We start from the raw sequence: 288358 nt of genomic DNA, 5'->3' as shown, positions 1-288358 counted from the left end.
TTGAACAGGTGTTATTGTGGCTGTTCCTGCTGTAGGTCTGGACTTTGATCATGTTGTTTTTTGCTCTGATGATCTCATTTGCTTTTCTAGTTCACTGACAAACTCCACAGTGACACGCCCCTAAATTTAACATTTCCATTGAAAAAACGGGTTATGTTTTTAACAAACAACATCTAAGGTTTGAAAGACAGAAAACAAATGATGAGTATTAGTATTCCCCTGATAAAGGGCCGGTCAGTTCTGAAGTCATGAGCCCAGCTCTGCTCTTTCATCCTATTAAATACCATTTGTAAGTGTCACAGACCCAGACTGAAGCTTGAAGGTTCAGTGTGTAGGAAGGGGCTCTTAAAAATGTAGAAAGTAACAGTGTAAAGAAGCTCCTTTTCTTTGTTTGGATTTATTGCAAAACAATTAAATGTTCCATTAATTCAATAAATTGCCATTATTCCAACTGGATTCCAATAATTAAAAACTAACTTTTAGATCTAAAAATGTTGAATCTAATGAAATACAATTAACAGACAAAAGCTAAAATTGTCAAAAAGGACTGTAATTTATATTTGTGCTAGGTAAAATGAAGAAAAACAGGAAAGCAGCAACTAAAAATATTATCTATTGCATAGATATGTGGGAAATTATGTTGATGGAAAATGCAAAGAGTAAAGGGATAACAATTCTCTTGATCAAACCTGATGTTTCTACTCAGCACAAGAAAAATTTAAAAGACTTTCTGAATTTGAAAAGAATATAAATAAAGGGAATGTTAGATGTAGAGAGAAACTGAGCTGTGCTTTCTCTCTCTCTCTTTTCAGAAGCAATTTCATTTATTTGAGAAGCAAGAGACAGAATTTGTATTCCCCTCTGGCTTGAAGCATTTGTACAGCAGATGGCAGTACAAACCCTCACCAGTTTAACCAGTTGCCCATGGGAGGAGTGGTTCCACTGCAGTGGGATCTCTCTTGGCTGTCCCAGAACTGCTGAGCTCAGTTGTCATTACAGGTTCCTCACCCACATCCATTTTTTGTTTGCTCTTGGCCAGTGTAGCCGTTCTCAGAGCATTATTTTTTGTTTTTCAAGTGAGGGAACAGCTGCCTGACTAGAGTGCCTGTATCCCTGCAGTGAGCAGTGCACTGTGCCCCAATAACACTGTGCTAGGACAGTCAGACTCAGCCATGAAAGCAGGCAGACTATCCTCTAAAGGTACATAAATAAACACATACAGCTTGACTTTAGGATTAAAATCTTCCCTGGGTTGTTGGGTTTTGTTTTTTTTTTTTTCCCAACCTAAGGTTGCAGGTAGGTGAATTCCCCAACAGTTTAGCTAAGAAACATTAGTCAGGAACAACCCTTTAAACGTGTAAGATATCTGGCCAAGAGAAAGAGGAGCATTAAAACCAGTGGGGCTTCAGACACCGAGATCAACGTGTCCATCATCAGCTCTGCTGGAACTGTGATTAAGATATTTGTTAATCAGAACTGTCTGGGGGAGTTCAGTTAAACATGACATGCTTTTTCTGCACCACACCAGAGCACTGATCCTGTTGTGGCCACAGCAGCAGCACACGGTGCCACATCCCTGTCCCCTCACAGGTCTCTTCCAGGGCAGCAGCTCCAGACCCACCCAGGAGCCCAGGCAGCAGCACAGACCTGCAGGCTTGTGCAGAACCACAGCTGGGCAGCTTTATTCCCTCCCCACTCCCAACACAAGCACCATAAACCCAGCATAACTCTCCTTAATTTACTCCATTTCCCTGTGTGCTCAGGATGTGTCACCTGGGCATTGTGTGCTTTCAATAAAATAGAATATGAAAGAGTTCTGTAGAGCCACACTACTACTGCCTTAGTGTCAGAAGGTGCATGTAGTCTGACAGAGGTTCCTAGAAAAAACAGGATGGGAGCTTGGGAAATATTTCCCATGTTAGGGACAGGAATGCTGAGAATACCATGCTGTGGCTACAGATCACCCAAAGGGCACACACATTTGTTTTTCTTCTTTGCAAAAACATTAGTTTTGAAACTTCAATTTTGCAGTGGTGATTTCCTCATATTTTTAATTCAGGGTCTACTTGAAACCTTTTGGGGCTCAGAGAAAAAATAATTGTCACCAGCTGAAAGTGTGTAGTGAAGGAACATTTGTGAAATACATCAGTGTAAAAAAAGAAAGCCACCACACACACACAAAGAAAAACATGCAGAGTTTTTTCTATTTTCCTGAAGTTGTTCTCCAAGTACTTCTGATAGAAAACTAGGACAGAGAGGACTGAAGAATTTTGTCCATGAGAATGGCTTCACATTTATCATCTGAATTCAGTGGGTGGGTATAACTTTTTTGCCCTCTCCAGCGTTTCTCCCCGCTCAGTGGGCAGAGGTACAACAGACCCTGGGCAATGATGCTGTTCATCATCCCTCCTCACAGTGCCAGAGGCACCAGGCAGCACCAGGGCCTTGGCCTTTTCCAGCTGTATCCTTTCAGGCTCCAGTATGTTGCTTCAAAACTAAGTAACAAATGATGGAAGGTGTAAAACACCCGAAAGGTTAAACATATTAACCATAAGGTATCACTGTGAAGCTCAGATGGCCAGAGATACAATCAGGATGTGCAGGCACTTAGGAAAGCTTTCCAGCTTGCTGTGCAGAGCTCCTCACAGCTGGGGGATAACCACCTCTCTTTCCAACCTTTCTCCCCAAAATATCATGGCCAGTCTTCCCGAAGGAAGATTTGGGAACGGTCTCTCCCCACATTCATTACAAGCACACTGGTGATACAGGGCTTTGCAAATGCGGGTAAGGCCTTGGAGCCTGGCCAGTGGATTTTTTAGGTGAGACACAGTGTGGGCTGAACTGAGCCCACCCTTTGATCCCGAGGTTCATGTGCCGGGGCCGAGCGAGCTGGGACGGTGGCAGCGAGGTCCTCAGGACGTAGGTTTGTTTAGAGTGACCTTCTCTTGGATGGATGGCCTTGCAGGGCTGACGAGCTCCATCTGCCCGGGTTTAGAGTTGTCCTTCTCTCTGTGTGACCTGGGGCTCCCCTCTCATCTCCCACTGTCCACACAGGCAGAGCTCCCATTCTCTCGCTCCTTCCCGTGCCCGGGGGCGGCCGGGCCGCTGCCAAGCACCCCCCAAAATACACAGCTCAGTGACATGGGCAAGTCCCAGACAACTGTGAGTCAGGAAATGGGACTCTGAGAACTCTGAGGGCCTGACACGGACTTGCCTGTGAGAGAACTGAACCAGGCAACTGCACCCAGTCACCCTCAAGTGCCAGTGCCCAGTGCCACCTCCCAGCAGTGCCTACAAGGCAGGAAACAACCCCAGCAGGCACATTTGCTTAGTCAGATACAGCAGCAGGAGGAAAAATGTGTTTCCAGGTTTTCTCTGTGACTCTTCAGGGCACAGCCCTGTGTGAAGGACACAGTCCTGATTTGCTGTGTTTATCTGTCCTGCTCAGGACCCAGTCTAGCAATGTTTTCCAAGCCATTCAACATTATTTGAAGCTCCAGCATACATTTTCACTGATCACTATTGTCACAAGCAAATGCTTCCCTGCAGTTCCTGCCAAACACTCACCCAGCTGTGTGTGCAGGCTGGTTGCCAGCCCATTTTCCACACATTCCCTGCCCTGACTCTCCACTCTAGTGTGATTTCACCTACCTGTGCTGCAATTGCACCTTCATTTTGCTTTGCAGACACGTCCTGTGCCACTAAAACTGCTCCTTGCGAGAGCAGAGTGCAGACAGCTTGAGAAACTGCTCAGTACAAAACAGGAAAAGGTCTCTTATCAAATTAGTAACGTCTCGGGTATTTGGGTGGAGGCCTTTGGCACTGGGCTGCAGTATTTTTATGGGAGCGAGGCCATGCACTGCAAACTCCGTTCCTGTGCTCCATATTATTCTTCCCAAGCTGAGGCATGTTCCAAAAGAGCCTCTCTGAAGATGTCCAAGTGCACAATTACCATCTGCTACACAAATTGGTCAGGAGGGGTTTTACTCTGTCCTCTTTCCACACGTGTAAAAAAAAGGGTGATTCAGGTTCAGTGGCACTTAGATTTGTACTGCAACAGGATCATTGCAAAAACTAAAGTAGGTGTTTTATTTGTACCTTTGCAAGCAGAGCTATGGGGAACAACTAAGAACATTTTAAAAACTTCACTCCTAAGGGAAGACAACTGCCTGGGATGACTGACTTCTCCAATAAGCACTAACTGTAGGACAGTCCATCTCTCCTGTGACTTGGAATAACCCATCAACTGCTTGAGTGGAAAATACTATAATCTATTTCTTTGACTCTGAACCAAACCATTTCCTTGGTTTAGATGCTACATGTCCTGTCTGTTGGATAGCAGTGTGTGTCAGGCACACATATAGTTATGCTTTAGTGTGATTAACATTACTCAGTAGAACAGTTTTACTACCTGTATGCTCCTCTTAATGTCTGCCACTCAGCACGGGGTCTTTTCAGCCTTTCACCTCCAATAAAAAACATCTTTCAATGTGAAGGTGAGCAAGACAAGGATGCATCAGAGGAGACTCAAGCTCAAGGTGTGCTGATGCTGCAGGGGAAGCTCTGCTTAATGGATGATGACATTTGTTCCAAGTGGTGCAATGGAAGTTAACAAGTTCCTACTCGACTTGGTGCCTGTCAAATTTAAACAACAACTGTGAGTAAAAAGCATTTCTTACATGGACTGTTGTGTCCTTGTAAGTTCTCCAACAGGAAAATAAAATAGAAGCAAAGAGAAATCCCCATGTTGCATGTGTCTATAACTCAAAGTGACATATGGTTTGCTGTTAGAGAGCAATGTCTTCATTATTGATTCAAAGGCAAAACAGACATAGCAAGAGGAACTGGGCAAGCAGATTTCCAAGCTCTCTGGGTTTACAGTAGTTTAAATATGGATTTTTGCAATCTCACACCTTTAATGCAGTATGCAGGTGTCCCACTCAGATCACAACAATCTGCTCAGTGCCTTTGAACACCAGTCTTTTTCTTTAAAAGCTGAAATACAGCATTGCAACCCTCACTGTGGGCAGCCCTTTGGTTTGTAAACCTGCACACCCAATGTCACAGCAGCTTTGGCACAAGAGAGAACTTTTTACTGTGCAATGACTATTAAAGCTCAATTCTACAACACAGACTTTGCTCTAGGGGAACTGTTTGTTTGACCAAGGCTTAGTCAAACAGGGAGGCCTGAGCTGCATATCCTCCCTGTGTGTATGGCCAGAGCTGTGTGTGCACCTGGGTGGGTTGGGAAAATGATCTTTAAAACAGCTTAGCTAAAAATGGCACAAATCCCTACACAATCCCCACTCCATTTAAACTTGGATTTTATTGATTCCATTTAATTAAATCCCAACTGTTAATAGCATGTGATTTACAAATATAGTGGATCCAGAGTAAACCCTTCCTGTCAGCCCTTTTGCTCACTGCAGTGTTCCCAATGCAGCAGCACCTACCCTGATGGGGGAGCAGAGGGAGGAGTCAACAATTAATTGCTCAGAAAGGCAATAATCTCTCTCTCCTCCACACACAGACTTTTCATCTCGATCTGTGACAGTAACTCTCAGCACAGAGCACCTCCCATGGACTAACAACCAGTTTGGGTTGTTAGCTGGGCTGCCTCTTGCATCCATAGCCCTTCCCACCAGTTGTTAATCCCCTGGGAATGCCTTGCCCTCAGACATGGCAGCGTGAAGGAAATAAAAGAACACACATGTTTGCTACATGTTTGCCAACTGCAGAAAAGCAGCAAAAAACGGTGGGTTTGCATTTGTATTTTTTAAAGTGTTGCGATTTCCTGGGTAAGCTAATTCATAATGAAGTCTCAGCACAGAGAAATTTAACCCAGATTCTGCCAGTGTGGCAAGAACCACTGAGAGAAAGGATTTTTATGGGAAAATTTCCTGCATACTTTAAACTCAGGTGAGGGGTGACAAAGAATTTCCTGCTACCTGGGCTTTGCCAAACATCTTCCTCGTGGCAAAGGAATGAGGTGGCTGCACAAACACAAGAGGAGGCTCCAGGAGCAGGACAAGGCATAACTACAGGGCAGGATTCAGAGGGAGAGGATTCATTCATCTGTACATCACCTTCATGTTGTCTTTACCCTCCCCACTGGCCTTTAGCCCCCATGTGCAATTCTATCTTATTGTTTCCTTTATTTGGCTACTTTCTCATCTAGTAAATCTTCCAGATACCTTTTTTTTTTTTTTCTGGACAGCCTGCACAAATGACATCATCCTTTTATACTATTTCATAGTCTCCATGTGTGCAATAAAAACCAAGGAAGTAGCACAGCAATCCAGATGAAGTGGAAAGAAGTCTGGCAGGCTCATCCCTGCTGGCTGCAAAAAAACCATAATCCAGGAAAGATTTTGAAGCATTTTCCCAGGCTATTCCTCCAACTAATAGTCTTGTCAAGAAAAACATGACAGCTATTGGTGGACCTGCAAAGAAATGCTCTATTTTTAAACTGGAAACTCCCACAGATCTCCGTGTTCCTATCAATACCAATGTGTTCCAAATTAAAACAACTTACCAGAGCTTTGCAGCTGCACCATCCTCAATGTTCTATCACAAATTCTACTGCAGGGACACCAGACCTGCATGACTTTCCCCAGTGGCCCAGTCAGCCATCAGTAGGGGGAGGACTTTGCTGGTTTTATCCAAAGAAACACTGTTTGCCACGAGCTTTGGCTGAGACAGATCCCCTGGATTCTGCCCTGACATTTCTGTTTGAATCTCGGGGCAGAAATGAAAATGACACCCATAAAAGGAACAATCCCAAGGAGCAGAGCATGGTCAGGCCCTGGAATGGAAGACACTCAAAATGCTTTGCAGGATCATGGCCCCAAGCATATTTCAACCCTTTCTACCCATGATCCATATATTCCTGCTGTACAGAAATGACAGGAACGTTCCCACAACCCTTCCTGTCCGTGTCTTATGACATGTGGTACTGGCAGGTGCAGCTGGATCTGCAGGACTTGGGTTTTTGTGTGTGTTTGCTCTGCTTTTTTTTAATGAAAAAGATGCTGCTTAATCTTTATCCAGCTATTCCTCCCACTAGCAAAGAGACAGGAAGAAGCCAGTGCTGAGTTGTCCTTAAAGGCCACAACACTCAAACCCAAAATACTACATCATGTCCTTTCACTTTGCTGCATTCTGAGTCAGGAAAGAACAAATGGAAAGGAGTAAGGGGGGTTTTATGTGTCTGCAAGACCTCTGTGTGCTCCCATTCCCCATTGTTTCCATGTGGACTATCTAGATTGCTCACTAAGCTGCTGGCATTGTGAGGGGGATCCTGCATTTATGCAATTCTCAGCAGCAGCTTAGGAACTGGCAAGGCTCTGGCCTGCAGGAAACTAGATGGGTTTGCAACTGAAGCCAAGAAGATTATGCAAACTTTCTGTACCTTGGAAAGAGCACAACCCACACTGAAGACAGTAAAGCTACACAGCTTCCCTCTACTCAAAATGCTATTCCTGTGTGCATTTTCAAAAAGCCCTCCATAGAGATAAAAAGCATTATCCTTATTTCCTCTGCTTTGGCTGCAATTCCCACTTAATCCTTCACTGATGCTCCTGATATATTATTTAAAAAATCCAGAAATAACTAAAAAAATCCCCAAAGGAACACTTGAGAGAAAAATACTCTCTTTTCCCAAGTGCTGAGTCACGTAAAAAGTATTTCCCCCCCCCCAATTTTTAAATTTTTTAGTTGGTTAATCACTTTCTCCTTTTGCTGCCACTACAAACATTACAGCAGTCACAGCCCAGTGTAGCAGATAGTCCTACAATATTAGCAGCATAGTGAAGTTTGACAACTTAATCCAGATTTTAAGTAGCATCAATGACAGCAGAAATTGCTCAATGTGCATAATACCTTCCAGATTCAGATTTCTCACCCAGGTGCTCACTCAGAGGCAGGGTAGGCTACTGCTTCAGCCTTGTTTCTTAAGCTAAGTTCCTTTTCTTTCTTATCTGTCTCATCCCAACAACTCCTGACTGAACTGGCTGACAGGCTTTGACCACACAGAACTGTAGAAGATAGATTAGATTTCTGCAAATTTTGTGAACGTAAGGAACCATCAAGATGGACAGAACAAGCCTCTGAGGGTCCTGAGGGAAGGAAAGGCACACCCTGCAGCATGTCTTACATATTATTTGAACTCAGAGAAATCCTAAGAGGGAGAAAGAGGCAACACAAATGTCTCAGTATCTGGACAATAATTCATTGCAAGTTTACAACCAACCACGAGACAAGAATCTGCAAGAAAGCAGGTTTTGCCAGTTCTGGTGCTCCCAGAACCACTCATTTCATCGAGAGAGGTCAACTCACAAAACAACTCAGACAATTACAGAGCATGGCTGCAGAATTATGGGGTATTTCAAACTGCCAAATGTACTTTGGCATTGAAAAAAAGGGTATCTCTTCAAACCCAGATACACATCCTGAGGAACAGCGAATGATGCAGGGCTCTGTGATTTAACAAGTTTTCTGAGTTAACATTTCAGGCAAAGCAGCTGCAAGAGAGAGAGATTCCCATTTGCTTGGAACGGGGCTAAATCAGGGCTCACTTGGTTTATTTTTACAAGCCAATGCTTTCTAGCTTCACTGAGTTTGTCTGACTAGACACTGCCTGCAAAGGATCCATAAGGGGCACTGGCTTATGATGTATGGTAGAAACAGTTTTTCCTACTCCAGCAACTACACCCTTATGTGTATTTGTGTGTCTGCTCCCCATCAGCAAACAAAGCCCCTTGGTGTGAGGCACCGTTATGGTCACTGCTCCCTTCAGCTCTCCTTGGAACTGGAAAGCTTTTACTGACCTCTTCTGAAGCTTTCTGGATTCCTCTGCAGCACTGCACTTCAGGGAAGTCTGCAAACAGATTCTGTTCAGATTAATTCTTATCTGCCTGCTTGCACATGCTCACCCTGTTCATGGTGACATGATCTCACCGAGACATGGAAACCACAGCCTCCTCCTCCTCACCCTGACACAGTCAGAGCCCAGCTCAGATTCCCCAGACCACAAAGCACTTTGTGGTCTCCTGGAAAAGGAGCAATTTTGAGAAGCAAACAAAGGGTCTGACCTCACCCAGACACATTGTTTAGGACCCAAGCACACACCACGGGACCAGAGCAGCACTGCAGTGCAGTTGGCAGCACACTCAGCTGTGTGAGACTCATGGCCCAGTGCCAACAGCTCCTCTCTTCTGCTCCACTCTCTGGGTGGCCTTGGGCCCTACCCTGCAAACTATTACCAGCACAGCCCTTCCCTGCTGGAAGCACCCCACTGATCCAGCAGCACCAGCCCAAGCCACGCTCCCAGAGCTCAGTGACCTGACATTTCAGCTTGTGCTAAGGAAGGAAGGACAAAGATTGGAGTGATTTACCTCTGCACCACTGCTGCTTGGAGCTGTGCACTCTCAGCCTCCATCACAAGGCACTGTAGGAGCCCTATGACATACATCCTGCTTCCCAAAACCACAAGGGAAACACGAAGCCAGGGATTTCACCTTTTCCATTCAGGATGACGTGGCAGCAGCCAATCAATCACGTAAAAGTTTGCAAGGCTACCAAGTTCCTCCCTCTGCAACACAATCAAAACAAGCCAGACCTGCCCCAGTACATCTTCCCTCTCTGACTCCCCCTTAACCTGAAGTTATTATGTGTTACTTTACCCTTTCAGCAGAGGCTGATAAAGTCACCTCTCTTCAGCTGCTTGCTAAGGGTCCACTAATGGCAATTCTTTGGTGATCTGGAAGGTTATCTGCACCTGCCTACTGCCAAGCTCCTTGCTGCTGGAAGGATGGGCAGCACCAACTTTCAGCAACACACTACAGGAAAAGAAGCAGTAAAAATTATTTTTCAAGTTCTGAAGTTGCCCACTGACAGACCTCACAATTCAAAGACACCCACATGTAGAAATCAGCAACCAGCAGTGAAAAAGTTGGGTGAAAGGATCTCTTATGAACGTGACACGTGACTTTGGAAGGTTTATCACAGTACTCAAATAAATAACCCAAATTACCTGGTAAGATACACAAATACAGGGTAGCTCTTCCAAGAGCAAGGGCTTCAGGACTCATTTACACTCTATGGGAGTTCTGCCATGGCCTTACCAAAACTAGTTTGGGTCAACAATGACTACTTTATAGCCTGCATTTTTACATAACCAGCACATCACAGGGTACCAGTGAGGGACACTGCACACGGGCAGACTTCACACACAGAAAGCTGACGTGATGAGAAACAAATCACAGGAGAGCAAAATTAAAAAAAAAATGTCCTAAAATGTGCATTTTATTTCATATCATTATACAATGTTTACAATACAGGTATACTTTTAAAACTGCTCGAAGAAAGTGTGAAAAAAAAAAAAAAAAAGTGAGGCGAATATCGGTTTCAAAATTCCTCCCCCTCCCCAAAATCCACACAAACAAAATACATTTTAAACAATCTCTTCCAAATTAATGTTTTGTCCTGAATTTATTGAATCTTTCATTTCAACATGAAAAATACAATCGAATGAATACTCAAGGTGAAATGCTGACCTACACTTCTGTATTGAGTTGCAAGACCACAATTTAAAACCTCCAGGAGCCTTCACTTGTCTCTGTTGCTCACACCCCCTCGTTTTACTGAATTAGAAGGCACAGAAAGTCCAAATTCTCACAGATCAGTAAAATTCTGGTAAAAATAAATTACTGTGCTGGACAACTCCTGACTTGTCTGATATCAAACAAAAGACTTCAGTAGAACCTTTTGTTCAAAATAGCACCATTTCCAACTGATCTCTCCTGAACACCAATCATTCTTCTTGGGTCAAAACTGTAGTTGGCACTTGAGGTGGGACACTGTCTGCCACGGCCAGGATTCTTCAAAGCCTAAGCACACTGAGTTGCTGAACTCTCTACAGAGTGTAGGTAACATTTTTGTTGGGAAATGGCACATTTAAACCATAATGTAACGTAGCTTAACCCGCATATGGCTTGCCCAGTCTGGTGTTTCCCTGACCCCTGCTTGGTACTTTAGCAGATGTTCTTGTGACTGTGGTGAAACTAAAATAAAGACACGTTTATGGGGCTTCACGGCAAGCAGGTGTAAAAATAACAAAACAAACAATGTGGTTGCTGCTAAGAAGGTTTTCACATGTTGTTTAACTCCAGTAAAGTTTGATCCAGCATCTGATGCATATTAAGGTTTTCTTCTTTGGCATGTGCCACTTTCTCTGTTGTGGGATTAGAAAATTAAAACATGAATAGCAGTTCTTTGGAGGCACTGATTCTCAGAACATGAAGGCATGCAATCATCACTGCTCTCAGAGGATTTAGAAAGTTAAGAAATGTGCATGCGCATAAATACCAATGTTCCCAAACAACACAACCAGAGAGAGTTCCAAATTAATTAAACAAACAACAAGTAATGCAAGTTTAGCACTGTTTACAGTTGCATTTGTTAAGAAAATGCACTGCCACCAGAGATGCAATTCTTGCATGTTCTGGAAGCTCTCTGCTTATAGGAATGTGTAAATGGCTTTTTAAAATTATTATTTTTTAAAGTAGCAATAAAGAAAATAATTAAGTTCTTTGCAGTCCCTACTTTAAGTTTCATAGAATTCAGAAACGCAAAGAACGAAAAAATTAAAAATATTCTCTTCTTCAGCGAAGTGACCTTTAAGAAATTTATTTCTTCTAGAAAATAAATAAAATTGAAGTTAGTAGCTTTATGCTGCATGCACACTTTTATAGGACAGTCATTTAACACACTTATTTAATACAATAAATGAGCATAATGTTCTAGAGGTGCATCCTACCAGAATCCAGTATAGTAATTTCACACTACTGCAAGCATACCTTCAAACTGATCAGGATTTTCAGGTGGAGCTCCCATGCTTTTTTATTTTTCCCCTCAAGTCAAATACAAGCCCAATTCATAGAAATGCAAAGTTATGGCATCAAAGTCTCCAGACAACAAAACAGCTGTAAGGATCCTTTGAGTTGGTTTGGAAACACACAAATTTGAATCCTGGAATTTTTCTCTCATTCTAGTAAAAATCTCAGGGTCAATTCATGTTGTCTCAGGCAATCTGAGTGCCTGACTGAGGCTGTTAATTTTTGGATACTCTCAGCGAAATGCTGTTCACTGAAGTGGAAAGAAGCCACTGGCCAGCCAAGAGCTCAGTGCTCCTCCAGAGCAGGTGTGCACACACACAGTGAAAAGCCTCATCCAGGAGAAGCATTTTCATATTTTTCCCAAGAGAAACCGAGAATTTCATTTATCATTTTACCACATCATCAACAGCTCAAAAAAGAAAAATAAAAAAATCAATTTCTAGGTTTCTTGCTTATTTCTACTTTTAGTGATTGGTTCTTAAGGAAAATTTGGAAGAGGGTGTTTTTAAACAAGTTAACAATATGGTCACACTAAGGTTTAATCCTCATTCAAGGCCAGCTTTAGTTCATTAGTTAGGCGACTGTTTTGCTCAAGTTGCTGGTAGAGTTGGTCTGTACAGGCAGCAAGCAGGTTAGAAGGGAAAAAAAGAGGCAGAATGAAGACAGATTAGACAGAGAAAACAGTTAAATAAGAGTTAATAAAGAAACTGGTCACATGACAGACAGTTCAGTAACATACAGAGAAACATTTTACCTTTGTTTCTACAACTCTAGTAATTAAATAGCTACTCCAAGGAACAGCTATTATACCGTGTGAAGAACTGGCTAAGAATCCTGCTGTGGGACACAAAAACTGGAACAGGAACAGAACTGCAGCCATATTCCAACAGCTACCAAGTCCTGCTTTAGTCTTTTGTACAGTGTGTGGAAGATTTGTTTCATGAGTGCCATTTTTCTCTGCAAACCCTTTTAAGGTGTGGTGGAACCTCATCTGCCAGTGGAGGGAGAGCAACTGCATCACAGCCAGCAGAAATAACAGCAGGAGATGCCAGGAGCCACCTACCACCGGGTCTGACTCAGCCCACACGCCCTTCCTAGGGAATCTGATGGCTGAAATGCTATTTTTGGTTAGGAAAATATACTTCTGTTACTGCTATCAGCACCTTTTGATAACTTTAAATTGTCCAGTTGTGCACTGCAAGAAAACAGACCCACACATTTGGTGAAAATGAAATGGAGGGATGAAAACCTGTGTTGCTCAAATACAGCAGAGAGGACGAGTCATGTTCACACAGAACAGCCAGGACTATGTTGTGACAGCACAGTTAGTGAGTTCTGCAGAGTGAAAGAACATTCCACAATGGCTTTTCACTGTCTTGTGTTCTCAAAGTGCCCATATTCTCCTCAATAGTCTAGATTCAAACTGCACTCCTGACCTCTTGATCCCAGATTATTCCCCTCCAGGAAATGACTGTTTCTGATTCTTTTCCACAAGCTTCCTAACAGCTTCCACAGAAATGCTCTTCCCCTGCAGGCACTGGACACAGCAAAGGCAAAGCTGTGCAATGAGCTGGGCTGCAGGACATGCTTGTGTGGTGAGTAACTCCTCCCAGCTTCCTCCCCAGCCCAAAGTCCAACAGCCAGCTCAGGAAAACCAGGGCACATTTCACAGCTCTGATCCGGGACCAGTAACAACTGGGGCTTGTCTCTCTCATCAGGATAATGTCGCATATATGTGGAAAAAAACATCAAAACCTCAGAGTAACTAAAATTTCACTTTGGCAAAGTGTATTTAGTTGTTATTCAAACATGACATTTGAACTAAGAACTTGATGCTTACCTCCATCACAGGAAACCCCTCCCTAACTGAGGCAGAGATTTACACTATTCCTCAATGTCCAAAATGAGACTAAACCCCCAGGTAAAGCAGGAAAGCATTTCCTGAGTGTAAAGCAAGCCCTGGATCCCCCCCAGTCTGTCTGGGCTGTCCTTTGGCCCAGAGGCAGAGCCCTGTCAGCCAAGCCTGTGTTCAGGCTCTGGTGCAGACCCAGCAAGGCTCAGCCTCAGCTCAGCAGAGCCCAGGCAAAGCAGAGCCCAGCTGGGAGGTGGAACATCCCACCAAGGGGGACAGGAGTGCTGAACCCCCTGCAGGGAGGAACCAGCAGTGCTCTGGGCAGTCAGGCTCAGTGCAGCAGGAGCAGCCAGGAGCTCTGCACAGCTACCTGGGTGCCTGCACTGCACTGCCCTCCCCAGCACTCTGCTCCCCTGCAGGGCAGAGCTGACCACGTGGGAATGACAGAAAAGGGAAAAACTGAATACTGATCTCCAAAATTATTATGTTAAAAATTGCCAGGGTCCTATCCTACAATGGATTTTGGGCTTTTTTTTTTTACTCTTCTTCAGAAACAACAGCATTGCAAGGAATTGAGGGGAAAAACAACACTTACTGCATCTCAGCTGATGAGCAGTAACTTACTGAACCTTACTGCTTGAGCTACCTGTGACTGCTGACACACATCCTGCTCTTGGGCTTCTCCCCATGGCCAGCAACAAAAGGATGTGTCGTGGGATAGAAAACTGGGATGCATCCATTTGCAAGCCTTATTTGGAAAACAAGTTTTGGGGAAGAGAGAAAATCTAGTCTAGACTGCACTGCTGAACAAGAAAGACACATTTACATTATTCTACAAGTTAAAAACTACAGTTCAGCTATAATAAGTTTATTTAGCCTTGGTGACTTAGGAACTTTAGCAACTTATAGAGTGACCAGAAATCAATCCAGTTTAAACTGATTCACTTTAACATGAAATGGAAAATAACTCCTTTCACTGTAAAGAAAATGAAGTTAAATAAGGCAATAAAGTCCCTAATTGTAAAGGAAAGTATAAAAAAAAAGCCAAGTGTCAGTATTTAATGCTTCATCCTAAATTAGGCACTGACAAATCAGCTGAAAGTCAATGTTCAGGCTTTCAAACCTGAAACCCATGATGTTCCACTTTGCAGCAGAATCATTACATTAACAGTATAATCCTGAGTTTTCCCACTCCAGTTTTGAAACACTTCTCACGAGTCTGCAATCCAAACTCACAAGTCTGAACTAAGCCCAAGAGTGGAAAACTACTGAAACCTCCCTGATGAACTTCCAATCTTATCATGCCACTCAAGAAAAATACATTGAAAAAAACCCTCAAAAGTTAGCAAGTAACATGTTTGCTGAATTAACTAAGGGTGAAAGAGGGAAAATTTTTTTGCAAGACAATTCAAGGACTAGTTTTGGATGAAAAAAAAAATTTTAAAATTTCTGATATTGTCCCTTTAAATCTGTCTCAAATATTTAAGTTAATGAACAAACACACTTATATAAAAGATTAGAAGTCTTCAGCACCAAGCAAGGAGCAAATTTCAGGCTTTAAAGTGAAAAATGTGGTGTCAAGGATGTAACTGTCCTCTCAGCTATGCTCCCACGACCAAGGAAGAAGTGTCCTTGCAGATTTTGGCCTAACAATAACAGCTGAAAAAATTCCCCTTACATCTATTTGTCATTTTATCTGCCTCATATTTTGAGAAAAACTAAGATAATAACTAATAACTGGCTGCTTTTGACACCAAGAGTAGTGCTCTCATCCCCCAGACTGCTCTCACTGGCTTGGCATTGTCAACCTTCAGGCAAAAGTGTTTGCAGATAAAAAAATGAAAACACGGGAAAAAAAATAAATCCCTGCAGGCGAAAAAGAGCATTTTTTTATTAATAACTTAAATAGTTACTTAAATAAATAAAAGGCAAGGGAATAGCAAAAGGGATACAGCTGGGATGTTTATTTTACATTGAGAAATGTAGTTTCTGTACAGCAGAGCACAAAGAGAGCATGTTCTGAGACAGGTGTAGAGGAGAGTCAACTAAGCTAGAGGACAGGACAAGGAACCCATGAAACATCCAAAGCTTGGGAAGATGTTTTATCCAACCTGATGGGGATGTCTTTGGAGAAGTGAAGCAAAGAAAATTATCTGCATGAAAAGAAAAAGTGAGATAAGGTAGAAAATGAAAAAAAAGGTGCAGTAAAGACTTGCAAAAAAGCAGCAACTGCACAGCAGAGCCCAGCATGCTGAGAGACTATACTACAGAAACAGCACACCATGCTGGGACTGGAATGTCCTCATGTAGCAGCAGAGTATAATTTAAAGTCTGTTTTCCATTTAGAAATATCCCAAATTGAAGAAATACTGTAATCTCTGTACACAGAGGAGGAAAAGAGAAATCCATTTGCTTGATAAACCACAGAGCAAAAGCATACGTTGGGAGGGAATTTAAAAACAAAAAACAAAACCAAAGCAGACAGCATTAGACCTCTACTGAAATGCTGGTAGAGAGAGGGAGGAAAGTTGTGAACAGACACAGGGACGAAAAAATGCAAAGAAACAAACATCTAAAATATGGGTGCACACAAAACACACTTCAGGCTCTGAAAAAAACCTTATGCCTTGTGGAAAGCATGCCAGCCTCCAAAAAGAAGTGCTGGGGCTAAACATGGCACCTCATAAGTACCTGAGAGCCAAAGCCCCTTCTCCTCTGCCACGTCAGCTGTGCAGGGCTCATGCAAGTGCAAGGTGTGAGTATGGGAAGGTGGATGTGTGCTCTCCTGTCATCATTTTTCTCCTTATGGCTCAAGTTGGTATTACCACATTTTTGGTACATGTAAATTAAATTACTATTACTATCCAGAAAACACGCAGAAGAAACCTATAAACAATTGTGACTTTTATGGGCTTAAATGACAAAGTATTTTAAATCAATTTCCACACTTGTAATTTAGTGATAACAAGTGAAATTTTCAGAGCAGTTAAGGCAATTTAGATAAACACTTTCCACTGCCATTAAAATAGAGAATATGGCTAAATCTAAATTTCTTTGACATTCTTGTACAGAAATTTTGCCAGAGCAAAAAACTGTGACAGCAGGCAGAAGAGTACACTCCAAATACAACACATACCAAGGCAATTTTCTCTGGTAAAATGAACAAGAGGGAGCTGGCAGACAATGCTCAAACAGAGGTGAACTGAAAGGACAAACAGCTACAAAGGAAAGGCAACCCCGGACTGCAGGCACCGAAGGGAAGAGTAACCACGAGCTTACAAAATCACCATGAGGATTTACCAGGCTAGGCACAGCACTCACCCACACTTTGCCACGGTAAAGACATTGTTCATGGTATTTTGTACCCCTAAGTCTTGCTAAAGGAACGAGTCCCCCCCTGCACAGGGGGGACCATCTCACAAGCTGGCACAGTCAGTGAGGGCGGGGAAGCGGCAGCGGGGACAGGCTGGGAGGACATTTACATGGAAGTCATGTCATTGAGAGCGTGGTCCAGCTCCTCACTGATGGCCTTGTACTTCAGTTTCTGAGCATACAGCTCATCTAATGGTCCCCAGGAAGGTGGGTGTGCAAGGGGATGGAGCGTGACCAGGGGTGGAAGGTGAAGGTGGTGGCGCGGGGACACCATCCAGAAGCAGCAGGAAGAGGGGAGAGGGCACAGAAAGAGGTGTTGTGACAGACAACATGAAAGAAAATCACAGAGTTAGAGAATAAAAGAAAAAAAAAAATCAGGAGTGAACAGTCTTATGTGACAAGTCCATTAACTGCATGGCCAGTGGGGCAGCCTGTGATACAGAGAAAATCGAGGAAAAAAGGGCACAAGGGAAAAAAAATCCATGTTTTGCTGCCCTGTATTTTTGCTTTAATGCACATTAGGAGGGCACACAGGAGGTAAGGGAGAAAAGAGCCAAAAATGGGGCTCGAGGAGGATGTTACCATTTTCCACCACTATTTTTCCAAACCACTCTGGTTTGTGTGCTGGCATAAACTCAGCTTTTTACAGCAATTTTTGTTCCTTCTAAACACTTATCCTTCTTCTCTGCTTCCTTCCTGAGTCAGTGATCATAAATTTTCAGCAGCTACCTACATATTCCACAGCCTTCATGCAGAATTCAGCCTGCCACACCAAGCAATTAAGCTTCTTAAAATCCTAGACTTGGTGTAAGGCATCTAAATAGCAACCTCCATGTAACTTTTAATTACAAAGCCCTACTGACTTATTTTCTCTGGAGGCAGGAAGCACATTCTGCTATTCTGCTGCAGTTCTGATAGTTTTATCAAAACCTTAAAACAAACTCTCTGAAGTTAAACAAGCTGTCCTTCTGATGATGTATACAATCTATTAGCTTTACTGAAAACCAACAACTGGTCTGTGTCACAAAATGCCTGCCCTGCCCCACACTTGGCACAGTATTAAATTAGGTTAGCTTGCTACACTCCTAATTATTGCAAACATAACACAGTTCTTTAGTAAGATGATAATAACACTTACCATCTGATCATTCACCCTACACACTTATATACCTCCAAGTAGAAGAGTATAAAGCAAAAAAAATGAAAGGAGTCTTAAGAACATGAGAGAAAAAGGAACAGGCAAGAGCAAAACACTGTTCACCTGAAGCATTTAAGTTATCAATATATTTCAACTGGAAAATGTTTTGCCTATTTTACTCTTTAGGCAGACCCATTTGTAAAAGTGGGACAAGTCAGGCCAGTAGAACTGGGTAATGAAAAAAACCCAAACCAAACCCACCCACCTCCCCCCAACAGCAGAATAAGAGACATGTATTTCTACAGTAAGTAAAAAACCAGAAGCCCATACCTTCTAGGTCATCAATGCTCTTCTCCAGCTTGGTTACTGACCTCTCAGCAAACTCAGCACGGGTCTCAGCCTGGGGTCAAGACAAACACAGACTGCTTTAGGAGACACACACACAGTACTCAGGAACAGTGCAGCAACAGCTCACATGAGGAAAAAAGTACAATGAGAGGAGGCAAATATATTACTAGTTTTTAGGAGGGACATTTAACACTAAACTCTTTCCAAAGTTATGTGTTCACCCTTAAGGCAAAGCAGTGTTTATACTAAAAGAATCAAATGTCCACTAGAAGACACATTGCAAAGAACAGCTCTAATTTTACCTCCTTCAGTTTGTCAGTCAGAACTTTAATCTCCTCTTCATATTTGTCTTCTTTCTGCGAGTACTGTAATTAGAAAGAGGATCACTGGTATTAGACCAGGTATTCTAAATACACCAAAAAACCCACATTTGAAACTCTCTTCTAACAGATCATGTGTACACAAGAAACTAACATGGGTAAAACTAAATTAATTCCAGTTGCAAGGCTGTGGTAATGCAGTTCATTACAAGAGTCAAACTTCCCTTGAGATGTGTTCCAGTGCAATAAGGTGGGAACTCCAAGCAGAAATTAGTACTACACTTTTTCTAAAGAGGAGTGTTGTTTGGAGAAACTGAATATTAGTACACAATGCCAGCTGGAGGGTAATTCCATAAATAATATTTAATCCTGTCAGAGTACTTAAGAGAACGTGTGGCCAACTAATACTGACCTATTTGGAACTGGGAGATACGCTGTGTTCCAGTGAGAGCCAAATAGGAATTGAGTAGTGAGTCCAAGTGCTCCCACAGACAATGGCCCTGCTGAAATGCTGCAGTGACCAGCATTTCCATATAAAGGAAACCCCACAGGCCAGATGACAAGTAAGGGACACATTCTCACATAAGTCTCTATCCTACCTTCTCAGCCTGAGCCTCCAGCGACTTCAGGTTGTTGGTCACAGTTTTCAACTCCTCTTCAAGCTCAGCACATTTGCTGTTATTTCGGAGGGAAGGCAGGAAAGGGGCGGATGGAAGATTCAGTCAAGCAAAAGAAACAGGAGAAAATAGGGGGAAAAGATAGAGAAAAATGAAAACAATTACGGGGCAAAAGAACGGCCTCAAAAGCAGCTGATCCATCACAGACTGAAAGTGGCTCTTTGTGATGCCAAATATCACTTCAAGTGCACATTAAGACGATGACCAGACAGAAATTTCTCTACAGCCCTTGGCTTACACAGAAACATTTATGGAGCTTTTACACGTGAGACAGTTCAGCTTCTTTTGGCTGCACAGGAGATCAGTTTTAAAGGTAAAAATGAATAAATAAACAAAAAAGAGACCAAAGAAAACCACCAAAGCAAGATGCAAGGAGAGTGAAGAGCATAGCAAGGACTGATTTGTTACTACTGAGTGAGCTAACCAGCTATGGAAGCCGAAAGACTTGGGTTGCAGTTAAACCTAAGAACTGTTTATTAGTGTCAGTACCTTATCCTCTGCAGCCATTAATGCTTTCAAGGTTTGATCCATTATTCTTAACTGTTCTTCCAGCTGTCGGACTTGGCTGTTAGTGAACACATGAAATGCACAAAAGCCATTCACAAAATCAGTGTGCAGGTACAGCATGCAGTGACAAAACACAAACAACACATTTACTTGGTTTACTTCAACGATTACAGTAAATGAGCAAAACGGCAAAACATAGCTTGGAGCTGAACACACAGTGTGCTGCCAACAGTCCATGCTGTTACAGTCATCCTGGGGCACCTCACAAGAGGCACTTCCACACTTACCTTTCTGACAGCTCAGCACGTTCCTCAGCCCGCTCCAGGTCGCTCTCAATGATCACCAGCTTACGAGCCACCTACAAGAGAAGCCCCTGGACAGTCAGATATTATGCTGCTGCAGCACAGGTCACCTGCTTCTAGAACCTACTAAGCAGGGGGTTGGGCCTCTTCTTGTTTTTTTGGTCAACACATGAGTTTTGATTCTGTGACATCTTCATTATTCATTTAAGTCTCAGTTATTTCACATTTTTCAAGACCTCTCATTCACCAAAAGGCAGCTTCAAAATAGGTCTTTTTCTCCCTAAGAGCCTAGGGAACACTCTCACACATTCTGGCACAAAGCTCGAAGCACAGATCTCCTGCCACCTTGTCCCCTGAGGTGGACAGGTGTCCATTTCTCCTTCCACAACAGCTGTGAAGAGTGATGTTTGTGACCCTTTGAACTTAATGGGCAAAGGAGGAAAAAATAAGGTAGAGGCACAGCCCAATGGACTTTAGAAAGAGGTGAGCTGCCCCCAGGAACTGACCTCTTCATACTTGCGGTCGGCCTCTTCAGCAATGTGCTTGGCCTCTTTGAGCTGGATCTCTTGGATTTCCATCTTCTCTTCATCCTTCTGGGCTCTATTTTCAATGACCTTCATTCCTCTGAAAGACGTGAAAAACAGGAAATGCGAGGGTCAGGGCTTGCCAGTCTATCTCCAGCTCCACTGCTGGTGGAGTGAGACTTGCAGACAGCTGCTTAAGGTGAATGAGGAACATCACACAGTTGAGTCCTCACACCATAGATCTAGTCCTGTGCACTCCCACCCAGAAGTCCAAGGAACAAAACATGTCTTAAGAAGAAAGAAAGTGTGATTTGTTTAGCTCTCAACCACAGTTCAGCTGTACTGTCCTTTTTTCATTTTAAATTGAATGAAAACTCATCTTACAGAAAGGTAAATAAAGGGTCTTGCTTCTCAAGACCTAATAGGATGACTGAAAACATCTGTGCTTTTACACTCACCATGAAACAGCATGCTACAACCCTTGCAGGACTGACAAGAACCATGTTTATGGGCCAGACTCCCCTGAGTTTTGCCATGTCAGAGCTCTAGAACACTGGAGCTCTCTGTGCTCTGCTTAAGCACAATTTTAACTCCTTCATAACAGGAAACACTGTGTGTTGCACATCTGACCCAAATTCTCTAAGTGTTTCAAAACACACTGTGAGTCTCTGGTGTTTTTCTGTTCAACAGGCTGCACAGTTAGTGAGGTAGAAATACATATGCAGAATATGTAGGCTTCTTTCACAATGAAAGGTATTATCACAGATAAAAAATACAATCTATAGAAGAGAGATGATCTTCCAAAGTCACAAATCTTGAGTTCCTAACTCACATTATGGACTTCTGGAAAGCTAAAGGAATTATAAGCCTCTTTCTTTTGCTCACCTTCAAGTACTAATCTTGCCAACAGGAGAATCAAAGCCTCTTCCAGCACTTTGCTATTCTCCAGGTGAGATTTTCTACCCACAATGAAATCCAGAATTGCCCAACAGCACAAGAACAGAGAAATCTGGGCTTGGTCAGCCAGTTTTCACAGGATGTGACATGATTCATCACAGGGCCTACCCCACTCAAACCTCATCTTTACAACTGAAAAAGAATTCAAGCCTACATATTTTGGACATTCCTCCAGACAAGCTGTAACTGCAGTCCACGTACACAAAGGCAGAGTAGATTACACATGTTCAGAGACACAGGAGTGGTCTAATTTACTTCCCCACCCACACCCTGGCAATTAGGATCTTTGTCATGAGAGTAACGATCCATTCAGGAGTGGCCCCACCCACCTTTCACTCTCGTCTGCAGCCTTCTCAGCCTCCTCCAGCTTCTGCAGGGCAGTGGCCAAGCGCTCCTGAGCCCGATCCAACTCTTCCTCAACCAGCTGGATGCGTCTGTTCAGAGAAGCCACCTCGCTCTCAGCCTGAGCACGGCAAGAACAGAAATTAGTTCCCAATAAGGCACACATCATCTCCTGTAAGACTGGCCCATTTACCTGCTAGTGCCATTTAACAGCACTTCCCTAATGCCTGACTTCAGCCACTATGAAATCCCTGCACATGGATGTACCTGCCCTCATTGAATTGTGAAGTTATTGCTTAACAGAGGAAAAAGTGATTAATGCTTCCTTTCAATGAAGCACATCAAGGACTGGACAGTTTGTACTAGAAAGAACTGCACTGGAAGAATTATGCACTGCTACCTGAATATTTTCTGTTATTGTATTTGCAGACATTAATCACAGACCTCCCCTTTTTTTTGTTAAATCAACACAAACCAATTATGAGCCTTCTATTATCCCAAATCCTTTATTTGTGACCTTTCACCACATGTGGGTAAGAATTGTCCCAGTGTTTCCTGGAGTTCCACAAGAAGGGTTCAGCATAAACACACAAAAATACACCTGGATCAGCTGCCACAGAGAGAGCAGGAGAACATTTAAGAAGTGTCTCAGTACCCCGAAGTTTTATTTACAGGCAAATTATGCAAGACCTGCTAAAAAAGGCACCAGCAGAGGCTACATCTCAAGAAGGGCCCTGGTACAGGCAATAACCACTTAAAACACCTTCTCCTTTTGTTTTTTCCCTATAGTGCCATCCTTAAACTTCTTCTAAATTTGCCTCTCTGGCATTATTATCTGTTCACTTAATCTTCTGTACAACCCTTGCAACTCATCTGCCTCTTACCACTACAAGCTCTTACTTCTGACATCCTCAAAACTACCCTTGTTTAAGTTGCAGACTGAGTTCTACAACAGCCTCCTCACAGTAACCTCATTATAAAACTTTCTTTCAAAACTATGTTAAGCACAAAATATATATGAAAAGGTCATTATTTTAAAAAGTTAATAACTTCCAAGAATAACTGTCTTAATTAGTACTGAAAATTAACATAGATGAGATATATATATGCTATATATGAACAGGCACACATCTGAATTTCCTGTGACGTCTAGTTGAGGAGGGAACCAATCCTCCAGCAAAAGTATCAATTTGGTACTTTTTCTTTTCTAACCAGAGGTAGCTGGATACAGTTGGCTGCAGTGAAAATTTTGCTGTACATAGCAGAAGGAAGAGTAACTTACAGACCAGACAAGTAAAACTACCTTTGACATAACAGTAACAATGCCCCACTAGAATGACTGAAAGCAACACAGAAGCAAGGAAACAAATATGTCTTTGAACATTAATATGTATTGGCAGTGAACACGGAGAACCAGAAGAGACTTCATTCTTAGAGATCCGTATTAATCCAAATATAGAATATTTTGCTGTGTGTAATCCAAGCCTGTCTTTTCAGATTTCTGGCTTTAAATAGCAAGAATTTGAACTTTCTGGTTTAAGAAAGAAAATAACCTTTCACAAATGTTACTCTTGGGAAATTTGTAATGTTACCAGTTAATTATTATCACCTCAAGATTCCTCACCATGATAAGAACATACAATGCGCCTCGAAAACACCGGGTGAGTAAAGTTCAAGTTTTTACTTCCTGCTCCAGTAACTCACTCAGGATTTACCAACCAGCCTTATAAGGCCCAAGTTATTCTTCTGCAGAGCAGGACTTCTCTCCTTATATGGCAAGGCAGGAAAAAACCCCAGTGACATTCAGGGGCACTCCCAAAACTACCAGACAAACACAGCCTCCTGTGTGTCTGCCACACCACTTACACACCACATATTTCCACAGTGAGAGATGACATGGGTAAGGTACCATCGGGTGTTAATTCTTACTATTGCAAGGGAGAGTCTGTTTCCCAGAAGAAGGAAGAAAAATGCATTTTGAAAATGCGATTTCCAACAGCCCCTTGAGATGCCTGTACTGGAGACAGAACAGATTCTTTTTTAAGGCAATGGCTGCTAATCACAGTCTTGAAACTTTTAACAATCTGGTTTAACAATCAAGAGCTGTAGGCTCTGTGATGTGTTTTGGCCACAGCTTTAGCTTTTTCATTGTTTGCTATCTGTACCTTGCACAGGAAGAAAATAAAACCCACATAACAACCCTGGCTGGTCACATGCTGTACACGTGAGGATTGCACTGAGGGAAGGGTCAGATTCACACCTCTGCTCTCTTCTGCAAAGCTCCCAAAGCCTCCCTCCTCAAGCATACAGAAATACAGCTGCAACAATAAAAAACCCTACTGTAAAAAAGGCACACATCTACCTGTGCCTGGGAATTCAGCTTTCCACCTTTTTCCACCCCAGCACTGACCCCTCCAAACGAAAACTTAAATACCATGCAAATGCACTCTGCAGAATTCCACATCATCCACACAAACCAACTCCAGGGAAGACACAATCACTAACCTTTAGGGCCCTTCATAGCAATGTAGCTGAGCTCTTAAGGGAAGACTTTACCAGCGAGCTACCATCACTTCTCCAGCACTATTCCTTCTGCCACAAAGCTTCCCATTTCAATAGAAATCCCCTTATGTGTTATTTAGAATAAGATATGTTACTGAAAGTAGAATAACTGGTGTCCTTTGCTCCACCAAACTTAGAAAATGAATACAAGTTTTTTTAAAGACAGAAAGTCTTATGAAACCAGTTAATGACTGTGACATGGTCCTTCACCAAAAAAAATGGATATGCCAAGTGAGCTGCAAGAATGCAGTAGTTACACAAGCATAGTAGCCATATTTTGCTCCATCAGGAAGATCACCTGCAAGTAATCTGCAGGCTCTTCCTCTGAACTTGCTGCCTGGAATGTGCAGGAAGCCCCATATTATAAGGAAATCTAATAATCGCCATTTTTTCTATTGCAATAAACGACACAAGAAAGTTGTTCTTTTGCTTCCCTTTCATACAATCACAGAAGACACTCAAACTGCCTCAAAGGATACTGCGCATTTTATAGCAGGAAACATTAAATTACAGCTGCTAGAATTCCCCAAGGTCAATGGCAAGACAAACAACAGCCCTATCAGGTTTTTTTGCTGTGACTGCCACACATAACTACATCTCTCTGCTCTCTAAGTTGCTCGCCCCGATCTCCTCTCTGCCTAAACCCAAGCCTGCTGTTCCTTTCCCACCCCAGCAAGCAGCTCTGAGGAGCAGCGCCCAGCAGAGCTGTTCAGCCACCCGATCACACTGCTGTGCGTTCAGGTGCCGGGGCCGTCTCAGGTTCAGCCCCAGGTACGTAACTTCCCAAGTGTCGCCATGCTGATTCCCAGATGAGCTCGCTTGGATGGCAAAAGAGAACTAGGGCTTGTGGGAAAAAAAAAATAAATCACAAAAGCTTGCTCGGAACCTGACGCCAAGCACCGGATCGCAAGCACCCCGCCTAACCTCATGCTGGCAGCAGCCGGCGCAGTGCCGCGGGCCCGCGGAGCGGGGCAGGCACCGCACCCCGCCCGCCCCGCAGCGCCGGGGCCGCCCGCGGCAGAACGGCCGCGCTGCGGGGACGGCGGCGAGGGAAAGGTCGGGGAGCCCCGCGGAACGAGGGTCCCCCGCCCGCTCCCCCCGGGCGAGGGGCGGCCGTACCTCCTCCCGCAGCGCCCGCTCCTGGTCCACCTCCCGCTGCAGCCGTCCCGCCCGCTCCTCGGCCGCGTCCGCCTGCTCCTGCAGGCTGCGGATCTTCCTGCGCACGGCCTCGAGCGAGCTCATCGCCGCCATTCCCGCCGCGCCCTGCCCGTCCTGCCGCCCGCCCGGCCCTGCCCGGCCCTGCCCGGCCCCGCCGCCTCCCTCCGCCCGCCGCGGCCCCGGAAGTCCCCCCGCGCCGAGCGCTCCGGGGCGGGGCCGGCACCGGCACGGGCAGGGGAGCGGGGCGGGACCGGGCACGGCCGGCGGGGAGGGGCCGGTCCCGGCCGGGGATGGGCCGGTCCAGCCGGGAATGGGCTGGTCCTGCCTAGGGTCGTGCCGGGGATCGCCGCTCCCGCCGCTCCCGCTCGGGCCGGGGATGGACCGGGGCCGTGCCGGGGCAGTGCCAGTCCCGCTGCGGGCCGGGGATGTGCCGAGGATGAACCAGGGCTGTGCCGGTCCCGGTCAGGGCTGTACTGGGGCTGTGCCGGGGATGGGCTTTGCCGATCCGCCGATCCACTCGGGCCGGGGACGGGCCGTGCCGGGGATGGGCTGTACCGGGGCAGTGCCGGTCCCAGTCGGGGCTGTGCCCATCCCGTTCTGTGCCCATCCCGTTCTGTGCCCATCCTGGGCTGTGCCCATCCCGGGCCGTGCCCATCCCGGGCCGTGCCCATCCCGGGCTGTGCCGATCCCAGGGCTGTGCCCATCCCGGTCTGTGCCTATCCCGGGCCGTGCCTATCCCGGTCTGTGCCTATCCCGGGCCGTGCCTATCCCGGGCCGTGCCTATCCCGGTCTGGGCCTATCCCGGTCTGGGCCTATCCCGGTCTGGGCCTACCCCGGGCCGTGCCTATCCCGCTCTGTGCCGCTCCCTCCATTCCCGCTCCCCTCCATTCGCGCTCCAGGTGGGTGCCCTGGGGCAGCAGCGCCCCCTGGCGGCGAGGCGCGGAGGGTCCCGCGGGCCCGATCCGGACTCGGAGCCGAGGTCGGGACCTGGGTCGGGACCGGGGTCGGACCCACCTTTCCCCCTCTCAACCGCCCCAATATAAGCGTAGTAAAACGACACTGAGCAACCCGCCAGACGGTGCACCCGGCCTGGCTCCTGAGGCACCGGGACGGGAGAGGGGGCTGCAGCTGCCCCCTCCCAGGTGGGGTGGCTCCGGGGATGTGCCCGCTTTTGGGACGTGAGTCACACCGCGAGGGAAGATTTCCTCATCCCCTGTAAGGCGAGTCCAGCCCAGCCAGGGAGCCGGCACTCCCGTGTCTTTTTCCCAAGGCTTGGAACTATCCAAACTAGTAGGGCAAATACTAGTAGGGCCCTAAAGATACTCTGCTTTGTCAAAAGATAAATACGTCCTTAAAATGTCAGACATATTCCATGCACACAAATAAATACAGCATTTACCTCGAGGAAAACAAGCTAGACATCTCCTACCCTCCACCTGAGGGAAGACTGCAGATAAAATTGCCCTCAACTAGCTTCCAAATGCTCTTTTCTAGCAGGGGAAAATGGCATTGGGATCGGCTAAGAAGATCCTTAATTTCAAAATGGGAATCTAGTAGCATTTCTCCTGCCTTCATCCTAGGCATGCTATTTCCAAATAGTCTGCATACTTTTCCTTATAAGGAATATCTCCCCTGGATCTATATGTGGTTCCTTTGAACAAGTTAAACAAACGTCCTGCTAGGGAGCTGCCTCCCCTCTAAGGCAGCCGTGCACAGAACACAGACATCTGATCCACATTAGACAGAACCCTCTCCCCCGTTCCTAGGCACGCTTCTGTTTGCTCAGTTCCTGAGTTCTCTTTCAAAGCTATACAACTTAATTGCCAATACTGAAGCTAAATTTTTTTTCTATTCTTTCCTCCTTTTAAAAGTAAAATAAGACAAAAGGATGTTGCCTTTCATGCCAAGTTGTTGTTTGCAACATTTCCCCTTCTGAAAGTATCCTTCCTCCCCCTGAAATACTTTGCTTGCTTCATCTGTGGCAACTCCTTTTTATTATGGCTTTGAGGTTGATTTTTAAAGCTGAGCTATAGGAGGAGGAGGAGTGTCATGGCTTTGGATATACTGTAGTTTCACCTATCCCTGTAATTCAGACCTGAGATTTACTCTGACAGAATCAAGCTGTCCAACAGCAGCAACAGAGACCAGGACCTTAACTGCAGAGAAATATACTCTTGTGGCTCCATGCATGCAATACATTAAATGCATGTCAGGGGCAGACAGGTGGGTGGGATGAGGGCCTGGGAGAGGCACAAGCTCTTGCCTTATTACCATATAAAGTGCTGAGCTATATATATCTCCCAGCTTGCTCCTAGGATTGCTGTCCTCTGAACTGCAAAACTACCAAGTGTCATCTTCCAGACAATTTTCTGTCACACAAGACTGAACTTTTCTTTAACAAGTGAAACAGTTCCGCTGATTTCCAGGAAAGAAAAACAACAAGGAGAGGACCTTTCATCTCAGGGATCAGTGAGCCAAACTAGTATCTAGCAGTAGTTCTAACACATGCATGCCTAGGAACAGCTCTCTTTAAGACAGAACTAGCAGTCCTTGCTCTTCTGGATCTCCCTCTCCTGAATCTACTTGCTATTAACTCTCTGATTCTGTTTCACTATCAAGACAGTGTCATTCCAGCCTGAGCCATTTTCCCATCACCTGAACAGATAAACCACCCTTTCTTTACTTTCACGTCTACAACAGCAAGTACACATGAAAAGCACATGTCAAGTGAGCAGTAACCCGATCAAATGCCTCTGATAGTGTGCAAACCTCATGCAAGGAGGCAGTGCTGTGTTTCCCACCCCCCTGCCCAGGAGGTGCCCAGCCCCTGCCATCAGCAAAGCTTTGGAGTGCTGCAGGCAGGAGCCCTGGCTGTCCTGTGCAGGGGGAGTGTGTGGGATCTCTGCTGGGCTTGTGGTGAAAGGGATGGGGGTAACTTACATCTGTGGCCTTTTTGTCAGCCAGTTCCAACTTTTCCTGGGCATCTTTAAGGGACTCGGAGTATTTGTCCAGCTCGTCCTCAGTGCCCTTCAGCTTCTTTTGTAGAGCCACCAGCTCGTCCTCCAGCTGTGATACGGGTGAAGGGGGTGCAGAGGGGAGGGCGGGCAGGAAAAGGTGCAGCAGGCAACGTGATCGTGCAAAGGGAGAAGTGAGGGTGCAGAAGGGACAGAAAAGGACAGACAGAGAGAGAGAGAGAGAGAGAGAGAGAGAGAGAGAAGGAGAGACAGTTATTCTCTTTGCTTGTGGCAAGGGCACGATACCTTGGCAGCATTCTCCTCTGCGGAGAGGAGGCTGTCCTCAGACTTGTGCAGCTCTTCCAGCACTTGGTCCCTTGAATCCTCCGTCACACGCAATTGCTTTTCCAATTGCACAATGTCATCCTCTAACTAGGTGCACAAGAGGAAATACAACGCACAAATATGTTTCTCCCTGGGCTTAGGAAAGTGGGAAATTAATTTATAATCTCTGTCCCTTCCTCCCTCCTCCTTCAGGATCTTCCAAAAACGTGCAAACAACGTGTCTCCCTCCCCCAGTCGAGTAAAGCCCCAGGTGTAAAGGAGGGGGTTGGGAAAGGACAAGAAAATGGAACGTGCATCCGGAGGAGGGCGGGGGGGCAGCTGGAATCGGACAAGTCTGCTGGGTGATGCTGTAATGGGCGAACACAGCTTTAAGCGTCCTTTGCCAAGTGGCAGCCCGTCTGTCCACTGCTAACGAGGTGCCCGAGGTAGCCTCTCCACGCCGTGCCCCGGTGACAAAGGCACGGAGGCCACGCGGCTGTCCCAAGGCCCCGCTCCCCAGCGGGAATGGTGGGGACAGGGGGGCCCAACTCCTACCGGGCACCCGGGGACCTCCAGCCAGGAGCTGCCAGGCTGAAGCTCTGCCTCAGGGAAAGTTCAACCAGTTCTGCAAGGGCGCGGGGGGTGGAATACAATAAGGTACGGGGAGTGGGGGGCAAGAGGAGGAGGGGAAAAAAAGAGAGGAGTCCGGAAAAACTTGCGCCCCGGCGCTGGCTGCGCCCAGGCCCCCTGTGCAGACCTGCTTGCTTCTCTCCTCCGCTGCCTTCTTGTCCGCCTCGGCTTGCTCGGCTCTGTCCAAGGCGTTCTCCTTGTCCAGCTTCAGCATCTGCATCTTCTTCTTGATGGCATCCATGGTGGCGGTGGGTTAGGGCGCGAACACGCGCGAACTGCTCCCGAAAGTCAAACTTGTAAAGCTGCGGGACAGCCCCGATCCGGACGCGGGCGCGGCCCCCGGGGGAGCGGAGCGGAGCTGCGGGGCTGGTCCGTGCGGGACGGGGCGCCGGCCGAGTGCAAGCGGCGGGCACGGAGCGCCTCACAGATATGTACTTTCCCAGGGGGCTGACTGCATTCCTCAAGACATCCAATACTTTTTTGGAAAGGGCTTTTTTTTTTTTTCTTCTTCTTCCCTCCCTCCCTCCTCCGTCCGTCCCTACCCCTTTCCCTCTCTCACTGCCCCCCGGCTTTTTTTAGGAAGCGCAGCCCTCCCATTCGCTGCCGCCTGCCATTTGACCGTAGATATGACTATATATGGGATGCGATGGGCGAGGTAAGGCGGAGGAGCAATTTGTTCGCATTTCCAAATAGGCAGGACGGGACGCTTCGCTGCTACTCCTGGGAGAGAAAAAAAAAAAAAAAAAAAAAAAACAAACCAAGAAAGGCAGCAAGCGGGAGCGCGGGGAGCGGAGGAGAGGGGCCGCAGGGTGGGGGACACCAGCCCCGTGCTGGAGCCGTCCCCAGCCCTGGAAATCAATGTTCTACGGCACCAGGGTGGCGGAGCCGACGGGGGAACGCGCGGTGCTGCGGGCAGGGGGCTGGCAGAAGGGCAGGAAGGGGTTAACCGCATGCACGTACGGAATGAACGCGTTCGGAGACCTTCCCCCGGCAGCCGGAGGAGGAGGAGGAGGAGGAGGAGGAGGAGGAGGGGGCACCGCAGCCGTCTGGCTCCGGCAGATGCGGGCGGCGGGTGCTGGGCCGGCCCCACAGCGCCGAGCACGGAGCCCAGACTTCGCGGCGAGACCCCGGCGGGGCTGGGTAGGGATTCGGCCGGGACCCCCAGCGAGGGGAGGGTGCCGAGGTGCCATCCTGACCCCCGGGGCAGGTGACCATCGAGGGCACGGCAGCGCTCTCCACTCCTGCCTCGGGGAGGGCAGAGCTGCCAGCAGCTCCCAGTGCTTCCCCAGTGCACCGCTGGCTCTGCAGGGAGAGATGCCTCGGTGCTGCCCATGGAAGGGTCGCCAAGAGCGGACTGTAAGGAAAAGGCAGAGAACTACTGCAAGGCTCAACCGGGCCAGCGGCGGGCGGCTGCGCTGCCGGGGGTAGCCAGAGCTGCGAGGGATGGAGCCCAGGAACGGCTGGGGCACAGAAACTGGCTGCAGAGGTGACTTGCACCCTTCTGTAACGCCAGCGAGAGACAGGCAGCAGAGACAATTAACAAAACAACATATAATTAAGTAGAGACCTATTTAATTCACTTCTGGCGGGTCTCTCACAGGCTCGTCAGCAGAGCGAGCAAGACACAACACGCTGTCCTCAGGACACACGCTCCCCTGTGCAGTGTAGGGAGTACGTGGATGTGCGCAAGCCCCACAGGATCTGGGTTGCACAAAGTGAAAATTAAGCAGCCTCTTTGTCTATGCTTGGTCCTTGCAGCAGGGAATTCCTCCCTGGTGCTGTCACTGGATCAGCTGAACTGATGTTACTTTGCAGGAGGAGGGAATGTCCTACAGCTTCTGGCCCATGGTACGTGCCAGGGCAGTAAGGGCTGGATTTGCAAAGCAGGCCTTGGAGACCAGCTCCTGGAGAGCTTAAACAAACTGCACCACGAAGCTTCAGCTCTACGAGATTGCAAAGCCCCCTGAACAGAGTTCAGACCTTCCCCTAACTCCTGAGAAAGGCCATGCTCTGAATCCAGCTATGAACTATCCCAAGTTCAGAGAGGCTCACAACCAGGCTCGGGGATTCACGTGCAGTGCTACAGAGAGCACGAGGCCACTGCTAACCTTAAAGAAAAGATGATTTCTCACTGCATTCCTTTCTCATTGCATTGGTTTAATAACCAAACTACTGTAACAATAATAGTAAAATAATAGAAAAAGTAGTCAAAGTTATTAAGTGAAACGTGGCACTGTCACAGAATGTTTTAAAACACCAAAGAACAGAATACGGAAAGAGTCTGCAGATTCAGTCACAACCAACCCCAAAGTGTAGTTTTTCTCTTTGCACTTACCTTGCTTTGACATTTTAGTCAATTAAAAGAGATTAGGGCCTTCCTGAGGTAAGTATAGTGAATATTTAAAAGATGCCTAGTTACATATTGTTCAACAACCCGACTGCATTGTTAAACATATCAGTAGGTTTTGTTCCTAGTTTAGGAGAACTTACTCCTCTCTCACAAAAAATTCCTTAAAAAGCATGGAGTATCATGGCTGGCAATTCACTGAGGTAGCTCTTCTCACTTTGGGGAAAGCAAAGACTTGCAAAATTAAACAAACAGTATCCTGTCTGGCTAATTTGGGAGTGGTGCTGATAGGCTCCTAAAGAATTCCTGTGCAGCTCCATTTTTCTAAAAGAATGTTAGCCATGACATGGGAGCCTCTGGGATACGTGAGAAAGTAGGAGATACGGGCAGAAGGAAAGGAACTCCAAGTTTTTTATAAAAAATACCTGGAGGATGCAATCACCTCCACAGAAAAACAAAATCTTGAGGTTCTACTTCCATGAAAATGTCCAGTTAATAAGCTTTGTTTATAGCAAGATGACCCTGTACCCATGGGGCTGAGCTGGCTGATGGTGATTTAATTTTTCTTTTCCTCAGAGAGAGAATATGAAAAATACAGACACGTGTAAACATGCCTGCTATATGTTTCATTAACAATTCCAATTACTTGGAAATTTCTGTTCCAGCTGGCTAAGAAAGATAGGCTTGGAAATCTAGAAGCTTGTGTAGTCTCTCCCTCTTTAATTGACATGTGAAGACAGACTATACAAATTATTTTTGCATACTGAAAAATGAAGGTAGCACAAACTTTGTCTTTCTGACATAATATCAATTCTCTAATGGTACTTGTTACCTTTCGTTGTTTTTCACCACAATGGCTAATCTCATCTCATCTCATCTCATCTCATCTCATCTCATCTCATCTCATCTCATCTCAATCTCGTCTCATGTCTCTCACTGAAAATGGTGCAGGAACTCCCTAACAGCAGATTCACTTGTTTCTGGGGAGTACCTACTGCACTCATCTTGAATTCTGTTGATTTAATCAGGCTTTTTAGAAAATCCAGACAGCCAACACAAGGAACCAGAGTGGGACATCTGGTTTTGAAGTTCACAGCTCCTCCTAAGAGCAGGTGATGTTGCCCTTCAGGCTTACTGACAACACAGCACATTTTCCCAGAGTAAGCCTGGAACCTGTTTATGTCACGGTGTTTCTGCCACGTCGTGTGTCCCTTGACAAAGGCAGAAATTTGCCTTAAGGAGGATTTGGTTTTGGGCACAGATTGGGCTGGTCAAAGGGGGTTCACACTGTTCACTCTTGGAACAGACAGAAGGGTAGGTGGACATCATCACTTGGAAAACTCCTAAGATGCACCTGGAGTTGCTTTTTCTTCTCCTTGGTCTCTTTTTTTCTTTTTTTTTTTTTTTTTTTTAAGGAATACACAGGAAATGACACCTAACTTTATACTACAACTGGTTCTGCCAGTTCTATAAAAACCTGTTTCTTAAAAGATTATTAAGGATTCAAATTAGGTCAGTTAGAGTGAACTCGTAGGCCTGTATGTGCCATTTCAGAAGTGGAGTGCTCCCTCATAGGAAGGCAAATATAAATGAAATACAAACTAATTTCTCAAAGGTCTCTCAGCTTCTGCAGCCTTTGTAAAACAGGAAGGTTCATTTTGGACAAAGGGAGCAGCAACAAGACTGTAGCATATCATCCAAAAATAGGAAATTGAAAACATCTGTATTCACCTAGAGAAAAACCAAAAAACCCAATAGATACTGAGGAAATTAGGCAGCTTTTACTACTACAGTGAGTGTATTTTAGCCTGTAAGGCTCTCCAAGAACTTTGCACTAAGGAAATTGAGGGATAATACTCCTAAAAGAAGCATAAAAGTGGCAAAACTTGCCCTGAGGGAATGGGTCATGTATTCTCCAGCCATAAGGCAGGAGAAGGCCCTAAAATAGAAGGTAGGAATCCTGACAGTTCTCTGCACAGCTCAGGAGGCAGCAAACGAGTACAGAAATACTCCTGAACATGCCAGTCATGCTCAACACATGCTGTAACCCTATAAAGGGTTTGCTGTAACATTTCCTAGGTAATGGTGAAGAGCAGTTCAGCTTTTGTAATTAAGAACTATGGGATGATTTATTGGAAAATAAAGATTTAACTTCTTTTTAAATTATTTTGATAATTTTCCTCTTCAGAACTTATGTTTCTGTCTGGTTTGTCATTCAAGAAATTAGTGAACTCCTTAAGGAGAAAAGTATTTTTAGTACAGTCTTCTGCACCTGCCCTGATCTATAATCCAAGGGTCTACTCAGATACCACACCAAATGCTAAGAAGCTCATGACCTAACTCATGACCTAAGATCTTAAAATAGCTCTGAGGTATTTTTTTTCCTAAGACTCCTTTCACTCTAATTGCACTACTGTTATTCACTAGTTTTCAGCTGAGCAAACACGTCTCCCAAGGTTTTATATTGTGCTTCCTTTTAAAATCAGATTTGCTTTAGCTGGTAGTTATGAATTACTAATGTAATTCTCTGAAAAAAATAAATAAAACCCAAAGATCACTCTCGGTAAGATACTTTCCTACATTCTTCTCTTTATAGCTTTGGAGAGTTCTAGACAAAAAAAAGATTAATAGATCATTTAAAACTGTTTGCCTATATTGTTGGATTTACGTTCCACTCAGTGAAGTCTCTATTCAAGTCACTTACTTAAATTTAACTACAGTAATCTAGTGTTTTAAAAAACAGTGTTTAAAAAATCAGTCTTGAAAAAAATACCCAGTTCCCTTTGATTCAAAGTATGGTATTGTGCAAGAGAAAAGAAGAACCATGAAGAGGACAAGTAACAGGAAAGGGCAAGTAGTATGTAATGAGGGGGAAAGAAAAAAGACTAAAATCAACTGTACCCAAACACCAAACTGAAAGGAACTGTGAAGCAACAAATCCAAAAAGAAGTGACTCCCTCCTGGTGAGAGTCCAGTCATAACCTTACACTGGTGCAGAAATTTCACTAAATTTTGTGATCTCCTCCTATGCCAAATGATATCAGACGCAGTTTTACTGAAAATAAGTTGAGAAAAAGTTGTAGAAAGACCCCCTGTCCTGTACAGGAAGGCCAACACCTTCAGAAGAGAGAGTTCCATCCTTGTGAAGCAGCTCCTTTGCCAGTGCTTTGAGCTGTATATAGATAAACACATTATCACTGTAACATCTCCTGCCACATCTGCAAGACCACGAGGTGTCCTGCAGTTTAACTTTGCAGTGTTGTTGGGGATTTTTTCCCCTGGCAGAACAAAGAACAATTACCATTACAAACCCCTAACAGATTTGTGTCACTGATCTTATTGGCACAGCAAGGTATGATGACAGTAAATAGTGGAACAGAGCAGGAATGGAAAACAGGAGATGAGAAACCCAATGGTATTTCTGAAGTCCACTCCTTCATCCAGCAGCAGAGAGGGAGATGCTGTAGAGAAATATCAGGGCAGACAGCTATTTCCCTTCTCTTGGCTGCAGCTGGGAAACATTCAAGTGTTTCAGGAATGTCCTGAAATCATATCTCAGAGTTCAGAGCAGTTCATCCAGCAGCAGCACCTCCTGCAGCACACGAGGCCAGGAAAAACCAAAGCTGCTCCAGTAAGTGAATCAGCAGAAGCTGCTGGGCTGTGCATGTGAGGGCTCCTCTCCTGACAGGACTTAGTTTGTGTCTTGGGGAGGTTCTCAACTGTCACACATCCCTCTGAATTCAGACAGGATGTAGGAAAATACATCCACACTCATGCAACCTTAATTTAACCTTTCTGCCTGTGACTGATGACCCAGGAATCTGGGCAGAAGTCTTAAGAGATTCCTAACCAAGAAGAAATAGCAGCATGGGGGTTTTCTGCTCTGTGAACCTGGCTCTGGGAAAAGCAAATTTTCTGATAGCAAATAGATCCCACATTACACTTTATCTCCTGCAATTACTCCAATTAAATTGGGGGTAGACCTCAAGAAAATAAGCAAGTAATTAATTTGTGAAGATGTAAGATTAGAAGATAAAGAGATTACTTCTGGAAGACAGAAAACTTCTTACTTCATCTGAATATTTACCTTTCTGGTGGGAAGATCCTGAGAACCGAACTGACAGCGTAAATTTTTGTCAACAGCCAACCCTGCCAGGTCTGGCCAAAGTTTTCCTATTGGCATCAAAAATACACCCACTGGGGAACAACAAAAAAACCCCAAACAAACAACAACTTAAAAAGAACAGAAAAAACTATCTACTGAAACCCAGAGAAGTTTTTTTTTTCCTCTGATCTGAGTCTTTTTTTTTGAGAGGGGAGAAAGGGAAGAAAGATGTGTGCAGCTGTATTTTATAAACAACCATTAATCATGCAGCAGAACAAATAATACTTCATCCCCTTCACTTCAGACCTTATATTTGTACAGCCTGAAACCTGCTGCCACAGCAAGAGAACTGTGCAAGTGTTTAGTCTCAGTTCCTGAAATAAGAGTGTAGCCCAGGTGCTGATTCTGTCCTTCTGACCTCTCTCTCTCCACGTATCCCACAACCTTATCTTGGTCTTTCCTACCCTCCCTGACAGCAAACATGCATTTCATATCACTGACATCTTTGCAACTTGGCATGTTATTAGCATGATGGATGAGATGCAGCAATGGTAAACACAATAAATCCAATCCACTGGAATAACAAATACATATTCATCTGTCCTCTCATTAGTTCCTTTTCCTGTCTCTGAAACATTTCACTAATTACTTGGCAGTTAATGTTTTTTATTGTTAAAGAAACTGGTGTTCCCATTAGTCTGCATGATATTTTTGCTATGGAAAGCTGCTTGGACCGAACTCATGGGTCTGTACAATTTATATTTATATACTGCTTCCTGCCCCAGTGAAACAGAAAAAATAAATTCCCAGATTGTTCTGCTGGAATTAATCCTGATTTGAATGTAACTTCCTCAAAACACATATCTTTTATGTTCCAATGTAAGAACCAAATTGCCAGATGCAAGGGAGTAAAGGAAGCTGACAAATTCAATGAAGGATACTGTTTTTCTTTAGAGAAAATGATCTTTGAGTTAGTTAAAATTATCTCACATGCCATGATGCCAAAATTAATGGCTTTCCATTTGCTTGGAGAAGATACTCAAGAAGATGCAAGACTGCCAAGGGATTGCCCTACACCAGCCCTTGGGTGAGAGCAACGACAGGAGCACATCCATCACAAATGTCCCATAGTGGTTAATCAGTGTATCACAACACACATATTTCAGCATGCAGATGGCAGTTTCAAGCATTAAGATAATCTCAGATAATTAGAACCCACAGTTCCTTTTCATTCTGAAGGTAAAATAGCCTCTGTACTCCGAATTTCCTGATCAGTTTTACTGAGCAACACATGGGGCTGAAATCTGTGCAGACCCTGCTGTCCTGGCTCTCCCAGCCCATCACTGGCACTGAACAGTGGGAGCAAAGCAGCAGTTTGCAAGTGTCAGCAATCAAATTCCCCCTTGGAAGTGGTAATCCTCTGTGTGTCAGTGTGTCTAACACCCACCTCAGCCCTGCCGTGGGCTGCAGGAATTGTTAATCAACCACAATTGAAAGCTGGCACTGCAATGGCCCGGCTGCTACAGCTGGATGGCAGGCTGGGAGCCAGCCAGGAGCTAAAGTTTCATCAGGAGCTATTCTAACATTCATTTGTCTACAGGAACAACAAGCTTAGCAAACAATTGTCTGTAACTGGAGCCCTCTGCCAGAGGGACTGGAGAGCTCGTGAAGTTCCCGTGTTACAGAGAACCAACTGCACAGTGCCCAGGGCAGCCAGCAGGGACCTTGGCCAGAGGCACAACTCCCCAGTGGCCTTTCTGCAAAGGTTTTACTTTGCTGATTACAATTTCAGTTCAGCAGTTGATGAGAGAGGATGATGATTTCTAACAGAGGCTTCACGTTCTGCCTCTGACACCGGCACATGACACACAGATCCTGAGGAAACTGCTCACAACTTTTCTCCTTCAGCACACAGCTCTAGAGTAAGGGCTTGGAAAATACAACTGCCGAGAGTTAGTGAGGTTTAGCTCTTCTGGACTTGTTTATCCAGGCTCCAGAGGTGAGTGGGACTGCACATTCTGACTCATTTCATCACTGACAGGACGAGGTTCTGCCAACTCCTGCTGCAGACCTTGTTAAAGCTGACAACTACTGCAAGTCCAAGCTGTGTAAAACAGAGGCAGTCTTTGGATCCCTGACGAGTTGCCAGTCCAACTTTTGCACAGGCAGCTTTTAGTTCTTGCTATTACCCCTGATAGACTGAAAGATTTTCAGGGCAAGATCCGGCAGCGTTCGCTCATTTTTTCCTGCTTTTATTACTAAACCCAGTCCCATTCAGCACACATGGAACGTGCACACTGAGGACAAGGGAACTCTGAGGAAAACAGGGGGACTTTTTAACCATTTTGCTAATGTATTTGAACCTGAGTGTCTAACAGGCAAGTTGCATTTTAAGATCCGTTGGTTTTCTGAAATAAATCCTGAGTCAGAAGGTGGGGTTGGTGCAGCACTTAAACCTGCAGCAGAATTAGAAAAGCAATGCACAGGTTTTTGCCAGGGCTATTCTTTCATGTGTTATTTTCCTTGCAAAAGCAGAGCACTGGTTTCATTCTGCTGTCCACAACTACTCAAATCAGCAAAGTATATTGTACACTTCACACTCGAGCCCTTCTTGTTCACACCAAGTACTTCCCAAATCACTTTGATGTAAAGCAAGATACAGATGCCTGTTTCTATAATACTCCAGGGTATAATTGCATTTCCTGCACTCAAGACAATGATCTATTTAAAACTTCCTGGAATGGTTATTATTTATTTTTTCTCCTTCCCACAGCATCAGTCATTCCCAGGTTCACTTCACAGATCCTTTGGGCATTTATGTATCATAGAATGAGCACCCTGTAAAAATCCCCAAGGAGTGTCAGACAAGTCAGTGCCAGAACTGAAGGAAGTTCAGCTGCTTCAGTACACAAAGGTAGAAACTCTAATTAGCACTGCCAGGATCAAATTCTGCTCAGGATGTGTAGACAAAATACCTGTTGAGTGCTCTACATACAGGGAGGATGATATACTCCTGCACCAAAAGTTAAAAAAGAAATAATAAAAGATAACTTGGTCTGAAATGTTAAGTTTTTATGGTTTTTTTAGTGACAAATCAATTTTAAAACAAAAACAGTGGGATTTTTCTTCCCCCTATCTTAGGTGAATCAATTCTCAGTATTAGTGTAGGGGCTTGGTGTTGAGAATAAGTTCTTTACATTTCTTTTTATCCTTTTTGAATGTTGTCTGACATAAAATTTCACTCTTTCCTGCATGCAGTTTATCATAACAACTGGTTTTCCAAGCATGAAGACTTAATCTCTCAAGAATTCTGGAAAAAAAAATGGTTGGGGGAGAATGTTTTTGGCTTTTTTTCACCTAAATAAATAATTTGTTCAATAAATGACAATGCCAACCTTCATAAGATCTCTGAAACATATTCTTTAAATTTAAATACAGTAAACAAAGGACAAATGGAACTGTTTCAATGGATTGGACGCTAAAAATATTCTGTGATTTCTTTAATTTAAAGAGAAGTTTCATAAAAACTCCTGTAACATTGTAGGGGTCAGATGAAAGGAAGGAAGGCTGTTCTAAATGAGGGCTTATCACTGATTGCCAGTTAATGCCTTTGCCACGACCTGCTTGGTGCCCTGGTTCTATGTACTGTGAAAAACATTAAAACAGGGATTATAGCACCACTCTTCCCCTTTTGTGATTCAGATACGAGCACCCAACCCTCTTTTCTCAGATTTTTTCCCATTTTACACACCCATTTTACACAGACAGCATCAAGTAATAAGTAATACTCAAAGTTCATGGGCAAGGTATGAAGCAAAACTCAGATCCAGAACAGTGGATGCTTTGTTACCTCATGGCATATTTCTTGGTTGAACTTACAAAAAACCCCTCAGGGTTTGTGTTACTCAGTGCTGGAATTCAGCATAGAACCCACACTGCTTATTTTTAAAGCAAAACTAGACACTCAAGATAAAAAGAAAAATGAACAAGTCACTGAGGGATTTTCCCTGCCAGCTGAGCATTGAGCAACTCACAGTCTTGAGTGAACCCTGCATTCAGGGGTTCTTAATTGATAAGCAAGAAAATGTCCTAATTTTCTTTTTCTTAATCTCTCTCTGAATTAAAAAGATATTTTTTAACATTCTAAACGTTCTTCCTCTTCTGAGTTCCTTTATTATTTTAAATTAAGATGAAGCATTTGCTATGTTAAAGCTAAATTTTCCCCCCCAGAACAGCAGAAATTTGGCAGTGGAAATGTGATACAAGAGAGCTGGGACTAGAGCAATTTCTGCTCTACTGTCCTCACAATAAGTCATTTACTCCAGAAACAGCTGAAAACCTTTCTGTTGGGAGACAATTATGATGACTAGGGAAAGATGACAACTTTCAGGACATTATGGGGTGTTTAATTTATTTATATTACATGTGGGCATATGAAACAGTCACTGAGTACAGAATATATAACCAAGATGTAATTTTCCAGAAGCTCCCAAAGAAGCCCTCAGCTGCTATGAAGAGTCAGTAGGTGTAACCAGTCACAGGCTTTTACTGAATGAAAGAGAAAAATGAGGAGAATAAAACTAAAACTGTGTTTTTATCTGTCCCTATCACAGGCTGTGATAAAGTGGAGAAGCATAACACAAAATAGGTTTGCTGAAGAGAGGCAGAATGGGGGCAAGAGAGAAAGCAGAGTCCCATGGCCCCTGTTAGTTCCCTAAATATTCCCTGTGAAACCAGAACTATGCCAGGAATCTCAACTTTCAAAAACATAAAGAATTTTCTTACTTAAAAATGGCCTAATTCAAATTTAAGGGGAAAAAAAAAAAGTCCTGGACTGCATCTTTTTAATGCCAAGTGTCTGCCTGGAATAAATTTTTGTGGTTGCATATTAATCCCCTAAGAACAGCACAGAAATGTTGACAGCTGTAACAGTTATTCATACTGGTCCTTTACTTCTACAAAGTTGCTAAAATCTTGTATTTAATTATCCATGCCTAATTATCATTTAAAAAAACCCACAAAAAACCCCAAAATAAAATAAAAAAACCAACCAACCAACCAACCAACCAACAACCCCCCAGTCCATTAATTTTCTAGAAAAAGGTGCAGTACATGTCTGTAACACAACTGGGGTGATCTGTGGCCACAGAGCCCCGAGCTCTTCATAGGCTAAAGTGCAGGACTGGGTGAAAAGCTTTTGGGTTCAGGGACACTGGTGGCAGAGACACCAGGTTTTCCTGGCAGTCAGCTGCTCCCAGTGGAGAGGGGGTCTCACTGCTCTCTGAGCCTTTGAAACCCTGCACCTGACCCAATCCAGACCCTGTCTTTCCAGGTGGTGCCTCAATCTCCCACAGAAGGTCGTGATGTGTGAACCAGCCAAAAATGCTGCTGAGAAAACAGGTTTAGCAGAATAAAGGATCCAAAGACACTGCAGGCTTTTAGTTTGAAAAACCCAGTGTAAGTCAATTTGAGTCTTTATCTGCCAGGGTCAGATGGCATTTGATTATCAGCAGGGAATTCTCCAAGGCTGGGGACAGTTTCCTCAAGAACAGCTGACTGGGAGTCCCTTTTGAGATGAGGTTCTGGTGTACATCACTTGAACTACTTTGATAAATACAATTTATCTACTATGTTTTAACTACACTTACTGGTAAAACAAGGTATTTCTTTACTTATATGTTAAAAGGTTAAAAACAGGAGCAGTGCTAAGGCTGTCACACCAGCAAGGTTAATAAAATGATCTGGAGGGCCAGGAGTGTTTGGTTCCTTAATTTTGCCTACTTTCAAAGCACATCCAAAGGAGCAGGGGATGCAAAGCTGGCAGGGAGGAGCTGCATCAGTGTCCATTAGTCATGGGACAGGAATTTCCAGGTTTCAGGTTGAGCTGATACCAGAAAGCAGGAGAAGGATGGAGCAGGGATACACCAAAGGCAGCCTGTAACTGAGATGCTAAGGGAGGGTTTCACCAAAGCAAATTAAACAGCTTCCAGCACAAACCCAATAAGGGCAAGCTAATTTTTTTCTGAACACGAGCTACAGGTTATGTCCTGAGGGTTAAAGATTCAATATTTGAGATGTTGTAATTCCTAATTGTAGAGTACAATAGAACACACACTATTTGAACTTGTCTTGGTTAACACAGAGCACTTTGGGTAAAGCAAAACCACACCAAAAATTAAGCAGCTGTCTCTTGGTGAAATGGGCACTAAACTTTTTACAGAGGAATTTACCCCAGGGTAATGCAATTGAAATCTGAAACATCTGCAGTAATATACATGTTATCACAATGTAAAAGTGTTTTCTTCTTCTTTTCCATTGTTATTTTAATACCATCAATATTCGACAATATCATGAAAGATACTTGGTATTTTTTTCATTATGCTGAAAATTTCAAAATCTGTATTTGTTTTTTGTCTCATTTGATTATTTATTTATTTATTTTTTTTTTGCTTTGAAACATTTCTACTGAACCAAAACTTCTGGAACAGGATTTCTGTTGACAAACAGGCTAAGAATGATGACATGCTCTGGGAAGAGAGAAATCATATCAACACAGAATGTTAGAAAGCCAATTAAAAATCAGGAAGCTCACCAAAGAATACTGATTCTAGAAAAACACGACATTATTCTGATTCATAATCCTAAATTCAGAATTAAAAGACCACAGATCAAAAGCCCTTAGATTCAGCTATTTCAACAATCACAACTTATTCACAGGAATCATCTGAAAGTGTTAAAGATTTCCCAGTTAAATGTTTTCTCCTGTAATTTTAACTGGGTAGAAATGAAAAAAGTAGACAAACATCAGCCAAGTTCTTTACTTTACACAGAGAATTAATGTATTTTGGAAAAAATGTTCTGCATTTCACCTACTAATAACTGAGTAAAACTGCTCAGGGGCTACTTGGTGACAGTTCTGTTGAAATCTCTGCTCATTGGGCTGGTGAGGTTAGAAAGGTTAATATTCAAATGGAAAAGAAAATAATTACAATATTAAAAGGCTATTTGAAAGTGAAAGGGATACTTCCCCTGTATTAGTGGCTTCAGTTCTGGTGAACAACTGGGCAAAAGCAAAGCTGAGGAGAAGGGCTGGTGAGGGAATTAGATGAAGGAAAGACTTCTCTGAAAAAAAAATGGAAGAAAGAAACTTAAGTGTTTATTTTACAAAGAAGACTAACAACAATTAGGCTGTATAAAAATAATCAATGGTGCAGGAAAAGATTATCAGGAATTTCTTTTTGGCTACTCTCACATTAGAAATAAAACGAGATAGTAAGGAGCTGGAGGACAAAAAATTTAAAATGGATGAAAACTTGGATAAAATGGTTAATCCATGCAAATTCTTGCTGCAGATAAAACTGAGGCTAATAGTTCAGCAGATAAAACTTAGGAGCAGTTAGGAGATGGTCAGGAATCCAAACACCATGGGAATTCTGCACAGCAGCTTTTTAGCCTTTCATGCCACCCCTTGTCCCTCTCCAGAGAAACAAAATCAAACCAAAGACACGAAGAGAAGATAAAGGGCCACGTGTCAGGGAGGAAAATCAAGAATGAAAGAGAAATCTAAACCATGGGCAGGTTATGGGAGAATTGTACTTTACAGATTTGGGGTGTTCCCTTTGGAACATCTGGCCCTGGCCACAGAGACCACATTCCTCTGAGCTACCACAGCAGGTTTGGCTTTGGCCTTTATATTGTGTGTATTTTACTTTTCTGTCTCCCTATCTGTTAGAGACACAGTCAAAGCTTCCTGTGTTTATGGAATGTCTGCAAAAACCACCAGTTTTTTGGGCAGGGAAAACTGACCACAAGTGCTGAATGTTCAGAGGTTTTCTCAAAATTCATCTGATGATTGAAAACAGGCTTTGGGAATAGAAATCTCTCTTCCTTCTCCAAAATCAGTGTGCTGATTTAAATGCATGCATTTTAAAAGGAAGATGAGGGATGGTGGTGGTGTTTGTAGGGGTTTCTGTTGTTTGGGTTTGGGGAGGGGGGTTCTTTTTTTTTTTAATAAAGGAAAAATAGAGGAGCCTTCCCCCCCCCCCCCAGGAGCAAGAACTTGGATTGTGTCAACTCTGAACTTTGTGAGTTCTGTTTCATTTGTGTTTGGATCTCAGTTGGGCACCTTCCCCCACTGTGCACACACATGCAAAGAATCTCCAGCATTTTCTGTGGAGAAGGAGAAACAGCAAGCAAAAAAGCCCACTCTGCCCAAAGTACAAACTCTTGCACCAGTCCTTTGAAAAACAGGCACCACGCTGGCCTGGGTCTCTCCCTTTCTTATCCTCTCTGACTAGAGAAGTGAGAATTGAGTAAAGTCTGGAACAGCATTTTCCTAGAACCACAGGCCAACATTCTCAGCAAAAAGAGAGGAGGTGCAGAAAGTGAGACCACTTATGTGCTCTAGAAACACTCCTGAGAGAAGGGACTTACACTCAGCTCTCCTAAAAAGGAAAGTCGTGAAGCAGTTGCTGGAAATCTCTTCTGGAAGTTCTGTTCACTCCCTACACCTTGCTTTCATGACTTCTTTATTTAGTTGAAGGCTTCACTCAGGTATAGAAAAACATAATGTAACATTGAAAAAATTACCATTCTTTTTTTTTCTTTGTACTTTTTTTGTATGTAGCCAAAAGAAAAAAACCCCAAAGAATGAAAAAGGAGAGAGGGCATTTTTCTTTATAAGGGCTTACGAACAGAAATAGGGACAATACAAAGCTCAGCACAGAAGGAGGACAAATTCTGATGGGACTGTGAGTCCACCAGCTTTCTTTCCTCATGACAACTGAGCACATACAAATCTCAAGTGGATCCTTCCCACTGGATTCCTTTCTCATTGCAATGAAGTTGTGTGCTGGTCTTTATGAAGAGCCATAGGGAACAGTGCCACCAACTAAATTTACAGGGACAAACATTCCCTCTCTCCTCTTTCTCAGGGAGTTTCCTCATCTAAAACAGAGCTGAGAGTTGGCACTTCCCACTTGGCAGTTCAACTCAGGAAATTGAGAACATGTTCAAATGAATCTGTAGAGCAATTTTAGGTACAAAGAATCTGGTTACACAAACTGGACTAGAAAGCAGGATTTATCAGCATCAGCAAGAAGTAATAGTTACCTTATATTATAAGAGATACTGGGCAAGACATGAAACATAAGTCTCTCAGAGCCTTCAGCAAGGATATGCCAAGGAAGGAAGACATGGGACTTTCTGCTTCATATTTGCTGTTGGTTCCATTTTCAGACCATTGTTATTACTTTGTTTCTAAAAAACCAGAAAAACAGTAAAGATGGAACTGGGGGAGCAAAGCAGTCCAGTGCTGCTTCAATTGCTCAAAATCAGAAGAGGACAGGTAGCACACAGGTAAAGTCACTTGTGTAGGGCCCTTCTGCTACAATGGTCCCACATCCCTTTAAAAGTCTTGCAAAAAAAGGCTGCAGAAGCCAAAAGTATAATTTGTTAGAGGCTTGGATGAAAGCAAACTTGACTGTAAAGGGGGAGGAGATTAGAAAAAAATAACAATCTGTCCTGGTTTTCATGTAGTGCTTTTTAAAAAGGCAGTTTTCCTACACTCCAGCTATTGCTCCCTCAGCAGCCTGCCTGTGGAGACACTCACTGACCAAGGGTATTTTGGAGCAGTTGGTTTCCTTTAACACTTGCATATAAGAAAGTGGTGTTGCTCCCTCCCTTTTCCACTGTGACTCGCTTTCAAGTTGGTCTCAAGTGCCTTGGCCAACTCAATTAGTCCAGTCATGGCCAGACTCATTTCTCTGGCACCAGGATTTACCAGCTCTGGTCAGCAGGCAGATATTTGGGGGTAGGTTTATGTGGTTTAATTCTGAAATAATGAGACAGCAGGAAATTTAAAAATGAAGGGAATAGAAAACAGGAAGGCAAGCCTGTGGAGGTGGTGCCATCCATCCATCCATCCATCCATCCATCCATCCATCCATCCATGATATAGTAGGGTGCAGATTGACATGATGCCACACTTCACACTTTCACTTCTGCAGTGCCAGAGCTCCTGTGGCTGCTGCCAGCAGGGAGGGCTGTGTTTTCTGCAATAACAACCTGCAGAGCAGCAATTTCATTGGAGATGTGGAAAGAAACACCACTTATGGAATGTATCCTTGGCCCAAGTCATGCCAGGAGATGCAGTGCTGGTTTTTTAAAAGGCAAGAGCCCAACACAATAATTCTAAAACTGCAAAAGTTGTTACATTAATTTTATTTCCCATTTATAATTATGTGAAAGGATGAGACAGAACACACCCTGAAGATCACAGATACTCCACAATGGCCTTGCTATTTTCCATGGAATATGTTCACATTCTGCAGGGATGGGGAGCAGCACAGGCCTCTAATAACTGAATCAGTTTTAACACCTTCCAGCCCTCACTCTTACTAACGTATTTTTTTTTAAATAAAGGTATTCTTTCAAACACTTGTGTTTCTGGAAAGCATAAGACAAGAATAAGAGAATTATATCTTTAAAGTGATAGGCCTTCACAATAGGAAGACAAAAATAATGAAAGACTTTTCTTCTGGAACAATCATCAAGGGTAAGAGAGAGAGAAACTCATAAAAGAAGCACTAATGGAGAAGGGCTAGAAGACCAACTATAGGATGCATTCCAGGTGATGAATTTTTGAGAGACTTCAATTAGATTATTCCCAAAGAAAAGTTGTCTGCTAAAAAAAAATCCTAATTAGATTATCTCATGATAAGTTCCTGTGGAAAGAAACCAGCTCTGTAACACAATCAACAATGAAAAGACAAGAATGACCCTCCCACCTGTGAACTTCACAGGTTCCACTCCGTGTGTCTTCTGAACACACACCTGTTTCCTTTGGGTTGTTCTGAGGGTGATACTATGTTTTCAAGCAGTACAATTAATTTCTTGGAATATCAATGGGATTTTGTGCCAAACAGTTTTTAGGAACTGATGGCTTGAGCAATACAAGATGCAAAATTATGAAGTCACAGTATGTTGAAGGCCAAATCAGAACCTTTCTCTTCACCAAATATTCAAGTGCAAAGTTCTCTTTTGGGATTCAGGGATTTTTGTGCCGTACTGTTGTTGTCCTTAGTGACAGAATTTAGCAGGCAGAATGAATTCAGAGGGTTTCTGGTTATACTGAGGGTGTGTTAGTACAGTGCAGAGCAAGCACAAGGAAGAGCTCTTTGCTCTGACACTGACTGCAGAACTGCCAGTGGCTGGAGACGTTCCAGGTAAGTCAAGCACAAGGGAGATGACAAAGGAGACAACAATGGGGAATCTCACTAATCATCTCAAAGCACTTGGAGACCTTCAGGCACAGAGGACTCTGTAAAATAACAGGGGGTTATATTCAAAGAAGAAGCTACAAAAATGTGTGTGTTTAAAATGCCGATAGAATTGTTCAAAGGTTTAACCTCTAGTGTCTCTTGGCTGTGGACTGTGCAATACAGGGTTTTATCAAAACAAAAGCCAGTTCAGATCTTGGAAGTGGAAAAACTTGCATTGTCCTGAACCACACCAGCTCATAAAGTGTGTCTCTCAGCACCTCTGACACCCGGGAGGAGTGCAGCCTTCCCGGGCCACATTGCATCACTGCGTGGGTGCATCCCTGCCTGGGACAGGCTGGGGTTATGAAAGAGGGAACGGGAGGTTTCCACCCAGATGACAATGCAAAGCCAACAGTGCCAGAGCTGGGACTCCCAGCTTGCCAGAAGAGAATCTCCCATTTCCACTGCTCTGATTTCCCTCAAGCCAAACCCGCACTTTGACACCACTTTTCAACACCAGGCTGAGTAGGTGATAAGTAGGTGTAGGTTGAGTAAAGTGACTTTTAAGCATATAAATACATGAGCTAGTCAATTAAGGTGGGTTTGGAGACAAATAAGCAAATTCTAAGGCAAACTACTTTTCCTCTACATATTGTGATCCAAATAGCCATAAGTTAAATTTCACAAGAGCAAAAACAACAAGAGAAAGACTTTGGACAAAATGCTTAACTTTTTTCCTCGACCCTTAAACTAAATTAAAGATTACAGGAGAAATCAAAAAGCTGTAAAACAGCATCTCCTGCAGAAATGTCACAGCTAGATAAGAAAGATATATATTGCCTCAGGCTCTTTATTGCTTAAGACTCTCCAGAAATCCCAGCACTTGCTGCAGTGATCCCATGAATTTCCCACAGCAGGCAGTGGGAATGACAAACATTCTTTTCAAGGCTATCCCCAGCAGTGGACCCCTCACACAGACTGCTAAGAATCCCTTAATCCCCTGCACTCAGTGCTGACCTAAAGGAACAGGGGATCAAAACACAACCTCTGGAGTGACCTTAGCTTGCTCTGCAACACCTCCCCGAGGGTCAGGGCTGTCAAACAGCTCCCTATGGGCCCGTGCTGCTCCCTAAGGAATGTGCTATTTATCACATCAACAAGAAAGCTCCCCTGGAAATATGCAACACATCCATGAGGACTGCTGGCCATCTTCCTCATGAGATCTGCATGCAAAGCAGAAGGCCAAACTCATATGTGGACAAACAAGACACCGAAACAAAACCTGCACAAATCCAGAGCTGAAAAAATAAAACCTCTCAAGACTGCAGCATCAACAGGCTGATTCCATGTACTGTTCTCCATTTCTAAGTGCTAGAGATGTGGAGTGAGGCACAATTGCAGAGGACTCAAGACCACTGCCCTGGCACATCCTTCTCTATTCCAAGTATGGATACATTTGCAGTAACTCGACAACAAGAAGTCAAGGAATGCTAACCCAGACCCTGGAAAACTTTCAAGGCTAACAGAGCAGTTGGGTTTTTAATCAGTTTGGTGTCAGGAGGAATTTAAAAACAGATCACCATGTCCACTGGACTTGGGGTTTCCATTGGCAGAGTAGCAAACAGCCCAGTAAACCTCCAAAAATCAACTTCTGGATAAGCTGACAGAATGCCAAAGGGAGCTGCTGCTTTGGACAGTGTTGCTTCTGGAGATGCTGCAAGGTCCTGCAGACAGGCCAGACCTGCCTACCTGAAGTGTTTGGTGAGATCAAAGTCCAGAAGAGTAAGGCAAAGGAAGTTCTAAGTGCAGTATCAACTAATCACAGAACTCAGCAATCTGAGATGAATTCTGACTGCTGATTGCGAGCCACTGGAATAAAGATTTTTATGTTTCTCTTTCCTACCTGGTTATATGCTAGTCTAAATTTACTGGAAGTCCTAAATGAAGATCATATTTGCATCCCAGCATTTATCACAAGTCACATTACTGGTTTCCCAAAGAGGCAGATGCCACTAGATTGAGCTTTCTGCACTTAGTCACCCTGACTCTCAACAAGCAGAAATTAAAATCTAGATCTTCCTCAACAGTTCCCACATGCCAAGCCTTTCTGATGTTCATCTGAGTTCAAAACCAGATGGTTTATCCCCTCACCAACCATGTTTTAAGGTGCTGAGGAGCCTCAGAAATTATCTGGCCATTTCCTGGGATGTCTTGTTTGAGGCACAGAAAGAACACTCCCTCTCTGGCAGAGAGGAAGACTCTGGGCTGTGCTGCCATCATCCCTATGGCATCAGTTCCCACAAACATCTGAGCTGGCTTGGCAGCACTGCTGCCACAGTGGTACAAAGATAGCTCAAGACCACAGCTTAGGTATTTAGGCAGCTTCTTAAATGGATTTTACAGCCTATTTTGCCTTAGCTATACCACTCCCAGTGCTAAAATAGCCTGTTTAAGGACAGATGTATTCAACCTTCAGTCAGTGCCTTCCATTCTAATTATATTTTCTCTAGTACAGTCTCTGAAGGCAAATGTCTCCAGGAAATCCATTTTCTTGCGATTTTCTTTCTAAAATATAAAAAGCAGAGATGGAGAAGCAGAATCATGTTTAAAGCAGCTTAAAAGGAAATGCTGGGATCCCCAGAGGGGCTGGGAAACATGTGGGTTTGGGATGAAAAGAGCCAAGCCAAGAGCTAGCTGGCTACTTCCAGCTTTCACACCATAAATCCTTATATTCCTTAATGTCCAGTCGTGTTTCACACGTAGAAAGAAATGAATACAGAAGGATGTAGCAGATAAGACAGAGCTTAGGCAAGGGCACATGGTGTCAGGGACCTTTAGGACTCTGCTGGCAATGCAAAGGAAAAGCTGGCCCAAGGCCCAGCATCTCTGTAAATCAATACAGCTGTTTATTTAAACCAAATGGCTGGCAACCACAGCAAGCTTTGATTGTTGGAGACATTTCCAAGAGGAAATTAATAACATTTCAGGAGATGACAGCAAACCCATGTAAGAACAAAAGAATTCTTTCCAACTAAGCTTTTATTCATTATAGGGCATGCTTTCAGTTCACTGCTTGAAGCCAAATAATAGGCAGTACCCAGCAGAATTATCATAAACCCACCAGACAACCAGACAGATATTTCTCCCCAAGTGCTCCTGACTGCAGAAGTTCCTAAATATACTTGTAGTCATGAATGGCATGGGCTTAAGCTCCTTGGTAATGTGTGAGAATCCAATCCCTAGATTTAACTGCCAAGTGTTAAAGACTGGCATGGCCATGTGCAGTGACACAGAACCCATGGGGTGAGAAGCCAGACCTGGCACGACTCTGGTCCCAGGTTCTGTCTGTGTACAGGGGCAGCTGCAGCAGGAACGCTCATTTTCTGCCATGTGATATCTTCCTCTAATCCATTTTTTCCCTTTGTGGCCACAGCAGCAGATACATAAATCTCTCTGTCACAAAAAGGTAGGAAAAAAACAAGAGAGAAGGAGAATTTGCACCTTTTTTACTTCCCTTCTCACCCTATCCTAGATCACACAAATGCCAGTGAGTTTTGTTTGTTTATGTTTTTGCAGATTGCTTTTGTACAGGTGATCCCTTTCTATCTGTTTTCAAGGTTATTATCTATTTTTTTTAACAACCTCCTAAGAGATGAAAACAGATACTCTTAAAAAAAGCTACAACCTTTGACATTTTTAAGCTATGCTGTCACACTTCATTGGAAAGAATTTAAGATGACAGGGCAGGATAAATTTGACAACTTCAAGTGAGCTCTGGGAACATGAGACCAAAGTCTCTTCTTTTTACACTGGGTAAGAAAACTGCTTGACTGTGGGTCAGACTCACAGCTGGTGCAAGAGCATAACACAGACATCACTTTGGCCCACTGTCAGTAAAATAACATGAACCTCTCCTTGAGCATTCATAATTGGGTGCTGGGGGACTTCTGGTTTGAGCAGCACAGATCAACAGTGAGAAAGTGGTAGCTTGAGCAAGTGTAAATTATTCTGTAGTCTGCATTTTGTCATAGGTGCTGCAGAAGTTAAAGATTCCAAAACAGTCATATATTTTTTAAAAAATCTGACACAGAGCAGGCTTTGCCTATGAATAAGGTAGCAGAACTGACATATTTTCACCAGAGGCCTCCTGAGTTGAAAGCAGGCAATGTTAGGAAGACAAGAACAATTACTAAGATAGCAAGGGCCAATAACCTGCTCTACAGAGACAGGACTCCTTTCATGCAGTGTTAACCCACTTGATTAAGAAGCATCTTGCTATTTTTAAGTCTAGTTCTGCAAAGAAATAAAGCCTATGTGGCTGAGGATTGCTGACTGCTAAAAGGTGGTGGAAGAAAAGGTCTTTGTCACTGTGTAGAGGAGACCTGTAGGGCATAACAGGCAGAAGTGTTTGGTACTTCTGTCATTCACTCCTGCACTTTCACATGTGGCTGGAGACTCTAGCACACAGTGATGATGCTAAAATTGGTCCTTTGATTCTCAGTAAAAGATGCCTACACTTCAGGTACAACTCAGAGGCTCACAGTGAGAGGTGCCACAGAAACAGCAATCTGTCCTGCATTCTTTTCTGTTACTGCAATGCCATGGGTAGAAATTGTGGACAATTAGTACAAACATTTGTCTTTGGCACTTTAAGCCTCATTATAGCCATGGTAATGTAGGAGAGAAGGAGCAGTGCAGACCTGCCCACAGGTAAGGGCTGCAGGACTCTCTGTAACCCATCCCTGTCCCGGGCAGGAGCTCCTGCACCCACGGTGATGGGTGTGCACCCTATTGCACCTGAGCACAGCCAAGAACCTGGAACCATCAACCTCTGCCTCACACAGGCACTGAGGTCTGAATTCCATCAGCAAATGATTGTTCTGCCCTACATAACACAGAGTTGGCAAACAAATGCACTCCATACCACAAACAATCTCATTACCTTTTGTCTTCTCTTCTAATGCTTCAGTCGTGGATGGGTCTTTGTTTCAAGAAAAGAAGATGGAACAGGAAATCAGTCCTATATTGTTTCAAGCTCTACCTGAGCTTGGGCTCAAAATCATAGCACTTGAGTAAAGCCAAAGCTGTATCAACAAACAAAAAAGGGATTAGAACATGAAGTGATTAAGAACAGAGATTCAGAATCTGATTTCAGATACCACCACATCAATCTGGAAAGGAATGAGATTACTCCCTTCCTTGGGTCAAAATAATTGTAATGTTAGTCCACAGAAACCTTGTCAAGCTCCATGACAGAGAATGTAATACCTTCCCTGCCCAATACAGTAATGCATAATTAAGTACAATAATGCATAATTAGGTCTGGTATTAGAGGCAGGAAAGCAGTCTATACCTCTTCTGGGATAGAAGTTATGTCCTGAAGAATCTAACTGCTGCTTTCAGAAGTCTACTCCCTCAGGAAAAATGTGCTTGTTCTGGTCTTTGGTGAGGCTGTTGCAATATTCCTAACCCTGTAATCAGCCACGAAGTACAGCTGTAACCTTACTGCTGCTCTGAAGAGATGGACTTCATCATATTGCACATATGATCAAGCACATGCAAAAATCTGCTTCCCAGTAGCCTGAAAAGTATTTAAAATCAACAGGAACAGAAAATATGTAAATGGTATCAGGAACACTGAGTGATCTTAGCCACTAAACCACTGAGTAGGTCCTCACATTTAAATTTCCAGCTCCTCTCCTGACACTGATTTTCAGAATACACACAGCTCCTACCACAGAAGGTACTCTGGGAAAAATCACATCACCCCAATCACTGCAGTCTCTGGAGCCCAAAACTCAGGATCTCACTATCATGGTCAAAACCAGAGTGTGATCACAAAGAACAGCACAGGGGTAATTCACAGACCAGGGACATTTCTATTTCAGTGTTTAGATGGTGCAGGGGGACACATGGCAGGAAATGTGTTACCTGCTCACCTTCCCATCAAAGCAAGCACGTTGCTTCCATTTAAACAAACAGGAGAGAAAGAAACCTGGCACATTTTAAATACACATTCTTTAATCAAGAGACCACAGGAAATTTTAGCCTGACTCTTCAGAAAGGCAGTTCTAGAAGTAGCACAGGTACATCCATCTCGCTCTACACGTGTGTCCTACACTCAGATTTCTCTTGATGTTCATGCTGAGAATATGCTACAATCCCTGCAAGACATGTTGTAAGGACTGTCACAAAATAAGAGCAGAGTTCAACTCTAACATGTTTTCAATGGAAACAAGCTCATTCTCACATCAGTTGGGCAGCTGAAGTTAAGCACAGGAGCCAAGAGCAAAAGGACACTATTGGCTTTCCAACTGTGCAAAATGCTGCAGGGTTTGGCAGGGTTTGGCAAGCTCTCTGTTCCCATTTCTGTCACACCTCTGAGTGCTTTCTCAGCCTTTCATCACTTCAAAGCTGGATGCCAACAGTTACAACGTGAAATTCAAAAGTCAACAAACATGGGAGTTCTGAGGACTAGCTGTGCACGCTATTTCCCTCAGAACCATCGGGTAGGGCCCCTGCCTCCTTTCCCAGGCAAAACCAAAAGGGCATTTTCAAAGGCAACAGGTGGAAACCTGGTTTTTGACAGCACAACTTTTCCATGTTGTGGAAAAGTTATGGAACATGTGGAAGACTTGCAATGGGCTATAATGCTGCTGTGCCTTCAGGAAATCCCACCAGTGCTGAAGGGCACATTGATTCGAGGAGAGGAGGGGAGGAGTTAAAAAAGAACAGAGAGAGAGAGAGAAAATATAAAAATAAAAGAACAGGAGTTGGCTTAACAAATTATTATTTCTGGACTCTGTGCTAACAGATACATTAGAACTGCACAGCTTGCAGAGCAGAAGTACTGGAAACATGAACATCCAGATACTCTCCAGTTTGAGAGACAATCCATGGGAATTGTACAGAAGTTGGAAAGATTGATTTGAAAAAAATCAAAACCCAGCTCCCATCACATTTACATAGTGTACAAAATAATAACGTCTGATATCACCATTTATGTAGAAGGTTGCTAAATTGTCTTAACTTTAATAAGAAATGACAAAGTGGAAGACTGGTTGTAATTATGAAGAGCACACTTCCATGCTTATGAAACCAGTATTTCTCAACAGGAAGACTTTCAAATCTGGAGTTAGTTCTTGCACTGGCAACTGTGCTTTCTTTTTATATTTCCTGTAGCTGAAAAAAGAAAACAGACTTCTGTGGCCCAGGGCACTTCTACTCCCAATTGCCACACACTATTGTGTTAGGGCAACGTTTCTTGCAAAACGTTGATTTTATTTTGTTCAAATTATTAAACATTTTCATGGTTCTTTTTTAAAAAAACCCCTGTTGATAAAAAAACCAACCAACCAAAAACCAAACCACACCAAAACTACCCCAAACCCACCACTATGTATAATCTACTACCCCTTTAACTCCTCCCCAGCCCCTTTTACAAAGGGCACTTCCTGGGCCATTTACTCGTAGTTCCCTTCATAAACCAAGGAAAAAGAATCATGTTGAGCTAATGATCAACTGAGACTGATCCTTGTCCCCCAGACTGCCTAGCACTGGATCAATGATCAATACAAATTGTTGTATGGTTGCCCAGTTGGTAATAATAGTAATTAGTAATAACCCTACACTTATTTTATCAGTAATAACACTACAGTGTTGGGCTGTACATCCATCTGGTCACTGTTAGAGAGCAGTGAAGACAGATACCAGCAAAGGGCAAGGGGAATGACAGGAGCTGGTCAATTTATTTTGCATCAATACATTTTAGAATCTGTGGACACAGCAGCAGTAGAGGTGATGATGGTGAAAGGTTTTTCCTACCACTTCATAAGAATTCCGAGCCCTTATTGCAGATCTGAAGTCCAATGCCTACACAGAGAAAAGATCCCTCACATGGAATGACATTCTGCCTCTTCCACTCCTCTGACTGGATATAATACTATCATCTTTCCAGCCTTTGCAAAATTGTAAGCAATTACCTGTAAAGAAATCTTTTGTGTAAAAAAACCCTGCTCAATTCATCATATTGATCATTCCAGAAAGTGGATTCAATTCCTTAGGGACATGCCAGCACAGGAAGGACATGGACTTGTTGGAGCCAGTCCAGAGGAGGCCACAAAACCCACCTCTCCTGTGAGGAAGGGCTGAGAGAGTGGAGGCTGCTCAGCCTGGAGAAGAGAAGGCTCCAGGAAGGCCTTATTGATGCTTTTCAATACTTAAAGGGGCTGATTTTTAGCAGGGCCTGTTAGGACAGGACAAGGGGGAATGGTTTTAAACTAAAAGATTTAGATCAGACATAAGGAAGAAGGTTTTTACAGTGAGGGTGATGAAACACTGGAACAGGTTGCCCAGAGAGGTGGTAGATGCTCCATCCCTGGGAACATTCAAGGTCAGGTTGGAGAGGGCTCTGAGCAAACTGGACCTGATTGAAGATGTCCCTGCTCATTGCAGGAGGGTTGGACTAGATGATCTTTAAAGGTCCCTTCCAACTCAAGCCATTCAATGATTCTACACTGAAATATGGAGCTTAAAATGTTGATATATAATGTATTATTTTATAATATAATATAAATATAAAGAATTAAAGGAAGTGCCTGACAGGTTCTTTGCTGAGGTGGTATCCAAACTATCTTGATAAAAATTGGAGGGAAGACACAACGGGTAAAAGACAGGTACTTAAGTCTGTTGTGTCCTTCTTTCCCTGGACACACCCACCCTTCCTTCAGAGGTAGGGGGTGACCCTGGACTGGCCTTTTGTTTCTGACAGAACAGTCATATTGGCTGGCACTCTGCATCTGGAACTTGGAGTCTCCCAAGCTGAACACAGGAGCTGCCACAAGCCAAACTCAGGAGCTAACACCTTCTGGCTGGGGCAACAGCTGACTGAGAACATTTTGTGAGTTGGGCACAGAGGGAGACACACCACAGTCCCACTGACAAGTTTCATTTGGGCCACTTTTGAGTTTACTGTTGGTAAATATACATGAAAAGAATGTGCTGTGGAAGATTTCTGCCAAGTTGCTGCCCACTTGGGTAAAACCAGAGGCCTTGCAATAAAACCTGGAGCTGGAGCAGGCAATGCATGTTCCAGTTTGAAAGCCCAGTGAATCTTCTCTTCCATCCTTCCAGCCCAGTCATACCACAGGCATTTACTTTAGCAAGCAGTTTGAGATATGCATTTAAAACACTGATTTGCCTCAATCAAAAATTTGGGGATCGAGGCTTCTCATTTAATATTGAGAATGACTCGTTGTACCTTAAATGTTTGACCTGTCGAGGCATTATTTACTATAGATTTGTAACTAGTAAAACTACATAAGTACATATAGCAATTATAAAAAGGTGTTTGCTCTGTAAATGCAGGGAGGGGTCTCAGATTTCCAGTAATTCCCCTTTACCCAGTTTTTCATGTTCACCAGGTCCTTATTATTACAGCTCCAGGGATTCCACACATCCAGGCCCTGATAGCAAGAGGATGGGTTAGAGACAAGACCAAAGGGAAGTGGAGGCCAGTGTTCCAACATGCTTCTCTGCTCGGGGCTAATTTAATTCTAAAGACTTGGTATCAGTTCAATCATGTTTTTAAACAGCATGGCTTTCAGCTAACTAACACAGTGCACCAGCATGCTCATGATTCCCCTCCAGAAAGCTCTTCTACAGTGTGCCTGCTGGTCACAAAGGCATTTTGATCTCCTCTGGTGCTCCTTTCCTATGCTACTGGAGAACTCTAGGTCTAGATGTAGGAACGGTGCACTGTGTGTGCATCAGTTGGAAGCTGCTCTCTTCTAATGGTTTGCTACATCTTCAGCTTAGTTCTAAATACCATCATTTTCAAGGGTTGAATCCACTGCTCAGGATTTGCCATGCTCTCAAAGCAGCATGGCAGGGATCCTGCTCTGGAAGCAGTCATGCCTTTTACTCTTTGGGAAGATCTCCAGCTGTCAGGGCTGTAGATAAGAGCAGTGAGCTTTGAGACAAAGGCCTTCCCCTGGGTTATCAATCTGTGCTTACAGAAGGCCAGGATCAACCTGAAATAATTTGCCTTGGTAGTCTGGCTATGTTTGCACAATGCCTGTTGACATTACACCTGCCTCATACCAACACAATGAGCTACTTACTTTCATTATCACTAAATACATTACCAAGCTTGAAAGAATGTGGCTGTTAGAGATCTAGGAGGATCCCGTAGCACTCCTTTGTGCAGAGCAATAAATTTTCCTCTGCAAAGCACCTGTACTTTTCTAAACCTCAAAACCCAGAGCCAGACTGAGCAGAGATAGGCAAAGGGGCTGTGCAACCTGAAACCACTCCACTTAGGTAAGAGCAAACACCACTCACACGGGCCTGAGGACTGGAAGGCTGACACTCATTTTACCTGCCAACTCAGCTTCTTAGCTTGCTCCCACAAAACCTAAAACTCCTCTGCCAAAACCTGCTGTGAGGGTTGTGGCACCTCCATCCCAACATCATCCGTTTCCCATAATAGGCTTGCAAAATACCACGAATATCTGAAAAGGAAAGTACTTATTTAAATGCAAGCAACTGATGAAAATACAGGTGCTAGACAAGTAATTTGTGAGCTAGGCATGCAATCTGCTTTGTGGTGTCTCCCCACCAACAAGTGCCCTGGAGTCGACTTGGCCTTCAATATATTTAAAAGATTTGTCACCCAAAAATCTTGAGTGAAGGTCAACATAACAGTGTGTGATGTGTTTTTAACAGATAGTTGTTTGTGATGAAGTCAGAAAGCATAGTTAACTCCTGAGCCTTTCTGTACAAGACACAATATATGATACAGCATCTCTTGGATCTGGCACTGACCTGGGCTGCTGAAGATCTGGACTCCTTTCTTTACTTGACTGCATCACCTCAGTTCTTTGGACCATTAAATAAGTTAAGTTTACTGGTGTTTGCATAAACCCCTCGAAGCAGACCCTCTCTACTCAGTGCTTCTACAGCTCTGAAGGAAAGAAAGGGTTCTCTCCTTTGTACTGACTCCTCTGCAACCAAAGTAACAGATGACTAGAGATCTTGCAAAACCAAACCAAGGCAGGACTTGCAGGGTGTGGTTCTTTCTCTCCCCTGTTTTTTGAATGACTTCACACACCTGAAGGACAGATTCAGCGACGGACAGACATTCTAAGGCTTTCCAAAGAATGGAAGTTCTTTTTTTCTAGATTTTCTAGATTTTGGACTAGCTAAGCACATGCACCCCTCCCTTCTACATTAGTCTCATGACAGATTTGTTTAGCTTAAAAAAAAACCCAGATAATGCAAACCATAGAACCCATTTATGTGAACTTGTGCTATGTGCATACTAAATAAGAGTTGGCTGGATATATGGAGAAGTTATTGCATGAGATTGTAGGGATATTACTGATCTCCTACATGCTAAGTCAAACTCTCTCACAGAGGTGAACAGTCTAATATCCTAATTTCTACAACTTCATAGAAATAATAAATTGAAGCTGTTTTTCTTTCCAGATTTTGAAGTTCCATGACCCTTCTAAGTTTTTTGCCACACATAGCAATTTAAACAAGCAACCTTCCCCTGCCAAACCTGAGATTCTGACACACTTGGGTTACCCCAGGAGCCAGGCCTTACACTGCTCCTGAGGTTGGAGCTCACTGAAAATCCCCTGTAATGCACGAGCCAAGCTCACACTGAGCAGGCTGGCAGAGCTGGTACAATGGGGGGAAATGGGCTGTGTTTCAGCTGCACTTTTTATTGCTCACCAGGCACAGTAGACTATGAATCTCTCAATATTTATTTTATTACACACTGAAAAAACAGGAATGCTGCTGTTTTCACTGACTGTGGAACCTGGACACCAAACTGGCCTCCCAGAAACAAGCAGATTGTACATTCCCATGTCAGAGAGGGGACAAATTCACAGCAGGCAGTGACACCTCTGCTTATTTCCTGCACTGTAATTGTTTGGGAGTTTTCAGTCATGGGAATTCTGCTGTCTGTCATTGCAGGCATGAAAGATATTAAACCAATCAACTGAAGGAGCTCAGGAATACAGGGTGCTTTATCATATCACAACCATGTCCTGCAGTTCTTCCCTCTCCCAGAAATAACAAACGTTTATCTGTGAACACTGCAGGTGAAACTAGTGGGGATTACCTGTTAGACATTCTTGGACAGTGATCTGAAACACTTATTGTTCATTTAGTGTTTTCATTTGTTATTCAATCAGTTTTGGGTTTTGGTTTTTTTTAAATAGAAGGTGCTATGAGGTGAAAGGAAACTTTAAGCTCCCTAAATTTTTTCTGGATCTGGCTTCCAGCCTGAAAAGAACATCTAATATGGCTTTTTTTTGCCTGTTTTCAAAGTTCTTTAAGCAGTGTTTCCATCACAATAGACCAAAGAGACAGAAATTTCACAGCCCCAGCTCATCTTCTGTTGGGAAAGAAAGTCTCAAGACTATCTCTGATATTGTAGGACCATCAAATTTACTGTAACTGGCTCCCACCTTTGACCTCACCAGTCACTCACAAATTCCTGTCTGGACACTTTCTGTCTGGTTTCCACATGTACAACTCCATTTCCTGTCAGGTACAACTCAGAGTGCAACCCTCCCATTTCTGATTAGTCAGAGAGCTGCACACGTTCACAAAATAAAAACCCCAAGCACAAGTGATGCTATTTAGCCTTGAACATGGTCTGTTCATTACTCCTAACCTGCAGCTCTGCTACTGTGTTTAGTTCCCTCCACTGTGAGATCTGGAAATACTTCTTTCCTTTGTCATTGTTTGTTTAAGGTTTGTCACTCCCTTCAATTCATAAATGCCACGTCAGGTGCCTCTTGCTTCTAACTTGCCCCTAGGCATTGAAATTTGCTCCTGAAACTTTTGGAGAGGGAAGTTCCCAAGAAGTCATTTAAGCCCAGGAAGGTCTAATTTACCCCCTCCCTGTTCCCCATCTCAGAGAGCTGGTTCTTGTGGCACTGCTCTGAGGGACATGATGAACCTACTCCACGTGGTAGAGGGCCTTGGGGAGGCTTCTGCTCCCACTGACTTTCACACTCTTCTAGAACAGGCACTCAGAAGAATTGATTCTCTCCCTCTGTACCTTGTTCCATCAGCCCTGGAACTGCCTCTTCTGCAGATCTTTAAAAAGCTGAGGTGTTGCTTTTGCACCACACTCCAGTGCAGGGTCACCGTGAGTCACGTTTCACCAGAGTGAAAAATTCTGTCCAAACTCAGTGCACACAGCAAAATAAAGAGCCCTGCACTGACTTCTTTTGGATGAAATGTTAATAATATTGAACCACTGAAATGAATTGCTTTGATATTTCTTGTTTCAGAACTGGCATTCTGCACCAGAGGTCAATGAAACTCACAATCTAAGAAAACTGAGACTGAACAAAGCGTATCAATATACACAGAATCATCCTCCATCCTCTTCTCTCTCTGGCCCAACACCTAGATATAAGTGCATCTTCTTACTTCAAATGGTAAATAGAGGGTCACAAACATATGAAAAAAAAATCCTTGCCACTTCAACTACCTGTCAGCAGATGCAGGAATACATTGCCCGTTTTCCATCCAGCAGTGTTTCAAGCATCCTCCAATAACATCACACTTGTTTTCTAACTCCTCCACCAGTTTGTTCTTTGCTTCATAATGCTCTGACTTCTAAACTGTGAACTGTTCTGAAGCACAAATTACTCTCTGAGTAACCCATCCTGATCAGGTTTTCTTAGCATGATTACAACAACAGTTCAGGAACCAAAACATCAAAGCATATGGAAGATTTACTTCTAGAGAAGGAAGTGGCTACACCACAGTGATAAATGTTTCTTGTTGCATTCCTGGACATGAAGCTAATCTGCTGCTGAGCACTGGGGATACATTAAACACAACATGACTTGAAAAAATCCTGCCTTCGAAGCTGAAAAAAATGCAGGGACAAATTCTGGTAGATTGTATAAGACCATAAAATCTATCACAACATGGAACTTCCTGCATCTTCTTCAGGGGAAAGACAAGAATGGAGATCACTTCAAACTTTGAGTTACCTCTGTGTTTTAAGGCTGTCTAACTGCACTGATGCAGGAGCTGTACAAAGGCACGATTTCTTCTGGGCACACGTCATGTTGACACGAGCAGATATAAATAGCTGTGAGCTGTATCAATAGCTATTTTCAGAATGGACAGAATCAGGCACAGTGGTGAGAGCAGGAAAGGGAGGCAGCATAAAGAGCTTAAAGGAAACATGAGAAACACGTAAGAAAGACTGGCCAATGTCTTGTAAGGAAGAGCTAAAAACCCCTGCAGCTTCTCCAAGTGAGGTAAGATCAACAGCTGTCTGGAATCCCAGCTCTGACATCACCAGCTCTTCAAGTCACAGTGAGTTGAGGGAAAGGAAATGCTGGCAATGCTTTGATGCCATCACTGATGGCCTCCTCTTGTGACTTGCCTTCCTTAGAGGATATAGAGGGTTCATTCCCTTTTAAAAGGAAGAATGGTACCTTACTACTCACGCTCTACATTTTTGTTTTGTCCCTTGAGAGCTGGCATATACAACTCCTCCTGCTTGAGGTGATACTGAAACAAACTCCCAAGCAGAGGTGCAGTAGCAGTTGGTATAAAGGCTGAAGCTTAAGAGGAGGCCTTGAGCTCCTTCCTCACATTTCCCCTGCTTCCTGTTTTCCTTTGGGCTAGCAATGCCTGATTATGGCTCTGTATCTCTTGGGCAGAACTTGGGAGCACACAGAAGTGAAGGGTCCTGGAAGATGGAAGTTAACTGACTGTGACCCACTTGAGATTTAGCTGAAGAGTTTTTATTTCTGAAGAGTTTTTCTTTCGTAATTATACTCCAGTGTTTGTTGCAATGTGATGCCCTACACATGCCAGTTCAGAAATCAAAATCCTGCATTATAGTTGGTACTGCCTCAGTGTACCAAAGTGAGTTCCTGCTCCAAATACTGTTTTAGTTACAAATAAGAGGATCAAGCAGAGGTTTAGTGGCAGCAGCATGCAAACAGAAGCATTCTCTTGCTGTTCTTCATGTCTGCAGCAGCTGCAGCAAGACTGAAGAAGGTAATTAGGGAAGGTGAATCCAAAGGGAAAAGCACACCTGACATCCTGCTGCTTCTGAAGCCTGAGAAACCCAAAACTAGTTTGGCACAACTGATGTGAACCCAACAGGCTGATCTATCTCCCCCTTCTTTATTGGGAAGGACAATAGGATGGAGGTGGCAGGGGGCCAAGAGCACAGTCCCACTCCTAAACCCAGATCTCCCCCAGGCTCAGGAGCCCTGTGAGCAGGCTGGTGGTGCAAACTGCCCGAGGGCTGCCGTGGCAGGGCAGTCAGGATGGAGGGACTGTCTGCAGCCCTCTTGCCTTTCTCCCCAGACAGGGCCAGCTGTGCTGACACTACATCCACTAAACATCTCTGGCACCTGGCAAGTTTGTGCTTTCTGATGTTTCCAAACCAGCACAGACGAAGCAGAGATGTGGTTTGTGTATTGCTGAAAGTGCTCTGTGTACCTTTTGTGTGACAGATATTGGGCAGGAGGAATTCAAACTTGTTTACCCATCTACGTTAATAAATTTCCTACAATTTCTATAGATATATCTGGTTTTATATCCACCTTTCCCATTCTGCTTTACTCCAAGGTTGAACACTGAAAAACTGTCCTGGAGCTCCCTGTGTATTCCAGCATTTAGCACTGTACAGAGGTCCTCTCTAACCCCCTCCATGCAAATCAATGAGCTGTAGGAGAGCCAAAAAATACGTAGGAGACTGCATTCCATACAATCTCTAGGCAGAAGACAGATATAGTACTAATGAAATTTTCTGCACCTACCCAGCAAATCTACCAGAAGGTCACAACACAGTTGAAGGTTTCTACAAGGCATGACTTTTTCTGTGCATCTGTGACTATGTCCTGCTTTGGCAATATCGCTGTCAATGAACTCCTCAAAAGATAGGTACAGACAGAGCAAAAAAGCAGTGTAACAGATGGAAAAATCAGCCCTGTAGCTCCTTTCATCATACTTTGAGGGATACTGTGAAAAATCAGCATTTCATAACATCATCTAATATCAGCCTAAAAAGGAATCCCTGAACAAGTTGGCTGAGAGCAAAATGACAAGGGGCTCTGCAATTCAGACCTTTCAAACACCTTGGAGAACTATGTGACAGAAAACTGTAACCAATGTCATTGCCACTGAGCTTGTCCACTCTTACGGCTATCACTGAAGTAAAGTGGAACTCCCACTGAGTTCCTGAAGATTTGTGCTCTTCCTGGGATGATGTAGGCTACTTGCTGGAACTACTGAACTCAAAACCAAAAGCATCTTGTGCACTCCAGAAATGGCCAGGAAACAGGTGTGAACTGGGAATATCTGTGATGGTCCAGAGAAAATGGTGCAGTTTGTACCCCCAGTGGAGAACCAGAAAAAATCATACAAGACACCAAAAATTATTATTCTAATACCATTCACAGTCAATCTTACAGGACATTGTCTTTAGTCAAGTAGCATGTCCTGTTTCCTATGTTTCCTTCCCTATTATTTACTGTCTACATATTATAGAAGTCAATGTCTTGATGCTGTTTGTGCTGATGAATAAATTCCAGGGGGTTCCTCTCTGCTGACCCATGTGTACACAGCAACAATGTTTTGCCACATTTCAGAGACACAGAGCCACTGAAAAAAACTGTTAAGAGTCAAAACTGACTGTGAGGATGGAAGTCAATCCATATTATCCCTCGGATTTCATGTTATCCTAACCTACTTAGCTGCGCCAAGGGTTCCTTTCACAGAAGTAAAGGAAAAGCAGAATAGCACTTACCATCTGGCTGAATTTACAGCTTAGTCACAGAAATCAGAAGCTTTATTCTATTCTAATACGCAGCACAGAAGATTCTATTCTCTACCATATTTTATGGCAGTGGTCTGGTGAAGCTCAGCTCTGTTCTCTTATGGCCATACAGCTGAAGGGAACCCTCTCTCATTTGTACATCCAGCCATGACTTTGAAAGATATACCAAGGAGGCCACTCAAAATGTTCACCACCCAGGGCAGGAAGGAGAAAAATCCCAACTACAATCCACTGCCCTACCCTTTCCTCGGGTTCTGCTTCCAAACCCCATATTCAAATCTAAGACAAGCCAACTCAGAGGGCAGATCAACAAATACCCTCATCTGCCCTTCCTGCCTAGGGAGCAGGAAGGGAAGGGGAACACCCTTCTCCTGATAACCTCAGCCCCAGCTTCCCCTCTGGGCTCCAGCTGAGCCCACAGCAGCCAGGCCATCAGCAGGACTGGTGGCTGCTTGCTTGGAGAACACCTCTAACTGGGCTGTAACAGGACACAGACCCTGCTGACTGTTCACTGGAAAGTCACTGGTTCAGTCCTGAGCATGAAAAGCAACACATAAATACCTCCTAGGATTTTCTGCTTAATCATCCAGCTATGCAGACACAGGATCCTTACAAGCAAACCATTCTGGACAGAGAAGAAAGAGAAGACTTCATAATGTTTTCTAAAAACACAACTAGAGATGTTTCCTCTAGAAAAACGAACAGTCTTGCCTCAAACTGGAAATTAATATAGTAATTTTTATTTTTGAAATGAATCCATGTGGTCAATCTATAGCTTTGAAAGGAAACTTCATCCATAAAAAGCTAGGAAAAATGTGAAATATAATCTAAGACCTTCTTCCAAAGCAAAAGGTAGATCAAAAGAGAGATCCTCAAGGACAGAAAGGGCCTGTGAGGAATCAGTGGTAATCCATGAAGCAGCTCAGTTTGCTTCATTATGCACAAACAAGAAATCCCTGGAAGGGGACCTGGGAATGCTGCTTTGCTGGCCCCAATGTCACATGGCTACCATGGGCCCTGCTTTGTTGACATTTCATATCAAATAATGCATTGGAGAAGAAAATGAAACTGTACCTGATGAAAAAAGGGAAGAAATGAGAGAACTGCTTAGTGAAAACAAAGGATGAAAAGAGTTCATTTTTCCTCTTACATGGCCATGAAGAAATTCCAGTATCATTGCTAGCTTATTTTACAGACAAAGTCAGTATATGACCCCAAACTAGCCATGAATGAGCAAACAAAACGTATTCCAAGCAAAAGACCTCGAAACCAACTCAAATTCTTACAGCCAAAGTACAGAAGTGTCTCTGGAACCTGAGCTTTAATTTATGAGTCTATTACCATGCTAAGAATTATTACTCATGCCTCCTGAAAAGAGGACAGACCTGTTACACCCCTAGTGACAGGATTTAGAATTAGAGCAGATTAGTAATCATTCAAATAGAGACTTGTCATGAACTGCACAGACAGAGGCAGCTCATCCAACACTGACACACCTTAAGAAAGATCTGTTCTGTGATTAACAGATGGCCTCTGATGCAACCTCTGCTGCCCTGCTCCCAGCTCACAGTGAGTGTCTCAGGTGCACTACACAAACAGAAAGTCTCATATCTTGTTCCACTGTTACATTTTGATTCACCAGGGTTTATAATGGTACTTTTGGAACAGCCTCAGGGCCCAAGAACAGGCTCTTACAAATGAAGCTCTGTCAGTGACAGGCTTTCTAAGGTTTACCAGAATTTTGTCTTGTTTATCTGAGGAAATCAATTGGAATAGATATTTGGAGAGAGTAGTATCCTACACAGACATTAAAATAACTCAATTTTCTTATCCTAGGACCTGAAAGAAGAGTATCAGTCCAAGGAAGACCCTGGGGAGGCTGAGCAGGCATGAAGAATTGGCAGCACGAGGGCTAATAATTTGTCCCTGTGTAGTTTCATCCAACAGTTTTCAGTTAAGATTCTTTTTCCCAGGAAATCTGAATACACATACCATACCTCCTCTATAAGTGTCAGCAATTCCAGTTGCCTGCATGATTTCTGAAAACCTGCCCATTTATCCTTGTCAAATTCCCCAATACAGAATTGATGTGGTTTGAACCTGACTTTCCTGATAGCATTTTAAATTCTCTTTGATGCAGAGCATGTCTTGCTGATTATACCTGAAAGACATCTTGTAATTTCTCTAAGTCAACATAATTGCATTTTTTATTCATCCATTTGTTTATTGGAGTTTTGATCTCTGCATGGAGTAATTGAACTAGTGAAGAGAGGAAACAAAAGAACATGCCTGTGAGGATTTAAAGGCATAGCCTTTCTTCACCTGTTTAACATTTTAATAAACTGTTAACAACTGGTCTTCTACCTGTAAGCTAAATCAAGGCTCTGAAAAGAAATATTTGGGAGATCTGGAACCATTTCAGGTCCATATCTGTCCATGTCTTGCTTTTCAGATGTGTCACAGATGTTAAGGTGTGACATTCTGGATTCCCCTCTTTCCTCAGTGAGAGCCCTGTGAAGCTGCTGATGGACAAATCCAGCAGCCAGGTCACCACCCCGAGTCAGGTCACCACCCTGAGCCTGGTCAGCACCCTGAGCCAGGTCAGCACCCAGTGCAGAGCTGTGGCCTCTCAACCAGCCCACCTGCTTTTAGCAGAGTGGTTCAGTTCCTGGGCAGGCAACAGTGCTGTTTACCCTGGGGATTCTTCTGCCTCAGTAAGACCTGCCTCCAGCTGGTAACCTTGTGCCAACACTATCCACTCCTCTTTCCTTGGGATGTTTATCCTCTGCCATTGCTTGGAGAAGTAAATCTCACTGCCCACAGGCTGAGGAAAACAGGCCCTAAGTCACTACTCCCTGCTGGCAATTTTTGAAGGTGTTGCTCACCATAAAACAATCTGTACCAGTGAGCTGTGCACAGCACCAAATCTCAACAACTGGCAATGGAGAAAAATTAATAGTTCATTTTCTTTGAATTTGAGCTATGTCAGAACTCAAAAAAAAAAAGGGGGCTTCCTTCCTTGGAGAATAATCAAGTGACCTGCCTGACAGCAGATCCTGATTCTCCTCATTCCTGTCTTGCTTGGGACAATACCTTGGGAAGGACATTATGGGGCTGAGCTAACACAGCCACCAGTGTAGTGGTATCAGCAGCACACACTTCAAGCTGTCATCCAGATCCTCACCCCCCAGGATGAGGGAAAAGTGCCTGCTCAAACTGTTGCTTACTAAGGAGAGTAATATGAAGTGTTCAACAGCAGTGAGGATCCAGTTCCCTGTCACAGCTCTGGGAGTTTTTGGTGTGGTTTGGTTTTTAATAAGGGGTAAAGGAAGACCTACAACTGGGCACAGTCTCTCTGAATAGAGAGCAAATATCTGTGACAATGATACAGAGGAAGGTGATGAGTAGGATGGGTTTCTGTTCAGGTGATCAGACCTTTGATTTTTAATTAATCATTTCTTAAGAAAGCTATTTTCTGCTATGACTCCACACACCTTCCATCAAGTAATAAAATCTTTCACTCGCCCTCAGCAAACTGACTTAGAGGTTATAAGGAATTTAAACAGCTCACAAAGAATGCAGTAAATCTCTTGCCCCTTCTCTGTTTGAGGCAACTGTTCTTTAATTGCTTAGCAGAACGATGCTAAAGATCCTTTAAAAAATGCAGGAATTTCAGGCTCAAGCTACAACCTCATGTGTAACTAAGAATGGAAAATTCAGTTCCACTGTCTAGGAATTTTTCCAAAAGTGTAATTTTTACAATGGTAAATAAAACTTTGCTTTGAAATAACAAAAGGACATGACAATTTTAATCAGGGGTCCAGTAAAATGAAGTTACACAGCCTAAGTTTTGGCAGCACAGAGATGATCAGGAACATCACTGGGTTAATCTGTTTCTGGGAAATAGATTGTAGGCTCAGAGCAGCAAGATCAGGGGCTGCTCACTCCAGGGACTCTCCCAGGAAATCCCTGACCATGGGATAAATTTCTGCTAACAAATAGGGTCATCAGCAGACTAGATTTTTTAGTGTTTACCTTTGGCAATGGTGGGGCTATCCAGGAAACAAGCAGTCAAAGTGCAGGAGCTGGCTGGAGGCTGGTGGAACCCAGCAGAGGGACTTGGCAGAGGCACGTCCTGTCTGCTGCCAGGAAAGGGGATCCCATTTCACAGGTCTTTGCAGCAACACCCGTGACAGCCCAGTTGTATGAGCACACTCTGAAGAAAACTTGGGGCAGTCAACTTTACCCAGACATTGAAAAAAGAGTTTTGACTGCAAAAAAGCTAAACCAAACAACTTTTTTTTTTTTTTTTTTTTTTTTTTTTTTTTTTAAAACTTTTCCCCTCCCTCCTCTCTATCAGGGAGAGCTTTTGCAACAAAGTGACCTTTAGGAGCTGAATTCATCAATGTCTAAGTAATCCTATACTCACCCAGAACAACTTCTGCCCCTCCTTCGCTGATAAGAAGCATGTGGGGTAAACAAGGTTGATTTAAACTAAATACCAAGTCTTTTAGAAGGGCATCTCACAGCACAGTTTGGACTGCACATTCATAAACAAACTAAAGATATAATCACACAAACCTTAGCTACCAGATTAAAACTTCCATATCAAAATAGGATATGAAAGGAAAAAACCCCATGCATTTATGTTCCAGGATAAGAGATGCACTGTCTTGCATGACTGTGTTAAAGGGTATGACTGCTTGATCTGTAGATATAAAATTCCTAAAAATAACAGCAGGCATAGGAGGAGTCTTTATAAACTCGTGAGAAAAGCATCTGGCTAAGCCCTCCCCTTCCCAGCCCTTCCTCACAATTAGTCTTTCAAACTGAAGCTCACCTTTACACTTGGACCTGTCTATGAGACACTGCCCTGCTTTTCCCTGCCCTGCTGGGATGGGTATGTAGGAAGATGCATCCTGCTTGGCAGGTCTGTGGGAGAGGGAGGTTGTTTTCCTCTGGAGACTGGACACACTTATTTCACACACAGCAGCTCCAAGTTGTTTTGGAGAGGGGAGAAAATACTTCACCTCTTTGTGCAACTGTTTGCCCTCCAGGTAGATACCTGATAGGGGAAAACTGCTCAAACAGTGGATAGAAGGAATAAAGTCCAGGTTTTCTGGCACTGCAGACCAGTTCTTTGGTTCTGCCTCTTGTTAAACAGGCACAGGATTTCAGTGCTCTGGCTTATACTTAAGGGACTACTCATACAGGAAAGGAAAGTTGAAGCTTGACAGAATTTGATTTCAAGACTCTCCCAAAGGAAACAGTTTATGAAGAACAAGACCCAGTGTAGAAAGATACTTAGTATTGACTCAGGAACAGTTTTTCTCTCCCCTCATCACATTCCAAGGAAATTGAGGGCACCCTGAGCAAGAGGGGGTGATGCAAACTAGAGATCTCAATCAGTCCAAATCATTTGGAGAGAGTTCAGGAGCAGAGGCTGTGCAGTGACACGCTGCTGTGAGCTCTGTGTAATGTTAAATTTTTAACCTGCCAAAGCCCACCACTCACAGAAGCCCCAAAGCAATAAAACAGCTTAAACTACCACAGCAGCAGCAGGCAGAGCTCCAGAACACCATGACACAAGAAGGAAGCAGACAAACCAGCAAAGTACACTGAACATAGGGTAGGGATGGGCCAAAAAAATATAATTAAAAAAGGGAACCTTCCGAAGATTTAAAAAGCTACTGCAATAGCACAGATTTTTAGATTTCTAGATCCTCAGGCAAAAAGATCAATGTGGTTGGGGGGGGGCACTCTGTTCAGAGGTCAGCTCACATGCCTGTGTTGTCCAGCTTGCAATCCTGTCCTTCACAACTGTGCTTGCAAAGCAGAGGATGTGGAGCTGCAGCTCCCATTTCCCCAGCTCTCTGCAGGATGGGATCTCCAGGCCCAAGAACATCTCTGGCATGGCAAAGTGCCTGAGCACAGAAAGCCTCAGCTGGCTGGGCAGAGGGGGACACAGTAAGCCTCCAGACTCCTGGATACCACAGCTCTAATGGGAGGCTGGCTGGACTCAGCTCTAACATCACAGGCAGAACACCACCATGACAGCAGCAATGTGTTCTTCTCATGATTCTAAAACTGCAGTTTTGAATTTGCTATTACACATGTTCAGAATCCCAGTATTGAGAGGTGTTTGCACCACCACTGTTAAGCCAAGCGGAATCACGAGGAAGATCTCCAGCCTGAAATTTGCTCCACCCAATGAAATTACCCCTCACCTCGTCCTTAAAAAAAGCCTGTTTCAAGGCCTGCTGAAATCTGCCAGTTTTTCCTGGGGCTTCAAAGGTTTCTTCAACATTTCAAAGCCTCCCAGGAAACCCATATTAGAAATTTCTTAGCAGAAACGGAAGCTGAGGGTAAGCTCCAAAGGTCAAATCCAATTTTCAGAAAAAAACTCTGCTGGGGAACATTAAGAACTGAAGGAATTGCTTGGGGTCTATTTGCACTAGAACACATGGCAAAGTGGAAAAGAGGTGAAGAAAAAGTAGTGGTATTTAGCTGAGATTTGGGGTTGGTTTAGGTGTACACCTGGTTTTCAGCACTTTCCCCCCCCCCCCTCAAAAAAGGAAATTAATGTATCAATCACAGGTCAGCACTCTGACAGAAATCACAGTTGAAGTATAGTACTGGTGGTGCTGCCACTGAACAATACATAGCAAAAATGCCATTTCCACACACAAAGGCTGCCAGTGCAAGCTGCTGCTCTGAATTCAAACCAGAGACACTGTTTATTCGGCATGACATCACTGCTGAGGTTGTGTTCATTCCTTCATATGACTTCATTTTACTTGGAGTATGACATTTGGTGAATCATATGATTTTAATGGTATGAACTCTTTAATGAGGAGATGTTAGATCCACACTGAAACTGCACTCCAAAACCAGCCCTTACTGGATGGAAAGGCCACACATTTCAGTGCTATTTACTAAAATGCTCTAAGTTAAGCAATGTGTGTTTTCCTCGGTTTAGACTCCTCTCTTCCCACAGGTTTGATACAATAACAAAGGAAGGTAATAAGAGAAAAAAAGATATCTTGAGTTTTTCTCTCCTAGGCTACTTATTTTCTGTGTTCAGAATGCCACTCATTTTTAACTTACATTACCGATGTGTACTAATTAAGGAGACACCTTCCTCGGTAGGAACCTGCCAAACGAATTGAACTATTCCTTTCTTAACTAGATCAACAACTTTTAAGAGAGTGGAGAATTTTGGGGAGCCATAGCCAGCCATTTATAGCTTGTTATATGTTGCTACGGGGACCATAATTGAAGAGCAACGAGTGTTTCTGTGAGAATTTCTGCGATGGTACAAATCCTGCACTGCTCACTCCTGAATAATGCTTCTGCTCTGGAAGTCTGAGGACAGTGCAGGTCAGTGCCCCTCCAGCACTTGCAGTGAGTGTGCCAAGAAACTGCTGTGGCATAGAAGTCAAAGAACAAGTCAGCACAAGGGAAAAAGTCTTCCACACAGCAATTCCAAGCAGAGACCAGAAGCTGGTGCACTGGGTAAGGATTTGTGACAGACAAGAACAATAGATATCTCATTTTCTCATGATAAACTAGGCAGCAGGATACAGCTCTGCATCTGAGAGATGATCTCACATTTTCCTTTTATTCCTACCTTCTGTGTTTTGCCAGTTCAGTGTCTGCTGTGCTCCTTCCTTAGGGACCTGTGTCTGCTCTACTGTGAGATCCAGCCAGACAGGAGAGCAGCAGCTTTTCCCTCTTGCAGCAGGCTCCTGAAGTAACTTTTCTGAACACTGTGCTGCTCTTTCTTCATGCTCTTTGCTCCAATAAACTACATAAAAAATAAAGGAAATCATGTATGAGTTACCTTCACAATAGTTCATCATGTGCCCAGCTTGTAGAATAAGGATCTGCCTACAGGTGGGCCTGGGCTTGGGAAAAACTCCAGCATGCTCTTAATAAGTCAGCTCTGCCTCAGCAGCCTAGGACAGTGTTAACAGCACTTGCCACCATGTACAAAAAACCCCGTATAGCATTTTATAACCCTAAGCCTACCCTGATCCTGTCAGGCTGATGCACGTGAGCTGCTGGGCCAAACCCAGCCCTGTTCAGTGGTGGCCATGGCAGTTGTACAGCCTCCATGCAGCCAGCTGGTAGGACTTCCCCCATTTCTTCATGGGGACACCCCAAATGCCAGGGATGGAGAAGGAGGAGACAGGTCTGCCAGCTCGAAGGGCTCCCTCATGAACCGGAAAGCACCTTCTCCTCTTACTGCTGGGCAGCCACGCTGCAGCACTGAGGGGTCACCTACCCTTGGGGAGGGGTGACCCACATGTGGTGAGGGGTGACCCACATGTGGTGAGGGGTGACCTACCCACACTGGGCACCTGCCCATGGTGATGTGGCCCTGGGTCCCTGTGTGGTGCACTCACCTTTTTCTCCTGTGGTTTCTGCTTTGTCCCCCATAAAAGGGAGGGAAAAGCCCCAAACCCCCTCATGCAGGGCTGCAAAGGGCAGGAGGAAATCACGGCCTAGAGAAGACTGCTTTCCACCTCAAAGAGGGGAGAAAAAGTCCGTGTGGAGAAAAGGCATTAGACTTGTTTTGACTGGAGCTTGAAAAGAGGTCAGAGGAAGGGAACACTGCCAAAGCCCCTTCCTCACTCCGGCAGAAATAACCACCGTCTGCCTGAGGAGCCGGGAGGCTGAGGGTGCCCAGAGACTGAGGGTGACCTGAGGCTGAGGGTGACCTGAGGCTGAGGGTGACCTGAGGCTGAGGGTACCCAGATATTAAGGGTGCCCAGATATTAAGGGTGCCCTGAGGCTGAGGGTGCCCAGATATTAAGGGTGCCCTGAGGCTGAGGGTGCCCCGAGGCTGAGGGTGCCCCGAGGCTGAGGGTGCCCAGATATTAAGGGTGCCCTGAGGCTGAGGGTGCCCCGAGGCTGAGGGCTCCCTGCCTGTGGGCAGCCAGTCCTCACTGCCCAGAGCCCGCCAGAGCCAACCCTGGGCACACCTCGGGCTGCACGGGCTGTGAGCACCCACCAGGGTGTTCACACACCAGTCTGACAGTGGGGGTACAACAACAGCAACACAGAGAGACCCACGTGCCGACACCCACCAAGGAAAGGGCAGTGAAAGCGCCATTTTGCTCAGCAACACGTGGGTTGAGTTACACAGCATCAGCCACAGAACCTTTATAATGTGTGTAGATAAAGCAGATTACTGTGCTGTTGGTAAAGATCGGAGCTCAGTGGCACAGGGAGGTTGTGAAATGGTCCCCAAACTCTGATTGCACTCCAGTGTAATCCTCACCACAGTGGTTTGAAACATTATCAGCCTTACCCAAGGGCCCTGCCTCCATGCCAGTGCCAGCATTCCCCACAGCACAGAGACCAGGAGAGGTGTCCTTGCACTCTTCAGCAGCTCCAGGATGTAATCCAGCATGGTTTACCACAAAAAAGAAAGTTGATGGAGCAAAGATACCAACCTGTGAAAACAACAGGCTGAAGCACAGCCTGTTCCTTCCTGACATCTGTCACAAGGGCAGTAAGCTTTGGCAGACGGTCAGAGTGGACGGCAGGACAAACAGAATTATGAGGCTTTAGTGAGGTGTGTCCTCACCTTGCTTTAGTGGGATGAATCAATGCTGGCCTGTCCAAGTCCCCAGTCAAGTAAAATACCCCAAGCATATTTAGGTGAGATGTAATTATTATTCAGGCACAAATGTGCCAGAACCCTGCTCACCTGAAGTCACCTCTGAGACACCTACCCCCAGGGAAAGAGCAGCTGAGGTAGGATGTTGAATACTAGACACAGAAATCCCATTATTTGTTCTATACAAACTTGAGGCAGTGGCTATCAGCACATCTTCTTTCTCTGCTCTGGTGTAACTTGATTTTTTTCTGTTTCCTGTGAGGTAGGATAAATATCACTTTAAGGGTCCCAACCTTTCAGAGAGTTTTGATCAGGTATGGCAGCTCAAAAAGTTGTACTGAAATCACCTGCTCATATCAGAATGATATGACCCACAAGTTGATATTCACTTAGCTGGCTAGCTCAGGAAGAGCAGCAACAGCTCCTCAGAATTGGTAGAATAGTCACTGAAACAGTATCAGGTATTTATAAAGCCTAATGTTATCACCAACAAAACATAAAGCTTTTCTATATTATATTACGGTTACTAAAAGCAGTATTTGTGCAGAAAATCACTTTATGGTACCTGTAGAATTATGTAATACAACCCCCCGTGCAAATGCAGGGTAGGCTAGAGTTTTGAAATGAAAATACAGAGATTTTTTTCATTATTAAGTACAATTTTACAGTCGAGCAGGGATGACAGACCAGGTGCCAGCAGGCAGCACTGGAATGTGTGAGGCACTGCCAAGCACTTCCATGCAGGCTCCAACAAAACCAGTATGTTTCTAGACTGAACTCATGCAAAGCGAAAAACAAGTGCTTTCAGTGTTTCACATCTTTCATCAGAGATCTAATTCCTGTCTCCAGTTTAGGAAATCTTTGTATGTGTGCTGCATGTGACAGAAGCACCACATAAAACAGCCTCTTTCTGGATTTAGATCAGGGCTGAGGTTTTTTGCTGCATTACTGATAAGCAGAACTATGTCTTGTCTTTTTTTCTTTCCCCTTGCCTTGTCCTTGGCTCCTGGCAACTGAATTAAGGAAATGGAACTGGAATGTTTATGGGTTAAGAGCTCTTTTTAAAGGAAAGCTTTGGCCTCCAGCCCCCTATTTTTTACTAAGATCATTGCAGTAGGTTACTCCTGTTGGTCTTAGGAAACGAGTCAATCATCTTCTACAGCTTGATTTTAATTAACAAGATAGATAGCTTCTGTCCCCTAGAATATTACTACTGGAGTCTAGGAAATGCTTGGAAGGAAAAATCAAGCTCTGCCTATTTATGTGGCTGAGATTAACCTTCCTCAGCTCTACCAGCTAACCTTCTGCTTGCATGAGCTAGAGACTTTGGTTGATGTGAAGGATGTAGTTATGTCTTAGAACAGAAGTAAGGAAGGGAGCCTTGTTACTCCATAATTCATGAAGTTAGCCTCTCAGCTTGCTGACAAGAACTTTCTTCTATGATTTATACCTGGACTCTGGGGAATTTATTTTTTCCCACCTTCTTTTTCACACCACAGTTGAGCTGATTATATCCAACATTCTTATACTCTGGAGTTTTCAGAGTGCCTGAGTCATACTGGTCTAATATGGGCAGGTAAGAAAGAAGTCTGTCAGTGCCAGCAGCATTTTCCAGGATTCTCCCTGTAAGGCTTCAGACTGAATATTAAAGTCTGGGCTAAAGTCCAGCACACTGAATCCACAGAGGATTCATAAGCTAAATGGAAGAATTAAACATTTCTGCAGTTTCAAGTGTATCCATAGCACTGGAGCTGAGTGTGGCATGTGAAGCTCTTTGAAAGGGTCATATGTATTTTCCAGTATAAATACAGTTGTAGGGTGGTTAATGACTTAGCATTTAAATTGTGTCTGCTGAAAGCTTGGTATACAAGTTAACATGAGAGTCTCTCTCTCTTCTCTTTTGGTCTCAAAAAATGGTTTAAATTGGTAAAACCATTTCAAAATATTTTTGAGGTTTATTTTGTGGTTTTTTTTTTTGTTTAATAGCCCATGAGAATAGGACTCAAATAGGAAGCTGACACTTGCATACTGATCCATTCCTCTGTAAGGACGTCACAGAAGTGAGCTCTCCACACACACACAAACACAGCAGCTCTCACTTCCAGCCCACTGTGACATGAGCCTGCACAAAAAAATTTACTGCCTGTTTCCAGAGATTTCACATGCCACTCATGAATGTCTTAATTATTTGGATTTAATTACCACAGTTCTAGCTGGGATACACTTGTGGGTGGCTTTTCATCCAAACTGTGCAGCTGTCCTGACTGAAGGAACAGTTGTTCAAAAAAAGGGACTGAACTAATTAAAATAAAAACACACAGTTGACAATGGCACATCTATGGTTATACTGGCCTGGGAACACGTGCACTGAGATTCAACTGCAAATCCAGCTTTCTGCTCACCTCCCAACTTCCAGCAAGTCTTGGTGGTCTGAGTTTTCCCCATCTCAAGGTTTGGTGCTTCCTTCCCCTTAAGGGTGGGTCATCACAGCTGGAAATTCTAGTTAAACCAAACAGAGTCACTAAAGGTATTCAAAAAGCTTTTAAGCTCTTGGCACTAGTTTGTGCAGTCAATAAGGTTGTATTGTGTGGCTCTAAAGCCCTCACAGTCAGATTGGGAGCTAACACATCCTGTGGCCTGAAGAGCTGCCCTCTCTTGGAGACAGCTGATCCCCGTGGAGCCTCTAGGACCCCTGGAATGCTAACACCAGTTTTGACTGTGTTTAGCAGAGTCATTCAGAAGGAAGTTTGAGGCCTTTGTAATGTTCAGTTCATTTTTGTCTCGAATACTTCTGAAGTCCTGACCTAATTTTTCTCTTAAAATTAAGGGCCTGGTTGAAGCAAAAGCAGTAAGTGAAACAGGAGATGGAGTGGGAAAGAGTGGAATCCCACTGGGCAGATGAAGACTGAAGAAATATTGGATAGACATTGAAACATAGATATACTCTGTAGCCGTAAGAATGAAGTTCTAGGCCAGCAGTGAGCATGTACAGGACTCTAGTGGAGAATGGATCTATTCTGAAAATCAGAAGCATGTTAGGTTAGGATTGAAGGTAAGCTCTTCAGGCCTGTCATGGAGTCTGAGAAAAGACCAGACAAAAGAGGGGATGGTGTGAGATACAACCAGCACAACAAGAGGTGCCAACTGGGCCAGTTAAGAGGTATGGAGGATAAAGCTGCAGCAATAGAAAGCAAGCAGAGGGGACTGGACACTGCACCTGAGGGAGACCATCTCTCAGAATGTAGAACAACCACAGTTGTTGCTACTGAAGGAATAAAAGCACCATTCTGAGAAAGAGTATAGAAGTTCAGCAAAAGCTCAGTGGAAAAAAAGAATAAAAGGTTTTATAAGTCAGATTGGATTTTGTCGAAGAGTAACTATACATAGAAATGGAATGCAAGTTCTGTGCTGCAGAAAAGGAGACCTGCAAGAAAACTGTGCACGTTTTCCCAGATGCAAATGCCTTGCATAGTCAATAGTCATGTTGGGCTATAGGGTGATCTTCAAGCATTTAGCCAAAAGGTCACGTAAGGCAAATGACTGGAGCTCGTAGTGGAGAGGAGGGGTCCAACACTTGCATCAGAAGCTGACTCTCCCTCATCTGCATTTGAAATAAGCTCATTCTTTCCTAAGGTAGAAAGAGAAATCCACATCTTTTAGACTGTTTGCTTGAGGCAGAGCTTTGCCCTTGTTTTTATTTCACTTCTCTTCTGATGAGAGGTAGCTCCAGTTAAAATGCCTTAATGACAGGGTGAAAGTCTTGGTTCTGATCTCGGGAGCCATTTTGTGCCAGGATGACTTATGCTGGAGACTTTAGAGTTAGGCCCAGGCTGCCCATGACTCCACACTTCTCCAGGATCCTGAAAATGCACGTTTTTATAATTGACACAGGCATGGGAAGGAGTCGGAGCATTTCTGGAGATCACTCAAAACAATTGCTCTGGTGGAAAAACAGTTTACAAACAGCCACAGTTCATTGCACGGGTGGGTTCTCCCCTCTGTGAATGCTGAAAGGGTGCCTGCCCATATTAAAGCTGCTGCTGGCTGCATACATAATTCAGTGTTTACTTTAACACAAGTGAAACAGCTGCCACAAATGGCAACACACACGATCATCAAAGCCAGAGAACAGCAAACACGCACAGAAGGGAGAGAATCCTCTCATGGAATTCAGCCTTAAGGACACGGCCAAGAGTCTCATAGCCTGTAGGATACCAGAGTGAGCCATAGGTCTTGGCAGGCAGCTTCTGAAGAGAGGCAAAAGCATCAGAGTGAGCTCACAGCTGCAGCCAGCCCTGGCAGATAGGATTTCATAGCCATACTTGGGATTTCTCACTAGGTCGAGCTTCTGGCTGCTGTTCTCACGCTGAATAAGGAAGTGTGAGTGAGCACTGGCTCACGTTGGCCTTCTCGTGCTGGAAGGATCTCATCCTGGACAATGACAGGACAAGTCAAAACTAGCAAAATACTCTGATAGCAATTTTCATTTTGACCACCTTCTGTCTCTTCCTGTCTGAAATGACTTTTTTGAAGGTATTTCTCCATAGTAGTCTGAGTGAAAAAAATGTAAGTAATTACATCTGAAATGAAACAGCTATCCTCAAAACCTGCTGTTGGGGAAAACTTCAGGGAAAGTAAGACTGTGGTCTTTTGTCATTAACCCCTTTTATAAATTGACTCTCACACCTTCCCACATTTCCTTATCCAATGTTAACTTGCCTTTTAAAGGACAGTGAAAATTCTCTTGTTCGTTGTCACTAATGACAAATATTACCTCATCCATTTCCAGCATCCCTATTTGTAAGCTTGATTTTTAACATGTCCCTTAATATGGAAATATTTTTATTCCTTCTGAAGGTTTGTCTGGTATTCCTGTGACCAGGTTTAATCCTGACATTCACTTTTGCACTCAATTAATCCACTTACTGGGAGACTGAAGAAACATTATATCGAACTACCCAACTCAGTCCACACGAAGAGGTGGACATCTACACAGTCTGCTGGTCATGTCAAGCTGGAGTGCACAGAAGCAACCAGAACACACATTTCTCTGCCAACTATGTTATTTGAATTTAGGTTTCCTCAGCTTTGGGCTTGTGAATCCCACAGGTCCAGCTCTCTAACCCTGGGCTTGCTGCAACTCATATTTTAAAGAACATGGGACAGTAGCTGGTAAACTCACCTGACTATAAAGGTACTGTTTAATATTTAGGAAACACTATTTGCTGATATTGGCAGTTTTCAATAAAAGGGCATTGACTTGTGTTTGCTAGATATCAACCCAATAAATCTAAAAGCATGACTGAGGGAAGCTATTTATATACTCACATATTCATAAATGTGTGTGTAATGACAGTCCAGTACAATTGTATCTACAGTAGCAAGTAGAGTGCTGTAAAACCAACAGTTTGGGAGCAACTAATCTGGTACTAAGCACCAGAGCTGGCCCTATATACGCTTTAGGCAGTTTTCTTTCAGACTTTCTCTGGTCTCCTGTGGACTGAAAGTTTCTCTGTGGTCTGATTGCACCTTCTGGTTTCATCTAGAAGGTCCCCAGTTTGTGTGCCTCAAGGCACCCAGCTATACAAACAAAAGCACAGGAAGTGAGGGGGACAGAGAGATTCACGTGGAAGCTACAGCCCTGACCTAAATCAAAATGCTCATGAAGACAGATGTTATGTCCCACTGGCAGTGCACAGTGCCATTCTTCCCATAACCACCTGCAGAGGAACCCTCAGGACCATCAGGCACCAATCACAGCTTGTCTGCATCAGCCATTTCTCTTCCATACATACAGCCTGACTTTTCCCTGCCATTCCAAATTTGTTTCTTGCTAGCAGAGTTTTAAATTATGTTTAGCTTTCTTGTGGCACCTGGAGCTTGTCATGCCACACCATAAACACACTGTGCTGCCCATTGTCTGTAGAGCTGAGAAACTCTTTGCTTCCCAGTATTTTTCATGAGCAGTCTCTAAGTCATTAGTGAACTTGGCCAATCTCTATTTTCCACTGGCCTATAAACTAGAAGAGAAAAAATAAAATATGCTAAGTTGATGCTAAAATACCATGACATACTTCACTGATTTAGTAGGGAATAAACAAAGGGCAGATCTTGCCTTTTATAGACGCAAGCTTCTCTGTGCCAAAGTCATATAATCTGCCTTTGCCAAAGTTTAATTACACACAGTGTTTGTGGGCCTTTGGAATCCCAGCCTCAGTTAACTCCCATCAAAAAATAAATCTGTGTTCAAGTACCTCACCAGGAGAACTTTTTCATCATGGACAGGCTGTCATAAGGGAATGAACTGTAAAATGACATATTACCTGTGAATATCGTTGCTCTTCCTCTTTCCAAGAGACAGTGTATGTGGACATTTCTGATCCACCGTGGCAACTCCCTTGCTCCATCAGTGCCAAGGACAGGAGGATAAATTCTGATGCCCAGGACTTGCCTGGATGTTTAGAAAAGATCAGTGAAGTCCCAGATCTCAAAGCTGCCTGAATGCTGGAGCAGGCAGGATCCACAGCAGTCAGGAGTGGGAAGAGGGATCACCTGGAGTTACCTAAAGACACTACAAATGCAATGGCTTACTCTTGTCAGTTACTACCAAGCATCCTAATGCCACGTACTCAGGTAAAATTCACATTCCAGGATGGTTGGTGTATGTCAGAACGCCATAAACCCTATTTATTATTGCAGTAGTTCCTTGGAATAATTAAAAGACAAAAGAAAAAAAAAAGGTGAAAAACCCAACAGATTCAATTACCTTTTGGCCAAAGTTATGCAACAAAGAACAGATTAATCCTGCTGTCCATAGCCACTCAGAATTAAGGGGTTTTTGTTCCATTTGCCAAACACTTTACTTCAGATGCAGATAAACAGAGGCTGTGTTTTAAATTCAACTATCCAAGCTTCTCAAGCACAACACAAGCATTGACAAAATCTTCAGCTGACAGAGTTTTCCAGGTCAGGCAGAGAATTTTTGGGCAATCTGAGTAGCTGTTTTTTCCAAATGCTTCCTTCCCAGCTCCCCAGATGTTCATTTGGTGGCTACCACCAGTACTCCAGAGGACTGAGGTTTGGCTGTCCCAGAGGTAAGTGGCAACAGTAAGCAGGATCTGGCAGACAGCAAGATGATGTAAATCTTGCAGTGCTTCTTCCTGGCCCCTGGAATGAGCTAGAGAATGGAGCTTTAACCAAAATCCACTAGTCTGGAGCTATTTTAAAGCTGCCTTGGCAGGTCACCTGGCAACAGCCTTACACATGTGCCTTATTATGGCAGAACATGTTATCCCACCGTGCACTGGTTGTGCCCACAAAATTATGGTGTTAACTATCACTGCAGAGACAAGAGCACAGCTGGAATGTCAGCTATGGAGGATGTGTTAATGAAAGCCAATCCATGGGTGTGTGCTGTTTGAGCTATCAAAAGAGGATTATGTGGTTTATAGAATTCCAAGATGCTCCTGCTTCTGGAAGAATTAGTCCTCCAAACTATAGTTTTAAGATATATAGGCCCTGTTACTGAGTGTGAAAATCCTGGCTGCATTGCTAGGAAAGCTGAACAGTACTTTTTAACTTTCCACATCAGTCATGTGATTTTACCAACCTTGTGCTTACTGGTTATAGGAATTATACCCACTAAGAAGTGCCTCCTGCCTTTGCTCACATTAATTCCAGTGGAGTTTAAGATATTGGATTCCCACACTTGATAGAAGTCAAATTTTACAGGAACTTGTACAGCAGGAGAGGGTGGTACATGTTGGATGATTACATAGCCCCAGACTCTGTCTGGCCCGTGGACACAGACAAGGAAAAAGATGGTTTTGCCATTTATTTGACATTTCTTGCAAGATAACTCTGTGTTGTTGAGCTCATGGGTTATATTTACAGGCCTGTTCCTGAGATCAGACATCCCTCCTTACCCAGGGCTAGCCACTGACCTCTGACACTGGAAACTCAAGTCTGGCAATAAGCATAACTGTTATTACACAGTGTCAGAGCAAACCAGCTGCTCTCAGTAGCTGTCAATGCATTTCTGAAGGCACTGGCCAAGGGAGGGGTACATTTGAGCAGTGCATGAGGGCCCAAAGTGTGAATGTTGTGCTGTACCACAAGTTTGCATGGTTGTGTTTTCTCTGTTGTTGAAACTGCTTCTGCCTGTCAAAGCAGGAGTTACCAAATCTGGCCAGTGGCCCTGCACTTTTCCTCTGAACCACAATAATGACATGGGGGCTTGAGCAGAGCTCATCTTTAGGTTCTCCAAAATCTGCTTTGCATTTTCCTTTTGTCTTTCAAGAGCAGGTACAGAGGGATTGATCCAGTGGTTGCATAAACCAGCATGACCTGTGTTAAGGTGATTCTAATGAAGCCAGTTCAGCTTACACTGGTTGAATGTCTCACCAAAAATCTGCCACCAAAATGGCCATTATTCCATTTTGGCACATTTGTACTCCTGTGCTCCACCAGATTACTAGTTTTGGTGTGAGGAGACAGGGAAAGGAAGAAAAACCATCTGACTATTTGCGTTAAAAACTAGACATTACTGACTTACTTATGTTCTCAAAGTATCCCCTCTTGCAGGGGCAGGGAATTTTCCTCGCTTCAGATTCTTACCCTTGTGGTCCAGAACATACAGTCTGAAAATCAAAAAGCAGGGAGCCAGGGGATGACATGGTTTGTTGCATGTTGGTATTGGGCTACTTACACTCCCCAGTCCTGGCAGAAACACGTGTATCTCACCAGGGGAAAACATTTCCAAGCTGAAGCACTTGACACCAGTGAGTGCCAGACAAAGTGTGTTCCTGAGCTGTGTGTGATAAGTGTATCTCCAACTGCTGTAACTTACCCAGCACATTCCCATACCAATTAACATTTAACTGCACACGCACTGCCTAAAGGATCCAGGGAATTTGACAAGGGATTAGTTTGGATAACTTGGCATTATTTTTATCGCCGTCCTACCACTGTTGTGTCTTCCCTCTACAAAGATATGCTTAATGGCATTGTCTGGTAAGGAGAGAGCTTCAGTTTGGTACTGTTGCCTTCAGGCTGAGTTTTTAAATCTTGGCAAGTAGAAATAGGGACACTCCTGAGTAATACTAATGCAGCACTGACCTGGTAGACATCTAGTGTGCTGTAGAAATGCTTCCAGGATAGTTGCCTAGATAAGATGGCACTGGGTTGGGATGTCCTTTCTTAATCCTGTTTACCTGCAATAACCTGTAGTGATAAAAACATTAATATAAATTAGAGATTGCTTTGACTCCTTCAGAAAATACAGACAAACGTTAAACAAAAAGGCAAGTCAGCTGTCCAGCACTGGAATTCCTCTTCTGCAGGAAAATTGGTTGGTGTCATTCCAAGTTCGATGCATATTCACATCCCTGCAAAGCTCTCTAGGAACTAGAGTAGTGCAAGATCAAAGCACCTCTCAGCCTGTAGTGCATTTAATCTTGCCAAATATCTCTGTGAGGTTTGTGTGCAATTATCCGATTTTGCAGGTGGGGCAGAGGCTAAAAGACACGACTGAGGTCACCCAGGAAGCCTGTGGGAGGGTGAGGTGTGGGACTGGCTAAATCACCTCCTGGGTGAAGCACCAGCTCCAGTGGCACTGGAGGTTTGCCTTTATCACTGCAGCAGACTCTGACAGGAGACAAGGAGAGCCCCTGCCGACAGTGAATGCAGGGAAGGAATGAAGGGAATTGTGTGTGAGGGTTTACAGCTCTGACCCATTTGTTTATGGGGCTGGGATGTTAGTGCAGAAAAGCAGGTCTCCTTGGGAAACCTACAAAGAATACAGCTCCTGTCCCTGCCATGGCAGGCTCTGAAAGCCCTTGGGAGGAAAATTTTGGGTCAAGCTGCAGGATATTTATTAATTAAAAATATTATGATGCTTTTTCAACGCCTTTGGTTTTAACACACTTTGCACACTAGAACTGTTGGGCTCGACGTGGCACTTCTGCCCTGCTGCCACTGGAAGAGCCTGGTGTAGGGCAGCAGTGTCACACCACTGGAGCTGAGGGGAGGAAACGTGGCGAGAGGGAAGAATGCAATTATTCAGTCTGGAATTTCACCAGAATATAAAGAACTACACCCAGTTTCTTACAACGAAAAGAAACTCATTAGATCTTCAGCTATGAAATGTGGAAAGATTAAAAACCTTAACACCACGAGCTTTTCACATGCTTCAAGGCAAGGACTGGGAATTCTCTCAGAATGCAGTAGCTGTTACCAAGACTCATTGGAATCATCACTGTAGTTTCAGAAGTGCTACCCTATGACACCCTAGGCCAAGATACAGCACCTCCCTCAGTCAGAGGCACCATCCCTTTTTCCTTGCAAAGGCAGAGGAATAGCCAAGTCCTACACTCTGCTTCTCTCCTGCTCCCCTCCAAAGCCTGTAGGCACACCAGAGTCTCTTGGCAGAGGTACAGGGAGCTGTAGCCCACATCCTGGAGCTTCTGTATCAGACTGGGCAGGGCCAGACCAGGCTGCTCACAGCTCTCACCAGCTCCATCTTCAGCCTGGGAAGTGTTTGGAATGGAGGACTCGTGCACTCGTGCACCGTGGTACTGCAAATTTCCCAGCTCTGCTGGCATTTCTATGCAAAGAAGCATAACCTGCTTTCAGATCTATCCATGTATCTAGCTAAATAATAAGGCAATCTTACAAATGGCTGTCTCACTGGCGTGGCAGGATAAAACCCACAGATGGCCACAAAACTGAACTTTGCTCTGGGATGACAGGATAACTTGCATCACCTTTTCTGTGGTGGAAAAACAATTCCTGTGTCTACACTCAGCCTTTCCCTATGCCTGGAGAGACCACTCTGTAGTTTTTGTTTAGTTTGAAGAAAACCAAACTAACCAAATGATAAACCTCAGCCCTTCAGTGCTTTTGTAGCCCAGTGCATGTTTTTATCTGGTCTCTGAGGGTGCAGAATCTGGCACTCAAGCATCACACTGTATCATCTGCTCCTAGAAGCAGGAGGCTTTCAGAACTGCTCTGGGGTAGAAAGGCAAAGACAGTCATTAGCCTTTCCAACTTCATGGTTCTCCTGAGGGTCAAAACTCTTCAGGTGTAACACTGAAGCACCAGTGCCACTCTGTAGTTTTAACTCAGCCAAAGGAACTCATTTTGCAGAAGATCAGCAGTGCAGATGTGAACAACGTTACATTGCTGTTCTCCTTCCTTGTGAATCACAGATGACAGCACAGAACCCACCCCAAAAGAAGGAAGGGCTCAAGTGTGCTTGACCATGTTTCAAGTGTGCTAAACATGTTTCATCGTGTCCAGCTCATGGTGAAATCACCAAAGCATTCCTTTGTCCTTCCTGTGAAACATGGAATGGGCTGCTGGCTGAGGTAGGACATGGCCTGCACTGAGGAGACACCAGGCCTGACTGAGGTGGGCATTCCAGAGGACTGAGGAGGGTTTGCATCCTAATGGGGGCACAGTCACACACAGGGACTCCTCTCCCACCATCTGAAGTGAGTTGAGACACAACCTCACAGTCAAAGTCTCTCCCATTCTTTCAGGGAAATACTACCCTTGAAAAGCCAACTGGGACCCCTGGGAACTACAGCAACCAGTAAATAGCAAACAGGCACTGCAATGTGGCTGGGGTGAATATTGGCAAAGAGGCACTTATTTCTAAAGCTGAATGTGACTTTTTAAAAGAGACATCTCATAAAATTACTGAGGGGAATTACTTGGTCTGTTAAGCACAAAAAGTCTCTGAGGATTTTTTGGTCTCCACCTTTGTTTTCCATTAGATTTTAGGGGCAGATGAAAAGATTTATATACACTTGCTGCTTACTTTTCTCTGCTCTTTCTCAATCACTTACCCTTCTCAGCAAGAAAAGCTTTAAGACTGCTGTGGTTAAATTCTGAATTTTCTCCTCTCTTTACTGAGTCTTTTAGGCCCAAATATGATGTTCTGTTTCCCAGCACACATCCTAATTTCCTCAGGGATGTGGTGATCCCAATGAGTTGCTAAAATGTTTCCTCAAAACCATTCAACATGATGTGCTGCTGCTCCAGGCCTCCCTGCATGAAAAGATGCTCTTGACTGACTCCCTCTTTACCCACCAAATTTACTTGAGAAGGAAGTTTAAACACTCAAATCAATGATGGAAAAAACCTACAACACTTAAGACAAGTTTAGCTGCACAAACTGCAAAGTATCTCGAGGCTCAGATAACTCAGAGATTACAATCATTGGGGGCAGCCCCTGGAAATGTTATGTGTGGAATCAAATCTGATACAATCAAGCACAAAGCTGCAAACTGAGAGAACATATCTCTGACCTGAGTGGGAGGGAAGGGCACAGAGACTGACTTCGGTTGTTTTGAAAGTCTGATTTTCTGTTTCTTTTTCAAAATGGTCAGCATCTCTTTAAAGCTGCTTTGACAAGGCTGAAGATGGAAAGCAGAGCGTTCTAATGCACATTTAGCAGCAGTCTGGGAATGCTACCAGGATGCAAAAGCCTTCTCTACAACCAGACAGGGCCTATGAAGAGAAGTGGCCAAATATGGTCCTGCTTGAGCATTCCAAAATGCTGATACCAAAATGCCTTTGCAGATGCACGTGCCTGAGGAGCAGCAAGTGTTCATCTCCATGCACAAGAACAGGATTGCAACAGAGAACATCTGCAATGCTGCATTTTACTGCAAAAACCTACAGGTAGACACACACAACTCCCTTATTTTTTAATTTTTTTTTTTTTTTTTACTTAAGGTAGTGGCTTGGAAAGTCCCAGTGTGGTGGCTGGAGGAGGCTCCTTCAGCACCAGTGCAACTGAGCCCTTGCCAGGGGCTCTGTGTGTTGGCACACAGAGCAGGAGCCAGTCTACACAGCCCTGCCTTTGGAAGGGTTTCACAGCTTGTGCAGGGCTCCCTGGGGACAGCTGCTGGCACCCAATTTAGTGTCAAAGGCCATTTGGAGTGGTCAGTGCTCCCTTAGGTAAGGACAGAGGAGGTGCACTGGGTGGAACTGCAGTGCTGGTGACTGACAACTGAGGAAAGGGTTAACAATTCTGTTAACAATTCCATTTTTGTGTACAAAGCAGATCTGTGCCTGCCTTATCACAGTAGTGATTTGTACCTCAAAGAAGAATTACCCTGACAACAAGGAATACATAGGCTTGGTGTTAGCTTCTTCCATTTGTAGGATTGGATTTCTCACAGAAATGCAGCATACAGGTACTCAAATCAGTCCTAAATGAGAGATTGGACACTGGAAGCAGTTATATGAACAAATATAATACTTCTGAGGAAGTCCTTCCCCTCCCTTTACAGCTAATGCTGCAGGTACCACAACTGAGAAATGTCTCCCATTTTATATCCTTTTCCTGTTCAGAGAAGTTGATTCTGAGTCAAACATAGCAAGAATGAGAAAAACAGTAACAGTTTTGTTTGAATTTTGGGGAGGAGAAAAGGGAAGAACCTTTCTATGGCTTCACTTCCCGGGTCTCATACCTCTGTTCTGATTAGATTTGATTTGTTAAATAGGTCAAATAGAGCTGTCTACAACAATCTGAGAACTAAGTGAAGGGAAAATATTTTGTTGAAATTATTATTGTTATTATGCAGTTCAGTGTTTTGTGCCAAAACGAGTGGTTTTCCTCCCAAATCCTATTTCCTTTAGAAGAATGATGCTTCTCTAATTTAAAACAACAACAAAAAAAATCCCAACTGTACAAACCTTTTCCCAGGTTTTTAATTAAAAACAGTTTAGAAGTGATGCCAAATTAACTCTTTGCCCAAGTTAACCCTAAATACCTCTCTCTACTGGGAAAAATTAATGCCATTATCTCTGTTCACTAAGAGAAAGGAGAGAAAACTGCCAAGAGCCATAAAACTCAATGGCAGAAGAAATTCAGCTCTCAGGCTTGAGGGTTGTAGATCATTAATGGAAATTTTGCAGGGTGAAATAGTTAAAGTACAGTTTCTGCTTAGCAGTAGAGACAACAAGTATGGGGGAAAGCTTGGCATGTTAAAGCAGACACATAAATTCCACCCAGCTCTTTGTTCCTTTGTTCCCAACATTGGTTGAATTCTTCCCACTTTCCACGGTTTATTTAGGAGCTCTTGCAGATGTTTTAGATTTCATCTAATCACAGTTAGGCACTGCTTACATCGGTTTTTTAAAAACAATATGAAATATATAATTTAGCATTAAGGTCCATTTTCCAAAGCCTCTGTTCCCCTGTGCCTTTCGTTCTCATATGGTACCCATTATGAAAACGGACTTGCTAACTAGAGATTACTCCATTAATATACCCAAGCTTTGACCATTCTGTCTGTTTACAGACATTTTCCCCCGTCCCTGCAGCACAGGAATGCTGGGTGGGACTGTGGTCACTGCTGTAGCTGCAGTTCCACACTTGGCCTGAGGAAAACCTGTGACACAGCTCAGCACCGGTTGCTGAAGAAGAGCTTGACCTGGAGTCGTGGGGTGGCATCAGGTGATGGAGCACAAGCAGCAGCTTTTCCAGGCATGGAACCAGTTGACACTGCCAGACACCAATGGGAGAAATCAGAGAGCTTTCCTGGGAGATAACACCCTCCCTGCTTCCCCTGCACAGCTGGGCAGCACCAGCAGTGCCCGCGGCTGCGGTAGCTCTGCAGGAGCATCACAGCCCCTGTGAGCCCTGTCCAGCACAGAGCTCCCACTCCGGGCTCTGCTGCAGCCCAGACCCTGCCTTGGAGACTCTGCCTTCGTGCCAGAGAGGTGCTAACAAATCAAACAGCTTTGAGAGGAGACAAGAAGCCTGGAGCAACATTAACAAAGCTAATTTTGATTGGGAGAATGAGTTTGACTGTGAGCAGCAGCTGAGGCAAAAATCCTCCAGATAGTCCACTGTAGGCTGATGAAGTTTTCCTTCCTTCTTCCCTTCAGTCTCTCAGCTACTCCCAAGCAAATCCAAGTTAGGTGGTCCCAAGCAGCTGGATACTGGGAGCACCAGTTAGGACTGATAGAGCTTTTCTCTTATGTTCAGTCCACAGGCAAGGAACAGATGGAAAAAGTGAAACTTCACCCGAAATCACTTCCTGAAACAATCACTTCCTCATCAACTCACCTCTCTCTGGTGTGCAAAGCGAGAGAGAGAACAGAGCAATGTGAGCAGGAAATGCTTTCCAGTCCCAGACTGCAGTGCAGCAGAAGTGGGTCACTCACCCAGGCACACGGGAAGTGTCGGCACCAGCAGCTGTGGCTGAGTGAGGAGGAGCTTGGGGAAAGCTCCAAGCTCTCAGTCAAATCATCACCAGAGCAAGTGGAGAGAGAGGCTGAGATTGCAGGGCACAGTGTATTTGAGTTCCCACAGGGACAACACTTCCTGCTGTCAGTAAGTTGACTCGTCTGTCATGGCATTTGTCCAGTAGGTGGGAAGTTTCTTTAAATCCCAGGATCCCTGGGGAAATCCAACTGAAGAACAAAGCCATGGCATTGTCCTTTATGGTCTGGTACACAGTCCAGGTACTGTTCTGTCCTTTAAAAGAAAAGAGTTACAGCCAGCACATACAGAGGACACATAGCACTGCATTTGCAGTCCTGTTTTGCACAAAGCTTCAGCTGTATCTGCACTCCAGGGTGGAGTTTGCCCGACATTCTGGAGGCAAGTAGGAGCAAAAAAATCCTGATACTGACCCTTCTCCATTTAGCTCAGGCCTATATGTTAAGAACTGCACCAAGCTCCAAGCAAAGTCATCTAGGCTCTCTCAGCTCTTCCCCTCCTTGGCTCCTGGCAGCAGCTGTCTGATGGTTCTGGAGGGGCTGTGCTGCTAACTCATCCAAACAGTAGGCCTCCTGCAAACGTCCCTAAGGCCTCTGCTTGCAGCAGGCATCATTTTCCAGATCTTATTAAATATTATTCTGGGCACCGGTCTGTACCCTTGAGGGGTTCCTTATGGAGCAGATTATGAGGGCAGGCAGTGACCCAATAACCTCCACTTCCCTGGGATGATGCAAGAGGCGATTCACGCTCAGGAGGCACAGGGAGCTGAGCAAACGTGCAAGGAGCTGCTGAAATTCCCAACTCAGCCTTTTGTTTCCATGCCATTGAGGGTAGGATTTCAAAGTGTAGAACGGTCCTTTAAGTTCTCTCTTTTATGAGGTCAGGCTTAATGCTTCCCTTTATATATGAAGAGAGGGTGATCTTTGCCAGAGTCCGCACTGGGTTTGCTCTTGTTTTGATTTTCTGCTTTGGTTGAGAGCTCAAAATGCATTTTCAACAGCAGTTCAGGCTCTGCTGGGAAGTGCCCCCTGCAAGAAACAGGGGGCTGCAGAAGCATCAAAGCAATTCAGCAGCAGCAGAGACTCTCTCTGTCACTCAAATGCCCTTCCTTTCCACTCAGTCCCCAACTTCCAAGACTGTATTTGACCTGGGGCAGCGAATAACATGAATGAAGGAACGAAAGAATAAAGCTCTGAAGAGTTGGCCAGGCTGTGAGGGAAGCGTGAAGATTTCAACATAAACCTGACTGGGGAAGGGCAGGTTATAAACAGCCAGGATTGCTGAGAGGAATGCTGTAACATTTCCATCCTCGTTTGTTTTTATCAATTACGGTTGTCTTGACAAGAAAAAAAAACACCCAGCACAGGCTACAGGGATCTCCAGGAAAGCATTAGAGGGTATATGAAAATTGGTAGAATGGGTGAAAGCACCAGAAAACCTCCTCTACTGTAGCATTTGCAACAGCAGAGGAACTGCCTGGATGCAGTGACACACTTGCACATGGCTGGCCTGCCTGCATGCACTGCAGTACTCTGGGCAATTGTTTACTTTAAACCCTTCAGCCTGATTAACCTGTAACCTTAGCACTGGGTTCCCACCACAAATTTCAGTAATGCTTTGTAAGGGACAGAGACAGAAAGACCCTGAGGCCAAACACTTCCTGTGACTGTTTAAACCCATTTCTCATTCTTGATGTCAAAAGCAGATTGATTTCTACTCTTAAAGGCTAGTACAGAATTTCCTTCCTACCTATCATATAGGACCAATACATATCAATTTTTCTTATGCCAGTAGTATTGTGAATTGAAATAGCACCCTAGCTCCCAAACCTGCACTTACCTTCTCGCTGGTTTTATGCAGAGGAGCTGCATCTGCTCAGTCTCTTATGCTTAAACATAACACTTCTCCCTGTGGCTCCCAGGACAGGCTCTTGTTTCATTCTGCTTTCAGAATTTCTGGCCTTTGAAATGCTGTGCTTTGACAGCTCGAGATTTCTGATCACGGAAGTTTCTGCAGGGGGGAAAAAAAGTCATCAGAGCATTCAAAACTGGTGCCTAGAATTGGTCCTGCAGGAACTGGCTTCTTCACAGAGCTCCTGGGGCTCCGTGGGAGCAGTTGGGCTGCAGAGCTGCCACGTGGGCTTTGTGCAAAGAGATGCATTTTTCTTTGAAAATCTGAATGAAACAACATGAACTCACTGCTGGTGGAAGGAGCTGGACATGAGACTGGACAAATACTGCTAATACAGTAGAATTTCCCAGGGGCCATGTGTGGAAATAAAGCTGCAATGGGATGCAAGATTTCTCCTCAGGGCTGCAACATTAAGAAGAGTCTGTTCTTAGTCCAGAAAGAAACTAAATCAGATGAATTTGATCCCAAGTAGTGAACAAAAAAAATGCCAGGCATTTTCTGGATGTCTGTGTTATTACAGGGACCAGCCAGGGATGAGCTATTTGTCTTTGAGCAATACAGCTGTTAAAGTTCTAAGAAATGAAGTCACAGCTTTCAACAAGCCCCAGTTATTGCATGGATTTCTGTTTGAACTCTAAGGTGGCTTGGACTCTCAGAAATGCACAGATGTCTCAAAAGCCACCACCTACTTCTCTGCAAGATCAAAAGGGACTAAAACAACATCTGAGTTCACCTGATTTTAAACATCATTCTATAATTCACCATCAGCAGTGTCACTGCAGGTCTGACTTACCCTTTCAACACTGATTTTTACTGGCAGGGAGCAACTACAGATGGTATAATCCTAGCTTGGAAGCAAGTACCTGAAACAAACCTCAAATGGTCTGTTTGCTGTCTCAATTTATGTATTTTTAGAGTTTTGCTGAACCATTCTACAAATTTGAAAGTAACACCTGTTACAAGAAAATCCAAGTAAAGCCCCCTCAACCCTTATCCTGTTTCCCTTTTGCAACAGGGTAGAGATGTAGTAACATCTTCCATTATTCTGTAAAAGGGTGGCTGTTACCTCACGTTTTGTCCCCCTGCCTTTGCTCACAGTGATTATTTTTTGTCTCCAGCGCAGGATTTAGACTTGCCTGGGCTGTGGTGTTTGGGCAGCCCCATTTTCAGTCCATATTCCCTCATCTCCATCAACTGACATTATGAATCCACCCATCATGAATCTACGGGGGGATCAAACAGCACAAACTCTGCTGCAAGCAAATACTTTTGAAAAATGCCTAATTGGAAGGTTCTTGTTTAATGGGTGTTATCCTTAAGATAGGGAAGAAGATCTGAACAGGCTCTGACCTCTTCTGAGATGGGTGCACTGGCAGCCTGTTTTGTTCTACAAAACATTTATTCTAGAGGATACTCAGCATATTTAGTTTTTCCAGTTCTAGGAGAGAAACAGGACACCCTTTGAAGAGAAATTTTTGCATCTAGCCTGTTTTCAAATAAGGACAAACCAAAATATGACTGATCTGGTCACGTAATAAAGAGCCACTCCCGTGATTTGGAAGAGATCTGGGATGAATCCTGAACAGTCAAAACTAACCAGATTTTCTCTGTGGCTTGAACTGCTGAGCTACAGGAGCTGGAAGCATCACAGGCATGTCATAGAAGTGGTTTGGCTTGAGAATTACCCTAAATAGCCTTATTATCACCACCAAATGATAGAGTATTGCGACTGGAATGCAAACCAAACAATGGAATGACCGATGGAGCTGTTTTTCTGAGGTCATCTGTTTGAACCCAATATTTTTCCCCACAGTTTTCACATGTGAAATCCCAGTAACACAAAGTCCCAGATCAGAAGAGATCAACAATATATATGAGACATCAGCAAAACCAGCAATGTGTTCTTACTAAAGTTCTCACTCACTTTCATTTTTCTAAAGCAAAGAGAAACATCCTCGAGGTTATGCTCACACACAAACGTTTAGCTAAAATCACTACTGATTCATTCATAAAGCAAAAGTTCAGTCTGAAAAAACAATTAGGTGTTAAAACACGATCATCAGACTGGATTTCAGAAACTGCCCCAGCCTTTTAGATCTGCAGTGTCATCTCAACTCATTTATCATTAAAAAATGCAAACAAAAGATGATTATTTAGAAGAGAGAAAAGGCTCATGCTTGTGTAGCTGAAGGCAAGACTGGAATCATCAGTGTGGTGTCCCTAATGGCCGAGTCTCCTGTAACTGCAGCTGACTAAAGGCACCTCTGAGTAAAGTTCCAAACAGGTTCTGTGGCTAAAAGTGTCACACTAAAGGCTCCAGAGCCCCAGGAGTTTTGTGTTTTCCAGGAAGCTTTGGTAAAGCAGGAGGCTGATTTAAATAAGCTGCAGAGCTTTTGTCCAAAGGATTAAAGCTCCCACTTTGTAGAAAAAGTCAGAGCAAAAGGCTGCAGTAAGTCCTTAACAGAAGCAGTTACAATATAAGGCAGAGTCAAGGCACTGAGCAGAGATTCTTGCAGATTAAATTCAACTCTGGAAGACAGGATGTTTGTCTAAAACCTTGGCAGTGAAAGATGGTTGTTCTTGGCACCAAATCACAATCACTGTGTAAGCCCCTCTGCTATACAGTTACTAATAAAGAATGCATGTGATTGCTCTGGAACTGAGTGCACAAACAGTAAGGCAAAAAATAATGTAGACCAGTCATGAACTAGATGGGAATATAACCATTAACCCTTTCCTGGACATGGCTACTACTCCTCTGTCTAACTCCATCTAGATCACAGCAATGGGACTGACCATTGCATTCAGGGCAACCTCTCTATGGGTTTGAACAAATTATCTCCCTTCCTGTAACATAACTTTGCCATCTGTAAAATAGGAGGGACTCATCTGTACTGCTTTATGAATGACAAATAAGAAATGGTCTCTAAGAGCAGATTATCCTTATTAATGCTTGAAATCCACTCTGGTGATCGTGGAATGGGTGTGATGGGGATGCAGTGAAGCAGAGGGGCCATGCACTGTCTGAGCATCTGAAACACTCTCATTTGGGAATCTCTTCAGCAGGGGCTTAATCCCATTTAGGCCAAGTTGAGGTAACTATTGCAGACAGAGTATAAAGGATTTGGTTTTTTAATGCTGTAAGTACTTAAAGCATTTGGTGAACTGGGACATAAATACCTTTTCTGTTTTGGAAGCAAGGCTGATACACTGTTATCTGGCAGTACATCCTTCATACCTGGAATGTACTTACTGGCAAACTGGGAAATGTACAATACAATACAAACAGATATTTATAATATACCCACTGACCCAGAATCTTTCCAAGGCTTACTCAGGTCAACAGTTCAGTGACTTACATTCAATTAAATATCTTAATCAATAACCTGCAGTACAATGCAATTTGAATGCAAAGATCATCAACTACAGTGCTGGAAGAAACCTCTATATTAACCTTTTCAGTTGCACCTCACCAACTAGAAACAGCCCCAAAGAGCACTCATTCTGAACCATACTGAGAGAAGATGGAGCATAGTACAGGCATTTATTCTCTAACAAAAGCATTCTACTGACACCCTCACAGTGGACATTTTAGGATGCTATGAAGTCTTCAGCCCTATTGTTAATTTTTAAAATAAAGAAATATACTCCAGGAAAATAACTAGTAGGGAAATAAAATCATGGTAGATAAGCTTTACATCATCCAAATAAGGCTATATGCGATAAACCCTACATATTAGGACTTCTCCTGCCACACTCAGCACAACTGACTTGCACAGGTGGAAAACTGAGGTGTATATACTGATAAAAGATGGTCCAGGAGGAAAGAATGCAGCTCTCAGAAATGCTCAGAACAAAAGAGAAAGAGAGAGGTAAAGGCAAACAAACCTGTACAGAAAGAAAAAGTCAAAAGGGACCCAAGCATGTCAAACACTGTGGTTCAGTTTTCAATTCTTCAGGCATTACTGTGCAAGCAGAAAGCATTAATTTTCCCAGTTTCTAAAGCAGTGCCTAGAATATTTTAAAACCAATTAAAGTAGTGCTGCACAGAAAATAAGAGCAGACAGTAAACCTGCCAAATGCTTTTTTTTTCCTAGTAGTTTAAAATATCTCTTTTCACAGACATTTTAAAACATTTTAGCCTAAAACATGCCTAGGGCCTCGATAGCCCCCCATGAATTATTCAGCTAAGCATCACTAAGAGAGGAGCTTCTTCAATCTTGTTTCTGTCAAAGAGAATAAGTGGAATAAATCTACCACATCATCAGAGACATAATAACCCATCTGGGGAAGCACCTGATGAACACACAGGATATCCAGAAGCTCCCACTTGGACATGGATGTAGTTATGGCAGAATCAGCCCCTTCTGGTGGCAACACCACAGTCCTTATAATGCAGTGGCAAGGCTTCTGGCAGAGCTTTCATGTGGAGAACTGCAGTACCTACACACACAGTTATATCTGACACGGGGAAATGTTGAATGAAATGGAAATCAACAAATAGAAAAGAAGAACTTGCCTCCCCCCCAGCAAACCTCAGCAACACCGAGTGTCCAACACCCTCAAATAACTGGTGTTTGATGTCTCTGTATAGTTGTGTGTGGTTCACATGGACTTTATTTTAAGGATATTGAATGGTCACTGACAGATATCACAGAGTAAGCATTCACAGTTTTGTCTACACAGCAGAACTTTAAATAGAACATTTTCCTCTGTCACCTGGGAATTCTGACTTTCCCAGGGTTAAAACTTGAACAGGAAGGGAAGACAGTGAAGTGACAGCTCAAGCCCCTGAAACTCCAGCACATAAACTTCAAAATTGTCTTGAGCAGAAGGTTCTTCCACTGTAACAAAGTGCATTGATTTGAGAAAAAACAGGACCCTTCACTGCTTTCTTAATTTCTGAAATGTTGGGGTTTTTTTAAAGTGACAAAAAGGCACTTATTTATATCTCAGTAAATGACAGCAGTTTGACCTGTAACTCACACGACCAAACAGTTTCTGCATTTGGCATCATAAACTTTGTGCCACAGAAGTGTGTTGTTCCATCAACGTGACCAACCACAATATGATAATGTAAATAATGGGAATATGGAAAAGCAGGTTTCAGGAATCATGACAATTATGGGCAGACAACTCTCTCCTTGTTGATCATGATGCAGTTACATAAGGACAAAACTTTTACAGTATAAGGCACCCCTCAAAACAAAATCCAACCCCACACCACAACCCCCAGAGAAGAATAAAACCCTAGAGGTTTAAAAATATGTAGGGAATACAAATGTCATACTGCTGGGGTGAAAATCTTATCAGTTTGGACTGAGGGAAAGCAAAAATGTGCTCGTGATCTAAACATATTTAGGTTGAGGAGATTTCTAGATTATATATTCCTCCTTTCATTAGGAATTAAGTAATGAAGATGCAGAAAATCCAAGGGAAAGGGAGAGATGAAACAAGAGTCTAGAATTCAATTTTTCTTTCAAAACTTTTCTAACTTTGAGGCTTCTAATGTATAAAATTTCAGACAAATGATAAAATGTTCAAACCATTTTCTGAATAGTTGTGGAAATGACAATGGACTATTTGTACACAAACAGCTTTGAGGCATTTTGTTTTTAATTTGCATACAATTCTTAAAGTGAATTCCACATGAAGAAGGGTGAGATACAACAGAGCTCATTTACCATTTCACAAGTTAACAGAACAAAGTAAACATCTGTCATTCTTATTAATTAGCATCGACCCCTTACTCCAGCTTGTCACTTCCTGCTGCAAGTCCCCATGCCAAAGAAATGCATGGACCAGTCCCAAACTCCACAGACATTCACACGTGGACTTCAGTGATACTGCAAATCATAACAGCAAGAAAAAAATTGAAATGGAAAGACTTTAGGTGACCTTATATTCTCTTTGTGGTTCACAATTGAAGACCCAAAACTCTGAGTACAAAAATACTTCAGTTGTCCAGCTCAGCTACTCATCTGACTGTGGTTCCTCCGTGGAGCCCCAGCTAAGGAGAAAATACTTTCTGTCAAATAAGAGGGGGCATTAAACCAGAAACAGAGAAGTCTCAAAAGAACTGTGCTAAAATGGACTTCCTGAACAATTTTCTCTGGAACACAATTCCAACATGCTCTTTCCTTCCACATACTGATAGTTTTCTAGCTATATAATTTCCATTCATAGTTGCATTCGACCAGGTTTTTGGCTTGTATCAAACTGGCAAATACCATCCTGACCAAAATATATTACAACAGTATTATAGCTACAATAAAATAGTGGCATGGTGCTAAAGACAGCATCATCTTTCTTCATGCTTCAAGAAGATCAAAGAATAGGTTAAAAACACAGGTTGAAAGGGAAGCAGTAACAAATCTGTCTCGCAGACCTTTCAGAAAAAGAGATGGGAATGTGAGGCCATCCAGGTAAAAAAAGAGAAAGACATAAGCTGCAAAGAATTTGAACCTACCAACAGCAGCAGAAAATCCCCATCACTAGAGCTGTCTTTATTTAGGTCTTACAGCAATAAATACCAGTTTAGCCTTCTGCCTCAGACTTTACAGGAAGCCTTTTTCTTGGTGGGGGAGTTGAGATCCTGTGACACTGTTCACAGTGAGATGAATGAAAACCAACCCAATTGATTGTGCTGAAGTGGCAAATCACAGAACTGGGAACTGCACGTGGTCTCTGACAGCTCAGGGTTCCATGTGCACACAACCCACGTGTCACAGCACGTCTGGCAAGGCCAGGGATTCCAATTGGGAAATGCCAATTTGTTTCCTCTCATGATTGTGGATTCTCCAGCAACTCTACTGAGTCTGAAATACATCAGTACCAGAGAAGAGACTCTAACAATAAAAAACTTCGTACACTTGAATATTTACTAATTCTCTAGCAGTTTTTTGCTATATATTTAACACTAGTGTGACAAAATTCCTGATAATTCTATCTCATGCAGGTAACTTAAATGAGGAGTTAGCACTACCTAAACTGATAAATCTACCACTACAGGGTTACTTGGAGTCTACAGGACAAGTGTTTTCTGCAACAATGACAACTAGGCAGGTGTGTCTCTAACAAACAGGCTCAGCTGAATGTTCCTGGCAGGGATCTAAAGGACAGCACAGCCTTCAGAAGGACTGGAGTGGCAACATCCTTTGACCCAAACAGACTTGCCATTATTGTTTGAAAGGGCTCGAGTGGAGTTGGAGACATGCTGGCCATTATTGTTGGTGTTTCTGTAGTCAGTCAAATAGTTCAGCTTTTCTAGTTGAAGTTGCTGTGATTTGTGTTCTCTCTTTGACAGAATAAGATGGGTTACTCTACCCAAATTGCTATTGTTTAGGTCACAACAGAGGTGTTGAGAGCATACTGTACCTTTCTGCAGCTGAAGACAAAGATTGCTGATAGATTGCTGCTGTTCCTTCTCTGCAATTCCTTGGTGAATGCATTTGCATCAATAGCAACTATGAAAACAAACTCCCTAGAGTCCAAATTTTTAAAAAATATATTACAGGAAAAGTCTACTTGTAATTCACTTATCCTTTTCTCCTACAATTCCCACAGGTTTCAAAACATAATAATTATAAATGTAATTATTAGAAGAATAACAAGAGTTGTGATAGTCTTCTGTTGTACTGGGCATTTTCCTTTTTTAACTGACATACATTCTAACAGAAATACCACAGTACGAACCAGATAATTTCAATTAAAAAACAAAATGCAAACTATTCAGTCCAATGTTTAGAGCATGTGTATGTGTGTATAATACTGTAAAAGTAGTCACACATCAGAGGTATATAATTGAAACAGCATTTTCTTTCATGAACCTGCTATTATTGAGGCAGTGACAAGGTTTCCATTTCTTTGTTTTCTGAGCTCTTTAAAGAATGGCTATTGCCACGTTTTGTAAACCCAAATACTGTACAAGCAGAAGCTTGTTGGTATCAGGTGAGGAGCAATACTACTAGTGCAAACAGGTGCAGAGACAATCCCTCCAGTTTTGGGGTGAACCAGCTGTGTAACACTGACAGAGGACAGGCATCTTCTTCAAAGCCACCCCGAGCGTGCTGCTCACTCAGCCACACATCCTTCTCCATCCTGGGCTTCTTTTTACAGGGGGAGCTGGGGAGAGCCACCAGCTCACGTGAGATTTGCCATATGAAAGGTTTCTTGACTGGTTTCCCACTACTAGTGTGGATGTTTGACAAGTCAAGGAGCGAAAAATACCTCAAGCATCAGGCAAGTGACAATAATACTGACTTAGTATCTTTAGTAAAAAGCGAAACATTCTCTCCTGAGATATAAGTCAAGGAAGGAACAGGAATGATGAACCTAACACTGTACCATTATTTGATCATCATGCACCTCAGCTGAGCAGATGGGAAAGAACAAGTGTTTATTGCCCTCTGCTCCTCCAAAGCTATGACAGGCAGTTGTTTAGCTAAGTGCTTGGCATACCAGTATGCTGTCAGAGCAGTTCTCTATGTGCTGTCCCCCCTTTAGCTTATTTCTTTAAAAGAAAAAAAAAAACAAAAAAAGGAAAAAAAAAGACAAAAAAAAGGAAGAAAATCTCAGCAGGTTAACCCTCATCTTCCCTCAGCTCTGTGGGCAGGAATTTGTATTGCTGTTGGCGGATCTGGGCCAGCTTTTTCCTCGCTTCTTCCAGCTCTCTCTCCTTCTTCAGCATTTCTTCTTGGGCTGCAATGATCTAGAAAATAGAGGCAGGAATTATGACAGCAAGGAATACTGTCTGTAAAATCAGATTTCTTCCTCCATGACACCAGTCACAGGAAGCCCATGAGCATCTGCCAGAGAAGCACCAAATTTCAGTGACTTCATCAGGAATCGCTCAAGTTTTTCCAGGTCCCAGGACTGTGCCACCAAGAACAGTTTTGTATTCCCATGTGTTTCTTAGAGAGAACTTAAAAAAAAAAAAAAAGAGAAAGAGAATCTACCACCACAGTTTTCCCATGGATCCAATAATGGATTTTATAGCTCTGTGCTCTCCCAGCATTCATCAAGGGGAGGGTTTAGCACATGTAGAATAAGCACCATGACTTAATGTTTGAGTGGCAGTAAAACTGAACACTCACCACTGTGGGTATCCACAGTATTTTCCTGCATCTCAGAATGCCAAAGAAAAAATGACAGTAGTACAGATATGCAGAAATAATAGAAGTCCAATATCTTTTAAGCACCAACTACAGGATATGGTGTACCCCATTCATTGCAGGAAATCTAGAAGTTGGCACAATCTCCAAGCCTTGCAATCTATTTTTAAATATTGTTATTATTTCCCAATAATTATTATGCTTACAGTAAGCAAAGTCACTGTTTTTTATCTCTCACTCTCTCTTTCTTTGCTTATATACATGCATAACTATTGTTCCATTAAGATCTGGGAGCATTTAAAGTACCTAAGAGAAGTCTGAAACAAGCCATTTACTTAATCAGGAAAAAAGGTACAATGCACTGGACAATGGTAACTGCTATTGCAGTAAATGCTCTGTGGAGAAGTGCAGACACCACCCAGCAAATCACTGCTGTTATGTCAGTGCTGACCCCACACTGAGGCATCGAGTGATTTATCAGAGGTTTCTCAACAGCTCTGAGCAGCCTGCAGGGCAGCAGATGGACACTGCAACACTGCTCACTTCTGGGCTGGTTTTCCTCTGCTTCATTTTTTGTACCAACCTGAGCAATGCCACCCACAAACTTGGTTTTGACCACGACGTCGTCATCCTCTGCTTTGCCAAAGGCTGCTTTTTGGGCTGCCCTCACGAGATTGTCTGATGCACGTTTGACAGCATTGCCTGCAGCCTTGGAACAAGACAGACCAAATTCATAACAGGGAAAATGCAGAACTAACATGGGTTCATCTGAGCATCAGAATTAAAACATCTCTGCTTGACTGCACTGGAAAGATGTGCTTTGTTTTTCCCAGCGAAAAGCAAATTAATCTTTGAAAATTAATGGTACAGAAAGGAACACAATTCTTTTATTTAAGAAGCTGGAAGTTGGGGAAGTCACGAATGGGATTTTTTTTTCCCCCCTTACAGCTTGAAATAAAACAGTGGATGAAATCACAAGTGATGTTATGCATAACACTGATCAGATTTTTTTTTTTCTGAGAAAGAACAGAAACTGAAAACTAGTGTATAAACACATTTTATAAGACAATTAAGTTTTTAAATTAATGGACTCTCATCAGGGCAAGTTAGCAACTTACACAGCCGTGGTTATCTTACATTTAAACCTATAAATTATGACTTAAAAATGTTCAGATTTCTAAAGAGAGACAGGCAAACATTTGTAATACATCTCTTGCAGTCTGAAGTGGGTGCTGCCAGCAGGCCAGGCCAGCCTGCTCCACATGCTGGAGACACAGCACTGGGAGGGGAAACACATGGCCCAGCTCTGAACCTTCCCCAGCCCTATCCCACATTTCCAGCTTCAGCTCCCCTCCAACTCCTCCCCGCTGCAGTGACCCAAGGACAAATCATTGGAAACTTCCCCTGGAGCTCGTCCAAACCGAATGGAAACATTTCCAATTGTCTCATTAGGTTTTGGAGGGCTCTGGAACAGTGCATTCCACATTTGCATTCATGGGAAAGGTAGTTCCAGCCGGGGTAGGAAGGAGAAAACTGAATCACTCAGAGTCCTGAATCCCACCTATCCATCAAAGGTGTGAAAACATCTGTGCTGGGGGCAAGGCCAGCTCCAAAGGCTCAGTGGCTTTGGCAAGTCCACCAGTAAAAATACTTAAGAGACATCAACTCAAGGGTTTTGCTATGATGAAGTACATGATTTCCAAAGTGCAAACTGCTTTTGCCTTCATTATTCATTTTGGGACTAAGATGTAGCTCGGTAAAACAGCAAAGTTCAATTGCAGTCCATGCTTGGCCTTGTTTCCTTTTCACATTCCCTTCCAAGTTCTCACATTCAACGTCTATTTAATAATATAAATTTATCAATAAAATGAATGAGAACCCTGAATTTCCTGTCAGAGCTGAGGAAACAACTCAGTCTCTAGTACTTAATTTTATTGGTGTTTCTATTGTTTGTTCTGCATTTAAAACTCCTTCAGACCCATCCTGACATTTGGATATTAAAGTGCAGGTTGCTTTGCAGACAGAACTATCTCTAGTTACTGACACCTCCCCCACAGCCCTTTGACAATGGCAATCTATATAAATCCTGACAACATTAACATGCCACTGTTTTCTATAGAAACAAGTGGATTTTTCACACATTTGGACATTTATTTTGTCCTCCTAAATATTTAAGCCATTTTTCTACTTTAAAAAAAATGATGACATCAGTTCCTCTTGCTTGGACAGATACCTAATCTAACAATATTGCACCTAAACCAGGGCTTGGCACAGGGCAGCCACCATTTACATCTGTCAACATCTTTTAAAATGAAGAATAAAGCAGGCAGTGAAATGAGCTGTAGCTACTGCTGAATAACAACAAATGCACAGTCACTTCATCCAGGATTAATAAAACATCCCGGAATTCTACAAGGAGGGAAAACGGAACCAAAATCCGAAAGTCCAAGAAACTATTCCTAAAATTAGGGGTTTGCTCATGCAGTACTAAACCCGTGTTTACACAGCACCACTCTGGGTCCTCAGCAATTAAGAACACAGGTACCTGCAGCCTCCTCATGGCTTCAGAGTCATGATCAGCCTTCACTTTGCAAGCCACAAGCAGCTGTGCTGTAGAAGCTGCCACTTGCTTGGCAGAGGAGATGAGCTTCTCCTCGCTGGCGTGGCCCTGCACCGAGGCATTGGCTGCCTCACAGAGGTTGCTGGTTGCAGCTGCCACCATCCGGGCCTGGGAGACAGCAGGGAACAAGTCACTGTGTATCCCCATCACTTCCCCAGAGAAGGTGCCAGTTTTGTCAAGAGAAGCAGATACTCACAGCGGAAATAAGTCCCTGAGACCACTGTCCATCATCAGCTGCGTTGGCAGGGATTGCTCCAACCTGAAAAAACAGTTCAGAGGTGGCTTACAAGGAGACAGAAAATACAATTGCTTTGTCTCAGATTTAGGCAAGCAGTGACCCATGGAAAAAGGAAACACCTGTACCTGTGACTGTGCCCAGCACATTGAGGAGCACAAGATCCAAATGGAAGTTACTTGGCAGAGTAGGTGTGTTTTGGCAGAGTGTGTTTTGGCAGAGTAAGTGTGTTTTGGCAGAGTGTGTTTCCAGCACACATCTGGCTGCTCATGTAGTGTCCAACTTGCTGCACTGCTTCAACTGACCCATTCTTGGAACATGCAGAAGTAATTACCAGAGTAACCAGTAATTACCACAGTAACCAGGAATTCCCAGAGTGCTGAAGGCTGAAGCCACAGCTTTGGCCCAAGAAACAGCTCAAGCAGTAGTTCCTAATGTCCTGGGCTTTGAAATAACTTATTTCTGCCTCTGTAATACATTTGAATTTGCATCATTCTTGAATCTCTTCTGACTCTGGCACTATGGGGAGGTACAAATCAGAAAGCTTCCCATGGAAGATCCCTAATTGCCTTTGTGCTTAATAACAGCACTTGGGGACAGCAGCCCACTTTTCTGCATGGCTTACCCACTGAAGTGCTCATGGATCAGCAGTGCCAGCAACAATCAGGAGACAGTTTTCTTCCCACGTTCGAGGAATTAATGAAACTAAATTCTACAGCTGGTTATCAGCCCTCACCCCCAGCTGCCTGGGTCTGGGTGTTTTTGGGAGAGAAACTGAAAGATGTGAAATGGAAACATGGTCCAGAAACTTGTTTTTTGAAAGAAATGGAAGCAGGGGTTCTTGCATAATGAGAATCTCAGGGAATGAAATTGAATCCTTATGTGCAGCATCAACATAAACAGAAGCTGTGTTCTCTTATGGCGACACCTTTGCATAGCTAAAAAATCAGTTATACAAAAGAAAACACTAAGTCCCAAATTATTTAGGTTTCAGGGTTTTCCTGCCTCATGATCCAGTGAAAACTTTGACCACGGATGAAGTGCTCTGTGCTCCTGCTAGAACTAAAAGCACAAGCTTCCCAGAATCCCTGCTGCAGTAGAGAGCACAGCACTGGGGGGGGATCCATGACACAGTCTGCTCTGACTTTGGAATCAGATGAAAATGGAAACCATGACTATACAAAACCAGTGATCCTCTAACGAATCGTTCTCAACGTATCTGGTTGGTGTTCAGACTTTAATTTTCAAAGTACACCGACTGTGAAAAGAAGTGATGGCTGTGGAATGGTTTAACAGACCTCAGTTCTGGCCACACCAAAAGGGTGACACGTGTTCCAAGCACAGTTCCATCAGTCCTAATAATAATTACAAGCACAGCCACTTAAATACACTGAATTTGCAAGCAGGCCTGTGTCCCTTTGAATCAGACAAAACACTGAGGGCACAATTAAGTGAGGCTTTTTACTCTTCTGGTCCAGAGAGGACTTGTACACTGTGACATTTGTTTTTGCATGCCTGAGCTGTCTTGTGGGACTGTACATTACCAGCTTGATCACAGACCTTCATGAAATGAAAAACCCTCCACAAACAGTAAAACCCCCCACGAAGGAAACATTTGAAGAGCTAAACACTTGATTACACTTGTGAGGTTTAAATAAACAGAACTGTGGGATTTTTTTTTAAACAGAACCAGGTCTGAGCCATGTATTGTGATGAGCAGTGAAAAGATTTACATTTTCATCAGTCGTTCCCAAGCTTCTTTCCTACTGTGTTAATGGAGAACAGTTAGGAGACCAGATTCCATTTCAATTTCCCCCACCACTGTTGCTACTTGTCCTGTTTACCCACCTTTCCCTGTGCCACCAGTTCCCTCTGGGCTGCTGAAGCTGACTTCACCAGGGCACTGGTAGCAGCTGCAATGGATTTAGCTGCTTCCAGGATCTGTTCTTCAAAATCCAGAGTCTCATCTGCTTGCTATAACCAAGAGAAAACACTGTTACACATTCACCCAATTATATTCTCAAGACTGAGGACATATACAAAGTAAGACAAGATGACTTTGGAACACATCAGTGAAATCTGTGAAGGAGCTTCATGTCGACTAAAGCTGTAAGTGAATTTAAATATTAGGTTGGCCTCCTGGCTGCTCACACTGAAATAAAGTATCACATGAGATAGTTAAAAGAATTGCCACCCACATTCTAATACATTATTTACACTAAAGCTGCTCTAAACTACATCCAGGAAAGTGCAGGTCTGAAAAGAAATTCTCGCTTTTCCTATCAAGGTTATCTCTGTAGTGCCACAATTCTGGCTTCCAGCACTGCTAAACCAGGCAAAGCATTTTCTAAATACTTAAAGACTTACAGCACTGAAGGAGAACAGTGCTACATGTGCATTGTCTCATTCACCTGCACTCAGAAATGTAAAGTAGATGCCAAGCAAGAGCACAGATTTAACAGCTTCTGGTAAGAGCTGTCATTTCCCAGAAGCAGCTTTGTGAAGCAGTCCAGCTTAGTGATCCTGGAGATAGGAAGTTCCAATGGTCTGCCTGGAACACTTCAGTCATCCAAACATGTCTTTCAACAAGCAAACAGAGAAATCAGCTGTTCCTAGTGAGGTTTCTTACTATTTAAAATGCAAACCTGTTGCTCCACAAAAACAACTTCCCTCACTTTCTAATCATTTAAGCAAATACTGAAAACATTGATCCGTTTAAGCACATTTTTCTGGCTTCTGAACAGTTAACAAAATAGATAGAGATAAATGGTTACTGCTGTTTTAAACAGAACCAGGCCTGGGCCATGTATTCTGATTGATTTTTATCCAAAATAATCCAACAGAGTGTATTTTGTTTGTGATCCAATCACCAGCCTGCCAGAACCCAATGCAGGATCAGAAGTAGGGCTGGTGGCTACAATATCAGAACAAGCCACCTTGTGAGATGAGCCTTTGGAAACACTGCTTTATTCTAACTTAGGCAACCACAGCGTCCTTGTGTCAAATAACCAACTTCAGAAACACCAGCCAAGGGTGCTGTGAGACAGAAAATTGGGCACCTCATTTGCAAGTCTAAGGGCACCCATCTACATTTAAGTGAGGTTTAGTTCCCCTCTTACTGCAGTCTGATGCAATAGTGGTCAATCATAAAATAATAAAAGATAATGAATAATTACAAATCATTTCAAAATGGCCCATCCAGCAGCACTTCACAAACTGCCCTGGGACTAAAAGTCCAGGAGATGAACCACAGGATCCACAGACACCAGAAAAACAGAGTGATCCCAAAATAAAACCTGATGTATGGATAAAGTTGTTGGCACTTAAAAGTTTTTCTTGTCCTTTAGGAAAAACCACTTAATCCATGGAAAAGTATTTATCTTGCCTTGCTATTGGGCTATTCCCATCAACCGAAGCACAGCTTTGTAATAAAGGAAATTGCTTTGCAAAGTGAGCAAGTCATGTTCCACAGGAAGTTTTGGCAATGTAACATCATGACCCTTATTAATCCTAAGGGGTTCATCACATTGGTCCTGGCTTGATGCAAAGGCCTCAAGTCTTATTTATAAAACTCTTATTTCGATCACAACATAACCAAAGTGACTCAGTGGAATCCAGGAGAGCCACTATCAGAGTTATACTCCTTATTAAAATAGATGCATTATTGATTTTGATTTGACTAAAGAGTCAAACTAAAATATCAGCAGGAGTACCACTGACTGACAGTAAATGTAACAGACTGTCACTGCACTTTTAACAGACTGTTATTTCACTTTTTCTTTTTGTCCAAGGCTCTCTGTTATCACGAGGTTTTACATTTTCATTTCCAACATAAAATATATTATGTGTATTATTCTTTATATGTCAGCATTGTCAGGAATTCAAACTGAAGTGAGAGAGCACTTCAGTATCAGCTCATTTATTATAAAGGAGGTGTCAATCCTTGTGGAAGTTTAATAAAACACTCATGGCCATGCTCTGATCTATTGGACAGCTGTGTGTGCCCAGATGGAATTCAATTTGTGAAAAACACGCCACCAAAAAGAGGCTGAAGGAAAAGCAGTTGTTTGAACTCAGTTCAGGGTAGTGAGATGACTAAATATTGCACACAAGTGCTACGGAAAAATTACTACTTTTCAAAGAGAATGCTGAGAAATCCAAGCTTGCATTACTGAGAATGCCACTGGACAATGGCTGGATTAACTTCCACCCTGGAGCAGCAGGTGAAGCTCAGCAGGAAAACAGGCACCTAAACCTTAATATCTCATCAGGAAACAGATTTTTCCCCTGTGTACCAAATTAATTTCTTTCCAACTATATTGAAATTTGGGGGTTTGGAAGAACAAACCACAGGACAAGTTTCTCAGGCTTCCAAATCTTGCATTCCCTGACATCTCCCAATTTCTTTTATTTTTGATAAAAAAGAAAAAAAAAAGGAAAACCAGTTGATCTCTCCCGTGGAGAAGTTATTTTAGAAGCAGCCTTACACAGCACTCAAACTGTTGAACTTCTGTTGGCTTTTCATCTTTTCTAACAAATCCTTCTTGTCTGGTCCTTCCCTGCAGTTTTCCCTGCAGCATTCCCAGGTGTGACATCCAAGGGCTGGATACTCATGTTTGAAATGGGGAGAAGGCTCAGTCAGCACCTTCCCCTGCCTGGACTCTCCCAAGGCATTCCTTAGCAACAAGGACAGGGAGCAGCCCCAGACTGAACACAGCAAAACACCCTAAATGAGAAGTAATTATTCCCATTCCCATTATTAAAGAGTGTGTCCTGAGCTGTCTTAAGCTCACACTCATAAACAGCCCCCTCACAACATGTGTCAGTTCACAGCCTTCATGAAGAAAGAGCAGTGATGTGATACATGGCAGAAAATATCACCTTGTGAGGTTTTAGAGAGGGCTTCTTGGGTTTCTTTAGAAAACCAGATGTCTGACACAAGTGATCAGCCCCTCCTTCCTCAAGTAGCCCCCTGAAGTTCAGCATCTCATCTTCCTCAAGCTTAAACTAATGTGCTGTTATTGACTGTGTCCAGGAATAAATGGATTGGGAAATAAAGTCACCAGAACAGACAAACCAAAACTATTAGGCTAGCTACAGAGTCTGTAACATGAGATATCCTGAAAATGTTGATTATGCCATTAAAAACAAAACAAACAAAAAAAGGAGATTTTTTTTTTTGTGGTGTGTTTTAACCATTTTTCTATAGCATCTCCATTATTAGGGGTAGCATAAATAAAGTCAGGGTTGACAGGAAAACAAATGAGCCCCCAATCTCATTGCTAAACAGTAGCAAAAATTACAACAGACAAACCATTTTATTTTCAAGCAGCTCTCATCTTCTATTTCATGGAGAGGAGACCAATATGAGTAAGTCACTGCACTGAGCCATGAAAACAGAATAACCAGTGAAAGTCAGTTCTTGGCACAGCTGCTGCTCACTACCACTGAAAGCCCTACACAACTTCCAAGTCCTTCCAAGAGAAGCTCTACTGCTAAAGGAGCCTTCCATGTATGGATTTTAAATCAGATTAGATTAGGAGTCTGCAGGAAGTCTTCTAAACCTGCTTGTGAGTGAATGTACTCCTCCTTATTGCCTTCTACTCTGTTACAACCCCCGGAGACAGGGCAGGACACTGTAGGAATATGTTTGATATATAGTTGGATTAAATAACAACCTAATATATCAAACATATCACACAGAGTCCTGCAGGAAAAGGCATCCAGGTTTGATTCATCTTGGGATAAAAAACAAAAAAAAGGACAAAATGCTGAAAGCTACCAGCAGGAAACTCCTGTGGACTTCTAAAGACACCTGTGCCTGAGGGCACAGGCCTGCACAGCAGCATGAAGAGCACCAAGAGAACAGGGTAGGACAGCAATGCTCTCTGCTGCTGGACCTCACCTACCCTACCTTTTGCTTTTGAAGTATTTTTCCCAGCATTAGCACGTAGTTTTTATTAGATAAAATATTTTCCTTCTTCTGAAAATTACTAGTTTTGGGAGTTACTAATTTACACCAGTAGCATGTTTGCACAGCAGGAGGAATATGTGTCTGCACTGCAGGACACCCAACCCTCCAAAATGAAAACAGAAAAACAGAGTCCGTACTCAGGAAAAATGTATTTAAAGGAAACCTGACAGCCAAATCCTGCTTGATAAATGATAAAGATCTCCTTGTTTCATTTCCCACCTTGAACACTGCAAGAACTGAACAGGTTTGGTGTCACAGGGAGTAGTAACAACACCTGCTTGGGAGAGTCCTCCAAGTTCTTCCAAGATTTAAGCTCAGAAGAAAGACAGGTATTAACAGGGACCAGTGGGGCAGTGGACTAGTGGACTGAACATTTTGGGAGCACATTCACCTGCAGCCAACGAGCAGGATTTAAAGCAAACAGAATAAGCATCACACAACAAAACATGGGCAGCACTTGGCAGGGCTGGGTGGGTCTTGCTAGAAATTGTTCTCTGGGGTAAGATCACTCCCAGTAGAGGAAAATGGAGATGTCTCATGCTACTGGTGTCAGTCTAAGACATAAAGGGGGGGATGACAGGTTCAAAAATATGAAGAAGAAACAAGGAAGGAAGAAATAAAAAAAAAATTAAATAGTGGAACAAATGAGAAAAAACTCTACCTTCAACCACTGATTTGGGTTTTTTTTAGAGGTAAAAGACAAACTGGAACACACAAAGATGAAAATTTCAAGCCTAAATCAAATGACTCCAGTTCCATGCCCCAATAAAAAAATAACTTTACCAAAAAAATAGAGGATCACCCACCAGCTAGTAATGATGATGATGATGATGATGGATTTCCTGCAGGCAGATATTCTAAAATTACCAACTAAGGACTTTTCTGCAAGTTCATTGATGATAATTACTGACAACCAAAGCAGGATATTGATCTGGCTAGACCAGAGGTCTGTTCCATTGTAGAAGTTAACTATTATTCCTGCATTTCATAGACTGAGCATAAAAGAAAGCAGTTGTGTCAACCCCTTCCCTACTCTAAGTGTTTCTGCTACAACCCTGTGTATGCTGTCAAAGATGAGCATCAGAAAGACAGAGCCTGTTCAACACAGGAAATCCTACTCTGGGAGGATACAAGATACAGGTCTTCCTCAGAAAAAGTGGGTTTTGAGCCACTCTGTGATATTCCTAAGACCTTTTGATGTGTATTGCAATGTGAAAGAGCTTAAAGGTCTGCAAAGGATGCAAAGGCGGCTGAAATCCCAAATCAAACAAACAGTTGGACAGGAATTTTAGTTTCAGAACATGACAAATAAACAGAGCAATAAATCACAGGCAGACTGGATACTCCAATTAACATGTTAAATGAGGAGCAGGTGTGAGCTCTGTACTCACTGGGAAATTACAATGCCCCTGGAGTGGCTGGGATGTTGGAAGGGAGCTGCTCCACAGTTACCAGGCAACACACAGATGCCATTGTGCAGTGATTGTATAGAAAAGGTGGTGGAGGACTCTCCCATCCTCAGGCTCAGCCTGTGTCCTCTGCTCTGCAGAATCTCATTATAAAGGATCATTTTTCTTTGTAAACAAAATGGATGTACTTGTTAAAAAATGCAGGACAAAGAGCATTTCTTTTTTCATGAGCTAATTTATTCCCATCATTAGATGGGGGGTGGGAAGTCCTCAAAGACTGAAGCTTCCAAGAACTATTTCCTCTGATGCTCCTGAATAACAAAATACCACCCTGCACCAAAACATCCAACACTGAATGTTCTTGAGGCCCTGCTTTTCAGGAAGACTTCTCATTAGCTTTACTCTGAAAACAGTTTTGCACCTACAAAGCAGCATGAACAGGAAAATAGAAGCACAGTCCTCTCCTGAAGTCAATCCCACAGCCAAGGCACGATTTTTCATTTTAAAGAGATGCAACGTGGCAATTTCTTCTAAAACCTGCCTGTTATTCAACACCAGGCAAAAGGCAGCAACTCTCCTGGATCCAGTCCTGTGAGCTCTGCATACAGCCATTAGGAACAGCAGTTCCATACAGTGCCTCTGTACTGCACATGAAAATAGTTGGCTTAATTCTATAACATGTTCAGAGACACATTTGAAATAACCTGGTAACATGCAACACTACTTTCCCTCAGGAAAATTAAATAGAAATGGTCATACCACAGATCTGATTTGATACTGTAGCAGCTACTCCTATCATGGCATAAAATCCTATGTTTTTAGTCTTAGAAAATCCAGCAGGTCTTTTGCATTCTGTTGAATCCCTTCTGTGTTGCTGCTGCTTTCTCCTGCTATACTACACAAATTCAGATGAGAACAAAGGGCCTTCAAAGGAAAGCAAGTGAGAACAACTTTCCACATCAGTAAAATGCGTTTGGAAACAGAAACGTAAATAATCAACAGTAATTTCTGCCATAACTCTTACAAGCATTTCTGACATTTGGCTTTTCTTCCTTTGCTTGCTCGTGACTGGTGCTTGACTCACTCTCTGAAAAGCATCTCTTTTACCCTGTGCCTTCAGGGTAAGAGCCCTCCAGGGCAGTGCCACTGAGGCTCAGGCAAAGTTGGACTGTTATTACCCTTGCTGAGGACAGAGCACAGCTCAGTACATGGGCTCTGTGCACCCTCTGCTTCATTCACCTCAAAGGAACAAGGGGGAGGGACACTCACCTTGGGCTTGGCTCTTGGTTTCAGCTGCTCCAACTTCTTTGCTGCAGCCTCAATGGATGCTGCAGCCCCCAAGAGCTCTGTCTCTGCAATGACTGTGGGGTCTTCTGGATCCACCCACTCTGTCCCTGAAATTAATGGAGAGGAGACAATAACTGCAGTGGCACTGGGAGCTGCCATTCAAACAGGGCACTAACAATCACTTGTCAGGTGTCAAACACAGAATGTACATCACAGAAAGCTGATTTTAATACCACAGTGGCCTAAAAACACTGCAGTTTATGCCATTGAGCACATAACTCAGAGGGGGAAGAGTATTTAGCAGGATTATTCTGTCATGAAAGCAACTTTTTGAAGAATTGTTTAAGCAAAAAAACTTCAAAAAGAGCCTGTCCATACTGGAAACAAAACTTGTGTGTATCAGGGCTCCTCCTAAGATGGTCCCTAACTTGAGCAAGTCCTTGGGTACTCAGAGGTCTGACAGAGAACAGGACACAGAGAACACAACCCCAGCCCATCTGCACAGTCTCTGTTTGGGAGTGGGGAGGGATGAATCAGGTCCTGACTGAGGGAAGCACACTTGGGGCAGTGAGTGCCTGAAGAAGCCAAAGCACTTCCTGCAACATATCCAAAGGGCAATTTTTGGGTTTTGTTGTTGTTGTTGAATTTTTGGCATTTCCCTTGGCTCAACGAAATTTTATAGGCCCACAAAAGAAATGCTTGGCTGGAGGCGATCTCAGATTTTTGGAAGTTGTCAGTGCATTGTAGTTTTTGATTTCCTAACACCACTCTCTGAATTACAAGATTCAGAAAGCACCCACATTCTGAATGGAGGGAAACAATGAAACAGCCAAAAGAAGTTCATAACCTCTAAGGGCATGGTCTAGAGACCATTTCTCAGCTCAGATGGGGCACAGGATGAAGACATTGTATATTAAGCCCTAATAGGGGGAAAAAAGAAAAAAAAAAACTTCCAGAGTGAATTAAAAAAATGCTTTACAGGTAATAAATGAAAAAAAAAAAAAAAGAGAAATAAAACCTGATCTTTTTATTTTAATGAAATGAATTAAAATGCAAAAATTGTTGCAAATTAATGAATGTCTCCAAAACTGAGGAGACAATATAAAGAATTTTAAAAAGCACTTAGGGAATAGAAAAATTCTGATATTGGCTTGGCTTGTTAAAGGAAGGAAGGCAGGAAGGTAATAACACATTGCCATATAGGAGAAGCACTTAGTTAAGGTTTATTTCCAAGGAACATGTACTGATAATAGCAGCAAATAACTGAGGAAAACCTGCACTGTATATTCCACAGAATATCAGAAAAATGAGTGTAGTGTTCTCTGGACTAGCTTAGGAAAGAATGATTGAACAAATATGGATTTCCTAGAAGCCCTTATTGAGGGGGGAAGAATTTAAAAGAAAAAAAGAAAGTTTTAAAATAAAAATTTCTCATATAAAATGTATAATATTTTTAAAATAAAAAAACAATGCTTTATTTAAAATATTCTATTACCTATGAGATTAGAATGCTCATACACCATTCTGATGGTTGTGAGATTTCTTTAGACTACAGTTCCCAGGAAATCTGTAGTGGATGTGCTTCAACAGTAGTGTTCTAGTACTTAACACCACACACTTAAATGTATTTATCTCATTTCAAATGCATAATGTTAGAACTGTTATAAGAGTTCACATGCATTACTGGAAAAAAATTTTACCAAGACAGTAAGTTAGAAAAATATCACATATTATAAGAACAGTGAACTTGGAACAGTGTTATAAGAACAGTGGAATTCATTGCTTATTTGAGTGCTGGATTTATCTTTGTCCACATGTTGTTCAATTGTAAGAGTTCAGGAAATCATCTAGACCACACTTTTCTGAAGTCTCCTTGTTTCATTAACATACTCTGCCAGGGCAGGACCCAGACAGAGCACCTAAAACTGACAGCATTGCTAAAGGCTGAGGGGATCAAAAATCAAAGTGTGTAAGGTGAGGGTATCCCCTGTTCCCTGAAGTTGGAAAGCAATTATCACTGCAAAGCAAAGGACTTATTTTGACTCAACAAATGGGAGCATAAGGAAAAGAACCTGACATCCAACAGTTCAGCCACCAGCTCAAGAGGAGTGATAATATATTTTGTTTCCTGCAACTGTGCTCTGCTCCATGGCTCCACCTTGCAAGGCCCCCTGACTGAGCCATGACCTCTGACGTGGCACATGAGAGGGTCAAACAGACCTGTTTGCCAACACTGAGCAGGTGAATGCCAGCAGAGAGATTCAAAGAATGGAAGGAGGTTGGTACCAGGACTCCTAGAACGTACTGGAGAGGTTTTGTTGGGTTTGGGGTTTGTTTCAAACACAAAAATGACAGATCATCCTCTCACTGCAGTGGGAGCCAGGCCTCCCAACTCACCCTTCATTGCCTCTGCTGACTGGATGAGCTCTGTCACGGCCCCGGCAACGCGCTTGGAGAAAGAGGCCAACTGGTGCTTCAGTTCTGGGGTTGGCTTCTGAAGGATCTACAGGGACAGATAAAATGTAATGCTGCACATTAGTGAGGATTCCAGAGAATGCTGGAGGATTCCCAAGGCACACTAATGAAGGATTTATTTTATACAGAAATCATCAGAGAGAAAACGCGAGCCCAAGTGAGAGAACTACAACTGTCAGTGGAGCTCCAGGAGCAAAGGCTGCCATGTGGATGCACACCAGGCAAGTGGCACTGCCTGGCACTGCTGCAGGGAAGTTCTCAATCCTAAACCTAGGGTAGAAGTATCCCAAACAGAGGCACACATGTGAGTATGTGGGAGGAATATGCAGCTTTAGCACTCCATGCTCAGGTATTACAGTCACTACACTTATGGATCAGCCTTTCTAGACTGCTGGAGAGGAGCTGATTTTCTATTAACATACTGGTTGGTCACTATTTCTACAAGACAGAATTACAGAGTTCTGGAAGCCTGTTCTGGAAACAATCAGAGACTGTGAACACAATGGAAATGCCAATTCTGGACAAGACCCTCAAATAGAAGGGAAAGACAGACATTTCTGAACTTAATTTGAATCAAATATTAAACTGGGCTTCTTCAAATGAAAAACAGTCAGACACTCAGTGAAGCTGAATTCTTCCCCTGAACAGGAACATTTTCATCTTTAATTAACTTATTTTTTTTGTAAGAAAAAAATATTCAGTTCTCTCCTTCTGAGAGAAGAGTGACAGATACACAGAGAGCTTCAAGAGCAAAACAAGAGGCTGAGTCTTGAAAAGTCACATTCAGGTGTGCATTTTCTTACTGTTTTCAAAAACTCCCCCACAAAGCCGCTCCAGATGCACATGAAAACAGATTGTATCCTTCTGCCAGCTTTCCCATTTTGCACTCAAATGCCTAACTCCTTTACTTTGACAGAATAAACTCAACTAAATTGTTTTCCTAGCTCTGCCTGCTGAGAACTCTGCCACGTGAGGAATCCTGTCTCTCTGGAAGGGCCGTGTCAGTGTATGTGTGCAGTGGTCTCCTGCTCCCTAAGGATGATCCTCAGCCAGATCATTTCCACGGGAATCAGAAGGACACAAATCCTCAGTGGATAAAGAATCTGCAGTGTTGACAAAACATAACACAGTTATAACCAAAGTTTATACACTGCATAAACCCTTATTATGGCAGAAACCAAGCACTAAGCATTGCAAGGGTTATCTTCCCACAAATGTTCAAAAATTACACAATTGTGGTCAGGACTATAAGAAAAAATGACATTGTGCCACAGTACTACCTATGGGAGTGTTGACAATGCTGGAATCGAAAAAACTGAGCAAATTTTAAGACTAGGTGAGGTGGTTTATGAACTGCAATTTTAAAGCCAATTTAGAACTCTCAGCAGATTCTCATCCCCTGCAGAGTCTTGTACAACAACAAAGGCTCCAGACTTCCCCTCCACTCAGCATGATCAATGCTGACCAAGATGGAGCACATGAATATGCAGAAGGACAGGTCAGTCTTCAGCCTTGCTAATACAACTTACAAGATGTTTTACAAAGATGTACCAGCGCTACAGCTTGAATTAGTGTGTTCCTGCACCCAGGCCCTAGCCAGGGGGAATATTCTGTGCAGCAAACAAGTCAGTTTTGTGCCATTTTCCTGATGCAACCTCTGCACAAGTGAAGACAGTGGCTTAAAAAATTTTAGACATTGCATCTGACAACTCTTGCACCTAAAAATTATCATTTCCAAAGAAAGATGGCTGCTGGGTTGTTCTTCTTGGCACCCCTGTGTTGAGACACACAAGCTACTGAGGGAATAACTGAACTTACCAACAACTGCATCACAAGGTGCAGAAGGACTAATTTGAGATTTCTAATCTCCCATGGTCTGTTATGGAGGTTATAAATTAAATGAGATTGCAGATTTAGGGGTTTCTAAAGTACTAGTGTTTCCTAAGGCAGCAAACACTGGTGGGGGGAAAGCAAGGAGACAGAACTTTCTCAATGCTTTAGGGCCCTGAAAGGAAAGAGGCATTTTACTGGAGGAACAGGCCCTTCTTACCTTAAGCCTCTTCACTTAAGCAGAGAGAGAAAGAAATAAAACAAGCAAATGTTGACTCCAGTCTTTGGTCTGTTCTGGTACAGAGTCTGAAGCAGGTACTGTGACAGAGTTCTACAGATCAAATCTGAAAAATTCCTCTAAGTACTGCTAAACTAAAAACAGATCAGAAATCTAATGCTGAATTACTTACTGCCATAGAGCTCTAGGAATTACATAACAAGTTCCAACTTTATTGAACTGTTTTCCATGATAGAGGCAAGCATAACTGTGGCTGTACTGCTATGTTATACATACTTCAACCAGCTGATGTAAATAATTAGACATGCCATGTTCTTGAATTTGCTAATCTGCAGTTAGTGGCTGCAAATTTCAGTTTCACAGACGTTCATATGTCAGCTGAAAGCCACCTAAAAGAAATCACTAATTTAAGTCTTCTCCAGAATCTTCAGTATCTCACAACTGTCGGTTCAAACATGTTATTGCTTCCTACAAATGTGATAGCAACAGAAGAGCAAAATGCTATGGGATAATTAATATATTATGTGATAATTCTGTAGGGTCAAGAAAAGCCAACTGACAACAGGATTCATGAGCTTGGATTTGAGTGCAGGGGTTTTATGTAGAGCTTTGGGGGTGTCATGTCTGATGTGCTGGAGAGCTCTTTGTGAGGCAGTGCTGGCTGGGGATTTTGGGATGGCACTGAGCAAGTGTGACTGCAAAAGGCCTGGAACAGTGTCTTCATACATATTACATAACCCCTTTGGTCTGGGGGACAGGCCTGGGGCTAATATGTCCAGTGTTTATTGTGAGCTTAAAAGAATACTGAAATGTCTTAATTAATTTGTCAGGGACCTTACTTAGGTCCAGATCTGATCCAAAATGCAGTTCCATTCAAGCACTCCAGTCTTCCCTCTGTCCCTCAGTTTGAGCTGCAGTACTGGCTTTCCTTGAGCTTGCTTTTCCTGAACAGCAAAACTGATCCTAATCTTACCACAAACTGACAAAAATGTGTCATTAGCATCACTGTAGAAAGAGGGCAGGGAGATTGCTGTCCTTGGGATTGCTGCAGGACATGCATGCAGAGGACTCCTTACCAGGAGCACGTGTTCCAGGAGTTCCAGGTATCCCAGGGTACATTCTGTTCCGAAGCGCAGGGCTCTCTCCCGAACTTCTTCGCTCACATCTGGGTGATATGATGCTTGCTGAGGAGGCAAAACAACATTAGTACCCAAAACTGCTCCCACAAGAGGAGAGACAGGGGAAAGAGAAGGGAAGAGATTGTTTTTATAGCCATTTGAGCTTGAGGGCCACCCGTTCCCGTTGTAAATTTGTAAGCAAGCTGTGCTCGAGGAGCAGCAGAGCCCAGTTCTGATACAGCACTGGGAACACTTTTCCTTTTATCAGCACATTCTCCTGTCTGGGTGAGCATCTGCAATCCTTCTTAGTGTCCTTCCTTAGGCCTCGTCAGCAGTAGTCCTGCTTCTTGCTGCCAGTTCAGAACAAAGAGAGAAACTCTTGAAGAACCAGCTGAAAATAGAGTTTTCTTCTCTATTATGATTTCTTCTCATGCAAATACTGAAAAGCATCTTGGGGCTCATTGGGCTCTTGGATTGTGTATATACACACTGTTTGTTCTACACTGCAATGATTTTATTATTGTAACTCTTCTTTTTTACTACTATCAACAAAAATAAAAATTGTAAGCACAGTTTTGCCACCCATAAAAGGTCATTTACATCTCACAGGTTAGAAAAATGCTAAACCCAGTTTTTTATTGTAAGCCTGGACAGCCCACCATCAAGGCATGGATGAAGAAATGGCCACCTTTGACAGCAAAGCTCTGGGCTGGCCCCAGAAGACTTTGGGCCAGTCACAGGTCAACCACCAGCCCTGTGCACGAGTCAAATGTGGGTGTCCCACTTTCCCTTCTCCATCCCACAAGATAAAGTGTTTGTTCCTTATAGAAACATTTGCAAATGGCAGATGAAAAGTGCTGTGGAAGTTCCAGGATATTGTTACTCTACATGACAGGGACAAAAACCAACCCACCCACCCACCCACCAAAAGAATCATTAGCTGCTTCTCATTGCCTGGAACCACTCTGTAAATAAAAGCTTATTAATGGCTTTAGCTTGACACAGTGATTTAACAAAGCAATAGCAGTGCTGGGGCATCTGTGTAAATACAGAGAGAAGCAGAGTCAGATCTCTGACTTTGTAAGGACTTCCACTAATTATAATGTCTGACATCTGACAGAAGCCTGACTGACTCACCCAATTTATTTTTAATAAAAAGTGAAAACTGTGGCCTCTTTGAGCCTTGTATTTTCTACAGTAAACTTCTAGGGAATTCTTTTATTGAACAGAAGGACAAGTGAAACTTCCTAAAAATTAAAAAATTTAGCGTTTCCTCCCACAGAGCAGCTCCTTCCACTCCTGCAGCCTCTTTTCTTCCCTTAGGCCGGGGATTATCTCATTGCTTGCTTATTTTAGGCCCTTTCCTGCAACCCCCAACATCCCAACCAGCGCTGGCAGCAGCTGGGCCCGGCGCTGGTCTCTGGGCTCCCTCTGCAGGGAAACTCAGGAGCAGCAGAGCAGGAAAAGGGCTTTGCGAGCCTCCTTCATCTCCTCATCCTGCCAGCAAATAACATAAAGGGTGAGAAGATGGGAGGAGACAGCACAGGACTCTCCTCGCCTTCAGCCCACTTCACATGAGCTCCAGAAGCCCAAAAAATTCAGAACATTTTTTTAAATTTCTCAAACAGGGCAAAGGATCTCCCAGTGTTTCTTATGAATATATTGTAAAGCATCCTATAATGTCCCTTCACTTAATATTACTGTAATACAGGTAATTAGAGCGAGTACCTGTAGGAGAGAAATATCAAGCTCCTTCCATCTTTTGCATACATAACCAAGAGTGATACCTGAATATTTTGGAAGCATTTTTAAGACTTAATGAATCTTAAAACAAAAACCATATACTTCACAGTAGCCTAAAGAGGTGACAAAAGTCATTTCAGGAAGTCATTTTGCAACCCAGAAACATCCTGACAGACATCTCACTACTGCAGCTGGGACTTGGAACAGAAGTGCTTTCTCTTCCAGATTCAGGCAGAAAGTCTGAAGAAACATCTCAAGATGAACCAGAACACAGATTTGTTTCCTTGTTCTGAGGCTTCTCTCCACTCCCAGCCCTCATTTTCTCTTCACGTGCTCTCAGAACACGAAGGCAGCAAACACTGCTTGGCTCTGGCAGCAGCTCTCGTAGCCCTGAGGGAGGGATCACTGCTGCAGGAAGGTGTCTGAGGGCTGCTGAGCTCCCTCCAAAGCCATTTCTTCTCCAGCTCATCAGTGTCTCCTCACAGGCCCTGTGCTCCAGCCCCCCTGAGCTCACTCCAGTGCCATCAGTGCCTTTACCCTTGCAGGGAGCCCAAGTCCAGACTCAGCCTAACTAGTGCTGAGAAAAGGTGAATAACTGCTTCCCTCAATCTCCTGGCTATGGAATGATCTAAATGACTACTCACTGCAATTGTTTTCTATGGTTTTGATGGACCTGCTGTATCTGTTTCCTTTCCAACAGCAATCATTACAAGTACTGATATTATGCACAGGTTACTTGGTGCATAGTCATTATTTTATACAAATAGGTAATAAAGAAAGTAATTGTTGTTATCTTAGGGCCTGCTCTACTCTTCAATAAATGTAATTACAGTGTTTCCACTGACTTTAATGAGAGTTGTCTCGGTTCATTACATCCCCCAGAAAGCAACCTCATTGTCTTTTGAAATTACATCTACTTATAAATACAGAATTAGTAATGAGCACTGTAAATTCATGTATAGCAGAAAAAGCACAAGCATTTATATAGTTGCTAATAATTCAAATCCCTAATACTACTTGCCTGAGGCAACTGGCAGTGAAAGAGAACTTACATTTAAATTCCTGACACCAGGCAAGTCAGAGCTACGTTCTGTACAATTCTACAACAGATCATACAAACACTCTTTTGTCTTAGCCTAAAGGACATAAAAATCTGATGATTTATCAAGTGCTTATTCTACAGATTAGCTTAATAGCACTAGAAATCCCTCCAGTATTTGTCAAACCTCACGAAACCCCAGTGGCACTGCATCACACAGCTCTGACAGCACGGTGGGCTGACTGCTGGTTCCTACCCCTAAAAGTCAAGCAATGTGGCTTACCATGGAAATGCCACGTACAGTAATCCATTTGTAGAATTAATGGCATAAGATTTCCAAGTCTCTGAGCAGAATTTTCTAAATCAAGACCTAAACCAAGATTTTCTAAATCAAGTGTGGTTCAGACTGTGTATTTAAAAGCTTTTTTAAGTGACACGACTATTTTTCCTACATTTTAGATAATGCATAAAATTAGTATTCCTGAAGACTTTTATTCCTGTTTGCCCAATAAATGCTCTTGACCTTAAGAAAGCTAGACAAGACAAAACTAGATCTGATGCCTTGGCACTGTATCATTACAGGTAATAAAATGATTCCCAGCCATTTTCCTTTCTTTGTCGAAGCAACTCCCTGGGAGATCAGAAATGCTTTTCCAGCATCCCAGACCTCCACTGTTCACTCTGCAGGAAGTTCCATCCTGCTGGACGCTTGCAAAGCATGAACCACTCAGAATCCATTCACATTAACTGGGAGCAAACACAAATATAAGATATGAATGTTCATAAATCGACGTTCAAAAGCGAGCGTTGGGCTGTGTGCGCCTGCGAGTGTGTTTGCAATGTTACTAGAAAGAGAGGATTCTCTTCCTGAGAATTTGCTGCCTGTTTGGAGAGATGGAAAACTAAAATGTGCCTGCACTGGTCACTTCAAAATGCCAGAGGATCTGTATTGATGTGCATCTGGATTGATGCCTGAATTGATCTGTCAGAATGTTGCACAACTATAAACTGTTCTGAGCTTCCCTTACTAGTTTCAATTAACTGGATTGTCCCTAACACTAATTAGGCTATGGTAGTTCTCATGTAAGTAGTACAGTTTAATTTTCCCATGCAAACTGGAGCTGCTTTGTTTTGCTGACCTTCTGAGGTTATGGAGAGGACAGAATCAAAAGTCGGGGAATGAAAAGTGGTCAAGAACTGTGAGGTGCTAAAAAACCTGTTAGAAAACTAAGTCAAGATAAAAAGCTGTATTCGATGGTTTTGTAAAAATCCAGTTCTAAGTTATACTAGAACTTGCACTTTTGCACGAGGATCATTTTAAAAGCAAAATTAACCCTTCTGTTTGGGCAGTATTGGGCTAAAAATTAACCTGGGACTGACGTAGGCAGTTAGGATTTGACCAAATATTGAAAACAGACAGCACACAGAGAGCACCATTATTTCACTGTCACCTTCCACACATGGAAATGCAGAAGTAAATAACTATGATTTACAGGTAAAGGCACTTTACTACTACAGCTACTACTGAAGACCAAAAGGAATGAGATCTTTAGAATCCCATTTTTTAATTCTTTATGCCTAGGTCTTTTTTGTCATCAGAACAAAGCCAAATGGCTTCATACCCTTTATACAGCCCACAGTTCTCCCCAGGTTTTGCAGGGCAGTTTTTCAAAGTTGTCTAGCTCAAGCAAGTGCAGAAAACAGGGCACCACTATTTTTAGTGCAAATGCAAAACATTTTGAAAAAGCACAGAAGAGATGGACCAAACAGACAGGTTTGGTTAGGGGGGAAAGCAATATTAAAAATAGACCAGAGTGATTCCTTTCACCATTCCTTTCACTGTTCCTAGGAATACTGAAATGATATTTGTGACCACGAGATTACTTGTATATTCTACCACTTGCACAGATTATTTGTCTTCTGACTGGGAACGAGGAAATTTCAGCTCAAATAAAATTTCTCATTTTCACAAAAAGAAAACAGTCAATATTAATGCTGCTTTTTGTGTGTGCACAGCACACAAAATCCTTCTGAGGGACACGTTCCCTTAAAATTCTCTTAACCGTCAACTTCCTCACGTGAAAAGCAGAGTATTAACACAAAGAATCCGAACAACAAAAATACAATGTTCCACGGATTTAGAGGCACAGACACACACAAAAAGCTCAGTGTTAGGCAAGGAAGTGCATCTTTACCTTACAAGCTGTCAGCATGTCAGCGACTGCTTTGCGGCTCAGGTTCGCTGTAGCGATCACATCCTCCTGCCTGCATGAGTTCCCAGCTGCAACAGCTTTGGCAGTTGCCATGGTGATTCCCTTCGTCATCCGGATGGACTCTTCAGGTGATGAGGTCTTTTCTGGAACCTCGCTCGACTGGAACACCTAAAAGTGAAAACAGAAGGAAAAGTCTGAGACCACTCACGTCGCGTCGCGGCAGAACGACCGCGAGAAGGAGGCGGCAAAGGGAAGCAGCCCTTGAACAGCAGGAAATTAGAAACATATTTGGAGTACTTGGATATCATTCTTGCTTGTCATAAGCCTGGATCAGATAAGCCTGCTCACCTCCAGAGGGAAACAATAAGCTGAGGGAAGGATAGCAATAAAAAGGGTTAACCCCTTCATCTCATCTGCCGTGTAACTACCTGGATCACAGCTGTTCCAGACAGCTGTTCAGAGCATTACAGGATGATAAGAATTACAATTCCTTTAATTATACTCCTTTTTCATCCTGTCTGCTGTTTAGGCTGGTCTGCTCACCTGAGGAGATCCTTCCCCTGCAAAGGCTGGGCCCTCCCAAGCCCCCGTTGACAGCACAGAGCAGTACAGATCGGGAGCATCACTAAAACATTCAAATGTGTCTTAAAACAGCAGAGGTGGAACGTTGTCTCTTTGACTATATTTAGTTCCCCCTCAGAAACCTAAAGATATAATTTTGCAGGGTGAATTGTGTGAAAATAGTTCCAATTATCTGGCAGTGCACAGCACTCATGAATATTGGAACACAGGAACTGCAGTAACACGAACGTAAGAAGAGCTGGGTAACCTCACTTTGATCTTGTATTTTCTGTTCCCAAGCTTTAGTCTCTATTTACTTGCCATTCTTATGAAGTGCAGGGACAATTTGGAGTGCACAATTAATCAAGAAAGGTCTCTTGACTCCACACAGTGCAACCTAAGCAGGCTAGTGCCTTCAGAACACAAATGTCTGGACAGAAGTGAGCCAGGTCTATCCTGTGCTCTCAGTTCATCAGTTTTTCAGTTTCTCTTTCCAGAAATGGAAGTAATGTTCAAAAAATGAATTCTGGCTACATATGTGAAGGATATTTGACGTTGTTCAGATGCAGTGCCTGGAATTCCAAATCAAACCTGATGCGTTTTCTTGAGCACACACTTGAGCCATCCCCTGCTCCTCCTGACCCTCCCCTACTACTCCACCTTTCCCCCCATGGAAGAGGTGGCAACACCACCACAGATCCATTCCTTAGCAATGCTGGCCAAAGCAAAAGGAGGAACACTTCAAACAGATACCAACCTAACTAAGAAAGCAGAAGTAACAATGCACAATCCTCCAGTGACAGGTCTGGACAGGCTTTAGCTCAGTTACAGGAAGGGATGTAAAGCCAGGCCTTCACGAGGATACATGACAATAACATGCACTAGACATTGTACAGAACATTCCTGCTCAGGTACCAAGTCAGGAGGTTTTACCACTGCCATAGGAATTCCCCATTACTATATACAGGCTTTTGAAAGAAAATAATTTAAAATAAATTTCTCCATTACAACAGCATTGCTCACACAACGAAACCTGGTTGTTCTATGGAGAGCACTTGACAAGACAAAGCTGTGCCAGTGCTGTTACTGCCAAGAATTGCTAATCCACAGACTACACATCAAAGAATTTTCTGCTGAAGATTGTATCCATAGGGGTTTTTTAATAAAAATGACTGTAAGTAAAAGAAGGAAAAAAAAAATCAGGCTCCTTTGCAAATATGCAGGTATTATTTATGGCACTGACTACTGTGCTAGTTAAAAAAAATAACTGAAAGCTGCAGCTGGAGGCTGTATTTTTATATCTTAAAGAGGAAGGAAAACAATTGTCATGGTCTAACACCTTATTTGAGAGAGAATTCCATGCTATCATTAATTCCTGCTCACCCAGAATATCAGATAGCAGGCTCTGTATCCCTGGTAATATCCACTTCATAATAAAGGAAAAATAGAAACAAGATTAAACTGCAGATGCAGTAGGGCAGTGATGCTGAGGAGACTCTCCCAAAGCCAGGATCAAAAAATAAGAGGAACAGCATCAGACTCAGAAAATAATATCTGTATGGAAAGCTTAAGGTCTAGAGAAGAAGGAAGCAGTTGCTTCCAGTTTTGTACTTGACAGGAGCATCTTCAGTCTCAAAGTGGGGACTGGAAATGTGTGAAAGTAGAGAGGCTGAAGTGGACTGTAATTGTACTTTCAGAGAGGATTTGCAGCAGGCAGAGAGACCCAAATTGCACCCAGTGCAGTGCAAGGCAGTAAAGCACAGCTTGAGGAGGAGCTGTGGGCAGGCCTGGTTTAGTGCAAGGACACACTCCCAAAAACCACTTCAAAGGGCTGTTCTGTTCTCACCGTGAGCTCCTGCTTGATGTACTCAATTGTGGCCTCGAGAGCTCTCGTCCCTCGAGTGGCTTCATCTTCCACTGCTTTAACAGTCTTCAAAAGGGATGTGACATTTGTTACCATCACCTGCAGAAGAGAAAAGGGAGGACAAAAATCCATGAATCCTCCCTCCCATTTTTTCAGAAACAGCAGGGTGTGAAGCAAGGCAAATTAAAGGAGGCAGCATTGTTACTTCAAATAGGACCTAAGAGACTTCTTGAACTGTACTTGTTTTACAGGACTAGATACCAACTCTTGTGCTGGCCACGTTCTGAAAGCTCCTCATAAGCTGCAGAAACATTGCACAATTAACTGCACAGAGATACTATCTTAAGTGTGAGTGTTCTGGCAAAAAAATTACCAAAAAATGGAAAAATCACAGCTTATCTAGAGCATGTTACTGTCTTTTCCTCCTGCACATCTTACACTGCCAGTTGAAGGGGACATGAATCAAGGGATGGTATTGCTTTTTGAAATGTGTCCAGTACATTCTCTGCAATCAGATAAAACCCCAGATGAGCAAGGAGTCAAACACCAGCCTCAAGCCCAAATGGAGATACAGGATCAGTGCTACTGTTCCTGTAACAAACTCAATAGTTCTGATGCAGAATAACCTAATTGTCACTGCAATAGTTACATCCTTCCTCCACCCCAGTATATTGAGATACAAACAACAGCTGCAATGAAAAAAGGAGAGACAGAAGAGCCAACTTCTTGACAGTGACGACTTGTCAAAGACACCTCTTCACAGTGGGAAGAGCCAAAAAGCCATTTTTCTTGACTAGTTGAGTTATTTTTCAAGTAGTGCCTCAACAGTACACTGTAAGCATGTGCTCTGAAAGGCAGAGAGGCACAGAGAAATAACACCACTGAGATCTCCACCCCTGGAAATATTTTGTAGACACAAATCCACATGATCTCTGTAAGGCAAATGCAACAACACAGCTCAGGTGCAGGGAAAATAAAGCTAAAGGTATCACAGGTATGGCATAATCTCTGCAAGTTTTGAGCTTTGATACCTATGTGCTTCGTGGAGAGACCCAGGAGAGAGGAGTTGGAAATGCACAATATCCTGACACAGAGTGTTAGGAGGTTGTTTTTCTTCCCCCCTTCCCTCACCAGGCAGCAAGGTGTAAATAAGGAGAGCCCCTGCTTGTCCTGAACATTCATTATTTAGAATGTAGTATCTAGATACCATTTTATACTGGATAAATTTTAGTCTATATCATTATGAAAGGAAAACCTGCCCTCAGATATCGGCCTGTAAAAGAGAGACATTTCTCTTCAGGAGGATTACAGTTCTGTCACCAAAACCACAAAAGTCATCTGACAGCCTAGAAAAACTGGAGCTTCATCAAAACTCAACAGCATCTTGTTTTTCTTTATCCTCCCAGGATGATGATGAAACAAAGGGAGATGAGTTTTCAGGCAATCAGAAACTGCCTGGTCCAAGCTCCACATGTCTATCCAATGTGGTTGCACAGGCACTTCAAACACAATGCAAGGGTAAGGTGTTACCTTGGCAGCACCTTTCAGCTGGTACATGGAGGGATCATCTGCTGGTTTGCTGGCAGCTCCTTTGGTAGCACCAATGAGATCAGAGAGGGCCTTTGCAACATCCTTGATAGCATTGATGAGGACAACCTGCAGGAATGAGAAAGAGCTGCAAGGCTCAGGCACAAAAGGGGTAAGTCTGCACGGGGGTGTGATTTTTAGAACACAGCAAAAAAAATACCTACTAAATAGTACCACCCTCCCACTACCCCAGTCAAACACTGAATATTCTGGAAGAGGAAAAGCTGTGCTGAGAGCTGCAGTGTTTCATACACCAGTCAGAGTCTATAAAATTGACTATTTCCTGTCACAGGAAGAAGTTGAAATGCTGATTCCAGGTGGGATTTCCTTCTGCTCTGCACTGGTGCAGCCTCACCTCGAGGACTGTGTGCAGTTCTGGGTGCCACAACACAACAAAGACATTAAGCTGTCAGAGAAGCTCTTAGGTGAAGGACCTGGAGGGGAAGTTGAACCCTTTAAGAGCTTATACAGAATTAAATGCTGAAAAGTGAGGAAAAGTCAAATCTGGAATCACTTCTCAATAACTGCATTTCTGCAGCATTATAAATAACCCTAAATCATCCTCACCCCTTCGTGTTTGCAATTCACTGCAAGAACAAGAGAAGTCTTTGCTTTTTGTGAGAAGTTTAATTAACTTTTGGTAGCTCAGAAGCTCTTTGACCACACAAATAAGACAAAAACCTGAGAAATAGGACAGAGTGATGAGATTCTCTGTTGTCCAGCTGCCAATGTTATGGGGCAACTTACAGCATGAGCCATTTGAAACTATCATACCAGGTAAAATAAATGTTACTGCTATGAAAAAAATTGTGAGAGTATCATGTGCTGCATTTAGGACACACGATGCACCTACAACTTCAAACTGGCAATAGAAAACTGCTCCAAATAAATAATTACTTGTGCACAACAGTTTTTAAGTACTGTATTCTCAGCTTTTACAAATAGAGAAAAGCGAGGTGTGATAAATGTTCTGCAGATGTTGCTGAATTATGGAAAATGTCCTGTTTAAAAAAAGAAAGAAAAAGTGGTTTCAGCAGGATATTCCTAGAGAGGAACATGTCAGAAGTTTAGTTCATCACACAGGTCAAGCTAAACAGAGCACACATCTGTTTCAGAGCATTATCCAAATGAGCAGGGCGTTTCAGACTATTTTGGTCCCACCACAGGCACATCTGCAATATGTTGGCAACCTCCATTTCACTGAGATCTAAACAAAGAGCTGAAGAAATATTAGAGATGATCCACATTGAAAAGTGACCAAGTCAATTGAAAAAGCAGTCAGATATAGGGGGAGAATGGCAGGAGCCTGTCAGCCCACACCAGTAACACAGTGCACAGTCCAGCTGTAAGCTTTAGAGCAGCTTTAAGGATATGCAGGCTCTTTAGAACAAAAATGGGATGAGCCAGGGGTCCAATCACAAGTTAGTAAAACTAAGCCAAATCCTTTGCCAAAAGCATCCCAGCTGGAACACAGCAGTGAAATAAAAGCAGAAGTGTTATACAAAGGCACAACTAGTTCCACTCAATGCTTTAACATCTTGATTGTCTTGTAAAAAACCAGTGACATCTGAGCAAACCCAGAAAAGTCCCACAGGAGATGAACCCTATTACATTGTTTAAAAGCAGAAGTCCCGCACAGTTCTCCCAATTGAAAACTGTCTCTGTTCTCCTTCAGAGGAGCAGAAATATCTTAAAACATCTCACCTGTGTTTCAGGATCATCGGATCCCAAGCTTGCTGCTCCCAATTTTACTACCTCAGCAAGCTGAGTGATGGTGTTGGCTGATGACTGAGCTGCTTGGGCCAGTTTGTCCTGACTTGAGGCAGCACCAGAAACCAACAATTTTGTGTCTTCAACTAAAGCTTTTGCTGTTTTCAGGATATTTTCCCTGTAGCAAAAAAAAAAAAAAGAAAAAAAAAGAGGAAGCAGGGAAGGAAGTGGAAAAAGAGAAGAGGAAAAAAATGTGTTTTCCAGTGTTATGGTGACTAACAGCTACATAAAGGAGCTGATCTAAGCCATCATGCCAGTGTCTGCTCATAATATACCACAGGCTGGGGTGGAAGTTGGAAAAAAAAAAAAAGACAACTATTAAAACAGTAGTAGAACATTTTGGGCAGATGCAGGGCAGTTTATTAAAATGACCCCATCTTGAAAGGAAATTAGATAGGGCAGTAACAGCAGAGAGCATTGGATTTGAACACCAAAAGACAATCTGGCCATGCTGTGATAAAAGTACCAGATGTTGAATGTCTATATTAATCAGCATATTGTAAGGAAACTAAAATAATAATAATTTGCAAGGAAGGTAATAGCAGGAATGGCAACAGGAACAGAGAACGTGTCCTAGTCAGGATTCCATCCCCACTTCCCCCTACATAGATGTTTTGACCTGTCAGCACAACAAATCCAAAGCAATATCTGGATAAAAGAAGAAATCATTTTGATTATGCAGTTCACAAACAAGTCAAATGAACTGAAACTAGGACCCTATTCATGTAAAATGTCAGCCTGGAAATGAATGACACCTGTATGAAAAGCCCTGACTTTCAGTCTGCAGAATACCAGCAGCCCAGACACCTCTGCATCTTTCCTCTTCCTTCAGCAACTGGGGAGGAGGGAAATAAATGCTGGCCATGCAATAGTTGTGTCAGCCAACTAGGCTGTGGAGTAGTAAGGCAGTGCCTTGGCTCTGAAGCCTGGGCTTTACTGTAAAAGAAGCAACAGTCAGATGCTGTAAATCTGTTACTGTGATGGCAAATGCTGTGGGATTATTTTGCTGCAGGTGCCACTTGAAAGGACCACTGGGCTTATCTCTGCCAAAGTGGAAAATGTGTGGCATGGCTGTGCTGTTCCCACCACTGCTGTCCACAGCAGCATTAACCATAAGCATGATTTAGCAAGACAAACACAGCCAGACAGTCAAGAACAGCTGCTGGAAAAAGTATATAAAAGATTCCTCTTCAACATCATGGACAGCTCATTTTCACTACTGGAATAACAATGCATGGTAGTCCATGCAATCAGACAGCTTGAATGAAAAAAAACAAACAAAAAACCCCCAAAAAAGCCAAAATAGTGCTACAGTTGCAGTCTTCTGTTGAAAGCTCTGTCACCAGATGTTCCTCAGCTTTTTAAAATTCTTTCATCACAGAAAGCACCAAACTCAAGTTTGCTGTACTCCATTGACATCCCCATTGTCCTGTTTCTCCTCTCACTCCACTGCCTCATCCAGTTGCATTCACATGAACCTAGACAGGTAAAAATGTACCCCCGTGGGCCAGTTCCACTGTCCCCTGTGCCCCTCCATCCCCTTCAGTCCCACTGACCTGTGATCTGCGAAGGACTCGTTGTTCTCAGCATTGAGGGTCCCAGCAGTAGCAAACATGATGGTGGTGTCCAGGTCTGCAATGATCCCTGACACGGCACTGGCAGCAGTGATACAGGCTTGGGTGCCTTTGTTCCCTGCCTGGAGGGCAGACAGAACCAAGGAGACCTGGAAACCACATAAAGCAACAAGGCAGTCATCAAAAGAAAGTCGGTGCTGAGAATCATTCTGACTCTCTTTATCAGCTTTACCTTTACTCACAAGACACTGTCTACCCCTGTCCAAATTTGGGGTCGTCGCTACTCCTGGGGCACAACACGGTGACAAACTGGCACAGCTGAGAGCACACCAACACAGGCTGGGCCAAAGTGTTTGGTGAGATCCAGAAGCAACTGGCACTCACTCTCAATGTTCATGTCCAAAAAAAGGTTCAGCCCATCCAAGCTCCCCAGGCCATCTGTTTGAAGGGGATGTTTCCAAGGGACAAGAAGCCTCAACAGTTTGAAGATGGAGTTCTAGGCAGCGACCTTGGTCCGGTCTTAAAAGGGGAGGATGTTGCTACACGAAACCAGGTGTCATGGACCAACCTCATCTCAGTGACTGCGGCCCGGGGGAGCCTCAGAAGGCTTAAGTGCCATCTCACGTCTCAGGATTTAGTTTCGGACCAATCTCCCTCTCATATGAGGCAAGGCATGAGCAAGGGCTATTCATGTGCTAACCTAGCATGTGAACTGCACTGAGCACTTGAGAGAAAAGTAAGAACTCTGGGTAATTCAGACACTGTTGGACTAGAACGTGAAGTTAAAAGAAGCAATTTCCCAAATCCCACTTGCCTGGTTTGCTCCATGGAAGCTCAGTACACAAACACAGTGGGGCAGCACAGAAGGCTGTCCTACCTTTTCTGTGACAGCACGAGCACATTCTATCAGCTCCCTCTTGGTGTAACTGTCTGTAGGGCAAATCTGCAGAGCTCCAGCTTTCTGCACAAGGAAGATACATCCGTGGCCAAGCTCCTGCACCCGAGTCCTGATCTGGAACCCGATCTAGATGGTAAAGGAGGTACAGGGAGAAAGGAATCAAGGGCAAAGCAAATAAACAGATGTCATGCTGGTACACTGTGTCAATAGAAACGGAAACACGGTCGCTCTGGTGAATCTTTGTTACCAATATTTGCCCATGGTGACACACTCTGCAGAGATCAGAAAGGGAGGACAGATGTAATTCCAGCTGTGCACGAAGCACAACCCCACAGAAGGCTCACTGATGAAACAGGAGCACTAGAGAACCAGAGCCCGGGAAAGAGAAGGGATAAGGTGTGTATGTGAGTCAGTGTGAGCTCTATTCAAGGGACCTGTGATGGGTAAAAACTATATATTTTACTACAGTCTACACTGATTAAACTGGATCAAAAAGTGTGTGACTCTGGTTTTGAACCTCACACAGTCTCCAGAACCAACCACATACATGCAGAGCACTGAAACATGGACAATCCTGCTGTTGCTGCTTCTGATTTATTAATAATCCTACATCATAAGATGCATGGTCCCTGTTTAGAAATGTGATAGTTTCAGTACCTGCATGTACTTAGGCATACAGGTGTGACTGGGGATTAATAAATGAGCAGGGATCGCAGCCATTAGTATCACAAACGGAATTATTTCAACCTCAGGCAGAAAGTAACGTGCAGAAGGGGAGATTCAATGTAATATCAAGCCAAGTGCAAGCCATTGCTTCTCACATAGCACGAAACACTCAGGTAGAGTATCAGCAGGATATGTAAGTACAAAGCCGAAAACTCTTTGAAGGTCTTTTATCTAAGTAATCTGATACATCTGGAGAAAGCGAGATATCCTCTTATCCCATCTCAACAAAGTCTGTCTGTGTGCCATAACCAAGGGCACAGAGAAAAGAGGGGTAAAAGGGTCCCTGTAGCTGGGCTCAGAGAAAATGCAGCAACTGCCATAACAGGTTAATGAATGGAGGTGAACAGTCTGTTTTCCTCATTCAGCACGAGGCACAGCTTCTCACACATCACATTCTGACTCTGAGGTACAGAACATGTCCTGTCAGCAAAAGAAACTTGTGCTCCTACCACTTGCCTGACTCTCACTTTCAGGACAGGAAGTTATGCTTGAAATCACTTAGAGGCAAGATGAAAAAGCATATGTAAATTTGTAACTTGTCAAAACATGTGAGATCGAAGGAAAGCCATATAGTAACAAATCAAGAGCTTTCTCTGTATTTGCAAGTTGCCTGTAAGCAAAAGCCTCAAAGTAATTCAGGAGGTTCTGTCACAGCCTATGGAACTGCCCACTATTATCCCAAGCTTTTCCTTTCTGAAGTCGGACAAAGGTTTTGCCAGAGGGTTTCTGCTCTTTGGGTGGGTAATTCTTACAGCAAGGCTTGTTGCCTTTGCTGTATTCTCCACAGTAAAAGAACACTGTGGTAATTTTAGTCTGGGCCTTCCTTGGTGACCAGTTTGTAACCAAGGAAGTGGCCAGATTACCTGGTAATTCCCTATGACTTTTACGTAAGCCAGGAGTGTAAGAAGAAAGGAGGAGAGGCCTTTGCTCTCTTTCCTTCCCTTGGCTCTGAGGGTGTGGGTTCCCTGCTGTCGGTGTTGGGGAGCGAGGCCTGGTAAGGCCCGGCCGACCTTGGCAGACGGAGGCTGCCGGCGGTCGTTCCAGCGTGACTTCCTGTTGTCTCAAGGAGAGTAGTCAGATATTCTTTTGCTAATTCTTTAGTTTGCTAGATCCTGAGTTTCTGATTGTGTGTATATCTATTTTGGGTTTTTTTATTTGGTTTTTTTCCTTCCCCCTTCCCTTTCCCTTTTCCTTTTGGAATCGTACATGTATTTCAAGTGCATATAAATGTAATACAAGTGTAAATATATTTATATATATTGCTTTAGCTGCCTCTCTCTCGTTTTGGTTCTCTTGGTTTTTTTTTCTTTTCCCTTGGTTTTTTTTTTGCGGGGGGCAGCTCTTGTGGTGAGGTTTGGAGACTTGGCGGGGAGCCAGCTCCAAACCACCTCAAACCCCCATGTGAACACCACCACGTGCAGAGGAAAAAGAGGCCCAAGAAGTGCAGACCTCCTCTGGTTCTGCCGTAGCCGCGGCCATCCGGCCCTGCAGAGCCAGATGCCCATAGTCATTGGTCATTTGCGATGCCAGTCCTCCCAACTCCTCCGGGTTAGTAACCGACTTAGTCATCTGGGGAGAGAACACAGGCGAGAGAGAAATGACAGGCGTGAGAACAACCGGTTAATACGCTCCGGATTAGAGGCACACTCATCGCTTGGCCACGCGGGTGGCACGGGGGAAACCCCTGCCATGGAAGGGACCTGTCCTCCAGCAGGAGCTCCAGGAAAACCCAAGCAAACATGCTTTATTAGAGTCACGGTAACCAGGCACTCGCTGAACACACGGGCCACCAAGGAGCAGCAGTTAGAGCCGATAACTCACTCTTTGACACAAGGGGCCAGGTACACAGTTATTTGGACCGGGAAGAGAAGTGGGTTTTGTGTGTCACAGCCACCTTATTTTGTCAAAGGTGAGCTAACCTCCATCAGTCTGTCATGGCACAGGAGCATGGAAATGGAAAAAATCTGAGGACTGATGCAAAGCACCTCTCAGATGTGGGAACGGGATGGAGAAGCAACAGGCAGGACTACGCAGAACATCTCAGTAGAACTTCAGGATATAAATCAGTGTAAATACTATAGATCATTATAAATACTTTATATCAGTATAAATACTTTATATCAGTATAAATACCCTCCCAGGTGGAGGTCAGTCTCCGCTCCCAGACAACCAGCAGTAGGGCAAGAGGACAACAGCCTTAAGCTGTGCCAGGGAAGGTTTAGGTTGGACATTAGGAAGAATTTCTTCAGAGAAAGGGTGACTGCACATTGGAATGGGCTGCCCCAGAGGCAGTGGAGTCACCATCCCTGGAGGTGTTTAAGAAAAGGCTGGATGTGGCACTGAGTGCCATGGTCTGGCTGACAAGTTGGTGTTCAGTCATAGGTTGGACTCAATGATCTCAGAGGTCTTTTCCAACCTTACTGATTCTGTGAAATAACTGAAGCTCTCTTTAGAAAAAGCCGACCATTTAACAGAGATATTTCTTCTGTCTCAATTAAGCTTAGTAAAAGCCATGGAGTTCCACCCCTGGGACAAAACTAGTTTTAGACAAAAATAGATTGTCATAGATAGGGGAATCATCAACCTGTCTTGACTGCAGGAGCAATGGACTGTAGCATAAATAAACATTCCTGTCAACTCTCTCAAAAACAAATGAGCAACCACAGCACTGTGCAAAAGGCAAACACATTAAGCATTACTGTGAAACATGAGTCAAGAGCAATCTCCATTCAACAGGTGTCACTTTTTTCTTTTGTTCAAACCAGTGAATCACAGAAAGGCAAGGACAATGTGAGATGTCGATCTGCATTCACTCACTGAGTATCACAGGGCCCTGAAAACACTGATGTTATTTCACAGGCTAAATGAAACAGTGGGTGTGAAAGGGTAACCTGAAGTCATCAATCAACAAAAGGTGGTATTTCAGCCCAATTAAACAGGTTGATAAAAAAGCATGTTGGTGAAAAGTTTTCCTTTCACTTCTCCTCAAAAATGAGCCAAATAAGGTTTTGAGCAGAAGAGCCACAATACAATCCAGCATTCCTCCCACAGAGGACCCCCTACAATCACACCACTAAGATGCAAGAGTTAAATGGACAAAATCATCTCTTCTTTTGCTCTGTTACCCCTAAAGAGATAAGTTTATTGAAAATTTGATGATCAAGAGTGTCACGACACTGCAAATAATTCCATTTTCCTTATTCACACAGAGTTTACACCCTGTTGTAAGCTAATTTCTTACCATTTCCTGTGCTGTTACAGCAATGGCTTTAGAATATTTCACCACAGTTGTCTGATAATCAACAAAGGTTCCCTTGGGATCTGGAGGGGTACCTTCATCCAGCTGCAAGAAAGAGGGAAAAACACAGTATTAAAAAAATCACAACTGGTAGCTTTACACTCAACAGTGAAATTGTATTATACATCCAATTTTATAATCCCCTCTCTCTCAAGATACACAAATGACAACAGTGCACCAGGATAAACAGAGAAGCTCAGCAAATACTTTAGCCCAGGTTATGAGCATGGAAGACACGGAGAATACACAGTGCAGAGTTTTTTGAGCATGAGGTCCACTTCTCCCCCAAAGTCAAACCACCTGCACTTCTCAAATATAGAAGGGAAGGTGCAACAGTTACAAACCAGAATGTTTGCGCCAGAAGATAACATAAGATTTCTTTATGTGCTAAAGTCTTCATTTCTTAAGTCAGGATAGGAAAAGTCAATTATTTGGATTCAACTTATGTACATTTTGCAACTATACATCTTCAGTAGAATGCATTACAAAGCACAGCAAGGCATTTAAAGCTTTGACATCATCTTCTCTGAAAGTAACTTGCTTCAAGGTCGGCCTGCTGTTCATTTAAGAGACTGACATGAAAGCTAAGGAAAAAAGGAAGCAAAAATAAGAGGCTGCTTGACCTCAGATGGCAGTTAAGTGGCAGCATATTGCTGAACAAAAGTATTTTGTAGTAATTCTACTGACAGGTACTGTGTAGGTTGTAAACACAAGCCCCATGGCCCACATCGGTTTTATTTCACAATCTGCAAAATCAAATAATCTTTAGGTTTCCTGTGACAGCATGTCATGACTGACCACTGCCAGGAGGAATCAGCACCAGCTCCTCCAGAGCCCTGCAGTGTGGATCAGCTGCCAAGCACAGAGTGAAAAAGGGGTCAGAATTTCTATGCTCACCTTGCTCATTGCCTCTGCAATCGAGTCCACCATACCCCCAACCATGCCAACCTCACTTGCAGCTTCATTTAGGGTGACCATGATGTCATCCACAGCCTCCTTCATCAGCTGGGCAGCCTCAGTGATGGCATCGTGAGTGTGAGAGGCCTGAAGGGACAGAGTGACAAAACAGCCAGTCAGAAACTGCTCTCTATGCCAAACAACGTGCGAATCAGAAATATAAGAAATGAAAACAGCAGCACTGAAAACAACACTTCAGGGCAAAGATGACAAGTAAAACACTGCAGCAAAGTAGCCAGAACAACGTTTGTTAACTCCTGCAAGAAGCCATGGCACACAACACTTTAAGCCTCTTATATAAGGCCCTGCAGTCTTTTCAAATATTCTTTAAGGACTGTGGTTCTTTATCAAAGCCAATCACACCTGAGTTATTTACTGTCATGTGCTGCTGCTCCTTCCATCTCTGCTGTGGCTGGGGAGGGTCTCATCCCATTGGGACACGGACCAGGCAGGTCCTGGTTTTTAACCATCTGCTTTCTGTATTAGAGCCTACAGAGCTGCTGTCATACCCTGCCTTAGTGTCCCCTGAGAGGATGTGTGAGGCAGACTGGAACCCTGGCTGGGAGAAATGTTCCCAGTCTGACAGGAGACACCAGGAGAGCCGTCAGTGGCGTTTCCACTGCAAACACATCCCTTGGCTGTACAGTGGGAAGGTGCTGGTTTTTCTGCCACACCTGCCTTTCTCTCTCGCCCTTAATTCCACACAACCACCTTACCTTGGGGTTTCCTCCCCCTTCTTTGGCAGCATACAGCATCTGTAAGGCAGATTCTGCTAGTGTCTTGCTCTGGTCCAACACAGTCATCTGCTGCTGATGATTTAGTGTCTTGGATGCCACACCAACCGCAGCCAAAACCAGGGGTTCAAAGTAACTTGCCAGCTGTGTTACCTAAGAAAGCCAGAACAACCACAGAAAGACATTAACCACATTTCTCAGGTGTAACTGAGGGGAAACCCCATTCCCTGGTTACCACGGGGACATGGGTTGGCTCAAGGAGCACACCCTGTCTGCACTGTACAGAGCTGGGTTTGTATCTGTGCCCAGTGATTCTGTCTCCCCCCATCTTCCAGCTCCTTTGTAAAGCCATGTGCCTCCTCCCTTGGAAGCACATAGTCCCTTCAGGTCATATAGAACTGTGTTCAAGACTGTCACAGGAGCCACGTGACACTCAGAAACATCCCCGAAAAGTGCCTCCTCCAAGCAAGGGAGGAATCCCTCAATCTTTGTTGTGGATGACAGATGGGACTGTACTGGACTTGGATTGCTCTGTTCACCTCTGAGACTGCTCATATTCACAGCCTCCACTCCCTCAGCTCCCAAACCATTACACTCATTCTAAGGAAACACCTGCTTTGGGCTGCACACATATTATAGGGAAATAAGCACATTTTACATGAGAATGAACATTTTTACAGTCTACCTGCCACCTGACACATCATCTACAAAGCCACAAGAGAAATCCATGAGACTTTCCTTCTTCAGTTTTTACTGGATACAAAATCCCTGTAATGTGTTGGGACAAGTTATTCCACTGTACATGCACAAATAGCCCACTGTGGCATCATCTGGTAGACCCAAGGCCTCAAAAATTCAAGAGTGCATATGTCTGTGGGGGTTATAAGCAACTTTCTAGGAAAGGGGAAGGCTGGCATAGGGAAGAAAAATGGCAGTACTTCATGTCTTCATGTGCTGGAAAACATATTGAAAGGTTTACTCCATCTAAAAGACTATGTGGACAGCCAAGAGTCATAAAATTTTAAGACTTCTATCTTGCTTCTCAGAAGAAGAAAAAAAATAAAAAACCCCCCCTGAATCATAGGAATCATTTCACAAACATAAGGCCTTTTACACTGTGTCAAAGCAAACAGCATTCAGCAGGAAAACCTGGCTCTAAGAGAGCACTGCCAACTCAGGTCAACATTCACCTCACAAGCAGGAAGAGGAATGTGACTCCCTAACTACCTACATCTTAGCAATCCCAATTTGTTGCACACCTCAAAGGTGTGCAAACCAAGAATCAAACCTGCCAGTAGTTGAGACACTATGAAATATTTGATGGTTTTAAACAGTCAGGTACAACTCTGGAAGAGCTCTCATGCTAACAGAGTGATTCCTTTCCAGTATTAAATACACTGACACAGAAAACTTGTCATTTATTTTTCTCTCAGGAATATATAGTGATATTTTGGACAGACATCTGATAAGCATGAGTTTGACCCTACTTACACTCTGTACAGCAGAGGGGCACATTTACACAAAGCCCCTCATCAAAAACCTCAGCGAAAATATCTTCCCTCTGGCCCCAAATGTAAACAGGTTTATTTGGTCTCGGCTCCAAGTGTTTGAAAATTCCAGATCCTTCCTCCTTACACATGCTTTCTTCTGCTCTCCCCCAGGAAGAGAAGCTGCTATGACATGAGGGTATCCCCTAACATGCAGCTCTCAGGGATCTCCAGTGCCCCTGTCACAGGACAGTACCTTGTGGCCCAGCTGAGCCGCCTCTCCGCGGGCTGCGGTGGCTATGGGGTCAATGAGGTGGCCAATCTCCTGCACCACTGATGTCAGCTGCTCCTGGAGGGCCTAACAGAGAGAGAAAGGGTCAGTGACCACCACAGCTGTTCCCTTCTCCAGCTGCACACACTGTGACAGCCACCCTCGATCAGCCAACACTGTCCCACTGCCCCGCAGAAATCCACTGCCAGCTTGCTTTATGGACTTGCTCCTTTCTTCTTTTCCCTCTTTCAACCCTCTTCTCCTTTACTCTCAGATAGATCTGCCCCTCTTTAGGTTTATATGACAAGTGTGGAGAAGGTGGCTCCTTCCCACTCCAGCACACTGGGGGGTAGGTGTCCCTTCTCACTGTAATGTGACCAACGTCCTCCCAGTCTCCCAAACTATTCTTGCCCTGACAAAGATCTAGCATTGCTGTTCCAACCAGAAAACCAGCAAAGCTCTGCTGTAGACTTTGAGGCTCATAGGAGAAATCCACTGAGTAAGGAAAGCCAAAGAAAAAATGTGCCATCTCTGAGGGACAGAGATGAGCACTGACCTCCTGAGCACTGTCTGTGGGACAGGAGCAAATAAAAAGCATATTAATGGCCTGAGCAAGACATAAATACTGGCTTTTAATTCAGAGGCACTTGATGTCTTGGCAGCCACCAGGATTTAGCTCACTCTCAAAAGGCAAGAGAAAATAAATACTACTTTTGCTCTTTGTAATACTCCTGTACTGCTTTATAAATAAATGCCATTTTTGGTAACGTTTATTTCAGTTCCACGTGGTGTCCAAGATAACTTCATCATTCCAATAAAACAGAATTACAACGTATTTCCTGCAATAGCCTCTTTTGCTCAGCTTAATTTGGTCTCATGTGTTTCTCGTGCCCAGCATTACGGCCCCAAGAAACCACTGGAATAAACATGTAATTTCAAGAAACAACAGTATGAAAAGACCAAGCTGAGAATCTCAACGTGAGCTGCTGGGGGAGGAGGGGGGGAAAGAGGGCAGAGAAGGGGGCTGGGGGAGAAAAAGAAGCTTTCTTTATGTGAACATATCAATATCAACTTCAAATTCTGCTTTTTTGAGGAGAAAATACGCAATAAGAAAGAGGACATCAACAGTTACATCACTGGACTTCTAGTAACAGATTAGTTTCAGGAGCATCCTGGTTTCCAAATGGCACAGCAGCACAGGAACCCTCAGTCTGTCAAGTCAGCACAGGAAATCAGAGTAACATGTGGGTGGCAGTAAAAAATAACTACTTTCACCTCTGCTTTTGCCTGGTGATACCAATATCTTTCCATAATCTCTACACTTGGGGCAGTGTGTGCTTTTGCCTACAAAGGTTCCAGTAAGGACACTTCTCCCCTCAGTGGCAGTAGGAGGGCTGAGCTCCAAATCTTCCAGTGCCCAGAACAGCAGCAGGGTGAGGGAGGCTGCCCAGCACTGCTGTGTCTGTGTCTGTCCCTCACCTCCACGGAGATGTCATCCCTGGTGGCCAGGCTCTGGCTGACGGCGGCCAGGGACGCCTGCTCGATGTCCCTGATGCATCTGTTGATCCCATCGATGGAGAAATCACATTCTCGCTGCCCCGGGGCCTTGTCCCTGCCAGACAGAGACACAGAACTGAGCCTGGGGGGAAGGAGGTGTCAGAGACTGAAATGGTTAATGATTTATGCATTCCAGGATTGCCAAGGGACTTTTGCAGGCTTCTGCACGACTTTTGCATTAGACCTCTGATGGCCCATCAAAGCCCATCCCTCCCCCTCTGCCCATCTTGAAAGGCAGGAAAAACCCTTTGGCCAGACCCCTCAGGAACTCAGCACAGCCCCAGGAGATGCTGGGGGCTCGTGGCATGGCCTGGGACACCAACCATGGATACAGTAACTCATAACTTCTTGGAGTGTGGGGGCTTCCCTCCTTCACCCCCAATGGACCAAGGCCACCACTCCAACTCACAGACATGGAAGCTGCAACTCCCAAGTCCCATCGCTGGACCCCGTGGGTGGTGACTATAGACAGCCTTCCACTCTCAGCTTTGCTTTCCCTTACTCTCCTTACCCTTATCCTGTCTTTCCTTTCTCTCCCTTATGCATTTTCCCCCCAGGGGTTACCCCTATGATAGATGATATAGATGACAACAGCCAAAATGCTGACATACCTGTTCAAACTAAAGTGTTAAAATGGACCCTACCTATATATGTTTTCACACACTGATTATTCAGTGTCATTTCACTCTAATCCACCCCAAGGGAATTATTGATAAGAACCTGGGTTACCCCCCTCCCCTTTTTCTGGAGCGGGTCGTAACAGGAGGCAGCTCCTTCCTGGATCACACAGGGGTGCTGGGTGACCTGACAGTACATAAAACACGTGGGAGGAGAGCAACGAGGACCAAGGTCAGCTTTGTTCTACCTAAAGCATTTTGGTATCTGTGCACAGACTTTCACACACACACACACACAGACCCCCACTCCTTTCTTAATGGTTACACAGACAAAAATGGTTGCCTCAGAAGAAAAGTTGAAATTCAATCTCCTCAGGGAGGTTTCGATGAAAATTGCAACAGACACCAGGAAAAAACATTCACATTCTGAGACAATTGTCTCAGAAAACAATTCCTCAGGTGTTACATTCAGTCCAGGTATTTTTGACCAAAGATTAGTTTCTGAGTACTTTGCTCTGACATGCAGTTTGCTATTTCAGTACAATCATTATCAAAGATCAATAAAACTGTGAACACTGCTTGGTTCGCTGTTTTCATGCCATTTTGAGTTAATCTATACAAAGAAGTTAAATATAGATCTATGCTTTAAATTTTTCCTTGAGAAATGGACAGAGAGGTTCAGTCCAAAAATAAAGAATATTCACTTCTTGCTACAGGATTCTTGCAACTACACAGAGAACACTGTAGCAAAGAACAGACAGCAAAGGTAATTTATACACTGTCTGACCTTAAAAAAAAAGAAAAAGCTGTTTCCCATGTATTACACATTGGTACAGGATCTGCACATGGAGGTAATATTAGCTACAATTTCCATTTTGTACAGCATTCTCTGTTACATTTACCTCAGGAGAACAGAACACAAACCCAGACCAGCCCTGTGTTGCAGGGTGCTGCAGTCATCAATTCTGATTAAACACCCAGTGTAACTGGGGAGATATTGTGCATCACAGAGTCATTTCCATCCGTGGAAAAATAACACAGTGCTAATGGCCATATGGTATTTTTCTTGAAGAGCAGCTGCTCAGTTATTGCCACCACGCTGCTCCTCCAAAAGTCATACCTGATGGAGGTGATGAGGCTCTTGATGGAGTCTGAGACCGTGTGGGAATGCCCGGCCAGCACAGACCATGTAGGAGGGTCTTTTGGGTTGATGGCCAGAGAACGGGCAGTTTTGATCAATAAAGAGGAGCTCTCCAACATTGTCTTAGCAGAAACCAGAATGGGCTCCTGTGCTCGTGACCCCTGTGGTCAGAAAGGCACGTGAAGAGAGAGAGAACATTTAAATGATTATTTGAGTTTGTCCACACTTCCTGCTCCTAGAAGTCTGTTTAATTAACATCATGAAAATGGCATTATAATTTCCTCTATTGTACTACTCACAGAGAGTCAACTCAGAAATAGAAATAAAAAAATCACAGGCCAACAGCTTTCTCTAAAACATACTAAGCAACACGTCTGAGGTTTACAAAGGCACCTTCCAGCTGATAAACAGGAGAAAACAATTACACTTGTCTAATCATAGACTACAGAAATATCATTGAAAATATACTTTATTTGTCACAAAGCTTGTAATCTTTAACAGGTGCATTCTTTTCCCAGGAATTAGTTGGTTGGACTACTAACTGAGTGATGGCTGATGACTAACTGGGTCATCATCTCTGTATCCATTTTATTGCTGGTACTCATGGTAAACTCAGGTCTTGGAGGACACACCTACATTTCAATTATAGCCCCAAAGCTTTAAGACTGCAACAGTTACTGCATCATCTGATATTGCCATTGGGAACAGAGCCTGACAAAAGCAGGGAGCAGCACTTGGAGAGTCAGTAACAATACATGGCCTCTAGCTTTTATGAAGCTTGAAGGATTTATTTTTTTATCTCTTTTCCTCACAGAAAAAGAACCTCAAAACCAACAAATCCTTTATTAGCCTTTTCAAATTCTACTGTGCTGTAGTTACAGGGTTTGAGGATGGAGAACTTGTGGGTGAAAGAGGAAAAAAACCCAGCGATGTCCCTTCAATCCTTTTCAGAACCAATTAGGTTTCATTTGTTAAAGCTGCTACTGAGGGAAAAAGGATAATTTATTACTTCAATTTATTACTTTATCACATGGAAGAATCCAGCTACCAAGGCATGCAAGTCACCTGTGCTGTATTGCTTTGCTAACAGGAGACTTGCTCATCCTATCGGTGAAAAATTCAAGGTCAGATGTTACAAAAAGACAACAGAATGCCCTGAGAACACCCAGGAGCACAAGGAAACATTTTGAGGCTGGTCTTTACACTCACTCTCTCCCAGCACGGGATTAATTGAACATTTTCAGCTTTTGGAGGGTGGAAGTGCAGCATGCTGCCTTACCTCAGTGCTGATCTGTGCTGGTATGCTGACAAATTCTGGATTGGAGGCAAATGCTGTCAGGTTTTCCACAGCCTCTATCAGAGGGGCAGTGGCAATTCTGCACTTGTTACGGTTCTCCTCAGAGAAATCTCCATCCAGTGCCTGCAAAGGAAACCACGGCTGAGCTCTGTCTGAAAGGGCTTCTCAGCAAAACTGAAGAAAGTTGGTCTAATTCTTCCCAGTTTTAAACTGCTGTGTGTTTATGACATTTGAAAGCTCCTCCACAAGCAGGGCTGATGCAAAGAATGTGATCTTTTAGGTGTGTGTTTCTTTTCTTAGCTGGTTATCGACCCTAAACTTTAAAATGTTGCTTTGCTTCATGAGACTGAATAAAGCTTTTCTATCATTGCACTCCCACGACTCACTCAAGTGGTGTCTCAGCACCTCATGCTCCAAAGGGGGAAGGGCTAAATTTCTACCTTTTTGTGGCTTGTGAAGGTGGTTGTTTCCTACAGACCTATTTTTAAATTTTTCAGTGGTTTTTTTCTTTAAGCAAACCAGTAATTTATTGCTCTCATTTCCACACAAGTCACCCAATCTCTTTCACAATCTCATAGCAAACATTTCAGCTAATGAAATCAGATTAGATCTGCTAATGGCTTCCAGAAGGGTTTAGAATCTCAAGTCCTCTATGGCTTCACAAATGTTATTTCTGCTTCCATGAAGAAAAACTACCTCTTGCCAAATTGCTGGCAGGTATCTGGAAAATAAAAGATTACTATTAACAGGAGACTATTACCAACATAAATGGCTTCTGTTTGGTTCTCAGTATTAATTATTTCTTTTTTTTTTCTCTTATATTTATGCTAATCTCCACATATTAAGCAACTTAACACTATTAAAATCCTTCACATTCAGTTGTTTGTAGACTATTCTTATGGTGCAAGCTTATTAAACACATCAGTGCTGAAGGGTTTCATACTGGATAGGTCAGCTGCCTCTCCTAATATTAATATTAGTATTAATATTAATATTGCCCAATTTTCCCATCTGGACTTCAGCAGCTTAGCCCTGAACATGTTTTCCAGTTCAGGCCTTCAGAACCATAATTAGTGATTTTTTAAACCACGCATATCCAAGAAAGCGAGAAGATATTTCTCTCTGTTCTCATTCTGCCTCAACAGGAATTAAAAACAAAAATCCCCCAAACCTAAGACCACAAAGGAAGAAGGAAGCACAATTAAGCAGGATTTGTACCTTGATGGTTTTGACCAGGTTAGCAGTGCTGTTGGCAACCTCCTTGGCAGACTGCACGAAGTGTCTCTTGGCAACAGGGTTGGCAGTTTTGGAGGAGGCAATGCGGCAGGCGTTGCACAGGGCAGAGGTGTGTTTGGCCACGATGGTGGCAGCTGATAACACCTGCAACAACAGATGGCACAAAACAGGCAGAACGTCAGAGGGGTGTCACAGTTGCCACGCTCCAGCTCTGCAGCGGTTCCAAACCAAAACCCCTTTGCTTGGACAAATACAGCCAAGTCAGGTGTCCTAAGGGTGATGGTCTCGTGCCATCCTCTGCAATCACCTGGGATGGGCTGCTTGCTGGATCTACCAAATTCTGGCAAGCCATCTGGATCGCTTGATTGGCTCTGGCAAATTGGATTGGGTCAACAAGACCCTGCTGGCCAGCCTGGCTGTTTGGATCCGAGATACCAACCAGGTAAGCAGCCTAGAAATGGAGAAAAGAAGAAAACAATCCTAAGAAATTATGCTAAATCCATCTTGGATCTTTGATAAGCTTGATATGTGTCATAGCACATGGTGGTCAGAGGTTATTCAGAAATCATACTGTGAAGTACAATTACCATTTCTTTTTAGCAATAAATCCACTGAAACCAAGTAAACTTAACCTTACCCTTGAAAAATTCATTTAGGCAAAACAAAACTGCCCACTGGTAACCCTGGAAACATTCTTTTTCACTGGCATAGCCAATGGAGAAAGCCTTAAGGGTCACAAGTATGGGCAAATGATTTCCTGTATTAGCCAGAATTAGAGGTGATGAGGGTTTTTGTCAGACCATACCTGCAGATTTCTTGTATCCCTTACAGATACAATTACCTGTCACCTCCATATGGCAGTTAGGCAGTGCAGGGTCAGATGTGGAGGAGATTAAGTCCACACTGAGACATTCCATATTTGGGAAAATTAAGAAGAGGTTTTCAGCTGCAGAACATGATCCCCTCCAGCCAAATCCTTCCCTGAGGAGGCTGTACCAGCTCTCTACAGTTCAGTTATCAGATCAGTGAAATCACAGCAACCAGACCCTAGTTTGTTGCAGCAGCTGAAGAATTTTGGTTATTCCAGAAGTATTTAAACAGTTGAAACAGGTTCCCTCTTAGTCCTAATATCTGAAATCAGTAGTGCTCCTTAAGAAGTTTTACAAACTTGATTCATTAATTGTACCTGCAGCTGCTTTTTGTGCACTTCTCTATGATGCAACAGCTCTGAGCTTGAGCTGCAAACATGAATTCCATATGCTGCAGCTTGGCTTTATCCACAGCAGTTTCTTTCTTGATGTCATTTCCCTTCCTTATTGAATATGCATGTTATTGCACCTGCTCCTTCTGCAGAGTGCAGCAGTGTGTGCACAGTGTCTGTGGACCCACACAAGCACACCAGGTAGTACAAGGTCATCATTTATTGACCACAAGGAAGTGAATCTCAGATTTACAAACCCAAAACATGAGCTTGCTAAAAAATGAAAACATATTTGCTTTAGACAGCTCAGTAGCTTACCTGAGCTGCTGCCTCTGTGAGGCCACAAAGAGCCTTGGATGCAACTCCAACACATTCTCCGAAGACCAAAAGATCCCCAGTTTTTGCATTCTGGGAAATGCCTGCCATTGATTCTCCAAGGACCTCGGAAATGAAGAAACAAAGATGATTCTCCAAGGACTTCAGAAATTAAAAAACAAAGTTATCTTCCAGACCTACCACTCAACAGCAAGTGAGCCAGTTCTGGCCCACAAACCTCTTGGACTTGGCTTCCTGAATTTTGAGCTAGTTAATGACCTCCCTGAACTGAGCACATTCCTCTGTGTGGTGTGAGGGATCAGACATGCAGACATGAGCACTGTTACAGCTCCAATGACTAGGAGGACACAGAATTAAGCCTCATTATTTTTGCTGTCATCCTCCAGTCACCCCAGCCCCCCTGGCAGTCGGGTGCACTTCACAGACTGCAGCCAGTCCTGCAGATGCTGTCAACACATCCAGCATCATCTTTCTCCCTAAATTCAGAAACTCTGCGTAAATGAAACTGCACCTGGACTGCTGGCACTATCTGACTGTCAAAATACACATTAATTCCCACAGTGTGTCCCACTGAATTCAGTTCACTTTGTTTTAAAATTCCAAGTCTGGTTTTCTGACTGCAGAGCATTAGACAGAAGATGACATGCACACCCGTCAGGCACTTCTTTTTTTCTTTCAGAGAAGGAAGGATCGAGACAATTCCAGCACATCAAATTAAAAGGACACCAAAAGCAGGCTTCAAAGGAAGATGTAAAGCACGGTAAAATTAAAAATAACTTCAGAGACTTCACACAGATTCTCGGATGTGCTGGAGTGTCTGGGCTGCTCAGACATTTCTCTGAGCTGTTGTGCACAGAATGATACAATGGTATTTCATTGCCAAGCCTCCCATTCATGCTTTGGGCCATTCTCTCATAGCTGCAGTCAAAATATGTCACCAAAGTATGATGTGCTGTCTAATGCACAGGAGAGGAAGGGAGAGAGGAGAAACTTGAACAGCACTGCACAACAGTCACTTAATTAAAAATGTCTTACCGAGGTGACATGCCTTCTAAGTGACCAAAAACTGAAATGACCTCTCAGAGACCTATCTCAGGCTGAGGTTATCAAGGAATGTAGCACTGACTGCATCTCCAACATATTTGATATGCATGTGGAAACTTCTGAAAATTCAAACAGGCTTTACAATTGGCACAGAAGTGGGGAAAAAAGAACTTACCTTTGAGTTTTCCATGACGCCCTCAATACAATCAAAATAGGAGAGATCACTCACAGGCTCATTGGGGTTGTCCAGCATCCCCTTAACTGTCTGAAGTTAACAAAAAAACCTCTGATTATTGACAGGGCCTGAAATACTGAGCTGGGAAGAACACAGACCACCACACCTGTCCTGCTCATAGCAGTGTAGTCTCACACATCTGTACAGTCCTACCCTTCCACAGTGTCACCACACACTGGTGCACCAGTGGATCTGCTGGTAACACAGGCTACTGTGGTTTGTGATGAGTGACTTATGGTCAGCCAGAGATGCTCAGCTGACACAAGGCAATCTGGTTTTCTGTCAGTTGGCACCAGTCTAATGCATGTTTTCAGCACTATTTTAAATTTCATAAATGGAATTAAAATAGTGGTAGGAAAAACAGCTGCCATTTGTTGAGCACTGTCTAGAAACACAAAGGGCTACCAAACTAAGTGCACATCCCCCAGAATGGCTCCTCCCTCTGTCAGAAAACTACATTGACTAGTTGGGTTTAATTCCTTTTTCTGAGGTGACTCTGAGTCCTGGAAATAACAATGTGACCCGAGTCACATATTCACTGAATGAAAGCAGTTAGGTAACAAAGCTTGTAAAAAGCTGAAAAAATGCAGGAGACTAATTCTTTTATTCATAAAAATACCTGCAGTAAGCCTTTTTTCAAGTTTGGAGGAACACTGTTTTTCTGCAAAATATCAGGCAGAAAAGACTTAATCTTGCCAGTAAAAGTAAAATCAGTTAAGTATAGAAAGGTCCTAACAGCTGTAGCTGACATTTGCTTTCCACTTAAAGGAAATCAAGGTATGATTTTAAACACTTGGGCTCTTCTTGTAACACATTAAGATACACCTGCAGTGTTTTTAACAGCTCAACTATTGCTTTATAAAAGTCTTACAGCAATTAAAATAGAGAAAAATGTGATGTGAAGAAGTGGTATCCAGAAAACCATTTCCAGGGGCCTCTCCTGTCTCTCAGGTCTCACAGACATTGCAGCAACTCTTCACTGTTGTGGTCTATTAAATAACAACTTGAAAAGCAAACAAGGTCTCTGAGAGGCCCTGAGAACACAAGGAAACAGAGCAGCAAAATACAAGCCAGCACAAACTTCCCACTGACACACATTTGTGTTACTCTTTTCAGCTGAAATTTGGGGCAAGTTTAATCACCTCACTGGAGGTCAGACAGTAAGTTCCTCTCTAAACACAGTTTTCCAGAGTCTCCAGAGAAGACTACAGAGCATTCCAACAGTATCAAATCCAAGCTGAGACACACTCTTTCTACAGAAACAATGATTTGCAGTATTTAAGAAGCCTTGGGAACACTAGGAATAGTAGGCAATGAAGTGGGGAAATGAAGGGAAGAGGTAAGAGTCTAATCATTGCAAAGAGAAATTGAAAGTTAAGACTTCTCCTAAAATTTGATAGGTTCCTCAGGTCACTTTGATGTGAGTCTCCAGTCAGATTTCAGGACTGTGTGATTTTGCCTGGGTTTCTCCTTTTCCAGAAATTAATCTAATTCCATACAAACAGGATTTTTCACTAACTGTCCCTCTCTGGCTACTGTTTCCTGAAGTTCAAGATGCTACAGATCTTCCTTCTGCCCTTTACAGGCTCTGCTCCCAATCCATGCCAGCACATGCAATTGTGTCCTATTGGCACAGAACCCTCTGCAAGGGCTTTTTGAGCCTGTTCTGCCCTGCATTTCTCCTCCAAGCTCTCAGTTTTCTGTGGCTCATTAGCTGGAAATCCTCACCTGTCACATCCCTGCTGTTTTGCAGATCTCTCCCCATTAGTCTTTCAGGAAGTCCTGAGAAACTTCATTCCCTCTGCTTGCTCCTTTACATTATGGCCCAATTTCCTGTTTCCTATTTCTATATTTTTGACTCTCCTTCTGACCAAGGAGAGAACACTTCCAAGCATAAGAAGCTGAGAATTCAGAAGTACAAAGCAGCTCCTAGGGGAACTCTACCAACATTTTGGGATGATAACCATGGACTCCGATATTAAGAAAATTCACAATATCCTGGAATGCATTGCAATGACCTTTGCATCCTTTTGACACTAAGGGCCAGAAGTAAAAAGCTTAATGGTGTTTTATGCTCTCTACACTGGCCAGTCATTCTTTGATGTTCTGACCTTGACAGCACACATCAAACATTTCATTTAAATAAAAAGATCTTATTTTCTACTACTGTAAACAGCTGTGTCTGGGATCAGTGCAAAACCTTGGAATTAGGTCTTTCAGCTGACCCACTATTTAGCCAGTGAAACCTTTCACTCATGAACAAGAACATCCCTTGTGAGAGCCTGTATTGACACACACGTGGCATCAGTTTGGCTGTGACAAGGCAGAAACGAGGCATCAAAAATCTACACTAAGAAATGTCAAGGTAAAAGAGGGTAAGAAAACATCAGCCTCAAGTGGGATGTCAGTACCAACATCCTGTAAGTGGAAAAACCGAGACACTGCAGCTCCTTCCAGCGCTCTGCTGGTGCTGGAAATGTCCATCTCGTCATGATCCTTCCTTAAGTCACAGCAGGTGTGAATAATAAGGACTAAATTGTGCCTTTGGAGGGCAGAAAAGAGGAGATGGGGACAGAGCAGCAAATTCCATTCTGGCCAAAACTACAAGATGCTCACACAGGTTCTGCTCTTACCTCGTATGCAATTAAACCCCTGCCACAGACAGCAAGGGAAAAGACAGTGACAGGAGTGGGTCAGACAAAGAACACAAGGGAAACAAACCCTTGGGGCCCACTTTTATTCACAAGAACTTCTGAAATATAGTAATACCTCCAGTTCTCTGAGTGCATTGTCACATTCCTTCTGCCCGGGAGCCTGCTGGGTGCACAGTGTGATGAGCTGGTTTATACTCTCAGTCACAGCTCTGGGGAGATGAGAAGGGAAAAAAGGCGTATTTTAGAGTTAAACTATTCCTCTTAGTAAAACTTTTGTATCATTAACTGCATACTGCATAAAGACATAAAACTGGGGTCTTTTACTACATCTTTTCAGTGTTTGGGGCTTAACTGTATGTTATAGAGCTCAGCTAGAGACCTCTTCTTTAACAAGCTTCACAGGAACAAAAACGTTATTTTTCTCTCACCACACCTTTTTACCAGACCATTAAATTAGCTGGTAACTAACAGCTTAAAAGAACTACTTCATCAAAAGTAGGATTTTCCTAGTGCATAACTTCTCCTTCCTGAAGATCCCAAAGGCTGCAATACAGTGTTGTGGTTTTTCTCAGGTCTCCACATGGATTTGCTGGATGTTTTTAGCCTGTTGTGCAGCTACACAGAGCTTCAGGAATGAGCTATGTTTCATTTCAGTTATATTTCAGAAACTGCACCAAATTTGACAGCATTTTTCTACAGAAATGGGAAGCTACAGATGCTTTTTGTATTGTTTCATTTTGTAGATAGTCTGGGTTTTGTCTCAAGTGTCTTGTGTCTTGTCTGGCACACTGTATTACACACACATAATCCTGTTATATATTTCTATGCTCTGTTACCAAATTGTTTTTTTTTTCTCTTTAACTAATAATTGACATTCTCCCTTAGGTTTATATTCACAGAGAACAAGGTGTGCAGAAGAATTATGTTTCCATGGGAGTTCACACCTCTTGAACACAGGCTGACACACAAAACAGTCACTATTGGTCTTCTTGATGAATGCTCTGATAATAAGCAAAACTCATTATGACTGCATTCATTTTGGACTCACAACCAACAACCCAGGAAAGCAGCTTCTAGAAGAAGGGAAAATGAGTGAAATTGGAGTGCATGGAGAATATGTTTTCCTCTGGCCTTGAAAACTGAATGGCATTTGCATTATTTTCCCTTTCAGAAACAGGCACTTGATAACATATTGATAGCATGATTACCTAGATGGGTGGCTACAGAAGGAAACAGGATGTGCTTATTACATATATTATATTTATGTTAAATTCCAGGACAGTGAGACTGTCAGAGGAAGCCAAGAAAAACTCCTTCACTAGGAAGACAAAGCTACAGAAAAAGTTTGTGTGTCTATTACAGCTGGAGCAAAGGGGGGAGAGAAAAAAAACCAAACCCCCCAAAACCCCAAGAAGATTAATCACAGTACCACAGATGATAAGAGAAAAATGAGAGGCCGTCTTATAATAAGGAAGCTGAGCCTCTTTTTTCATTTTTCATGAGGAAAGAGAAAGCAAAAATATTTGACCCTGACCATATCATAGCAGGGAAAGAAAAAAGAGCCCTGGCAAGCTTGTCACAAGCTGCCCCAGAGGATCTGAGAGGGGAAATACAGTGTCTCCTTAGCATCCTAAACTGAGAATTGGTGCAATATTTACTCCACAGGGTTACCTGATGTATGAAAAGCCTTATGCACACAGGTACATGTGGACACACAGAGCATCTACAGGCTCTGCATGGCTCATCTGCCTTGTTCTATCACTTGCTTCCAGAGGGAATTCCAGCCTGGTAGGAACCAACAACCACCTGGGTTTCCCTTAACTTCCTCTACACTCCAAGCAGGAATGTTCCAGCCTAAGGCAGAAATCTGTGGCAGTAACAAGAGCTCATGCAGCTCCTTCCCTTTGAAGCAGCCTGTCTTTGATTATCTACAATTTTCCTAGATGCTATTTATTTCCAGGGAGACAAGGTGGATGTCAGAATTTTTACTTAAAAAAACCCAACAACCAACCAACCAACCAAAAAACTGACAAACAAATATGGCAAACTAAAGTAGCATAAATTCTTTAGGAGATCCTTTACCAAAAGAGTGGATTTATAATCCTTTAAGTAAGGGTATCCTGCACCAAATAAATCAAATAAATGTAGCATCTAACCCTTTCAAGCATTCCTGTTCATGCACACGTGCACACTGTTAGTGATAGGTAGCTTCAACATGATTTTTAAGCATGTTCTATAAAAGAATATTATTCAATTTCTTTTGTTTCAGGGATTGAGAGGCTTTCTGTTAGCTACTGCCTTATCAGAACACAGATGGGGAAAAAACAGTAGGGAAAATACACTAGTTGCTTTCAAAAACCAGGCCAAATCTTCAACTGCTGGTTCTTATTTCCACTGAGGGTAACAAGTTATGCCACTGAAGGAACTACTCCAACATAAGCAACTTTCATTTAAATAGGACTGCAGGTCCAGCCACTCAGTTAACTGTCAAGAGCAGAAGAATATTTAAGCACAATATAAATATCACAGAGAAAAGCAAATATCTCAGGAAAACCTAAAGAAAGCAACACATCCTTACCTTGCTGCTGCTGCCAAGAGGTTCTTGGCATTAGGAGCTCCAGGATCAACAGAGAGAGACTTGGCAGCCAGTAACAGCTTGCTGGAAGCCATAGAGATGCTCTTGAGGTTACCTATGACTTGAATCTGGTCCTCTTTAGTCTGGAAAGCCACAGCAGCATAACATTAAGTGCAGAAATTGCAACAATGTGCTAAAACCATATTTGGAAACCCAGTTTGTTCATCCACCTGAAACCACTGGCACACATGAGTCCAGAGAAGGAGATGGACCAAAGCCTCTGTTCACCCCAACAGGTGCCTCCAGCTTCACTCACATCACAGAGAAACAAACCCATATAACAAATAGCCTGGTTTCTAACAATGGCTGTATTCAAAATGAGCAATGGAGAAACTTTACTACTTGTTGGACAATGCTTTTGTTGTCGGGACTCTCGTGTGTCTCTGCCTGGCACAACTGCTGCACATTATTCAGGCAGAGTACACTCTGTGTTCCAGCATCCTCTGTGTCCCTCACAGGCTCTCCAGCAACTAACTGGGATTACTCTCACAAAAATATCTCTCCAGGAAGTCCTCTATCCCAAGAAAACAAGTTTCTACAAGCCCACTTTGGTCAACATGCTGACTAGGACGTTCTATTACTTATTTTAAGCTGTTGTTTGAAAAGGGAAACCTGCATATAAATATGCAGAGAAGGGCTGCACTTTCACAGCAAACAACTTTGATTAGATTCTTCTGTCAATAATCACTAGAAGTGAATCCATTCTTTCTAACAGTCTCTTCAGGGTTTTATGTAAAGATGTTGCATATTACTCAGCTGATGTGAATACCTTTTACTTTATATTTACTACATTCTGCTTCCTCCCTAACCCTACATTTTGCTAGGCATCCAAAATACTGCTATGGCATCTCTTCAGGCCAAATAACTAGACACAGGCACAAGGCATTCTCTTTTGAGAGATCACCCATCAATAATTAAGATGGTTATCATCCTCTATGGCAGCAGGATAAGCACATTCCCAAGGGCCACAGGGTCACCAGCAGTTGGAATTCTCGTTTCAAGCAGCCATTTAGAGCATCATTTCTACCTTTGCCATCACTGAATTGCCTCAGACAAAACATTCCAACACTCAATGAGGTCCACAGCTAAAGGGGCAGGCAGGTACCCGACTCCTGCTCAGTCTCAGAGCAGCAGCTGGATTTGGATCCTAACTCACTTCACAGATCTGGAACCCAAATGATTAAGTTCTGATGGAGAATAACCAGCAGTCAGTGTCTGACCTCTCTACTGAGCTCTATCCACAAAGCATCTGCTCTCGAGACACTTCACAAATGACCTCAAAGGACTGACACACCCCAGACCTTCTGGCCAGTTTTCCTTTGGCAATCATTTCCTACGTTTGCAAGGTCCTTCTGCTAACTCGGGCAAAACTGTCTGCACATCCTTTTTTCTGCAAGTCCTCCTATCTCTCCTGATACAGGATCCTTTTATATTTGCTGACATTTGTTGTGCTAAACCATTGTCAAATGACCAGTTAGTGTAATTCAGACCAACTATACCCAGTAAGATAAAATGAAGCACCCAGACTACCAGGAATAATCTGGGCAACATGGGACAACATTCCTGACTGTCACTGAGTTCATCAGAATAGAATCTGCCAGATTTTAAATCACTGAACACAAGACCAAGTGCTTGCTGTCAGAGCCATGGCCCTCTTCAAATGTTTGCTCCACTCTGTAGCAGGCCCACAGCACCACAGAGGGATATCAATGTGTCTTTTCCTCCCTCTACTTAAAGCATTTCAAAAGTAGCAAAGATTTTGAACAAATTTTGAACAGTGTTCACATAAATTATGTTCCAGAAGAGAAGCAACCCCTTCCATAAGCTTGGAGAGGTTCAGCACACCTTTGTACCTTCAGATAGTACAGCTCAAATTAGTTACCTGCCCAAACTAGACAGGAGTACAAAGTCATACTTCTGACTGGACACAGGAACAAACACCAATATCCTGGTGAAAACGCAAATGCTGAGTTCACTTCCCTCCAGATGACCAGTCAGGGATGACTGCTTCCTAACAAACATCTCCTGTCATATCAGGACAGGCTCACACCAGCAGGCTATGCTGCTACATGACCAATAAATACACTGCACTGCAAGTTGCTGTGCCCAAGATAACCCTTGGTCTCCAGTAGCACAAGTAGCATGGTCAAGAACTTACTTGTGCTTGGCCAGCCATTTCAATACCAGCATCAAGAAACTCATCAAAATCATCACTGAATTTTCCAGAGGCTGCAGCCAGTTCCCCACTTTGGCCCCGTGTGGCATGGACAACTTCTCCTGCTGACTGATTGAGGTCTGCTGCTGCCTGGTTCAGCTCACTCTGAGCTTCCTGAAACGACTTGGAACTTGGAGGGAGCTGTAAGAGACCGAGTTGTGTGGTTTAGTGTCTGTCAGGTCTTCATGGCTGTGAAGTTCAACACAGATTAAGAACACAAAATGCAACGGAGAAGGGAGCTTTATATACAAGCTGGAACTGAACCCTGACACTGAACTGCTGCTGCTGTCTAACAACTTTAGTCCTGGTGCTTCTCTCAAGGGACAGACAAGTCTGTAAGACTTTCAAGGGACAGAGACAACAATGGCTATGTTATAGTTCAACTACGAAATTCAAAGTGATGAACTCAGTGGCTAAAACTGGAGAATTTTGGTCTCCAAGTCATCATTCACTTCCATCAACAGGATTTTCACAATACCACACAAGTATTGGCAGCTCTTCAGAATGACTCTGAACTCTCTTTAATAAACCAGGTTTGGCAAAAAACCCCTGGTTTTACCAAAAGGCATTGTACAAATATATCAAAATACAATTTCTCCTTCATTCACAGGATTGCAAGGTCACTGTTAGGAGTAAAAAAAAAAAGGTTGTTCAAATCATATAACCTTCTGGCAAATTACCAGTGCAAAATGGTTTTTTTTGACACAGATGCAGTTAAACACAAATATAACAATATAACAATTCTAGTCTTGCACAAAATGACCAAACACTTCTTGATAGATCACAATGCTCCTTCAACTGAACTGATCACTTCTAGGCAGGAGAGGAACTATAATTTTCTACTTTTCATATTCTTCAAAATGTTAAGTCACAGTTGGCATTTTCAAAAAAAATCCTAGTACTGATCTCTGGCAACAATTTCAGTATTGCCTTCACAAGTCACAGACACATTTCACCTTTCCCATAAAACCAGAACAGCATTTCAGTCAAAGGAGTAGCTGCTTAAAGGTGCATAAACTTAAACAGAGCTTACATGAAGCACACTTAAGGCACATTTACTAAATAGTGATTTGACACATGAGGAACCCAGATCTGCTCTTCAGTTCTCTGAAATTCATTTCCATGTTAAAAGCATCTCACCGAATCTACGAGGAGCTTCTTGCTGGACTCCCCAATACTCTTTAAGGCCACATCCACATCCTTTTGTCCAGGCAGGCAGTTCACACAGTTATTCAAGGAGTGAGACACTGCTTTTGCCACCTACAACACAAGTAAACACATTCCCAATTAAGAGGTCACTGATAGGAGGCACAGCCTCTATTCCACAGCCAGCAATTCCTATGTGTTTGGACTCTCACAAGACCATTTTTGGGGCTTGTGACTTCCTTGGTTTGCTGACCTGTAGTACTGCAGTAATTGTTATTTATGCTCACCCATTTGATAAGATAATGTTGGCAGGGCAGCTCCTCAACTGCTCCTGGCATCTGGGATAAAGGCAGGTAAGGGAATGCCCCTGAAGTTCCCTATAGGGAACTGCTAATTACAGAAATTCTCAGCATGCTTCTTTTTACAAAGTCCCAATTAAAACAGAAGTCTCTTCATGAGAAATTATTTACAATGCAGGCCAACTATAGAACTTTTCAGATCAATAAAAAAAGAACCTGGCACTCCCTAATGCCTTCAAAAGGAGTGGTGCCACATCTGTAGGAAACACGCACTCACTTTTTGAATGTAACATGCATATAGATCCTTTACTTGATAATGATCAGTTTAATGGCTGTTAATTTTTGCAGTCAAGCAGTCTGCTCACATATGTTGTGAGTAAAAGCATTTAGCTGCATCTTTGCTTATTTTTCTAAAAGATGACTAAAATACCACACTTCAGACCATCTCCATTGTTTAACACACACACTGTCTGAGAGCTGAAAGGAACAGAAAGCTGACATTCCTTGCAGCCTGATTTCCTGTTGTTCTCTCCCTTATTTAATGCTGCATTCACAGCAAATTCGCTGGGTGACAATTCACGGAGCTGCTCCAGTTGGAACTCACCTGGGCTAATCTCTGCTGACTGTCTGCATCCCCCGGGGCAGCCAGGGCCTGCTTGGCCTCCTGGATCAGCATAGCAGAGCCTTCCATGACATCCCTTGCTGAATCCAGCATTGCATGTGCTGCCACAGGGTCAGTAGTCGAAGCTGCAACCCCTCGTGCTGCCTGAGCCAAAGTCTTCAAAGCCTGAGCAGTTTCTCTGGCAGCAACTCCTGTGTTGAGATTTCACCAAGGATTCCATTAGTACCCTTAAAGACAATCCTTGCATTTTATGGCATGAATCTGCAGGCAGTGATCCCATTGCAAAATAACATTGCAAATGCAATTTGAAAGAAAATCTTCAGACATGAACACATTTGAAATACACAGCAGCATCTGCTTAGAGAAATGCCTGCAGCAAAGCCATAAAATAAATATCAAAGACCAAAGACCATGTTGTGGGCACAGCTCCATACCAGTGATTAAACCTTAGCGAAGCACTGAAAAAGAAGAACATCTATAACATGTAGGTGAGGAAAAACTCCCACTCCAAGCTGTGGGGGAGAGTGATTGTCTGCAAGAATGGTGCACACAAGTTCAGAGCCACAGCATCTCTGCCCCTCTTGAAAATCCAGCTTTGGATTTTTTAGAGAATAAACACGACAATAGTTTAAGTTCAACCAATTAAAAAAGAGATTATTTGCAATGGTACAACTTGATATAACTTTACATCACTGTGAATACAAGCATGTAAAGATCACTGCATGAAGTCACAGAAAGGATGTCACGAAATTAGTTTCTGTGGTGTGTTAGGCCAACATTGAAGGATATCCATCAACTCCAGCACTAATAATGGTCTCATTCTTCTAGTTTTGAAATTTTTGAAAAGGAACTCATCTCTTTGTAGTGTTTCCTACAACTTGATGGTAAGAGATCTACTAGATTCAACTATTCATTATCAGCTGTACTGATACATCTGAACTCCTCTGCCAGATACCCTGTGCTAACTTCTACAGAACTGTGTGACAGAATCATGAGCCATCTTAATGCAGTTACATCTGCTTCAGATGGAAGTAACTAGAAGTTATGGAGCCCTGATGTAATTATATCCAGTGAAGTGGTAATTGCCACAATGCATTTAATCAGTAATATTAGCAAAAAAAAAAATAAAACCTTACAGTAGCATTTGTATCAACAGCTTTCATTTCTTACAGATATAAGGACACAGAACATTTTAACATCTAAGAACAAACTTTTGTCCCTCCTGCAGGAGTGTTTTAGTTTTTAAGTGCTTTTGGTTTCTAAAAAGGACAGGTGAAAACCAAACTGCAGAATCCATGTGCCCACATTCCCTGTTGGCTTTACCTCAAACTATGCAAAAGTGATCCATGAATCAGAGACCAGCTACATTATACATGGAAACTGGGAACACCCAGTAAGAGGGGCAGTTCTGAACATCACCAAGCTATCCCAACTGTGTTTGCATCCTGTTGCTTCAAAACATACCCAAAGGACCCTTTAAACCTCCTGAAAGGACAGAGCAACATCTCCAGTGGCACTGACCTTTACACTGCAACACATGAGTTCTGCCCTTCACAGAGTTTCAGTGGCACATATTTACCAAAACAACAGATGTCCCAATCTGTGATGATTAGAGACACAGAGCAGATTGCATCACTGTTCTTTTACAAAGCACATGAATCACACCAGCAATTCTTAGTAACTTGCCACAATTTAATGCCACCAGCATTAAAAAAAAAAAAGAGTAATTCCTAGATTTAAGCAGCCCCTGATAAGAAAACCTTTTATCAAATATTTAATGGAAAGCAGAGGCATCACAGAGATATTATGAATAAAACACTACCTGTGTAGTGCTCATTGCCCTGAGCAGCACAGGTTAACAACTGGGCCATTGAGGATCCAACTGCCTTGGATGTGCTTCCCAAGTCCTGAGTGCATTTCTCAAGCTGTGAAAAATTGCAAAGGACAAAATTCTTTGAGTTTTAAGCTCAACACACTTGTTTTTTAAATAGTACTAAAAAATTCCTCATTCCCCAAAACCCTCAACTTCTACCTCAGCTACTGAACACATACATAGTTTCTTTGAAACCCAATTAGCATGTTTTCCCTGTCCAGGATATAATAAATTAATATATTAGGTAATATGAACAACAAAACTATTTTTTAATTAGCAATGGAAGTAAATACCTTCATCTGAGGAGCAGGTTGTTTTTTTTTTCCCCAAATAAACTATTTCTAAGCCTACCAGGACTAGCTGTCCTAGAACTACTGAGTTCCATCATTGTCACTATTGAAAAGAATTCTTTTTGACAAGATGAAACATTACTGCTACTAAACTGTGATTTGTACAACAGAGAAGGAGGCCCTACAGTCCTACGAGTAATTCTACTACAGAACATGCATCTGGTGTAGTAGTAGCAGTAAAATGTCCTCTTTTTAAAGAGAATTGGTGCAAAATCCTATCAGCATCATCATTATCCAAAGCCTCACGACTTGTTTTGACTCTAATATTTAAATTTTGTAACAGCTAACTTTGTTTGTTTGTTTTTAAATGAAGAACATCCTTCCTCAATTACAGTTTCTCCTGGGAGGGGTTTTAACTGTCCTTCCACAGCTGCCATCTTCGCATCCTGCAGCTCATTTTTGAGGGTCTGGACTGTGTTCAAGGCAGAATCGATCTCCATTGGGCCACAAGCTTCATGAGCCTGTTCACAGATCACATCAAGGGCACTGTTAGCAGCTGGAAGCAATGATCAGAAATAGTAAATGCCTCAGATATAACCTCCCCCTCCCACATTATTTCTCTCATTCCTTTGTAGGCCTCTGTGGGCGCTCTAAGTGTTACACACCATGGATTGCAAACTCCTGCACAGTGTCCTTAGTCTGTGAAGAGAAGAACATGCTGGAAAGAGGCACCAGGGGAATGAGATGCCCTCGGGTTGTGTACATCTACCTTTACACTGAGAAAACAACTGCTGCAGTCTGGCCTTCACCTCTGACCAAGATTCTAACTACAGATCATGCCTCAAGTCACCCTGAACCCCCTGATGTGGCAGCCCACAGCCATCTGTATGAGCTGGACATTTTAACATGAGCTCAGGTGTAGTCACCTACGTGCTACAATCCTACTTTTGCGCCTCAGGGTGCACACACACACACACAGACACAGACACACACACACAGACACAGACACACAGACACAGACACACACAGACACACACACACACACACAAGGAACAGACTTCCCACCGATTTTACTTTTTAAGCCCCTACATAGTTTAGCAATCTGTGTGTGAAACACAGAGAGCATCTGCTCCCCTGAGTTTTAGAGCTGATGGCTGCAGTTCACAATGACAGCAGTGCCACAGCAGTGCCACAGCTGGGTTCTCTCTGGTTTGGCTGCTGCACGAGATCTGCTCCCTGTCCCTGCTCTCCCTCAAACTAAGAGCAGCTCAGAGCCTTGATGTGCTGCTCTGTCCTCCCTCCTCCTGTTTTTCTGGTATGGAAATGCTAGCACAAGCTTTTCAGTTTTCTTGTCACTTCTCCCTCCCCTTTTTTATGACTCAGGAGCCACCTGGGAGTCTGAGCAAACTGCACAAAAGTGAGAAGAGAACAGTTCCTGAGCACGAGCTATTCCCTTGGGGGAGACACAAAGCCATCCTGCTTTAGCTGACTAAACCCAGTATTTACCTACCTTCTGGGAGGCTGTTCGTAGCTCAGCTAAGCTGGTGGCAAGGTTCTTGGCACACTGACTGAGCTGCATTGCTGCTGCCTGATCAGTCACTGTGGGGACTGCAGCTTTAGCAGAGGCCACCATCTTACTTCCAGGCTGTTCAAAGAGCAACAGTGAACACAATTGGTTTGACCAGCTCATTTTCCTTAAAAAAGGTTTAAGGTTCAGTAAACAAACTGCTTCCTTCATCCACACACTCACGAGGTTTCTCAATTTTTCTTTAATGACCATGCACATCCCTCAAGCTGCAGCACCCTGTGGTAATTCCACATTGCTGAGCCCCCTGCAGCTTTACTGCTGCAGTGACTGCTCCATTGGTACCAATGTCTGCCTGAGGCCTTTGGGTGCTCATGTAGACTGCTTAAAAATGCTTAAATGTGCTCTTTTGCCATCCAGCATCCATGTGGCACAAGCAGGTCCAGGTGGCACAGATGGCAAATATGTCTCTGCTTCTAAACATTAAACTCTGCCAAAATTCCATCAACAGAGAACTGTAATTCAAGCAATGACTTTTCACAGGGATTACTGCTAATGCAATTAAAATACTTTGCTGATTCTTATCATCACCACTGTACACACATACAGCCAGAGGGGAGATGGATTGATCATTTGAATGGCCCAGAGAGAATCATACAGCAAAATATTTAAAAAAGAGCAAGGGCATGGTTTGGATACCTCTGCCTACATGAGACCATAAAAAACCTGCTAACAGCAACCACATTTCAGGCAAGACTAACTGGTGCCAAGTAATGATCATCTCCCACCGAGAATTGTTCTTTTCTGTTTGTTTCTTGTAATGTCAACAATAAACTCAACAGTTTTGCTATCGATGCTCAATATTCTGTCTTTCTATTCTATTTTTTAAATGTTTTGGAAAAAAAAGCACAGAGTCAAATTTTGTGTTTTGTCCAAAACTTGAATCTAGATCCATTATGCAGGTTAATATCTAAAAAAACATGGTAATAGTCCCTTTTATTTCTGAAGAATTCTGGAGCTTGTTGCTGCAACACTAAATTTACCTTACCTAAGCAGCATCTCACATATTCAGACCTCTTAGAAAGATGCTGAATTCTCTCCATCTTGAACGAATGTTCCTTGTACACAAACATTAGTTTTCTTGTTAAAAGTTAACAATTTACTGTTTATTTATCACTGCATCTACTGCAGTGATTGATTCACTTCACCTGGAGGAAATTCTGGCTGGAGTTTATCAAAGCAAGCTGGGCACTGAGGTCTTCTGCCTGAGCTTGACTTCCTCTCACACCCTGCACCAACTGAGGAATGTGGTCTGCAACATTCTAAAATAAACAAAGGGAAAAGATTTTAGTAAATAAATGAGAACTCAAAATGCTTTGACACTAAAAAAAGCACTGTCCCCACTCCCCTTAAAGACAACTGTAGCATTCACAGGTAAAATATTCTTGTGCCTTCACAGAATTCATTTAGGACTTCATCAAACCAAATTAGTATACAACAGGATTTTCTTAGAGATGGTCTACTTAAGAAATCTTTATTCAAGCTACTTTTTAGTTTAAGGATCCTACAAGACAATCCAAGGTTTTTATGCAGAATTACATACACCAAGTATTTCTAATTCCTTCCTTTGCATGTTCAAACACCAGTAGTGGAGGTGACAGATTTTTTTAAAAAGAATGCTTTCAGAAAAAAACATTGTCTTTTATCCATAAGCACCTCAGCCTACTTTCCCATGACTTTCAACAACACAAACTTATAGTATGGCAAGTGTGTATTGCTAAAATTTTACTCCTGGATTGTCCACATTCATGGTCCTTGTCCATCCATTCCACAATAATACTTACTTCAGCAGTGCAGTACTACATTATCACCACCACAAAAAGTAAATCTTCTCTGCTAATAAATGAGCATCAGGACAAAATTAGAATGAACTGCAAACAATAGAGTGAATCAGCTTGCTTTCTTTTTTTCTGATTCATACTGAAATAGCAGCTCTCTCCAACACAATTTTGAGATGTACTTGAGCTACCTTATTTAACTCCAACATTTCTTAGAAGTGCCACCATGACAATTGCTGAATGTTAATGTGGCTTTTAACAGTATCTTCTTTAATCTTCTTGTTCTTGTTCCCCACATAACTGCTCTTTGATGCAGAAGAAAATCCTTCTGCATTCTATTGTCTTTTTAAATTTTTTTATTTAAATGTAATTTCTTTATTAACCAAAGCTAGAAGCTGATCTGCCAAATATAGCTTAAACACAAAAGAGAACAGCTTCTCACCAGACTCTGAATTCTAGCATTGAAACTACAGACATGTGCTTGACTTCAGGCCTACCTTGAAAACTGTGGTCCTGACAGCTTTAGCTTCAAGCCAGGAATCATGGTAACCCCACAGTAAAGTCTAAAACTTATTTCTTATGGTGACATTTAAGGTGCCAGTTTCTTGGAGGTGGAATATCAGAATAGCAGGATCAGTTGTTAGTTATATAACCAATTATATAACCAATATGTTAAATAAGAACTTCACTCTATGGTAATATAAATCACTATTGCTCTTCTATCCCTCACTATGGAAAATTCAGGGGTTACTTTCTCTACACATGGAAAACACAACAAATACAGATGCACACGGGTAGTGCTGGGGGTTTTTAAAACCTCTTTTGGAGGTTGCAACAGTATTAGGGAGGGTGATTTTCAGCTCCCCACAAGGCAGAGTTCAAGGGTTATTATTTGTCAGTGGGTTGTGCTGTGTTTACCTTGCAGCTCTGCACAAGTTGCTGGTGGGCTGCCGTGTTCTTATTTGAAACAGCTGCATTCTGAGAGGCTGCAATAGTCTGGGTAGCAGCAGCTGCAGCTTGTTTAGCTGCAATCTTTGGAGAAAAAGAAACAATTAAATCAGTGGTAAAAGCCTGAGTAATTCAGAGGATGAAATACACGTTACAGGTAGCTCTGAGAGTAACAACTTTGACAGATTAACACACTATATCCCTTGATTTGATTTGCCTTAAGGAAACTCAGGATTGCTCTTCTCTCAAGGTGAAAATGATCTGAACACTTATCCATCTCTAACTTGCCAACAAAGAAAAAGGTAAAATTAGAAGGATTCTACACTCTCACTCTTCCACAGCTTAGGTGGCAGTCTGAGCAAAAGAAGTCAAATACAAACAGCAGAGATGGGCCAAACAATTGGCTCCTTCCAAAGGCCAGAGGAAACAGGTAAAGTAGATGCAGTGCTTCACCTGCTACATGAACACCTCTGAGCAAGGGCTCAAGGGAGCCAATTCTTACTGAGATTGCTCTGTGGCAAAAGCAAAGTTACTAAAATGACACAGAGATCCAAAATACTGGTAATTCCTGGGTCTAAAAGCACTGAGAAGACCTTCTTCAAATATCTAGGAGTGTTACTATCAACATCTCCCTACTACAAAATGAAAAATTCAACAATTTATCTGAAGTATTTCAACACACCAACACCAACTGGCCCACTAAATACAACCAAGCACAAAGTTCACTACACACTTCACTCCTGTGTGAGGCCATATATATTATAACAGCAAAGCAAATAAAATGTTAGTTCTATAAAACTTTCTTGCATGCAGTTAGAAAATGGCAGCCTTTATTTCCTGAAATACTCTTGATTTTTAGTTCTAGGCACACACAGCAACTTGGTTACCTCCTTAGATCAGCTTGTTTGTCTCATCTCATTGAATTTAATCAGACTATTGTAAAGTCACAGTTGCAAACTAGGAATTTAAAAATGCTTCTTTTTTTAATCTATCTTTTCTTCATTTTGTCTGAGAACAGGAAGATTGCCTGTTCAAGAACAAGACAAGCCTCCAAGATATTTTATCCTCAGTGCACAGTAAATGGCCCTTCTCCCCCTCGGCTGTGCTACCAGATAGGATCTTTTTACTTTCATTCCTGCTTCTTTGATTCTGAGTAATTTACCAGATTAATTGGATATGCTGAGATTGAATATAACTTTGTACAGAAATTTGTATGACACTCTGGCCAATGTACTAGTAAAGCCACCCAAAGGTGTTGTGTGTAAATGACAGATCACACGGATAAATTAAAGCAGTAATGGAGCAGTTTCAGCTCAGCTGTTTTAATTTTCTGCCTAATGCCTTCTGAGTCAAATCCTTACACCACTTTACTACACCAGTGAAACAAAGTTCTCCATTTTCTGAGCACTGTGGTATCACACCCTACCATGTCTAACCCCCAGCCTTGTACTCTGAACTGAGTTTACAGTGCTATCATTCCGTGCTTAGCACTTTTACTGAAACAGCCATTTCCACTTTCTCAAAATTATCTACAGATATTAGTTATCAAAAGGGAGCAAACTGAAAATTAACAATATCTAGTTTCCAACCTCTAATCTGTTGACAATCTTCTTCTTGATGGCGTTCTGTGCAGCAGCATTGGTGGCCACCCGCAGTCCCTCTGCTGCTTCTCTCAGGCGCTGTTGCTGATCCTCATTTTCAGGGTTGGCTGCAGCTCCCTGCACAAGATTTCAGAGCAAAAACCACCACAGTCTCAGTAAAAGTTATTGGAGAAAACACAGATGAATATCAAGGCTTTAGTTCCAGACAGTGTCTGCTACATCAGCCTTCATTTTCCTTGTATTGTCTTAACCAAAGTTAAAGGAACACTAAAATATTGCAAGCCTTCAACATGGAAAATCTATTGCCAGCGGAAGGTTGTTACTGTGTGTGTTTGATACTTGGAGAAAGGGAGCTGAACATTTCCTTCATGCACCACTTTGGGTGCTTGGGAAAAAAGCCTTTGTAAACTGCTTCCCCTGTGATCTGTAATAATGGACTCGGAGAAAAGTAGGGTTTGGAAAAATACATACAGTTTTTAAAATTCCCAATTCAATATGCCTTGCAGTACCTGCAGTCCAAAAATTTAACGCAGCAGGTTTTCCCCATTTGAAGTCTGAGAAGTTACTGGGAAGTCAAGGAAATGCTCTGCAGCCAGGCATATGGACTGGAGTCCCAGCAGAGCACTGGCCCTGCTGCTGTAAAAATCATTCCAGTGCAGGATCTGGGAAACAATTCAAAGGGAGATATATTTCTCCCTAGTGGATTTAAATAGGTTTCCAGCACAGAAAGGAAAGAAAAAGTAAAATCAGCTGGAGGAAACTGTTCCTAAGACAGAGGAGAGATGCTCTGTGAATGGTTTCTGTAGGAGACTGCTGTGGTTCTGCTGTTCCATCTGGAACTGGTACAAGACTTTGCATCCCAGTGGTTATGCCCTGGATGGCCCAAGTCACAACCACCCTGCACACAGGAAAGCAAAGCAGTGCAAGAATGGGTTTTTAAAACCAAAAAACTCCAGGTAACTAATAACTTGGTTTTTTGGAACGTACCTAGGATAAGTCATTAAATGCTGAACACTTAGAGGACAAGAGAAACCATCTCTCCCACAGCCAGATCCCACCAGAACATCCCACATCCCGCTCCTCTTTGGGCACAACCCCACAAGCTGAAGTGACAGTGCCTCTCCCTGGTACCTTTGCAGCTTCCACCATGCGGGCTGTAGAGTCTGCCAGGAGCTTTGCAGCAGCCAGAAGCTTCTTGGAGTTCTCCATATCTATTTCTGCCTCAGCGTCCGACCTCATGGCGTTGACGAGGTCGGAGGTGGCCTGTGCCAGCACCCGGGCCTGCCGCACCATCTCACCTGGGGACACAACTGCACTTGGACCTCCTGCTCTCCACAGGGCAGCCTGGCTTTCAGAATTCAGCACCATTTCACCAGACAAAACCCAAGTCACGTTTGCTGAAGTATTTTTTTTTTTTACTTGAGAGCGATACGCGCGTAGTTCATAACTTGGGAGTTCTATAAACGAAACCTTTGATCACAGTATAAATGGTGGAAACCGCTGCAGTGGAGATTAAGAAACAAACTGTAGTATTTGCATTCTAGATAGCAAGATAAAACCCCCAAATCAATATTTTCATGTAATTTTGAATATACAGTTCAAGGACACTCCTGTCCCAGGGAAGACTAAAAATTTTGCTTTCAAATCACAGCCAAGATTTCACTCCTTCAATAAAAATTACCCATCTTGCACCTGTTCTTTTGGGGAATTATCTTCTGTTTAATATAAACTGAATTAAGAAGCTTGTCAGAAGAGACTTAGCAGCATTAAGAGAGGGTTTTGGCCAAAAATAAGATATATTTATGATACTGGAGTCATGTTCTGGTCATGGTGAAGCACAGAGATGAAACAACAGTGCTTCTGAAGTGGATTCATACCCTTTCTAGAACAAATTCATTTGGTCACTAAAACATACACTTGGACTCCTTCATAAACAGACTGGAATCAATAAAGCCTTTGCCTTTCCATAGGTTATCAAGTCAAGTTAGATGTATTTGGGTTTAAGGCCTCATTCTTTTCCAATGCTCTTAAGAAATCATGGGAACAAAGACAATAACAGCTGTTTTCTCATGTGTAAAGGTGAATTGTGGGCATCAGAATTAAAAGACCAGACTCCTCTGGTCAGGCATAGGCCCAAAAAATTACATTTTTCTAGCTGTTATCAACTGTTATCATTCCCAGTATGAAATTTTGCAATTAAAACTTTCACCAGTATTTGCTAACTCAGCTCTCAGTCCAAATATCCCACTTGAAAAAAAAATCCCTTTAAATGCTCTTTCCTACAGTATTAAGTCAGTAAATCAAACAGATTACAAACAATAATTCAGCAGTCACAGGCTGGAGTCTCTTTGCTGTTAAAATTGCAACCACAGTAGTGCAATGATAAATTGGAAACACAGACTGGAATCTGAATGACTTCTACTAAAAATTAGGTATTGCAAAACAAGATATTTGACTGGTTTTGACCTGACTTGACAGACAAGAAATGTTATTTGAGATCACCTCTTTCACTGCATCTTTCTGTACAGGAGCTGAATCACGAATGGCAGCAAAACACAAAACCTGACATGGTTTCCTGTGCACATCTACATTAATTAAAATTCCTTAGGATACCTACAGAGCATTAGAAAACCTTTTCCACAGCCTTCAATTTGAAGATGAGGAGTTGTTTAGCAACCATTCCTGTGCATTTTTTAAAAATCTTAATTGCTCATGTTTCTCATAAAGATTCTAGGGTCAAAATACACTGAGATTTCACTAATTACTTCCTTGCATAATCCTCTAGAAGTGTCTGTAGGCTGTAATCACATTTCCTGAAAAAAACAAACATCTGAAAGCTTTGCCTCTTAAATGTAACAACCAAGACAACTCTACAATAAAAGATTCATTTGTTCACATTGACTGTAACATGAACACAGTTGTGACTCAAATGTTTTCTTTCCTGGCCTTGAATTGATACAACATGAAAGAAAATACCAAAACTATACTATTCACATAACTGGTGAGTAAACTGATCCCATTTTAAACTTTCTATGAATTGTCTTGATTTCCAGCTGATACTGTCCCTCCATACTGCTGCTACTTCACAACACTTAGAACTGTTGAAATTTCACTAAGTAATTTACTGGTTCTTTACTAAAAATTCACACTGGCTTGGTTAAACATTAAGGGTCTCAAGTTTGTGTTGGTTCTAGAAGCTATGCCCATTTTAGAGGCATCACAGAAAAAAAAAAAAGCAGAAATAAGTTTCAAAACCTCAAAAAAAATCTATGCATAGTAAAATGCACCACTGTGAAGTATTTGCCCAGGTGCCTGTCTTCATATCTGGAGCTGAGACATTGCTACACAACCCTGTGAAGTGGCAGAGAACAGACAAAATACTACAGCAACCCTTTAGCATGATAGGGATTGTTTTCCCAGAATGTTCACTCCACCCAGCACACAGCTATGGGCATTTTGCTGATTTAATATTATGGGTTGGATGAGCACCTCCCAGGCAACCAGCAGTAGGACAAGAGGGCTCGGTCTTAAGCTGTGCCAGGGGAGGTTTAGGTGGGATATTGGGAAGAAATTTTTTACAGAGAGAGTGCTCAGCCATTGGAATGGGCTGCCCAGGGAGGGGGTGGATTCTCCATCCCTGGAGGTGTTTAAGGTGAGACTGGATGTGGCATCAGTGCCATGGGCTGGGAACCACGGCGGGGTTGGATCAAGGGTTGGACTGGATGATCTCGGAGCTCTTTTCCAACCCAGCTGATTCTGTGACAGCACTAGTACACGTCAGAGAAGGATTTTTACCTCCTTCCTTTGCAAGGTGCACATCTCTGAGCACTGGGAAGCTGCTGTTCCTTAGGGACACTTACCAGCATCCCCCATGGAGCTGAAGATGCTCTCTGTGACACACATGATGGTGTCTGTGGCCTGGTCGTAGCGCCCGATGGGCTCCCCCCTGCTCGCAAACTGCCGCACGTGCTGCAGGAGGTCGTTCAGGGCCTGGCTCACGATGCTGGCAGCTGCACTGACCTGCTTCAGCAGCTCGGTGTCGTCTGTGGCAGCCTGGCAGGCCCTCACACAGTTCTCCACCGAGCGGTCCACCAGCTTCCCAGCCTCAATCAGCTGCTCCTGGCACACCGGAGAGCTGATGGTGGGGCTCACAACCTGCATGGGGAGAGGGCACGGAGCATTCAGAACAGGCTGGCTTGATACTAACGCAGTTTTTGGGAAGCCATGGCAGCACCCAGATGCCTTGGCACCCTGGGAACACCAGCAGCCTCACCTTGGCACAAGCCACGAGCTGGGAAGTAGAGAGTGCACACTGTGTGGCAGCAGCAATGACCCTGTTCTGCAGGACTGTGTCCTCAGCCACCTGTGCCACGTTCTTGGCCTTCAGCACCAACATGGCAGCAGCATTGGCAACAGCTTTGGCCAAACTCATCAGGACATCCTGGTAAAACAAAGGGAAAACTCAGTCTTAATCTAAAAAAGTATATACTTTGTTGTTCATAAGATCAGATCTCCTGAAGGTAAGAAGTTCTTTTATATGAAAACTTCAACATGTTGTTCTGTGTAAAGCAGCAGCCATAGCTATTGCTCAGAAACCCAATGGTTTTCTGTCCTCAGTACAACCATTTCTGCATCTACATTATGAAGGTACTCCACTGAAGGAATATAGACTATCAAGTCTTCAATTGGCTCAGTGTCCATAAGAAGAAACCTATGTCCCAATTTGAAATGTGCTTATCTTCACTTCCTGAGAACACACTTTTAATACAAAACCATCTGGAGTTCACCACTAAACATGTGATAAATATCTGCAATAAGAGTGACAACCTCAAGGACAAAACTGCTGAGAAGAGACAGGACTCAAGTTGATAACAAAATTCAAGGACTTAATTGTGCTTAACAGCAGGAACAACTGCAATTGCATTTTTGAAAACGCCCTTTCCAACCACAATTTTTCCTTGTCCATGATGTAAATATAGCCCTACAAATTACTGCTCCTAATCAAAACAGGTCTTAATTTCAGCACATTTTTCCCTTGTAACCAAAATAATTTAGTTCACTCTGAAGCTGTGACATTAAAACACGCTCAGGTGTTAATTCCTGCAAATGAATAAGTTCAAATAATTTCTTCCCATTTCCCCACTTAAAATCCCACATTCCATGTACTTGAGAGTTTTTTAGTGAGATGGAGTCTTCCTAATGTCTGTACTGTTAAAATAACCATTGAGTGAAAAAACCCAGACATGTTTTTAACAGAGCATTTAAGAACAATGGTCTTAAACTGCTAATAGCAAACACTGTTAAGTCATGAGGCATTATGATTTTATAATTGCTAATACTAATCTTAAAGAGATTTTGTTTGTAATATAGTAATTTTCTTCTACTCAGTTCACCAGAAGGTTTTATTAACTTTTGGTTTGCACTCCTACATACAGACACAGCAAACACGTACAGGAAAACTACTCCATGTAATGAGCAGAAATCCAGTGCAAACAGCTCTCCATGAAGCATGAAAGCATCTGGATGATTCACAGAACCAAGTAGGGGTTCTTATGAAATCAGCACTCTGTGACTGTGTAATTAAAAACAACTTCAAAATGGATTAACCTCAATGAGTGCAGAGAAACTCCAGCATTTTCTAAGCACACTTTGGGAAGCCTGGCTTTATGCAGAGACCTCCTCATTAGAAAGCTGCCCAGCTCTGGCAGTGACAAACAATTCCCCCTCATTACCTGGAACCTTTCATCTGTTTCATTCTCTCCAATCTGCCTCAGGAGCTCCCCACTTGCTTGTCCAATGCTTCCAGCTGCAGTCAAAACTGTCTGTCGAGGCTGCCAAAAGGTGACAGTGAAACACATTAATTCAGAGAAAATGAGCTTTACTTGAAGTTTAGATTTCCTCCAAGAAATCCTGCACAGCTGTGCAATCAATACAGCCCCCAAAAAATTCACAACAGGAATACTTTGGAGAAATCTTTACTTTTCCACATGCACAACTGCACGTTCAGGGGTTTCATCTGATGTGTTCCCAGACAACATGCAAAGAATTTTGGAGAACTTGAATAGACTTTGCTGTCATAACTGCAAAGATAATTAAGGATGGAGAGTCAATATGATCTGAAACATCAGGAGATTTCATGTTCTTCAAAACATGAATACCTGAAGAGATCTAAGGCAAACTGTCTACAGACTCCAAATCATAAGAAACTAAGCAAGAGATTTTATCCTGGTCAGTTCTACTCTCATTTCTGGAAAACTACAATATATGAATTAACTTCACATTTATATATGAAAGCAGACAAAAAGAGTAACGAAAAGAGCCATGAATGAGTGTCTCTCCACTTCCTATTGAGTCACAGTACTATTTGAAATTTGTTTCTAAAAGAGAACACATTACCCAGATTAATCAACTATTTATTGCATAAATCAACCTCTGTACACAACACAGACCATTCTAATATCAAGGTGCAAGACTTAAAGGCACAGAGACAGACGAAGGATTAAGAAGTAGTCACAAGAGCTGCTGGCACAGGGAACAGTAAGTGGCACTGAACAGGTGAGTGTAGAACCGAACCAGTCTCAAAAAAACCAAAGCCATGCACTTCAGAGAAGGAACCTGAGGAGTTTCCATCTACTCACCTCTCCTGAAGTAGGTTGCACAGCCTTCAGCAGGTCTGAGACAGCGCTGGCCAGTGTTCGAGCAGCTTTCAGGAGGTCTTCTCCACTTCCAACCTCATCATCCATGAGGGCAGCAAGCAGCTTCACACCTTTGGACATCTCAGTGAGGTTGGAAGAGATGGTTGTGATGGCACATCCCACAGCAGTGTAATCAGTGTCAACTGGGTCCCCTGTAGAGCAAATGTTTTCCATGATCAGAATGCTTCAGTGGTTGAAGGGGAAACAGGGGCAGCTGCCACCAGCTACACTCTTGAGAGATGTTTCAAGGTAGCCAAGCAGTGCCTACTAAGTAATTTGTCACTTTAAAAGAATTAGACTGCTCTAAATTGTCTGATTTTTACATTTCTTCTTCTATCTTCTAACAGAATTTCTCCTCATTCAATGCAGTTGCTGAGAAGCCCACAGTGTCAGCTATCTTTCCATACTGAAAGAACCTAAAGCAATAAAGTCTTGTGCTGTTTAAGCCACTTGCAGCTTCTTCAACTTACTATTTGCTGAAGAAAAACCATCACCAATAAACATATAATAATCCAACAACTGCCAATAATGCTTTCTTGTGGTAAGCTTGCAAACACTCTCTACTTTATTGAATAAGCAAGTTGCATTTTATTTTCATTGACGGCTGTACCTTCAGCGCGAGAGAGAAACCGAAGATACAAAAACCATGTTGGGAGGGACACCAAGTTTGTTCCACACATCAGTGTCCTACCAGGGTGTTTTATTGACACTTTTTCTGCAGCTACCTCATCCTCAGTTCCTGTGTTACCTGATTTAGACTGACAAATGCCAGGAGACTGCAAGGAAACCCCTCCCATTGAAGTTTACCTGCCGTGAGGTTCACGACAGACGCAGTTCCTGCAGTGATTGCATCAACCTGAGAGTGTATTTCATGTTTGGATTCATCAACCTTGTTCTGAACCCATACTCTGGATGCCTGAAGAGCAATAAGAAAAAAGAAGAATTAAGGATTGCAGTGAGGCTCTACAAGAGGCGATATCATGTAAATCTCCCATTCCTTCATGGACTTCTAGAAGTGAAACAGAGGACAGCCAGCAAGCCCTTAAAGTGAAATGTTAAGGCAAACATTTTCTTCTGCTGATTCCTTCACTACAGATTTGCTACCACACTTCAATGGCTGCCCTTTTAAGGTAAATGCCACAAAGTGCATGCATGAAGGTTAAACACTCTTGACTGACAGTCCCCCACAAGCAATAACCCTTTTTCTCTGTCCTCGTGCCCTAACCTGGATCAGGAGCAACACAATCAGATTTTGTTCTTATTTTTCACGTGTGTGGGAGGCAGTTACTCCCACCATAAATAATGCCCATAGACTGTGTTTAACTGTACACGTGCCCACAAAACAATAGCATTCCAGACACGTTTGTGCAAGTAACACTGCTGCATCTGATCTCAGGAGACTGATAAGAGTGAGGTGGAACACTGAACACAATTCCTTGAAGAGAGAACAGCATTTTATCCCATTTTAAAAGTGATATCACTTTAGATCTGGGGACAATGATCTGTAAACACCCCAGAGCGTCAAGACTCATTCCTCTGAGGCGTGAGGAGAACTCACCATGTCCTGCCCCAGAGGAGGCAGGTTGTCCACCTCGCTGAGGTCGGCCTGCGCCTGCTGCACCGCGTGCATGCTGGTGTTGATGGTGCCCATCAGGGCCTGCTGGGCTGAGGTCTGCAAGGCAAAACAGGGCTGGTGCTGCATCCCAAAGGGCACTCCAGGCACACGTGACACGTGCACCGAGAGACAGCGAGTGCCAACAGTCCAACACTCACACCAGGCCATTTCAGATCTGGCCTTCCCCTGGTGCACTGGAGAGAGCAAATCTCTCTCACAGTCTTTCACCTGTGTCATTTTACACTGCTCTGTGCCTCCACACCTTTCAGCTTTCTCAGATCAAACAATGACCAACAGACACATACAGAACACCACTGAGCTGTCTTACTGACCTGCATTCAAGGAACATGAAAACTCAATTTGCCTCTAGGATATCCTTATTGATTTCCTGGCACAGCTACCAACGTCATCGAGGACGACTCTAAAACTAAACTGTCAGCACTCAGCACAGGTTAACAGAGAACTGCAGGGTTTTAGGCAGAGCAGGATGGAGATCTGTGCTGGGTGTCTGTGGCACAGTTTTGGCTGCAGGGGTGAGAAGGGGCCAGGGGCTGCCCCACGCTGGGCACACCAACAGAGCCAGGGTAGGACACAGCTGAGCCCAGCAGCTGTGGCACCTCTGGGAAAGCATCTGTCAGAAAGGGCAAACCATCACATGGCAGAGAGGGGAAAAAAGAGTTCATGAAACACCCTTGCAAATGCAGTGCCTGAGGGGGATGTGGAGGAGGTGCTGGGGCAGCAGAGCACAGGGGTGACCAGAGTGGAGCAGGTATTTCCCTGCAGCCTGTGGGGAGAGCCCTGTTGGAGCAGATATCCTCATATCCACCCTGCAGAGCACAGAGGGCCCCACGCTGCACCACGTGGGGATTTCCCAGGAAGAAACTCCAGCCTATGGAGAGCCTGTGCTGGAGCAGGGTCTGACAGGAACTGCAGCCTGTGGAGGACCAGCACTGGAGGGGATCTCCAAAGGGAACTGCAGCTCATAGGGACCCACACCGAAGGCAGTTTATCCTGAATGACTGCAGGGATAAAATGCAGGACACACTGGATCTGGGGAAAAGCATGAGGAGGAAGGAGCAGCAGAGAGGGGCTGCTACAAGTTGACCACTTGTGAGAAGGGAGTAGAACAGTCAGAAGTGAAGGAGTGAAGTTTGAGTCTGTGTGGAATAAAAAAAGGGGGGTGGGTGGGAAGGTGTTTTACTTTTCATGTTTCTCATCATCCAACTGTATTTTAATTGACAATAAATTAAATTCCTTTTCTCCAAGCTGAATCTGGTTTGCCCATGAAGGTAATTGGTGATCTCCATGTCTTTATCTTGACCCACGCCAGATAAAGCTTTTTTATCTTATATATCCCACACACACACTTCTCATTGAGGAGGAGGAGTGAAAAAGCAGCTGGGCAGGCATTTGGCAAACAGCCAAGGGCAATCCACTCCACATATTACACTTCTAGTAGTATATCATGACCTTAAGCACTGATTATATTCTCAAAGATTTTTTAGGGCTTTTAAAGCCTTTTAATTTAACTGAGAAAATGCACTATCTGCCTTAAGCCTACTAAAAATTTTCTAAATTGCTGGGCTAGTGATAAGCTAAAAGTAAGCCTTTTCTTTAAAATTGCTTACTTTTGCCAGTCTTTAAACCATCCTTTTTCACCCTTAAATACTGGTTTAACTACTTAGAAGCAAAGAGAAGGCTGGAAGAGCCTGCTTTAAAGAAAACAAAGAAATAAATCAAAATGTGATACCCTAAATACACCAGGGACACTCCAAACTTATGTTTGGTAGGACAGCCAGGAAGTTCCAGCTCTTAGAAAGAGGTATAAAACTCTGACTCCTCGCAGCGCAGACAAGTTTCAAAGACAGAAAAGAGTTCCAAACACAAAACCAGGAGGCTGCTCACAAGAGGGGGCATGTGTCCTCTGTGCATCTGCCCGATGGTGACCTGCTGCTGGGGGGAGGGCATGATGCCAACGTTGAAGGTCTCGGGGCCGCTGGAGCCCGAGCGCATGACAGCGGGCAGGGCCACCGAGCCGTGCTCCACCTTCCCCGTCCGGTTGAACTGCTGCTGCAGGATGGTAGATCTGCAAAAAAAACCCCCAGCCAACAGAGAATTAGTGAGCTCCTGCAAAGCAGGCTCTGCCAGGCGATCTTCCTTTAGGATTTTAAAGTGCATTTTACCACAGTTTGGAGAAGCCGGGAAACTTTACGGTTTTCCTTTCTAAGCATTTTCTAACATACTGGAAAAACAATCTGGGGCTTTGGGCAGATTTATTCATCTGCCTGTTATCATTTATTTATAATAAAATATTAATTTTATAATGACAACAAAACTATTATTAATAAAATACAATTATTTATAGCACTAATGAGCAGGCACCAAGAAAAAGGCAATGTGCTGTTTTGGTACACATGGTACAAAAGCTTTACCCCTTTTAGATGCATGACAGACAGAACCAGAACAGGGTTTATGGCATAACAACTGCTTTGTTTCAGTTGCATCATGGACTGATGAATAGAAAATAAAAGCATGAACCTTGTGGAGATGTCTTTTGCAAGCACTTCCTAAAACTGGGATAAAAACTAACATTCTTTCCTTCACCTTTATACACATAAGCACAACAGTACCTGTCAATGATCTGGTAGCCTATCAGATAATGGGCTGGGGGGCAGGATACTTTCAAGAATAATAAATAAAGTTACTGCCATCCATGGCCATGAGCTGCTTTGCCAGATGTACTGCTCATATTTAAATATGATTCAAGCTTTAATAGATAGAAACGTTGACAGGAATTCAGGCTTTAACAATAACACTCTTCTGGGGGGAAAAAGTGATTTCAACTGTGAAAAAATCTTTTATTTATCTATTACAAGTTTTGGGCTACTCTGCACAGCACTTAGCTGTATATTCTGGAAGTGCTTTGGAAAGGGCCATGTCAAAATAAAGCACATCTGAACACGTGTGACCCATCAAAAGTTGAAATTACACATAAGGCCACATTAACTATCTAACAAGTCTATCTCATATAAACCCTATGCTCAACAATAAATCAAATGGGCTTTTCACATACACACTGCTGACACTGCCATCCTCAGAGTTCCAAGAGGAGACTTGAGTGGCTTATTACAGCTCATAATGTCAAAAATCTGTTTCTGTTCTTTCACTGCATGGAAAGTGCAGTGATTTAACATTCCTTTTCATGAGCATGGCCAGCTCACAGTTCTGCTTGTTGCTGTATTCAGCTACTTTCCCATCAAAACCATTGCCTGACCTACCAAATATTCTCTTATCAAAACCAAACCCTGACCCTTCCCCACACCAAATATCTGTTAGGTTTGTCTGGTGAATAAGTCAGCTCTGTTATAACACAGTGTACAACTAAACTCAGGAGGTACATTTACTGGAAACCATGGGACCAGCAGACACAAGCAACTAAACCCTCGTAAATCCTACATTTTTGCACAAAGATCAAAAAACTAATACAGCAATTTCAGCTCTGCTTCATTATCCCTCTCTCCACCCCAGCATTTTACTGGATTACAGCCTGAGTTCCTTTGTTCAAGGGTCAAGTTAGCACAAACTGCTGGTTTCCTTAACCACCAATTTTGTGACAAATACCTGCTCTTCAATCCTTGAAGGAATCTAGGAGCCTGATTGCCTGGGGGTAGTACTTCCTTCTATTGAAATATTGTGTAGAAAACCGTTCTTTAACAGCAATAACTGTCCTACTTCATTTGAAATGTGGCACTCAAAGAAAGAGCATTTCCTCCTGCTGTTTACACTCACTTCTTAGGCGAAACAGATTCTTCCAACATGGTTGATTCTTCATCACCTTCAAGCCCAAATCTATCTTTACTTTGTTTCTGGAGGAGGGGAAAAAAAAAATTCAGTTAAACAATGTGCTGATTTTTGCTTTGTCTCCACCACTCCCCTGCCATTTATCACAAACCTAAACAAAGAATGTGCAGAGCCTTGGCTGGTGCTGAACACCAGGCTTTGGGCAGTGAGGGACAACAGAACCTCCACTTCAGAACAACAGTCCAGGTTCCAAACCCTGGCAGATGAAGCACATAAAGCCAGAAAGCCTGCTGGTGCTTTTGGAACAAAGTGCTGAGATATTGTCTTTTCTCACAGGGGAAAAAATGTTCTGAGGACCAAGTGATGTGCAACAGCAGCAAATGCCAGCACAGACAGGACATGTACCTTCTCCTTTTCCCATTCTCTTCTAACTCAGCAACCTCAGGCTGACTCAGGTGCTCCAAGTCATATTTAGCATCTGAAATGTTACTACAGGGTGCAAGCTACCAGCAGGAAATACATATCCATAGGAAAGGAAATACACCTAATACTGTCTCCAAGTTGTTTTATCACAGGTGCTTTGAAGTCCTGGACAGTCTGCACATCTCAGTGTTTGAGGTAGGGTTTTTTTAGTGGTATAAGGGAGGTAAATATACATAGGGGCAGTAAATCTAAACCTCCAGAAACAACAGGAAACGACCATAAATCATAGAGGGAGTGCCTTATAAAAACAGCCCATTTCTACTTGTGACCTGGTGAAAAGAAACTGCTTTCCACCTTGTTTTGTGATTTGTAGTCTGAATACATATATTGTATGTAATATATAGATGGGTATAAATAGAGGAGCACCCACTATGACCTTGGGTACATTTAATGGGAACTCCTTGTGCACAACTATACACACACACACAACTTTGGAGAGAGAAGTCCTTACTATTATAGTTTGATCACATGCATGAACTGAAACTCCCTCTCTCTAGTACAAAATTGTGCCTTACTTCCATATTAATGTGAAGTCAATAATTATATCTAAATTAAAAATTTAGAAGTTACTCAAGTTCAGGGTTCCCTGTCAACTGATCAATGACCTGTCACTAATCAGGACATGAGGGGTTGGAGAACACTGCACCAGCAACACTTTAGCAGGAAAAAATGTACCTACCAATCCACACCAGAGAAAATGAGTTGGAACAGTCCAAAACACAGCAAGAATTAACATTATGCCACTGAGAGCAATAAACCATCCTTTGAGGCACTGCATCACTGAGATAACATGGGCTCAACAATTGTGAACTGCAGCTTCTCACGTTCACCACGGGTGTTTATTGTTTAACCTGCCCCTAATTCATTCATTTTAAACTGGATGTGTCAGCAGATGGGAAAGAAAAACAATCAAAGCCCTGGGAATGGCAATTCACACATCTGTGTTCTATTCTAGGAAGGCAGAAGGCTGCTTTCATTTGGCATTAGAGAGCAAAGATACTTTTGAATCAAGATTTAAACCATCTATAGAAACCTGCAATTTATTTGACATTTATTAAACCTGAGACTGACAGCCCAGAGGAAAAGGCATGTACTGGGATGAGTTCTGGCAATCCTGCTCAACCTCTTCTTGCACAACACTTGATGTTGCATCCTCCACTGTGAACAAAGGCAATAAATTCTCCTGGGCTACTTGACTTCCTCATTTCTTCACTATTAAAATCTGCTACGGTAAATAATGATGTAGGTTGGTTGAACCTGAATAAAGTAAAAATCTGACAAGAAGCAATCAATGCTATTTGAACCACCTCAATTTTCTATACATGTTCAGAACATGACCATTCAGCTCCATGTTTGTTGGCAAACTTGTTCCTTTTTGCTGTTGCACTTCTTTACTTGTGAATATTTTGAATGCTGGGGATGTGTATCAGCCTTTCCTCCCTCCTCCCAGGCACAATCCATAAAACCAAATTTCCAGGCAGTCTGGCCTCTTCACCAACACTGATTTTATCCCTCTGCACAAATGAGGTATAATCTTTGCTTTACTAATCACAGTATTTTTAAAGCAATATAATGTTGAGGTTTTTCTGTTTGTTTCTCTGGGAAAAAATCTTTCTCAGCTTTGTTGCCTTCAACAGCTGTACAATTATTGTGTAGTCTTTGTTGGAGCTTTAAACACTGCTTCTAGGGGATGATTTCTTCCCACCTGATCCATCAGCTTGGACCATAGTTTAAAATCCATGGTTGAAGCTTTGGACTCTCCTCTGGATACACAGTGTCCCCAGTTCACCTTCCAGACAGGAAAGCAAAGCCCAGGATTGCTGTACTGAGCCCAACCCATGCTACTGAAACAGTTAATAACCTTGATTTTTCCAGAAGCAGTGACTGACTTACAGGTAAAAACAAATAACATCAAAACATAAGATACAACACCAACTTTATGAGAGAAAGAACTGCAGCTTGCACATAATTGAGTTTTTGCATTGCTGTACAGTGATTTTTACAGCTTTTTTGCTACATATCAAGATGTTAATACTGTACCTTCTTTAGGATGATATCAATGTAACCTGCAATTAATTGAGAGATCTGTTCTCCTTCAGTGGTCTGTACTGAATAATAGCTTTCCTGATATTCACCAAAATCCTGAAGAAAAAGAGGAAAAAAACCCCCAAACCTCTTTGAAAATGCTAAGTAAAGTGAGAAACAGTACTAAATAAGAGAGCATTCAAATTTTAAAATTGTTTGTAGAGTCATTTTATTATATCCAACAGTAAATGAAACTGCTCCAAGGTTCTAAACCAGGGGGGGAGGGAGGACACAAGAATGCTTTTTTTTCAGCTTAATCACACATGTTTCATTAACTGAAATGCCCAAGAGACACTTTGTCTAATTTTATCAGACTTGGTCACTTAAGAATGGAGGAAAGTCCTTAGAATTTAATCCTAGAGCATAATCATCCATGCAAGCAGAAATCAGATGCACGTGAATCAAGTGAATGTAATTTTCCAGCCTCTGCCTCTTGCTCTCCCACTTGAAACAACCTTTTCATATCCAAAATGAACGTTGCAGCAGTCTCCTTGGGACCCAATAATGAACAAAATATCACATTCATGGAACTTCTTTCGTAACTATTAAATGTCTGAATGAACCATCTGACCTTGTTTACGTTCACATAAGCCACAAAGCACATCATGAACGACAGGCACCATAACAGTTTACACGGGTGAGAATAAAAGTGATTTCTTAAATGTTTCAGCAATTAGGCACAAACCAGATGTAAACTGTGTTTTCTGAAAAGATTTAATCAGTACTTCTGAGGAACTGGTCTGTCCAGAAGCATCAAACTACAGCTTGACCCTAGATGCAAATATGGGCCAACTTATTACTTGAGGACTCAGTGACTCTATACAACGCTAGAAAATTAGAGAGAGAACAAGTTACATGACAGAAACTGTTTTAAGTCCACCTTTTCCTTTCTCCTTGCCACACAAATCCCTCTTCCTCTGAATACACACAGAAGGATTACCAGAGTGAAGCTCTTAGGGGAGGCAGCCCAGCGTTTCACCGTGGTCAGCGGCCACTCCTGCAGCACCTCCTTGGTCTTCTCATCCACCCGCATCACAGAGTCCTTGGTGACACCCAGCAAACGAGGAACCAGCTTGTTTTTGCCTTTCATTTTTTCCTGTAACGAGGTGGGAAAGGTTTGTTTTCCATTCAAATGGAAAAAGCAACCTGGAACATACTGACAAAGGGAAGCAACGGGGCACGCAGAGGATGACAATTTAAAACTCTTCTCGCTCCCCCAGGCAACTGAAATATTTTGGAGATTGAAGCAACAAACCTTTGCTTGGGGTGGAATCAGAGGTAATCCATAACCAAGGGTACAATGGTCACAGGAAGACCCACAGTACCTTAACCAGGAAAAATGACACCCCGTAGGTGCGCAGGGAGCGGGCGAGCTTCACGTACTTCACTTTGGCCTCTATCTCAGTCATCTCACCACAGTTCTTGTGCTCCTGCAATGAGAGGGCAGCATCAGTTAGGCAGAATCAAGGCTTTCTGGAAACAACAACAACAACAAAAAAATGGCACAGCTTTTATCTGTTTCAGGAAGGTTAGTTGATAATCATTACAATTAGAATGGGTAGAAATGTCAGCAAGACTCTAATTCCTCACATCAGAGACCATAAACAACCTGTGCAAACAGAACACTCCTCTTTGACCATCATCCACTCAGTGTGTGCCTCACATCAAGTGCATTTAAACCACTTCTGATAGAGTTTTAAATTCTGGCTATTCCTGCTTTTTGACACTATTAGGTCTCATATCATTCATGCCTCTTCACTCAGTTCTTAAAAATAATTTAAATGTCCCAGCACCCACATTTTTTTCCAAAAAGAGACTTTACTCCTGCTTTGTGCCCAAAAATTCTGACTCATGAAAGCCTCACACTTTGTGCCTGACCATTTCTCATCTCTTGGAGGTCCTTCCAACAGGCTCTTTTTTGGGCCAGTTACAACATTATCCACAATCTTTTTCCAGCACATGAAAAGAATTCTACAGCTGAGGAAGAAACAAGGATTTTTCTAAATAGTTCATCCAGGTGTGTCTTGTAACTCGGTCTCTATTTATTATTTAAATATTTATTCATTAGTAAACTCGAATACTTTGTATGTAATGGCAGTTACCCATCTGATGATTTCAAACTTCACCTCAGCACTTGCTCTCCTACCCCAGACCATTCTGCTGCAAATCATATCCCAATGTCTTGGTTAAATACGATTTGTGGGGTTCCCTATCCCACCCCATCTTCCCCTCCCACGTTTCTGAACTGCTGTGGCCACCTCTTCCCTGGTGACTGATGGCAGCAGGGGGAGCACCAGGAACGTGGGAAATGCCTTCCTGCTCCACTTGTTACCACCCCGACAGCCTTCCAAGGAGGAGCAGCTGCAGCTCCCAAACCCCTGTGCATCCCAGGGACACAGGCTCATCATACCTGCCCAGTTCAGCACAGAGAACACCACCAGGAACCCAAGGAGCACCAACACAGTCATTGCACATGGAATATTTGGTGAAAACCACCTGCCCAACTCCAGAGTTTTGTAATTTGGGAAACAGCTTGGTTTTGGTTTGTTTTTTTTTTTTCAAAAAGGCAGCTCACTTATTCTACCTTCCTGTTGTATCTTTGCCCACCATCAGTGCCCTCACTTGTCCATGCACTGGAGCAGGGAGTGATGGAAGCTCCTCACGGGTCATATCTGACATGGGCAAAGATCCCATGCTCTGAATAGCAGGACAGGGACACTCAGAAGTGAAAGAATCTGCTTTTTGCTTAAACTGCCACCAGCCAAAGGTGTTCAGAACAGCATCAGCCACACTCACCTACAAGGAAGCATTGAAGCTGCAGGTAGAACAGCCTGAGTGACACGATTCCCTGACTGGGAGTGTGACAGACACAGCAAAGCACAGGACCTGCTCCTGCTCTTCAATCTGTCTCCCAGGTGAGGTCACAGATCACTGGTGGATCCTTCTAGAAACCATGACTTGATTTCACCTGTTGACCTCAGAATTTTCCAACTTACTTTTGGGAAGTTATTGCCAAAAAGTTATTGTTACAAGTTATTGCCAAACTTGTATTTCAGTGGGCAGATCCTTGGTGCACTTCCAGCACTCAGACTCTGAGATCACTTCCAACAGCATCAGCTCCTTGTACCATTTATACTCAATTTATATTGTATGTACCATTTATATACATGTACCATTTATACTCAATACCATTTATACTTTGTACCTTTTATACCCAACTACTCCAGCCTTTAACAACTGTGTGATTCCCAGACACACCATGGAATTCAAGCATTAAGTAGCACAACTTGAGGCTCAGGTCTGAAGGAGGCATGAAATTAAAACTGGCTTTCCTAAATGTGAGCCTATTTTAGCACAAATACACATCTTTACATTTCAATACAACTGACAAAAAGATCTTTAAAAACTGAATATTGACTTGTATCTTTTTAACAATGGATATTGGATAATCATCAGTGAAGAAAAAAGGTTCAGGATCAGGTATTTTATTTCTTCAGGATCTGCTAAAGAAATAAAATAGAAGCTGTCAGATCCTTTGCACTTGATTTTCTGATAGCTATATAATCCAAGTATACAGAGCATACACCTGGGAAAGCTCATGTTTTTCTTATAAAGGCTGTAAAACTGAAGTAGGCTTTTCAGCCTCACAATTACCTGAAATATTCGCTTTTCAGCCCCTCTTTGTTTGGTATATTCTTTAGGCAGGAATTCTTTTAGGCTAGGGGAAAAAAAAAAAAGAAAGAAATTCCATAGTTAATGGTTCCTTCTTGAGGAGGGATGCTTTCCATGCTTCTTTACTGGCAATAAATCACCCAACCTTCCTAAAATGGGTGCAAAATACATATACAGTGAAACAAAACTGTGTAAAGTAGAGTGAGAGCAAGAGGTTACCTCATATAATGAAGAAAACCACTTTAGTTACATCTCCATGTAATACCCTTTCACGTTTTTAAAAGTTATCAGAAGTAGCTGGGACACTTTCCATTTTTGAACTGAGGTGTCTCAGCAGCTCAGAGGGGTTCACATCTCAATCCAAATACACTTATTGTGATCTGGGAGAAGGAGACATGGGGGCTGGAGCCAGCTCTGCAATTCAGACACTGCTTTTGCTTTCCAGGAGCACCTGGATTTGCTGACGTGTGGGAGGGACCAAGCTCTGCCTCTGCATCTTCCAAGAAATGTTAGAACACCAATATTGTACCGAAAAACTGAAAAGTCATTTAAGTGGACACTTAAAACCAGCGTGCTATCTCAAAGTCAAAAAGAACCAGTTTTATTTCCTGTAGCACTCAGACAATAAAGGTGCTCAGAACACAAATTAAACTAAACAAGTTTGTCCTCCATGACAGAGTTCAGTCAGAAAGAATCTTTAAACACCTCACCTGTGCCTCCTTGCTGTGGAATAAAATAAACCCTTTCTCTCAGCCAAATGTCACCCTAACCTGAGGACACACCAACATCATGCTTTAACAAACTACAGTTCTTTCCTGGATTGCACCTTCCCACCTGGAATAGTCTGCTCTGGTGAAGCTGTGTCTTATACTCAGCAGGTCATTTTCCACCTAAAGAAACTTCCACAGCTAAAATAATTAGTTTCTAAGGATTCCCCCTGCTTTGGACCATTAAGAATCAAAATAAAGTCTGACTGGAGAATCCCCTCCTCACTTTGATTTATTCAGTAAGCAAGCACACTATTAATGATGAAAGACAGAATTACCTCCTATGATACAAAGTTTGAAGTTTTGAGAAAGGTGGATTGTTTTAAACAAGACTGGGAAAAAGTTTGCTCAACTGTTCTGTGGGAGTTGCTTTGCTTTTATATTTTGAGGGGGTGAGCACCGGATTATTTGTTTTGTTTAGTGTGCTTTTATCATTTGTGTTTTTAAACACAAAACCCTGCCACTGCAGACAACCAACAAAAAGACTAAATGAGGATTCTGTGCTTTCTTCAAAAATACTAGTCAGTACTGAGATCACTCATTTTGTTCTTTCCATAAAGCTCTAGCATTATAAAACAAAGTAAGAACAACTGTCCTTGCTTCTCTTTCTTCTGATGCTCTAACAGTTACATCTCACTAATACATGGTAATGAAATCTCATCTTATTTCCACAGACACATCACAGGGCAGGGAAGGCTGAAGAGCTCTGGGTTTTACCTGCCCATGTGCCTGCAGACAAACAGCCAAGGTGTGCAGTTCCAGGTGCCCCTTTCCCACCTGCACACGAACAGGACGGGCTCTTTATCAGATATTCCCAGCACATTTAATCCCTGTATCTCTGCAGGTGCCACACAAAACTTCCTCTGCAGGAGGAAGGGCATGAGGAAGGACTATCTGCAATCTGATAGTTTGAAAGCTTTCACAATTTACTTTGGCAGGACCTTCAAGGAAATTCCAACCACCGATACCGAAGTCTTAGCAAGGTGCAGGCAATTCTTCCTCTGTGCCAAGAGTGATTCATCAGGGACAAAAAAGGACACAAAAGGACTCTCTCCATAAATGTATTGCAGACATGGCAAACTAAGCTAAGCTGCTTCAAACCAGTGTTATGAAATCCTGGTGCCATTCTGTTACGTGCTGTTTTCAGCAGGAGCTGACAGGTTCTCCTCAAGGGAACCTGCAGCATCTGGAGGTTTCAGCAGTGAGTGACTGATACCTCTCCAAGGTATTTCACATACTGAGCTGCAGCAGAGAGTTTTATAAAATGTAACTACTTCCATACTTGGAAAGAATCAATGTTTATGCACCAAACAGTAGAAAATAGTCGGATGAAACTCCATTTTTCAAGGGGAAAAAAAATCAACAAATTTAGAAGTTTTTTTCTGAAAGGATGAGATGCATTTTCAGAAAAAAATAATCAGTATTTATCTACACTATTTATATACATTGTTCATAATGAGCCAGGATCACTTGGCTTGCTTAGAGTCACAAAATAAAAATGTGAGAGCTCACAAAAAAGCTGCCATGAAGGCTACTAAAGCCAAATGGACAAATACTAAATCATAAACACTAAATCATAAACATGGACACTTTAAATTAGAAGACAATGAATGGAGACTTACAGTTCTGCAACAGTTTCCTCTAGAGGACAAAATCTGAATTACTTCTAAATCAGAAATCCTTAATTTTATGAAGCTGATTATACACCAGGACAGTGAGCAGTTACACCTGGTGACCTGCAAAGTTTGATTCTAATACAGTCAAGGCCCTTAATGAAAATAAAACAATAGCAGAGAACATAACAAGGTTCTAAATTTTGGAATTCTGGTTCAAAACGATCTCCATAGGAGAAACATTCTCTTTCTAGAATACAGTTCAGCTATTAACACCTTTAATTTCTATTGGGATAAAAAAAAGATAATGAACACTATATGTGTGATGACTTCACCCTGTGATGGACTTCAAACTCTTCAGCACTGCCTACAGAGCAGAAATATCCTCCAGCAGCAGTTCCAGTCCACCATAAAACACTGTTACTATGTGGGAACTTAGAGAAAAAAAAGGATCTTCACACTGAAAGGACCAAGGAGAACACTAGAAAAGCCTAGAAAAATGGAAGCAACTGAATGCTGTGCAGCAGTTTGCAATTGCTGTTTTCAAAATTAAAAGCAGCTATTGCTGGGAACACCCAACTCTTGAAATAATTCCCATGCCACAACATCAGCTTATCCTGAGATAATATCCTAGTGGTTTGCTGCAGGAATACTCAAGTGAGTGGAGGGACAGTGGATAAATCCCAGAGAAAGATTGTTGTGTAACTGTTCCAGTTCTAGGAAATAAACCCCAGGAGCACAGGGAAGCTTTTCCACTGACTCCCCATAATTCTTGAGAGACATCAGTAGTTCCAGCAGGAGAGGTTCATGGGCCAGCCAGCAGCAGACAAACAGTACAAAGAAGAGTTGATTATTAATTGGAACTGGAAGATGTCTGTTCACAGAACTGAGTGGCTACTTCAAGAATATTTCTTAGAAGGGAAGAGTCTCAAGCAACCAGTGTCACAGCTCTGCACGTTCCAAAGCATTCACCATTTTAAAGTGACTCCCTGAGGTGCAGCAAATCCCAGCCCAGCTCCCAAAGGCAGCCTGAGTCAGCAGTGAGCACTGCCAGGGGAACAGGACAGGAACCAAACACACACCCACTGCTTTGTGCTTCCAATTAAGGCATTTATGAGCCTCCTATGTGGGCAAGGCTGGATGGACTGTGCAGTAAATGGCTTTCTTTGACCTTCCCACCTTCCTTTGCTCAGACTTTGGCCCTCAGTTAATTCTACTGCAGGTAAATCAGTCAGAAAATCAAAATCAGTAGAAAAATGGGACATCTGAATGTCAAACTAAACTTGCCCTGCTGAGAGCAGTGAAGCATCACAAAGATTAAAGGATGGGCCACCTATAAGCAGGACTTCAGTCTGTGTCTGAAACAAGGAGCACAGTTCCAGATTTCCATTCATGCAACACCAGGAGAGGGTGATTCTGAATCACTGATTAATGCCACTAAACAGTTTGGAAAATTTAACCTCTAAACACAGCAATTTTCACTTTATTCAAATGACAAGGCATCTTTCCATTCTTGTATTCTTCCAGCAGATCAAACAGTGATACACACTGATGGACACTGAATTCACAAGTGGCATTACTAAAGGCAGGCAGAAGCAAACTTCTAAGGAAGATCAAACCCTCAGTTCTCCCAGATCACCAGGCAGCTGGAGAATCCAGCTGTGTACCTCACTGGCACCCTGGCAGGAGCTGGTGCCCTGTGCTGCCTAATAAAGCCACTGCCAAAGGTGCCCCCAGCAGCTGATCTGTGCAATGGGGGCTCCTTTCACAGGGAGATTTGCTACAGAAAACACACTGAATCTGATTACCTCTGCTTGGAGCAATAAAACGTGTTTAATCTGTGACAACTCAACATTAGTTACACTTGAGGTCACCCAAATTTAGAAGTTAGAAGTGTTTACTCTAAAAATCCAGGTTTGTGTTTGTGTTCTACATGAGGTCCAAACTGGATCTGTGCTTGAAAGCCTCCAAACTCACAGGCCTTCTCAAAGGAGACAGGGTGGGAACCATTCAGAATGTCATCACGAGCCTAGAGGAGACAAGCAAAGACATGTCAGGGACACCCAAAGTGACCATTCCACCCCTGAAATTCCTGGAAAGCTTGAACACAGCCAGCGACACAAACACACTTTGCTGTCTGAATGTGTTTATTATTCTACTCTGGATGTGTTTATGACTAATAAAACACACAAAGGGCTAAGTTATTCCAGGGTGAATATCTCTGGAAACTTTTTGAAACTGTGATTGGAATACTTTTGATGAAAAAGAGAACTTGGCAACCATTCCCTGGCGTGCAAGTAAAATAGAAGAGATGCACAGACACCTCTGTGTGTGCCCACACGTGTGCAGATACATGTGTGTGTAATACATGCACTGGGAAACTCTGATCTTACTGCCTCATAACAGCTGGGAAAATGATCTCCATAACTAGGACATAAAAACTAAATTACTGTTAGAGATATGGCAACAGCAGAAGGCACACAGCTTTTTTTCTTCCTTTTGTGGGAATTTGGTGGTCATAGAAGATGACAGATTCTATAGTTCTGGCTATAGAAGGCTCACCTATCCATAGACAGAACAAGGACAAGGCAGTATCAACACAGTGTGTCATAACAGTAGCCTGAAAGAAATATAAATATCTAAGTGGCAGGAGAACAGCTCAGTGTGACAGTCTTCTAAAATAATTGGAAAATGTACTGCTCTTTTAAAAGCCATGGCAGCTTTATCTTTTGCCTCAGAATTTTAAAATGTAATTTAGAGCAACTCCAAGTACAACATCAGAGCATTCCATTAAACTTTCAATTACATTTTTTTACTTAAAAAAAACCCCAAACAAACCAAAACCTTTAATAAAGAGTTTTAAAGCCTGCTTTTTGTTCAGACTGCATTACAGGCAACCACAATGGCACCTTCAGTTAAATAATATCTTCTGCATGAAGCTCTTGCCCTTGCTAAGGTATATATAGGTGTACATATATATATATATATATATTTGTGTGTGTGTGTGTGTGTGTGCTGTCTGGGTGGAAGGTGGGAAAGGATAATAAGTCTCTCTCTGATCAGGGAAAAGAAAAAAGAGATGAGAAACAAAGTTGTTTGCAAGACCTGGGATTCCATATCACACAGAAAGCATAGAAGATAATGGGGAGAAGAACTAAAAGAGCAACTTGAGATCAAAGACATGCATGAATTTTAGGGAAACAGGAAAGTCAGTGGATTTTTGGCTGAGTGTTCATTATTGGGTTGAAAGCACTTGATTGAAAAGAATCAGTAAAGCCTCTGTGCTATCATGCTTTTGGAGGGACAGACAAAAAAGCAAAATCAAAGCACATCCAGATTTGGAATTCTAGAAGATGGGAGTCTTTCAGCAACAAAATTTTCCTAATTAACCTCCCCAGGTTTCCTCAGAGAAGGCAGCAGGTGCCATACCTGAACATAAAGCAGATTAAGCTGAACTGGGTCTCTTGAATCCACATTCTGGTCTGAATAAAAGAACTTCCTTCTCAACAGCAGCGTCTCGTTTTCATCGACCCCCTGCTCTCTGAAGGTCCTGCTGTGATCCAGCCAGTTCACTGCAAGAGAGCACACACACCCTCTGCTAAATACACACACTGGGCACTTCCACAAAACAGCCTGCTTTTGTTTCTGTTCCTAAATCAGCACTGCTGAAGGTCTGCTAGAGATGTGGACTGACAACAGCACTGCTGGGAAACAAGAATCTACTCCAGCATAAAACACCACTAATATTGCTGAGAAACAAGAATATATTCCAACATAAAACACCACTAATATTGCTGAAGAAACAAGAATCTACTCCAGCATAAAACACTGTTAATATTGCTGGGAAACAAGAATATACTCCAGCATAAAACACTGTTAATACTGTTGAAGAAACAGGAATCTACTCCATCATAAAACACCATTAATATTGCTGAAAGAACAACTATAGTAATGTTTTAATGCTAAATTTAGACCTTTAAAGTTTCACTGCCAAATAAGTTTACCACTTTTTACCTCTAAAATGATTTTTTCTGTTTATTTCCTGAACACAATTTTAACCCATCTTCCTGCAGGTACAGTTAATGTTAGTGTCTTAAGGTAGAACTAAAAAAAAAATATAGTTCTCATGACTTAAAAACAATCTAATACTGTCTTAGTTCTTTGGCAAACTCTGTTTACAGTTAAAATTTATACCTTCAAAGACAAAACTACCTTTTGATGGCTTTCAGTAGGCATCAATATTTAAATATCCAAATTTAATGAAGGGACAAAAATGACCCTTTCAGACTTAAATTGGAATACCCCTACCAAAAAAGTAACAAAAAACCACTTCAAAACACCCACTAACTCTCACAGAGGCAATAACTTGCCCATTTACCCAATTCTAAAAATACTCAGTCACAGACAACACTCTATATAAAAGGATGCAAAACACAGCTTGGAATCACCTGAGACACACTGAATAATCTAAAATGTCTAGTTTTCTTGCATTATGCTGTGGAAAGATATTAACCAAAGAATGATCCTGGAATGCATTACTCACAGTCATCATCTGTGTGAAGCTTTGCCTTCAGTTTTTCCATTTTCCTTTCATCCCGTAGCAGTGTCCTGTCTTTCTTAAGTGTCCCTGTACTCTCCTCTTTCTTCTCTTCGATGCTTTCCTGGATTAAGGAATATTCCTCATAATTTGTTATTCCTGGAATCATAAATAAATCCAGTGCTTGTAACAATAAAAATTTAATATATTTTAGGATGGATGAAACACTCTTTTTTGAGATTAAAACACCAGTGGTTAATTCCAAATACACTAAAGGGGCCATGAAATGCTAAAACAGTGAATGGGTAGTGAGAGGAATACTCTAAAACCTCTGCCAATATCTGGCCTTGTCCTTTCAGCACATCATTCCTTTGCCATGTACTGCATTTGCCACTTTCAGAAAGGTATTTAGGGCTTTTATTGTTGTCTACCAGGAGAAGCTGCCAGTTTAAAAACATGTTGGAATTTCAAATAGCAGTAAATTGCAAAATGGAGACACACTATAACAAATTCCCATTCCTGGGTGCCTCCCATTGCTCCCTGAGGACTGAGCAATCCCAGCTTGCTCACTGGCTTCCTTGCAAAGGAACAGAAGCCACGTGAAATATATGATTTTGGGTTTTAAACTGTTAAAACTCAACTCTTCCTGTGACTTTTACGTGAAAGTGAATCAAAAATCAGTCCACAACGTTCAGCACACGTGCCAAGTTGTTCTCATTTCTTTGTTCTGCTTGGGCTTTTCTGCTGTTTGGTAAAGCATGTTTGTGTTACACCAGACAGCAAAGTAAATGCTCACCTGCATGACCACATGCACGAAAATAAGGCAGGCTAATTTTTGAGGTAAATCAGTTACAGCACATTAGAATCCAACATAGAAACACTCAAAATTGAAATAGATGACTCACTGTCCAAATAAAGTAATCTAAATCAAATTAAGGCCACTTGAATTCTAAATGCAATTTAAGCCAGGGTTTAAGATTTAAATTAATCCATGTTGCATGCATGCTTAGAGTTAAATATGAATTGGTTTTCAAACATGTCTCCAGTTGGCTAAATACTGAGACAGACTATAAGTGATATGAATTTTGACCAGCTGCTCAAGATGGCTTTTATATGTTTTTTCACAAATTATATGGTTCTGTGATCAACTCCTGAAACAACACAGAGCCCTAAGTTTAGGTGTATTTCAAGATCAGCAGTATTTACCTTTTATCCAATTAAAACTGAGTATAAATTTAGTTCTAATTGTCTACTACATAGCAAGAGAGCATATGTAAATGTAACATATGATAAAAAATTGGCAACTTTACTGTCAGTTTGTGTCAACTTTGTGCCTTCAGCTGCTCAGTACTGAAGTTTCAGGATGCATCTAACTCTCTGAGTGGGCTTTGATAAAACCTGGGCAACAGATTTAAAAAATGTGTTTGTTAAATAGTAACTTACAGGGAATTTAAATTTATAACATGTGTGCCAATTTCTAGCCAGTAATACACATAACATCCCAACAATCAAAACATGGAAGAAAACAAATTCTTAAGCATGTGGGTCCCAAAATCTTACCTATCCTGCTGCAAATGGTAACCAGCAGTTCACCAACTGTTTTAGAATCATCCACCATGACTGTTTTCACTGAACCATCCAACATACGTATTTTCTGAGGTCTCTGCTTCTTTTTGTACTCTAATATATCCTAGGAAGTAAACACAACTGTTTCTAAATGCTTTTGGAGGCCACCACAAGCCAACCCACTACCCTAGATGCCTAAACCAGGATCCCCTTCCCAGGATTTTCCCTTTGTTACAGCACAGGCAAACTGGCTCGTGGAACAAACTGGACAAGTGACCGCTTTTAGTTCTGCCAGTGTCACCTGGCAGGAACTCGTCCTAACTGGCAAGACCAAAACTCAGGGAGGGCAGGACAGCCCAAAGTGCCTTTGTGCTGCAGAACCTGGTTCAGCATTAAACCAGGCCTGCAGTGCCTCTGGGCTGGAATCCAGCTGGCCACAGCTGAGCGAGTGTGACCTCAGCACCTCAGTGCACAAAAACCAGCTCTGGCACAAGGTCACCTCAAATGTAAAGCTTATTTCACAGGTTATTTTTCAACTTTCTGTTAATCATTCTCTGAAGACACCACTGACCACAGGAGCTCACAGTCCCAACCCACTGCAGGAAAAACCCCAACATCACAGGCACAGCAAGGAAGAGGAGTGGGCCAGTCTCAGGAACAGACTCAAGACCCTCCTACCCCTCCAAAGGCTAAATATTCTTGTTGCTACTTAGGAAACAAGTTTTCTAAGAACATGGTGATGAAAGAGGCCACAGCCTTGCACCATACCCCATTCCTCAGCATGTAATAATCCAGTGTTCTTCCAGCCTCCAGCCATATACCTTTTCGAGGATCGTCGTCTGACAAGAACAATCCATAGTCAGAGGCTGTGGAACAGAAGAGACAGAGACCCACTGAAAAATATCACACCTAATAAAGCCAACGTGGTTTTAGTCAAGGCTATTCAGCTTCAGGGTTAAGCCTCCATTACACTTACCTTCCCTTCTTAATGAACTTGGACAGAAATCTGTTTCTGTGCTTCATGAAACATTTAGTTCAGCAGCAGATGGGAGGGGAGACCAGGCTTTACACGAGACTTGAGCAAGACCTTCACTAAGCAAGAACGTGTCACATCTACTGTCTGTTACATCTGTAAATCCTTCCCTTTGAGACAGCCTTTTCTAAATGCTCACAGGTCCCACTTTAGGATTGACTGCCCAAAAATACCCCAGCAGTTTGGCCTTGATCATAGGGTACTATTTCAAGCAGCTTTTCTATTTTCAAAACACAGTTTGCTTTCAACCTTCCACATAAAGAGTTTGTTATAAACTTGGGAATCTTTTTGGTAGATGACTCGGGTTTAGGTTTAAAAAAAACCCCAAAAAACAACAAGGCTTCTAGAATTATATCCATAACAAACTCAGGAACAACTTGCATCTATTGCAGGCTAAACACTTGTCAATTGGCTCATTCAGAATCATGAGTAGATGATAAAACTTTCACTGCCACAGAAAAACAAAGCCAGGCTTCGGCTTCAAAGACTAAACTTCAGGTACATACAATAAAGGATCATGACTGTCAACTGAAAGCCTATCCATATGCATGAAGAATTGATACAGATTATACTTCACAATCACAAACAACAAATTACTGTTCATTTTTCTATTCATTTTTTCTATTTGCAGTTCTACAGTTTAAGCCAATGACCAGTAGCTCTGCACCCAACCCTACCTCGTTTACCTTCAGCCACGAGTTCGGACCCTCTGATCATAAAGTCAGGTAAAAATACTTACAGTTTTTGGAGAGTATTTCATCCTTAAATGCCTGGCATAGCAACAGCTTACATTTAACAGCAATTACCTCAAACACATTACTTATGCAACTGCATGAAAGACCTTACTTAATAAAAGTGTAACCGACTTACAGATACACAATTTCAAAGGAAGAATCCTTCCAAAAACTGAATAAGAATAAAAACTTTTCCTGCTGACCTTAACTAAAAATTCCCCTGAAAAGTCAGATGATCTGTACACACAGAGATGCTGCTTATGATACAAATTCAATACAGAATCACTCGTGTAACATTTCAGAACTTGTGCCCAGAAATAGGCTGTGAGCTTTAGAAGGGCACACAGGGCCTTGCACAGAGCACAGACTGCTCTGATACTCGTGGCTGGGGTGCACCCAAGGGGTGGAACAGCAGGAGCTGGGCAACTTGGACTTTAATATCACTGGCAGGCAGGTGTGTTGGAGAAGGGAAAGGAGCACAGGTGAAGCCACAATGCAGGACAAAGCCATTTTCTGCTGTGCAGGACCCGGTTTGATCAGCTGCACTGCACCACTGGGAGTCTTCTGAACTAACAGGCAGACACCCACATTTATCAGCCCCCAAGAAGGGGAAAGGATGTGTTAGAAACGCTTCTGTTCATCACCCAACTTCATAAAGCTGTTTGAAGTTTGCAACTGCACTGTAATCACACATAAAGGGAAAGCCCTTCTGTAAAATCTGAGGAGAGCTCCCAGGCTTTTCTTTGAGGTTCATGATGTTCAGGGATATTTGTTACTCAGCTTCTCTGAATTCCACAGCTGTTCACCATCACTGCCTTGAGGGATCAGCAAGGTGAAAATGCACAGCTTTTATCTGAAAGCTGGAGCTCTGTAACTACACTCCTGCAAAGGAGAAGCAATTCTGAGCAATGGTAATATTGTCCACTACTGGCAAGTTTTTCTAGCAATTCAGACAAGATTTTTGGAACAGCTGTGAAGCTTGAGAGCTGTGCATAAAACTCAATAAACAACCTGCTTTAAGAATTACATTCCAGTAGCATTAAGTACAGTGCAGCACCAAAGGGTTCTGAAGAATCTGAATTTTTTGACAACTTTGACTACATTTAAACCAGACCTTTTGTCCACAGTACTTCAGTCTGTATATCTAATTTGCTCTAGAGGTAGAGACAGTTCCACTAGATTAACATGTGGCAGCATGGTGACTGTGGCATGCACAACATGGTGAGGTTTTTAGTTATTAACTAGTTTCAAACGTTTCTCTTTGCACAATTTGGAGATATCCAGCCATTCTTTTGCAATTCTCACTGTCACTTCCTTTATGAGGCACAAAATAAGTCTGCCCAGATTTTCTTAGGAAGCATTGCCACGAACACTGCTTTGAAAAGATGGACTGAAAAAATTGCTCTCTGAGCAGGGGAAAAATAATCTTCCAGGCAAACAAGATATTTATTTAAGAAGACAAAGTTCCACACACACACAAAAAAAATATCTTTTGTGGGAAAGCCATTGTCAGGGCAGAAGGGGGAACTCAGCTACCTTCTGTCACTTAAAAATCTGTTTCTACCAAACCCACCAACCTGAGAGACAAACGGAGGAACAGGAAAGTGTAAAAACCCCCAGGGGGTCTACGTTTATTTTAAATTTAAATTTATTTTAAATTTATTTTAAATTTATCTTAAATTTATCTTAAATTTATTTTAAATTTATTTTAAATTTAAATTTATTTGAAATTTATTTGAAATTTATTTGAAATTTATTTGAAATTTATTTGAAATTTATTTGAAATGAGGTGACTGAGGCCAAAGCCAGGAACTCACCTTGCCCAGTCTGAGCCTCTGGCACTCGCTCCCTGATGACCCTGCAGGCATCATACACTGCAGTGGAGGGTTCAAACTGCATCGTCTTCACCACGTTGCACTGACGGACACAGATCTTCAGGGAAAGGGCCACCATGGTGCCAAAGCACCCACAGGTTCCTACCAAAGCACCTGAAAAAGCAGCAAAGGCATCACTGCTTGGAGTTTTCCATTTAGTGCTTTAATATACTCAACGTTCCATTAAGCAAATTAAATTAGTTCAGTAGAATTGTATTTATTCAAATGCAGTTCTATGTAAAGTCTCATTAGTGCCATGGAGGTAGAAAGTCTCCAAAGCATGTGTTTTTCTGGGTGTACTGGAAATTCATCTTCCAACAACTTGTGTGCACCTACTTAAATGTTGATACTTTGTCTGAGGTAGGTCAAAATGGTGCATAGGAGAATAATGTACTTATTTGGTATATTGCCAACATATTTACTGCTGACAGAAAATTCTTTTTCTCTCACCACATCTTTTTACCAGACCATTAAATTAGCTGGTAACTAACAGCTTAAAAGAACTACTTCATCAAAAGTAGGATTTTCCTAGTGCATAACTTCTCCTTCCTGAAGATCCCAAAGGCTGCAGTACAGTGTTGTGGTTTTTCTCAGGTCTCCACATGGATTTGCTGGATGTTTTTAGCCTGTTGTGCAGCTACACAGAGCTTCAAGAATGAGCTATGTTTCATTTCAGTTCTATTTCAGAAACTGCACCAAATTTGACAGCATTTTTCTACAGAAACAGGAAGCTACAGATGCTTTTTGTATTGTTTCATTTTGTAGATAGTCTGGGTTTTGTCTCAAGTGTCTTCCCTTACTGTCCTAACAGTCCAAACCACTCTTCCATAATTAGAGTTTCCACAGTGATCTCCAAGAACTCTCCAGAACATAAGTCATTTCTCCATAATCAATTAGAATCCCCCAATAATTTCTGCATAAATTTACGTATGTGTTTTTTAAAAGGAGTTTCCCAGGGGATCCTATTGACTGTCTCAAAGAGCTGGAATCTCACTTCCCTCAAGTTCAGGGCCCTGACTTTCCTGTTCAGCTGCCCCATGTCCCTCCCAGCTGCACATTCCAGCAGTGCATGATCACTGCAGCCCAGACTCGTCCAGTTTTGGCATTCCCAGTAACCATCAGGTCCAGCTCTGCACCCCTCGGGTAGGGCTGTCACCTGGCCTAGGAGGTTATCCTGCACACACTCCAGAGTCTCCTGGATTGCCTGCAGCTCTCTGTGTCACTCTCCCAGCTGGTGGGGTGCTGAAGTCCCCCAGCAGGATGACAGTCTGTCATGCCTCCTGGAGCTGGAGCAAGAACTTCAACAGGCTCCCCGTGGTGAACACCAACCACGAGGTTCCCTTGGTGGCCTTGGACTCTGATCCTTATCCACAGGCTTTGGACCTGCTCATTCTTCAGAGACAGCTCTTTGCAACGAATCCACCTCTTGAAGTAGAGGGAAATGCCTCCAGCTCTCCTCCCCTGCCCCTCCTGAACAGCCACTGCTCACCCCACTCCAGTCATGGGATTCCTCCCACCCTGATTCAGGAATGACAACTGGGCCACAGCTTTCCAGCAGCACAGATACTCCTGTCAGGTGTGTGACACCATTCTGTACTGGCCCATTTAAAAATAAGCAGAGGCCCCATTTCTTAAAATTTGGAGCGAGTTCTTTCAAAAGCACATGGAGAAGTTTCTCAGCTTGTTAATATTTTCGCTTTCTGATCGTGCACCACATAAACCATAAAAAATGTGTGTCAGAAGGAACCTCAAAAGGAAGCCTGGCCTGGTCCCTTGCATTGCAAAATGATGCAGCCCTAGGCTGTCCCTGCCAGATGCTCATTTAATCCATTGTGAAAAGCTCCATCAAACTGGAGTCCACAACATCCACAGGTAAGCTGCTCCATTTTTATTTTTATTTTTACTACTTCCAAATTTCTCCCTTACTCACACAAGCTTTCAACTGAGTTTTTCCACTCCGCAAGAAAATCTTTTTTCCCTGTCCTACATAAACAGACATGCAAATTTCTCCCTGACAGCTTTAATGCAATTTTACAAGTTGGTAACCTGCTACTGTGTCCTCCCAATGACTCTCCTTCTTTTTTTCCAGGGTCAAATTCAACTCCCTAAAAAAAGGACCTAAATACATCAGTGGTCTGGTCTCCTTCTACTCAGTGCTCTTGGTTTCAGAGACACCAGAGGATGCTTTATTTGAAAAAAAGTTTATGAAAAGAGCTCACGACTTATCAGCTTCCTCCACCACTGTGTTCTCAAACTCAAGAGAAGGGTTTTCTTTTGCCTCCTCCAGATCCCCCTCTGGCTCTGAATCTCCCCACTTGGTTTTCAGTAATAAACGGGCCAGGCAGCTTCCATCTGCTGGGTAACAGCCAGAACAGGACAGCTGTTTCTTCTCAAAAGAGCTAAGAACTTGGTCAAGAAAAAGGGCTGAGATCACAGAGAAAAACAAAGGGGAAATATCTTCCACATTTCCTTTATCTTCTATACATTGATTCACACCACATTTAAATATTTCTCTGTGCAAGTAATGGACGCTTTCTGCTCCCCAGAATCACTCAGTCTCTGGACCAGCTGACCAAAAGCCAGAAGGATCCTGCAAATTAAGAGCATTTCACACGAAATGGTTTGTCTGGTGCTGTCTGATTCTCTGCAAGGAATGAAGGAGGAAATTTCTAAATCAGACTGTGACTGATCTGTGCTTGTAAGGCAGGAGACTGGAGTAATAAATTATGGATCTGACAGGTTTGGGAGAGAGAGCAGCAGCTCTTAAAAGAGCCAGAGATCCTCAGTGAGAGGATCCAGTGCCCGCAGGGAGTGTGGATGTCACGGCTGAACCACCACAGTGCCCACGTTCTGGGAAACCTGGACAAAACTAAATCATAAACAGTGCTTGGATCAAAATGAACAGGCCCCTGTGTGCCCACAGAGATACCCAGCCAACAAAGCAAACAAGCACAAGGATTTCAAACATACGAGATAATGTCCAAGACAATAAGATATAAGGTAAGGTACTAAGATACTATCCCAAGATAAGGGCTGAAAAGTAAAACCTAAGAATGAGGCAATTTTAAAGTTCTTTAAGGTAAGTTCAGGCTGGAGGAATATCTGCCCTTTCCCCTGTAGGTCAGCAGGGGTGTAACCACAGCACAGCCACAGCCTTTCTTCAATCCTCAGCTGAAATTATTGTATCCTTCCCCAAAGCTCCCTGCAGAGACCCATTCCCACAGCTAGAATTAGGATGCTGTTACTGTTAAGTTACAATAGGTGTGGGCTTAGAACCACACACATACTCCCTGAACAGTTAAAATATTTTTATTTAACAATTTATCTTCATTAAAAAGAGTTTTATGAAATTCTAAGAGCTAATGTTTACAACATTACCTAAACATCTCTTCATAGGTATTTTCAGTGAAACAATCTGAAGATTAAAAATAAAAAATGCTTTTTGATAAAACAGTAATAAATATTAGATCTGAATATATAGATCTGAACAGTCTATTTTCCCTGAAATGAAATAAATCTGCAAAATGCCTTTCTATTAATTTAATTGTTTGGTACAAAATAAGCCAGAAAACAAAAAGTAACTAGGGAAAGCAAGCCACAACCTAAGAAATCAAACAAAAGCTTAAATATATTTCCTTGAGAAATGTCCCCAAAGTAACAGGAAGAAAGCTGATGCTGAAACACATTCACCCTCAATTTCCACTGGAAATTCATTTAAAATCGCTTTTTCCTCCTGGTGTCACTCAAGTGGAGCAAACCAGAACTACTGTCAGGACTGCCAGAGCTGAGGAACAGACTGATTTCTTCATATCCTACTGTGCTTTTCCTTTGTCAGTCCCCAAAGTAATTCCTACACCCTACCTGTGCTACCACAGTGAGTGATTAGTGTTTGCATGGATTTACTCTCCAACTTCCTTCTTCCACCTAGTTTGGCTGTTGAGGAACATCAGCATAACCACACAGTCAGTAGGAAATCTCATTTTCAGACAAGCTACAGTGTAACAGGATTAAGGGGCCCCCAACTGCAAGTCCACACAAATTCTGCAAGGTCCCAGTTGCTCTTTACTCAGGCCCCTGGTGTGAACCCCCCACTGCTACAACAATCCACAGGGAACCAAACCACTGGGACAAGAAATTTATTTTTTCCAAGTTCCCTCCAGGTCTTCTATGTCAACCCTCCCAGTATACGACTGGCACCACCTCCTAAAATTTTTCCTGGATGTGGAAAAAGCAGCACATAAAGGACTGGCAAATCCTGACAAATGCTTAGGTCCTAAGTGTATGAAAATAAGTATGAAAACAGGATAAAAAGCAGTTTAGTACAGAATAAGCATGGAAATGACTAAAAAGCAGTTTACAGGCAGTTAATTTACACCCAACTCTATCTAGCACATTACACTGATATGTAGCCAAAATATGTACAGATCTATGTTTTACAACACTTACTGTTGGGGTCAGTCTGCCTAACTGATACTGAGTCTCACAGCACCAAAACACAATGAAAAAAAATACAGACTTCCTCGAACCATCAGCTACAGTCAGTTGCTGTATGAGGTAATATTAAAATAATCTACATAGCTGGCTTTTAACAGTGATGAACTCGGTGGATTTTTACAGTCACGATGACACACCAAAGGTTTCCCAGATGACTTTCACCACAGTGGTAGATGTGCACTGCTGAGGTATCTTTATTAATTTGTTTGTGCTACTACATGGCCAAAGAACTCTCTGTTAACAATAACAAAAAAAGTGAAACAGGTATCTGTAGTCCCTTTCCTCCATAATTTTTTTCCTTCTTTGTCCAACATGCACGTTTTCTCCTCAGGTTGCCCACAGAGCCCATGGAAATGCCCTCAGCAGCCCTTTGTCCAGTCATTCTCGAGCAAATTCAAGGAAAAACTCCATGCAATTTCTCTCTTGGGGAAAACATTTCTAGAGCAAAGGAAGTTTTAACATATCCAGATTTCTCTGGACAAAGTTTCATTCCAAGAGGCAAGGTCAGCCTGCTTTGTTCCACGCTCCAGAGAGGAGCTTCCCTGGGTTTCATTCAGGAGGGTGGGTTTTTTTGTCCAGGATGTACCTCACAAGGCATTGCAAAGAGGGACAATAGTGACCCCAGCTGCAATTTTCTGCTCTGGTGGTAAACTCTTCAGTCTTTCTGACCATGAAAAGAATCTATAGGAGACCAAGCAGAACCACCAAGGAATTTGAGGATCCCTCGGTTGCTTCACCAACAAATGGCTTTCTCAGCCAGCTCCTTAAAAAGCCTTCTACAACAGTAAGAGAAATGAGTTGTCTGCTGTTTGTGAACTTGTCTATGTTAAATTTGTCTATGTTAAAATGTTCAAAGCAGTGAGATGGATGACACACATAAGTTCTGACTTGTCCTAGTTAGAAAGCTTCCACGATTTTTTGTCAGGCTCATTAAGAGAGTACTAAATCAGTGTAGGATCCAACTCTACACCACCTGAAAAGTTTCTGGGTCAAATCAGTACGATGAATGTGAGTAATATACAAAACATGTCTTCATCCCACAATATCTTCCTCAGATAAACTGGCATAATAAAACAACCATTACAGAAATTCCGGAAAAGATTCCCCAAGAAACTAAATTGTACCTGAGAGCCCAGCTCTGCCAGACTGGGAAGATGGCACTGGTGTTACAACCACCTCACCAGCTGCCAGCCAGCACAGATGTGAGGGTAGGAATGGCAGGAATTAAGGCAGGTGGGTGTGTGAGTGAGCAGGGAGGTCAGTGCTCACCGACGGGTCTCCCCTCTAAATCCATACAGACTTTATCTGTGTATTTTGAACAAACAGAGAATTCAAACTCCCATTTGAGCATTTTGACAGTCTTGCCAACAGAGTGTTTGAAGTAACACATAGCCCAAAAATACCTGCATTCCTAAATTAGGCAACTGTGGCTCAGCTCCCACTGCCAAACCCTGACGGCGCCCGCCCAGCTCCAGGAGCGTTGTCACCACCAGTGCTGTGGTTAGAGCAAAGCTCTGCTGTGATGCAGGAGGGCTCTGTCTCCCTGGAGATATTCCTTAACTGCTTCGTTCAGGCTTGAGCAAACACAAATCTAGGTCATGAGACTGTCACAGCCTAGAAGCCTACATGTGTGTATGCTGGTTTAGGCAAAGCCATGTATTTTTAATCTAGACCAGCTCTGTAACAAAAATCAATGGAACAGAAGTGCTCTATTCTTTTCAGTACTCCCACCAACTCCCTGCTGGCACTGGGCACCAGCAAAGCAGGACACTTGACACTGTCTGTCATTGATGGAGGTGGAACACCTGATTCTATCACAACATACGAAATACTCGTGTAGTGGATGGGGCCTGTAAGACCTCCTTAAGCAAAAGGCACTCCAAAGGACAAACCCAGCTGGACTGACAGCTACATATACTTCCAAAATTGTGAACTCAAATGAAAGTGCCATCCTTCAAAATCCAGGATAATGGAGCCACAAGGCAGGCAAGCAGGCAGCTGATTGCACAGAGGGTAACAGCACATATATTACTACAAACTCCCAGTGGCACTTACATTGGCATCTTATTGCAGAAGAGGTGACACTGCTTCTTCCCAAGGAAGCCCTCTCTTTAGTGCTCCACTGCTGTCAATTTATAACTCATTTATAGCACAGTGCTCCTAAAGGTGCTTAAGGGCTGCTATTATTATGGTTTCTTAGAAGAGCAGGTTGATTCTCCTCCAGAACATTGTATAGAGCCAATCATGTGTGGGTTGTGTGCCTGAAACATGTCCACATGTCCAAGCAAGGCCTTCAGCATCGACTCCATGATGGACAAGACACTGTGAAGGGTCACCACTGAGAGCAGGGCACTGAGGGGCTGCAGGGACACCCCTGAGGCACAAATATCACACTTGGGAACACTGGGCTGGAAGTTGTGCCTCCTCAGTAAGTACAGCATGGAGCAGAGTGCACCCTTCTGGGGGTCAGAAAGGAAAGAAATAATCCCTCAATTCCCCTCCAATAAGCTCAAAGATGAAGGCAAGATAAAAGCCAACAGAGTAAAAGTTGATGTTCTAAATGGGCAATAAGTAAGAAGATATCAACTTGGAGGGTCCAGGAGTAGCCTGACAAGCTCAGACACCACATACTGTCTGGGGTAGCAAATCAGAGCTCTTGGAGCTTAAATGAGCAGCCAGAAAAGGATAATCCTTCCCTTCATCAGTTAGAACACAAGGAACTTAACACTGCACAGCACAAAACACTGTTTATTCTGTTTGCAAGTGTGCACAGACAATTAAAATGCAAGAACATGGCATGTCCCAAGAATAGCCCTGCTCAACCACAGTGGCTGAATACACACACCACATGTGCTGATAAGCAAGTTTATGTTAAAAACCCTCAAGAATTTCAGCAAAAACTCACAGCATCTATCTGTGGCATGCAGTACTGAATTTTACAAACAAACTACTCAAAAAAACCCCACAACAAAACAAAGATGAACTAGGGCAAGCTTTGAAAGGCTACTCTGAAAGCAGGCTGTAATCATCAGCAAACATTAATAGATACCAGTTCACCCATTATAATTGTACAGGAACAGCATCTGTTTTGCTAAGAACCCAGCAAGAAAGTTCCCTCAAGCAGAATTATGTAAGAGACCAAAATGTTTGGGTCTAATTAAGAGCTGTTTATAGGACAGTCAGCTTATTAGCAATTCAACTACAGTTTGCCTTTTAAGTCCAAAGGAATATTTGCAAACTAACTGGCTGGAATGTATCTTCAAAAGGAAGTGTGAATTACAAAGGACTATGGGAGGAATGTCATTGTTCCAAACAGAGCTGGAGCAGCTTTTAGATAAGATAAGCCAAGAGCTTGACTGGAACTAGTTTTAACATAGAAATCAGGAGCCTCAGGACTGTGGCAGTCAGTGACAAGTGCCTTTGAAGAGCCTTCCAGGTTTCTGCTCTTACTTTGCAGGAACACTGCAAAGGGAAGCCCAAAACCTTAAACATGAGTTTCTGTAGAAGTCAGAAATGAATCAACAGCCTTTGTCCAGGTTCCTCTCCAAATGAAGTGTTTCCATTGCAGACATGAGCCTTTTCAGAGAGTCTTAGGAGGACAGTAGCAAAGATGTTCACAGACTCCATGAGTAAAATTAAAATAGTACCTGAGATAGAGAAGACACTTTGGTTTGCTGTGGGTTTGTCTGTGGTTTTGGTTTTTAAGGGGTTTGTTGTTGGGTTTTGGGGAGGTGCTTTATTTTTTTAAACCAGAGAACTCTTCTAAGGTTTATCTGGGTCCATGACAAGCACTGCAACTTGCTTACAGTGGGATATATATCTATATAGCTTCAAATGTACTTTCTGATGTCTGGTAATTGAAGGACACCTAGGAAAATTATAGGATAGGAAGAATAAATGAAGATTAAAACCACTTTCTATCCTGTGGAAGGGTTCAGCTGATAGAAAACTCATTTTCAAGGCAGCCAATGTGACCATTTGAAGCATTTCACCCACAGATTCCAAATCACACTAATTATAGTAGTAGGTTAAACTTCAAAGTGGGCTCTTAAACCCAGGCTTGCATAGCTCTGTATATTCACACCATAAAGTCTGGAAGGACAATTTTAAAGCTTTTATGTCTAGGTTTCCAACCTTTGAGGACACTCACTTCAATGCTTTTTTTGCACTGAATTAATTGAAGCCACCACTCAAAGCTCTGAGCTACACCTGCCACTCTTGGAACCACCACAAAGAGGGAGGCAATAAACCACTTGGAGTAGTTACCTGAGTCACTTCATGACACAGACAGAGCATGACCTCTTGGGTTCACCTACGGTGGTCTAAATATTATTCTGAATTTCCTATTCTACTTCTTTTTTTTTTAAGTGTAAATTTCCTATTTTACTTCTTTTTTTTTTAAGTGACACCTGTTGGCAGAGAAATGGTATTTCTAAGTTCCAGATAAGCTGTCATGGTAAATCATACAAGGACTCTTCTCTGGCTTTCCTTCCACCCTCCTAAACATCACCTGATGCTGCCCAGAAACTTCTGGATCATTTTCTTTAAGGAGAACAGCACTCAACAGTTATTTCATACCACTCTACTTGATTATCTACCTCAGGGAACACGAAGGCAATTAATGAGCTGCTTGAGTTTCTTACAGGTTTTATAAACAATCTTCTTTATTTGTTACAGAAGCTGAACTATCTAATACCATAATATCCACTCAGCTAGTGAAATCACTGCAGTAAATCCATATTGATCATTTTGATCAGCATCATCATCCAGAATTAGATGGAGCAGACAAGTCTTCAGAAACAGCTTTGCTACACAGAAGAAGAAAATTAGTGAGGCTCAAGTAAAACCAATTTTTGCCAGTCCTGTGATGGGGTTTGTGTGGAATAGTTCTCTGCTCTCATTGATTCCACCTGAAATGGTGGATTTAACAGGCACTGAAATTGTTTTCAGTGGGTTTGATCCACTTGTCCCAACAACCAGTTAATGCAATTATTTAAAACAGATCACTAACACGGGAAATGAGGCAGAAAAAAAAGAGCATTTACAGAATGTTCTTTGAATGAATGTTACAGTAGTGCAACAAGTCAGCATTCACCTACTTAAGTAAGCCCAGAAGAAGTGGCAGGAGGAATTCACACAACTGGTTGTCACACTGGCACCCAAACTATCACCTCCACCATGAGCCTCATCTGCTCATCTAAAATCCTCACAAACTGAGGATGAAGGCAAAGGAATTTCTGACTTGGAAAAGGTGTTTCTTGCAGGCCCATTTGAAAAGCAGCAGCCTTGGCAAAGAGCTCAGTCATTTAGTGAAAATTCAGGTTGACAGCTTAGAGACTGACTGTCATTCATATCAAGTAAAGCATGGCAAAGTGGGTCCCAGAAAAAGTTCCAGCTACTCTTCAGGCAAGGTAACCCAATTTTCCTCTGTTCAAGTGCACAGAATGCACAAAAATTCATTCTGTGTTAAAACAGCCACATACAGAAACATGAAGTGCACTTTAAAATGGTTCAAGGCAAATCCAAGTACTGGAGCTCCCATTTTTATTTAAACCTTCAGGAGCTACTGAGCTTGTTAGGACTGCAAATGATAGCAAAAACCACTGTCATACAAATTTCCAAAGTGCCTTCTGCCCCAAGATGGTGATTTAAACAAACAAATAATCAAATAAAAAGGTACATAAGGAGATACTGATTACTATTTGTCTTTCCCACCAGATTTTAAGTCTAGAATTTGTCACATCAGCACAAATCACCTCAATCCCAAATGCTCAGCATCCAACCTAAAGCTGACTTCCATAATACACCATGTCTGTATAAATATAAACCAGTATCAGATACTGATGGTTCTTGTCTTCTCTAAATCTCTGCTTTTTGCACAACTCAGATATATATTACAGTTGTAATAATAAAATATTGGTCAAACAGAAGAAGGTATTCTGTGAAAAGTCAATAAAAACTTAAGAATAGATAAGTATGTGCAAAATCTTAGGGTTTATTTTGATGTGGTCATCCAAGAAGCAAATACATGAAAATACAGGATTAAAGAAGATCATAATTAAGAATCAGACAGTATTAGAAGGCATATCAGGAAGCCACATGGTACAATCAACTCTAAAAGGATTGCTGATGTTTCTAATACTTTAGATGTTTGATTCTCTGACCTGTACAGGTGACATTTTATAGAGTCAGTTTTTGCTTTAATACTTAGGCACCTCTTATTGTGACTAACATCAAGTACTATTATAGTTTTTCCAACAACTAACAGATTTAAACTCGAGTAAACAGAACTCTGCTGCCACCATGGACATCTTCCTTGGAAGCAGAATGAAGCACAGAACAAAGGAAACACGAGCACATTCACCCAGCTGACACTAAGCCCAGACTAGGGTTAAACAAAAAAAGCCCAAAGGTTAAAACTGCAAGAGTCAACTTCAACCCACCAACCAGGCTGGCAGTAGGACTTTTAACAGGATTTGTTGCAAGCAGAATGATTCCCTGTTGGGTTCCTCATAGGAACCATAGAACATATGGTTATGGGCCTGGAGTTAATATGGAAAAAACTCACCAAGGGCTTCCCACAGAAACTTTTCAGGCCTGAAGATACATTTTTGGTGTCACTTCTGCAGAGCCTTACCAGTGTTGAAATGGAACAGGAATTTTTCCCTGCAAAACCAACTGGACAAGAACAGTGATCCTATACTGACTCAACCCAACCCAACTTTTTTTCCTGCACAAAATGTTATTGAAGAGGCCTCAAACAGGAGTCACAGCATGGACCTTTTAGCAAAAAAAAAGTGCATGACAATTCACTGGAAACGACTGGCCAAAGACAATCTTGAAAAGGCATCAAGTGAACCACATAAGCTACTATATGTGATTCCTCTCTGCAGCTCTCAATATTGCTTGTTGGAAGTTCCATGAAGAGGAAAGTTGTCCAGAATCAAACAGTGAGTGAAGTCCACCAACAATTCCCTGATGGCATTTCTTCAACATCTGCTTTACAGAGTTACATTCATTGGAAATGCCCACAGGATTCTTGAAACAAAAGTGCCAGAGGGCAGAAGCCACAACTCTGTGCCCTCTGCTGCAGATCACTCACATACCTCTGAAGGTGAAGTGTTTCCCAAAACTTCAACTATTACTCTCTTATTCCCTCACAGCAATCAGACTAAATCAGGTTGAAAAAAAAGAAGCACACAAAAGAAATAGAGGAACAACCAATATCAACTCAAACAGCTCAACAGGTTTGGATTTTTTCCCCCATCAGCATCATGTAGTTCACTACTTTACACACTTTTTGCTTAATGATACCTATTGGAGAATTAAAAACAAAGCCAAGCACCCTCTGAATCTAAATTATAATTAATTATGTTTCTATCTCTTAAACACTCTACTCTCTATCCCATGTACTGCAGTATTATCCAGACAATTTTTGCTCACAAGCAATCACAATTTTATATCAACAGGAGATTAACACAATTTCTGTATAAATCATTCATCCTTTATCAATTTTCATGTCATGGAGGTATAAGGGCTTACAGAAAAATACTAAAAATAATTTAAAAAATTGCAAGACAGCACTACTAATTCAACATACATCTTAGAAATCCAACATACACATTAGAAAGGTGGTCACATAGAAGTGCCATCACAGCCCAGCAAATGCTGGAGAAGTAGATGCAGCAGTTTCACACAGCCTACAACTCAAGTGATGCATCCACAAAACACCCCAAATGGAAAAACAGCAGATCATCAACCCAAACTCAGATTTTCAAAAGAAGAATTTTCAATTTTCAGAATTCCAGATTTTCAATAGGATCATCAAAGAACAGCAGATAGACAATCTCCTCCCAAAGCATTTCAGCAGCTCCCAGAGAAAGCTTTTCCTGCTCTTCCAACCTCCATCCCCAGTTACCAACCAGTTTACAACACCTAAAATACCAGTTCTCTGGCAGGTGGTATTGCACCAAGGCTGAATGAGCTCATTTCCTGAGGCCAGCAACTGAGCAGAGGAGGAAGGGAAGGAACAACAGGGTCTCAATACAAAAACATTCCATGCCATCTCAAAGGGTGAGTGCTGGCTGTAAACAAGTTTTTTTGGACATCAGGTTCCTGGTAGAGACATCAGGCTCTGTGCTTTTGGTAACTAAATTATTTTTTATTAAATAAGAACACTTTTTTCAACAGAAGAAATGAACAGGGTTAGTCAAAAGAACTTGGAGTAAAACATACTGAAGAGTAAACAGGTAAAAAAAGAGTAGCTGAGGGAGGGAACAAGACCAACAGCAAAGGAGTGCAGAGGGCTGGGTTACCACCAGAATCACCAACACTAGTGAAAACAGAAAGGCTGAGCAAGAACACCTTGTACCCATCAAATCAACATCTCTGTCACAGCCACAGAACAGGACAACAAAGTCATGAGACACCAGGGAAAGCTCAGGTACATCAGAGTGAATGGTCCAAGTAAGCACCACAGCATTCCTTCTGCTCCAGCTTTAGGAGCACTCCATGCCCCCAAGGGAAAAAGCTCACAGCTACTGGATATGGAAGGATGGAAATCAGAAGTTTGTGTAATCCTTAAAAAAATTTCTGAACAGCTTTAAGCCTGAGGAAAACCTAAATCTCTGAAGAGAACAGGATGGAGCCCCAAAACAGCAGCTACTCCTTCCAGAGCCCCTGAAACCCCACTGAACCCGCGTCAGGGTGTAACAGTGTGTGCAAACATTACAAGGCAATCAGATTATCCTTAGCCTAGCACACTGCCAACTGTGTGCTAATCTAAGGTCAACCCTCCTCCTACATCCACCGTGCTCAGAAAGGGCACATCTTGCCCAAAAGCTCTAAGTCAGCTTGGCAGACTTCAAACGGTTCAGCGGAATTCAGACATTCTGTTATTGCTCTTAGCAGGGCCTGTTTCAATCTGTACCTAAAACACCTTCACTTAACCTTGTCCTGAGACATATCTGATACAAACTGACATGCTGCTTTAATTATAGGCTGCTTTGGAAGTTCACTAAAGACATTTTTCAAACACGGAGAATAGCGGGACAAAATTCCATTAGCGACCTTTTAGTATTTCAAGCACCATTTCCAGATGAGCAGTCAAAGCCAGAGACACATTTAGAACAGTAATTGTGTACAAGGTCAAAGCAACTCCAACAGATTAAGAATATGGAGACAGATTTATCAACACTTTGCCCAGAGCCAGTTTTACTGCTTTGTGACATTCTGAGAGCAATACACTATGGAAATGGTAATGTAGCTGTGAAATTATCCTGGTAATGATTTTTCCTTGTTCTTTTTGCCACCTCTTCCATGTGCTAAGATGAAACAGTTAAGTCATCTTCTCAGCTATTTGTTCTCATACCAGTGAAAGGCACAGCCCTTTTTCCTAAGGCTTAGAGAACTCATTTATTACATGATCATATTCCCCAGTCTCCCTGGAAACTGTTTAAAAACAGTCCCTGTCTGTGATGGTCACGTTAATCTCCAGCCTGTTAATTGCCATATTTACTTGGCACCTCAATATTCATGAATCACACTTATTTTTCAGTTTGATTTCTCACCTCATAACCACAGCCACACGTTCTCTAAAGAAAGTTTTACACTAATATATATATATATATATATATATATATATATACACAAGCAGCAGATAAGAGTTTTTAAATTACTCTAGTGGGTTTTATGTCTTCATAGGCATAACAAAGAAAAATAAACAGGACCTTACCTCAAAATTAAACTTCATTTAATAGAAAATAAGGTTGTCTGAAAGTACTATTTGACCACGTGGGAGGCTTCCAGTAACCAGGTCTGTAACACAAGACACAAACAAGTTACTTTCTTATTCCCAGTCCACTCATTTCTGTTTTGAAGTACCTTCGCTGTCAACACACTGGAAAGGAAGCAACTCAGGAAGTTATAAGTCTCCTTTTCTCTTTGGGAGTCAGAATGTGCACTGCCAAAATGAACAGCTTTGTGTTCAAGAAAACAAAATTCAATCCAGGCTTCCAAATTACACACAGAAAAAAGTTCTGAACGCTGAGTTTTTACAGGTAAGTACTTTGCCTGGTCAGTGATGAAAACACAGCACAAGGCTGGGTGTTAACACGAATTAAACAATCACACTGACCTCTCAAAGCATCTATTTTGCATTAACTCTGCTTTTCCATGGTTTACTGTGTGGAATAACAGTCTAAAGCACCACAGCACGAGCCCCTCTGTCCAATTAATTCCCCCTCACAGTGAGCCCCCTTCTGAAAGTGTGACTGCAGAAAAAGTAAAAACAGAACTGGAGTCCTGGTTTGTGTTTAAAATATGACAAACTCTGTTTCAAGGCTCTGGCTGTTTTGAGGAGATGAGTTTGCTTCTTTGGATGTTTTCAGGCTTTGTTTTGCAAGACTTTGATGTCATTTCCCCCCCTCCACTCAGGATTTTTAGAATCATTTGTTAGTTCTCACTCGAAACAAAAGCTAATACAGTATACTGGTTTAATAACCAGGAGGATGGGCAAAGCAGTTTGCACACCAACATAAACTGTAATTTAGCAATCCAGACCCCACAGTGCTATGAATCAAACACCACCTTCTCTCTAAGTACCTCAAAACACTTTTCCAGGCCCAGCCTTATGTCTGGCCTAGATCTTGCTGCTCACCAAGGCTTATGTTCCAGACTGCAGTAATGGAAGGTTCCCCACTTTTAGATCTCTCAGAGCACTCTCTTACCACAACCTAAAAATTCAGATGATCCACAACAGCTCTCCAAATTTCAAACTACTTTATGGATCAATTTAGAAAGACCAACTCAGGAAGAATAAAGCTGCACATGTATACAGCTACCCAGCAGGGAATGCCTTTCAGCTGAGCAAAACCTGCAGCAACAAAAGAATCCTTGCAAATAATCACCAACCAAAGCTGGCAAAAACATTTCTGATAGAACAAATTCATCATAGGATGTTTTTCTTGTCTTGGTTGGTTGGATAAGGGATTTTTTTCCCTTTCAGTGGACTTTTTAGTAACATCAGCTCTATGCCAACACAACCACAAAGTGCAGGTTAATACATTTACTGCAGGTCAGAGTAAATGCAGTCTACTTTTCCACACTTGCATATATCTTACATTTCTAAAATCTGTTTCAAATGCAGTTGTGAAGTGTTTCAGTCGCTGGTACCGGATACTTTTCATTTTCGGTCCTTTGTTGACAAAGGCATCAGAAGCCCTTTCAAGTCCCCAAGTTCTGTGAGCACCAAGCAGTGCCTGGAAGCATCTCCTCCTCTGCTCAAACCATCAGCAATTAATGGTCACATGGGTTTGTATCCAAACCTGAATGCCTGAAGAACCCAGCACATCCACAAGACAGCAAAGCCAGATGATGCAGCAGAGAGTGAAGTGACCATCCCAGTACAGCTCCTTTCTACTCACACCTCACAAAGGCACCCAAATAAACTTTCCAACTCAATACATGCTGTGAAATTTATCACCGTGGTGATTTAAACAGCCTGGAAACTGCTTTGAAATTTCTCTTTTCAAAAGCAGTTCTAAGAACAGAACTGTTGCTTAAAAAAACCCAAACAAACACAAAAAAGAACTCCCAGTTTTTGTTTCCAAGCTGTAAACCAATCATGGGGAACTAGAAATTTATTTTTCAGTAGTTTATCAGGAGGGTCTATCTACCCATTTAAGTGTCAATCACACTGGGAAGGAAGGAGGTGAAGGAACTGCTCTCTTAACATTTTACACCAAGGGAAGAAACAAAACAATTCATTTGTACATCCTACCAGAGTAACTCAATGAGTAGAATACCGTGTTTCAAAATGAAAATTTTATTTTTAAATAGTAGATTTTAAGTTATCAGAATATTTAACCGTAGAAAAAGGAATATATCTTGGGGAGTCGGAGGAAAACAAAAGTTGTTGTACTATGATATATCTTAAGACCAGCTTGAACAAATGGCACTGTGGAAACAACATTCATTTTTCAAGTAGGTTAATTACTGCTGAAGCAGTCATTTTTTTTTTTTTTAACTTATCAATAGGGAGATAAAGAGAGCCTAAAAAAATCTATTAATCACTGTTTGTTTATTCTATTGTCCTCACTTCCTGGAATGTGGGCAGAGCTGGAAGCAGACTGCCCAAAAATCCCAGTCAGCAAACTGGCTGCCCTGAGCCCTGGGATTGTTTCCTGCCACTCCTAAACCCATGGCAGGGGGAGCAGGGAGTACAGAAAGCACCTGGTTCTGGCAGCTCACACACAGTTCCACAGGGCTTTCTGAATATTTGGGGTATTTCTTAGCATAAGCTCCTGACTCCTCCCCTTCTCTTTTCTCCTAAGCTGCAGCTCCATTTCTATGAAATGCTTTGGGTTCAAACGTTAGGGATGTTATTTATAGAATGAGAAAACCAAATAAACTGAATAAAGAAAAGCAATTCCACTGCAGATTCCTACACTATGAATTAGAGGTAAATTTGCCCTTTAGAAAGATTTCCTAGGTATTCTGCATTCTTGGTGATAACATAGTTTAATTCAGTAGCATTTGGATTACAGGCTCACTGAGACCAAAAGGATAAATTCCAGCATCCTCTCATCATACGTTTCCTGAATGTGGAAGATGTTCCTCTCCACATATTTCCCTTGGGTTTATCATGTGTTTTGCCCATGCTGTGTTTTGTGGGGTGGTTTTGTTTGTTTGTTTATGCTTTTTGGATTGTGTGAGTTGTTTCTGTTGCTGTTTCCCAAGCATTGCTGTCAAAACCAGAACCGAATCCAAATATATAGTGCATTACAGAGTATGGATTCCTAGGTTTTAATCCTGTTGGCATTCATCACCACATTGCTGTATCACCCCTGCTAAATGAATCTGCCAATTGCTTGATATTTTAAAGCTATAAACAGGTGGATTGTTCCTCCCCCACCCAAGACATTAGGAAATTTAGTTCTGTGATGTAGTTCCATGCTTCAAAACTTTATGTTCCCTGCACATAATAAAGGTATTGAATGGCCATTTCAGGTACTAATTTAGATGTCCTGTGCCGTGTGACTTCTGTCAAATCCTGCTTCCTCCTACTTCATAAATGAGCAGAATTCACCTCCTGGCACGAGCTATTCAGCATTTAGCCAAATTTGACTATCCCTCAGGTGAAACTATGCTCTCAAATGCAATTCTTCCCTCACAGTTGGAACAAAACTGGGAGGTTTATCAAAGTGGTGTTCAGGCCAGACCTCCTCTGTACCTCACAGATGGTGGGAGCTCATCCCTGCACTGAGCTGCCAAGACTCAGCTTCCAGCCCCCAGGGATCCACTCCTGCTCACTCTCATCAGATCTGAACTACTGCTCTGCAGCTTCTGTTTGCCCGTCCTCACAACCACCTGCACATCTGGGATTAGGGTTTGGGGGAGATCTGAAAAGGCACAACAAGTAAATTCTGCAACATGAGAGCAAAGTCTGGCACTGAGTTCTTCTCCAGGCTTCGTGTTTGTGTAGAGCAGGAATAAAGTGCCCATTGTGATCATTTAAAGTCAACTACACCCTGCTGAAATTTCACAATTATGTAAATCTCATCTCTTACATTGTGCTGCTGAGCCAACTGTCTGTGAATAATATTCATCTGTTTCCCTGAACATGAACTTTTTGTCAGGCAAATACTCCTTGCCTCCTGCTCGGGGCTCTCCAAGAGCAGTCGATAGTTTTCCATAAAGGAGCAGTTATTACTCAAACTTTACTCTGAACCCCAGCTTCCTCTTAGGAAGTTTAAAACAAAAAGTTCCAATTTTGTTGTCTAGTAGAAAGATAGAATGTTGTTTAATGTAAATTGTACTCCTTTCAAGGTGTACAATTTCAAGGTGCCCTTTCAAGGGCAAAGATGGTTAAATAGTAACTTGCTTCAATTTTATTACTATTATTGCTATTACTGATACTACTACAGAAAAAGCTCCAGCAAATATTCACATTCAGTCACCCTTGGTAAGTTCTTTAAAACATGTTTGCCCAGAACAGTTTGTGTTCTTGGTACCAAATTGCAAAGCCTTTCCTCTGATGAGAGAAAGTAAGTTTGGGGCTTCATGTATTACAAATATCTCTGGCTCTGGATTGAGCAGAGAGTAAGTCCTTTAAAAACAGAGCTAAATACATCAGATACCATCATGGAATACAACACACAGTAATTGAAAAATGGCAGGTAAAGATGTGAAGCAACAGGTCCCTAAAAATAAGGACATGGTACTTTCCTCACTGGGGTACCATTCACACTTCTGACCTTTCAGAATTTGGAATCCACATTAACATTATCCCTTATTTCCAAGCAGACAATCTGCAAGCAGTTTAACCAATGTAAACAAGACAATAAACTGTTTTTCATGGGAACAACCTTAGGACAGTTGCAGTTCTCTGCTGAGCCATGAACACAACTCCACAGCATCACAAATTCCCCAGCACAGGGTCTATTTTCTGAGGATGCTGTGATCCTGTACACTCAGAATATATAAATATGACCTTGCACTCCAGCCAAAATTAATCAGATTTCTCATCCATTTACACTGACACACATTACAGCATCACTTATTCAGCAATCTATTGCAAAGATTCCCTGGTTCAGTGGCAACTATTGAGCCTCTGCCCTCCTAGGGCAATATAAATAAAACCAGTAAATTTTGCATCATATTTATGAGAAAGTGGGAATTCAGCTGTCATAAGCAACTACCATAAAAACAGTAATATGAGAACTTGCACTTTGTTTTTAAGTCATGAATCACTGAGGCCTCAAACATTTCTCCTCAATAAGCATCTTCTAGAGTGGATTCACCTTTCCCTTCAAACTACTCCTCCAAAAAGGCATATCAATCCATGACAGAACACTGGCCCTGCTCCCAATCCCCAGTCAAGCTTCACTCTTCAGGAAAGTATATCCAACCTTCATTTTCACCAAAAAAACCCCAAACCACATAGGCTAGGCTTATAGTTAGACCAAAAAGGAATTTACAGCACAAGGCATTTTAGAAAAAACCCGAAGTCTTAGCAATTAAAATGACTGTCTATTAAAATGGCTACCATTTCCATGTAATAAAACACATTAACAAGAACATTTTAAATAGCTTGACTATCTACTTGGTAGATTTTAACCCCATATAAAATAAAACTATAACCAGATCCAGGTCTTACATTAAAATCCTTGCAGGAAGGGTAACAAGGGCACCTGATTACAAGTACTAACAGTTGAGCTACCTGAAACAAAAAACTTATTGCAATGCCAATTCTAATTTGGGTATGCCACTTGAAAGAGATCCCACAAGGTTCCAATCAAATTATGAGGCTGTCTGCAATGTAAATACTTCTACTTCCACTGCTGACATGCAATTCCTCATCCAATCCTGGCTAAATACCTGCTGATAAAGTCATCAGCAGTGTGGGTGTTGGGAGCTGAGATTTCCTGTCCAGGGTTGCTGCATGAGCTGAACAGGCAATAAAATAATAAAAGAAATCTTTTAATGGACAGGTGAAAGAGAGAGAATAAAAGAAAAGGAAAAAAAAAAAAACCACAACAAAACAGCACAAGGCTTTGCTGTTGGTCCAATCTCTTCAGAGTGTGTTACCAGGACAGGACACCTGCCACTCTAATGGGGTAACACTCAAGCTGTTTATAGTTAAAATGAAGTTTGCCAGCTAAATCTGTTCCCAACAGACCTCCAGCCCCTTCACACTGCAGCAGACAAAGCACACAATTTACTTCCCTGGCATGACTCACGGGAAGTTTGCCAACTTTCCACACACATTCCTCGAAAGCTGGGCTGCTCCTATTTGCATCCAAAGGGTTGGTATAGTAATGGTTCAGAGACTCCAGATACACAGTGTTGGAAACCCAGCTTCAACAGACATAAAACCTGGATTTTCCACTTTTATATTATCCTCACTGCTTCACTAGACCGAAGAGATTCTTTTTAAAGAGCACTGGTTTGTAAAACCTCCTTATCTTCTGATAAGAAAAATTATTAAACACTTAAGTTATTAAACACTTAACTTGGGTAACACTTTAACTACCCTGCCAGTGAGAAACACACTGAATCACAAATATACTAAATATCCAAAGTTCATGTTAGCATATAAATTTCTGATGTGTGGAGTGAGAAAGCATTTAGAACTCAAACCAGAATTCCCCCAAACAAACTTAAAGTCCTTTCTGTTATCATGCCAACAAACCCTGGATGGAGCAGGCCTTGTGCATTCCAGGGAATCTCCAAACAAACAGCCCCAGCCCCAGCCCTCCTCGGAACCAAAGCTGCTCACCAAAGAAAATGCAGCTACACTGAGACGTGGAGGGAAGTGGTTCTGGGCCAACTCCACACACACACAGGTGTGCAGGGGTGTTACTGTCACTTCAGACATGCCAACACACACGGCCTCCTTGCAGAGCTTCTGATGAGTTCAGGTGTCCCCACACTCCATCCCCTCAGGGCAGCACCCTCAGCGTGGCTGCAAGATCCCAACGGGAGGAAATCTCTTACATCCAAACACACCCCAAAAATCCCACCAGCAGTAAGGAAAAGAATAACTTCAGAAAATGTGGAGAACATCCAGTGAATCATTCCTGGAGCAGGCAAGGCCAAGGCACTACTTGGTGATTGTCTTGTCAGCTCGAAGGTCACGTTCCCAGCACAGAGACTTGGTCTCGAGCCTCATACACAGCATTTCAACCTTTACAAACCATGATTTTTAAATTACTTTCGATACACTTCCCCATCCAAATGACAGCCGTTTCTGCAAGTGAGTGAAGACACATTAAATGGATTAAGGAGCTGAGTGTCTGCCTCCTGTGCTTGTTTTCTTGTAGGAGGTAAAGTCTTTCGATGCAACCGTGGGAGGGGGAATTTAAAAGGCAGCTTTAATCACTGCTACTTCTTAAGAGTTCCTCAGTGACTGAGAATTTAGTGTATCTTCAGAGTGTACACATCACTGCTATACACTCTACCAGATCTGCACAAAGCAGTTCTCCTTCTGCCTGATCTGTCTTGGAGGACGTTAATTTAACGTTTTGGAAAGAAACAGCACATCTTTAACTATGCAGCTGCCAAATCAATTCTTTCTCATTAAAATACGCTTTGAATTTCATAAGATCTTCCCACAGACATAAATCTTTCAGTCCCAAGCACTTCCTGTCATTTTAATTGCTTCCCTTCAAGTCCCCCAAAGAACAGAAATGATGCTTTGCAGTGTTCACAGACAGGTTGAACAGCACTTATTGTGTCCTGGGGGAGAACACTGCCTGGAATGGCTATTTAAAAGGGGGAAGAAGGAGAGGCAGTGCTGAAAAACACAAACCTAAGATATACATGCTGTTAGTTCTCTGAATGGAAATCAGAAATACAAGAAGTTCAATGTCCTTCTTGTTCCCCCCCTCCCAGTAAATGCAAGAGAGATGAGAGATGTCTTCTCTTGACAGACCAAGCTTTCCCAGCACATGTTTCTGGGCTGAGACAGGGCCTGAGTTATGGTGGAGAACACAAAATAACCCTTTTCAAGATGCTTTCACTACTTCTAGATATGTGGTGATCTTAGATCAAGTTTTTTTATATAAATATTATATATTTATTCGATAGGCTGAGGAGAAGGCAAAACTCCATCACACTTCTGCACTGAAATGGTCTTGAACTCAGACCTCCAAGTGTGTACACGATTGGTTTAACCCCAAACAATGTCCTTTCCATTCACCCTCCACACTGGAGGTATTTTGGTTTCCAATCTCCTGCCTCGCCAGGGTTCACCTCGAAGTTCACTCCTGTGAGTCTCCTCTACACACCAGCCCTGACTACCAAAACCTTGCTGTGAAGAAACTTAAATCAGGTGTCCCCCCCCAGGCACTTTGATAGAAAGTGCTGTCAACTGAGCTACTTAAATACTGCAAAAAGCTTGAAACAATCCCAGCCACTCAGAGCTGGTTTCAGGTGTTGAAGGTGACTGCAGAGCTGCCACGGTGCTGCTGCAGATGGAGAAATGCAGTTAAAGTTGTTACCACTCTACAGCTGGAGGGTTACATGGCTTAAAAAAAAAAAAAAAACAAACAAAAAAAAACCAAAACCAAACAACCTCCCCCAAAAAAACCAAACAAAAACCCAAACAAAAAAAAAAAAACACCACCGAAACACACTCCCCAAACACAGCCCCTCCACACTGTCAGCATGTCAGCAACAAGTCAAACTGCTTGTAGGGAAAAAATGGACTGACTTCTAATACTTTCAATAACTGAGACTCAAGAAAGATATATTTTCACTGATTTTCCATTCACTGTCCCGGAGTTGAAGCCAAAAAAGTAAATCAAGCAATTTTCCTATCTGGTCTTTTTGAAACAGGTCACTGTGACACCAGTGTGCAGGGAATGAAGCCTTTAAAAGGAAGAGGTAAAACACTGCATTCTTAGCTCCAGCCTGCAGATCACATTTCAGTATTTTCACAGTCTCACAGAGTTGATACCTAAAGTTAATTCCAGAATTTTTTTCTTACAATGTCTGCCCAAGGGATTGATTCCACTGCATTCAGAAAGCACATCTCAAGTGTTTATTGCTTCCAGATTTTGAAAGGAGAAATTACTGTTGTAATTTCTGAGCTGAGTTGTCTTAACAGCTCTGCTAAAACCTCTCTGGTTTTCATCCCAAAGTCTCACTTCAGAATAAACGTGTTTCCTGTGTATTAATTCTTCAAGAATACAGAGCCCAAATTCAACTTTTAGGCAGAAAAATACATTTATCAAGGCAGATGAACACAGCCCAAATCTTAGAGCAGGCTTCTTGAAACACGTGCAACGTATTTGGGACCCTGAGTTACTGCATGTAACACTCCATAACCTTTTTACCCCACTCTCTGCCAAAAATCCAAAGCACCACATTCAGAATTTGCACTAAAAGCACAATTTGATAATCATGACCTATGTCAACTCTGCACTTCTGGTTTTATTGGCTCAAGTTAGCACGGAGGTGACAAGTGACCTCACCGTCCTGGATATGTGAATTATGTCACAGGAGAGGAGCAGCAGCTCACCCAGGTCTGCTCAGGTTCATGAGCAGTGAAGCTGCTGTGGAACACTCAGATCTGAAGGTCTGCACTGCACCAGCCCAGCCTGCACCCAGGGATCAGAGACACAGAGGTCTGAGACTTTTGCCCTGACAGCTTTGGCTCTCAGAAGGCACAGAACTCGAAATTAAAATACAAGAGTCTACCAAGAATACAACTGATTGTGGAATGCAACAACCAAAACACCCGCTTGGGAAGGCTGGTTTGGGTCCCAGATCACAGGAATGTGTGAACCAACACGAAGGAAATGATCAGCACAGTGTTGTGCCCGAGCCATTCTGGGTGACCAGGGGAAGTGAGCAGGGTGACAGAACACAGCTGTATTTGGGGAGGGAGCATTCAGCAGGTCAACAGGCCAAGTGACACTGTCTGCATTCAACTCACATCTTCACTGCCATGTTTCTAAATCTGTGGTTTAGGTATTACATGGATTTTTATCATAACCACTTCCAAGTGCTCCTGGTTATGTTTTTAAGTGGCAGATTCCACTTGTGTCACACTACACTGGAGCAGCAACGCTCCTGACTCGGCTGCAAACTCAGAGCAGCCCAACTCAGAGCTGTTCTCTGGATTGACTTTCACTCCAGCTGCTCTCATGAATGATTAACACTCAAGGCTCCCACAACTGTGTGTTGCTGGCTCCTTGGACAGCACTCAGCTGGAGGGACAGATGGACAGCAAGCTTTTGGAAGCAATTCTGGCCAAGAACATCCATGCCAAACTCTCTTTCTGGACTGGCATGGGGAGCAGCCTGTGGGAAGAACCTCACTTCTGGTTCACATATTCACCACTTGGCAGGGTGCCCTGAACTTGCAACTGGCAAATATTTGGGAGGGGAAGCTTTTCCTGGTGAGAAAGCAACAGGGGACACATCAGTCCGAGGGTGTGAAGATGACAATCAGGTCTTGTGTTTAGAATTACAACTCTAGGATTAAATAGAAGATTAAATGCAGCATGGCATTAGTGTAGCTTCCAGAAACACAGACAATGGGCTGAGGAACAAAGTTTTAGCCATGTAAAATAATCACTTCCAGAACATCCAATTCTTCTGAAATATTTCTGAATTGCTGGAGGGGGAGGTGTCTCTCCCAGGGAAAAAACCCCAAGGATACAGTATCTTAAACCTGAAGAAACCTCCAAAACTGCCCAGAATTTCCCCAGTGCAATTGAGAAAGGCTCATCTCTTCTGGCACTGTGTTCTACCTCCTCCTGTCTTTGCCAGTGCACAATAATCTGTGCAGATGGAGAGTATTCTCTCATTGCAAAAGCCCCTGAGGACATGGACCCAGAAATGAAGGCTCAAGAAATCCAGGTGGCAGAATAGATTTTTTTTTTCACAGCAACCATAGTTGGGGAAGTAAAAAAGCCTCATGATGGACAGCCTCTGTCTGAGCTTTTATGCCTTCTGTCCAAAGGACACACACGCCTGAAGTGACTGAATTACTTCAATTAAATGATGATACTGAAATTCTAGTCACAGGGAAAGCAGTAAAAAAAAAAAAAAAAAGAGAGAGTATGAGAAACCAGAAGTGAAGGTTTCATTTCTTTCTTCAGTGACTTTCAGCAGACATACTGGTGTAATGTATATAATGTGTATAATGTGTATAATGTGTATAATCTTTACAATCCTAACCTGTTTGTGACCCAGGCAGCAGGGAGGACATTGAGCAAATGGGAAAACAAAAGAAGTCATCTGATAAGTAACTGGCACATTAAACAAAAGAGCTGAGAGGAAATTCCTCTGCACAAAGAAGTGTGTTTAAGGTTGTTGTACAACTCTTACCAAGTGGACTTGTAAAACAAATGGGATGTAATTTGCAAAAAAAATCAAGACAACATAAAATGCATAACAATAATAATTATATCTGCAGGGAAATATATCTGAGGAACCTTCCAACCCTGACAGCTGTGGCTCAGTTGAACTGAGAGGTCACTTGCTGCACAAAACCCTCACACAAATCAGGCTCCAGGGAAGAAAGGGACACCCAGCCATGCTCATCTGCCCAAAAATTACAATTCTGAGACAATAAAAGAGATATTCTTAGGAGTTTCAGAGATGGAGGGAGTTGCAAAGAAGGTCAGTGTAAAAAAACAAACAAACAAACAAAACAGGACCTTGGCAATTTGGGGAGTTTTCACTACAAGAGAGCCAAATATACCCTCACAAAAACACAGGAGCTTTCTTCAGGGTCAAGAGGCACTGTGCAAGTGGTGAGCTGTGCTTGTTAGTAATTAATGGCAGGAGTGTCTTAAAGGAACAAGTAAAGTTAGTTAACATTTCAGTAATGAAAATAGTTTTGCTTTAAACAGCAGTAAATGCACTGAAAACGCAGCAGGTTTGAAATGCAGAGACTGAAGATTCACAGGCACCTTCAGCTGATCTGAGTTTCTTCCTGTAACTCATGAAGACACAGTCAAGACAATGATGATGATGATGGTAATGGCAAAAACAGCTATCAATATTGCCCACATCTTATCATTCTCCCAGAGACTTCTGTGCTCAAAGCCCAATTTCCCTGAAGTTTTCCTCTTCAAGTTGCAAAGGAGTTTTTTTCCCCTTAACTTCCATTTCCAGCAGCAACTGCTCCACAACAGCTTTCCAATTCCACCCACCAGGCACTCCTTTGAAACAACCAAGTTTCAGGACACCTTCCAAGGAGCCTCCCATTCTCCACAGGGATTTATTTACAAGCACTCCCAGCTTTGCCACTGGTCCCAAAACTGAGCCATGGAAAATGGTCCATTTTCCCTGTTCCCTGAATGCAGTCACCCCCCTGAGCACCACAGCTGGGAAGCCTTTAAAAGTGACAATTCCAGCAGAGATGCCAAGGCCCCAAACTGCCCTGTGAGGGACAGCAATTCCACCTAGGGCAGGAAAAGGCTGAGCACTCCCAGCGAGTGACACCAGTGCACAAATCCTGAGGTTACGTTCCACCTCCACGGCTTCCTTTGGGGCTGTGAAAGCCCTGCTTCAATCCAGCTCTCCTGAAAAACCTGCACTGGAATTCCAGGGCTTTATTCCACCAGGGTTTTGTGCACAGCAATATGATCTTGAGAGTGAGGAGACATTGTCAACAACCAGAGCACGTTCCAGCCACACAAATCCCAGCTGTGCCCTTGTCCCGGCACACTGCAGGGGTGGCACTGCCAACACAGCACCTGAATTTACCCCAGAGAACAAAAATCCATGTTTCTGTGGTTAGGAACTCTGAAACCTAAATTTTCAAAAGATCCCTGCTCCAAACTGAATATTCACACAAGGAGAAACCTCCAATAATGAGACGGTTTGCAGAGAAGGTCAGTGGACCACATAACTCAGTCTCCCGTGGAATTCACCTTCCCACACAAGCTGCAAATGTGAACTATACTCAAAACAGTTGTTATTCTATGACTTCTGCAACTAAAACTAAGATTTTAGACAATACTTAAGTCAGAATGTTACCAAGTAATCAAATTTTAAAAACTGAAGTAGCAAATCTAAGATAATTACTGACTCGATACCTGCTAAAGATAACTAGAAATTTGATTTCTTCTACTAAATAACCAGGCATCCTGATATCTCTCTCAAACTTATTTCTAAGGAATCTATGATGTTAGATTGGAATAAAGACTGAGTTAACCCTTGCAAATAGTTTTGCAATTAAGAACTTCTTTTTTTTTTTGCTGTTAGTCTGGGGGAGGGTGTTCCTTTTTCTTAAATCAAACTGTGGCAAAAGGTATTTTTCTTACAAAAGTACTTCTGAAAAAACAGGGTATTTTCAACCAATATATACAGTGTCATTCACTTATCAGCTTAAGTCTGGATGCACCACACAAATGTTTCTGGTCAAACAATGTTTTCTTGTAGGGAAAAAAACCCCAGGGTTTTCTGACCCAGAGGGTCATTCTGGACAGGGAGCAGGCCAGAATTTTCCTCTGCCTTAGGAACACAATGATTTTAGGTCATACTTTGCAGTTATTTCCTATTTTTGTTGACCATCATCACTGATAAGCAAACAAGTCACCGCTGAAAACATTCAATATTTTAGGACTGCTAATTATTCTCAGCATCACATCCCATTTTGAAACCTTCCCAACAACTGCACAGATTCCTTCACATATACTCTGGCACCCAGTGTTTGACCTTGCACTCTTTCAGTCCTGTGTGCCCAGGGTAGGTTTGTTACAGGGATTTCTGTTGCCTTGCTTGATCCAGCCTAAGCCAAGCCTATAAAAATGGAATTTCCAAAACGAACAGGAGAAAGGTGAATATGCACATTTTTTAGCACTACTATCCACTTCAGGCATGTTTTCTTTCTGTCTAAATGACAGCCCAGCCAAGTGGAAGGAAAGGTAAACCAGGATCCAAACCAGGACAGCACTGACATAGTTGTTAAACCACAAAAAGGCAGAAAACCACTAAAATCTAGGCCATGAAATATCAGCTCAGCTACAGGCACAGAGTTTCTGGAAAGGTAAAAACTCTTGGAAAGTGCAGGAGCTTACAGGTAATGAACCAAACCTCGCTGATTCTTCCCTAGCATTCCCCAAGAGAAATCACAGTACTTTCAAACCACAGGAACAACCAGGAAGCAAAAGAGTCGACCAACATGGCTTTACATCAGCTCTCTATACAGTGAGGTTTCCAAATCTGACACCTGTTTACCACTTCTAGTTGTCCCCAGTCAGTGAAACTTAACTTTTAAAATGTTCTTCACAACATTCAACTGTTTATCTGCATCGTTTCCAGCCTACCTGACAAATGACCTTGACTACAAACAGCTTTATTTCCTTATTGAATGGAAAATCAAAACCAAACTTTCACATGCCATAAGAGGAAGCTGGCACCCTATTCCTTTCCTATGTGCTGCCCCACAGAGATGCTTATGTCAGCCCAGTATTTCTTACAGACACCTGTAACTTGGCCAGAACCATCTGGAAAAGCTTGACATCCAAGTCCACTCTTGGAACATTAGTTTTCAACCAACATATCCAAGTGCATCTGCAGAGCAGAAAAATCCAGTCAAGTGTGAAAGCTTTGCTGTCCAACCACCTAAAGCCATTTATGCTCTGGGCACACTCATCCAGCCCCACCTGCAAAATGCAGTTTGCAAAACTGCTTCTTGTTTTCCAGCTGTGGATCTCTCACTGCCTGTAACACGCTCAGAGTCAGGAGAATCCTACATGGAAAGTGCTGTGGTTTAAAAATCAAGCAAAATCCAGCTAAGTCAGGTAATTTTCTGACTTCTGGAACACACCACCAGTTCAAACAGAACTTTCAAATAGTAGAATGTTAATAGTTAAAATTCAACCAAGAGCAGAGGCCAAACACCAGCGTCTCTCATTTCAGCACTTATGTACTATAAAAATGCATGAAATTCAATTGCAGCCACTTAGGTTTTCTTATGCCATTACTTCTACCCCATTCCACATTTCTTATGACTGGACAAAACTGAACTGCTTAATCAGCATGTAACATTCCATGCAATAACTTTACAGAAATCCTCACTAACTATGTATTTCTCCATTAACATTCAATTAACACTGTAGAAACTTCAGAAAAATTTCAACCATTTGTGCCATCAAATGGAATAGATTTTTTTCCATCTTATGGTAGCCTACAGCCTCAACTCTGACACCCTGTTCCTTAAGCAAATACATAGTCTCCACAAACTAAACATCACCATTTAGCCTAAATTGATTTGCTCCACATTAACTTCATTATACTAACTCCTATGCCCCTAACAGTATCTCTGGAGAGCACGTGAATAAATTAAAATTAAATTACACTACCACATGAAAAATAACTGTTTACGTGGTGTGGTTATAAAAAAAATATCAAAGTCCTCCTTATTTTCAAAAACTCATTTCTGAATGCTGGGCCTGTGTGCTATGCTGTGAGGATATATTTAGCTGCTGCACTACAGCTCCCATCTCAGGTTACACTGTTTAAGTCTAAAAGGCAATGCATGTGTTCAAAGAGCTGTTAAGAGTAAACATGCAAGTCCTAATGGAAAGTTCATGTGGACTAGGTTAAGCTTTATAGAGATATAAAATTCAGTCATCACACGGGAGGACTTGGACATCTTGTTTGTCACACTTTTCAGCCCTCAAAGGTGCCTGCACTAATTCCTCAGTTTAAGATGGGAAGAAATTAATTGCTGTCCCTGTTAGTGAAGAGCCTTTGCACACCAGGCTGAGACAGAAACAGGGACACCACACTCTCAGGGACTCCCAGGTCACAGCTAAGGCCTGTGGTTTCCAAACCCTTCACCCTTGAAAGGGCAACAACCCACACAAACCACAAAAGGAAGAGGATCAGAACTGAGCATTTCTTTTGTGCACCCAGGCTATGAAATCTTTGCCAGCCTCACACAGACCTCGGTACTTTCAGATTGGTTCAGCTGCCTCCATTCCCTGCATATGGAGAGGCACAACAGTGCCCTTTCCAAAGCAAATATACAGCATTTCAAAGGACCAGGAATGAATGTGCAACCTGGAGGCCAAAGGGTAGAAAACAGCAGGCTGAAGGGGAAAGATACCGAGAAGAATTTGGCAGCAATTCCTCCTTCCATCCAGCGCTCATGAAAAGACTGTCTGTGGCTTTCACATTTGATGATAAGAAGCTTGAGAAAGGCAGAGCAACCACAGGAGGCTGAACAACCAGGAAACCACCGTTTGTGGCTCTCAAAAACAACTTATGCAAGTGAATCCCCCCCAGAGCTACAGCTTTACCTGCCTCCTCACCACAGCCCCTGACCAGCTCTCGAATATTCAAGTCACCCATTTGCTGAGCCCTGCTCAGAGCTCAGGCTCCCAGCTGAACCAACCTCCCCTGGATGCAGTGGGAAGGAACACAGCCTCTCACTTGTAGCTAAAGGAATGTCAGCAGTGTCAAGCCAATCCTAACCATGTTTAGGTCCCCAGAGAAGAACTGATCTAAACCACGTGCAGGACACCTTTCATTACTACCAAATCCAACGACAGAAAAATCACAGCGGGCACAGAGAAGAGTTTACAATATTTGAAAATGGAAAAGAGAAAAAAAAATAATCACTGAAAACAACAAAAAATGTCAGTTGTCATACTAAGGAAACTTGACCTTTCTGAAGTTGTTCCCTCAGAAGCCTTCTGCAGCAATCAGGCAAGAAGCCAAGCCAGGACACTGAGGCTGCAAAAAAGAGAAAGCTGAGAGCACACAGATGATGAACAAGCTGAGTGTGCTGCATGTGGAAGCAATAGGGGACACTGAAGGCAACAGCCAGGACCACAACAGTTGCAGGGGTCTGTAGAGGAAGAGGTTGCACAGGCACCTGCAGCATTAACAGAGTGAAAGCATCCAATGGAGACTGAGACACCTCAGCATCTCTCCTTCCACTTAATTCACCTCAAACAAAATTCTTGTTCCAAGACAATCCAAGTAACTTCAGCAGTTAAAGGTTTTACATTAGAGCAACAACAGCAAGGAAAATGTAGGTGTTTTTTTCTTTTCCCTCTGCATAAATGGAAACGTGGCTGAACTCCTGCTAAAACAAACAGAAGCTCACAGTAATGAGATCAAGATTCAGATGGAGCCTGACAGTGACAAATCTGTACTGACAAGTTTGCAGACACCTTTCTTTTAACCACATTCCCTGGAGGAAGAGAGACTCTGAGTAAGATCCCCAAATGGTTTGCAAGAGTCAAAGTGAACAGTTAAAAACTAAGGGGAGCACCTCTCACTGAATGTAAACTGAATAAATGTAAATCCCAATAGGTTTTCCATCTGAAGACTGGCTTAGATCCCTCAGTACTTCCAATAAGGAAGCAAGGCTGCAGACACCTATTTCTTCCTCCTTTTCCTCATTCAGCTCAACCACTGACAGCCATGAACCTTCAGTCCAACAGACCTTCACACTTCTATCCTCATACACTGCACATCACCACATTAGTCACTCTGAAAGTGTAGCATCAAAGCTCAAGCAGTAGAAACATTGGGAGAAGTGCAAAAATGTCAGTGAAATTTGACTACACAATTTTTACACAACCAAAGCAAAACTCTCTTGTCAGAAATCGTATATATTGGTTTTCCACAGCACTAATACAGCTTTGGGAGTTTTTTTTCTATTTACTTTTCTGGCCACCTCTTAAGAGAGCATGTTACCTTGCTGACACCACCCATATGAACTCTAAATATTTGACCAAGCTTAAAGCAAAAGCAGCATGATTGGAAGTACTTTACTTCACAGAAAAAAACCACCTAAATGCCCAAGAGAGTACCCTAGCCTGTGCTCCCATTTCCTGTGGAATGCACAGATAATTTCACTCAGTCTGATCCCCTGCTGGAACTCTAAGGTGCCTTCATCCTGTCCCATGGTTGGATGTGTGTGAACAGCCATGCAATAAAAGCATGAAGAGAGTGCCTGGCACATGGAGCAAGGAAATGTGGCCACAGGGATGTCACAGTGCTGGGTAACCCAGGGAGCTGGAACTGCAACAGGCAGAGCAAGAGACAAGCAGGGTTGGGCAGGAGATGGAGCTTTCAGCTGCTTCCCAGAGTGCCCTGTCTGGGCACTGATCAATCACACAGTCACAGATTTGCAGAAGCCAAAAGCAACAACTCACTCACCTTTGAAGAAAAATCAAGAAGATCAATCTTAAGCAATGTGAGCTTAAGAAAAGCAAGCAATTTTAAGCTTCCTGGCTGCAACAAGCTCTCAGTGCACCCAGGCAACACCAGCTGAAGTTACACTGCTGGATGAGTGTTCATCTGCTGCTCAGCAACATTTTTCTTCAACTCAGAGACTTACACCTCCTTGATTTTTACTCTACACAGGCCACCTCATGCCAGGGCTTTAACACATCACTGCTGAGCACTTGGCAGCCAGTTTTCTGGTTTGACATTGCCACTAGAACTCCAGGAATGCAGGGAAGGTCAAGAGGAGTGGCCCACCTCTGGAATGCCAGCAAGGCTCCCGTGGGCACTGGGGCTGCAGCAGCAGTGCAGAGCAGTGTGCCAGGTCCTCCACACCTCAGCACTCTGCACTTCCAACATACTGCACATGCAAATGCATTAAGATCAAGAACTCAGCTACTGAAGGCAACAGGTTGCCCATGACACAGCATTTATAGCCAGCAAGTTCTTCACTGTGTCCTATACTGGAGGATATTTTCCAGTTTACTGTAGTGATCATTTCCTCCTCCCCAAGCTGTAATCCAGCAGGCTTTGTTGCTTATTCTTCCCCAAATCTTTTGGTCCCAAAGTCCAAGAGAGTCATGTCATCATCACTGTATTATCTATTTACCTTTCCCTAGCAAACCAACACTTCTTTTACTCTTCTTGTCACCTAGAATAGTTCTCCTCAGTTCCCAAGCAAAAGAAGGGCGGGAGAAATTTTGTTTCAGATGTTCTGGCAACAGGGAATAGTAACAGTATCACAGGAGAAAGACAAACAGGGTGCCAATGTACATCCCAGTGATGAGAGCACCTTCTGGAACCAGCTCCTCTGAAGTGCACATAAGCAATTAAAATTCAGTCTGGTATTTAATAATCCAGTTCAAAATCAGAGATATCTAATCACTTGGTGAAAGACAAAATTATTCAAACAGAAAACTCATCACACAACACCTGCACACATAACTGCTTAACAGGAAGCTTTCTTTGTTTTGCATAATTGCTTATTAAATTGCATACTGGCTTTTTGAGGTGGTAGCATTTTCAAATGCCCAACTGCAAAATAAAACTAAGATCCCAAGTAAACAAAAGCCCTGTCTTCCTCAATTTACACTGAGCTTTCTTGCAAGAACCTTATAAAAGCCTATACTTGTTTGTTTACCCAGGCAGGGAATGCATGTTTTGATGACCAACAACACCCATGGCTGCAATGCAGGGTCTGTTCTAGGTTTAGAGTTTCCTCAGAGTTTCCCAAGACCTTTTAAGGATCTGCTCACAGCAGCTGTTTGTGAAGTTCCCACCCACCAAAAGAACAGTTGCTGAAATATGGAAAAAATCCTGAGCTGCAGAGGGAGTTTGCAGAGCTGAGCCCTCCTCAGCTGGCTGCTCACACACAGCCAAGGCAGGCACAGAACCCAGGCCCTGGACAGCAACCAAAGCCCAGCTGCCCCAGAGCTCTGGGACCATGGAAAGGTCTGCTCTGCAAGGCTCCAAGGGAGCATGCATGGGGCACTCCCATGGTTTGGGAATCTCAGAGGTCCTGAGCATTAAACTCCACTAATTCGCTCTTTACCTCACGTAATTTCAGGCAGAAGCTTTTCAATATAATGGTGAACACTCCAAGCCAAGAAAGAACAACTTCAACTCTGTTCCCATCTCTTATCTAAATAAGATCTTTCTTTAAAGGACCCTCGATGGAAGGACCCTACAAATCACAGAGTCATGTGAGTAACTCCTTTCAACTATTTCAAATATCACACTCAACAACCTTCTGAACACTGGGAGCTGTTCTACATTTCCTTCTGGTGGCTGCATTTCCAGTTCCTATACACCTCAGGTTCCAGGAAAAGAGCTTTGTTGCAATGATAATATAAGCAGTGATGATATAAAATCAATATTTTCCCTATACACTATGTGTAATAACTTGGTACTATAATTCCAGCATTACTTGTTGGCTCCTTATATCTTTGGATTCTATTATTTCATTACCACTAAAATGTTTAAGCTTTCCTTCTGTCTCCCCTTATCTATAAAATGCATCTTGTTCATTTATTTAATTTGTCAAAGCAGGTGTTTTGAGCTCAGTATTTCTTTATACATTTTCAAAAGACAACTAACTTCTCATCCATTGGTGTACCAAGATAACAGCTTCTGACACATTCTAAAATGAACCAGCCAGGAATGCTCATCTATTTATTTGAAGTATGGAAAGCACACACAAGAAAAAAATCTTCAGTAGAAAAGAATATTTAAACTGAAGCTCTCTCACAACTCTTCCCTACTTCTCAGTAAACAGGTTTTCTCCAGAAGCCAGAGCTCAGAGATGTAAGAAAAATCAGAAAATTCTTCAGATAACAGAGTTGACTGAAAAGACATGTCCTGATTACCAATATAATTTCCAAAGTCATATAAACTGGATTGTTTTTCTTTGAGAACACTACACAGAAATCTAAGGGAAAAAAAGCAGAGAGGTAGACAACTCTGGAATGACAGAGCAACAGGAATAGGAAGAAGAATTCTGCTAAAATGTGGACAGAAGCAAAAGAAGTGCCAGGCCCTCCTACTTACTAAGAGGTTCAGAGAATGTGAACCAGTGTGCACACAGTTTAATTAAAATGCTTACCATTTAATACCTGATTTAACTGTGCATTTTTTTAATACTAAAACAAGAACCAGTGCCTTGCCCTTAACTTCAGGAGAAATAATTCAAGACCCTATTCTGAGTGGTCTTTCCCTGCTGCCAGAAAAGGCAAAGGGACACCCAGACTGCACAATTTCTTACAAGCTTTACATTTCCTGAAATATGAATTGACACAACTTTCCAAAACTCATAATATTGAGGTTTTCCTTATCATGCTGCCTAAGCCAGCTCTGCATCTCAGAGTGCAAGTTATTACAGCAACCCTGAGCAGCTCTCACCAAGCTTCCATCTGCCTCAGAAAAAAAGAACCTTTAGAACAGTTTTTGAACCACGAGCCCCTTTTAACGCCCTTCATTAGGACAGTCATGAAAACACTAAACCAAAAGTGGCACATTTTGTAGCCACAACAGCCAGTCATCCCCTCTCCTGTCCACACACAGACCCAGAGCCCAGGGTTGGGAGGAGCTGAATGACACTGGGGACATTCCTGGAGCTCCACGTGAACACCACTCAAGGACACTGGGGCAGCACTGGGGGCTGAAAGCACCAGCCCCACCTGTGAAAAGAATGTTTCAACTGCAACTTTAACGTGGCTCAGATCACCCTTTGCAAGCCAAAAAGCCCAAAAGTGACTTGGGAAGCTCTGCCTGAGCAGCAGCTTTATTGCTGGACTGACATCACAGTGGAGGTTGGCTGGCTTTGGGTCTGGCAGGGTGAACATTCCTCCTCTGCAGGAGAGGCCAGTTTATTATCTTTTCCTCCTCCCTAAAAGCAGTTTCCTTTTCCTTAAAAAAGAAAACCAAACAAAATGAAAAAAAAAACCCACCCAAAACCAACAACCCAAAAAACACCCCCACCAAAAAAAAAATTCCAAAAATCCAACCAACCAACCAAAAAAAACCCCAAATCCAAAACAAACCAATAAAAAAACAAGCCCACAATACAACATAAAATTAGCATATAATTAGGACTTGTTACAGCCTATTTAAAAAAAAAAAAATCAAACCAGGGGCTTGTAAGAGTTAATCAACAAATATACACAGCGAGGGAAGGAAAGAAAACAAAGAGAGCAAGTAAAAAATTATTTATTTTTTTTCCTAGTATTTTCCCAGTTTTCCTGTGTGTAACAGAAGAGCCCAATATCCCTGGGAATAGCTGTGATCACTGATGTGATCACACATAGAAACAGCCCCCAACCCGAGCCATAAGGATCTGCAGGGCAGTGAGCAGCTGAAACAATCCTTAAGGGTGAAAATTCCAGATAAGTCTGAGTGTTTGCACTTCAACATCAAGTCAGTATCAACCTCAAGTCAGTACTCAAACAATTAAATGTAACTGATACTAAGAATCCTCTGTGTTGGCACAAGAGAGCCACACCAGTGGAGACAGGAATGTCAGTGGGAGAAGAAAATTAGTTTTATTTGCACTTAAATTCTTGTGCCTGAAAACAGCCTCAAACAAAATATTGGGGAAGCTAAGGTACCATGCCAATCTGCATTAAAAAAAGGAAAAAAATGAGCTAAAGAAAAAAAATAAAGCCAAAACACTTGTCCATGCTGAAGAAACCCTGGTTTTCAGAGCAGGACAACTGAGGAAGACACCAAGAGATTCTGTCCAAAGGGGGTGTGCAGTTTCCCATCACATTTGAACCACATTTTGACTGAAGTGTTTTCATGTTTCTGCCTCCAGTCATAGTAAATTGAGGTGATGATAAAAAAAAAAACATTCTAGCATTTCCCATTTCTCAGTTGTGACAGCACGAAATCCTTGCAACAAAACCAGTTTTTGCTGTTCAGGTGTTTCTCTACAACCTCAGTGCAGCGAGACAGGGGTTTGCAATACTGTGGAGTGGCACTCCCAGGAAGGAGCACCTAAGGAATTGCTCAAAACAAACACTTCTCTTTTTCAGTGCTCTTGCCAGAACATTTATTTCAGCAACCATTCTCTTCTTTCCATTCCTCTGCAGATAACACCATTTCCTCCAGGGTAGTTGTTCAAATATGATATTCCCAGTCTTATCCATTATTTGCAACAACAACACAACACAAAGCAGCAAAGGCACCCAACTAGTCCCCAGGAGCTGCTCTGATCAGGGGCCTCAGTGGGCTGAAATAAGAGAGATGAAACAATACATTCAGAAAACACACACTGGGGATGACACACTTTGCATGTGCCTAAATCTTTCACTGTCTGCCAAAGCTCCAGCTCTGGAGGTGGCCAGAGGGGAACCAGCAAAGAAGAAAGGGAACAGAACTTTGAGCATGAAATCAGTGAGGAAATCAGCTGCTCCAGTACTGCAGTTCCTGCAGCCAGCTCAGGCATCTGGGCAGAAATGCCACCCAACAGGACACTCCCTGGGCATTTAGAAAGAATTCTGCTTGGACAACGTGACCTGTTTCCAAACTAAGCAACAAAATATACTACAACCCAAACCTCTCTGTGCATTTGTCATGCACCAGCACTAACAAAATAACTCCTGTGAATAATTCCCATGCCAAGAACACTGACATGAGGGGAACACCACAGATACACGGTGTCCTGTCAGAGAGCAAAGCTCCCAGCAACAAACTCCAGACTGCCAAGTTAAATCTGATCACAGTTAGTTACTTTGACTGCTTTACATTCTCCCTCCTCCTGTTGATATAACTTTATAGGTTATGCAGTCAAATATTTTCCCTAAGGCTGTGAGACCGTAAAAAAAAAAGATACATGCATTTTATTAACAATATTTTCTCCTCCTTTTTACGTTTAATATGTTAAGGGATGCAGGTGAACAATGCAGTTTTAAGGCAGCAGGGTCTAAACTTTGATTACTGATCAGCTGCACATAATAAACACTACAGGCTAAGTGCCACAAAATAAATGCCACTTGTTTTGCAAGGCTTCTTAAAGCACACACAACACCACACTGAGCAGCACCATCTGTTTGTGAGGTGTGGAGAACTTGAAATGACAGTAAAATATTCCCCCATATTGTACCTCCTGTTTCCTTCCTGCCAACCCCAGATCTTAGAACACTGAACAGGTCAACAGGACAGCCTGGCAGCAGCAAGATGAGATGTCAAGTCACATCAGAGGATTCTTTGGGGGGAGCTGGGAGGAGAAAAACACTTCAAACCTTTTACCTAAGCAAAGGGGGAGTGAAAGCAACAGCACGTTGTGACACTACTCTTCAGAAGGACAGACACATCAAGGGGAAGGACAGAAAACCCCAACAACTGGAGGTGTGGCAGCAAAGCCAGCCCTGCTGCAGGACTGCACAGGGAGGTTCACAACAAACCAGGGCAGCTCAGATTGCAGAGCTGAGCTGCACTGACCTGACAGCAGCAACTGCTCCCCAAACACACAGGAGCTACAGCAAACCCCAGGGTTTGAGCAGTGCTCCCACGAGAGCTCGGGCTGGAGGAAAAGGAAACTGCTGAGAGATTTGCAGCATCACTATTTCTATCACCCAGCACTTGTTGGTTAAATTGGATAGACAAGCTATCTTAATTTAAGATATCTGTGATAAAATACTATGGCAAACCAGTGACTCTTCAAGCATCTAGTTGTCCGTGAATCCAGTTTCTCTTTAAATGCCAGAGTCATTTGTCCTCACTGACATCTGTGAACCTGAAGGGCACAGTCTGAGGCTGTCAAAAATTACAGTATTTTGGCCAAATCCTAACAGAGTACCTTTAGTAACATGTTTTACAAACTCCTAAAAATCCCACATTTTATTCTCATGCAACTCATCCATTCAACATTGGCATATTCGGGCTAAAACATCCCATAGCAAACTAAGCAAAAAAAATTACAGTAGAGCCAGTAAAGGAATGAATATTGCAATCCAAAACAAAGATTTTCAGTCTATGTGAAATGTTAGAACATTGGTGCTAAAATGTTAATCTGGGAAGAAATGCACCATCTACAACTAAAGTGCTTCTTCATGAGCCTCCTCTCCCTTTCAAATCACTAAAATTCACATTACATGAGTCTAACAAATAACTTCTCTTATTTTAATACTTGCCCTTGGAATGTTCAACATGCTCACAAAACTAATTACAATGTTTAAACAGAACTTAGAAGCTGCTGATGGTGTTATCCAGTGATGCAAACACACAATGTAGATACACAAAAACACACTGTACCTTTTACTTCTGACTGGTTTCATTACTCCCAGCCTCAGTAATGAACACGCCACTCCATTATGCTCTCAGAGGTTCCAAGGATTAGTTTACAAGTGGTTAGCTTTCCACAAAAAAAAAATAAAAAATATATATATCCAGGAAATGAAGTCATTTGTTGTTCTTGAAACTACAGCAGCCTTCATTGCAGTTCACTGGAGCACTGCTGCTCATCTGTGCAGTAACACTGCATTAAAATACAACATTTTCAAGAGACATTAGAAATTCAGGGCACGAGCACCTGCCTTTTGCCCTCCAATGCAGAAGGGGATCAGTGTTTGCTATTCTACACCTACTCAGGGTAACCTACAAAACTTATCAAAAGTAATGTACAACATTAGATTTTTTCCCTTCAATTAAAAAAACCACTGAAACAGCTTTTCTGCAGTTTGAGGGTTCAGTAGAAGGAGGTACTTCATAAACATGTGCAGGTATGTTTTAAGTCATTTCATCTCAAGGGTTTACAGATAAGGGCAATGATAATTTTATTGAAGAAAACTGAAGGTGTGCCAGAAATGACTGGGGATCCAATCCAAACCTGTACTCTAATCTATTCTTAGGTAACTTCCTTACCTAAAGTCCTTACTGGAATTACCAGACAGAACCTTACTTTATTTCTACAGTCCAGTTACACACTGCTGGCCTGTCAGAGACACCAGTGAAACAGGACCTCAGGACACCAAATGTTGAATTCTCAGCAGTACAAGTGTAACACTTCAGCAATCCAGAGGATGAGAACTTTGGAGAACACACCACAGCCAGCACTGCTGGAGCACTGGGTGAACTCACTGCACTCTTGGGGATTATTTACAAGACCAGCTGTTCCCTAAATGATCTCTGTATTCCATGATCTCTGTATTTTTAAGATACAGAATGCAGTATTATGCTACAAAACTCCACAATGAATATTTAGAGATGCCTTCTGTGTACGTAGTGCCCAACACAGATCTGGGAACAGCAAGGACTTGCAGTCTTTCTGCACTTAAATATCAGCAGCAGGCTCTGAACTGTGCTGAAAGATTATTCAGATCCTTTTCTATGGCATTTGGGTTGATGTCCAAGTCCTTGCAGTCCTACTGCTCAGACCCAGCTTTCAAATGGTTACATATTCAGAGCAAGAAAATGCTGCCAAGGTACTGAATGTCGATAAGCCAGTCACTCAAAACTCCTTAGATCAGTCTCACTGAAGTACATACAGATGGGGAGCACAAAACTGATTTCATTTACATGCAGCTGAGTTAATTACACTCCACACGTCTTCCCAGACTGATATTTATACAAATAGTCTGACCCGTTGCTGTTTTCTTCAATAATAAAAATTAAAAAAAAAAAATAGCTGATGGTGGTTAATGCCTCTAAATTTTATGACATAAATTAACTCCAAATTCTCCTTGTCTCAAGAGCTGAGCATTGAAAAAACCACAACTGTCTCTGAATCTCAACAACTGAAGGTACACCACTCAACCTACTTGTGACAATCACAGAGAGGCTGAACCAGGGAAATGTGGTTTGTCTGACATGGAAAGGGTTGACAAGAGTCTATGCCCAGCTCATGTTTTTCAAATTAATTCGACCTTCTCCCCCAGTTTTGTTGTCTTGATTTGGGAAATGACATAAATCTACTGCCAATGTCAAATCCATTTAGTCAGTGCTTTAATTAAGTCAGAAGCCAAGCTTAGCTTCCTTTTCCCTTCAAAACTAAGTTATAGTGATGTACAAAATAATGGTGTATCACTAATTCTGCTCTTCCTTACACATAACAGATATTTTTACACTCTGTTAAAGGAGCTGTTTTTTCATCCAATCCATGAGAAACCACTGAATTAGGAACCACACTGTCCCAGTGGCACTACTTTCAAGATCAAGGATCAACCATATGATGGCATTTTAAATGATCAAGGGCTTCCTCCCAACACACCAGCACTCCCTGCACTGCAAAGCTGGAGATAAAACCAGTCTGACTTACAGGTGGAGCTGCAAACTGGACACCAGGATAAACCTGCATTTGACCAAAGATGTATTTTTAATAAGACAACTGATCAGCTAGTGAGCTCACAATATAGGTAATTAAATGGTTGAGAAGACTTAGCACTCCTAATATTAAATTAGAGTATATTTTTACTAACACTTTATATAAAAGATCTTTGAAAAACTGCTGAAATGCTGCCTTAAAGAAAGAACACACACCAAAATGTTACTAGTTACTTCACCATGTATTTCAAGTGCTGTGTTTCCACAATAGCTACAGAACCACAGCCTTAAAAGAGAAAGCCTCATGAAAAAGAAATTGTGTTGTCCTTTCAAGCCATCATAGGCACAAGTTTTATTTTCCTCACATATTTCAGCAGTGTTTCACCATTAGCAGCTTCTCATGATTCAACAGAGCCCAAAATGATGCATGAGGGACACAGAACAGCACATGGGCACTGCTTCAGTGCATGTTATGGCATCTCTAATTCCACTAATTTTAAAAAAAAAATTAAAAAGGAAAAAAAAAAAGCATTTGTATCCCAGCAACTTTCCCTGCTCCTGAGCTCAAGTGCACAGTTTTTGGCACGTGTTTTTGTTGCAGCAAGTCAAAGTGCACTGTGAGACGTGGCTCCAACCAAAACAGCCAGCCATGAATGGGGCCTGGCAGCAGGGGAATCCCCTTCCTCTGCACTGCTATTTATAACTGAAGGCAAGTAAGGTCATTTCCAATCCAACACGCGGCTCTTAAAGCAACTTTTGTGCAGGGAAGGGGGAAAAAATGAAAGGTACAAGTATTCCAAACACAACACTCCAAAGGAAGGCATTGGAAAGCTTCATCAGCCAGCAAGACACGCTTTGACCATTTCTACAACACAAAATAATCAGAGTCAACCTCTAGTGTCCTGTGTGTAACTTATTTTAATGCCAAACACAGCAAACTTGGAAGTATCTGGCAGTGAAATGAGCAGTAAACAAGGAAAACTAATATTAGCTTTTCAGCTCTCAGCTGAGGAGAAGGAATAGATTTTGCATCGGTTGGGCTCATCTGAAAATCTGTTCTGTCTGCAAGTGTGCTCCAAGAAGCAGAGTTCAACCTTTGGAAACAAGTTCTTACAAATGGAATCTCCATCTTCTAGCTCAACCCAAAAAGAGTGTGCAAGATGAAGCACACTGTTATTTGCTTCCCCACAACAAACATACCAAAGTACACGGTTGATTGAGACTTGTCTCACCGTCAGGCAGAATCCATCCTAACATTGCCTAACTGATTAAAATTTAAAATAATGACCACAAGAACGCTTTTCATTTTGAAGGCTGAGGAGAGGAACACTGGAAGTCAACTAAGTCAATACACTGCCCAACTGTTTTTCTGCCCCATCTCCATCAAGCACATGGATATTGTACCACAGTCCATTTATGCTCCTGTTTGGTGGAAAAGCTGCTGGGTGGTCAGCACTGCAGTCAATCACATCAGGAAGCTGGTTTGTAGATGGTTCTGCACACGGGAGACTGGTCAGGAATCCTTCCCAGCCACGACAACCAGCAGAGTTCTGCACTGTCTTTGATCACCTGGAGCAGGAAGCAGTCTCAGGAACCCTGTTCACCACAGTCCTTCACACAGAGCACTGAGCAGAACTCTGTTCTTGAAAGTTGGCACAAAAAGTTTCGCTCCCTCTGGTAAGAGGTTATCACAAACTGTTACCAACAACAAATCAATACAGCTTCCTCTGAAATGAAACAGAAGCAAAACATACCTGAAATTATACTGCTCATGAGATTGCCTTTAAAACATAGCTCAAAAAGTGGAGCTCGGGTTAAGGGACCATGAAGATTTACTAGTTGAACTGACATCCTCTTGGGAGGAGTTAACATGCCCCAAGTCTTTCAAAAACTGCATTTGAGAAAAAGATGCCAAGTCACAGCCATTCACCCAAATCAGCATCTCCAGCTTCCCCACCCTTCCTGTGTGCCCCCCACACTCCAGGGGTTACATCCACAGCAAGGTCACACCCCTCACCAGTCTGAAAACCCTAAATCCCTCCCCTTACTGGGATGGTGTGACAGCAGCATTTATGCAAGATTCAATAAACCTCAATCCCTGAGTAAAACCCTTCCCACAGAACATACAACCTGAGAAGAAAACACTATTATTAATTGCTCCATGTGGATGATGCACTTGGTGATGCTGGAATAACTTGGTAATGAGCATTTCTTACAGAGATTTGGAATGAGATATTTGTTGCCAAACACATCCCACATTTAAAAACAAGGGCTGTCTTTAGTGCCAGCACCAGGCAACTGGAAAAGGTGATCCCTCTGAAGAGCAGCTAAGGAGGCACCAAAGAAAAGCAAGTGTCTGTCCTGTGATCTGACAACCCTTTAAACAAACAACTGCTTCTTACAGAGGCCAAGGGGTAACTGGGCACTGGAAATTTTCATGGTATTCATCCAAAGTATTGAAACCCAAACCTCATTAGAGAGACACGCTTTTCCGAAGTCTTAATTTTAATAAAATAGGATTGGCTTTCACAAAATAGAAACACAGGACACTAATTGCAGCAGTGTACAGAACAATGAGGGATTGCTATGAAGGTATTCACCTTCCAAGGAATGACCCCTTTACTGTCACAAGCTGTACTCCAACATGCAGCTACCAAGGATTTCAGGAGTTCTTACCACAGCAGAATTTTGGGGGAAAAGGGCACAAATTTAAGAACAAATACAACAACCAAAGCTGAAGCAGCTTCTTTGTGAATTTTGGGATAAACAGTAACAGGGCATAACTGATGGGGTCAGTCACAACACTGAGTACAAAAAGAGAAATATATCTACAGGCAAAAGGGAACATTTTTAACCTTTCCTGAATTGCTGATTCTCCCAAGACAAGGTATCCTCAGGTATGTAACCTAGTTCAGAAACATGGGGTTTGATCTTTAATATTTACTGTTACAGACACCATCTCACTCATCAAGGAAAAATGTATTCTTTCATTATCAAAAATAACTAAATTTGTCACTGTAAATTCATTCACTGAAACAATGATTTTCACATTATTATACCAGTACCTTGGACAAGCCAGTTTATGAAGAACATGCAAAATATGTTCCTATTCTAAAATACAGTATTAAATACAACAAATTGTTCACCTACATTGTCTACTTTTATCATGTTAAATAATAATTTTAGAAAAAAAAATGTGGCTACATTTTAATCATGATTTTGATTAATTTCTGTTCAGTGATACTATAACACCACTGGATTCTGATTATCAGCTGTACAGGAAACAAAACCTCTACAACAATAAGGTTGGGCATGTCCTTGGTTGACTATGCACAAGTAGCATCTATCAGTCAGCCAGACCTGCAATGGGCCATGTCTGGCAGCTGACAGCTTTTTAAATAATGTAAAAATTGGAATACATTAGGTCTCCTGAAAAAAAATATGTACATTTGCAGATTAAGAAAAGACTTTTCCCACTATTAACACTGGTGTGCAAAATCTGCTCTCCGAGTCTCTCAAGCAGCATCAGAATACAGCAACTCAGATTTGTTATTGCCACCATGCTCAGTGAGGATATGAAAGACTGCTGGAGAATGGGATGAGAAAGAAGGGATGGAGGGATGCAAGGCTTAACAAAGCTTCCAGCTTGAGCTGTAGGTCAAAATATGCCTTCAAAGTCTGTGTTTCAAATTAAATTTTCAACTCCAAACACATCTGGGCTCAGGAACCCGATTTGCTGCGACACACACAGAGTACCATTCCCCTGCCCATGAAGGTCTGTGCCTTCACCTTTGGCAGAGCAATTCCAGGCCTGCAGTGCTGCTGAGAAGGGTGAAATCCTAAAGCCCTGATGGCTCAGCCAACCCCACAGATGCAGTGCAAGGATAAAATCGTTCCCCCAGGCTCTCCCTGGACACTGCACTGTTTGTGGCTGAGGAATCACAGAGCCCACAGATGGGCCACGTGCTGTGTGAGGATGAAGCACCAGGGGATGGGAGAAGTCGGCCCTGAACCATCAAACCTGCTTTTCTCCAGGGGGGAATGCAGAAATGAACAGTGGATGCCAATAATTCACTGATACTGGGTGTGTTACATCATCATTCCACGTCAGAGAATGCTATAAATATAGTTCAGATTCCAATTCAGTGTCTGACACTCCATCAGCTTCAGCAAAAGACTGGTCCTTGTCTCTGACTTACAGTAACCATGTTAAAGCATTCAAAACCAACACCATGTACTCCTGAATCCTTTATGTATCCTTACAAAGTCAAACAAACCACCTTGAAGTCAGATTACTTCCATTCTTCAAAACAAATGTGTATTTATTCTTTCTGGTAGTCAGCACTAAATAAGTGGATTTATTTTGATGTGAGAGTTGAATTAGAGTAAGTAATCACCTGCCAAGGCCACAGGCTGTATTGGTACCCATTTAGGCAGATTGGACACATCATATATGTGCTTATTTTACACACACATTCTCCCTGAGCTGTCACTCTCATGCCCACAGATCTCAGCAGTGCTCCAGTGACTCTGACTCTGAGTATAACTAACTGAAGATCTGTGTTCAGCAGAAGATATCAAGTATATGCAACAGAAAGCACAATTTCACCATCTCATTAATAACTTACATTGTCTGCAAGTGTAGTAACTGTCAGGTAGCGAGGTTATTCTTCTGACACTTTCTGGAGGCAGCCCAAAGTACTATTTACAAATTGCTTTTGAAGTAATTTCATAAGTGTAATTCATCTCTATGAACCTCCTCAAAAAACAACAGAAAACCCTTCTTTACTTGAATACTACCATAATGTCTCTCTTATAATTACCAAACCAGGTTTTATGTTCTGTATTATATGCAGTTTTCCACACTGCCTGAAGAAACACTTTCTTAAGCTGTGAGCTTAAACCACAGAGCCTGGAGGTAACCAAGGGCCCTGGGAAGTCAAATATATTTTCCTTCGTTTTCAGGACCCCACAGTCACCATGGAGACTTAAACAATCTCTCTATTTTGCCAACTCATGGGTTTGTTAACAGCACCTTAAAAAGCACTAAGTGCAGCCAAAGCAGTTACACAGGTATCTCAGTGGGGCAAGGACCTGAAACAACAGCTCTCAAAATGTAACCACCCGATTCAAGGAGAGGTTTTCAACAGTAACACACACCCCACACAGAGCTAGAAGTGGGCAAATCTCCTCCTGCCTCCAGTTTGTTTTATTTAGGACTAACCTCAGTTCCTGTGTATTTGGAATCTTTAAAGAGCAGACACTAAAGCAGGACAACACAATCTGCCTGGGAAAAGGAGAGCATCTGGGAAAACAAGATTTTTTTTTCTGATTCAAGGATTTCAAAGCTGAGCTACTGGGAAGCTCATTTTCTCCACTACCTTGTAAGCACTGTCTTTTGCCTATACATTATGCTCCTTTGCTCAGTTACAGAAAACAATATTGCAAGGCTTGCCCCCAAACAAGCCATTTGGAAACCACCAGCTACCAGTACAAACAAACTGAAATTAAGCTGCAGCACCCTGCAGACTTTTCCATAAAATCTCAGAACTGTTTAACACATCAGCTTATTTCTTCCAGCTCAAAAAAAACCCCTAAAAAATCAAACTCTTCTAACATAAATACTTGTTTCAAGGGCTTCAGTTGCTTATTCATTCCACTGGGAAGACACACCACTGTACCACTCATTTGCAGGGTAGCACTGAGAGAACCTTTAGCACACTCAGTCTTTATCCCCCTTGAGTGAGGCAGCAGCCACTGTATATTGGACAGGTCATTTAAGGCTTTGCATGACAGAGAAGTATTCTTTGACAAAGCAGGTATTATTCTCCAAACCCTCCTGAGGGTTTATACAAAGGACCATGATAGGGAGTTTTAGAAGGACCATCTTGGTTCATGTATCCCACTGCAAGAGGGATGGGCAGCTTTTCCCTTCTGTGTGCAAAAAAAGCCTTTTCAAGAGCTATGTCCAAATATGCCACAACCTCAACACACTCAGCCACACAAACTGCAGTCTGGAGCCATCCATGTGCTCCCACACCAGGCTTCAATCCAAGATCAGTGCTTGTTGATGGTGTCTTTGATTCCTACTTTGTTTCTTGAATAAGCAAACAAGCCTTCAACAGAAAGGAAGGGATGCTGGAACTGCACAAGTTCTTCAAATCCCCTCTTCAGTTAACTATCAGTCAGGGTTTCTGTCTTCCACATGTCCCTGGAGCTCCTGTGCTGAACAGTTTCCTTGCTAACAACCCCTTGCATTTCTAGACTATGGGACTTGCAGCAGCACTTGAGTTTGATTGCATTGTTCCCAGGACACCCACTATGGAACCAGGGTATGCCCAGAATAACCCAGATCCACCTGTTTGCCTTCTTCACCAAGATTTATCATTTACATTTTTTTTCCTGCAAATACTTCAGTTTGGGCTCTTTTTGCAGCAGGTGCTTTGTGAAGAAGGAGCTGGTTCCATGCAAGCAGTCCCCTGCATGGAACAAAAACTGCCAGAGAGAAGCCCAGACCTCTGGGTCTGTCCTACTTGCTGCAGCTCCTCTGCCCCACGTGCAGCTGCTTTGCTACCAAATAGTCACCAGTACACTCACACTGATCAAAATATAATTGCCAACCAACCCTGTCCAAAGCCTGCATTCCACTACCTACTAACAGACACTCATAACCTCAGGCAAGCCTGATTATACAAATACTAGGCTTTCATTAGCTTATCACTCATAAAGAAGCATTTTCCTATTGCTTAGTTGAATATCCCCTGTATGTTGTCAGAAGAAAGCTTTTCTAATTCTAAGCTACTTGGAGATATGTTAAGTATGAGTTGCTCAGATCTCAACTCCCAACAAGCACAAGTATTTCAAGAATCTGTAGACTGACCAGGAAGAAAGAAAATCAACTTCTACTAAACACTAGAGGCCCAAAAGGAAGATAAATCTCACTTGCACAAGTCTCCAGCATCCTGATTCACTTGTCACCTGTCACGGGAGAGTTACACAGAACACATAAGAAAAATATTCCAAATAAAAGAAAGATAAATTTGAGAGTTCTTACAGGACAATTCCACCTCAGAAGGAAAAAAGATCTATTTAAGATATTGGATACAACTGTTCTCTAAGGTCTGTTTCCATGATGAGATGGCTGCTTTCTGTATCTGGTCATAGTAATACAAAGACTATTTCACAGGCAGTAACATAGTTTTAGTTTAAATAACGAAAGGTAAACATTAAACAAGAAATTTGACATGCATATAATCCAGAAAAAACCAATCAGTCAATACACACTACTGGAAATCTTCAGCCTTTACAAAGTTGTAACTATAGTTTGTTTGTTTGGGGTTTTTTAATGCTTTTCTCATTCTTCCTTTTATTCTATTATTTTCTGCCTTCATTCTACATTTCCTCCTTTGGTTTTAAGTGCCTTGTAAACAAATTTCAAAAACCAACTCCCAGTTTTATCCTTTTTACCCCGAGGACCATTATCTGCAATCCCACCTTGCTTTTGCATCTTCTTCAGGGGCTAAAATTGTACTTCAGTCCTTCCAACTCACAGGGCAGCCACAGAGAGATGAGCTGTACATGAACAGATACTCTTTTTGGGTGGGTACCAAGGCAGAACTGGTGCCTGATAGCAGATGTTTAGCAGGTACATGGAATTTATCTGCTGCAGCCTGAGGCAGGATGAGAACTACACTGTGTTGGCTGCCAAACAAACTGCAAGAATTGCTGTCCCTTCTTACAAGCTCCAGGTGGAAAAAAACCAAACCAAACCAAAAACCAAACCAAACTCCAATTATTTAGGAATGCTTATTTCTAAAAGTTTAATTGGCAGGACCAAAGGCCACAGTGCACAAAGACATGCCTCTAAAAATTTGCATGCTGTCACAATACCCTATTTTAAAGTATCATAACGTGAGGCAAGGGAAGACAAGGAATTTTAACCAGGGAAATGCACCAATGGTTTAGGGCTCTCTACAATAGCACTCTTGTTAAAATCACCTCTGATTCTACAGACTCTGAAGTGTTATTATGGGAGATACACAGATGCCATGACAGATCTTGCTTTTGCTTCAAAATCCATGTGCAACAACTCCCTTCCTATTCCCAGTACAAGCTCCCTGTCACACACATTATGAGGCAAAATCAACAATCTAATCAGATCTGACAAAAAGTCGGCCAAAGAAAAAATAAAGTGAAATTATGAAGATGACTATTTGAGATATGGATTTATATCTGTCACCATTAATGATGAGCCTCCCCCTAAGTGCACACTGCACCTCGACATATTAGATAATGATAACATGAAGCTGTCATGATTAGCAAGACATTTAAAAATTAGGAACCCAGAAGGTGAGGAAGAATCTCTACAATTTCTTCACCATTGGTTTTAAGCCATGGCAAATAAAAGCCTCTTTTAAGGTTCCTTACTTTATAGGAAAAGACACAAAGGCATAAACCATCAGAGAAGGGTTTGGGCTTCCTGCTGCAGTAAAATATGGCTGAAATAACACATGGAAAACAATATGCCATTCCTTTGTCAGCAAATCCTGCTGGAAGACTCATAGAAAACAGCTGAAGATTTGAAGAAATGAGTATTAGAACAGCTTATGGACCGTGGGAGGTTTGCTGTGCTGCTGGCTGGATGCACAGATGTTTCTAACAAGTCTCAGCTTCCAGTAAATGCTGCATTGTTTCAGTGATGAACTGGGAACTCCTCTGAATAGCTACAGGAAAGATGTATCTGAGTAGACTCCACATATTCTCAACAGTAAATTACTTCTTTGATAGAAACAATGTTTTATGGGGAAACTCTGCAAGTGTACACTCCTGTGGTTCTATCTGGAAACTCCACCCTGCAATCCTTTTATTTTTCTATTCCAGTTAAAGCAGCCCCTCCATCACCACATGAAATTCTTCCACTGTATCATTCACAGGCAAACTGATGCAGCAACACTGGAGCCCAAAGCGCTGCAGGACGTCATGGATTATATAATTTTACAAAAATAAGACCTTTAAATAGTAGCACCTTTACAATACCTTGTAACGAGATGGGGAGTGAGCATTAAATTCATATTCCCACACTGAGTTCTGCTAGTTACCTTGTGGCAAAGTGCTTAAAGGAGTCATCAGAGTTAACCCATTATGTGTTTTTTCCACTAACACAACTGTTCAAAATTTGCTGATCTTTTCTGTGATGACAGCTGGCTGTCAGTAGTATGGTAGCTACCAGATATTTTCAAATAAATACACAAGGTGAAGCTGATGTTTTAACAGTGAAGCACAAAAGTAATTGTTTTTCAAAAGAAACTCGTTCTACAGAGACTGTTTGGAAAACTGATACTTGGAAATGTTTCCACTGCTGGGTGATTTTGTTGGTGAAAATTAAACTTCACCTATAAAAACCTCTGAAAGCTGTACATATTTTTCTAACCTTTAAAATATTTTTTTTTAAAAAAATCTTCCAAAAGAAGAGTTTCAGGAGAAGAGAAGAAAGCAACATCTTCCCTTTAGCCTGTAAGAGCAACTGATTGACATCAGGGAAGATGGAAATTTATTAGATGAATTCCAAGAAAAGCCTTTTCATAGTTAGTGCATGAGAGTGGAAAATTAGTCTCATGATTTAGTAAGCACAACCAACAATGCACTTCTCCCCCTTGGAGGATCTGTGGCCATTAAAACAAAGTATTGAAATAAACTGAACTTAGAACCAGCTCCTCAGTGGCTGTATCCAAGTGATAAACCAACATTTAAAAAAATAGTGAGGCATATTCAATCACAGAGCTCTCACTGAACGATTCCTTAATGAGAGAGAAAAAGGGTGGTGTTAAAAAAATAAAACAAATTTTCTACAGTTCTTTCTTAATTTCTATTTCTTGTGTATGTCCTACATTAGTGCAGCAGTATATGTGTATAATTTATAAACAATATACATAGTTTGGGAGTGTGTGCTCACAAAGCTTTTACTGATAAGGGTGTGAGATAAAAAGAATCTTCAGAAATCACTGCCTTAAATGAAAACCTGGCAGGCTGGCAACGCTATTCCAGAGAAATTAATGCAATGGTTGACTGTATGAAGATCCACACAGAACACAGTGTTTTGGTTTTAGTTTTCAACAAAAAATAACAGGGTTTTTTTTTTGCCCTCACAGGCAGATGGCATTTGTAACGCTTCAAACTGCAATTCATGTTTGAAAAGGAATGATAATGGCATTAGGCAGGAACACACTGTTCCTGCACAGATATTCAAGTCATTACCCAGTCACTCTCACAGCCTGGCCTTACAGTGGCCTGCTTGGATCCCCAGGGCACCTCTACCCTTCTAATTCATGGCACACTCCCTTTATCTGTGTTAAACAAACTCCAGCAACTGCTGCATAAGCAGTTTACCTTAACCACACACTTGTACCACAGTCAAGGTATTTTTCTGCCTCCTGTCTTTGCCACCAAAACCCTGCCATTCCCTTGGGGGTGCTCTTATAAAGTCAGCTGAAGTTCTGACACGAAAACTTTCAGAACACATTCTCTGCCCAGGCCCCTCCCAATATTTGAATGCTTTGTCTTGTGGGATTTCTTACAGAAAAGCAAGTGCCTTGTGAAACTTAAATCCCATTGTTTCTTATTTACTATTTCTTGCTTTTTTTGTTAGGCAGAATGGATTAAAATCTGGTTGGCACCTGGACCACCACAGCAATTAATACAAACAGGCCGCTGAAAGCCTTTGCTTTCAGGAAGTATGCAAGAAGTAAAGAACTAGAACTTTAAGAGCACTTTTCAAAGAGAAGTCACCTGAGAACAAGTAACACTTCCTTAAATCTTCTCATAGAGCAATTTCAACCATTAAATATTTGCACTAGAGCTCAGGCTTCCATCAGCTGTTGGGATGGATGGGCCTTGCTGCAAACCAGGCAGCAGCAAAGCAGTTGTTAGGACAGCAAAAGTGATACTCTCTCCTTCCCCCCTCAAAAATACTACCAAGAAATTTGCACACTTGGGCTTTCTAAATGTACTTGCAACTAGGTGGTCACCTACTGACCACAACTGGTCTCTTCCTCAAGCCCATCAAGTTTCCAGTTATTATTTCCCATGGTACTGGAAGGGTTTGTGTTGGTGTTGGAGGGTTTGCTGTGACTGCTGTAAGGGGGTTTTTCAAGACTGGACCGTTTCCTTCCAGGAACAGCCCCACAGCAGTGGGACAGCTCCCTATAACAGTTAAGGATCTGCTTGTTCTGGTGGCCATTCTGAGCAAAACAACAGGCAGGGTATAAAAGGAGAGGGGCAAAGTTTTAGGTGTCCCACAGCCATGGATGCAGGTAGCACCACTAACAGACTGCCTTCCTGCTCCACGAAAGGTTTGGCTTTTTCAGCCTGGCCTTTGCTTTCTTGGCTCTCCAAAGACAGAGAGAGAACCAAATTCCCCTCACTCATACAGCACCTGTGAACCCTTTGAACTGACCCCTTACACATCCATCTCCTCCACACACACAGGCCTCAGACAAGACTCATCAGATCCACTGGAACCCCCCTTGGTTCCATGTCTGGATTTGTTCGGTGTTTAATCCAGTCTGCTCTGTCCAACCTCACCAAGCAAATTAACTATCCCTTCTTCAGAGGTTTCAGTAACATCTCTCAGAGTGCAGTGAACAGCCTAATCCAGCACCAACCAGGCTGATCCAGACCTCACTCACAACTGCAAACGCAGCCACAGAATTTTCTGTAAATTAAAAAACCCAAGTATTTTTCAGGTTTGGTACACACTACAGGATCTTGGGTTCTTGCTTGGGGTCTGTAAATCCTCAGCTGTTGCACAAAACATTTCCAAGGAGTACTTTAAACATCACAACAGACTGACCTCAGTTCCCACAGCCTTTGCTTTTTTAAACTGAAGCTGGACATTTATCTGTTCCTCCCTGTAGCAGGGCCTTGAGTGATACCCTGACCCAGGAGATGTGCCACTGGTTCCTCCTGCTTGCCCCTGATTCCAGCTGTGCAGTAGTGGCTCCCACTTGATCCTTTCCCCAGAGAGTTCAGACAATCCCTTGTCAACAGATGTTTCTTTATACCACAACAAAAATTCATCTAAGAAAATCTTTCAGTCAAAAATGGGAGAGAACTACAAGAATTACAAAAAACAAGAAATAACAGGAGTTACAGAACTTGCAAGCTACAGGAATTCAGTTTGGGCTTCCTGATCTCATTTATAGGCTCATTGCTAAATTTTGATTCTGTCCTGGTATCTAAACATTTTTATCATGTCTAAGGATTATGTCCCTCAGTCACCATCACATTCCTGACACAATCCCTCCCTCTAGGTTACCACAGGTCTTGTCTTCAACAGGCACCATCACTTCTGTCAGACACTGCTGACCTGCCTTCCCTGCTTCCATTTTTTTCTGCCAAGTCCCACCTCACAGTTTGTTACACAGCACTTGGCACATTTAAACTGAACAAAGGTAAAAGGTACTTGCCATAAATTACTTCAAGACCAATTAATGTTTCCAGATGCACAAATTCAAGCCAGCAAGTTTTGGAACTGTTTTATGCTTATATTTATGGCATCTAAACACAAACTTTAAATCTCCCATTCCAGAAAAATCAGTACTTTCCCACTAGTACATAGCACCACTATAACCATAGTACAAGCTGGACTTGAGGTAGTTGAGACAAAGGGTTATTTGCCACATTACATATACCAGCTCCCAAGAAAGGTAGAGAGAGATCACTATAAGAAAACAAACAAGAATATGTAATAAGAAAGGCATCACAAAACTCTGAAGACCTGAAGACAATACCACTGCTAAAGAGGTTCTCACACCACACCAAATGCTTCAGCAAAGCACTAAACACTTTGATACACTAGAGCAACAAATCTCTACCACAGCTGACAAATGTAAATTGTTATTCAGCTCGAAAAAGTCATCAGTCCATGTAGTACCATTGGTTCTTTATCACCTCAATTGTTATTTGCTGTGATTTAGAAGACTGAGAGCCTCCTGCTTACTCCTGGGTTATATGTCACTTTTTCACAGAAATAAGAAATCTCAGCCTTAGCAAAGTTGCCAGAAAGACACAAGGTTCATTTCCAATTCCCTTCAGCTCACACTTTCTCCCTGCTGCCCAAACACAGAAAGATGAGCTACCCACTGAGAATGAAAGGAAGGCAGCTTCAAGTGCCAGCCCGACCCAGTTTGGCAGAAATTCAGCTGGTTGCTGCCAAGTCAAGGGACTACAAGTCAGTCAGCACTGCAATACTGTAAAGATATTTTAAGACAAGACTTACTGTTGTGTAGTCACCCTCACCTTGTGGAGTCAGTCAGTGCATTTTCCAGCCTTTTGGAGACGCTTGAGAGTAAAAAGGCGCCGGAGCTTTGAGAATCGAGGGGGTGGATCTCTGGGGATGAAATCCCAGCTTGCAACTGGAAGTGGAAAATATCAAAATGTTATCACAATTGCCTCAAGTATGCAGGCTAATTCAAACTCAACTCCAAGATAAGCAGATGTGCACACAGCACAGCCAGGGAAATGGTTCTCTGACACTGCTGTGAAATGGGTTTTCAGCAGCATTAGCAGGGACAGAAACCTTGAAAATTCATTGTGCACACTCACAGGTCTGGTGTCAGAACTACCCACAGGCTCCTCCCCACCTTCTCATCCCCAAGCCCATCGGTCTCACTCCAAAGGCACGACTTCCCTGCGCCCAGAGACAAAAGGTCCTGATTCTCCCAACTCTGATCAGACACAGGGTTCCACAGCACCCCGGGGGTCAGCCTGACACATCTAAGGAGCTTGGGCTATTTTTCAAGGCATTCTGCTTGAAAAGGAATGGATTGTTTAATCACAATAAAAATAAAGCACACAAGAGCTTAAGGCACGACATGATGTCCACAATCATAATCTCATCCACGGAGTTGCAAAAGCCTAGATTATTCTGCTTAATATAGCCTCTGGAACTTGGAAGCCAAACTGCTCTGAAAAAAAAAACCTCTGCTTTATCATTTGTACCTCCCTTGTCCCCAAAAATTCTTCAGGTCAATTTAATTTATATTCTTAGAATCATATGTGGTCAAAAGCAGAAGCCCAGAGGTAAAAATCTGCATTTTCCTTCAGGTACCAACAGACAGGACAATCTGAAACTGCAATTTCCAGCTCCATCCCAGTAACATTTGTCCCAACTCACACTACAATCCAAATGCAAACAAATGAAAAGCAATAATCCCTTATTAAGACATCCTCCCCCCATTTGCAACAACACCCAACCATTCTGCTTGCTGTTCTCAATTTGCATCAGCATTCTATTGTCTGCAGAAACATGCATAAGCAGACTTGCCAAACCTCTTAAAGATTCAAAGGCTGGGAAAAGAAAAGAATTTCTGAAAGCTGGATACAGTGGTCTGTAAACACATTCACACTTCTTTCCTAATTATGGCCTGGTGCAAAGGCAGCATCTGAGAAAGGTTTCTTAGCAAGATATTCTGCATATTAAAAAAAAACAATCAAGATGTCCACACATTTGGCAGTTTACCAACTATCTCTGAGGGTCAGATAGGACTGGGAGCTGAGAATTACCTCAAAGTGGTGTTTTCGGAACTAAAATGCTAAAATTATGGACTGGAGGGATGCTTCAGCTCACATTTCAGGAACATAAAACACCGACATCCCAGTTATCTGACACTGCAGTGCCACAAGAAGGAATGGAGGTGGATGTTTGCATTACTGTCTACATGTGGGGACTAATTAGGCACTGTCATTTTTGCAAGTCACCTAGACTTTGCATTTGCACAAATTTAATAGATATACATTATATAGGTAAGCATATAGAGTGACACAATCCAAACACTAATGCCTCAGAACACCCCTGCTATGTGGAGTCAAATCTTTGGAGAAACAATACCAAATAAGAGAAGGTTTTCACAGCAGAAATTCTAAATCATCATGAAGACTGTGCAGCTCAAGCTATGCCACAGCCAGACAGCTCTTTCGAGCCTTCTCCTCCCACTCCAAAATAAGACTTGAATCTACTGTAGTGGTGTTTTGTACTATTCAGTTATATTTATAACCATAGATGCATTTCCTAATGTAAGTAGAATTCAGTGATTAGATTAGCTGGCAAATGATGAAAGGAGTCTGAGCAAAACTGTACAACAAACCAAGCTCAGAGTAAAATTACTTAATCCTTTGCAGTTCAAATGCAAGTTCATCTTTCCCAACATCATCCACTCGTAACCAATCTATTCATCACACGAGCACACCACAAACCCTCTCGCCCTCTCAGGCACTACTACAGTGCAATGGCAACGTTTCAAATCAACTTAAATTAGGCTGTACTACATTCCATTACATGATATCATGCAACAGATGTTACTCGAAGAACACACAGGACAATTATTCAGGGTAAACTGCTGTAATTTGAATGGTGAAATTAATGGGTATCCTATATGAAATTGCTGTAGTCTTCATCTAGTTTTGTGCTGAGATTCGGAACTTGAACATTGCCTGAGTTTGCAGTAGTTAATACAGACACTTAGACTGGCAACCAGAAACAAGAACTATTCTTATCTTACTTAAGCTCAATAATTTTGTTATCAATAGATAAGCCAGAATTCCAGTTAACCCTTTAGTTCTGCAGTGACCAGTGAGTCAGGTGAAGCATTATGAAGCTCAAATGAAATGTACTTTCAAGAGGCAAGAGACACCCCCATCCCTCCTCAGCTGTTTGGTAACCTTCATTCTCCCTTGAAAATGTCATGTTTTGAAAATTAAAGCAGAAAAGGTAGTTCATCCAACTTAACTCACAGCAAACTTAGCTAACAGCTGTTCTGTTGGAAGAATGGCTTACCATTACCTCAAACAGATACAAAAGCTTTCCATATACCACAATTTGTAAGGTATTTATAACTAACACCGGCAGCTTGCACTCATACTTGCAACACACATATAAATAAGTGTTGTTTTACGTAAGCAAGAGCAACCTCAGAAATGCATTCTTTGTTTTTATATCATAAGGACATTGTTCCATAGCTACTGGGCTCTTCTGATGATGCAGAACTCCCCAGCGCCTTTAAGTAATGTACTTCCAAACTCAGGAGTGGCTTTCTGGCTTGAAATTTAATATGGCTCAAACTTGGCTCTGAAATACAGGTCTGCAAAACAAACTTTAAAAAGATTTGGAGGGAAGTGGTCAACTGTTTAATCCAACAAGAGGGTTTTTTTCAATCAATGAACACTCCCACAATCTTTCTGACCAGGCATCGCAGCAGCATTTTAACACACAAGAAGTAAAGCCTAAAAAAACCCCTGAAATGGCAGGTCAGCAGAACAAAAGCGCCACGCAAGGTGAGCACAAAGCCAGCAGAGGCCCCCGTTCCCACCAGGTGTTCCCAGGCAGCGGCACCGCACCGGGGCCCCACAGACACCCCAAAGCAAGGCTGTCCTGCAGCCCAGACAGCTGCGGGGGGGCACGGGGGAAAGAGGGGTCGGGACACGGCACGGACAGACCCTCTGCAAGCACCGGACAGGCTGCGCTTTGCTCAGTCCTGGGCACGGAGCCCCTGGACCGGTGCAGGCTCCGGAGCCGCTCGGCCGCCCACCCACCCCGTGTTTGCTGCGCAGGGGCCGCGTCCTGCCCTCCCTCCCTCCCTCCCTCCCTGCCCTCCCTCCCCTCCCTCCGGGGTGACCCCGCGGGACCGCCCCAGACCCGCTGCCGGCCCGGCGGGGAGATGCAGACACAGGGAGATGGATAATACGGATCCACGCGTATGCAGACGCGTCGCGATCGTCCTTGGGAGGTCGTCGCTTCACAGCGTATTGCGAAAAGGGTTTTTTTATGAATCGCGGTCGCCAGCAGAGCCCGACAGCGAACAGCCCCGGCAAACCCACCCCGGCCCGGCCACGCGAAGGGAGCGGCCAGCCCGGCACCTCCCTCCATCCATCCCAGCCCTGCACGGCACGGGGGAAACGCCGGGGGACCGCGGGATCCCTCGCATCCCAACCCGGCCCCGCTCGTGGCGAAGGGTCGGTGAGCCGGGGTCGCTCCCCGCACGGCTCCCGCACAGCCCCGGCCGAGCTGCGCTCCCTGGGACCGGCAACTTGTTGGTCGGGCAGCGCTGCCCCGGGCGAGGCTGCGCGGGGGCACCGGGGCTGCAGCTCCCCGAGGCGCGCTGTGCCCGCACCCCGAGCCCCGCACCCCGAGCGCTGCCCGCAGCCTCCGAGCGGTGCCCGAGCCCCGCAGCGCCGAGCGCTGCCCGCACCCCGAGCCCCGGAGCCCCGCGGTTCCGAGCGCTGCCCGCACCCTCCGAGACGTGCCCGCATCCCCCGAGCCCCGCAGCACCGAGCGCTGCCCGCACCCCGAGCCCCGCACCCTCGGAGAGGTGCCCGCATCCCCCGGCCCCGCAGCAGCCGCCGCTCAGCCCGCGCCGAGTGTTCCCCCTCCCGGTGCCGGGCAGGACCGCACGCTCCGTGCGCTGTGCACCGGCGGGGCAGGGCGAGGGTCCCCGCGGGCTCCTACCGGGCACGGCGTTACTGCGGCACCGCGGGGCGCCCGAGCCCCGCCGCTCTCCCGCCTCCTCCCCTCCTTCGCCCCGCTCGCCCGTCGCCGCCGCGGCCCCGCCGCTCCCGCAGCCGGCGCGGAGCGGGCTCGGCGCAGACCCCCGCGGGGAGGGCAGGAAGCGCGTCATCACTGCGGGCCGATCGCGCCCTCCGCCCGCCCGCCCGGCGCTGAGGGAGCGAGGGACGGAGCCGGGACCGCGGGGCAGAGCCGGGACCGGCCGGGGGCAGAGCCGGGACCGCGGGGCAGAGCCGGGACCGGCGGGGGGCAGAGCCGGGACCGGCGGGGAGCAGAGCCCGCCTCAGCGCCTACCTGTGCGTGAGGGACAGGCACCTCCGCCGGCCGCCACCCGCACCCGGCCGAGGAGGCAGCGCCGCTCCCGCTCCGCCCGCCCGGCACCGGGAGACGGCGGCTCCTCGGGGAGGAGGAGGAGGAGGATGAGGAGGAGGAAGGCCGGAGCAGCCCCGCGAGGAGGAGGATGAGCCCGCCCGGCCCCTCGGGCAGCGCTGAGCCCCCCGGGCACAGGGTGACAAATACACACGGGCACAGCACCGCCGCGCCCGCGGGTTGTGCCGTACGAAGCGTTTACAAGTAACGGGATCAGTCAGGTTGGAAAAGACCTCTGGGATCATCGAGTCCAACCTGTAACCGAACACCACCTTGTCACCCGGACCAGCGCTTCATTAAGCACCTCCAGGGTCGGTGACTCCACCACCCCCCTGGGCAGCCCCTTACCAATGTCTGCTCACCCTTTCTGTGAAGAAACTCTTCCTCATGTCCAACCTGAACCTTCTCTGGCACAAATTGAGGCCGTTTCCTCTCATCCTATCGCTGGTTGCCTTGGAAAAGAGACTCCCACCTGGCTCCCCCCTCCTGTCAGGGAGTTGCAGAAAGTGAGGAGGTCTCCCCTGAGCCTCCTCCAGGCTGAACAGCCCCAGCTCCCTCAGCCTCTCCTCACAGCACTTGTGCTCCAGACCCTTCCTCAGCTCTGTTCCCATCTCTGCACCTACTCCAGCCCCTCCATGTCCTTCCTGAGCTGAGGGGCCCAGAGCTGGGCACAGCACTCCAGGGGTGGCCTCACCAGTGCTCAGCACAGGGGAAGGATCCCCTCCCTGGTCCTGCTGCCACACTGCTCCTGACACAGCCAGGACACAACACCAGCAACAAATGGGCTGCAAAGCAAAGGAGGCTCAGGGCTTTCCTTACACCTCTCTGAACTGTTCTACCACTGTTAGATTATGTAAGTGGTTTCCATATGATACCAGCATATTTCCATATATTGATACCAGCATGAGAAATAGTTACACCTACAGAAATCCCTGACATGAATTAGTGTCATACATACTGGGGCCTCTATCTGTAAAACTGCAGCAGTTAAAAATCATGCAATTAAAGTAATTTAATCTGATTTAGCTGAAGTACAGCCATTAGTATATATTTTTACTTGTAACCAGCTTAAAGACCTGTCTCCGTCTACAGCTGGTTTTGCTTTCCAGAGTAATTTTGCTGCAACAAATTAACCTTAAGTCTGTAGTTACAAAAACTAACTAGGTTACCTTGTACACCCACCCTACAGTGTTCAAAGCATCACAATGTTAACATCATTATAGTAATAGTCACTCAAAGCTGCACCAGCTTTAGCAAAGGAACAAGTGTTGTTAATTAAAACAGAGACTATACAGGGTTTGCTTTGTAACTTGCCAACACTTGCCAATATACCAGTTTTACAAATGAGTTACTGTTATCATATTGTTACTAAAGAGATACGATCCTGACTCCTATAAAAAGAAGAGATAACTGAAGTATTTCTTGTGCTTTAGAGGTAGTTTTGCAGATACAAGTTACCTATGAACAGCCATAACACTTTGCATAAAGAGCAGTTTGGGGCTTGTTTTGGTTTTTGGGTTTTTTCCCTGGGCTTTTACTACCATGATGATAAGCTTCCAACAATGTGGTTTTCCCTATTTGGCATACAACTTTAACTTCCTTAAAAATATCCATAAATTTCATTCTTCCCTTTGTGCTGTATTATCCTATTTTCTGGCTGCAATATTGCTTCAAAAGAAACTTCCTCTACTCCATGGCTATCCTTGATTGCCTTAGCTTTTCCTGCCTTCCCTTTTAAACCTTCTCCCAGCCTGTGTGTTCTCTCACACAGAAAAGTGCAAGGCCACAATTCCAGTCTCTCCTGCCCTTGTCATTCCTCTGCTCTCCTGTTTCCTCTCAGTTCACAGGAAGGCTGGTTAAACCTCTGTGCTGCAAACAGCTACTTTGACATCTCTGCAAAGAGATTCAGCAAAATGCCTGCAGAAATACCTCCCAAATCAAACAGAACCAAATTTTACTCCAGTATGGATGCAATGGCAAGACCAGGATCCCCTGTACCATTTTTATGTCGTGCTACTCCCAACAAAACTGTGTGTGGACACATTTACTGTGTCCCTTTGTACCCAGCCAGTGACTTGCTTCGGGGCACAAACCAGCTCTTCTTTCCCCTGTGAGGTGGTCTGAGCACTTACCTGCAATCCACAGTAAGAATCCATGATAAAACTATCACAATAATTAGCAAGTATTCTGTCAATCTGTCATGTGAGGATCCAGCTTTTGTTATTTCAGTAATGAGAAATGTCTGTATTTTTGCTTCAGCAGAGTGGATATAGAGAACAGAAGTATAACTTCCTGGTTCCTTTACAGTATTTCAGCTTGTACAAATTTGCAGATAGGTGCACTTCCCTTGAAAAAAAAATTATAGTAACATTATAGCTGAATCTGAAAGCATTTACATCAGTGTATTCATAAGACCCAAAGCTTCTTTAGCATTGCTACAGAAGCTTTGGTCTTTCTTTTCTATTCAGTCTTCCACTGGTTTCCTGGAGTATAATTAGACTGATTTTAGCAGTCATAGCTTTGGAGTTTGAGATATTAGTATCTGTGTGGCATAATGATCTCCTGAGAGTAAATCAGACTCCAGTTGCAGTTACCAGCTGTGACAGGTGATGTTTATGATTCACTCTGATTGAGTGGAAAATAACATCAAAAAAAACCCCCACCACATTTCTAAGGTTTATTTGTGTTCAGGGAACATTTTAAAATTGAGACATTCAATTGGACACCTGACTTCCTTCCATCCCATCTATTCTAACACTTTATCTTTACATCTAATTACTAAACCCCGGAGTTTTAGGGGGATCAGGGATGTTCTCTGGTGGTTTGCCAGTGATGTTGGGGATGTTTTTTTCCCCCCATCTCAAGAGGCAGATGTTAGTCTCCAAAAACTGTCATGAAGCATCCACACAAACTATCCATAAATGATGTCATACTTGTTCATAGCCCTCTGTTAATCCTTGTATTGAAATTACTTTAGCATTCTGGTACTTAAAATATCCTGTGGATGAGAGCAGCACTGGCATATCTGCTGATGTTTTGGGTGAACTAGAGCTTAGCCAAGTGTTTGTGGGGGTGCCTTCAGTGAAGTATGTTATAAACAGTTCTCTCATCAGTCCTTTCAAATGCATTTGAAATCACTGTCTCAGAACAGGCACATTAAAATGCAGCACAAGTCATACCCAAGCACATAAACTAGATGCTGTGTGTGTGACAGGACTATGCTAATAATTAAATTAGAGAGTTTTAAAAGTTGTGTTTAAGACACATATTTATAAAATGACATTTGGAATGAGTCAAAGTTACCCTTGATGAATAACATTAAGCAAAACTCAGCACTCTCATTATTACTTCAGGATTATCAGGCTGTGATGGTTCTGAGTGCTCTGACAGCCCTTTATGGCCCTGACCACCCCCACCAGGGGCCTTCACCCACACCCTCTGCCCACATGGCCCATATAAGCTCAGCCTGGGCCTGTAGCCCCTGTGTAAGCTGGCCTGGGGACTGTCACTCTGGAGCTGTGGGCTCTGTGAGTGACACTATAATTTGTAGCCCAAATTCCTGTTCTGGCTTTGAACCTTCTTTGTACATGGACCTGCTGTAGAAACCACTAGACTGTGTCTGACCCTTCACTGGGTGTCATCCTGACCTGTGGATTGGATTCCTGGCTGCATCTTGGATCTGCTTCATTGATGCAAACCTCTCTGGAGCTTTGGGCTCTTGACTGAGCCTGTCTTGTTACTCTCACTGGCTACTGTAGGATGGCTCCTGGGTTTCTTTGCTCTGTTAAAATGTCCAGGCCAAGAGATCCTGTAGCATCTTTGTGTAGCTGGTTCTGGTGTTCTACCAGCCCTAATAGGAGGTGTCTTTGGTCATAATAAACAAGTGGATTGTAATTCTGACTTTATATTTATGGCAAGTTTAACTTTATAGTTGGAGAAGTTTTCTTTCCTCTGCTTGACTAACACCTATTTAGGTGTTCCTGAAAAGATCGATAATTTCTTTGGGGTTCTTGTATCTCCTCTGTATCATTATAACTTTATGCTTTTCAAAATCTAGTGCAGTCCTCTGTTTTTATCTTTAATTTGTGAATCCTGTGAGCTCCCTAGATCACTCCTGCTGTTCTGATACTGAGCTGATTAACTTCTGGTTTGTGTTTGTACTCAGGCCTTTTCTTTTCTGTTTACCAACTGAGTTTGACAACGCTGGGACATACCTTCAGTTTGTTCCAATTGTTTGGATTCTTCAGTCTCTCCTTTAGTACTCAAACTGCAGAGTTTGGTTTGTTAACTTGGATCTGCACAAAGGGTAGCTTTTGGGTACCGTGGAGCCTGGGGTTGTGGGCAGCTCATGGGCTTCATGAAGTCTGAATTATCTCTGCTACCTTGAGTCACATTGCTGTCATTTGACTTTACCAGAGTCACCACCACTCCCTCCCTCCCTTCCTTGGACAGTATCTCAAGACCTCACTGGGCTGAGAGGCAGCAAAAGGCCCTTGTGCTACAGGTGGACAAGGCACAGAGGAAGGGGAGATGGTTCTGAGTTTCTTCCCCATTACTCACCCCCACTTGTAGTTCCCAGGTATCCACCAGTGGGTGGAAAACACCCTGGGCCACATCTTGTGCTCGACATATTCAGTGAAGGTCTTGAGCATGTGAGAGGAAAGTGGAGTTCTGGGTACTGATTTTACTGCTTGCTTGGTGTAAACACTACTCCTGTTTTCCTTTTAGGCTTCATCCACCTTCCTTTTCCATTCCATACCAGTGCACTGTACAAACCCCTCAGCATTACTGTGCTACAACAATCATGCTCTTAACTTACATTGGCTTTTTAGTTCTTGTAGCAATTGGACCTTCCAGTGAACTTTTCCCTGGTCCTGCTTAAGACTGAGTTCTGTAAGGGAGTAAGTTATTATTAAAAGACATTACAGCATTGCTGAATCTTCCTCTTTCAGGAATTATTTTATTACAAAAAAATTCTCTTTGGCTGGCTGCCCTCAACAAAGACATTGGGTAACTGGAGGGTTCATATCTGTCTCATCTCATATGGGCAGGCTTACAGTGTTCTAGGTCATGCACAAAGCTGTAGCAATCTTGTCATGACCTAACCAATTTTTCCTAGCTCTGCTAATTCTAGTTATGATGAAAAGACAATGCACTGTCTCTCAATGCAGGATCAGCTGATCTTATCAAATTAATTTTTAGCCCTGTGGTTACAAAATACAATATGAAAGAGAAATTGAATTTCTCTCTTCCAGTAGTTGTTATATCTGCAGAAAATCAGTCAGCCATTTCTGAATGAGAAAAAGAGTTTACAGGGTTAACAGCATTGCTAAGGAATACTCATGACCAAGACTGCAGAAAACAAAGGGGATGTTTTGGTACCTAAACTTCAAGGGAACAGCAGTTTCAAGAGCTCAAAGAGAATGAGGGATAGGATTGTAATTCAGATCTGGTTCCCACAGAAAATGTCAGTCCCAGCCAAGTTAATGGGACACAGATTTGACAATGTGGGAGGTCAGGAGACTAAGAACATCCCTCACAAATATATCCCACATAGCACCAGAGTGGCAGGGTCATAAATTGATGCCTAGTCAATCAATCTGCTGCTCTCAAGTGTGGCATTTGTAGCATCAGAAAAATTCTGGCTCCCAAACACTGTTTTTTGTGGTGCTGCCCCTCAGAAGGCAACTCAAGTTGCCTTTTGATTAGAAGTCCCCTATGGCTTCTGATAAACATATTAACATTTATGTTTGCAGCTGAACTGTGTTCCAGTCTGATGAGCACTTCCAGGCCTCCAGAACTGCTGCAAGAAGGATCAGAAAATAAACATGAGGACAGTTGTCCAAAACCCTGCATGCCTCTGAGTGAACAGTAAGTAATACAGAACCTCTGAGTTCCAGATATTCCTGAGTATAAATGGAGATGCTTTTCCAGGTTGTTTTTAAAAACACCTGCCAAATTACTGTTTATTTTTAAAAGTTTGCCCGTCTTACTTTTTCTTGTCAATTATCCAGAGACAGAACACAGTTTGCTGCACAGATTGCACATGCAAATATTGTATTACAGTTTTGAAAATAGAATTTAGCCTTCTAAACTGCTTGGCCATTATATGGAGTGATCCAAATTGGATGTGACTTGTATGGAATTATGTCGAACTTTTTGCTTTGTCTGAAACTCATATCATGCAGCAATAATGGTGTTTTTTCAATTGCCTGTGTTTTCAGGATGCTGATAAAGCACTGGAGCAGTGCCAGGTATTTTAGGAAATACATTGCTGTTTCCCTGGCTCCCCAGATGTTACAGTACATTAACTTTGTTTCTGGAATAAAGAGTAAATTTTTACTGTGTTTCTTTAACTATTGTGATTCGGTGTTAGAGAAAAATCTTTGCCATTAAAATGAGATGTTGTTAGCACCTTGTCTGTAAACAAATAATTTAGATGGCATGCACTGTAAGGTATGTAACTCTGGTTCCTTTATCTTTTACCATCTCCTTCAATGGCTGGCAAGGGCTGCACCTCATTTTTATCATGTGGTGTTATTGTTCAGAATTATTGATTATTTGTTGTGATTTATAACAGAAACAGTCTTTGATGCTTGAAAACAATGAAACACAGACTTGGACATATTTAAATGGATCCAACAGATGCATTGTCTGAGCCTGTGTGGTACCAGAGGACAGAGCTATAGTTGACACAGGATTATTTCCTGCTGGAGGTTTGCCAAAGAAAAATTGGCATCAGTGGAACTATTCTTTATTGGGAGCCTCCTCTACTGTGTGTTTAATGAAATGCTCACATCTGGGCCCGCAGGGTGGACTCTGTGTGTACAGGCAGTGAAACTCTTCCAAATCAATTTTTATTTGCAAACTTTTCACTCAAGGAAAAAACCCCCCTGAGGCTCTGCTCCGGGGCCCTGTGGCTACTTCAGTGCTACTTGAGCACGGCCGGGCTTTGTGGGGCTGAGCTGTTGGACGAGCTCTGTTCCTTCCTCCGCTTCCCCTCCCAGTGCTGGGCTCCCTTTATGGCCACCCAGGGGTTTCCATGGCAGGGCCCCAGCCCCTCAGGCAGCCAGCACTGCTGCAGCTATTGATTTGTGCTGGGGAGCCAGGGAGGGAAGTCACAGGAAAACGAGCCGTGGTTTGGGACGGTCGCTCCTGAGCTGAGGCCTGTGGAGGGCCAGAGTGCAGGAAGAGATCCATCATCTCAGCTGAGGGGGAGCTGCTGCACGGATTCCTCACTCCAGTTCTTCCTGAGGTGTTCCTGTTGCTGCCCTGTCCTGGTACCCTGATCTCAACAGCTGCAGTGGGGGCTGTGCCCGGGTGGAACTCAGCACCGAGCTGTGGGCAGGGGGTTGGGTGCTCTGCAAAGGCTCTGCCTTTCTGCACAGCCAGAGGGAAGTGCTGCTGAGTCCTTACTCTTGCTATACCAGGTTGCAGGTCTTAGTTTAAACTAACTTCTCACATACCTGGGAATCTGGTTGAACATCTGCCTAGGCATTTGGATTCCTGTTGGATATCTTGTTGCTTTTTGGCTTTTTGTTTGTTTGGTTGGTTGGTTGGTTGGTTGCTTTTTGGTTGGTTTTTTTAGTATGTGAACCAAATCCTCAGGCCTGCTCAAACAGGAGGAGTAGAAGAATTCCTTCTTTTCCTTTTTGTTAAGCAGCAAGTGTACATACAAACATAGGTTATTGTGTGTTAAGCTCATGCTCTTGCTTAACAGTATTTTACTGCATTGCTGACAAATACTCATCTAAACTCTGAGGAGAAAAAAAGGGGGGTGGAAGATAAGGGAACTTCTTCCTCATGGCTGGTGGCAATGCTTTGAATAGTCTCAAGAGCTCTGAGGGAGTTGCAATATATGGGTGGAATTTTGCTCCATAAACCAAGAGTGTGCATAGAACTAGACAGTAAGTTGGGGTCCAAGATGAAATTCTTGTGAAGAGGGCAGGAGGTTCTTTACAGCCTGTCTTCTACAATAAAGTCTTCAGTCAGTTTATCCAATGCCATCCAAAAGGGGGAAGAATGCAACATTATAAAAACCTGATGAAGTAGATCAGCTTTTACAAGGTCTGTGTGGGAAGAAAAGAGCCACTCCTGCCATTAAGTGGGAGACTATAATTATACATAATTCATAACTTCTGCATAATGTATCTTAAGGGTAAATGTGCAAGTGGAGCCCTTGTCTGTGAGTGCTGAGCCAGCAGCCTCTACCTGTGTGTTCTGTGCATATCAGGGTGGCCTGGATGTCACTGATGTCTGGGTCTTGTGGCATTCCTGTTTGGAGAGGCATTTTAGAGACATTTGTGCTAGTGCTGCTATTTCTGCTTTCTGCTCTAATCAGAGCACATCTTGTTTGTGCATATTAAACCAAGTCTGTAAGAATAACAGTCTCAGCCAAGTAATTAATCATTTCTGTTCATGATTATCAAACTCATATATAATCAGCTTTTTAGCCCTGGGAATAGCAAATTAGATTTTCCCTTCAGTAAAATGAAAAATTCATCCTCTTCATATAAAATCACGGACAGCACATGATTAACATAATATTCTGTGTAATTTATATTTTTATAAAAAAATAGATCAGTGCATCACTTTTGTTTCCTGTGAATCCCTGTCTTAGACTGCTTCAAAAGTAAGCTGCCTTTTCTGTGACTTCATTGATGAATCTCTTCACTGCTGTGGTCTCTTGTTGAAGTCAATAATGATTTAACAGCCTTTCTTAAATTATATCAGCAGTTACTAATGAGAGCTGTACTTGTGGCCTGCCTGAGGTCTGGAGGGAACAGAAGCAGAATGTGCCTCCACTAATTTTATGCTCAGCTATGAGTCACCTGTGTAACTTTTTGGGCACATTTTGGCCTCATTTATGTTGGGTTGCCCCATCTTCTGCTGGGTGGTGGCAAACCAAGGATGGCTGGCATTGCTCCTTCTCCCACTCTGCTCCAAGCAGCCCCTTGTATTTCTCTGGAAAGCCCCACTCCCAGCCCTGTGCTGCCACCAACCCCCTTCTGGGGACCTGAATCCCTGGAAGGGGCCATTCCCATGACTTCCCTGCAGCCTGTGTGATGCAGATGAGGGGGGTGCCCTGGGGCAGTGAATGTACAGGACACACTGGAACAGGGCAAAATGTTCTCCAACCTCTTCTTTTCCATTTTAAAGATCTTATAACACAAGAGTCTTTAAATCTGTGAATTGTAATGAGGAGTCGTGTATTTGGCAATTTTCCCTTACTCCCCAACCAGCTTTTCTAATTCTGCCAAGCCACCCCTTCCTTCCCAGAGCTGACCCAGTGCTTTGCAAGGCTGGACCTGAGACAGCTTGTCCCAACTCTGGAAAACAGGCCCATGGATTTCTTCTCACAGATGCAATGAATTATGCAAGATGGTTTGCTCTTCTTTGATTGTATTCATCACCTCAAGAGTGAAATTCTCTGTTTCAGCACAGACTTGCATTCCTTCCAGGCTGGGTTAGTCTTCACTGTGTTATGTGCTCTCCCTGCTCATCTTGCAGGAAAGGGGAATGAGAGCTCTGCAACTTTTCTATGGATAAATCCCTGATGCTTTACTTGCTGGAATATATTGTGTATGAACATGATCTATGACACATTCTGTGGTCAGTTGCTAAGAAAAAAGTATCACAAGGCAAGTGAGCAGCACAATTTCTTTTATATGACTCCAGCTTTGTGCTCAGAGAATGAGTTCTGGGGTTTTTAAAGCGTAGTAAACCTTTTTTTATTCATGAATCATGAGCTGAGACTTCACTGGGGCAGTATCCTAATGGGAAATTGGTGCATACTTAGGCCTTCCATGCCATTCTACACCTTGCATTGTGCATATCTGGCTTTAGAGTTTGTACTTTTTTAAGTACCCTTGCAACAATTTGATCATTCAAATAAAGCACAAAAGTTCTCTGCCTTCTGTATGCAGTAGGTGTGTGTGCACATGTGTGGACATGCACATGCCCACCTCATTTATTTACCACAGAGGACCAATTAGTGGTAGTGACCTTGGCAATTTGGGCAGAGGTGTTTGGGTTTTTTCTTTTCCCATAATGCTGCAGGTTTCACTCAGAGTTTAGATCCAGACAAGGTGCAAACTGGCACACACTGTATAGAAAAGTGCACATAATTCTCTATTGCAACCTTGCAGGCAAGATTATTGATGTAGGAATGGTTTCTAGGGAGGTGAATGTATATGCACAGGTAGAAAGCATGGGCAGAGTTGAGGGTGGGATTTTCCTTTCCTTCTGAATGATGGTGAGCTCTTGGTGCTTGGCAGAGGCAGACCCAGGCACAGGCAAAGGAGGCAGTGATAGGGATGAAAGAATGGGCCCTGGCAGAGCCCTGAAAACCAGACTGGCAGCTCCTGCTGCCAGGAGAGGGGATAAGAATGCATGAAACTGCAACTACTTCAGGAAAAATGGGTCATGTGAGCCTTTGCTGGATCCTGTTCCCTTTCCTGTGGCAGAAAAAGCCAGCTCTGGATGTAACCAGGCACTTCATCCTGGGGCAGCACAGCTCAGTTTGCTGCTGCTGATCAGAAGCCTGGAGCCAGCTCTGGAGGTTGGTTTGCATGACCTGTGCCCTCCAAACAGAACATGTTCAACTGCTCATTGGCCACTTCACAAACCAAACAGATACTGCTTTGAAAAAACAACCATCAGGTAAAACTGCTGATGAATGGTGGCACATCCAGGGGTGTTTATGGACAAAGAGCTCAGGCCCACATGAAATGCAGCCTGAAAGATCAGCAGAACCAGGGAGGAGGATGAGCTGCTCCAGCAGAGCAGCAGGATGTGGGCTCTTGCAGGGTCTGCAGACAAGGATGGCAAGAGGGAGAAATACAGGGGAGTTGTCCCAGGAGTCAGAGCTGGGGGAATGCTCTGGTGCTGCTGTGAGCCTCTGTGGAGGGACCTACAGCCTGTTCTGAACTGGTGGAGGAAGTGGGGGACAGAGACAGTCTGTGAATAATCAATCATTAATAAGTGTTGCTTTTACTTTTCGGCAATTCTCTCCAGAAGGAACTGTAACAATGTCTCCAATTGTTGCTGAGTCCAATGAGTAAGCTGCTCCATGGCACACATCCAACCACTTCTGTCCTCTGGGCTTTGTGGGGTGGAATAGTCTTCCCTTGCCCAGAATTCTTTTGTGGCCACTGAACTAGATTTGCATGCAGGAGTCCAGACTCCTTCCAGATAGCTAGATGAACACAACAGAGGTTTATTTACACCAGGTTGGGTGCAGCCCCCTCTGTGAGACAACCATGGGTGGATTTAGCAGGAATGTTGCCACGTCAGGGGCAAAAATGAATTGTCCCTCACTACTGCACTTTGAGGAATTGCACTGAAGTGTCACCATGTACAGCACTCAGTATCTGGGATAGCTCATCCACACAATTAGATGTGGAGTCAATTGATCTGTGTTACAATGCTCAGAAAGAATCCACTTTGCTAAATGTATTTCTGACAGAGCAAATAACTACTGGCACCTTTAGATCCCTTTGCTGTTTGTCAGGATTTCTTTGCTTTGCCTCTCTGTGCCACTCTGGCAAAGCCCTGTGTGCCACAGGCTCTTTTCCTACGCCCAGGTTCAGTTGGCAGCAGGACTGAATGTCTCAGAACAGCAGCAGAGTTGAGAGCTGTGACTGTGGCAGTAAGGAAAAGGTAAAACCAGCAAGGTCTACAGTGACATCCTTTTTCTTGAGGGAAAAACACTTTGGGCAAGGACCAGCTTTCTGAAGGAACCCACCACCTAAAAGGCCAGGAGACCCTTGTTGCAATTTTACAATAGCTCAGGTCCTGTGCCCCTCTGTGGCAAATCTGTCCTTTGCTGATCCATCCTGCACCTCTCGGAGCTGCTGGGGTGGGACTGGGCATTCCCACAGTTTGCTGTGAGCACTGGAACACTGCTGTGCTCCCAGGAATCCCGTGGAGTGAGGAGGCAGAGCCCTGTTCTGTGGCTGAGCAGGTACTCGAGGTGTTGCTGAGTTAAGGCCAGTGAGATGTGATAGTATCTGAACCCTGGCCTGCCAGACATCAGCTCTCTCTCTGTGCAAGTATTTAGGGAATCTTAGAAATGGCTGGCACGGTGCTGCAGCAACAGCTCCATCAAGGATTAATTGTCCTGTTTTATCAGGCGGGTTGTGGAGAGCTGGGAACTGCAACCCTCGTGACACAACGAGCTGGGCTTTTCCTTTCCCTGCTGCTGAGGCTGCCAGGAGAACCTCATGGAGTTAGACACTGTAGTATTACAGCAAGCAGTACTAGACAGCACTACTAATTGTAACCATCCTGCCTTAGGGATGATTTTGGCATTCCTTCAATAATATGTAACAGTGCTGAACTAAGAGATACCACACAAATTAGAAACACAGCTTGCCCAGAAGTGTTTTGTAGCCCTGAAGTGTTTAATTCAATCGTATCTTAACATGAATTTGCCCCGGCAGTTCCACTTGAGTTTTACTTAGTGTTATTTTAAACCATTTCAATTTTATGAGCATGAATATTTCTTAGCCACCTGGGGAGGAAGAAGTGTCTCTCCTGCAGCAACAGGACAAGTTCTGGAGTGTGCTTTCACTGGCAGTGCCAGCCTTTGCCCTCAGAAGTTGGCATGCAAGCTTTGCAGATAGCTCAAACTTTCCTTGGCAAACATGAGTGTAGTTTCTTGTGTATCAGGCATGTTTGGGGGTAGGGAGGAAGGAGAAAGGAAAAAACAGATAATGATTTATTAAAAATGTGAGAAATTTCTCTACTTGTTACCTGCCTGAACTGAACTTTTTCATCTTTGCCTACTGCAGCCCAGGAATAACAGACGTGAGGAAAGCACTTGTACCTGCATTTCATTTACAGGTTTAGGAACCTGGAATCCACTCTGTGAATATTATGACACTCTGGTTGCCTTCCACTCAGTTTGCTGAGTTCATGTAGCCTTGTGCACTTGTGTTACACAGGCCCAGGGAGGTGAACAGGGAGGGAGGAGGAGGGGAAGGCTATGCAGGGCAGTGCTGTAGCTCCTCTGTGGAGTCATCTGTGCCACCCTGGTAGCCACAGGTATTTGTGGTATATGTGCCCTAACACACAGCAAGAGGGACATCTGTCCCTCTGCCTGGGAGGGGGTAAAAGGGACATCACTGACTCCCTGTGAGCTGGACATGGCTGAGCAGCATCTGTTGCATGTTTGCAATGGTTATATCTCCTTTCTGTGAGGCAGATACTTGTAGGCCTTGTAGGATTTGCCAAAAGCCAGAAAATAGAGGTCTGTATTTGCTTTACCAGTTTACAGCCCCAGAAGTAAGTAATCTGGTGTGGCTTTCCTTCTAAAGCCAGTCTCTCCAGGTAATTAGGCATGTTAGCTGTAAGCAGCCTCTCTGTGTTAAGATTTACAACATGAAATCATCTGACACTTGATGTTCACCCCTGTTTTCCTCTCTTTTCGTGCTTTGCACTTGGGTGAGGCAGATTTCCCCCTGGCCAGCTGAAAGCTCTCCCAGGCTGGGCCTACAATCTGTTGGGAGCTAATAAGAGCAACCAGGGCCTTGCCTGAGCACAGTGGTGGGGCACTGCTGGGCCAGGGAAAACAGTTACCAAGGACTGGGATAATGCCACCCTCAGACAGGAGGGGCAGATGCCAGGTCTTAACTGGGTGTTTTAATGAGTGTCAGAAAATTAAGAATGACAGCAAAGGGTCAATCCAGGGCACAGCTGCCTCGTGGCTGGGTCACTCTTGCTTTCCTGGTAGTAAGATGGGTGATGTGTCCTCCATGCAGCATCTTAAATGGTACATTGCTTCATTCCCCATCCTACAGACCCAGGGTGCACATCAGGCCTCCAAGGGGACTTGCTTCTCAGTTATCTGAGAAAGCAAAAATACAGTGTTGATAAACTGTAAGTCAGATTTCAAGCTCAACCCAGACAGGAAAAAAATGCTTCTTCCAGTGAAAAACAGGAAAGGGGGACCAAATGAAAATGGAACAGTGGCTTTGTAAGCACTTGAATAAAATGAAGATACCTCTAAATATGTGAAGGACTAGCCCTAGTGAGGAAACTGGATTCCAAGTTGCCAATCCTGTACTGCACCAGAATTATGGAAATGGAAACCGAAGTGACAAACATGAATTGTTTCATCTTGATCAATAAAATAATTGATAGTTTCAACCTGAAGTGACCCAAGCTTGTGAGGGACGTTGTGGTGTCCTTTCAGTAAGTCCTGATGTTCCCATTCCAGTACTGGGATGGAGGAGGGTGGGTGAGGTGAGTCCCTGACTGGAAGGTGGGAAGGGGTTGGAGATAGCTGGTTGTTTGACTGGATGGTGTCCTGAAATCAGTGTGTTCTGCTGGAAACCAGGGAGAGCTCAGCTGCTGAGGGGCTCATTGCAGGAAGGCAGGTAACTCCCTGTGGTGATAGACTGAGGCAGTGCAGGCTGGAAAAGCTCCTGAGCTATGAGTGCAAGCCACAGAATTCAGGTGCTGCTTAAAATCTCATTTCAAGAGACCCTCTTGAGTGTCTGTTACCTCACTGAGCACATAAATACATTTGCAGCTCCAGGACTACACACTTTGATCCTTTGTGTTTGCCCTTTTAAAACAACCATAAGCACTTTTCCCTGAGCTCCATTGCTCAGATCTTACTGAGGCAGAGCAGAAACCCCCACCAGAGTCCCTGGGTGTCAAAACCTCCCCCTGTGCCAGCCAGGCTGAGCCCCTGCAGGGAAGGGGCCCAGCCCTGCAGTACAGGCACAGCCCAGCCCAGCACAAGGTGTTCTCCCTTTGGATAAGGCTGGAGATGTGCACCAGCAGGGAGAGCTGGGAAAGCAGCTCCCAACTGGTTCCAGTTTGGGACAGCAAACACATGAGACAAGGAGGGGGCGAAGGAAAGGGAGAGTGTGACATTAGATTTGCTGTGCATTAGTGACTGTGGAGGGAGTGTTACAGCTTTATACCTCTGCAGGGAAATTTCTGCTGCTTCAGAAAAACTTGGCCACAGGGCAAGTGTGTCTACCAGTCCCACAGCTCAAAATCCCTTTCTGGCCCTTGGACAGGTTTTGCAGATGTTTCTTGCGTGCTCAGGCACTGCTTCTGCCGAGCAGGTCAGTGAGGGAATGGTGAGTATCCTCCTGCCCAATGCTAAAGTACAGCCCTTCCAGCAGGGGAGCTTTGCTTATCCCCGGTTCTGGGGTTTTTCTTCATGTAGAGTGTTTGAGGGGAGAACCAGCCCAAAATAAACCCAAACAAAAGCCATAAGATGCTTTTTGTTCCTACTTCCTAGTTGGAACCATGTCCACAGTGAACAGCTCTCAGGTTTTTGTGGAGTTTTTGTGCTGGGGTACAGAGCAGATTCTGCTGCTGGAGCCCAGTTCATGCATCTCAAGCAAACCTGTGTATTGGGAAACGTCTCTCCATCACTTCAGAGAGCATGGCCAGCTCTGCTTTTGCAACAGCAGGATTCATTTCCCCTGCAGTAACTCAGAACTGGGTTTGTCACAACATCCAGAAGAAGGAAGCTGTGATTTTTGTCTGCTTTTCTATATCTGACTTGACAAAAGATGTTAAAATTAAGCTGGAATATGTCATTGCTTTTGAGAAAGTTGTGCCCTATCCTTGATTTATCGAAGAGTGACTTGGTGTCAGTGAGTTGAAAAAACATGTAAATTATGCATTGTGTATCTTTGTCTCCCTCACTTTTAAGTGAGGTATTCAAGACAGAGCAGTGAGATTTTATCATCTTACCTTTTGGCAGATTTTTGATGCGTTGGTTGCTTTATAATTTCTTATTCTGTTTTTTTTGGTTTGTAAAACTTGCAGTTGTTTGGCTTGCTTTGTGCATATTGTTAAAATCAGAAGAAGGTTCAAAAAACCCCTAGAGACAAATAGATGTGGTTATGGGCCTCTATCATTTTTAGGACTCTGTAATAAACTCATTACATGTTTATTGTTTCTCTGACAAAATTTAAGTAAAATATTATGATTACCTGTGCTCTTAAATTTTCTTCTGAGTTTGTTACATGCTCTAATATCCTGCAGAAGAATTAAAAACATCTGGAAAAAAAAAAATCCCTCTTCTCCTGCATTCTGAATTTGCAAAAATTGAAACCAACAGCTGTTTCAGAGCCCCAAAACCCCTGAAAAGCATGTAGCAGGTGGTACCATGTATGTGTGTCTAATTGCAGCCCAACAATCCAAGAGCCAGCTACCAAAGCGTGAGGAGTGAGATCATGACTCAAGCAGAGAAGGGGGGCAGACAGAATGGGAAAGCAAGAGAAATAGTTTTGGCCCAGGAAACTAGTATTTTTATAGAGGAGAGAAGTGAGTGTAAACAGGAGTAGTGAATTATGATATCTTTTTGGTTTTGAACTGTTCTCCTATTGACTGGTCACTGTCTGGAGAAACTGGCTGTGGATGCCAAGAACAGTGGGGAGGTGATGGCATGTCTGGGCCACGGCTCAGGGTCAGTAACTTCATGGATTTTGTCAGGTGAGCTGCAGCTCTGGGCTCAGAGAGTCCTGCAGAGCAGCTGAGTCTCCTTTCATGTGCTCTCTCTGCATCTCCAGATGCATCTCCTTGGCTCTGCTCAGAGCTGCCCTTTGAAGGATCAGGTATGTGAACATCCCAGATATGTGAACACCCCTCTTAATTTGCCAAGTCCTGATGGCAGCTCGTTCTGAGTGTGTGAATGGACTGTTTCCATGGGGCTTTCTCCAGCCTGGCTCCAGAAAATATTGTTTATTTGGGTTCCTGTTAATGTCCAAAATAAATGTTCTGCCTCTCCCTTCTAATGTAAAGAAAACCTTTGCTTTGACCACACTGTGAGAGAGGGTTTGGGTGAAACCTTGAAAGACAAGAGAAAAAGAACTGTTCTCATGTAAGTCTGAAGTAAAACAAACCAGAAGAAATTCAGAGGTGCAAGATGTATGGTCTTGGTCTGAGTAGGAGCAAGAACAAAACCCTCTGCCCCGAAACGTGAGCCATTGTGGGGAGGGGCTTGGGTGTAAAGTCCATCGTGGGATCACCATAAACAGTTCTGCAAAAGACATGTATTGGGAGATCTGTTTCCCTCAGATCCAAGGAATATTCCTGCTTTTATAAAAGCACCAGTTAAAAAGACTGGAGTGAGTCAATGCTATTAAATGTTTTAATAGGATATTATGAGATGCAATGTTCCAAGTCTGCTGAATGAGTATTCTTTGGCCAACATTTGATGGAGTTTCAGTTGCATAGAAAAGGGAGCGAGAAGGATTGTGATAAGTGGATTTATATTGTGACTAGCACCAGTATAGATGGAAGAATAAAAGGGTTCCATGGGAATTGTGTTCAATAAAAGGGTCAGTATGGAAAAAAAAACAGAAAAAAATGAAAAAGAAATTAAGTCTGATTTGGGAGCTCTGAAGAAGGAGTTTACTGCTGTTCTTGATAGTGTAGATTTTAAGTGAGAGGTTGATTTAAAAGAAATACAAAACAAATCATCAAGAATATATCAGCAATTCCCTCATAAAGGAACTTTCTTAAAGTCCTGTATTTTAATGCTGAGTTTTCACTGACACCCTCCTCCAAAGGTATAATTTCTTTACATTTTCTGTGATCAAATCAATCTTCCATCTTACTGTGAGTCATTCACTGACAGCAATCCTCTATTAATCCTTTCTTTTCATGGTCTCTTACTGTAAGATAAACCATACTGGATTTTTGCCTGGAGGACAGGAATTGCTGTTAACTTAAACTGATTTATAAAATGCTGTCCCAGAGTTTCACTGGACAGCACACTGAAGACACTTTGCAGAAGTATTTAAAATTAAAGCATTCAGTATAACAGCACAAGCCCAAGAGTGCTTCCCCCCTTGTTTGACACTCCTTTCACTGAGGGAAATGTACTTCTGCACAGTCCCAATAAGCTCATGTAGCTCTGAAACCATCCTTGAAGGGCTTATACCAACATCACTGCCACAGCAGCTCCTGATAGCAGGGCAATACTTCAAAAACAAGAAAAAAATCTGCAAAATTTTAATTTATTTTGCAGCTTTCCTTTAGAAAACTGACTTGAGCCCAGGGTCCCCATGACCTCTAAGGAGTTTTGACTTAACAACAAGCAGAACAGAACTGAATTATATTCTTACAGGAGAGCAAATTGTTGACAGGTGAAGTTGGGCAATTGTTGATGACTTTGTCTGCCTAAAACAGCTGATCTTTGAATGGATGATATGGCTTAAATATTTGTGGACTGAAGCTCCTCTGGCCTTAATCCCATTTCAGCTGCTCTTGGACTCACTGATCTTCAAGGTCTTTTCCCATCTAAATGATTTGTGGGTCTATGATTCACACTCCTCATGCTTGAGGAAAGTTGCTGAGCACTAAAGTGCTAAGCATAATATTTTAATTAGTTAAGATCAGTTGTTCTTCCCAACTTGTGCTGCTCACAGTAAATAATAATTAAGAGCAAAGAGCCCAGGGAGTGAGGGTGCTGCTGCTTTGTAGCTCAATATCAGGAATAATCAAAGCCAGAGGACTGGGCTTATTAGTGCCTGGGCCATTTGCTGGCCTTCAGTTTGCTGATGAGTTCTGCTTAATTAAAAGCAGCAGGAGCAAGCTGATGGCTTTCTGATCCTGGCCCTACTGTCTGAGAGTGCTGCTGAGGCAGACACTGCTCTGGGCACAGACGAGAGATGGAGGCCAGAGATGGGATTTTCTGTCCCACAGCAGCTTTCAGGTGTGTTTTGCCTCAGAGACACTGGGGAGGGGCTGTGCCCTGCCCTCCACTGATCATCTGCATATCAATTCATGGGAGGGACAGCACAAGACTGCTGCCCAGGAAGTCTCTTTGATCCTTTATTCAGGTGGGAGGGAATCACAGACCCTGCTGGATCACCTGCCTGGTTTCACACTCAGCTCTGAGGATGGAGCTGCTGGTCATGAAGGAAGAGCTGGGCTAGAATGGCCTGGAAATGTCCCTTCTTTCTTCCCAGTCACCTGTCCATGCAGCTCCTTGTGAGGCTGGTGCCAGAAGAAGCATTTTCCAGAGCTTTTATTGTATTTGTTATTTTAACTGGGACAAATTAAGTGGCAAAAGATACTTGTAAATGCTAGAAAACAGAGAAAAACATCTTTTACTTGACATGCTTGGGTAGCAAAAGAGTGTGTCACCAGCTCAAGTATTTGGTTCTGCCCGGGTCTTGGGTAGTGTGAAGCCTCCAGTGAAATATGTGCTGCAAGTAAACTGCAGCCTGTTTTCTCTGAAGTGTTTGGGGTGGAGGAGGTTCCCAGAACTCCCAGAACACAAGTGCCATGTGTTCCACATTGTGGCTCCAGCAGGAGCCTGCTGGCCCTGGGGGGTGAGGGAGGGAGGCTGGGGCTGGATGCAAACTCCAGACTCCCCTCAGGGAATGACAGGATGAGATAGAGAAACAATAAAGGGCTTAATTTTGTCCTTCCCACTGAAGCAAAGCTCCTCACCATGAAACAACTTTTACAAAGTGCCAGAGAATCTGTTATGGTCACATGAGCCTGCCTCCACTTTTCCAGTGGGAATATGTGTGTGACAGCAATAACTTCAGATTATCTTCCTTTATGTAGTAATATCTGACCATATGTTGAAACTCTGTGTGTTTGGGAGCAGTAGTTAAACTGCTGGTTTTCTCATGCCTATGGATTCCTGACTTGGAAGGAATTTTGTCAAAGAAAATCCTTGTCTTTCTCACACTCTTCCTGCATGCTGCTGAGAGCCAGGGTTGTTCTCCAAGTACTTTTAACCTAATTTGCTGTACATTTCTGGTTGTAAACCATTAGTGGCAGATATGTAACGGTGGGGGGCAGAGTGTGTGATCCACAAAATCCTCCAGAGCTACTTCTGGATATATACTACAGGATATACACTATATACTACAGGATATAATTACAGTATCCTGTGACTTCTCTTCTAATTTTCCTTTAAATGAAACTTCAGACAATTCATTTCCTCACAATAACAAAACTGTCACCGCCTATTTTCATCCTTTCTGCTCCCAAAGACCAAAACCAGCATCTCCACAAAATCCTGAGCCTTTTCCCAAAGTTCCCCGAGGTCTGCAGGACTCTTTACACTGATTCCTGGAATCAGGTTCTCCCTACTGGCATCAGTTTCACTGATGGATTTTTTTTCTCCCCCCACTGACAGTTCAAATGACTTTAGTTCTGCAAATATTATTTGGGCATTAGGAGCTCTGAGATAGGGGAGGTAATGATAGATCACCTGTATGAGGCTTTGCAGGGTCAGGGCCACAACAGGCCCTGCTTTTTAAATGGAAAGTAAAAGTGGAACACTTTCTCATTCCAGAAAATACTCCTGCAGAAACACAACATCCTAGTGGACAAAAAGCTACAGTCTAGCTGCTGAAATGCTGGAATTTTAGAAAAAGACCTGTCTGCCTGTACACAGAAATGCTGAGGACAGTCTAAAGATGAAGAGTCCAGCTTTGAGCTTTGCTTCAAATATTGAACTTCAGTGTATCAAAATCAACATCTGTTTCTTAATTAGGTGCTTAGTGGTTAGTGATTCCACTGAAATGTATTCCACTGAAAGATGGAACTCTCCTGACTGCATGTCCTGCCTGTCAAGATATTGAGACCAACAAACCCATCAGTGTGCCTGTGCCATCTTCAGGTAGAAGAAATGTTCCACTCAGTTTTATTACTCAGAGGATATTATTCAGTTATCCATGAGTTTTCTTTTTTAATATTTAATTTGCAAGGACCAGGTGAAGCTGCCTGGACTGGCTTGTGGTCTTAACTTGCTGCTAAGCAGGAATATTTCCCAGTCAAATCTTAAGTCAAAGAAAATCTGGGTGAAAGCTGATATAAACAACTAGAGATTCAGTGTGTATTGCCTGCAGAGGAGAAAGTCAGGGAGGCTGCTGTTCTTTGTGCCTCACACACCCTTCCACGTGCAGCATCAGGATCTTCCTACCTGGCAGCTCCTGCAGCAGAATTCCCCACCTACCTCCCCCTGCCTGGGACTGGAGCTGGGCCAAGGGAGGAGCACCCAGGAGCCTCCAGGCAGGACCCCTTGGAGCTGGGCCGTGCTCCTGGGCTCTCCCAGCCCACCACAGGAGCAGAGTGTGCCCTGCAGTTGTAGTTATTAGGGCTGAACTCGGGAACTCCTCCTGCAGGGACACCTCGCTCTTTGTAGCTCAGGGCACGGGAAATGCAGGGCAGTGTGTCTGCCAACACACCCCTTTCCCAAGTGCTAAACACTCCCCATCAAGAGGCAGCATGTTTGGACAAGGTGAATCACCCTCTTGGAGATGTCCTTGGCTTCTGCCTGGCTCACCCTGGGGAGCCTTGTTTGTACCAGCAGGGTGGTGCTTCCACACAGCCACTCACCTGGTGCTTTGAGCTTCTCACAAACTACCTGCAGGACAGGAGCAGCCAGCCAGCAACCCCTGGGGCAGGTGTTTGGGGAGCATTACAGAGAGACCCTGCCTCTCTGCTGGGTTTGAGGGTGCTCTGGCTCTGTGCTCTTTGGGGAAGGACTCTGGTGGGAGGAAGAGCACTAAGAACTGCTTGGTCAATAAAACCTGCCAGTAAGTGTTTGCAGTGCATAGATCAACCCTACTGTCCTTCTGGAAATCAAAATCTCCTTTTCCAAGTTTCTACACGACCAGAGGAGCGTGGTAAAACACAGTTGGAGAGGAAACTTTCAGTGTTGGTGTTTGTAACTGGACAGGTTTAGCCTTGTGTCTCCAAAGAACACAGCAAGGAGGGAAGTTCTAGTGAATCCCCTTCCAAAGAACAACTAGTGACATTATAATCACTGATTAAAGTGCTAGTAGTAGATAATTATCCATTTGCTGACTCATATAATCATCTTTTGAGACATAAAATTATGTATAAAATGATGAAACAAACCAGCATATAGATCCAAAGCTTTTCTCAAATTTGACTTTTTGAGATGGATGTAAATGTATTTTATCAGTGGTTGAAATATGTTCCCTCCATGGACATAGTGCCAGGACTGTGTATTAGGAAACTAAATCTGTTTCCTTCTTTTTATCTTTCTTTCTAACCTTGATAGAAGTAATCCTTATTGATTTGAAGTTTTGTGGAAACTTGGGGGTTTTTTACCCCAAGCCTTATTTTATTTAGCTTTCCTCTTTCATATTTAAATTTACCCTGAGCAAAAAGAAGAGTGAATACTAGTTTTTCTCAGCAGGTGTGATTCACCTTGCAGGTGTCAATACAAATTTATATGCAATGAATTCTTTTGGGGTACACGAGGACTACCATCAAATGAGGCCAAAGTGCAGAAAGAGTCCTTCTATCAAGGCTCCCAGCACAGAGACAGTTGCATGAAGTGTTGATTTGTGCCTTTGTTTCTGAGCAGGGAATCTGCAATGAATGCAGGTGAGGAGCTGAGGACACTGTGTTTGTTTAGCTCCAAGAAGAGGAGGCTGAGGGGTGACCTGGATGTTCTCTGAAGCTTCCTGAGGAGGGGAAGGGGAGTGTCCAGTGGCAGGGTGTGGGAATGGCTCAAAGCTGTGTAGGAGGGGTTCAGACTGGACATTGGGAAGCATTTCTTTACCAGGGGGGTGGTCAGACACTGGAACAGACTTCCTAGAGAGGTGGCCAGTGCCAGAAACCTGTCAGTGTTTCAAGAGGCACTTGGACAAGACCCTTAAAAACATGTGTTTAACTTCTGGGGAGCCGTGAATTGGTCTGGCAGTTGGACTGGGTGATCCCTTCCAGCTGAAATATTCTGGTCTGTAAGTTATTAGGTTGTACTGCCTGATTTTATTTTTATTTTTACCCTGAGGGAAATATTAGTGATAATTCTCATATTTCATTAACCCTACTACAAGTCACAGCACAGCAACTCTGCAAAGCCATGAGATACTCATTACTGCCCTAACACAGCACACCCCTGTGGAAAGACATGAGCAGTTTGGTGGACTTTTCTTCACAAAATCCTCAGAAGTATTTGTGGGGCCTAATGGGAGAGGCCTGCCCTAAAATGGGGCTGTTTGCCCAAAGAACAAGTTAATCTTCCACACCAGAAGAGTGACCTGAACACCACACTCTGGGGGCAGTTCTGGGTCTGCTTTCACCATATCCCAGAATCTTGAAAGAAACACAGAGTCTGCAGTACAGAGCTGCAATTCCTGGGAAAAGGCATGGGAATTTTTAGGCTGTAAAATTTTAGTGAAACATTCACTAACAAGGCAGTTTATGCCCAGTCCCTTGGACATGTGTTCTTTCTACCCAGCTGCAAGGTTTGCTCCGAGCCAGCCTGCACCTGCATAACCTGGCTGGGATCTCATGGCTGGCCTGTCAGAGCGAGCACATGTCCAGCAACAAAACTGTCAAATCACCTTCCTGGGCAGACATCCTTGAACTGCAGGATAGTATTAGTTCAGTGGAGGAAGATCAGATGCTTTCCTGTCACCCTTCAGAGCAGTGGCCTTGCACACCCAGGACCACCAGCAGTGTCCTTTTGAGCACCTCAGTCCTTTCCCCTTTGAAGTTTAACCACCCCTGTAAGGCCCTGCTGGGGCAGCAGTTTGCCAAGCCCTGAGTCACTTGTGCCTTCCGAGCTGGAGCTGTGCAAGGCAGCTCAACATCCCCCTTTTTTCAGAAGCAAGCAGAACAAGCAGAGTCTTTCTGCCCCTCATATTTTTTTTTTCAATTAAATAATCTCTGTTTCTTCTGTCTTCCTTTCTCAAGCCAGTTCCATTCTTCTTTAGGATCCTTTTACCAGCTTTCCTAAACTGCCCAGGCCGTGTGCTAAACCCTCTGATGGTGCCAGGAAATCCCCTCTGCTGTTGAGTTTTTATCCTGGTTGTCCATGTGTAGAACCTTGCCTTTTCAGGAAATGGCCTGAACAGAGCAGTGGAGCTTGTTTTGCCCCAGTCATAGGAAATGTGGATAATTAATTATCTGTTCTGTGATGTGTTTCATGATCCTGATAGCCTTTAAAATATTTTTCCAGTTCCATTCTTTTCTACCCTGTTACATGAAAGCATCAGGGAAAAGAAATTTAACATCATGCAGACAAAATAGCGAAGGTTTTCAGATTTGAGTAGACATGAAGTAGATACTGCCTGGAACTGGAGCAGGAGATTGTTTTGCTGATTTCAGCAGCAGTGGAAGCAGGGACAGCAAACCTTTCTCGGATTTTGCGTGGCAATTCTCAGCTTCTCACCACAGGACCATGTAATGTGATGGCAGGAATGAATTCTTTAGTTCATAGCTTTACATCTGTACAGTTCACACTGCTGTGCCATGAGGTACTTGAGATACTTTGCCTGAAGTGCCCAAGTGCCTGAAGGGCCCCACAGCTCCTGTGCCCTTCTGCCAAGCAGCTCTTGGGCACTTGTTCTTTCATGTGTTCATTTAAAGGAGCAGGGACACTTGCAAAGCTGTGCAGAAACCTACCTTTGCTGGTGAGGTAAAATATAAGCTACTATGATGTACTAAATAAGAGGAGAAAGATCAGGTTGTCAGATGAGTTTTGCTGAACCTCTGCTACCATTTTGTGTTACTAAACAAGAAATGCAGAATGACTTGATTCAGGCCAGAAGTGGAGAGCAGACTGCTAAGAGATACCTTTGACATTTGCCACAGTGACAGGAAGGCATCAATGTGCTGTACATTTGCAGTGATATCAGTCTGGAATGAAAAAAGTCAGTGCCTCTCAGTTGATTGAGGTTTTCTTTCAAGAAGCTGCAACTGAGTTACTGCTGCTTTCTTTAGGAAAACAAAACTGAACCGAGTTATGTGTTCTCACAGAGGCCTGTGGAAATGTTGCATATTTTAGGTAATATGATGCACTGAGCCATGGCTGTTGCTTTAAACTCTTCTGTGCTGCCTCATCCATGCCTGTCTTTGATGCCTCCTCCTTTCACAGCAGGGCAGGAAGTTTTTCTTTCTCTCTCCACTCATCTTGGCTGGATAGGGAGGGTTTCACCTCCCCTGGTGCTCATCACCAAAAGGCTGCCAGCTCTTGAAGCCCTCCTGCCTCTCTACCCTCTACAAACCACCGGAAGGGTTCTCCTGGCACTTCCAGGCCCTCAAACCAGCGAGTTTCAAACAGGTTTTGGACCTTTCCTGAGTGGGGCCACTGTGCCCAGTGAAGGCAGGAGAGAAATAATATCAGTGTAACACGCCAAGGAAAACTGACTTTGTTCTGTGTTGCTCTGGGAGGAGATTCCATTCAGTCTCAGGTTTTCCAGCCCCTGGCAAGATCCCAGGCTTTCACCAATTATTGGTACTGGGGTGGTAATAAAGCCTTGCCACAAATTATATCTTTTCCGGTTTAAAAGTGGATTATTGCAGACACATTTTTTATAGCAACAGGAAGCCTTGTTGGCAGCACATTTTAATTATGCTCTGAAGCTAATCAAGGAAAGAGAAACAGCTTTGAACACAGGAAGCTGCACTCGCAGATCTGAGTGCCTATTTCCAGGGGGGATGTATCGAGTGCTTAAGTGTTGCTGCACTCCCGGCACTCAGCGATCTGTTAAAGGGCTGGGTAGTGCCGGCTCAGGCAGGGCGGGACACACCACCCCGTGTGAGGCACCTGCTCGCTCTGCAGGCACTGGAGGGAGACAGGCAACTGTGAGCAGGGGACTGATCACCCGCTGGAAGAGCCCTCGCTCTTCTCCTTGGGAGCCTAAAGAGACTAAACAGAAATCAAGTACCTCTGACAGAATGGCTGTTTTATTTCACCACTGCCCGATGCCAGCTGGGCACTCAGCATACCTGAGCCCAGTTGCAATGATTGCTGTATCTGAACTACTTCTGTCATCTGTTACTGGAGGCAATGAAGTTCCCACTAAAAAGCTCAATTTCCTTAATTTTTCTCCATGTTTAGAGTCAAATATCTCTTTGGTATTCAAAGCAGAGGTGTGTAAATTGGAACTAGCTCGCTTTCTCTTTGGAAGCTGCAGGATGTATAGTGCTGTATTGCCTGGTCTGAATGGATAACAGCTCTGTGGTGCTTCCCAAAGGAGAGCATCCCAGGGTCTCCAATAACTCCTCTTACCATGCTGCTGAAAAGTCTCATTAGCTGGAGAAAGTGTAAACCCTCTCCAGAAGCCTCTAAATTAGATTAGAGATTATTTGAGCCATACTTACATCAAGTAAGTACATTTAAGTAAACTACAAGAGCACCAGCAACTGCAGCGTTACTGGGACCTCTGGGGTGTCCTGAACCCTTTTACAAATCATGGCAGAAAGAATTTCCTCTGATTTTAATCACTAGAGGATTATTGTGCAAGTGAAGCTTAACTGGTGTAAAACAAGCAGGAGAGAGGCAGAGCTCAAACCCAGAACATGTGTGTTCCCTGCTAAACCTTTCAGCGGGTTCAAAATGTTCCCTGCCCCTGTAACCCCCCGGATTTGTTTTCTCTGAGCACATCTCATCTATTTTGAGCACTCAGTAAACATGAACTTCAGCTCTTCACCGGCAAAAGGAAAGCAGAATATTATTTGTCTGTTATCCCTGTGTTACAACCTTCAGCTGAGCGTTCGGCCAACCAGTTAGTCAGGCCTTCCTGGCTCTGCAGTTCAGGTTGCTATTTGCAGCTCGCAGGATAATTATAGAGTTTGCAGGTCTGTCCAGGCGGTGCTGCATTGCAGAACTGTGCCGAGAAAGTTGCTGGATCCCCCCGGCTCAGTGCGGTGCCCGTTCAGTGTCACACAAGGCTGTGTTTTTGACACGCCAAAGCATTTTCTGCCGTGTTTTTCCCCTCCCTGCATCTGCACTGCTGGTTTTGCCGTGGCTCAGTATCGCTCATAAGGACGCGGGGTCAAGGCTCCGTTGTCTCGTGTTCTTTGTGGGTCATGAGGAGGGGGCGACACACATTCACACGCGGAAGGGCAGCGAAGTTCTTTACAAAGGAGCTTGAAAACCGCAATCCCCGCTTCGTATGGCTCCAGTGCTGGAGGGCCGCCAGCAGCTCCAGAAGAACAGAAGCGCCAAACAACGCTGCTTTTGTCCCGGGTTTGTTAGTTAATCTCGGGACGCCTCTGTAACAGCCATTAACCAGAGAGGGAGCCGGGAGCAGGGGGTGATGCGCTGCCCGGGCAGCCCCTTCCCCTCCCGCAGGCGGCTCCCGGGGGCGTGGGGCGGCCCTAAAGGCGCTTTCCCGAGACAGGCCCTTGTCCGAGTCCCTCCCCCTGCCCTGGGCACGACTCCGGCGCCCACACCGTGTCCGGCGGGGCAGCAGCGGTGCTTTCCCTCCTCCTCCTCCTCCTCTCCCCGTGTGAGAGCGGCAGGCGTGGCCGCGGGCCCGGCACCCCCTTCTTCCCTGCCCTCCCTCGGGCAGCCCCTCCGCTCCCGTCCCTCCTCCCCGGGTGGGAGGTGCCCGGTGCCTGTAGAAAAGGGCCGGCTCGGGGCGGTCGGGAGGTGTTGGTGGCTGCCGGAGGTGCCCGAGCGCGGCGAGCAGCGAGCCGGGGGTACTGCCCGGAGCGGGGGCTCGCACTGCACCAGGTACGTGCTGTGCTCGGGGAGAGGCGCGGGGGCACTGCCGGAGAGGGACGTCTGCCCCGGTGGAGAGTCGGTGCTGTTCTCTCTCTTCAGCGGTTTGGTTCTGTCCTTGTGCCGTTTGACCTGGCCAGGAGTGGTGCGCTGGGCAGGGGCTGTTTGGAACCCGTGGGTTCAATAGGCTTGTGCCAGTCCTGCCTTGAATGGCGCCCTCGGTGCCTTGCTCGCCTGGCCGTGCCCTGTAGTCTGTCCAAGAAGAATGTTCACGTACTTTTTCGCCTCTGTGTGTCTGCAGGTGGATTTGTCCATCGGGCTTTTCCCCTTTGAGGACCTCCTGCTCAACTACAGCAATGTGGTTCCTGGAAAAGATCAGAGCATCACATGAAAGTGGAAATCTCCCCAGCTCTTCCTTCCTGGGACTGCCACATGGCCAAAACCTGTCAGAAAAACCCCGACTGGGGGCTGCTGCTTTTCCAAACGTGCTCACCCCCGACAAAATCCCCGAATTCTGCATTCCCCCCAGGCTGACCAGCTCTGGCTCCATTAAGGGCACTGGCTCCCACCAGAATCACAGTTCAGTGGATGCAGCTTTTACCTCTGCCAATAGCCCCAGCTCTTTGCCACACCTCATCCAGGTGGAAAGTGTTGAAGAGGAAATGACAGCCCTGGAGGACGAAAGCACCAACTCGGACCCCCAGTCCCAAGCAGCGCTTTCCCTGCCCCACTTTCCCAGAGCCCCCACTTCCTATGGCTTCTACACTTTGCTGGAGAGCCCCCACACCAGGAGGAAGGAGTCCATCTTCCACGGTGACCCCCGCGGTGCCCTGCCCAGCCTGGTGCTGCCTCGGTCCAGAGCCAACACCTTCAGTGGCAAGGGCAGTACCTCTAATCCCATTGCCATCAGCTTCTCCTCAGTGAGGCTGCCTCCCAAGCAGCTCTCTCTGCACAGGCAGGGCGCCTGTGACAGCGACACTGCCTCCTCCAGCGAATCCTCTCCTTTCAGCTCTCCTCTTCTGAGCAGGTCCCCTCCCAGACCCTGCTCCCTGACCAAAGCACAGAGTCAGGAGGGGTTGCTCTGCCGAGCACTGAAAGCCAAGAGCAAATCCAGCGTGGCCAGGAACAATTCCCTCTCTACGGAGGAGAGCAGCTCCACCGATAACAGCCCCAGCGCCATCAGGAGGGCCTCGGAGGGGCTGCTCGCCACGCGGGCCTTCAGCACGTCCTGCTCTCCCCTCTTTCCTCTGGACCTGCCCCGCAGTCGGGAGAGGCTGGTGGGAGAGAGCACGGTGGTGATGGACAAGGGGGGGCTGCTGAGGCTGTCGGCCGAGTACTGCTCCGAGAACCAGCGGCTGCGCATCCGCCTCATCAGCGCCGAGGGCCTGTACGAGGACTGCGTGGAGCCCAAACACATCAACTGCTGCATCTCCTTCTCCCTGGTGCCAGGGAAAACACAGAAGCAGAGAAGCACTGTTATAAAGAGGAGCAGAAATCCCATCTTCAACGAGGACTTCTTTTTTGATGGCATTGCAGAGGAAGAGCTGCACAGCCTCTCCATGAGGATGAAAGCCACAAATAAAGGGTGCAGTATGAGAAGGGACTACACCTTGGGAGAACAGCAGCTGCCTTTAATGAGTATGTTGTCAGTGTAAGGCTTCAAATATTGAAACGGAAATTGTCTTCTGAAAATTTTCTACTAAATAAAGTTTTGGGTTGAGTTTACGTTGGTTTTTTTCCTAAGTAAAAAGCACTGCCTTGCTTGGTGTTACCATCATGCTCTTGTGCCTTCTTGTGCTGCTTAACACTTCAAACTCTGTCAGGTATTTGGCATTGAAAGGTGGCTGTGGAGCAGACCTGCCTGGAGAGTAGGACAGGAGGGCAGGGCCTTTAGGATCAAGGATTAGGCAGTTATCAAGCCAAGGCTGTTCTTGTTTATGGCTTTCAGGCTGTGGAAGTGTTTTTCACCCATCCTGGTCCCTAAGCAGGTATGAAGTGTGTGCACACAACATCTGTTCAATGGACCTTCTGTCAGCACTCACATTTACACAAACTAATGTTGTAATGAGCCCTGTATTTGTGGAGGGGGGAGAGGGAGAGAGAGTTTGGGAATCAGCTCTTCTACAGCCGGGGTGGAGGATTTGGATTCCCAAAGCCTGTGTAAGTTTGTGTTGAGGATAACAAGCTCAGCTTCTGAGCAGCAGGTAGAAGCCACTGCAGGCAGGGCTCTTTCTTTATACAGACCTACACTATCAACACTGAACAGGCTCCTGCCAGGTGATTGCTGCAGCAGCTTGACATCTTCATTTACCTTGGCTTTCCATGGTTGATTTGCCAGCCCTCAGAATGAAGTTGCCAGGTAATTTTGGTCAGGAATGTACCCTAGAGCTATAACCCTCAGCAATTCAGCTATTGAATCCTTTCTGAAGCTGGAGCAGATAAGATATCAGTAGGCAAGGGCAAAGGACACTTTGGGATCTCTGCACTGAATTCATGCTGCAGCTGATGACTTGATGCCTACCTTGCCTAAGTCATTGTCATACAGTTGGCACAGAACCAGGAGAAGCACAAAGGAGAGATCACCTTCCTTTTCTTTTTCCTCTTTTTTTTTTTTTTTTAAATTTTTTTTTCCTCTCTTGAGGTGGACTGAAGGCAGGGTAAAACAGATAAACCAGTAAAAAAAATTAGAGGAGACAGAAACTCTGTCTTGAAAGCCCAGGCCTGTTGCTGCCTCCCTCGATTAAGTTGCAGGTTCATTATGTGGAGGTAGATAAGCCTTAATGGAGGAGCAATCCACACAGGCACAGAAAAGAAAGGCTTTCTTTTGTGTTCCCTGTGAGGCTGTAGAAACAAAGCCTTGCTTGTGCCCAAACATACAGCTTGAGAGCTCTTTCCCAAGGATTCTAGCAGAATCTCCCCCTGGCCTACTCTGGTAAGAGTCTAATTGCCTGCCATCATGGGACTGTTTATGGGGAGATTCTGGTGTTCCTTGCCCAATTCTGCTTCAGACCAAAGAACCTCAGGAAGGATATTTTCACTCTGATAGCAGAAAAAGCCCAAAGAGTGTTAACCGTGACTATGAGTGCTCAGAAATGCCACTGCTAATCTTTGATCCAGCTCACGTGAGGTGCTTCTAAAAACAGAATCCTGGTGCTGGCACACTGAGCAGATGGAGATGCTCCACTGTCACCTGCATTCCTGAGTCCAGGCAAACTGACTGTAAGGGATAAACTACAGGAAGTGGGGGAAGTGAAATTAAGAAACGTGACTTCAAGGGAGAATCAGTAATGCTGCAAAAAATGAAGCCTGTTCAGCTGGCCGTTGCATGGGGGCTGCCAAAGGAAGGCAGAGGCTCCCTCTTCAGGCTTGTCGCTCGTCCACCAGCACATTTTTAGTTTTGGGGCTTAGGGTCTCCACAGAGAAGAGGGGGGGCTGAGATGATCCAGAAGGGAATGGTGACATGCATCAGAGGATCACAAGCAGTCACAGTGTGGTGGGTGTCTCTCTGTCCTGCACTATGTGCCATGTCAGTGCTGCACTGCAGGGGCACAGGGTGAGGGAATGTTCAGCTGGGAAGGGGCCTCTGGATTTTGTAAATGGAATTAATTTGTTCTTGTCACTGGACACTGCAGAGTAGAGCCTGGTTCCATCCTCTTCACTCCCTCCCAACACATATTCATACACGTCAACGAGATCTCCTCTGAGCCTTCTCTTCTGCAGAGCAGTGGCCGTGCTGGAGTCACTGCCACCAGAGAAATGTGCTTCTGAAGCCTCGTCCTGCAGCAGGCAGGGAAGGAGGGAAGTCCTTGAAGAAAGTCCTCCCTTCCTGTCATAGGAAAGTAAGTTTCCAGCTAGGCTTATCTATCAGGCACTTAAAGAGGTGAAGGCTATATCTTAGGTTGGTTGAAAGGAAACTGAGCTGGTTTTAAGGCTCTTTAAGCAATGACTTATTTCTGAGAGGTTTGATGACAGGCCTGCAAGTTAGAGGGTGACAGAAAGCAAAGCAGTAGAAGACTTGCAGACCCAATTCAAAGGCAGAATTTAAGCCTGGGAAGGACTTTGCCTATGTTTCTCTGGTGAATAATTTAAATTCAGGTTTTTCTTGATAATTTTCTTCTTTCACGTAAGAACTTTGAATGTTTAGTACATTAGTCAGACTCAGGACTAAGTCTGTCTGTACCACTAGAGGAAAAAAAGTTTTGGTGGGGTCCCACCCCACTTTAGTGTGTCTTTTTACACGTTGGGTTATTTGATCCCGTTTGAGCTTTGGGTTGTTGCTTATCAGGTGTTGTTCTCACTAACAGTGCAAAGCCATGATGCAGTTTGAACACTTCCATTTGCTTGGCTGTTGGAGGGCACAGGGCTTGTTTTGCTGAGCTCTGAGAGGTGAGCTGAGCTGTAAGTGGGGAACTCCTGCAGTGCTGCCTGTGCTGCAGCTGCTCCCGTGAGCGTCAGCCTCGCTGGGGCAATTACGTAAAACACCTGCATAAGCAAACAACAGCAACTGGATACTCCAGCCTGGAAAAACTCATGATGCCTCGATGCTTTCGGATTAGAGTCAACAGCAAGAAGAAAATCCACCCCCTGGCATTGGCAAACGGCTCCTCAGAGTTAAGAAATACCATCTGCAGAAGTTTTCTCAACTTCTAAAATACCATGAAAATGTGGGAGTGTAAATGACTCTCTCAAGCAAAACTCTTGTTTTGGGGTAGCAATCAGCTGCGTTCAGTGGTGCTCACAGGTTGGAAGATCACATCTTAATTTAAATTTAAATAAAACCCCAGACAGTTGTTTGAGAAAAAATAAGGTCTTTGTGCCAAGATCCCGGACTCACGTTTTGCTAAGCAAATATTATTTGTTTCAGCTGCTCTGGAAGTACTACTTGTGCTGGCCTTTTCAAACCCAGCCTCTTCCATTCTGGAAAAGAAATGTTACTGCAGAGCAAGTATTGTGTTTTTCTTTCCAGAAATCCCCTCAGGTTGTCTCCAGTACAGTTGGTGTTGCGACACGCTGAGGTACGGGAGGGGAAGATGCAATTCCTGTAACTGCTGCTTTTCAGGTGAGGTTCAGAAATAATACCACAGGAAGCAAATAGCTGTGACCTAAAAAGCCTGACAGGCCAGACCTGTAGACTGGGGATTAGGCAGCATAGTGTCTGCAGTATCGAATTCTATTGATTGCACCACTTTTTCTGAGCTGCTCCCATTTCTCAGGCTGGCTCTGAGAGGCACTGCTGGACACAGCACATGCTGCTTCCAAGTGCTTCCTCCAAGGGGGCTTTTTGGAAAGGGAACTTCTGCTCCTGGGGCTTGGCTTTTCAGTCAGCCACAGTCACTGTGGTGAAAGACAACATATGAGGGGGTCTCATGGGCAAAAATGCTTCTATTTTTTCAGTCTAGCCAGTGATTGCTGTGGGCAACTCTGAGTTTCCTCGGAGAACTGAGGAAAGAACAATTAGATGAATGTATAAATCTGCAAAAAAGCCTGTCTGTGGGTTGCCAAGCTGGGGAAGTTGTCCTGGAGAGGTCTGTGTAAATTGGATTGTGTAGAAGGACCTCTTGCAGGACCCCGGGGAGGCCGTGCCTCAGAGCCTGTGCTCGCTGGGCCATCCCATCTCTCCAGCAGCTTCAGGGATGGGCACTTGTCCTGTGCCCACCTGAGGGATCCAGAGCTTGCAGAGGTGGCTGAACTCTGGGGCCACGATCTTTGGCCAGGGTAGGAGAGGAAATGAGTCACATCTATCGATAGCTTTTGGCAGCAGGATGTTTGATTAAAACAAACAGTGGCCCTACGCTCCCCAAAGGAATGGTGTAATTAGGGCCTATCAATTACTGTGTGCCCCAACAGAACAATGCAGGGGAGATTGATCTGCATTTTGAAATGAGGTGGCATTTCAGTATAGACCTAATGCTGCTGACTGAAATGTACTCTAATGTCATTATTAGTAGTCTTAGAAGAAAAGATAAAATGATGCCGAACAATGTGTCCTCACAGCAGAGATAAAACAAAGTTTATTGTTGCAGAGTGTCTGTGAAGGAAACTACTTTGCATCAAGGTGATGGATGTAGAACAGAGGTGCAGATGCCCCAGAGCAGGCCCAGCCTGGGCTGGGCACAGTGTTCATGCTGCCTGCAGGGTGGGGAGAGGGGCACACTCTTCTCTGGGTAACAGCCCATCGTGCCTCCACTGGGATTGATAAGTGAGTCGTGTTTTATGCTGCTGGTTCTTTGCATTTGAGGAGTCCTTATGAGAGGAAAAGAGCTTCCAGTAGTTCTTTGTTCCTGTCAGGAACAGAAATGGCTACAGCCCAGGTTCCTGGTGGTATATGGCAACTGAGGGGAGGTACTGGGAACTGAGCACAGTCAGAGAGGAGAGGATGGGTCCAACAAACACGAGTGAAGAGAATTAACAGCCAAAGGTGACCCCACAGCTCTGTCTTCTGATTTTGTTATTCCTTCTGCTGTTACTTTTCTATTTCTGGCTACAAATGTTCTGATGATGCAAAATTAGCTACCCTGAGTGGTACAGTGAGACCCTGACCTTGTCAAGCATTGCATGTACCAGACAGGAAAGCACTGAACACGTTTTTCCAGCTTGCTCTGTTCTGTTCAATCTTAATGATTTTTCTGCTTGCATTGCTCAGCCTCTCCAGTGGCTCCATGCAGAAAGCATTTAAAGTAGCACAAGGTGAAAGAAAGTGTCTGAAAAACCTTAGGGTTGCTTGTTTTTAGTGGGAGGACCAGCCAAAGTTCTGGGTGTTCATGACTTGCTGTGGTGAGGAAGGACACACACAGAAGCAAGTCACAGCCTGTTTAAACTGTTGCTGTGAATGACAGGAGGTCACACAGGTTTTATTTTCCAAGGCTTGCATCCTTCCATGCTGTGGGTTCCTGTGGCTGTGTCTCACCATGTCCCTCAGCTGCCTGTAGGGAAGAGCTCTTCCCTGTCTGGACATCATGGCTGACAGAGACACTGGGAGAAGCTCTTGGGGAAGAGGCCTGTACTAAAGGTACTCATTTGCTCATGTGC

At 43.2% G+C, this 288358-nt stretch overlaps 3 protein-coding genes and 1 long non-coding RNA gene across 10 annotated transcripts; 2 read left to right on the top strand and 2 right to left on the bottom strand.

Moving 5' to 3' along the window:
- Positions 1–10275: 10275 nt before the first annotated feature.
- Positions 10276–30315, bottom strand: TPM1 (tropomyosin 1). 2 transcript variants are annotated; one of them, XM_051770538.1, is made up of 10 exons: positions 29992–30315; positions 28897–29022; positions 22224–22357; positions 20920–21037; positions 20399–20469; positions 19527–19602; positions 18910–18972; positions 18590–18659; positions 17232–17310; positions 15699–15902 (listed from the first exon to the last, which is right to left on the bottom strand). In XM_051770538.1, exons 1-10 carry the CDS (start codon positions 30103–30105, stop codon positions 15899–15901), a joined length of 855 nt encoding a protein of 284 aa, XP_051626498.1. In that variant the 5' UTR covers positions 30106–30315; the 3' UTR covers positions 15699–15898. The 2 variants fall into 2 exon arrangements, with proteins under 2 accessions (XP_051626499.1, XP_051626498.1); XM_051770539.1 differs by lacking the exons at positions 15699–15902; positions 17232–17310 and adding an exon at positions 10276–11233.
- A 66483-nt stretch (positions 30316–96798) lies between these two features.
- Positions 96799–253965, bottom strand: TLN2 (talin 2). Of its 6 annotated transcripts, none has more exons than XM_051770456.1 (59): positions 253819–253965; positions 249264–249379; positions 209234–209316; positions 194950–195120; positions 192134–192231; positions 191360–191489; positions 189806–189958; positions 188692–188834; positions 187164–187291; positions 182865–182928; positions 180536–180640; positions 180151–180306; positions 179166–179267; positions 176631–176707; positions 174747–174927; positions 172785–172898; positions 172034–172142; positions 171170–171378; positions 170264–170362; positions 168805–168972; positions 168392–168686; positions 165663–165829; positions 164520–164648; positions 162901–163014; positions 161353–161466; positions 160130–160264; positions 159012–159140; positions 158279–158381; positions 156439–156647; positions 155530–155649; positions 154333–154530; positions 152118–152257; positions 149655–149748; positions 146826–146915; positions 145589–145711; positions 144377–144520; positions 144052–144213; positions 142816–142956; positions 141516–141697; positions 139701–139833; positions 138207–138308; positions 136446–136616; positions 135670–135816; positions 134716–134817; positions 132924–133043; positions 130728–130874; positions 129833–129999; positions 128211–128394; positions 126450–126575; positions 124902–125018; positions 122477–122662; positions 117458–117565; positions 114236–114341; positions 111821–111945; positions 105017–105142; positions 103130–103192; positions 102859–103041; positions 100897–101022; positions 96799–99910 (listed from the first exon to the last, which is right to left on the bottom strand). In XM_051770456.1, exons 4-59 carry the CDS (start codon positions 195083–195085, stop codon positions 99782–99784), a joined length of 7629 nt encoding a protein of 2542 aa, XP_051626416.1. In that variant the 5' UTR covers positions 195086–195120; positions 209234–209316; positions 249264–249379; positions 253819–253965; the 3' UTR covers positions 96799–99781. The 6 variants fall into 6 exon arrangements, with proteins under 6 accessions (XP_051626416.1, XP_051626414.1, XP_051626417.1 ...); XM_051770454.1 differs by lacking the exon at positions 253819–253965 and adding an exon at positions 253468–253590; XM_051770457.1 differs by lacking the exon at positions 253819–253965 and adding an exon at positions 251933–251951.
- Positions 227425–230027, top strand: LOC127462135 (uncharacterized). The gene is made up of 3 exons (XR_007900300.1): positions 227425–228662; positions 228778–228913; positions 229479–230027. It is a non-coding gene; the product is annotated as an uncharacterized LOC127462135 (long non-coding RNA).
- Positions 253966–254179: 214 nt separating the features above from the next.
- Positions 254180–283054, top strand: LOC127462044 (C2 calcium-dependent domain-containing protein 4C-like). Its single transcript, XM_051770334.1, has 4 exons — positions 254180–254746; positions 259650–259764; positions 280958–281341; positions 281631–283054. The coding sequence occupies exons 1-4, from the start codon at positions 254674–254676 to the stop codon at positions 282982–282984; spliced, it is 1926 nt and encodes a 641-aa protein (XP_051626294.1). The 5' UTR covers positions 254180–254673; the 3' UTR covers positions 282985–283054.
- The last annotated feature ends 5304 nt before the right edge of the window (positions 283055–288358 follow it).

This window comes from Manacus candei, unplaced genomic scaffold (assembly GCF_025592945.1).
Source record: "Manacus candei isolate 608988 ecotype Guabito, Panama unplaced genomic scaffold, ASM2559294v1 h1tg000119l, whole genome shotgun sequence".
Lineage (NCBI taxonomy): Eukaryota > Metazoa > Chordata > Aves > Passeriformes > Pipridae > Manacus > Manacus candei.
The sequence above is the reverse complement of the archived record's forward strand: the minus strand, read 5'-3'. Positions and strand labels throughout refer to the sequence as shown.

Coding starts and splice junctions, on each gene's coding strand:
- TPM1 (XM_051770539.1), bottom strand. CDS start 30,105: ATGGATGCCATCAAGAAGAAGATGCAGATGCTGAAGCTGGACAAGGAG. Junction 22,358..28,896: donor CTGACAAAAAGGCCACAGAT/GTAAGTTACCCC, acceptor TGCCGTGCTCAG/GCTGAGAGCGAGGTGGCTTC. Junction 19,603..20,398: donor CGTGCTGAGCTGTCAGAAAG/GTAAGTGTGGAA, acceptor CCGAAATAACAG/CAAATGTGCTGAGCTTGAAG.
- TLN2 (XM_051770456.1), bottom strand. CDS start 195,085: ATGGTGGCCCTTTCCCTGAAGATCTGTGTCCGTCAGTGCAACGTGGTG. Junction 182,929..187,163: donor CACAAACCTGGATTTTTAGA/GTAAACACTTCT, acceptor TTTTTCCCCTAG/CCTAAAAGAATTCCTGCCTA. Junction 160,265..161,352: donor CCAGCCAGAATTTCCTCCAG/GTGAAGTGAATC, acceptor CTCTTTGAACAG/CCTGGAAGTAAGATGGTGGC.
- LOC127462044 (XM_051770334.1), top strand. CDS start 254,674: ATGGGCTGCAAAGCAAAGGAGGCTCAGGGCTTTCCTTACACCTCTCTG. Junction 254,747..259,649: donor TTCTACCACTGTTAGATTAT/GTAAGTGGTTTC, acceptor TTATGTTTGCAG/CTGAACTGTGTTCCAGTCTG. Junction 259,765..280,957: donor TGCATGCCTCTGAGTGAACA/GTAAGTAATACA, acceptor CCCCTCCCGCAG/GCGGCTCCCGGGGGCGTGGG.